Source organism: Adiantum capillus-veneris, chromosome 8 (genome assembly GCF_014529385.1).
Source record: "Adiantum capillus-veneris isolate H3 chromosome 8, ASM1452938v2, whole genome shotgun sequence".
Lineage (NCBI taxonomy): Eukaryota > Viridiplantae > Streptophyta > Polypodiopsida > Polypodiales > Pteridaceae > Adiantum > Adiantum capillus-veneris.
Window position 1 is genome coordinate 112699669 of NC_140938.1, and position 288358 is coordinate 112988026.

General features: G+C 44.3%; 1 protein-coding gene across 2 annotated transcripts; it reads right to left on the reverse strand.

The window, feature by feature from the left end:
* Positions 1 to 2082: 2082 nt before the first annotated feature.
* Positions 2083 to 168733, reverse strand: LOC147452786 (organic solute transporter ostalpha protein (DUF300)). Of its 2 annotated transcripts, none has more exons than XM_086518369.1 (9): positions 168579 to 168733; positions 168197 to 168500; positions 167284 to 167340; positions 149970 to 150078; positions 115197 to 115372; positions 59129 to 59217; positions 58654 to 58912; positions 58285 to 58536; positions 2083 to 2931 (listed from the first exon to the last, which is right to left on the reverse strand). In XM_086518369.1, exons 2-9 carry the CDS (start codon positions 168350 to 168352, stop codon positions 2716 to 2718), a joined length of 1314 nt encoding a protein of 437 aa, XP_086374495.1. In that variant the 5' UTR covers positions 168353 to 168500; positions 168579 to 168733; the 3' UTR covers positions 2083 to 2715. The 2 variants fall into 2 exon arrangements, with proteins under 2 accessions (XP_086374495.1, XP_086374496.1); XM_086518370.1 differs by lacking the exon at positions 2083 to 2931 and having other exon boundaries at positions 58249 to 58536; positions 168197 to 168381; positions 168453 to 168500; positions 168579 to 168618.
* Positions 168734 to 288358: the final 119625 nt, after the last annotated feature.

Below are 288358 nucleotides of genomic sequence, written 5' to 3' on the forward strand. Positions count from 1 at the left end.
ACGAGCATGTGTGTCTGTGTGTATGTGACTGTGTGATTATGGTGCGACGCCTACTCGGGCTGAGAAGAGAGAGAGAGAGCGCGCGAGGAGCGGAGAGGCGGACTACGGGTAAGTGCGCACAGCGCGAGTGAGAGAGGGTGGGTGAGGTGGTGAGGGGGGGATGGGAGGATAGGGTGTGTGTGTGGTGTTTCTTCAAGAGCGCCCGTATGGGCTGGGTCCGGGAGCGAGGACGTAGGTGGACGCAGGGGGGTTTGACAGAGGGCGCAAACGGGGGGGGGGGGAGGGGGGGGAGTTTAGTCAACGAGGAGGGGGGGGGAGTATGTTAGAGAGAGAGAGAGAGAGAGAGAGAGAGAGAGAGAGAGAGAGAGAGAATTGGTCCTAACGAGGGGTTCCCACCATGGGGGAAAAAGAGAGTGAGAGAGGATGTAAGGTTGTGAGGGAGGGTGAGAGGGGATAGATAGGGTGTGTGGTGGTGTGTGGGGAAGGGAATTTTGAGAGAGAGAGAGAGAGAGAGAGAGAGAGAGAGAGAGCTAGTGAGAGGTGAAGATAGGGGGGGGGGGGGGGTGAGGGGTTGGAATATAAAGCTGGTGGTCCGCCAAGGTTGGGAAAGAAAACAGGGCGGAGTATAAGGCCGAAGAGGGTGTGGACGAGAGGGGAAGATGGGTATAATATGGCGGCCCGCCGGGGCTGGGGTGTGGACGAGCAAAGAGAGAGAGAGAGAGAGAGAGAGAGAGAGAGAGAGAGAGAGAGAGAGAATATACAATATCTATGGCGGCCCGCTAGAGGGTGTGACAGAGGCATCTCATCTTTTGCGCTCACTGGGCCTGGTGATGCAGTGGCAGAGTAAGTGAGAGAGAGAATTGGCGAAGCCGAGCAATAGGAGAGAGTCCGTCTTTTGGCGATAATGGAGGAGTGTGGCCAATTTGGTGACGCCCTACTAGTGGTTAAGCTTAGAGGGGGTGGTGAATGGTAAAGAGCTTCCTTTTTTGTTTTTGTTTTCTCTTCTTTGATAATATGCCTTCCCTTCTTGGGGTATGGTTCTCGTGGTCGCGGTTTCGAAAACCAAGCGTCAATGACAAAAATAAAAATAAAAATCACTACATCACATTTAGTAGTGTAATGAAACTAAACGCCAAAGGAAAGCCAAGGCAAGAAAAGAAGTAAGAAATGGATAGTCGACCATGTCTTTTATAGGGAGACGAAAAGTCTTTCGGCTTTCCATTTCCAGTGGCTTTTCATTTCTTAAACTCATCCTTTACTTCCGCATTCGATATCTTTTGAAAAGATTTTGATTTTTCTAAGGAGTATCCCTAGACAAGAAGTTAAAGCTTAGATGGTTTGGAGTTGGCAAAGAAAGTGGGGATTGGAAACAGAAAGAAATGCTTTTATGCCAATGAGTGAGCATAAACAAAACCTCTTAAGATCTAAACAAAGAAGGAACCCACCTTGACGGACTAAAAAATGAATACCCTCAGGGGACCAGCAATAGTTTCCAATCAAATTTCCTCATCTTGGTCGCATGCAATCAATCTTAAGCTGCCCGTGTGAACATACAAAATTTACCCAAGTGGAATCACAATGAACCGAGTGCAAACATGTGGAATATGTGGTAGCTCCAAGCTCTTCTCAAGTTAGATAAAAAAACTCAAAGAAATTAGCTCATGTGGGTGCCAAAAGAGCAGTACTACACATCCTATGTGAGACAACATCGGCATTGCAACCTGTCCTAAATACATGTCACAATCTATAATTAATTAATGCTCTAAACTACGGTCCTCGATTGATGCAGGCTCACCAACCACTCTCTTTAACCAACCAGACACTAAAAACTTTCCTATCATTTGTCAAAATAAGAATCATTTGCCAATTTTTACAGTAAATTTTGTAAAAACCGGTTCTATTCAAGGCAAGCTCCAAATTAGCGATGGTTAGCCAGTTAAAATACACGGTAAACTTGGCAATCTTACCGATCCCAAAAATGGTCAAAATCGAATAGTGCTAGTCTAAACGCATGTATATTTCAACCATACAGCATCATCTGTCAAACAATTGAATAATGCTAGTCCAAAAGCTGAACAAACCTTTGGAAGAATTTATCGTAACATTTCTTGAATAAATGTGATGTATTAAAGTAAAAATTTCAAATTTTTCCCAAATTGGCGGTATATGAGCTATTTGTGAGTGACTTGCTGCAGCTAAGCCACCATCCTGGAAGTTTCTGTACAGTGTATGAATGCCCATACGGCATACGTTATGTACAATGACAGTAAGATACAACACATCATACAATATCAAATGGTTTTTAAGAGCTTTTTAAAACACACCATATGAATCTAAACCGTACTATATAGATTGTAATACATTGTATCTTCCTATACAAAACCATACCATACTTTACGATACGACTGTACAATGACAACTTTGGTCACAGTACCTATTGTTAGCATTTCAAATGTAAGATAAACCTCTGCATAAACCCAAAACCTCCTCTTCTGAATTTCCTTATTATTAGCAGCACATACTAAAACCATCGAAGCGTGTTCAGCTTTACTTCATCTTTTTCTCTTTTCTGTATAGACCTCAAGGGCTTCAATAATCAGCTTCTGATCATCTTCAACAGCCCAAAAAAGGAATCTATGTCTCAATTACAAGGGCGTAACAGCTATTAACTTTCACTCTTTGCTTGGCTTCTTCAAAGGCAAAAGAGCTCCCGTGTTATTGGTGTCTCAAATGATCCACATTAGTGTATGATGCCTGCACTTCAACATGATCTCCCTCCTTTTCTTCCTCAATTCCCATCTCTACATGCTTGTCATCTTTATCTTCCATGGCTTTCCAAGTCAGTTTTTGAAATTTCTCATTTAGAGCTGTAATTCCTCTCTCTACTGGTTCCACCGCTTGGGATACCGTCACTTTAACATCTTGTACGACCTGCCATAAAAAATCAAAAATCAGCACAAGCTTAACATTTAATTAAATTTCAATGAACAAACTTTTTTTTTTCTCTTAGAGAGTGAAAAGTGCCCAGACCATCGACAAAAAGAGACAACAGAAAGCCAGCAGTCCAACAACCAACAGAAACCCAAAAAGACCCACCCACAAAAGAAAAATTAGAAAACACATAAATAGCAATACAAAAAACACAACACAACACAAACACCAAGATGCAAGGAGGGAAGTTGTCGGTGAATCCCAACTTAAAAAGCCAGCAGTCCAACAACCAACAGAAACCCATAAATTAGCAAACACGTAAATAGCAATACAAAAAACACAACAAAACACAAACACCAAGACGCAAGGAGGAAAGTTGTTGGTGAATCCCAAAAACTTAAAAAAGCTAGCAGTCCAACAACCAACAGAAACCCATAAAGACCCACCCACAAAAGAAAAAATTAGAAAACACGTAAATAGCAACACAAACACCAAGATGCGAGGAGGGAAGTTTGGGGGGGCCAGTCACTTAAGCCCACAGAGAGAGAGAGAGAGAGAGAGAGAGAGAGAGAGAGAGAGAGAGAGAGAGAGAGAGAGAGAGAGAGAGAGAGAGAGAGAGAGAGAGAGAAAATGAAATGAAATGTTATATTAACGTCTTCAAAAGGCCAAAGTGACCTATGAGACCAGGAAGTTACAATGCGGTGTATCTGATATCAAGTCAGATTAACAAAATAAATTAAACTAGGGATAACAAGATATAAATACTGCGGAATCCTAAACTAAGCGGATAGGTGTGAAAGGCAAAAGCCGAAAGGCGTGAATCGTGTGAACTGAGCTATACAATGTGTAGACAATTTGGGAGGGAAGTAGAAATCTATCTGCATAGAGATCCATCTTCATCTGCACTCTAGACGACGAAAAAGTATGGCTCGAATCCTTTGCTGTAGCCTCCTTCGAAACTGTGTAGCTCCTCTTCTCCATTGGGGTTGTCTAGATCTCCCTAGCTCCAATGCACGGTCTATTAGAATGCCCGTAGTCCGGGTAGACCTCTCCACTGTTGGTTGCTCCTCTGTCTGTTCTTCTGGGTGTACAATATCTAGTGTAAAGAAATCTGTGATCTATCTCTGGGGTTGTCTCTCTTCAGCTCTCCTCAATAAAGTTTCTCTATGCCTGTGTAGCTCAAGTAGATATAGCCCAAGACATCTCTGATCCTCATAACTCATGACCCTAGATAGTGGCCCGAAACCTTCTCTAAATAGACAATGAAAACGGCCTCGTATCTCATAGTACACTGTGCAATGACATATGTAGTGTACCTCTGTCTCTGGCTCTAGATGGCATAAGCGGCATATCCTGCTATCTGCTGGTGTCCCTCTAAATCTGCCAATCTCAATCTTCAGCTGATGTGAGGACGTGCGTATCTGGCCAATGGCACATCGGATACCATGAGAAAGATGCTTATCCATATAGCTAGGTCGAATCACAAACCCATCCTCCGTGAGGTGGAGAAAATGCTCTCTATAGAAAGCCGTCTTTGTGCCCAACTCCTGTATCGGATCTATCCATGTCCTCCTAGTGTCCAGCTGAATCAGATCCTGACGAATGAGTCTATTAATCTCTACCCGCGTCAAAGACCTCAAGGGTGCCTGTAGAGAGTATTAAAAAGGAGGCAACTTGTCCATGGTGAAACCATGTCTCTGAAACCATGATGCCATCTGTGCATACCAGCATGATGTATCCCCATTAAGAGCTAATTGCCTGGAGGACTCTAGAGCCACCCTGGCATATCTGTCTCCGGTAGTATCCCACAGACTGTAAACAAAGGAGACTGATCTAGTCAGTGCCTCAATCACCATAGGGGGAGCAGCTAATTCCGCTCGAATGATATCATGCGGTACGGAAGCCTTGGCTCTGATCAGCCGAGAGATCATAGATACCAGGGGCTTCTCCATACCCCTCCAACCCTCCTGGCCTACAGAAGGTCCCCAAACCTGCACCCCATATAACATAGTAGAGGCAACCAGAGTATCAAAGAGCCATAACTTTGTCCTGGGTTCCTGGAACTGAACTTGCGAACACATCCTCTCCATTCCTCCCACAGCTGCACCAGCTCTGGTTAGTCTAGTCTCTGCCGCTCTTTTCAAGGAAAATCTCGGCCCAGTAAAGACTACCCCCAGGTAAGTGTATGCATCTGTATATTCCACAGTCTCTTGACCATACTTGAAAGTAGGTATTGATCTCCTGACCCATTGCGGTGTGGTGTTAAACACCATAACCTTGGTTTTACCTAGGTTTACACACAATCCACTATCCTATGCAAAACTGCGTAGTGCATCCAATTGTCGTTGCATACCTTCTGGTGAATCAGATATCAACACAATATCATCAGCATAAAGCAACAATGGGATCCACGTCCCTGCCAGCTGTGCACCTTTGTCACCCTCTCTGTCGATGTAATCAGACACCTCATCAACATACATACCAAATAGCGTAGGAGACAATGGGCAGCCCTGTTTCACTCCAATAGTAGAGTGAATTAAATCAGATACCCCTTCCGGAGTGCGTACATGCCCCATCACTGATCTGTACAAAGCCATAATCCCCCAAATCACCTCTATGGGTACCCCCATCTCCTGTAATTTGCGCATCAATCGAGCTCTTGGTACCAGGTCAAATGCTTTACGAAAATCCACAAAGCTACAATAGATCCATCTCCCATGTGCTCTGCCCTCCTCAATGATGGCCCTGAGTGTCAGAATATGATCAAGAGTGGAGAAACCCCTCCTGAAGCCAGCTTGACCCTTCGCTCGTACACCCTCGCCCTCTGCCCAATTACTCAAGTGTTGCTCCAGGATAGATGCATACAACAGTGCCAATGTGTGTCCAACCATAATAGTGCGGTAGTTCCCAGGCTCTGTAGGGTCACCAGCCTTGAAGATAGGCACAATATTAGACAGCCTCCAAGTCTCAGGTAATCCCTCACACATGGCACGATTGAACAACACTGCGAGAACCTCCATCAGCATATCCCTGGCATGTATAAAGTGCTCCGCTACTAGACCGTCATGATCATATGCCTTCCCGGTCTTCATCCTGTCGATGGCCCTTTGTACCATCTCAGGTGTAAAGAAAGTGCTTGTAGCTGGGCAAGGCTTGGTAGGGTCTCGAAGGGGTTCCTGTCCAGGAACTGTATATAATGATGTCGCATATTGGCCCCACACCTCAGGTGAAGTAATCACTGGGGGAGGGGAGTGTTCATGGAAGAGTCGCCATGCCTCTCCTGAGTCCCTACTCAAGAACATCTGATACAAGTCTCGCTCCATCTGAGCTAGGTAAGCTCGCTTCTTCCGTCGCATAAGGCGCCGGAAAGCAATCCAGGACTGTCTGTAAGTGATGAATCCTAAAAGAAGATCGTTCTGAAGCTAGGCTCTCATCTCTCTGCACTCCTTATCATACCAACTATTCTAGGGCATGCTCCCAGAATGTCGTCTCTTGCCCGGGTGAGTGTGTGGGTACGCCACTGATGCAGCCCCATGCACTGTCTCAGTCAATAGAGTGGTGCACTGCTCCACTGAGAGGCATGTACCATTTGTGCCAGCTGGGCCTTTCAATAGACGGTCCCAGATCTCCTCTGAATAAACAAAATCAGTCTCTGGTGTGAATGTATAGCTGGTGTGTGACTTGCCTCCTGATGTCTGGGTTGTACTAAACTGAAATTTAATGGATAGTGTCAAGAGAGCATGATCTACTGCTATGCCCATTGGCTTGGCTCACACTGTGAAATCCTGGATGCAGGGGACAAAGCTCGGTTGTGTCATAACATAATCCAATGTACTGGCCCCATGTCCATGTGGAAAGCATGTGAAACCAGCTGCTCTAGGAAATCGCTGTAAGCCATTAAGTATGGCTAATCCATGTGTAGTCGTCATTTCCATGAGGTATCTCCCATACTCCGTTTGCTCGCTGTCATCTGAGCATCTGTCAAGTCCCAACTCACCCACATCCAGCTCTCTAAGCATCTCATTTGAAGTGTCGTAGAAGACTGTCTGCGAGTTGCCCGTTCGGGCATTGAAGTCCCCTAGGAGAATGATATCACCCTCCCTAGAGAACTCCCAAATGTCATCATCTAGGATAGAGAAAGGCGACTGCCCTCTGGATGCGGCATACATTGATGTACTGGGAGGAAAGTAACATATGGCAATATATAGGAACTGGCCTGCGTCAGCTCTCAATCTCACCCACATATATCTAGCATGATCATCTCTTCGTACAATATGCAGTAATGGTTGTAGTTCCTCTCTAAATAGCACTGCTACTCCTCTTGAGCCTCTACTCCCATGCTCAGATCTCGCATTTGTCCTGTGAGCTGTTTCCCATCTGTATCCCACCACATGTGGCATTACCTGTCCAGGGGCCGGATGAGTCTCTGAGAAGAACACAATATCCTTGTCTTTGAAACTCTCCTCAAATGCACCCACGTCCAATCTCATAGACCCGTTACAATTCCAGGTAGCCATCTTCAGTGTGGTCCCATATGTCTCACACTTTGTATCAGACCAAAAAGTTATAATGTGATGGATCTGATACAAAGTCAGAGTAACAAGATGACAAAAATGAAATGACAGACTGACAAAATAGAATACTAAGGAATCCTAAACTGCTAGGTGTGAACTAAGCAGCTAACTGGGATATCTGGATGACAAGAGATCCAGCATCGATCGCTGGCGGATCTCATCAATCTCCCCCCATGGTCAGTAGTCTGACCGAGTGTCGTGCATGTCGGGCAAAGTGATCGAATCCTCTGATGCAACCTCCGTCGATGCTGTGTAGTCCTCCGCAATCGTGGGCGTCTAGATCTCCCCAGCTCAGTCACTCGGTCGATCAGTGTGCCTCTAGTGTGAGGCAACGATCTCTACTGTGGTAGTAACTCCTCCGGGTGTCCAGTGGCAGCTCTAAAGAAGTCTGTAATCTGTCTCTAAGACTGGCTAGCTTCTCCTCTCATCAAGCTCTCTCTGTGTCTGCGCAGCTCGAGAAAAAATAAACCCAAGCATCTCTGATCCTCGTACCGCATGACTCTGGAGAATGGTCCAAAGCCCTCTCTGAACAAGCAATGGAAGCGGCATCGTATCTCGTAGTAGACGGGGCAGTGGCATTGTAGTGCAACTCTGTCTCAGGTTCGATGTCACACAGGAGGCATGTCCTGGCCTCTGCTGATACTCCGCTGTATCTCCCAGTCTCAATCCGCAGTTGGTGTGAAGATGTGTGTATCTGGCCAATAGCACATCGTATCCCATGAGACAAGTGGGTGTCCATGTATTTGGGCCTCATCACAAAACCATATACCGTAAGTTGGAGGAGATGCTCTCTGTAGAAAGCCATCTTCGTGCCCAGCTCATGTGCTGGCTGTATCCATGTCATGATTGTGCGGTGATCTTGTTTGTGAGTGTGGTGTGATGTTCTAGCACTTTGGCAAGATAGATGCCTAGTGCTACTGGAGAGGGATGTGTTCTTGAGAGAAGCTCCTAAAATGTAGTACATCCTTGAATAAGTTGAGGAAAGTCGACCCGAATGTGCGCATATGCTAGACATTCAAGGGTTACATGTGCCTCATTTTCCAATGAATTCAAGTTGCATTGAGTGCATCTCCTCATGTTTGCATCAATATTCAGCCATCCTCCGGTTTCACTTTTGAGCATATGTGATCTTGTCCTCATCAAGGTGATGGCCCGTCTCGCACGGTAGGACATGGGTGTCCTGATATGTATTTGGGTTTCCCCGGTTTTGTATTCTTCCCAGTATCGTGTGTTTATGTGCTTGCAATAGTATTCAAACTTGGACCTGTGCATTGCATTCTTTCATTTGCTATGAAGGGCCTCAAGTAATTGTAGTTCAAAATTCAGCTTGTGCTCATGCTCGGTACCTTCCTCTACATGCATGTCCACATTCCAGTTAGAGAACCATTTCCTAATGTCCTCAACAAGGCTAGAGGTGAGAAACTTGCTTTTGTGGTTCTTTTGCGGCTTAGATCCTACCTCCCATGCTATGTGAGGCAAACGGTTATTAGGCATCAACTTCACCTTCAAGAGATATCTATGCATTCTTTGCAAAGCAAGCATTTCCAATGCTCTTTGTCTAGTCTCCAATAGCATCACTGAGTATGTTGTTGTGGGTTTTATCCCCATATGTCTACATAAGAACTTTTTTGAATTTTCTCAATGTCATTCCATGTGCTGGCCGGAATACTTGGTCCCCATACCTCTACCCCATACAATAGCGTTTGGACCACACACGCATTGAAAGCCATGGACTTTATTTCCCACCTAGTGACGCTTTGTTTGCACATGTTTTCAAACTCGTAATACCTTGCTTGTCCTACCTCAATTCTTGTTTTTACACATTGCCCCCATCTATGATTCGAAGGTATAATGATGCCCAGGTATTTAAAGTTGTCAACTGCTTGAATCTCTTGCCCATCATACATAAGGGCGGGCTGATCCTTTGATTTGTGTGTACAAGTCGCCATACATTTTGTTTTTGTGACAATCACTGGGAGTCCTGTAGCTTCGTAGAAAGCATGTACCGCATCCAAAAGTTTTTGCAAAAGACATATGCCATGCGCTAAAAGAACCACATCATCTACATAAATGAGGAGTAGCAAAGTAATGAGGCCTATGTTTGGTGCATCTTCATTATCTTGCGTCGTTTGGCATATAAAGTCCTCAAGCTCATCTATGCATAGCCCAAATAATGTTGGAGACAAAGGACACCCTTGTTTGACACCTATTGTGCTAAAAAACTCTTTGGAGAAGCTTGTTTGCGTTTTCACTTTACATCGAACCGCATGGTATAGGCGTGTCACCGCAACCCTCAAATGCATGGGAACCCCAATGGTCTCCATGCGGGACCATAACCCATGACGAGATACCGTATCAAACGCTTTCTTAAAGTCCACAAAACAGCAATATATAGTTTCCCCTTTGAGTCGCGCCTCTTCCATCATAATCCGGATTGTAATCAAGTGGTCTATGGTACTATGTTTTGCTCTAAAACGTGCTTGACCGATAACCCTCTTTCCACTGTTTTCAGCCCATGTGCTATTATCTTTTTCTATCAGTCTCCCAAAAAGTTTTTCCATGCAAGAACCCACCATGATGGTGCGGTAGTTCGTGAGTAGGTTACGGTCTCCTCCTTTAAACAAAGCTTTGACACAATTCTCTTGCCAATCTTCAAGCATACCTTGGTGAATAGCTTGATTCATCATGCAGTGTATCCATTTCTTAGCTTCATTACCCGACCATTTCATCATTTCGGAGTTGAAGTGCAAAATGTCAGAGGCTTTCCCAGTGGCTAGTTTTTTCAAACCTCTCATAGCCGCTGCAAAAGTTATAGGTTCCTTAGCGTCAACCTAAATTTCAGCATTCATCATTATTTGAGCATCGGTGGGAGCATAGAGTGTTTGTGCATATACATACATTTCGTCCATGCTGAAATTTTCCAGCATATCCTCCTTATTACCTTTCATGTTGCGCCATGCTTTCTTGGGTTCTTTCTTAAATCGAATCACCTCTTGCTCCTCATTCAAAAGTTCATGCATCCTTCTCTTTTTCCTTTTCAACATTCTGTATTCCTTGGCTGCATTTTCCCACTCCTTCGTGGACTTATTGAAGCACTTTAGCTTGCGTTTGGTTGCTTTACACTCTTCATCAAACCAGGGTTAGACCCTTCACTTGTTGTTGGTCTCTTTTAGATCACCCCATAGTGACCTTTGCTGCTTCTTCTATTGCTTGACGAAAGGTAGCCCAATTTTCTGAAATGTTCTGAGACACGCATTGTCTACTCAATAGGCTGTCCAAAAAAGTGGCATAATCAAATTTCTTTGTAACCTGCATTCGATATGCCCAACTTGTCGCCTTTTGGAGGCGTTGTGTAGGCATGTGTGGGAGGTCTAGACGTACATGAATTGGAGTATGGTCCGAGTTCGGTGACCGAGCGCCAATTTTAAAGTGTCCAATTAAATCCAATGCATTGTGGCTAACTAACGCATAATCATTAGTGCTTCTTCCATGGTTTGATGTATAGAATGTGTATGCTCCGAAGCTTGCAAATTTCTTGGTGCCATTCATGACTACAAGTTGCATAGAATTCATCATAGATATGAGGTGATCGCATGAGCATCTATCCCACATTGCATCTAATACAAGATCGCCATCTTTGTCTGCGGGATGGATTGAGTAGTCAACCAATTGAGCCTGTATGTTGGCTATGCGAGCATTAAGATCCCCGAGTATCATCACTGCCCCCCTTTGGTGTGTAGTTTGCAATATCTGCATATAAGTCAGCAAACGGGTCATTCTTGGAGAGATTATGCAAATCATAGAACACGGATTCCCGATGTGGGATATAACATCCCGTAATGAACATCGACCTCCCTAATGTACATATCTCAGCCTATATGTATCGTTTGTGTTCATCTATCTTGCATATCTTAACCTGATTTTGCATTTCCTCCTTGTACATTATAGCAACACCCCCTTGCCCGCGCATCTTGGTGCCAGGCCACCAAACCGAGTGTGTAATATATCCTTGAATACTTGGCAGTCTACATTTGTCCTGTTCCCACGTTTCAAGTAGAAAAAGTATGTCTTGCTTGTGGTAGAACCTCTGTCAATCCTTCCCCTTTGTGCCAAGGGAAACCTCGGCAATTCCACTTGTAACGTGTATGTTCGTGGTCCCATGGGTTTCCCCCTGTCATGCTTCTCGTGATGTTGCCCTTGTGGGGGTGTTCTTTTTCATTCGTTCTTCATATGCCTATCTTCTTTCTTTTTGTTTCGCGGGTGTCCTTGTCTTCACTGATGTAAATTGGGTTGTCCCTTAGGTAAATGCGAGCATTTTCGAGTATGATGGCTCTTTTACGTGCATCCAACATTGTGCATACAATTGCACGATTGATCTCAGACCTCTGCTTACCCACACGGTATGCCCCATACACCACTACATCATGCATGCCAGATTTGTTTGTAAGGAGGTCTATGACCTCCGTATTCAACATGAGTACTTTCTCATTATCAAGATTCGGGTATGCCTCGAATCACAATATTCATACTGCGTTTCTCTCGCTCATTATACTCTGTGTCATCTACATTTGCATACTCTCATGTGTCTACGGCATAGCATTTGGAGTACTTCTTACTACATGTGCCCAGGAGGTCATATTTCCTGTTGCATTATCACTCATGTGTGCAAGCTTCTCATCGTGTGTAGCTAGAGTGTCTTGCACATTGGAGACCTGTTTGCTTAATGCATCTTGCAGTGCCTGAATTTTCTCATCTTGAAATGTTGTATTAAACGTCTTCAAAAGACCAAAATGACCTATGGGACCAAACTGATACAATCCTTGTGGATCTAATCCAATGTGTAGGTACAAAAATAAAATGAAGTAAAGTAAAAGAATAAAACTAAAAGGTTAAAACCGTTAGACTGAAAATCATCATCATCATCATCGAGTCCGAGGATGCCCGGCATCGGGCGTTGTTCGAGAAAGTATCGCATCGATCGCTGAAGGGCTTCGTCAATGTCCACCTCTGTAAATAGTCGTACTGGAAGTCTCTCATGTCGTGCTAGAATAGTCCTCATTCTCTGGTGGAGCCTCCGTCGATGTGGTGGTTGCCCCACAGACGTGGGCATCCAGCTCTCTGGAGCTCAATGGCTCTGAAGTCTGCTGTGAAGCATGCTCATCCAGCTACTGAGTCCCTATCAAGGTAGTTAGGTACGTAGTGTTCGGTACAAATTCGGTTCGTAAGGTATGTAGTACACAATAGATTGAGCTTTTACGTACGTAAAAATCCGTACTGTTTTTCACAAAGCCTAAAACTAAGAGTACTTCATCCATTTTTTTTTCCCCCGAGAAAAAGATCCTTCTATTAGTTAATGAAAGCTACCCGTAGGGCTACAACCACCTCTGCAAGAGAGGGCTACAACAAACATGATGGGGAGACTCTCCCAATGACAGAACAAAATATGTACAATGAGGCTACATCAAGGGATGCGAGGAGGGAAGAGCCACACAGGTGGTCGGTAGTGCCATATGAGCACACCCTGGACAATGGTATAGAAAGGCCCAGGGCACCAGAGTCGAAGGAAAGCCTCGCGGCGCTCTCGATTGCGGTCGGAGCTGCCCTGAAGTCCCTAGCCAAAAGTCACGAACAGTCTCTGCTGGCGGCACAGAGCGGGCCTCAAAAATGCGAAAACAACGGGCCCGCCAGATGAACCACAGTGTCAGCCCACTGATGAGCTCCCAACACTCCTCTCTCTCACTGCACCACTCCTGTGGAGTAAACTCTGTAGCAGGCTGGAGTGTAGGACGCCCCCCCTGTAACACTATCATCCTGCTGGTAGAAGATAGCTCAAACTGAAGTGCCGGGCCCGTGAGAGTGGACCAAGCCGCTGCCCCCCAAGTGTACTGTCTAGCCATGGAGAGAGTAGGCATCAGCTGAAGAACTCGTAGCCACACCTGCTGAGCCGAGGGACAATCCCAAAGACAATGACGCTAACTCTCCACAAACTGGTCACAGGCTGCACATGCGGCTAAGAGACCACTATGCACAAACCAGCTCCCTACTGCTGTAGCTCTGTGTGCAACCAACCACTGGAACAAAGTGACGCGAGTCGGCTGTCTGGAGTCCCACAGCCTCTACCAAAAGGCTGCCAAGAACTCGACTGTGAGGCCCTCCTCCTGCCAATGACGTGTTGCAGCGGGGCGGGCCTCTCTCTGTCCTGCAAGTATATAACGTCCAAGCCGAACAGTGTACTGAAAGAAGGGGACTCTTGGGTGGTCTGCAGAAGAGAAGGGGTCCCTCCATAGCCACTCACCAGGATCCCACTGTACTCATGCCAGTGGACAGCACTCCCAAGCCCATAGCCTCCAGTGTCCAGTCTCAAGAGTTGCTGGGTCAAGGTCTATGACGCAAGTCCTCCCACAGATGCCCACAACTCCGATCCTCTGAAAACAACACTCTACTACCTGCGGGGCCTCTACTGCAACTCGCTGTAATCATCCCCCACCCTGAAGCTCGAAGAACAGGGCTGGGACAGTCTCTGAGCAGGCCCTGACTGAAATGAGAACCTCCAGTCGCATGAAGGCTCCCATCCACCGAGGTGCTACTGGCTCGAGAGGCGTGAGCCACTCAGCTGGAACTGAATTTGAGATGTCCTGACACATGCTTTGCACCCCTCTCATGCCATGTAGCTGGAAACCCTGCACCTCCTCTGGCAAGCCTGAATACACTAACCAGTCACCTAAAGAGCGCACACGACCCGCTGCCATGGGACCCCAGGAAACATCAGGCCGACTACCAACCAAGTGGCCTCTCTGAGTGCTAACCATGGGGTTCCAGACGAGGGGCTGTCGTAGGCGGTCCTCCGTGCAAGTAGGTTGTCGCTGCTCCAAGCCTCGCCGCAAGTGCTCCAAAGATCGAAGCAAACTCACAGCGAAGCGGTCCTCCAGTCTCCTACTCAAACCAACTCGGCACATCTTGGTAAAGATCCATCTGGTCGAAGGTTGCCAAGGGCCTCCTGACTGAGGCACCCTGGCAGAAAGCCTCTGCAACAAGAACTCCTTCTAGGGCTCCTCACCTGGAAGAAGTCCTCTGACTATGAACTTTCCTAGAAGGGCTTTGCTCTGTTGTGCTGGATCAATGATCCCAAGCCCTCCCTGAGAACAAGGAAGCGTGATCACCGACCAAGCCACCTTGGCTCGGGCCATCTGAGTGTCACGTCCTGACCAGAGGAAATTCCTGATCAGCCTCTCTACCTGGCTCATACAAGAACTCGAGAAGATCCAACAGGAAGTGATGTACCACATAGTCACCAACAGCACCTGGTTGGCAACTACTACTCTACCAGCCAGCGACGACAGACGTGCTGAGCTCCAATGTAACAGCTTTCTCGTGATGGACAGGAGAAGAGGAGCAATCTGCTGCTCGAGAGACAAGTCCAAAACAACCTGACAACCCAAGTATCGAACTGCAGTCCCTGGGGGAATCCACCTGAAACCCTCTCCTGGCATCCAATCTAGCACAGGAGCACTACCAACCGAGAAAGCCACTGTCCTTCTCCAGTTGATCAGTGCGCCCAATGCACAATAGAAGGTCTCCAGAGCCTGCTCACATCTGTGAAGATTGGCCTCCTGGCCATCTAAGTACAAGGCTGAGTCATCGGCAAACTCAGCATCCAGTAGCTCCTCTCCCCAAATAGGGAGTGCTAAGCCCCGAGGACCAACCTGCTGTGACACCAAAAATCTGCTCATCGCCTCCGCATAGAACAGAAAGAGAAAGAGGGCAAGAGGACAACCCTGTCTGACCGAGCGTGTGAGCATGGAGCGCTCACCTCTCCCCCCTACCAAAAGCACCTGACTGTGAGCCTGCCTGTACAAAGCTGACACCCCTCTGATCCAAGCATCTGAGAAGCCCATCCTGCGGAGAGTGCCCTCTAGAAAGTCCCAGTAAACTCGGTCGTAGGCCTTCTCAAAATCGAGAAGAAGAATCACAAGGTCCTCACCACAGAGCCGTGCCAAGGCAGAAGCCTCCCAAAAAGTAAAGATGTTGTCAAGGATACTGCGTTCCTTGACAAAACCTGTCTGAGTCCCATGTATAAGGCTCTCTAAAAGTGGCTGAATCCTCAAACTCAGAGCCTTGGCAAGAATTTTGTAGGCTGAGTTGAGGATGGTGATGGGGCGCCACTGTCGAATCTCATCCAAGGAGCCACCCTCCTTGGGAATGAGGTAGATCAGGCCCTCACTCATGCTGTCAAGCATCACTCCTGTGTGCAAAATGTACTGAAAAGCACTACAAAGATCTGGGCCAAGCAGGTCCCACTACTCCAAGAAAAAGCTGGGAGTCGGCCCATCCTCACCTGGACAGCTACCACGAGGGAGGGCCCTCAGAGCTGTGTGCAGCTCCTCAAGCTGAAGTGGCATCTCTAGCCTCTGACGCATCTCCTCTGTCACAAGACATCGCATCTGTGCCCAAACCTGCTCCCAGCATGCATCCTGCCGCTCTGACTGAGGCTCAGCCGACAGTAACTCACGGTAAAAGTCAGTAGCAACTGCACGCATATCCTCGGGCTCACAAGCAACTGACCCATCGTGCCTCCTCAACTGACTGACCTTGGCATGCGAGTGCCGAGGTCCCACTGTCTCAAAAAAAGCGCCAGTCACTCTGTCACCCACCTGAGTCCACTGAGATGCCTGTCGGTGGAAGGCAAACTCATCACGCCTCTCCTTTGTGCTAGCAAGCTCCTGTCGAGCCTGTTGTAACTGCTCGTCCAACCATGGACTGTCTGGATGCTGCTCCTGCATCCTCTGTAGTGAAGCAATGCCCCATCTGAGACGTTGCTCCGCCTCTCGCTGTAGCCCGGCAAGCCAAAGACTCCTGAAGAAAAAAGTGGCTAAGTTGAGCTAGGCCTGAGGCCACTCTGTCTGCAGGTGAATCCTGTCTATCCATGCCCTCTGTCCAGAGAGCCTCTACCCTCTCTCTGAGTGCTGAGTCCAACAAGACCCTGTCTGGGATGCGGAGCATCGTGCTCCCACTCCTCTGCCTGTCTACCACTGTGAGGATCACTGGTGCATGGTCCGAGAAGGAAGTCCCTGCCAGGATGCCCACTGAACCCCCCAAGTCACTGAAGTGGTCACTAGTGTAGAAGCGATCTATTCGCGATAGATTCACTCCTCCCACTCTGCGGTCCGATCTAGAGAAGGCAAGATTGTCTGGGGGCCTCACAAAACTAGAGTGCTGCCATGTATCCGAGACCCTCAAAGTCATACAAAACCTCTCCCAAGCTGCCAACTCGACTCCATGCACAATAGCATGGCTGCCACCAATCCTTTCAGAAGGGTCCTCCAACATGTTGAAGTCCCCTCCTATACACCAATGATCGGCCTGCGGCAAAGACTCAACAATCTGTGACCAAAACTCTGCACGAGCACTCGCCACATTGGGCGCATAGATGTTCAGGAAGTCCACAAGGCCACCCTGAACCTGCATAGTAATCCATTGAGCCGTGCCTGGCACAATAATCCCTCTGCCCACAATGGCCTGCTGCAGTGAGTCCGCAATAGTCATACATACCCCTCCCTGGATGCCTCCAGGTCCAAAAGCAGCCGACCAAAAGGTATCATAACGTCCAGGCAAAATCTGACCACAACGCCGAATGCGGCTCTCACACAGATGGTGCTCCTGAAGCATAAGGAGATCAATCTCTCCTCCCATGAGGCAACGCTGAGCTCCTGACGCAATCGGCCCCGCTGTCGCTGAAACTGAGGCCCACCTAGTCCCTGCACATTCCATGAGACGATCCTCATGGGGAGCGAGAGAGAACAGATGTTGCCGCAGCAGCAAGACGGGCTATCTTCGAGGCAGGCTTGGATGGGGAGTAATCCGCATCCGAGCGTCCTCTAGATAGGCGTGACTGCAGTGAGTGCCTAGCCCAAGCCCAAGCAGAGCGAGCCGTGCGTAACGCAACCCCCTCTGTCCAGGAGTCCTCATGAATGTATACATAGCAAGACAAACACTACGTATCAGCAAAGAAGTACACCACAATGTGCCTACATCCTGCTGAGTCTGGGGGTGTCACCGCAAACTTGGCCAATAGCCACAAAGTCTGCAGCATATCTGTAACTCCAAGTTCTCCCATGTGCTGAGAGAACTCTAAGACCTGTGTATGCAACCATCCCACCACTGAGTCAAGGGACCACTCTGTCTCGGCCCTAACACAGAGAGGGAAGGAGAAACCAACTGCCGAGTCCAGGGCCTCTGTCCCCCTAGCGGCGAGGAACAAAACATGGACCCTGAAACAGGCTGCCTCATGGTCTGCTGCAGAATCGCCGAGAAAACGAGTGAACCCGTAGTCGAAGAAGTCCCAGCGGCGTCGGATGTCAATGCTCGTCAGCCCACGAGGGATGGCTACAAGGGAGGATGTCTGAATCTGCAGAGGGGGCCGCAAGAAGGGCTGACCCTCTCTCGCTAGGCGACTCGCGGCAAAGGCGCTGCCAAGAGATCTCCTAGCCGTCGGAGAGGGACCAGTCTCCTGAGCCGACTGAGGAACTGGAGCAGGGGGGGGGGGGGGGGGAGCCGGAGCTAGGGGAGAGTGGAGGAGAAGAGGGGCGGGATGGGCCGACAGAGATAGAGGAGCGAGGTGGAGAGACGACGGGAGCAGAAGGCGGAGAGGATGAGGCAAAGGGGGGGAACTCTAAGGGGGGGGGGGGGGGGCTGTCGAGGGAGAAGCGGAGGTAGGGGCTGGCGCAGGGATCTCCTCCTGCTCAAGAGGACCAAAACGGTTCCCCGTGGGAACCCACTACTGCTGAGTAGGCACCTGAGGGCCACTCTGAGTGTCAGGCTGATGCTGTGGCCCCTGGCGTCGGTGGCCACGGGCCTGCTGCCACCCCTCCTCCACTGGAGCCCCAGGCTCGGAGGGTGGCTCTGCATCTGTACGCTGTGCCGCTGGCTGTGGCTACGGGCCAGCCCTGGTAGGCTGGGGCTGGGGCGGGGGCTGTGGTGCAGGTCGCGGCCTCCTCCGTGGACAGGCCTTCGCTAGATGGCCCATCTGTCGGCAAATGAAGCACTGGTTCAGGAGGCCCTGCAAGAGAGGAGCACACACTGCCCTGTACTTGTATCTCTACTGAAACCAATCACACTCAACCGCAACAAGGCGTTTTCCGAAAAGAGGCCTAATCGGCTGAAATCAAGCAGCCCCACCCCCCCCCCCCCCCCCCCCCCCCCCCCCCCCTCCCCAAAAGAAAAGAAAAAAACAAAGAGTACGGAATCTATCCGTACGTACGGACCCCGTACTGCACGGCCATACTGTACGGACAGAATCTATACGTGCGTACACATGCAACCTTGGTCCCTGTTCTAAAGAAGTAAGTGATCTCCCTTTGTGAATGTCTCTGACTACCTGGTCTCCTGAAGAGACTCTCCCTGTGTCTACGCAACTCTAACAAAAACAACCTGAGGCATCTCTGATCCTGATATCTCATGACTCTAGCCAACAGTCCAAAGCCCTCTCTGAATAAACACAAAGCGGCCTCGTATGTCATAGTATACCGGACAATGACAAATGGTAACTCTATCTCTGGCTCTAAATGACACAACTAGCATATCCTGGCTTTGCTAGTACCCTCCTTAATCTGCCAGTCTCAATCTGTAGGTGATGGGATAATGTGCGCCTCTGACCAATAGCACATCGTATCCCAGAGGATAAATGAGTGTCCATATAGGCCGGTCTGATCACATATCCATCCTCTATTAGTTGGTAGAGATGCTATAGAAAGCCATCTTCGTGTCCAACTCTTGTACCGGCTGTATCCATGTGCTTTTGGTATCTAGTTGAATCAAAGTATGACGTATAAGTCTAGTGGTCCCTATCCGTGTGAGAGAAAGGGAGGGTGCGTCCAAGGAGTACTAAATGGAGGCAATCTATCCATGCCGAAGCCATGTGATTGAAACCATGATGTCATCTGCCCATACCAACATGTTGTATGCCTTGTAGTGCTAGCTGTCGGGATGACTCAAGGGCTAGTCGAGCATCTCTCTCTCTGGGAAGGTCCCATAAATTATGCATGAAGGAAACTCATCTAATAGGGACCTCAACTAGTCCAGCTCGAATAATCTCATGTGGCACCGAGGCCTTAGCCCCAATCATCCGAGAGATCATAAAGACTACAGGCCTCTCCATACATCTCCATCCATCAGTGCTACCAGATCTGCCCTGATGGTCCACTGAGGGCCCCCAAATTTGAACCCCATAGAGCATAGCTGAATCCACTAGAGTGTCAAAAAGCCACAGCTTTGTTCGAGGTCCCTGACACTAGACCTGCAAACACATCTTCTCCAAACCTCCCAAGGCTGCATAAGCTCTCGTCAATCTAGTCTTTGCTGCTCTCCTCAATGAAAACGCCGGTCCACTGAAGACTACCCCAAGATAGGTGTATGCATCTGCATACTCCAACGTCTTCTGGCCATACGTAAAAGTAGGTGTTGACCTCCTGACCCACTGTGGTGTGGTGTTAAACACCATAACCTTGGTTTTCCCCTGGTTAACAAACAATCCACTATCGTGGGCAAATGTATACAAAGCATCTAAATAATGTTGCATCCCCTCCGGGAAGTCGGAGATCAACACAATATCATCAGCATATAACAATAGTGGGGTCCATATCCCTGCAAACTGTGCTCCTCTATCACAATCCCTCTCAATGTAGTCAGCAGCCTCATCCACATACATGCCAAATAGTGTAGGAGATAGAGGGAAACCTTGTTTAACCCCAATAGTAGAGTGAACCAAATCAGAAATCCCATGTTGAGTGCATACATGCCCCACTATTGACTTGTATAGAGCCATGATCCCCCAAATCAACTCTTTGGGTACCCCCATCTCTTGCAGTCTGCACATCAATCTAGCTCTAGGCATTGTATCGAAGGCTTTGCGGAAGTCCACAAAGCAACAATGAGCCGTCTCCCACATGATCTCCCCTCCTAAATAATAACTCTGGGTGTCAGAATATGATCAAGAGTAGAGAAACCTCTCTTGAAACCCGCTTGTCCTGCTGCCTGTACACCCTCTCTCTCTGCCCATCTACTCAACTGCTGCTCAAGGATGGATGCGTACAATCGTGCCAATGTGTGTCCAATCATGATATTGCGGTAGTTCCCAAGCTCCATAAGGTCTCTTGACTTGAAGATAGGTACGATCGTGGACAGACTCCAAGTATCACGTAGGCCCTCGCACATGGCACGATTGAACATCACTGCTAGAAGCTTTCCAAGCAAATCTCTGGCATGTATAAAATGCTCTGCTACCAGGCCATCGTGATCATATGCTCTCCTAGTCTTCATCCTGTAAATGGATATCTTTACCATCTAACTCGGCGGAAGAAAGCACATGTGTAGGCATGGCTCTGGCGGATCTGGAAGAGGTGGTTGCCTCGAGACTCTCTAGAGAGATGATGCATGCTGACCCCATACCTCCGTTGAAGTGATGACCGGTGGTGGTGAGTACTCACGGAAGAGTCGCCATGCCTCGGCTAAATCTTGGCTCAAAAACAACTGATATAAATCCTACTCTAGCCGTGCTAGAAACGCCCTCTTCTTCCGTCGTACCAAATGTCGAGAAGCAATCCGTGACTACCTGTGAGTAGTGAACCCCAAATGTACCTCCCTCTGAAGTCGGGCTCTGGTCTCTCTGCATCCTCATCATACCAACTATTTTGGGGTGTGCTCCCAGAACGTCATCACTGCCTAGGCTCAATGTGTGGGTAAGCCTCTACTGTTGCATCTTGTAGTGTCTCTGTCAATTTATAAGTGAGCTTTCCCAAAGGTCTCCCCAGATCCTCTGTGCATAAGCGTTTGTAGATACCATCTATGTAAACAGAATCAGTCTCTGAAGTAAAAGTGTGTCGGTTGTGCGTAGGTGTCTGTGCCAGTCGAGCTGTGTTGAATTGGAATGAGACAGTAAACGTGAGGAGAGCATGATCTACTGCTACCCCAATAGGCCTTGGCCCGATTGTAAAGTCCTAAATAGAGGGTATGAAATTGGGCTAAGCCAAAACATAATCCACTGTGCTGGCCCTATGTCTATGAGGAAAACAAGTGAACCCACCCGACGATGGAAATCTCTAGAGGCCATTCAAGATGGCCAATCCATGTGCAATCCCCAAATCTGTCAGATATCCCCCATATCCAGTGTGCTCTTCACCTTGCGAACACCTGGCCAATCCCATATCACTGACATCCAATTCTCTCAACATTTCCTCTGAGGTATCGTAGAAAGCTATATGAGGTTGGCCCATCCTGGCATTAAAGTCTCCCAAAATAATGACATCTCCATCCCTAGAGAACTCCCATATGTCCTCATCCAATATCATGTAGGGTGACTCCCCATTGGGCGATGCATAATGAGATGTGCTGGGGGAAAAATAGCATAGTGCAATGTAGAGTGGCCTCCCTGTCTCTGCTCTCACTCTGACCCACATAAATCTGGCATGCTCATCCCTCCGAACAATACGAATGAGGGGTCGCAGATCCTCCTTGAATAGGACTGCCACATCTCCTAACCCCCGTCCTATATGCATTGATCTCACTTCTTGCCTACTCGTAGTCTCCCAATGGTATCCCGTCACTCCATGTAATGTGCCGCCACGAGTCTGATGCATTTCCGGGTAAAAAATAATGTCTCTTCCCTTGAAGCTATCCTCAGATGCGCCTACATCTAGCTTCATTGATCCGTTACAATTCCATGCTGCCATTTTAAGGTTGGTCCCATAGGTCTCCACCGTCATATGGTGCATTTTTCCAGCACCACTACTCTCCATCCCCTATAGAAAGCAATTTTCCCTTTCTCCCTCGCCGCCTTGATCTCTGGCATCAGCTCTTGCATGTGTGTTACCTGTGTTAGAGTGAGGTCATCACCCAAAAATATCCCAGTTTGCTTGAGTGTTGGTCTCTTCTTCAGGAATTCCTTCCTAGCTTCTAGTGTAGGGAAACATATAATGAGTGCTCTTTCCTTGGGCTTTCCTTTCTCGTCACTTCCCTTCTTGCCAACTCTCCAAGCACCTATATGTGGGTTCATAAATATTCATGCGCTTCAAGAGCTCTTGCACTTTTGAGAGAGAGAAATGAAATGAAATGAAATGTTATATTAACGTCTTCAAAAGGCCAAAGTGACCTATGATACCAGAAAGTTACAATGTGGTGGATCTGATACAAAGTCAGAGTAACAAGATGACAAAATGACAGAATGACAAAATAAAATACTATGGAATCCTAAACTGCTAGGTGTGAACTAAGCAGCTAAACAGCTAGCTGGGATAGCTAGATCACAAGAGATCCAGCATTGGTCGCTGGCGGATCCTATCAATCTCCTCCATGGTAAGTAGTCTGACCGAGCGTCATGCACGTCGAGCCAAAGTGATCCGAATCCTCTGATGCAGCCTCCGTCAATGTTGTGTAGTCCTCCACAGTTGTGGGCGTCTTGATCTCCCCAGCTCAGTCGCTCGGTCGATCAGTGTGCCTCTGGTGTGAGGCGACGCACTCTATTGTGGTAGTAACTTGAAACAAACGAGGAGAGTGGATCTCCCGGCTACACGGACCGCCTACAGACACACGGCGGACAAACCACCCGGCCTCACCTCCTCGAGGTGACCTCGCACACTCCTAGCCTCGCGGGCTAACCACTGGCACTCTGCCAATGTGCGGGTCGATAACTGCAAATGAGGCCTTGGCCTCCCTTTTATAATAATGGCCGGCCACACTGGCCATGTTCACACTACGTCCGCCCGGACACTTGACGCCCATCCCGACGGCATTTGGGCTAGATCCCCTCTCCTGTGAGCGGGACATAACATACTTCCCCCCTTAAGAACCATTGATGTCCTCATCAATGAAGTGGGGATATTGAGCCTTCAAAGCTCGAACGGGTTCCCAAGTAGCGAACCTTTCAGATTGACCCTTCCATTTAATTAAGTACTCGTCATAAGCCTTTTCACGTGAATGACGGGTACGATGATCTAAAACTGCTTCTGGTTCTCGAGGAATATACTCAGTTTACATATCTTGCCATACATTTTCCTCGATAGGCACAACAACGTCGGCTTCGCCCAATGGATGTACACTAACATCCGATTGACGAGCTAGTTGTAGGCAACTTGGCCAATTTTCTTTGTGATCAAGAATGGACCACAATATCTAGCTGAAAGCTTATAATGCTTCCCTGTTCGCATAGTCTTGGAATCATTGGGTATCTTCAAATAGACCCATTGTCCCACATCTAGAGTCCTTGGAGATCCCTTTTGATTAGCATAAGTGGTGACTTGGTCACGAGCCGTTCTTATACTATCCTTAGCCAATTCAAGCATTTCTTCCATGTCATACAGGAAATCACGAGCTTGGCGTTCCTTGACTTTCTCTAAGCCAATAGCAATTGGGGATTTAGGCTCAAATCCATACATCAGCATGAATGGGCTAAATCCAGTAGCAGAATGCTTGCTACTATTATAGGCAAACTCTAACAGTGGAAGATACCTTTCCCAATCAGACTGCCTGTGAGGGACATACACTCTCAACATGTCCTCTAGCGTCTGATTCATCCTCTCAGTTTGTCCCTCGGACTCAAGATGGTCAGAGGACGACATACTCAACTTAGTCTGAAGATGAGCAACCACATCTCGCCAAAATCGGCCAGTGAACTTAGTATCTCGATCACTGACGATATTCTCTGGCAGACCATATAGCTTATAAAGCTGATCGACAAATAAAAGTGCCAACTCCTGGATTTTACTGTCGACTTCGTTGGTATAAACTTTGTCATTTTTGTGAGTCTATCGACCACACCCCAAATAGCGTCATTGCCCCGACTAGTATTTGGCAAACCAACGATAAAGTCCATGGAAATACTCTGCTACTTGGCATCTAGGATTTCCAATGGATGTAGCAGGCCAGCTTTCCTAAGGCGCTCTACCTTATTGACCTGACACTGAGCGCATCTCTTCACATAGCTCTCTATGTAAGAGCGCATTCTTCGCCAATAGAAATATTGCTTGACCAAAGCATGAGTTTTCTGGATGCCTGGGTGCCCAACGCTACGAACATCGTGGCATTCGGACAAAATCCTTTGTTGAATCTCATCGATTTCCAGCACGCAGACTCTACCATTTCTGAACAATAGTCCACCTCTAATGGAATATTGTGGATGTCTCGTCTCTCCAGCACAACTCACTTGGGTCTCTGGACCACCCAAGCCTGTATGCGAGTCATGCCCCGCTTCGACCTCGTTACATATCTTGCCAAAATGGCCATCTGAACGACATAGCCCTCGGAGAGAGAGATACAAATCCGTCGAGATTTCAGCCATAGACAAGACATTGACCTCAGGAATCGTGTTGAGCGCATCGGCAACTCGATTGTTGCTGGATCCTTTTGTATAACGGATCTCAAAGTCAAACTCTTGCATAAGCTCAACCCATCTAGCCTTCCGGCTTCTGAGGTCACCATGATCACAGATATAGCGCAAGGAGTGATGATCTGTCCATGCAACAAACGTAGAGCCATACAAATAGTTCCGCCATTTCCTCAAGGCGTGGACTACGGCGTAAAGCTCCTTTTCATACGTTGGATAACGCATCCCAGCGTCAGAAAGCTTCTTACTTTCAAACACAACAGGACGTCCACCATGGTATAATGCTGCACCAATGGCATAATCATTAGCATCCGTCTCAACCACAAATGGCTTGCTAGGATCCACAATCTGCAATGTTGGCTGTCACCAGCATGTGACTACTATCTATCATTTTTGTTGATTTCTTTCTTATTATTTATTTATTTTCACTTTTTGGAAACACCCCTCGGAAAATCTAACTGCCCTGCATTGCATAGCTAGTGTGGAACTGTCCAGAGGGAGTCCAAGCCTGAGGGCAACAGAGCACTAAAGTTGGACAAGGACTATGGTTAGCCAAAGTAGGGTCATTGACTAGCCAAAGTGGAATCCTTTGCTACATAGGCTACATTTCAGTTTTGATGTGGCTGCCCTGTACAAAGAGGGTCGGATGGCCTAGAAAGATACAATGGCAGCATCTCCTAAAATTTAGGGAACTGCTATTTTGGGACCTGAAAATGTATTCGCGTCATTACCTCCGGAATGACAAGGGGAACATTTTATTACTCTGCCACGAAGTCAACTATGCAACCGGTCAGGATATTTTTAAGCGGCGAACCCAAAATGCTTGTAAATGCGCCAAGTGGCACATTTCTGTGCACTTGCCTCCTCAAGGAAGAAGTCGCGCTGAATTTGAAGGGAGGAGGGCTCATTTGCAGCTTCTGTCTCACAGGTTAAGAGCTATGGAGTGCTTCCTTTCCCTCTTATGTACAGTGCGGTGCCATGAGTGATGCCCTGCACGCTACGCACTGCCCTCTCTCTCCCCTATGGCAGTATGTTATGCCCCTCTAGTGGGCTTTTCAATTGACCAATGTACAGTTGTGTGGGTTCATGCACGATTATCGAGGCAAGAGCCTCTTGCACAGGTACTGGAGTCGCTAGCGGCTAATCCCGCAGGTACAGGTAATTTTGGAGAGGTTTCACGTGCGAAATCTCGTCCGATTCAAAGGGCAAGTAGCCCTACAAGTGCGGGAGCTCGAGGACCTGCTACGGATGCGACTGGCACGCGAAACGGAGCCCGAAACAGTAAATTACAGCCTGCTGTGTATTTTTGCAGGTTTAGGGTTTTGGCCCTAAACGGACCCTAATACCCCCAGGAGGTTCGGGGACGCGAGGGGGCCGCTGTATAGGTGATCTGGCGCATTTTCGGGGCTGAAAACAGAGAATTCAGCGTGCTGCAAATTCTCGCCAGGTTTTGCAAAGTGCCCGTATGCGTCGAGAGAGTCGGTCAATGCGTGGAAATATTGACTGTGAAGGGTCCTAGTACAGTTATGCTGCAGAAATCGGACCGGAACAGTTGAAATTCAGCCAAGCTTGTGCAAGGCAGCTTGTAGGGAACCACAGCGTTTATTCCCTCTTTTAAACAATAAAGAAATACCGAAAGGGGCGCCTAAGTTAGCGGCCAATCTGGTGTCGGTCTTCTCATACAGGTGCAATCTAGCAGCCTGTATCCCTTTCCTCTTTGTTGTGTCTTGAAAGTACAGGTAAAGTGGGCGACAAATTAAATGGGTGAAAGCAAATAAGGTTTAAGTCTAAAGTCTACCGCCCTTTTTGGATTGAACAGGCTGGTTTCATGGTTCCATCGCCGGGATTAAATCACTTTTTTCCGTAGAAGTGAGCCTTGGTCAGGTTAGGCTTGAAGACACAGGGGATCATAGACCAGACACAAGGAATTGCAATTATGGCTGACAGACCGGATGATGTGACTGAAGAGGTTTCCTCTTCACAGGGTCAACAAACACATGAAGTGGGTGAGTCTTCACGACCACCACAGACGGATGATGATATATTCAGGACCGAGTTGGCTACTGTTGTGGCTATGTTCACACAAGTAATGCAGAACCCGAGGTTTTTAGCCTTTCTACAACCTTCTCTTCCGTCTCAGCAAGTTGGGTCACTGGATCGTATTCAAAAGCCTGTTAAGGCTCGAGCACAGGTGATTCATATTGCACAGTCAATGGAAACACCTGTACACTTGACGGAGAACATACAGTCTCCACAACTTGTGCCTAAGGTGCAAGAACAGGTGGCTGAGATGCCAGTCTTTCAAACTGTACCAGTTCAGCGAGCCACTTTTCAGCAACCTATAGCTGGTTCTAATGGGCAGGGAAGCAACCCACAAGCTATGCAATAGGTCTTCCCACCACCTTCAGTACATCCTGGCTATTTTGGAGGTGGATCGGTATTCCAGAGCATGGCTGCTCATGCACCTGGAAATCAGTTTTACACGCCACGAACAGTATTCGGGGGTGCTCAAACGATGATGCCTAACCCCATGTATGGTGTCACGGGCATGCTACCAAGGTTTCAAAGCACTCGGGGCCAATTTGGGATGCCACAGGCAAATTTTGGTATGGCTGGAATTACAAATCAACATCCAAATATGGCATTTCCATGTCAACTTAATTGCGGTCAGGGAACACAGATGAACCCTAAAAGTGTTCCCATGTTTCAGTCACTTCCATATGACAACTTAACGCCGTTGGAGAAGCCAACTCCGTACAAAGAAGCTGGCAAAGGTGTGACATTCACGACCTTTACAGGGTTTGATGACAGGAAGAAGGCTCTCTCATTCCTCTAGCAGTTTGACAAGGCCTATGTGGGGGGAAACTTTACAGAGGCTTCAAAGGTCCGCAAGGTGGCCACTTTCTTGACAAGGAATGCGGGACAATGGTGGACAACTTTAAGGGCAAGCTCCGTCCACATGGATTTTCTTCAAACAGATTTTTGCAGCAACATGGTTATCTGATGACTTTGAAGCAGATGTCATGACAGAATGGCACCAACTTAATGCTGCCACTTGCAAGAATCTGGATGACTACAATCGGAAGTTTTGGAAAGATCTACTTCCAGTAACTTCCTATAGGTTTGTGTCATTGACAGAACAGATTGAAAAATACTGTTGTGGCCTACCCAAAGGATTGAGAAAGTACTGCACGAAGACCAAAGTTACTACTTTGATGCAGCTCATCCAGGTAGCAAACATTGGCATAGGTTTGCTCAAGGGAGACGATTGTGAATTCAATATTGGTGTCAAGGAAGGATCAGCCAAGAAAAATTCAGCGAAGAAGCACGTTCCCAATGACGTTCCTATAGGGACTGAGGAGCCAGCCAACGCAGGGAAAGGCAAAGCTACTGCTGAATCAGAAAAGGGACTAGCAAAGAAATGGAAAAGATGTTTTCCTCGCAAGTCGGAAGAGCAAAAGAAGGTCCTGAGGTCAGACAACAAATGTTTTATCTGTGAGCAGCCTGGCCACATTGCTTACAATTGTCCTACAAAGAAAAGGCCAGCTGATTCTGAAGACAAGGAGGACAGGAAAGGAAAGAAGCCCATGGCTTGTCTAATGCTAGATATGGTGGGCGACAAGCCAAATTCAGATGCAAGTGAGCTTTGCAGAGCATGGGGGAAGGTCAGGGATCAAACAGTGCTTATCTTCTTTGATCTAGGTGCCAAAGCCAACTTCATTTCCCCAGAATTGGCTTCAAAGTTGGGAATCAGACCTGAAGAGATGGGGTATACAGCAGAGGCAGGTTTGGCATGTCCTGGCCATACAGAGGCTGTGACACCCATCATCGGAAAGTTACGCCTACATATCCAGTCCTATGTAGATGCTAAAGAATTTTACATCATGCCACTGGACAGATGTGATGTGTTGTTGAGTATTCCTTGGTTATTTCGTGTACAGGGAATCATGGATGCCTACAACAAAAAGATCATTGTACAGAGCAGGGGAAAGACTCACATTCTCGATGTAAAGCTTAAAGGAGAGTCTATTCCCACTGTATCAGCTTCTGCTATTACTTCTGTAATGAAAAAGCATCTTTCTGCGTAATTGATTTTTGCACGTGAAGTGTCAGATTGTGATGAATCAGAATTATCTGTGCTAGATAAAGAAAAGTCAATGTTTTTACAACAGTATAGTGACTACTTTTCCGATTCATTACCGTCTCAATTACCGCCAGAGAGACCGGAGGACCATGTGATAGATTTGGTGCCAGGCACTAGCCCACCAAATAAGCCTCCGTACAGGGTTAGTGCGGCTCAGCAAAAAGAGATAATGAACCAAGTATAGGAGCTGTTAGAAAAGAGGTTGATTCAGCCGAGTTCATCTCCATTCTGTTCTCCAGTGTTGTTGGTGCAGAAAAAGGATGGCTCATGGCGTATGTGCATCGACTACCGTGTACTGAACAAGAATACCATCAATAATAGGCTCCCTATACCTAGAATTGATGATATTCTTGACAAATTAGAAGGAGCAGCTATGTTTAGCAAGATAGATCTAAAGAGTGGGTACCATCAGATCCGCATTATATCAGAGGATGTGCACAAGACTGCTTTTAGAACGACGTTTGGCCTTTACGAATTTTTAGTGATGCCCTTTGGTCTCACAAATGCTCCTGGTACGTTCAATAGGATGATGGACAGAATTTTCCGTCCACACCAGCAGTTTGTTGGTACATTCTTTGATGACATGATAGTCTACTCAAAGAATGAAGAGGAGCATAGGCATCACTTGGCCATTGTGTTCAAAGAGCTACGCAGTCATAGGTTGCTCATCAATGCAAAGAAAAGTGAATTTTTTCTGGAAGAGATACACTTTCTGAGACACATTACAGAATGGATTCTGCAAAAGTTGAAGCGATCAAGTCATGGCCAGATTTGAAGACGGTGCACGATGTCCGAAGTTTCTTGGGACTATGCTCCTATTACAGAAGGTTTATCCGAAATTTCGTTGAGATTCCTTCACCTTTACATGCTCTTCAAAAGAAGGCAGTCACCTTTAGATGGACACAAAGAGATTTCAGCTTTTAATCTCTTAAAAGAAAAGATGACTTCAGATCCAATCATTGTGTTGCCAGATCTTAGGAAGTCATTTGTGCTCCAGTGCGACGCCTGCGGTAGTAGCATTGGTGCAGTACTAATGCAAGATGGCAGGGTAGTAGCCTATGAGAGTAGAATCTTGCAAGGGCCAGAAAAGACTATGCAAGTCTATGAAAAAGAACTGCATGCCGTGATTCATGCACTCTTAAGTTGGAAACACTACCTGCTAGGTGCAAACTTTGTTGTCCAAACGGACCATCAGACCTTGCGATATTTCTTGACACAGGCAAAGTTATATGAGAAGCATATGCGATGGGCAAATATCTTGTCCATGTTCCACTTTTAGATTGTGCATGTGGAAGGCAAGAAGAACGTTGTGGCTGATGCCTTGTCAAGGAAGCCACAAATTTCAGCTGTGTCAATTCCTTATCATCATGAACTTGATGATATGAGGGAACAGTATGCAAATGATGAAGATTTTGCAAGGGTCTTCGAGCAGCTAATGGATGGACAACGTCATGAACACTATCTTCTCAAAGATGGGTTCATGATGATGCATGGCCGATTGTGTGTCACAAAGCCATTGCGACGCAAAGTTATGAAAGAGAGTCATGTCCCACCGTATGCAGGGCATCGTGGTATCGATGCTACAGTTAAAGCGGTTGAGACATTCTTCTACTGGCCTACATTGAGAAGAGATGTGGATGCCTTTGTGCGAGAATGCCTAATTTGCCAGAAGGTCAAGTTGACAGGCAAAAAGCACCAGGGTTATTGCAACCACTACCTATTCCAGATAAACCATGGGAAAGTATTGTTATGGATTTTATCTTTGATCTTCCGAGAACGCAGACAGGAAACGATGATATTTGGACCATCATTTGCAGATTCAACAAGCAGGCTCATTTTATTCCTGTCAAGAAGAAGATAAAGCCAAATCAGATGGCACGCTTGTTTATGAGCAATATTTTCAAGTATCATGGCATGCCACAGTCGATTGTTAGCGCCCGTGATCCATGCATGACAAGTTTGTTCTGGAGAGGCTTTTTTGAGAATATGGGCACAACGCTCAAATTCTCTTCGTCATTTCATCCTCAAACAGATGGGCAGTCAGAAGAGGCAAATTCTACTGTCCTAGATCTGCTAAAGTGCTATGTGTCAGAGCATAAAGAAAAGTGGGAGCAGTATTTGCCATTGGTGGAGTATACATATAATAATACAATGCATTCATCAACTGGCAAGGCACCTTTTAAGATAGTTGAAGGTGGCAAGAAAGTTCCTCCCATACTGCATACAAAGGACAAGATATTTGAAGCAGATAAGTATGTTCAGGACATGGATGAAATGTACAAGAAGCTCAAAGTGGCCTTGGAAAAGACTCAAGCAAAGCAAAAGAAAGCACTTGATCGTCACCGTCGTGAAGTGGTATTTTCACTTGGTGATTGGGTGCCTCTACGCTTTGAAAAGGCAAGGTTAAAGAAGATGAAGGGCAAGCAAAGACTGTTTCCAAAGCTCAACATGCGTTACTATGGGCCTTTTCAAGTATGCGACATAATCAATGATGTTGCATATAGGCTGAAATTGCCTGAGAGTTGGAAGATTTCACAATGCGTTTCATGTGAGTCTTCTCAGACCCTATGTGGGTGATGTGCCAGACGATATGCCAACTGAAGATCAGCCGGAAGTTGAGGAACTTGACGAGATCTTGGTCCCGGAACAGATTTTGGCACATAAGGAAAGAAAAGTGAAAGGCAAGGTTGCTAGGCGTTACTTGGTAAAGTTCAGAAACTATCCACCAATGGATGCTAAGTGGATGGAAGAAGGTGAACTTGCAAAGCCACCAACTGTGTTATCACTTTACCTTGAAGCCTTCGATTTACAACCTACCTTGACCCCTTGAGTTTCAAAGCTACATGGATTGTCAGTGTGACAATGGCTTCTGAAACAAATGATGTACATGGTATTTAAAGTGAGCTCAAATCAAGTACATGTTACATGAATGTTAGAGCTGTACACATTGTCAGTTTGGCAATTGCTCTTATGGAATGTCCAAAAGTTTGGTTAGTGCTATAGAAGTGAGTATTTCTTGTCAGTTTGTCAAGGATACAGTAATTGCCTCTATTAAAGGGTACATGTGTAATTGCATTCTTAAACTGTCGGTTTGGGTATGCTCGAAAGTGTTACTAGATCCAACGTGTACTAAAAGACAGTGGCAAAATGTGAAGCTACCATTTTGTCATTGGAAAGTTAATGACTCAAAGCAATGGCACAGTGCGAAGCTACCATTATGTCATTGGGACAAGGTTCACACGTAGGCAATACATGTGTCGACGAGGTGTTTGAATACACCAGGGTTGACAATGAGCATGTATGTGTCGTCCATATGTCCACAGGCGTTGAATACATCAGTGTTGACTGTGAGCATGTACGACATAGATGCAAACGAGGACGTTTGAGATTTCAAGAGGGAAGTATGTCACCAGCGTGTGACTACTATCTATCCTTTTTGTTGATTTCTTTCTTATTATTTATTTACTTTCACTTTTTGAAAACACCCCTCGAGAAATCTAACTGCCCTGCATTGCATAGCTAGTGTGGAACTGTCCAGAGGGAGTCCAAGCCTGAGGGCAAGAGAGCATTGAGGTTGGACAAAGTCTATGGTTAGCCAAAGTGGGGTCATCGACTATTCAAAGTGGAATCCTTTGCTACATAGGCTACATTTCAGTTTTGATGTGGCTGCAGTGTACAAAGAGAGTCGGATGACCTAGAAAGATACAATGGCAGCATCTCCTAAAATTTAGGGAACTACTATTTTGGGACCTGAAAATGTATTCGCGTCATTACCTCCAGAATAACAAGGGGAACATTTTATTACTCTGCCGCGAAGTCAACTGGGCAACCGGTCAGGATATTTTTAAGCAGCGAACCCAAAACGGGAAAATGCTTGTAAATGTGCCAAGTGGCACATTTCTGTGCACTAGCCTCCTCAAGGAAGAAGTGGCGCTGAATTTGAAGGGAGGAGGACTCATTTGCAGCTTCTGTCACAAGTTAAGAGCTATGGAGTGCTTCCTTTCCCTCTTATGTACAGTGCGGTGCCATGAGTGATGCCCTGCACGCTACGCACTGCCCTCTCTCTCCCCTATGGCAGTATGTTATGCCCCTCTAGTGGGCTTTTCAATTGACCAATGTACAGTTGTGTGGGTTCATGCACGATTATCGAGGCAAGAGCCTCTTGCACAGGTACTGGAGTCGCTAGCGGCTAATCCCGCAGGTACAGGTAATTTTGGAGAGGTTTCACGTGCGAAATCTCGTCCGATTCAAAGGGCAAGTAGCCCTACAGGTGCGGGAGCTCGAGGACCTGCTACGGATGCGACTGGCACACGAAACGGAGCCCGAAACAGTAAATTACAGCCTGTTGTGTATTTTTGCAGGTTTAGGATTTTGGCCCTAAACGGACCCTAATAGCCCCAGGAGGTTCGAGGACGCGAGGGGACGACTGTACAGGTGATCTGGCGCATTTTCGGGACTGAGAACCAAGAATTCAGCGTGCTGCAAATTCTCGCCAGGTTTTGCAAAGTGCCCGTATGCGTCGGGAGAGTCAATGAATGTGTGGGAATACTGACTGTGAAGGGTCCTAGTACAGTTATGCTGCCGAAATCGGGCCGGAACAGTTGAAATTCAGCCAAGCTTGTGCAGGGCAGCTTGTAGGGAACCACAGCGTTTATTCCCTCTTTTAAACAATAAAGAAATACCGAAAGGGGCGCCTAAGTTTGGGGCCAATCTGGTGTCGGTCTTCTCATACAGGTGCAATCTAGAAGCCTGTATCCCTTTCCCCTTTGTTGTGTCTTGAAAGTACAGGTAAAGTGGGAGACAAATTAAATGGGTGAAAGCAAATAAGGTTTAAGTCTAAAGTCTACCGCCCTTTTTGGATTGAACAGGCCGGTTTCATTGGCACACTAGTCACCAAGTGCTTTAGTGTCCTAAAGCTCTCGTCGAGACGCTCATTCCAAACAACAGGGGGATTACCTTTACAATGAGGACCCGAAGTCTTCGACCCTTTTTTCCTCCTTTTAAAAGTTGCATAAGCGGAGCAACAACTTTATAGTAATCCTCGATAAACTTGCGAAAGAATCCAGTAAGCCTAGAAAGGTCTTTACTTGGCGCACATTCTTCAGAATGGGCCAATTTCGCACTTTATCCAACTTTTCAGGGTCAACGCGAATACCGTCACGAGTAATGATGTGACCCAAGTACAGAAGCTCTTTCCTAAAGAATTCGCACTATGAAGCTTGGCATAAAGCTTTCTCAGTACTTCGAGAACAGTGCGTATATGCGCTAGGTGCTCAGACAAACTTCGACTGTAGATCAAGATATCATCAAGAAATACAACAACGAAGTTGCCTAAAAATGGTCTCAGTAGATCATTCATCATCTGCTGAAACGTAGCTGGAGCATTGGTCAAACCCAAAGGCAAGACCAAGAACTCATAGTGACAGTAACGCGTATGGAAACCTATCTTAGGAATATCTTCCAGTTTGATCTGTATCTGATGATAGCCTGATCGCAAGTCTATCTTCGTAAAATACAGTGCTCCATGGAGCCGATCTATCAGATCGTCCATACGTGGGAGCGGATACTTCTTCTTAAAAGTGAGTTTATTCAACCCTTTGTAATCCACGCAAAAGCGGATAGTGTTATCCTTCTTTCGAGAAAGTAACACTGGCGCTCCCCATGGGGACTTACTTGGCCGAACAAAACCCCTGTCAAGATAATCTTTCAGTTGTCGCTGAATCTCGTCCTCCTCGGTTTTACTAAACCAATAGGGTTGCTTTGAGAAGGGCTGACTACCAGCCACTAACTCAATGCCATGATCTACTCCTCTCGAAGGCGGCAAGCCGGCAGGTAGATCATCAAAAAAAACATCCTTGAAATCAGTCATGATTTCTCGGATAAGGTTTGATTCATCGGAATCCCCAAGTTCAATAAAAGAACACGAAACATCTTTACGAAATTCAGTGACAGAAGTACCAAGCAGATGGTACACATTGATAAAAGTCAACATCAGAAGACTTTATTTCTTTATACATTTCCAAAGCAGTAAGAACTGGTATTGCAAAACCATTATTTACAGACTTCTGATTACAAAGCAGCACAGATACATGAGGCATGTCTTACTTCCATTATCAGGGAGTACGGTCACGTCGTGACCATTGATCTTCCCGGGGAAACGGAGAAGATCGTGCTTATCAAACACTTTGGTGTTAAAAGTACGGTTAGTGCATGAACTGTGCAGAGTTACCTGAGATCTCGTGAATTTGAACTGAAGAACGACCTTGCAGTTTCTGTGTCTTCTTCTTCTTGGGGCAATCCTTGATTTGTGACCCGTCTGGCCACATCCGAAGCAAGCCCCCTTCTTTACTGCATCAACAACTTAAGCATGTTTGGCTTTCTTCTTCTCCTAAGAAGATCTCGGCGGTGATTTGGACTTATGCTGAAATCGGGGTCGCTTCCTCGAAGCACCCTCATCGGATTGATGGTCTGCAGTTCTTTTCTTCTCATAGTTTGCTCCATTTATCAAATGGAACGTCCTGGCATTTGCCACTGCATCCTCGACATGAGTCGGGGCTTTGTCCTTGATTAAGGCCCAACGGTAATCCTCATGTAATCCCAACAGGTACATCTGCACCGCGTGCGTAGAATCCACCTTGCAGAAGGTGACCGCCTCTTTGAAAGCTATCGTATACTTATCAAAAGACAAAGTTTTCATCGAAAGACTCTGCAGTTTGGCATAAGCTTTCAAAGGGTCCATTTTAGCGAAATCCCTCTTGAATTTCACACAAAAATCAACCCACATTGTAGGCTTCTCTGTCATGTCGTGCCACGAAGTAAGCGCCTTACTGCGCTAATAAAGAGGAATCGTCTAAATACTCCGTTCATCATGCTCCCCATGAAGATCAACATACGTGGTCCACTGATGCAACCAGTATTTACGGCCAGTTCCCTACACTCCTCTTCCACTGAGAAATTTATAGTTTGTAGGGAATCGTGGAAGTCGGACCACCCTGTGAATGCCCAAGAGCAGCAATCTGCATCCGCAATTGCTGAAGATGGGTTTTGCCGTCGAAAATACGCACAGTCGTCGACTGAGCCGTATTTTCTAAAGCAGTAAGCCGAGAACTAAGCCCTTGCACGACCTCTTTCAGAGAGGCCAAGCGAAGGTTCGTCTAAACGTTCGCATTTTCCACAGCCGTAACGCGCTGGTCGAAACTCTGGAAAGTACTTGTAATCAATGTGTACAGAGCATGCGTGAATGAAATTTGAACATTACCTGGTGCGTCGTCGCGCTGCACATCCGAGATGGAGGAATCCATGGCAAAGTGCGTGAAAAACTGGAAATTTCACTCGAAACTGGGCCTTTTCTGCACTTTGTGGTCGCGAAAAGTTGAACTTCGAGGAGCTCTTCGCGTTGCCAACCGAAGCCGAGCAGGTGACGGCGGGAGCGCGGGAGCACGAGCAGGTGTGAGAGAGCAGACTTGAGAGAGGAGCAGGAGAGCTAAAATGAAGTTCTCTGTAAGTTTCTGCAAGTCTCTGTAAGTGAGTTTTAATAAATGACGGGTTTCAGACCATACTTTAAAAAACTCAAAATGTCCTGGCCATTTAAAGTAAAAGGGTCACTTGACTTAAATAAACCAAGTTTAAGTGATATCGTTAAAAAAAATACTCCAGCGCAGAACTTTTAAAAAAAGTCGTTCGTTGCTCTGCCGTACAGATGCCGCGTGGAGTCAAGGAGAGAGCGCACGCGCATGAGTTTGGAGAGCTTGTGCTCGCATGTGCTAAACACACGATGGGCTGCCAGTTGAGCACCACGCTGGACAATAAAACAACGCATGCTGAAAGCCAACGCTAGAAGCCTGTCTCTCATCTATTGTGTCCTGCAGATGAACACAGAGAGAGAGAAAGAGACCTCTCTCTCTCTCTCTCTCTCTCTCTCTCTCTCTCTCTCTCTCTCTCTCTCTCTCTCTCTCTCTCTCTCTCTGTACAATAGAGAAAAGAGGAGCACACAGAAGGATTAGAGAAAGATTAGAACTTTTATGTGCTGAATTTAGTCTAAAGTCAACAAATAAATAAATAAACCACTGATTTTCATTGAAAATCAGCAAAAGCAATAAAAGTCAACCAATTTTTAACTTTCACCTGCCAATTTGCTGATATTCATCAAAAATCAGCAACTGAACATTATTTGTTTACCTGCATACCCGCTCATGAGGAGAAAAGTAATTAATTAAACAACCGTTTCATCAATAATTGAATGAAAACAATGATTATCCGACTGTAACCGGCCCGTAGGTGTGCACACAGTCCCTCCTGCATCCAAGCCGGCTCTGATACCATGAAACGAACGAGGAGAGTGGATCTCCTGGCTACACGGACCGCCTACAAACACGCGTCGGACAAACCACCCAGCCTCACCTCCCCAAGGTGACCTCACGCACTCCTAGCCTCGCGGGCTAACCACCACTGGCACTCTGCCAGTGGGGGTCGATAACTGCAAATGAGGCCTTGGCCTCATTTGGCCGGCCACACTGGCCGTGTTCACACTACGTCCGCCCGGACACTAGACCCCCATCCCGACGGCATCAAGACTAGATCCCCTCTTCTGTGAGCGGGACATAACACAACTCCTCCGGGGTCCAAAGGCAGCTCTAAAGAAGCCTGTAATCTGTCTATGAGACTGGCTAGCCTCTCCTCTCATCAGGCTCTCTCTGTGTCTGCGCAGCTCGAGAAAAAACAAACCCAGGCATCTCTAATCCTCGTACCGCATGACTCTAGAGAATGGTCCAAAGCCCTCTCTGAACAAGCAATGGAAGCGGCCTCGTATCTCGTAGTAGACGGGGCAGTGGCATGTGTAGGTAGAGAGAGAGAGAGAGAGAGAGAGAGAGAGAGAGAGAGAGAGAGAGAGGGATGAAATGAAATGAAATGTTTTTTTTTTCCGAGAAAAAGATCCTTCTATTAGTTAACGAAACTGCCATAGGGCTACAACCTCCTCTACAAGAGAGGACTACAACAATCATGATGGGGAGACTCTCCCAATGAGAAACCAACATATGTACAATGAGGCTAGATCAGGGGATGGGAGGATGGGAGGAGGGAAGAGCCACACAAGTGGACGGTAGTGCCATCAGAGCACACCCTAGATCATGGTGAAGAATGGCCCAGGACGCCAAAGTCGAAGGAAAGCCTCTCTGCGCTCCCCCATGCGGTTAGAACTGCCCTAAGAGTCTCTCAAACTGTCCTCTGAGAGTATGAACCAGCTCAAGCCAAAGATCCCCAACAGTCTCTGCTGGTTGTACAAGGCGAGCCTCGAAGATGCAGAAGCAACGGGCCCGCCAAATAAACCAGTGTGTCAGGCCACTGATAAGCTCCCAACGCACCTCTCTCTCACTGCACCACTCCTGTGGAGTAAGCTCTGTGGCAGGCTAGAGTGTAGGTCGCCCCCCCTGCATCACTATCATCCTGTTGGTGGATGATAGCTCAAACTGAAGTGCCGGGCCCGTGAGAGTGGACCAAGCAGCTGCCCCCCAAGTTTACTGCCGAGCCGTGGAAAGAGCGGGCATCAGCCAAAGAACACGAGTCCGCACCTGCTGTGGCAAGGGACAATCCCAAAGACAGTGACGCTGACTCTCCACAAGATGGTCACAAGCTGTAATGCGGACAAGAGGCCACTATGCACCAGCCAACTCCCAACTGCTGTCGCTCTGTGTGCGACTAGCCACTGAAACAAAGTGACTCGCCTCGGCAGTCTGAAGTCCCACAACCTCTCCCAAATAGCTGCCAAGAACTCAACTGTGAGACCCTCCTCTTGCCAATGAGGTGTTGCAACAGGGCGAGCCTCTCTCTGTGCTGCCAGTATGTGACGTCCTAGTCGAACAGTGTACTAAAAGAAAGGGACACCTGGGTGGTCTGCAAAAGAGAAGGCGTCCCTCCAAAGCCACTCTCCACGATCCCACTATACTCGTGCCAGTGGACAACACTCCCAAGCCCACAATCTCCAGTGTCCAGTCGCAAGAGCAGCTGGCTCAGGATCGATGACACAAGTCCTCCCACGGATGCCCACCACTCGGATCCTCTGAAAATAGCACTCTGCCACCTACGGGGCCTCTACTCCAACTCGCTGTAAGCGTCCCTCACCCTGTAGCTCGAAAAACCAGGAGGGAATTGTCTCTGAGCAAGCCCGAACAGAGATGAGAACCTCCAATCGCGTGAAGGCTCCCATCCATCTGGGCGCTGCTGACTCGAGAGGTGTGAGGCACTCAACTGGTACTGCCTCTGAGATGTCCTGGCACATGCTCTACTCCCCTCTCATGCCCTGTAGCTGAAAGCCCTGTAGCTCCTCTGACAAGCCTAAATACTGTAACCAGTCACCTAAAGAGCGTGCTGGACACGCTGCCATGGAACCCCAGGAAACATGAGGCCGAATACCAACCAAGTGACCTCTCTGAGTGCTAGCCATGGGGTTCCAAGCAAGGGGCTATCGCAGGCGCTCCTCCATGCAAGTAGGCTGACGCTGCTCCAGGCCTCGCCGCAAGTGCTCCCAAGATTGTAGCAACCCCATAGCGAAGCGATCCTCCAGCCTCCAGCTCAAACCAACTCTACGTATCTCTGTGAACATCCATCTGGTCGAAGGTTGCCACGAGCCTCCTGCCTGACGCACCCTAGCACGAAGCCGCTGTAACATGTCAAGGACGGCTCTGCTCTGCTATGCTGGGTCTATAATCCGAAGCCCTCCCTAGGAACAAGGAAGAATGATGACTTGCCAAGCCACTTTGGCTGGGGCTGTCAGAGTGTCTCGCCCTGACCAAAGGAAATTCATGATCAGCCGCTCTACCTGGCTGATACAAGAACTCGAGAAGATCCAGCAAGAAGTGATGTACCACATAGTAGCCAACAACACGTAGTTGGCCACTACAACTCTACCAGCCAAAGAAAGTCGTGCGGAGCTCCAATGTAACAACTTCCTCCTGATAGACAGGAGGGGAGCAATCTGCTGCTCGGAAGACAAGTCCAAACCAACCTAACAACCCAAGTACCGAACTGCAGTCCCTGGGGGAATCCACCTGAAACCCTCGGCTGGCATCCAGTCAGGCACAAGAGCACTACCAACCGAGAAAGCCACTGTCTTTCTCGAGTTGATCAGTGCGCCAGATGCACAACAGAAGGTCTCAAGAGCCTGCTCACACCTGTGAAGGTTCGCCACCTGGCCATCCAAGTACAAAGCTGAGTCATCAGCAAACTCAACGTCCAGTAGCTCATCTCCCCGAATAGGGAGTACTAAGCCCCGTAAACCAACCTGCTGCGACACCAAAAACCTGCTCATCGCCTCAGCATAGAACAAAAAGAGGAAGAGGGCAAGAGGGCAGCCCTATCTAACCGAACGTGCGAGCATGAAACGATCACCTCTACCTCCTGACACAAAGTACCTGACTGTGTGCCCGTCTGTACAAAGCTGACACCCCTCTGATCCAAGCATCTGAGAAGCCCATCCTGCGTAGAGTGCCCTCTAGAAAGTCCCAGTCAACTCTGTCGTAGGCCTTCTCAAAATCAAGAAGAAGAATCACTAGATCCTCACCATGGAGCCTCGCAAGGGCAGAAGCCTCCCAAAAAGTAAAGATGTTGTCAAGGATACTGCGCTCCTTGACAAAACCTATCTGAGTCCCATGTATAAGGCTCTCTAGAAGTGGATGGATCCTCAAACTCAAAGCCTTGGCAAGAATTTTGTAGGTTGATTTGAGGATGGTGATAGGACGCCACTGTCGAATCTCATCCAAGGAGCCACCCTCCTTGAGAATGAGGTAGATCAAACCCTCACTCATGCTATCAGGCATCTCTCCTACGTGCAAGATGTACTGAAAAGCACTACAGAGATCTGGGCCAAGCAAGTTCTACTACTCCAAGAAAAAACTGGGAGTCAAGCCATCCTCACCTGGACAGCTACCTCGGGGAAGTGCACTAAGAGCCATGTGCAACTCCTCAAGCTGAAGTGGCAGCTCAAGCCTCTGACGCATCTCCTCAGTCACAAGGCAAGGCATCTGTGCCCACACCTGCTCCCTGCATGCATCCTGGTGCTGTGATTGAGGGTCTGCAGACAGTAACTCACGGTAAAAGTCAATAGCAACTGCACCAAGGTGGAAAGGTACGTAGTGTACGGTACGTAATCAGTACGTAAGGTACGTACTTCTGTACGGATCGGCCTTTAAGGTACGGGACCAATACGTAACATTTGTAACAACAAAAAGAATAGTGACTTTAGCCTTTTTCAGTCTATACATACGAAGAACTACATAGAGTCTAGACATAGATACTACTTCAAACATCCATTAGATACTGCTTCAATCTGGTTCCTAAAAACAATCTCAACGGTTGTGTAACGCACAACAACGTTTTCTTCATCAAGTAGCCATCCCGAATGGAATATCCCGCTACTACCTCTCCATTCCGTATTCGATTGAATACGTCTAAAATCTAGATACTAATGGCAAGATGTCCCTAAAAAAATTTATTAAAAAAAAAAAAAAAAACGTACACTACCTATCCGTACGTACGGAACCGTACCGTACGGCTGCACCATACTGTACGCATGTCCTCTGGCTCTGAAGCAACTGACCCATCGGGCCTCCTCAACTGACTGACCTTGGCATGCGTATGTCGAGGTCCCACTGCCTCAAAGAAAGCACCAATCACTCTATCACCCACATGTGTCCACTGAGATACATGTCGATGAAAAGCAAACTCATCGCGTCGCTCCTCTGTGCTAACAAGCTCCAGGCGAGCCTGCTGTAGCCGCTCCTCCAACCAACGACTGTCTGGATGCTGCTCCTGCATCCTGTGCAAGGGAGCAACGCACCGTCTGAGACGATGCTGCTCCTCTCTCGGTGCAGCCAGGCGAGCCAAAGACTCATGGAGAAAGAAACGACTAATCTGAGCTAGTCCTGAGGCCACTCTGTCAGCAGGAGAATCCTGCATGTCCAAGCTCTCTGTCCAAAGAGCCTCTACTCGCTCCCCCAGTGCAGAGTCCAACAAGACCCTCTCAAGGATGCGAAGCATCGTGCTCCCCCTCCTCTGTCTGTCTGCCACTGTGAGGATCACTGCTGCATGGTCCGAGAAGGAAGTCCCTACCAAAATGCCAACTGTCCCACCCAAGTCACTGAAATGGTCACTAGTGTAGAAGCGATCTATCCGCGATAGATTCACTCCTCCCACTCTACAGTCCAAACGAGAGAAGGCCAAGCTGTTGGGGGACTCACAAAACTAGAGTGCTACCACACATCCGAGACCCTGAGAGTCATACAAAACCTCTCCCAAGCTACCAGCTCAACTCCATGCACAGTAGCATGGCTCCCACCAATCCTGTCAGAAGGGTCCTCCAACATGTTGAAGTCACCCCCTATGCACCAATGTTCTGCCTGCGGCAGAGACTCAACAATCTGTGACCAAAACTCTGCTCGTGCACTCGCCACATTGGGTGCATATATGTTTAGGAAGCCCACAAGGCAACCCTGAACCTGCATAGTGATCCACTGAGCCCTACCTGGCACAATAATCCCTCTACCCACAATGGCCTGCTGCAAAGAATCCGCAATAGTCATACATACCCCACCCTGGATGCCTCCAGGTCCAAAAGCAGCTGACCAAGAGGTATCGTATCGTCCTCGCAAGAGCTAACCACAACGTCTCATGCAGCTCTCACACAGATGATGCTCCTGTAGCATAAGGAGATCAATGTCTCCTCCCACAAGGCAGCGTTGAAGCTCCTGACGCAGTCGGACCCGCTGACGCTGAAACTGGGGTCCACCAAGTCCCTGCACGTTCCATGAGACGATCCTCATGGGGAGCGAGAGAGAACAGATGCTGCCACAGCAACTAAACGTGTTATCTTCGAGGCTGGCTTGGATGGAGAGTAATCCACATCCGAGCGTCCTCTAGATAGGCGTGATTGCAACGAGTGCCTGGCCCAAGCCCAAGTAGAGCGAGCTGTACGTAAAGCAACCTCCTCTGTCCAGATAACCTCATGAATGTGTACATAGCATGGCAAGCACTGCATATCAGCAAAGAAATGAACCACAATGTGTCTACATCGTGTTGTATTTGGAGGGGTCACCGCAAACTTGGCCAATGCGGTCTCCCATGTGGTGAGAGAACTCTAGGACCTATGTATGCAACCACTCCAACACTGAGTCGAGAGTCCACTCAGTCTGGTCCCTGCCGCAAAGGGGAAAAGAGAAGCCAACCGCCAAGTCGAAGGCCTCTATCCCCCTAGCTGCAAGGAACAGAAAATGAACCCTGAAGCAGATTGCCTCATGGTCTACTGAGGGGTCGCCGAGAAAACGTGTAAAGGCGTAGTCAAAGAAGTCCCATCAGCCGAATGTCGAAGCTCGTCAGACCACGAAGAACTGTTGCAAAGGAAGACGTCTGTACTTGTAGAGAGGGTCGCAAGAAAGGCTCTCCCTCTCTCGCCAAGCGACTCGTGGCAAAGGCACTGCCAAGAGATCTCCTAGCAGCCGGAGATGGCCCTGCCCTCTCGGTCGACTGTGGAACAAGAGCGGGAGGGGGGGTGTAGGAGCAAGGGGAAGAGGGGGAGAAGAGGAGCGGCAGAGGTAGAGGGGCGAGGGGAAGAGGCGACGGGAGCAAGAGGCGGGGGGGGGGGATTGTGAGGAGGAGGGGAACTCTGGGGAAGGAGGGGCTGTCGAGGGTGAACCTGAGGTGGGGACTGGAGCAGGGACCTCCTCCTGCTCAACAGGAGCGAAACGGTTTCCCGTGGGAACCCACTGCTGCTGGGCAGGCGCCTGAGGACCACTCTGAGTGCCAGGCTGTTGCTGTGGCCCCTGCCATCTCGACCACGAACCTACTGCCATCCCTCCTCCACTTGAGCCCCAGGCTCGGAGGGTGGCTCTGCATGAGTGCTCTGTGTCTCTGTCTGTGGCTGCTAGCCAGCCCTTGCAGGCTGGGGCTGAGTCTGTGGTGTAGGTCGAGGCCTCCTCCGTGGACAAGCCTTCGCAAGATGGCCCGTCTGTCGATAAATGAAGCACTGGTTCGGGCGGGGGCTGAGGACAAGGGCAGCGCAATGGGCAGCCGGGGTTGAGGGCGGGCGCAAGAGGGGAGCAGGCGACCGAGGGGGGGGGGGGGGGGGGGGGGGGGGGGGGGGGGGGGGGGGGTAGCGCTAGGGGAGTGCAGTTGCGAGGGGGGGAGCGGTAGCAGCAACGAGCGGTGACATTCCTTTTTTACATTCCATTTAGGCAAAAAGATGAAAAAAAAAAAACAATTACTCAATGAAATGAAATGTTATATTAAACGTCTTCAAAAGGCCAAAATGACCTATGAGACCAAATTGATACAATCTTGGTGGATCTAACACAATGTCTAGGCACAAAATAAAAATGAAGTAAAGTGAAAAACTAAAATCATCATCATCATCAATGCCCGAGGATGCCTAGCATGGGGCATTGTCCGAGAAACTACTGCAATAGTCTCGCTGAAGCATCGTCTGTGTCCGCCGTTGTAAATAGTCGTACTGCACATCTCCCATGTCGTGCTAGAATGTCTTGATCCTCTGATGGAGTCCCTTGACAACGACAAATGTGATGTAACTCTCTCTCTCTGGCTCTATATGACAACTGGAAATCCTGGCCTCTGCTGGTATTCTCCTAAATCTAGCAGTCTCTCTCTAACTGATGCGATGATGCGCACATCTGACCAATAGCACATCGTATCCCATGGGATAAATGAGTGTTCATATAGTATGATCACATATCCATCCTTTGTTAGTTGGATAAGATGCTCTCTATAGAAAGCCATCTTCGTGCCCACAACTCCTGTGCCGGCTGTATCCATGTGCTCCTCGTATCTAGCTGAATCGGATCTTGACGTATGAGTCTAGTGATCTCTGTATGTGTGAGAGGTAGGGAGGGTACATCAAAGGAGTACTGTAACGGAGGCAATCTATCCATGCTGAAACCATGAGAATGAAACCATGATGTCATCTGCCCATACAAGCATGTTGTCTCCCTTTGTAGCGCTAGTTGTCGAGATGACTCGGGCTAGCTAAGCATACCTGTCTCTGGGGAGGTCCCATAAACTATGCATGAAGGATATTGATCTAGTAAGTACCTTGACCAAGAGAGGGGGGCAGCTAGTTCGGCTCGAATAATCTCATGTGATACTGAGGCATTAGCCCGAATCATCCGACAGATCATAGAGACTAAAGGTCTCTCCATACATCTCCATCCATTAGTGCTACCAGATCTACCGTGGTGGTCCACTAAGGGTCCCCAAATTTGAACTCCATAAAGCATAGCTAAAGCCACTACAGTGTCAAAAAGCCACAACTTTGTTCAAGGTTCCTAAAACTAAACCAGTCAGCACCCACATTTACATATGGCCAGGAGACGATGGAGTATACAAATGCATACACCTATCTTGGGGTAGTCTTCAGTGGACCGGTGTTTTCATTGAGTAGAGCAGCAAAGACTAGAGTGACGAGAGCTTATGTAGCCTTGGGAGGATTTGAGAGGATGCGTTCGCAACTGTGGTGTGGTGTTAAACACCATAACCTTGGTTTTCCCCAGGTTAACAGACAATCCACTATCATGAGCAAATGTGTACAAAGCATCTAAGTGACGTTGCATCCCCTCCAGGGTGGTCTCGTACGGCCACGTACATTTTGTCCACATACGAAGACGTACGGTACTCATCGAACTAGAAAATTTTATGTCGTACGACATGGTTACGTACGTTCAAAACTAAAAACATGAAATTCTTAACCCTAGATTTTAGACTTGGGACAATTAGACAATTGATTATCACATTGGACAAGAAGGCAACTTGCGAGTGCCAAGTGCCGACACTCAAGAGTTGCGAATCAAGACAATGAGACACAATGGGCAATGAGACAATCAAGCAATGAGAGAGAGGGAGAGGGAGAGGGAGAGAGAGGAGTCTAATGGAATCCAAAGCAATGTGTGTGGCGTGTGTGTGTGTGTGTGTGTGTGTGAGAGAGAGAGAGAGAGAGAGAGAGAGAGAGAGAGAGAGAGAGAGAAATGAAATGAAATGAAATGTTATATTAACGTCTTCAAAAGGCCAAAATGACCTATGAGACCAATCAGTTACAAAATAGTGAATCTAATACCATGTCTGGGTACAAAAGAACTAGAAAAGAACTAGAAGTGGAACAAAATACTACTACTACTACTACAATCTAAAACTACGTGGGTGTAGCAGCTGATACAATAGGTACCCGGTAAACTGGATGTAACAGTGTGTGAAACAAAGATGGAAGAAATGGTGAGGATCCATCCTCATCTGCACTCTGGATGTCGAGAGAGTATGGCTCGAATCTTCTGTTGTAGTCTCCGTCGATGCTGTGTAGCTCCTCTCCTCAGTCGCGGTCGTCTGTATCTCTGTAGCTCCAATGCTCGGTCGATGAGAGTGCCAGTAGTGGTCGAATGAGTGTGGGACGAGCTCTGCAATGGTGGCTGCTCCTCTGGCTGTCCCATATCTAGTGAAAAGAAATCTGTAATGTGTCTCTGGGACTGCCTCTCTCTAGCTCTCCCCAGTAAAGTGTCTCTATACCTGTGTAACTCAAGTAGATATAGTCCAAGACATCTCTGATCCTCATAACTCATGACCCTAGATAGAGGACCAAAACCCTCTCTGAATAAGCAGTGGAAACGCCCCCGTATCTCATAGAACACTGTGCAATGACATATGTAGTGCAACTCTGTCTCTGGCTCTCTCTGGCATAATCGGCATATCCTGCTGTCTGCTGGTATCCCTCTGAATCTACCAGTCTCAATCTCGAGCTGATGTGAGGATGTGCGTATCTGACCAATGGCACAACGCAAACCATGAGACATATGTGTGTCCATGTAGCTGGGTCGAATCACAAACCCATCTCCTGTGAGGTGGAGAAGATGCTCTCTATAGAAAGCCATCTTCGTGCTCAACTCCTGAGGCGGCTCTATCCATGTCCTCCTGGTGTCGAGCTGGATCAGGTCCTGACGAATGAGTCTAGTGATCTCCACCCGTGTAAGAGACAGCGAGGGTGCCTGAAGAGAATACTGGAAAGGGGGCAACCTGTCCATGGTGAAGCCATGCGTTTGAAACCATGAAGTCATCTGTGCATACCAGCATGAAGTGTCCCCCTGTAGAGCTAACTGTCTGGAAGACTCAAGGGCCAGTCTAGCATATCTGTCTCTAGTAGTATCCCATAGGCTTTGCACAAAGGACACTGATCTGGTAAGCGCCTCAATCTCCATGGGGGGGGCAGCTAGCTCTGCTCGAATGATCGCGTGAGGTACGGAGGCCTTGGCTCTAATCAATCGGGAGATCATAGATACCAAGGGCCTCTCCATACGTCTCCAACCATCCTGGCCTACAGAAGGTCCCCATACCTGTACCCCATACATCATAGCTGAGGCTACTAAAGTATCAAAGAGCCATAACTTTGTCCGAGGTTCCTGGAACTGAACCTGCGAACACATCCTCTCCAAGTCTCCCAAGGCCGCATAAGCTCTGGTCAGTCTAGTCTCTGCTGCTCTCCCCAAAGAAAACCTCGGCCCAATGAAGACTATCCCAAGGTAAGTGTATGCATCTGTATACTCCACAATCTCTTGACCATACGTGAAGGTCGGTGCCGATCTCCTGATCCACTGCGGTGTGGTGTTAAACACCATGACCTTGGTTTTACCAAGGTTTACAGACAATCCACTATCCTCTGCAAAACTGTGTAATGCATCCAACTGTCGCTGCATACCCTCTGGTGAGTCAGAGATCAAGACAATATCATCAGCATATAACAACAATGGAATCCACGTCCCTGCCAGCTGGGCACCTCTATCACCCTCTCTGTCAATGTAATCAGACACCTCATCAACATACATACCAAATAGAGTAGGAGACAATGGGCAACCCTGTTTCACCCCGATAGTGGAGTGAACTAAGTCAGATATCCCCTCTGGGGTGCGTACATGTCCCATCACTGATCTGTATAAAGCCATAATCCCCCAAATCAACACTGTGGGCACCCCCATCTCCTGTAGTCTGCGCATCAGTCGAGCTCTCGGTACCATGTCAAATGCTTTGCGGAAATCCACAAAGCTACAATAAATCCGTCTCCCATGTGACCTGCCCTCCTCAATGATAGCTCTGAGTGTCAGAATATGGTCAAGAGTGGAGAAACCCCTCCTGAAACCTGCCTGTCCCTTTGCCCGTACACCCTCACCCTCTGCCCAGTTACTCAACTGCTGCTCAATAATGGATGCATACAATCGTGCCAGTGTGTGTCCAACCATAATAGTGCGGTAATTTCCAGGCTCTGTAGGATCACCTGCCTTGAATATAGGCACAATAGTAGACAACCTCCAAGTCTCAGGTAATCCCTCACACATGGCACGATTGAACAACACTGCAAGAACCTCCATCAGCATATCCCTAGCATGTATAAAGTGCTCCGCTACTAGACCGTCATGATCGTAAGCCCTCCTGGTCCTCATCCTGTCAATGGCTCTCTTTACCATCTCAGTGGTAAAGAAGGTGCTCGTAGGTGGACATGGCTCTGTAGGAGAGAGAGAGAGAGAGAGAGAGAGAGAGAGAGAGAGAGAGAGAGGCATGTGGGAGGTGGGGGGGGGGGGGGGGGGGGGGGGACCCTAGGCTAGGTGGGAGGGATTTTATGCCAAAAGGTAACCCAAAAACCTCCCAAAAAAAAGCGCAGTCAATGGACTAAAAAACCGGTCAAACGTACTAAAAAACCAAGGGACGCAACGGACGCCTTGACCGGACGGGACGCCACCATACGCCTCGTTCCATCCAACGGACGAGAACAACCCTGATCCCCTCCACGGAGTCAGAAATCACCACAACATCATCAGCATATAAGAATAGTAGGCTCCATGTCCTTGCCAACTGTGCTCCTCTATTGCCATCCCTCTCAATGTAGTCAGAAACGTTATCCACATACCAAATAGTGTAGGAGATAGCAGGCAGCCCTATTTCACCTCGATAGTGGAGTGAACCAAATCAGAAATCCCCTGTGGAGTGCATACATGCCCCACTACTGACCTGTATACAACCATGATCCCCCAAATCAACTCTATGGATACCCCCATCTTCTGCAGTCTGCGCATCAATCTAGCTATGGACACTATATCGAAGGCTTTGCAGAAATCCACAAAGCAACAATAGAGCCGTCTCCCATGTAATCTCCCCTCCTCAATAATGGCTTTGAGTGTCAGAATATGATCAAGAGTAGAGAAACCTCTCTTGAAACCCGCATGTCATGTTGACCGTACACCCTCTCTCTCTCTCTGCCCGCTACTCAAGGATGGTTGTGTACAACCGTGCCAATGTGTGTCCAATCATGATAGTCCGTAATTCCGAAGCCCCATAGGGTCCCCTGACTGGAATATAGGTACGATAGTAGACAAACTCCAAGTATCAGGTAGGCCCTCGCACATGGCATGGTTGAACATCAATGCTAGAGGCTCTGCAAGCAGATCTCTCGCATGTATGAAATACTTTGCTACTAGGCCATCGTGATCATATGCTCTCCTGGTCCTCATCCTGTCAATAGCCTTCTTTACCATCTCGGCGGTAAAGAAAGCACGTGTGGGCATGGCTCTGGCGGGTCCGGCAAAGGTGGCTGCCCCGAGACTATGTAGAGAGATGATGCATACTGACCTCATACCTCCGTAGAAGTGATGATTGGTGAAGGAGAATGCCCATGGAAGAGTTGCCGTGCCTCCTGCATCCTGGCTCAAAAACAGCCGGTCTAAATCCTGCTCTAATTGAGCTAAAAACGCTCTCTTCTTCCGCACCAAAGGCCGAGAAGCAATCCATGACTGCCTGTGAGTGATGACTCCTAGAAGTACCTCCCTCTAAAGTCGAGCTCTCGTCTCCCTGCACCCTCAGAGAGAGAGAGAGAGAGAGAGAGAGAGAGAGAGAGAAATGAAATGAAATGAAATGAAATGTTATATTAACGTCTTCAAAAGGCCAAAGTGATCTATGAGACCAAAAAGTTACAATGTGGTGGATCTGATACGAAGTCAGAGTAACAAAATGACAAAACAAATATACTATACTATGGAATCCTGGACTGCTAGGTGTGAATGAGGCAAAGCAGCTAGTTGGGGTAGCTAAATCACAAGAGATCTAGCATCGGTCGCTGGTGGATGTCATCAATCTCCTCCATGGTCAGTAGTCTGATCGGGCATCGTGCATGTCGGGCCAAAGTGATCCGAATCCTCTGATGCAGCCTCCGTCGGTGCTGTGTAGTCCTCCGCAGTCGTGGGCGTCTGGATCTCCCCAGCTCGGTCACCCGGTCGATCAGTGTGCCTCTGGTGTGAGGCGACGAGCTCTGCTGTGGTAGTGGCTCCTCCGGGTGTCCAGTGTCTGCTCTAAAGAAGTCTGTGATGTGTCTTTGAGACTGGCTAGCGAGAGAGAATGAAATGATATATTAACATCTTCAAAATGCCAAAATGACTTATGAGACCGATCCGTTACAAACTGGTGAATCTGATACTATGTCTGGGAGAGGGAGGACCACGTCAACACATATCGTGCACATACGCACACACACGGTCAAAGGCATCGATGACATGTAAAGTAAAGCAGTAAGGCTAAATCTGCGTACAACCTTCTGTTACACTCATCCAGCTTGTTCCAGCACAAAGCTCTCATCCCTTTTTTTGGTAGCTCTGTGGAGCATAATAAGCATAGATAGAGCCTCTCTTAATTTGATATCATAAACCTTTTCTTGTTCTCATCCAACTTGCTCGAGCACCAACCAATCTTTGACACTCTGTGGAGAGCAAGAAGCACAAAACAAAGCATCTCTTCAAGGGAGATTTAGAAGCTGATAATTCATTAAATTTGGTACATTAGATACTGCAAGAGCAGTCTAAAAGTACAACAGAATATGTGCCACCTGATGTCAGCGAGTTGGTCTTACCTTCCGGGCGATATAAGCATAGCACCTCTCATCAGCATGTCCTAGATGATAATTGGGGAGACACCATTAACACTTACCAATGGGAGTGGGACCACCTTTCATCCCTTTTATCAAGGGCAGGGGGCCTTGTCGTGATCAATCATGGACTAATATAGGGCACGCTAGCATAAATATACTACTCCACAGTGATTGAAGGAGACAGTCGTCCAAGGTGGGAATACACTCCTCCATGGCGATTGTCATAACATCTCTCTAGCACCACCCTAAAATATGCTTGGAATATTTTAGCACTTTTGGTATTTTTAGAGCAAGATCTATCATCTTTTGAAAAGAATTTAGAAAATTAGTGAGCTGAATTAAATGGTTTGGTTATAGTCAGACATACACAGAAGAGAGACTCTAGGTTGCTCGCTGCTGCTGCCCCCCCCCCTCCCCCTTTCGCCATCGCTGCCTTCCCCACTACCCGTACGCTGCACCCTCGCCCTCTCCTCCTCGCGCAGCCCACCCTGCCCACCTCCAGCGCGCTCAGCCTCGCCAGCTCCCGCTCTCGCTACCCAGCCCGCAACTGCCCACGCCGCTGCCCCCCTCACGCTGCCCCTGCCTCCGCCCTCTTCCCTGCCCAGCTGCCCGCTGTCCATCCCCGCCAGTCGCCGTCCCCCGCCTGCACCTGCACTTTGCCTTTAGCCCTCTTCCTCTCCCTTCTTGCTTGACATGCTTCGCCAGCACCATCGACGGGCTCGGTCCAGCAGGAGTCTTCCCTTTGCCGACGCTCCTTCGCTTCTTCTCCACAGCAGCTGACACAAATGGAGGCTCATGCTCCACCGCAGAGGGACTCCAATGAAGCCCCCTCGTCCGACCCCGCTGAGCCCACCGTTCGACTTGCTCTCTCACTGACAAAGCAAGCGAGCTAGCCGCAGAAGTAGAACGCCTACAGGTGACTTCCGTCATCTGCAAGATTCTCGGCACCAGACCTAGCAGAAGAGAGCTGCGTGATCTTCTCCAAGCCCGCCTTCTCGCAAAGGTGGGCAAAATCTTGGACGTTCAGTTCCTCGGACGAGGCTACTATTAGATCGAGTTTGAAACCTCCGAAATGGCATCCAAGGTCATATCCATGAGTCCCTTGACCATTCGAGCAGTTCGAGCCCACTTTCGCCAGTGGAGACACGGTTTTGACCCAGCTTCAGATGTTCTAGTAGAGGAGGCAGACCTGCCCATCTCCGTCTGCTTTCCTGGTTTGAGGTGGGAGTACCTACCACTTTTGTCCAGGATAGGCTCAACGATTGGGACTGTCTTGGAGACACCTCGCACGACAGCCTCAGTAGCTGCCAAGGCGGCCGACATTTCCTTGGTACACGTTTTGGTTAGGGACACCCACACTATCCCGAAGGTCATCTCACTTCGTCGGGTGGGTGGGGGTTGGTTCCGACAAAGCGTGGAGTATTCAGGCCTCCTAAATCAATGTTTCACTTGTCGACAGATGGGCCATCTCGCGAAGGCTTGCCCATGGAGTATTCAGGCCTCCCGAATCAGTGTTTCATTTGTCGACAAATGGGCCATCTCGCAAAGGCCTGTCCACGGAGGAGACCCCGACCTGCACCACTGGCCCAGCCCCGGTCCTCAAAGGCTGGTCAACAGTAGTAGGCAGAGCCACAGAGTACACAGGCAGAGCCACCCTCCGAGCCTGGGGCTCAAGCAGAGGAGGGATGGCAACAGGTTCGTGGTCGACGTCAACAGGGGTCACCGCGCCAGCCTGACACTCAGAGTGGTCCTCAGGCTCCTAGAGTGGTCCTCAGGCTCCTACTCAGCAGCAGTGGGTTTCCACGGGGAACTGATTTGACCCTCTTTAGCAGGAAGAGGTCCCTGCTTCAACCTCCACCGCACCCTCACCCTCGACAGCCCCCCCCCCTCTTCCACCCGAGTTTCCCCCTGCTTCCGCTCCCATCCCTTCCCCTTCTCCCTCGGCCCCCCCACCTCGCCCTCCTTCCTCTGTTGATCCCCCTCGCGCACCCTCCCCCCCTTCCCCCCCTGCTCCCCCACCTCCTCCCGCTCCAGTCCCGCAGTCGTGCCAGGGGACAGTGCCTTCTTCAGCTGCTAGGAGATCTCTTGGCAACGCCTTTTCCACGAGTAGTTTGGAGAGAGAGGGACAGCCTTTCTTGCGACCTCCTCTTCAGGTGCAGAGGTCTCTTTTTGAAGCAGTTCCTCGTGGTCTGACGAGTTTCGACATTCCTCGTCGTTGGGATTTCTTTGTTTACGGCTTTACACGGTTTCTTGGCGACCCCTCACCAGACCTTGAGGCAGCCTGTTTCAGAGTTCATGTATTGTTCCTTGCAGCTAGGGGGATAGAGACGTTGGACTCAACGATAGGCTTCTCTTTTCCCCTCTGCAACAGGGACCAGGTTGAGTGGACTATAGACTCAGTGTTAAGAGTGACTGCAGACACAGGCCCTAGGGTTTTCTCATCACATGGGAGACCTAGGAGTTACAAACATGCTTCAAACTCTTTGGCCATTGGCCAAGTTTGTTGTGACACCTCCAGATGCAGCATGATGTAGACACATTGTGGTTCATTTTTTTGCTGACACGCAGAGCCCGCCATGCTATGTACACATACATGAGGACTCCTGGACAAAGGAGGTTGCTTTACGCACGGCTCGGTCTACTTGGGCTTGGGTTAGACACTCTTTGCACTCACGCCTATCTCGAGGACGCTCCGATGCGGATTACTCCCCATCCAAGCTTGCCTCGAAGATAGCACGGTTAGCTGCTGCGGCAGCATCAGTTCTCTCTCGCTCCCCATGAGGATCGTCTCATGGAATGTACAGGGACTAGGTGGGCCTCAATTTCAGCGTCAGAGGGGCCGACTGCATCAGGAGCTTCAGCGATGCCTCGTGGGAGGAGAGATTGACCTTCTTATGTTACCTGTGCGAGAGCCGGATCAGACGTTGTGGTCAGCTTTTGCGTGGATGGTATGAGACTTTTTGGTCAGCTGCATTTCGACCTAGAGGCATCTAGGGCGGGGTATGTATGACTATTGCGGATTCTTTGCAGCAGGCCATTGTGGGCAGAGGGATTATTGTGTCAAGCAAGGCTCAATGGATCACTATGCAAGTTCAGGGTTGTCTCGTGGGCTTCCTGAACATCTACGCGTCCAATGTAGCAAGTACGAGCAGAGTTTTGGTCACAGATTGTTGAGTCTCTGCCACAGGTAGAGCAATGGTGCATAGGGGGTGATTTCAACATGTTGGAGGAACCCTCTGCAGGATTGGTGGTAGCCATACTACTGTGCATAGAGTTGAGCTGGCAGCTTGGAAGAGGTTTTGTATGACTCTATGGGTTACAGATGCGTGGCAACATTCCGGTTTTGTGAGGCCCCCAGACAGCCTGGCCTTCTCTCGCTCGGACCACAGAGTGGGAGGCGTGAATCTATCTCGGATAGATCGCTTCTACACTAGTGACCACTTTTGTGACTTGGGCGGGACAGTTGGCATTCTAGCAAGGACTTCCTTTTCGGACCATGCTCCAGTGATCCTTACAGTGACTGATAGACAACAGGGGGAGCACGATGCTCCGCATCCCAGAGAGGGTCTTGCTGGACTCAGCACTTAGAGAGAGAGTGGAGGCTCTTTGGACAGAGAGCTTAGACATGCAGGACTCTGCTGCTGATAGAGTGGCCTCAGGACTTGCTCAGCTTAGTCGACTCTTTCTCCAGGAGTCTTCGGCTCGCCTAGCTGTAGCAAGAGAGCAAGAGCAGCATCTCCGACGAGGCGTTGCTTCCTTGCAGAGGATGCAAGAGCAACATCCAAACAGTCCTTGGTTAGAGGAGCAGTTACAGGAAGCTCGGCAGGAGCTCGTCAGCACAGAGGAGAGGCGCCTTGAGTTTGCCTTTCATCGACAGGCATCTCAGTGAACCCAGGTGGATGACAGAGTGACAGGCGCTTTCTTTGAGGCAGTGGGACCTCAGCATTCGCATGCCGAGGTCAGTCAGTTGAGAAGGCCCGACGGGTCAGTTGCTTTAGAGCCAGAGGGCATGCGTGCGGTTGCCACTGATTTCTATTGAGATCTACTGTCTGCAGAGCCTCACTCAGAGCGTCAGGATGCATGCAAAGAGCAGGTGTGGACACAGATGCCTTGTCTTGTGACTGAGGAGATGCGCCAGAGGCTTGAGCTGCCCCTTCAATTAGAGGAGCTACACACGGCTCTTAGCGCACTCCCCCGCGATAGTTGTCCAGGTGAGGATGGCTTGACTCCCAGTTTTTTCTTAGGAGTATTGGGACTTGCTTGGCTCAGATCTCTGTAGTGCTTTCCAGTACATCCTCCACACAGGACAGATGCCTAACAGCATGAGTGAGGGCCTGATCTATCTCATTCCCAAGGAGGGTGGCTCCTTAAATGAGATTCGACAATGGCGGCCCATCACCATCCTCAACTCAGCCTACAAAATTCTAGCCAAGGCTCTAAGTTTGAGGATTCAGCCACTTCTAGAGAGCATTATACATGGGACTCAGACAGCTTTTGTCAAGGAGCGTAGTATCCTTGACAACATCTTTACTTTTTGAGAGGCTTCTGCCCTAGCGCGGCTCTGTGGTTGAGAAGGCCTACGACAGAGTTAACTAGGACTTTTTAGAGGGCACTCTACGCAAGATTGGCTTCTCAGATACTTGGATAAGAGGGGTGTCAGCTTTGTACAGACGGGCACACAGTCAGGTACTTTTGTCAGGAGGTAGAGGTGATCGTTTCATGCTCACCCGTTCGGTCAGACAGGGCTGCCCTCTTGCCCCCTTCCTCTTTCTGTTCTATGCTGAGACGATGAGCAGGTTTTTGGTTTCACAACAGGTTGGTTTACATGGCTTAGCACTTCCTATCCGGGAAGATGAGCTACTGGACGCTGAGTTTACAGACGACTCAGCCTTGTACTTGGATGGCCAGGAGGCCAACCTTCAAAGCTCTTGAGACTTTCTGTTGTGCATCTGGTGCATTGATCAACTGGAGAAAGACAATGGCTTTCTCGGTTGGTAGTGCTCCTATGCCCGATTGGATGCCAGGTGAGGGTTTCGAGTGGATTCCCCCAGGGACTGCAGTTCGGTACTTGGGTTGTCAGGTTGGTTTGGACTGTCTCCCGAGCAACAGATTGCTCCCCTCCTCCTGTCTATCAGGAGGTACATTGGAGCTCCGCACGACTTTCTCTGGCACGCCGAGTTGTAGTGGCCAACCAGGTGTTGTTGGCTACTATGTGGTACATCACTTCTTGTTGGATCTTCTCGAGTTCTTGTATCAGCCAGGTAGAGGGGCTGATCAGGAACTTCCTTTGGTCAGGGCGTGACACTCAGATAGCCCGGGCCAAAGTGGCATGGCAGGTCATCACTCTTCATTGTTCTCAAGGAGGGCTAGGGATCATAGACCCAGCACAACAGAGCAGAGCCCTTCTTGGGAAGTTCATTATCAGAGGACTTCTTCCAGGTGAGGAGCCCTCGAAGGAGTTCTTTGCTTCAGCGGCTTAGTGCTAGGATGCCTCAGGCTGGAGGCCCCTGGCGACCCTCGACTAGATGGATTTTCACAGAGATGCGCAGAGTTGGCTTGAGCAGGAGACAAGAGGATCGCTTCGTTGTGAGTTTGCTCCGATCTTGGGAGCAACAGCGGCGCGGCCTGGAGCAGCGTCAACCTATTTACGCGGAGAAGCGCCTGAGACAGCCCCTTGTTTGGAACCCCATGGTTAGCACTCAGAGAGGCCACTTGGTTGGTAGTCATCCTCATGCTTCCTGGGGTCCCATGGCAGAGGGTCCAGCACGCTCTCTAGGTGATTGGTTACAGTTTACATGCTTGTCAGAGGAGCTTCAGAGCTTTCAGCTATACAGGCCATGAGAGGGGTGCAGAACATGTGTCAGGACATCTCAGAGGTAGTACCAGCTAAGTGGCTCACACCTCTCGAGTCAATAGCACCCAGATAGATGGGAGCCTTCACGCGATTGGAGGTTCTTATCTCAGTTCGGGCTTGCTTAGAGACTATACCCTCCCTGTTTTTCGAGCTACAGGGTGAGGGACGGTTACACCGAGTTGTAGTAGAGGCCTCGCAGGTGGCAGAGTGCTGTTTTCAGAGGATCCGAGTGGTGGGCATCTTTGGGAGGACTTGTGTCATGGATCCCGACCCAGCAGCTCGAGTCTGGCCACTAGAGACGCTGTCCATTGGCACGAGTACAGTGGGATCCTGGAGATTGGCTTTGGATGGACTCTTTCTCCTCTGCAGACCACCCAGGTGTCCCTTTCTTTCAGTACACTATTCGGCTAGGACGTCACATACTGGCAGCACAGAGAGAGGCTCGTCTTGTTGCAGCACCTCATTGGCAAGAGGAGGGTCTCACAGTTGAGTTCTTGGCAGCTTTTGGGAGAGGTTGTGGGACTCCAGACAGCCGAGACGAGTCATTTTGTTCCATAGCATACAGAGCTACAGCAGTTGGGAGCTGGCTTGTACATAGTGGTCTCTCGGCCGCATGTGCATCTTGTGACCATCTTGTGGAGAGTCACCGTCACTGTCTTTGGGACTGTCCTTTGGCACAGCAGGTGTGGCTTCATGTTCTTCGGCTCATGCCAGCTCTTTCCACAGCTCAGCAGTACACTTGGGGGGCAGCTACTTGGTCCACTCTCACAAGCCCGGCACTACACTTTCAGCTATCTTCCACCAACAAGATGATAGTGATTCAAGGGGGTCAACCTACACTCCAGCCTACCACAGAGCTTACTCCACATGAGTGGTGCAATGAGAGAGGAGTGCTGGGAGCTCATTAGTGGCCTGACACTGGTTCAAACTTCATCTAGCGGGCCCACTCCTTCTGCATCTTCGAGGCTCGCCTTGTACCACCAGCAAAGACTGTTCGCAATGGCTAGAACTGGTCCATACTCTCAGAGGACACCTAGAGAGACTCTAGGGCAGCTCCGACTGCATGTGGGAGCGCAGAGAGGCTTTCCTTTGACTCTAGCATCCTGGGCCTTTCTTCACCATGGTCCAGGGTGTACTCAGGTGGCATTACCGTCCACCTGTGTGGCTTTTCCCTCCTATTTCTTGATTTAGCCTCATTGTACATATGCTGTTTTTTCATTGGGAGAGTCTCCCCATCATGATTGTTGTAGCCCTCTCTTGTAGAGGTGGTTGTAGCCCCATGGGCAATTTCATTAACTAATAGAAGGATCTTTTTCTCGGAAAAAAAAAAAAAATTAATGGTTTGTCATGTTGAACACACTTATCTCCAAATACACTACTTTAAATCAAAGAGAGCACTACAGCTCTGCTCGAAGAACTAGATTAGAGAAAAAAATAAGATGCTCAATTTAAAACAGCACTTACAGTCTCTCCCCCTCCAAGCACAACATCTTGAACACTTTCTGTCAAACTGGTACCAGACACATTGACATCAGCATTAATTAACCTTCGGTAAGAGCCCCCATCATACTCCTCTACTTTGTTGACTTTCAACAAGGGCTCTCTAGAAGGCACATGAGAGTTAACAGAATACTCAAAATTCTTCGGCTGGTTAAAGGATGCTTGATATGGAGTCACTGGGAACACAAATGTATGTGCTACTGCTGCAACTGCCATCTGCAAAATGCAACCTCCTTACAAAAGCGACCAAAAGACCTCTGCTACATGCTTCCAAGAAATCTTGGGACTATTCAAAGAGACTCAAGAACACCGTTGAGAATCAGAAATAGTTACCTCTATGCAAATAATGAAATCTTGTAAGCTTGATTGAAATTTGGATGTCCCCAGTGAACCTGGAATGACGTTGAAGGCACACAGTAAAGCAATAATAACTCCCTGCCACCAAGTGGCAAAGACGATAGCTTTGAAACATAAGAACTTAGCCAGAGGTTTGATGGGTTTAAGCTCCTCATATGTGGTGTTATAAAACTGCACCAAACAATAAAGGGCCCACATCTGACTGAAGTTCATTGCTATAGTTATATACGGGTACCTGTAAGCTTGAAAAGGTCAGATAAATGATTTTCACATCTGAAACAGCCAGATCTAGACTATGCTTCTCATTTAGTACACTGTCTTTTAATGTTGTAAAGCGGAAAACAGCAAGGGGTCATTTTACTATGACTATTTCATGGATACGAGGTAGAATTTATAATCAAGAACGTCTGATTTGAATGCTTGAACCTCTGAAAAAATTAGAAGACCGTACCCATAGTTCCAATTAAACTCTCCATCTCCATAAACACCACAGAGTTCCAAGATTAATGACAAAAGAGCACATAATGTCTTCATAATCATCTGTAAAGAAACCATGGGAAAAATTATCATTCTAGTCCATGATACTATTGGTATCAGAGCGCACTGGACTGCAAGTAATGTCTCAATGACAAAAGTAACTCTAAAGATAATTCAGGAACACAAACTGCTTGATAAAAGTTAACTTTAACGACAATCCTTATTCGCTAAAGTGACCCTCCATAGTAATGAAGTAGTGCCAGCTCTTTTTGAGGAACCTCCAGTGTTCTCTTTCTCCTATTTTTTAAGGGGAGAGATTATCTTATATTAATTTAACATCTTGAGAGCACATACCCCAAGATAAAACATAGAAGATGACGAGTAGATAAAACTATATACATCCACCTGAAAACAAGACTACTACTTGGTTTTCAGCCTCTCAGATCCTCCTAACATACACAATGTGATCAGATACAAAAGGCGGGAAGTTCTCCTCACAGTACATACTGTGTCATTAGCACAGCAAGAAAAATCCCATCTTTGTTAGAGCTATTTAAGGGGGTAGTACACGAGGTGTGCCATCAGACCCTGTGGCAGATAGGGGAGGTACTGCTGCTGAAGAAGAGGGGTTTGTGACCTCTACACTTGGTGCTGCCTCAGGTGGCTCACTAGGCTCAGTTATTACTGCAGAAACATTGGAAGACGGTGTATCCTCAGGCAAAGATTGAGTAGAGACTCCATAACAAGGCATAGACTTGGTGGCTTCCAATCACTCCAACAGGTCCTCTTCTAACCCATCAGGTGGAGTAGGCTACTCCAATTCAAGGTTGGACTCCATTGACAATGAACTATGTTGCACCACTAGATCGATGCCTCCTCCAAGTCAAATCGGTTTCATTGGGGAGCCAAGAGTATGTATCCACATTGCGTCATTTCCCCAATCATGCAATTCTTTAGTGTGTCGCAGCCATGGTCTACCAATAAGCAAAGGAGATCCTCCCTCAACCTGGGGAAGACGAATAACAACAAAATCCAAGCTAAAGAAGTCTTGTACCAGCAGAGGCACCTTGTCCAGTATTCCCAATGGGTAGACTGTCTGGTCGACCAACGTAACTGTGAAGGGTGCTAGCAGGTCGTGTAGGTTGCAGACCCAAAGCCCACATAGTGAACTCAACAAGCATCAGGTTGATGCCAAATCCACCATCCACTATCACTCCTGAGAATTGCCGCCCCAAGATGGACACGGTGAGACACGGGCTTCTATAATCAGTGAGGGGAGCAGCAGGATAATACCATATAGGACTCTGATGGTTGCACTGGGAGGTGCCCGCCGACTAAATAACTGCAAGGGTGTCACTTCAAAAACTCGCATCTAGCCGTAGCATGTCATAAAGCGACACTTGTTGGACGGTGTTCTTCAAGATAGTCTTCATTGTAAGCTTTCCTTTTTCCACTAGTGGTTTCTTTGGTACCTTGATCTGTTGTAGGTCGGCTATTGCCTCCAAGAAGGATTCATCAATATGGAGAGTAGAGATGAGGATCCTCAAATTGTCAACTCACCTCGATCCAGGTCGCTCGCTACTGCTGCATCATCCCCTCGCCATCGCCAGCCCCCAACCCCCCCTCGCCCGCCGCCTGTCGGTGCGCTGCCCTTGCTGCGCACTGCTCCACCCCCAGCCCGAGTTGCTCCTGCTGCGCGCTCCTCCTCACACCCTCTACCCTATCCGCCCCGTCCCCCCCTGCATTGCCACAAGCCTGTTTACCCCTGCTGCGCGCAGCCCTGCCCGCCTTATCCGCTGCTGACCCGTTGCCTTTTCTAGCCCCCCCCCCCCCCCCCCCCCCCCCCCCCCCCTCCCCAAACCCCCGCTCTCTTCGCTCTCCGCCTCTTTCCCGAAGGTTCCCTGCAACTGGCTCTGGAAGTGCTGTTTTTTGGACAGGAGTGCTCGGCGCGTTTTGTTACAAAGTAATTCCTCCTTCTGCTTCTCCAACACAGCAGTAGACACAGATGGAGGCTCCAGCTCAGCCACAGAGGGACTCGTCCGAAGCCCCCTCGCCCGACCCTGCTAAGCCCACCATTTGACTTGCTCTTTCACCAACAGAGCAAGCAAGCCCAGCCACAGAGGTAGAGCGCTTGCAGGCGACTTCTGTCATCTACACGATTCTCGACACCCGACCCAGTAGAGGAGAGCTGCGTGACCTTCTCCAAACCCGCCTTCTCGCAGAGGTGGGCAAGATCTTGGACGTACAGATACTCGGACGAGGTTACTATCAGATCGAGTTTGAGACCTCCGAGATGGAGTCCAAGGTCATCGCCATGAGTCCATTGACCATCCGAGCAGCTCGAGCCCACTTTCGACAGTGGAGACATGGTTTTGACCCTGCTTCGGATGTTCTGGTAGAGGAGGCAGACATCCCAATCTCCGTCTGCTTTCCAGGTTTGCGGAGGGACTACTTACCACTTTTGTCCAGGATAGGCTCAGCCATTGGAACTGTCCTTGCGACATCTCGCACGACAGCCTCAGTAGCTGCCAAGGCAGCTGGCATTCCCTCAGTTCGCGTTCTACTTAGGGACACTCTCAGGGACGTGGCAGCTGTTAAGTATGTCACGAGGACGTGGCAACTGCTAACTTTAGTTGTTGGTTTCTTTCCAATGGGTTTTGTTTTATTTTTGAGACCCTCTTCTTGAAGTAGCAAACGGTCGGACATTGTATGGCCAATGTGAACGGTAGTTTCACCCGCAGATGGATAGTGGTTGGCATTGGAATTCGTATGGTAAGAGCATGTCTAGGCTCAGAGCAAGATCATATAGGTCCCCCCGTCGCACTTAGCAAGTTGGTGGATACTAGGAAGTGAACTCAATAAAGGCCTAAAGTCAAGGTGGGATCACCAACAGAAAGTATCCGACAGTTGGGCCACATTGTACTTTTGGATGCGGTCCCAATGAGGATAAATGATCAGATGACCAGTGGGAGCCCAACGGAAGCATCTCCTAAAATTTAGGGAACTGCTATTTTGGGCCGTGAAATGTGTTCGCGTCATTACCTCCGGTATGACTAGGGGAACATTTTACAACTCTGCCGCGAAGTCAACTGGGCGACCAGTCGGGAGATTTTTAGGCAGCGAACCCGAAACGAGAAAATGCTTGTAAAATGCGCCAAGTGGCAAAAATTCATGAACTTGCCTCTTCCAGAAAAATGGACGATGAATTTTTAAGCTGGGATGAGCCTCATTTGCTGTCTGCCATAGGTTAAGAGCTATGGAGTGCTTCCTTTCCCCCTTATGTACAGTGCGATGCCAAGAGTGATGCCCTGCACGCTACGTACTGCTCTCTCTCCCCCCTACGAGCAGTATGTTATGCCCCACTAGTGGGCTTTTCTTTTGACCAATGTACAGTTATATGGGTTCATGCGCGATTGCCCAGGCAAGAGCCTTTTGCACAGGTATTGGATTAGCTAGCAGCTAATCCCCCGCAAGTACAGGTGAAGTCGGAGAGGTTTCACGTCAGAAATCTCGTCCGATTCAAAGGGCAAGTAGCCCTACAGGTGCGGGAGCTCGAGGTCTCGCTACAGATGCGACCGGCACGCCAAACGGAGCCCAAAACAGGGAATTACAGCCTGCTGTGTATTTTTGCAGGTTTAGGGTTTTGGCCCTAAACGGACCCTAATAACCCCAGGAGGTTCGGGGACGCGAAGGGACCGCTGTACGGGTGAACTGGCGCATTTTCGGGGCAGAAAACAGAGAATTCAGCATGCTGCAGATTCTCGCCAGGTTTTGCAAAGTGTCCGTAGCGTCGGGAAAGTCACCTATTGCGTGGGGATACTAACCGTGAAGCGTCCTAGTACAATTATGCTGCCGAAATCGGGCCAGAACAGGTGTTCCTTAGCCTAGATTGTGCGGGGCAGCTTGTAGGAGATCACACGTTTTATTCCCACTGTTAAAGAATAAAGAAATATCGAAAGGGGCGCCAATTTTGGGGCCTACAGGTTGTCGACGTCTGCTCGGAGCATTCTAGCTTCCAACCCCCAACCCAGCTTCACCCTCGACAGCCCCTCCCTCCCCACAGTTCCCCCCTCCTCATCATCCTCCCCCTCGCCTCCTGCTCCCACCGCCTCTTCCCCACGCCCCTCTACCTCTGCCGCTCCCCCCTGCCCCTCTTCTCCACCTCTTCCCCCTGCTCCTACTCCCCCCCCCCTCCCACTCCAGTTTCAGAGTCGACCCAAGGGGCAAGGCCATCTCCAGCTGCTAGGAGATCTCTTGACAGCGCCATTGCCACGAGTCGCTTGGCAAGAGAGGGACAACCTTTCTTGCGACCCCCTCTACAGGTACAGACGTCTCCCCTTGCAGCTATCCCTCGTGGTCTGACGAGCATCGACATCCGCCGTCAATGGGACTTCTTCGAGTATGACTTTACTCGTTTTCTCGGCGATCCCTCAGCAGACCATGAGGCAGCCTGCTTCAGGGTCCATGTTCTGTTCCTTCCAGCTAGGGGGACAGAGCCCTTGGACTCAACGGTTGGCTTCTTCTTTCCCCTTTGCCGCATGGACCAAACTGAGTGGACTCTCAACTCAGTGTTGGGATGGTTGCACACACAGGTCCTAGTGTTCTCTCACCACATGGGAGAACTAGGAGTTACAGACATGCTTCAGACCTTGTGGCCATTGGCCAAGTTTGCGGTGACACCTCCAAATACAGCAAGATGTAGACACATTGTGGTTTACTTCTCTGTCAATACACAATGCTTGTCATACTATGTACACATTCATGAGGACTCCTGGACAGATGAGGTTGCTTTACGTACGGCTCGCTCAGCTTGGGCTTGGGCCAGGCACTCGTTGCAGTCACGCCTATCTAGAGGACGCTCGGATGCGGATTACTCCCCATCCAAGCCAGCCTCGAAGATAGCCCGTTTAGCTGCTGCGGCAACATTTGCTCTCTCTCGCTCCCCATGAGGATCGTCTCATGGAATGTGCAGCGACTTGGTGGACCCCAGTTTCAACGTCAATGGGGCCGACTGCGTCAGGAGCGCTTCAGTGCTGCCTTGTGGAAGGAGAGATTGATCTCCTTATGCTTCAGGAGCACCATCTGTGTGAGAGCCGCATTAGACGTTGTGCTCAGCTGCTTTTGGACCTGGAGGTATCCAGGGTGGGGTATGTATAACTATTACGGACTCTCTGCAGCAAGCCATTGTGGGCAGAGGGATTATTGTGCCAGGCACGGCTCAATGGATTACTATCCAGGTTCAGGGTTGCCTTGTGGGCTTCCTCAACATCTATGCGCCCAATGTGGCGAGTGCTCGAGCAGAGTTTTGGTCACAGATAGTTGAGTCTCTGCCGCAGGCAGAATGCTGGTGCATAGGGGGGGACTTCAACATGTTGGAGGACCCTTCTAACAAGATTGGTGGCAGACATGCTACTGTGCATGGAGTTCAGCTGGCAGCTTGGGAAAGGTTTTGTATGACTCTGAGGGTCTCGGATGTTTGGCATCACTCTAGTTTTGTAAGGCCCCCAAACAGCCTGCCTTCTCTTGTTTGGACCGCAGAGTGGGAGGAGTGAATCTATCGCGGATAGATCGCTTCTACACTAGTGACCATTTCAGTGACTTGGGAGGGACAATTGGCACTCTGGCAGGGACTTCCTTCTCGGACCATGCACCAGTGATCCTCACAATGCAGACAGGCAGAGGAGAGGGAGCACGATGCTTCGCATCCAAGAGAGGGTCTTGTTGGACTCTGCACTCAGAGAGCGAGTAGAGCCTCTCTGGACAGAGTGCTTGGACGGGCAGGATTCTCCTGCTCACAGAGTGGCCTCAAGACCAGCTCAGATTAGTCGTTTCTTTCTCCAGGAGTCTTTGGCTCGCCGGGCTGCAACGAGAGAGGAGGAGCAGCGTCTCAGAAGAGGCATTGCTTCCTTGCAGAGAATGCAGGAGCAGCATCTAGACAGTCCTTGGTTAGAGGAGCAGCTACAACAGGCTCGCTTGGAGCTTGTTAGCACAAAGGAGCGGCGGCATGAGTTTGCTTTCCATCGACAGGCATCTCAGTGGATACAGGTGGGCGAGAGAGTGACTGGTGCTTTCTTCGAGGCAGTGGGACCTCGGCATTCGCATGCCAAGGTCAGTCAGTTAAGGAGACCCGATGGGTCAGTTGCTTCTGAGCCCGAGGATATGCGTGCAGTTGCTACTGACTTTCACCGTGAGTTACTGTCCGTAGAGCCTCAGTCAGAGCGTCAGGAAAAATGCAGGGAGCAGGTGTGGGCACAGATGTCTTGCCTTGTAACTGAGAAGATGCGTCAGAGGTTTGAGTTGCCACTTCAGCTTGAGGAGCTGCACACAGCTCTTAGCGCCCACCCTCGTGGTAGCTGTCCAGGTGAGGATGGATTGACTCCTATTTTTTTCTTGGAGTACTGGGACTTACTTGGCCCAGATCTCTGTAGTGCTTTTCAGTACATTTTGCACACAAGAGTGATGCGTGACAGCATGAGTGAGGGCCTGATCTACCTCATTCCCAAGGAGGGTCGCTCCTTGGATGAGATTCGACAGTGGCGCCCCATAACCATCCTCAACTCAACCTACAAAATTCTTGCCAAGGCTCTGAGTTTGAGGATCCTTCCACTTCTAGAGAGCCTTATACATGGGACTCAGACAGGTTTTGTCAACGAACGCAGTATCCTTGACAACATCTTTACTTTTTGGGAGGCTTCTGTCCTTGCGCGGTTCCGTGGTGGACCTGGTGATTCTTCTTCTCGATTTTGAGAAGACATTTGACAAAGTTGACTGGGACTTTCTAGAGGGCACTCTACACAAGATGGGCTTCTCAAATGCTTGGATCAAAGGGATGTCAGCTTTGTACAGACAGGCTCACAGTCAGGTACTTTTGGCAGGAGGTAGAGGTGATCGCTTCATGCTCACACGTTCGGTCTGACAGGGCTGTCCTCTTGCCCCCTTTCTCTTTCTGTTCTATGCGGAGGCGATGAGCAGATTTTTGGTGTCGCAGCAGGTTGGTCTACGGGGCTTAGCACTCCCTATTCAGAGAGATGAGCTACTGGACGCTGAGTTTGCCGACCACTCAGCTTTGTACTTGGATGGCCAGGAGGCCAACCTTCACAGGTGTGAGCAAGCTCTAGAGACCTTCTGTTGTGCATCTGGCGCATTGATCAACTGGAGAAAGACAATGGCTTTCTCGGTTGGCAATGCTCCTGTACCCGATTGGATGCCAAGAGAGGGTTTTAGGTGGATTCCCCCAGGGACTGCACTTCGGTACTTGGGCTGTCAGGTTGGTTTTGTCTTCCGAGCAGCAGATTGCTCCCCTCCTCCTGTATATCAGGAGGAAGTTGTTACATTGAAACTCAGCACGACTTTCTTTGGCTGGCAGAGTAGTAGTGGCCAACCAAGTGTTGTTGGCGACTATGCAGTACATCACTTCTTGTTGGATCTTCTCGAGTTCTTGTATCAGCCAAGTAGAGAGGCTGATCAGGAACTTCCTTTGGTCAAGACGTGACACTCGGATAGCCCGAGCCAAAGTGGCTTGGCAGGTCATCACTCTTCCTTGTTCACAAGGAGGGCTTGGGATTATTGACCCAGCGCAGCAAAGCAGAGCCCTTCTTGGGAAGTTCATAGTTAGAGGACTTCTTCCAGGTGAGGAGCCGTGGAAGGAGTTCTTCCTACAGCGGCTTCGTGCTAGGGTGCCTCAGGCTGGAGGCCCCTGGCGACCTTTGACCAGATGGATCTTCATAGAGATGCGCAGAGTTGGTTTGAGTAGGAGACTGGAGGACCGCTTCGCTATGAGTTTGCTTCGATCTTGGGAGCACTTGCGGCAAGGCCTGGAGCAGCGACAGCCTACTTGCACGGAGGAGCGCCTACGACGGCCCCTTGTTTGGAACACCATGGTTAGCACTCAGAGAGGCCATTTGGTTGGTAGTCGGCCTCATGTTTCTTGGGGTCCCATGGCAGCGGGTCCTGCGCGCTCTTTAGGTGACTGGTTAGTGTATTCAGGCTTGCCAAAGGAGGTGCAAGGTTTCCAGCTACATGGCATGAGAGGGGTGCAGAGCATGTGCCAGGACATCTCAGAGATTGTTCCAACTGAGTGGCTCACACCTCTCGAGCCAGTAGCACCCAAGTGGATGGGAGCCTTCACACGACTGGAGGTTCTCATCTCAGTCCGGGCCTGCTCAAAGATTGTTCCATCCCTTTTCTTCGAGCTACAGGGTGAGGGACGCTTACACCGAGTTGCAGTAGAGCCCCCCAAGTGGCAGAGAGCTGTTTTCAGAGGATTCGAGTGGTGCGCATCTGAGGGAGGACTTGTGTCATCGATCCTGACCCAACAGCTCTTGAGACTCGACACTCGAGGCTGTGAGCTTGGGAGTGCTGTCTACTGGCACGAGTACAGTGGGATCCTGGTGAGTGGCTTTGGAGGGACCCTTTCTCTTTTACAGACCACCCAGGTGTCCCGTTCTTTGAGTACACGGTTAGACTCGGACGTCACATACTAGCAGCACAGAGAGAGCCCCGCCCCGCTGCCTGCAGCACCTCATTGGCACGAGGAGGATCTCACAACTGAGTTCTTGGCAGCCTTCTAGGAGAGGTTGTGGGACTCCAGACATTCAAGGCGAGTCACCTTGTTTCAGTGGCTGGTCGTACACAGAGTTACGGGTACTCACGTTTGAAACACGGAACGGGGATTCGGAATGGGAACTTGGAATAGGAATGGGGAACGGAGACCTGAAAACGGCCATTCCCTGTTACTATGGGTTGTAGCCCTATGAGCAGTTTCATTAACTAATAGAAGGATCTTTTTCTCGGGGGGGAAAAAAAAAAAAGAGATGAGGATCCTTGCTTGGCACTAGGGTATGGCTTGTTGACAGCTCGAAGCGGGGTAATCATTGGTGGAATCATGGGTGGAAGAGTGGAATTGGGTGGAAGGCTAAGACCCAAGGATACCCTTTGGGACCGAGTGAGGACACTAGTGGGCTTCTCTACCTGTCTAAACTTGTCATTAGGGACCACCACATGAATAGAAGGTGACGGTTGAGGGATGGCGCTAACTGCTATCAAATTGATTTTGGGAAAGGTGAATTTAGGTTGGCTCAAAGACATAGATGAGCATTGTTTTGGACAGCCCTTACTATAGTGATTTTGAGCCTCAGGGCAATGTTGGCAAGGACACCCTTCTCGCAGAGGACATTTTCTTTGATGATGACCATATTCCCCGCATCTGTAGCAGAAAATGGGCCGATTGGATGGGCAAGTCAGAGGACGAGACGGTCTCTGCTCTTGCTACATGGAGGTGGAGGCTGAAGTGCAGAAGCTCTGAGGAGCGGAGGGAGCATTAGCATGATAAAAACTTTGAGATGGGAAGTGCTCGGCATACCTTGCATGGGGGGTGCGTGGCATGTAGTTTTGATAGCCATAGCGGGAAACCATGTTGGATGCAAGTGCTAACTCCTGTTCAAGAGCAAGACCGAGACTTTGCTATGTTTTCCGCGATCCCTTTAGGTAGTAGCAATCCTTGTCCTCATGTCCAGACTTTTCGCAGAAGTGGCAATAAGCCCGAAGGGGGCATTTCATGTGGAGGGTGGCCTAGTGAGCGGCATGAGCTACACCAGACAACAACCTTAGACTCCTACTTAATCCTGAGCTCTGCTAACTTCCCCTCTCGAAGAGAGAAGGATCTCTCCTCTTGAATTCATTGTAACTTTATTGCTTCTAGTTCCTTGCGTAAAGAAGTCAAGGGGTCAAACGGACTTTTCAAGAGTATAGATGTGAGGTTAGTCATTGAATAGCTTTCTTGGTCCTATCCTAGTAGCAGCGACAAATGCCTCTAGAGTGGATTCAGGTTGCGGCCTCTCTCGAAGTTTTTGCTGCGAAGTCTTGGGAAGAGCCTTCTCTACCCACTTCTTGATCATAAATTGGTCTGGTTGCTGGGGACGCTTGGCGACTAGAGACTTTGTTCTGCTCATGAGCTTTGCAAAAGCCTCATTTGGTTGGAGCATCAGGTTTGCCAACTCATCCAGAACTTTCTCTTGGAAGTCACCTGGTCTAAAAGCTTCACAAAACTGTTGTCCAAGTAGTGAAGTGGTTCGCAGTAAACTGACTGTACTATTTATCGACTAAGTCGTCCAAGGTTGACGAGACGAGCACAAGGTAGGCATCTTCTCTATTCAAACCACGACCCCCATAGAGAGAGACAAATCTCCTAGCATGGTTGTATGCATCCTTTGTGGAGCGTCCTTTGAAAGTTGGAAACTTTATATTCACCTTAGCGAGACGCTGGTCAGCTCCTCCATTGATGCCTACTCGGGAGCATGTTGCTCAAGAGTGGGTGAAGATTGTATTGGGGAATGTGGCCTAGGAGGTGAATAACTAACTGAGAGAGTGAAGGTTGATGTGTGGGAGGGTAGGGGTACTGAGGCTGGTGGACTTCTACTTGGCACGATAGGTTGACGCTTTCTGTGGTAGTTCTTCAAAGGGCTCAATAGTGGGCTTTGTCTCTCTTTAGACTTCCTTGTATGTGTCATGCAGTAGCAACAACCCACCCAAACACTGGGCGCCAAGATCCTCGAACTTGCAGGATACCACTAAACTATACTCGATTAGACCAAGTTAGACTTGCCTAGACCACTCCTGCTCATAGTTACCGGGGAACCGCTCCTATAAGGCCTGGAACGCCGGAACGGCATTCCGGCAAGCTTCAGATGCAAGGAACGTCCCGAAACGACTGGGCCTAGCAGGCAGACAATCACCAAAACGGCGGGTCGGGAACGGACCGGAACGGCCGGGCAACGGACAACGGAAAGTCCAACGACCATAAACGGGCAGATTCTGGGTGTCTTTTTTTCGGCAGCCCTTATAAATTGCCCCCTCTCACCCCTTTCATTCACAAGTGCAACAACCTCTCTCTCTCTCTCTCTCTCTCTCTCTCTCTCTCTTGCTATCAAGCTCTCTCTCCCTTACTCTCAAGCTCTACCCTCAAGCTCTCAAGCTCTCAAGCTCTCTCCCTTGGGCTTTCCCTCAAGGCTTCAAGCTCTCTCTCCCTTGGTCTCGACTCTCAAGAAGTGAAGCCTCCCTCTCAAGCTCTCACAGACTCACGGGGTCGAGCCTCTCTCTCAATTTTCAAACCCTCAAGGATCAAGCTCTCTCTTTCTTGGATAATCCAATTATCCATGGCCTCTTCTTCTCGTACAACCCCCTCCGTTCATGCGGGCAACACCCAAAAGGCAAAGGAATGGTCGTGGTGGGACAAAGTGACCTCGAACGGCATCTTGTCGGCGGCCGGAGGTTCTCGTGCATGGGCATGCAAGCTATGCTCTTACACGGGGAAAAGGGGGCATGACAAAGTGAGGGCACACTTTCTTCGAGTGTCGGGACATGAGGTGAGATTTTGCACCAACGTAACCATCATGAAGAGGGAGCATGAGGAAAAGGATCGGCAATTCAACCATAAAGCCAAGCCCGCACGCAAAGGTATCGACCAAAATGCCATCATTTTTCCTTCTTCTTCTCTACTTGGTGCCGGTGGCGATGGACCTTCATCAGGTCCGATACGTCGCCAAAGGACCCTTGCCACCTCTTGGGACCCAAAGAAGAAAGAAGAGGTGGATGCCGCCGTGGCCCAATTCTTCTATCACGACCATATTCCAATAGTCGCAACAAGGTATGCTTTATGAATCTTCTCTCTCATTTCTTCCGTCATCATCGTTTCCATCACTATGATTTCTAAATTTTAAACTATGAATAATCAATTACCATACTAACCTCTTCTATGTGTGATTGAAATAGGTTGGAGTATTGAAAAGTTATGGTGCAACGGATAGGAGAGTACGACATCCGCTATGTGCCGCCATCTTCACAGGCTCTCCGAAGCACTTTGCTCGATCGAGAGAAGGGGATCGTGGAGCAAGCAACACTCAATATTCAATGGCTTTGGGCAAAACATGGCATTTCCCTCATTGCCGACGGATAGAGCGATACAAGGAAGAGATCTATCTATGGCCTCGTCGCATACTGGAGAGGAGAGATGTACTTTGTGCACTCTCATGATGCCACCGAGAGTGGCAAATCCGCCGGTGTCCTAACTGCACAGTGAAAAGTAGCCATAGAAACGATCGGTGAGCAACACGTGGTGGCCTTTGTCACAGATGGAGAGGCATCAAACAAAGCAGCAACTATTGTAGAGGGCCACTATCTGTATGTAACAGTGTGATTTTGCATGTCACACTACTTGAACAACCTTCTAAAAGACATCGGCAAGCTAGAATAGATCGCTCTAGTCATTGCTAAAGCAGTGAAGATTGTTACTTTCATCAACAATCACAACTTGGTTTGGAGCGAGTACCTTAAGAGGTCGGGCGGCAAAGTGATTCTAAAGTATTCAAACACCCGCTTCGCATTCAACTTTCTTCTTGTGCGCAAGTTGTCTCAATGTCAAAATGCAATTTGACAAGTCTTCATCATTGATGAGTTCACCACCTCCCCCTATGCAAAGACAGTTGTAGGGATTTTGTGCAAGGAGAAGGCAAAGGATCTTGAGTTCTGGAAGGAGCTCAAGAGTATAGACGCACAAGTAAAACCGATGGTTCATTTGCTTCGAGTTCTGGATGGCATGAACCCTTGCATTGGCAAGGTTTATGAGGCGATGGACCGCATGATCGCACAGCTTGCACAACTTGAGCCAAAAGTAGAGCGATATGAGGAGATCCATGCGCTTTGCAACTCGAGGTAGAATTCATATGCCTCTCCTTTACAAGGGGCAACGTACATGGTGGATCCAGAGTTCCAAGGTGCAGGGCAAGAGACAGATAGAGAAGTCATGAACCAATTTACAGAGATCTTAAACAAGATGGTTCTAAACAGAGATGGGCGACGCATTGTCAGAGATCAGTTGAGACAGTACAGAGAGATGTGGGGATCATTTGGCAGTTCAGATGCTCAGATTAATCGCAGGAAGATAGGTTCAGTGCTATGGTGGGAGGACTATGGCTATGATGGCCTTGAGCTTCAGAGATTGGCGATCCATATTCTCAGCCAATCAGTTAGTATCTCATGCTTGGAGCAATTGTGGCTTACCTTTAACCACATTGCTTCCAAGAAGAGGAATCGGCTTAGAGTGGAGAAGGCAAATGATCTTGTCTTTGTCAGCGCAAATTTGAAAATGCTTTGCAAGAGTGCAGGTAAATACATATCCCTTTACACGGTGGGAGATGGAGCAAGAGGCTCCTCAAGTAGGTGGAGATACAAAAGCACCGACACCAAGCACTTCATCCATGGCTGAGGTCGAGTTGTGCGTAGAGCTCGATGATGAGGAATTGGAGGATGTGCATGACGTACAGCCGGCTACTACGAATAGAGAGGCTTCTCAGGCTAGTGGCTCTTGAGTCTTCAGTCTTGAGACTCGAGAGTTGCGACTTAAGGACTTCCATTATCCTTACCTTTTTGTATTGCTGCTTGCCCTCTTTGTAGCATCTTTATGGTATTTTGTCACCTTTGGTCTTTTGGTATTGTGGTTTGGCCCCCTTGTAGTCTCACTATGGTATAGGTCACCTTTGGTTTTTTTGTAGCGCCTTGGAGGGCCTTGTTAGCCAAAATTAAGCAAAAAAAGTATATTTTGCTCAATGTTATGGCTCAACTGCCAAAGTTTCAAGTCTTATCTCTGACTTCTACTCTTGCAATTATTTGAGAGCTCTAATATGTAATTGCATGTGTTATTGTGTATGGGCATTGTGTCTGTTGTGTATGTACCATTACCGTGGCGCTGCACATCCCAATCAAGTCATAATAAGGTTGAATGGTCTTCAAATCGTGGCTTTTGTGGGTATTAGAGTCAAAGGACTCTAGTACTACTTGTATTCAAACACATAACGCTAAAAATTGCATTATTTGGGTGTTTTTTCAGCCTCCCGTTCTGTACCGTTCCCGTTCCAGGCCCATTCCGCAGGAAGGCCCATCGCCGTTCCCGTTGTGCGTCCCAAGCAACTATGCTCCTGCTAGATAGGGGAGACTCAGAGACTACACCAACTAAACCAAGTTGGATGAGGCAAAGATAGACTAGACTAAGCTGGACTAGAGCGAAGCTGAAATAGACCAAGTTGGACGACACAAAACAGACTAGACTAGGCGAGGAGTTGAGCCAGCTAGCTCCTCCACCTGTAGCGCTCAATGGAGTGGACAGAAACTTCAGTTGAGGTCCCACCGGACGTACACACCACTTCACCAAATGATTCTTCAAAACCACAATTTCGAAGTGTGTACACACCACAAAACAAGAGACACAAACAACTTTAGCATCGCTAACAAGATTGGCCAAGGAGGTTATGGCTCTGTCTATTATGGGCAAACTACATGGGCAGGTAGGTAAGTTTGTTCGAATTCAGTAACTTGGGAATCCTTGTTTAGAGTTGTTTCTATATTGTGCAGCTAATCTTTGGTTTCCTTTGTACATAAATTAACAATCAAGATGATGAACATGCAGGCAACTAAAGAGTTTCTGGCTGAGCTGAAGGTGTTGACACACTGTAGAAGCCACAACTGAAACCTGCATAGTGTGATCCGAAACACCAGAGCATACCCCAGAACAAGTAGCGGGAGTATCCGAGGGACGCCGTACGGAATGTTTCACCCGAAGCTGCTGGCTTTCAGATACTCGTAGCGACGTTAGAGATTCTATTGTGTCCTTCACCACTCGAGCCCTCTTCTTCTTCTTCTTCTTCTCAAGTAAACTTGATGTATGGGCAATAGATTTTCCTTTTGCTCTGGAGTGCGTACTCTGCATCTCGGCATCCAGATTCACACGGCTTACATGTATGTTAATAACCCAAGCCAACATAAGAGCTCGAAAGCACTGAAAGCTACAGTGTACCGACTACACCTGTGCTCAAAACCTCTTTGCCCGAGACTATAAAGATGTGTAAAGAATCTAATGGAAACCACATGGAATAGTGTGGATGAGACAATAGAGATCGTCGCAGTGAGAGAACAGTGTAGGTACATCGCATCTTTCCTTACTTTGGCATCTCTGAGCAGGACATGACCAATGCGTGTAGCTGAGTGTGTGACCACGTACCTTACGGAAAAGCTTGAGAACTTCATGGACCATATCCACAGGGACATTATCCGGTAGATTTGCATCTGTCAACGCTGTAAGACCTAGCGTGTGCAGTTGATCTCTGGATAGAACTTCTCCAAGTGATGGATGAGGCGGCTGCATGTAAAAATTCAGAGTGAATTTGGCGTGACTTTTTGATGTCTCAGGCCTACTGATCTGATGGCTGAGCCAACGTTGGATCAATCCGTACGTGCTGATCCGTATTGTACAGCACGTCCGTACTGATCCGTAATGTACACAGACAGATTGCACTGTACGGTCTTTTTTTTTTCGGGTGGTGCGGCCTCATGGGAACGACCACTTGGGTTTACTTCAAGCAAATGTTTGCATCTGCTTGGCTATCAAATGAATTTGAAGCCGATGTCCTGACAGATTGGCACAAGCTTACAGCAGCTTCGTGCAAGAGCTTGCAGGAGTACAATAGGAGGTTTTGTAAAGCATTACTCTCAGTGACCTCCTACAGATTTGTGCCGTTGATAGAGCAGATAGAGAAGTATTGTTGTGGGCTGCCTAAAGGGCTTCGTGATTACTGTACAAAGAACAGAGTGGCTACCCTTACTCAGCTTATGGAAGTTGCGAACACTGGTCTTGCCCTGTTGAAAGGAGAGGACAGTGGATTTCCGAGCAGTGATAAAGGAGGGTAGCAAAAGAAAAATTCAGCGAAGAAGCCCTTTGTGAAAACGGCTCCTGATGCGTCACAGGGGTCAGAACAGGCCACCAAAGACAAGGATTCAGCTGGGACTTCTGGAGCGCAAGCAAAGAAACAAAAAAGAAAGCCTTTTGTGCGCAAGTCGCTCGAGGAAAAGAAGGTCCTAATGGCTGAGAACAAATGCTTTATATGCGAGCAGCCTGGTCATATTTCTATCAATTGTCCACAAAGGAAAAGGCCAGCTGACTCAGAGGATAAAGAAGACCAGAAAGGCAAGAAGCCAAAACTCACGGCAAGTTTAGTGCCAGACATGGTGGGTGACAGGCCCAGCACAGATGCCAGGGGGTTATGCAGGGCATGGGGTAAAGTTAGGGATCAGACGGCACTCATCTTCTTTGATCCAGGTGCCAAAGCCAACTTTATCTCACCAGAGTTAGCTATGAAGCTTGGCATCAGAGCTGAAGAGATGGGGTACACAACAGAGGCAAGGTTGGCATGTCCTAGCCACTCAGAGTGTGTTACTCCCATCATTGGAAAACTGCGTCTGTATATTCAGTCGTATGTGGACACTGAAGAGTTTTACATCATGCCCCTGGAAGGTTGTGACGCCTTGTTGGGGATCCCGTGGATGTTCCGAGTGCATGGAGTCTTGGATGCCTACAACAAAAAGATCACTGTACAGCATAGGGGCAAAACTCACATCTTGGATGTAAAGCTTAAAGGAGAGTCAGTCCCTACTGTATCTGCTTCTGCTATCACTTCTGTAATAAAGAATCATCTTTCTGTGTACTTGATTTTTGCACGTGATGTCTCAGATAGTGATCAGTCAAATTTATCTGTGTTAGATAAAGAAAGGTGAGCATTTTTGCAAAAGTTTAGTGACTGTTTTTCTGATTCATTACCGTCGCAATTGCCGCCAGAGAGACCTAAGGACCATCGGATAGATTTGGTGCCAGGGTGTAACCCACCAAATAGACCTCCCTACAGGGTTAGTGCGGCGCAGCAGAAAGAGATTATGGGCCAGGTTGAGGAGTTATTAGAGAAGGGGTTGATTCAGCCTAGTTCTTCACCCTTTTGCTCCCCAGCGCTCCTAGTGCAGAAGAAGGATGGCTCATGGCGCATGTTTATTGATTACCGTGCGTTGAATAAGATACCATCAAGAATAGGTTCCCTATTCCTCACATTGATGATATTCTCGACCGCTTAGAGGGTGCTGCAATTTTCAGCACCCTCTAAGAGTGAGTACCATCAGATTCGTATAAGCCCAGAGGATGTGCACAAGACTGCGTTTAGAACGACATTTGGTCTTTATGAGTTTCTAGTGATGCCGTTTGGGCTAACAAATGCTCCTGCCACGTTCAACAGAATGATGGACCGGATTTTCCGCTCGCATCAACAGTTTGTTGGAACATTCTTCGATGACATGATTGTGTATTCGAACAATGAAGAGGAGCATAGGCGTCGCTTGACCATTGTGTTCGAAGAGCTGCGCAATCACAGGTTACTTGTCAATCCTAAGAAAAGTGAATTCTTCCTTGAAGAGATCCACTTTCTGGGCCACATAGTCTCAAAGGATGGTGTTAGAATGGATCCCGCAAAGGTTGAAGCTATCAAGACATGGCCAGACTTGAAGACTGTGCACGATGTCAGGAGCTTCTTGGGATTGTGTTCCTACTATAGAAGGTTTATCAGAAATTTTGCAAAGATAGCATCGCCTCTTCACGCATTGCAAAAGAAAGAGGTCACTTTCAGATGGACCCAAAAAGAGATTTCAGCTTTTAGTCTCTTAAAGGAAAAGTTGACTTCAGATCCAGTTATTGTTTTGCCAGACCTCAGGAAGTCATTTGTGGTCCAGTGTGACGCGTGTGGCAGTAGCATCGGAGCAGTGCTAATGCAAGATGGACGGGTAGTAGCCTATGAAAGCCGAATTTTGCAAGGGCGAGAGAGGACTATGCAAGTCTATGAGAAAGAGCTCTTGGCCGTGATTCATGCGCTTTCTAGCTGGAAGCACTACCTCTTAGGTGCTGATTTTGTTGTCCAAACAGATCATCAGACCTTGCGATACTTCTTGACACAGTCAAAGTTATCCGAAAAGCATATGCGATGGGCAAACATTCTTTCCATGTTCCACTTCCAGATTATGCATGTGGAAGGCAAGAAGAATGTTGTGGCTGATGCGTTATCAAGAAAGCCACAAATTTCAGCTGTGTCAATTCCTTATCATCATGAGTTAGATGACATGAAGGAACAGTATACTGCTGATGAAGATTTTGCAAGGATCTTTGAACAGTTACAAGAGGGGCAACATCACGAGCACTACCTCCTCAGAGATGGTTTTATGATGATGCATGGCAGACTTTGTGTCACTAGACCACTGCGACATAAGGTCATGGAAGAGAGTCATGTCCCACCGTATGCAGGGCATCGTGGCATTGATGCAAAAGTTAAAGCGGTAGAGACATTCTTCTATTGGCCTACCTTGAGGAGAGATGTGGATGCCTTTGTGCGAGCATGCATAGTTTGCCAAAAAGTCAAGTTTGACAGGCAAAAGGCACCAAGGTTGTTACAACCATTGCCGATTCCGGATAAGCCATGGGAAAGCATTGCTATGGACTTTATCTTTGATCTTCCAAGAACACCAACAGGGAATGATGGTATATGGACCATTATCTGCAGGTTCAGCAAGCAGGCCCATTTTATCCCTGTCAGGAAGAAGATAAAATCTGATCAGATGGCACGCTTGTTCATGTACAATGTGTTTAAGTACCATGGTATGCCACAATCGATTATCAGTGATCGTGATCCTCGCATGACCAGTTTGTTCTGGAGAGGATTGTTTGAGAACATGGGTACTACGCTCAAGTTCTCGTCTTCGTTTCATCCACAAACTGATGGACAGTCAGAAGAGGCTAATTCTACTGTCTTAGATCTGCTGAAATGCTATGTCTCAGATAATAAGGGCAAGTGGGAACAGTATTTGCCTATGCTTGAGTATGCGTACAATAATACGGTGCATTCCTCTACTGGCAAAGCACCTTTTGAGATTGTTGAAGGCGGCAAAAAGGTTCCTCCCATTTTGCATACAAACGACAAGATCTTTGAGACAGATCGATATGTTGAGAACATGGATGAGATGTCTAAGAAGATTAAAGTTGCCTTGGAGAAGACTCTGGCAAAACAGAAAAAGGCTGTTGATCGTCACCGTCGTGAATTGTTACTATCACCTGGTGATTGGGTTCTCTTAAGGTTCGAAAAGGCAAGGTTAAAGAAGATGAAGGGCAAGGAACGACTGTTTCCTAAGCTCAGCATGCGTTACTATGGGCCTTTTCAAGTGCTTGACAAGATCAACGATATGGCTTACAGGCTGAAACTGCCTGATGCGTGGAAGATTCATAATGCGTTTCACGTGAGTCTTCTAAGACCCTTTGTGGGTGATGTGCCAGAAGATATGCCAGTTGAGGATCAGCCAGAAGTTGAGGAACTTGATGAGATCCTTGTACCTGAGCAAGTTTTGGCACATAAGGACAGAAAAGTTAAAGGACAAGTTGCAAGACGTTATTTGGTGAAGTTCAAGAACTATCCACCTATGGATGCAAAGTGGATGGAAGAGCATGAACTGTCAGAGTCACCAAATGTATTGCAGCTTTACCTTGAAGCCTTTGAGTTACAGCCTACTTATGCCCCAACCCAACGTGTGCAAAGGAGGGGTAATGATAGAGCTAGTACATCAAATGTACATATGAGTTCAGTGCCATAGATGGAAATGGCAAAAGTATGAAGGCCTCACTAAGTCATTTGTATCTATGTATGTTACGACCTTTCTTGCGGATACATGCGATGATAAAAGAGTGTTAATAGCACAAGATCATCAATGGCGTGTATTTATGGTATGCAATCGAGGACGTTTGCGATTTCAAGAGGGGGGTATGTCACGAGGACGTGGGAGTTATTAACCATGTCACAGAGATGTGGCAACTGCTAACCTTGGTTGTTGGTTTCTTTCCAATGGGGTTTATTTTATTTGTTTAAGACCCTCTTTTTGAAGTAGCAAACAGTCGGACATTGTATGGCCAATGTGAACGGTAGATTCACCCGCAGACGGGAAGTGGTCGGCACTGGAATTCGTATGGTAAGAGGATGTCTAGGCTCAGAGCAAGATCATACAGGTCCCCCCGTCGCACTTAGCAAGTTGGTGGATACTAGGAAGTGAACTCAATTAAGGCGTAAAGTCAAGGTGGAACTACCAACAAAAAGTATCCGACAGTTGGGCCACATTGCACTTTTGGGTGCGGCTCCAATGAGGATAGATGGTCAGAAGACCAATGGGAGCCCAACGGAAGCATCTCCTAAAATTTAGGGAACTGCTATTTTGGGCCGTGAAATGTGTTCGCGTCATTACCTCCGGTATGACTAGGGGAACACTTTATAACTCTGCCGCGAAGTCAACTGACGCGTCGGTTGGGATATTTTTAAGCGGCGAACCCGAAACGGGAAAATGCTTGAAAATGCGCCAAGTGTCACATTTTGGTGAACTTTCCTCTTGCAGAAAAATGGGCGCTGATTTTTATGCTGGGAGAGGCCTCATTTCAACTTTTGTCACAGGTTAAGAGCTATGGAGTGCTTCCTTTCCCTCTCATGTACAGTGTGGTGCTAGGAGTGATGCCCTGCACACTACACACTGCTCTCTCTCTCCTTTACGTGCAGTTATGTGATGCCCCACAAGAGGGCTACTCATTTGACTGATGTACAGTTGTGTGGGTTCATGCTTTTGTGCTGAGGCAAGAGCCTCCTTGAGCAGGAACAGGGGTAGCTAACTGCTGCTTCAAAGCAGGCACTGGTGAGGGTCATAACCTCACCGTACAGGTGCAAAATCAACGTTGTGTATGCGCTGTAAATTCACTGTTTTTCAGCCATACGGACGCCAGGATCATTGGGAATCGTGCCCCACTGGCAAAGGACAGTTAGGGGACTGTTTGGGGCTGAAAACAGGGCAAAAACCAGTAAATACAGCGTGCTGAATTTACTGTTTTTGGACAGGAATCAGAGGGTATACGACAGTGCAAGCGAGTTCCAGCAGGAGAATTGGTTTCGCGCAAGTTTTGGGACTGTTATGCTGCCGAAATTTGGCCAAATCAAATGGTATCTAGGTGGATACACGTGAAGGATTCCCAGGACCTTACCTTGTAATTTACCCTCCTAAAGAATAAAGAAATACCGAAAGGGGCGCCAATTTTGGGGCCTACAGGTTGTCGGTGTTTCCTCGGAGCATTCTAGCTTCGGAGCCGTGTGTGTATTCAAGTGTTAACTCCCGTCGCAGGTTCTCTTTGCAAAGTGCTCTGTGTGTGTGTATAAAGTAAAGAATTTCGGGTGAAAACCAACGCCTACCGCCCTACGGGCCGGTTTCAGTCTAGGGGTGGTGAAGGGCGATGGATGGGTGGTGAGGGGCGAGGGTAGGTAGGTCGAGGGGGCTAGGGGCGAGGGCTAAGGGTAGGGGAGAGGGATGAGGGTAGGGGCGAGAGGTGAGGTTAGGGGCGAGCGATTAGGAAAGGGGCGAGTGAGGGTTAGGAAGGTGTGAGGGGACGAGGGTTGTGAGGTTAGGGGCAAGAGAGTGTAGGGTAGGGGCGAGGGGATGAGGAGAGAGGGTTAGGGAGGGGCGAGAATTGTGAGGTTAAGGGCGAGAGAGTGTAGGGTAGGGGCGAGGGGGGTGGTGAGTGGTGAGGGGATGAGGGTAGGGGCGAGAGAGGGTTAGTGAGGGGCGAGAGGTGCAGGGTAGGGCGAGAGAGGGTTAGGGAGGGGCGAGGGGGCGAGGGTTGTGAGGTTAGGACGAGTGTAGGGTACCGGTGAGGGAGGGTACCAGCGAGGGAGGTTCTGGGAACTAGCACGTGGAGAGGAAAAGCATTGTCTGAAACATACAGTAGAAGGAGATTCGGTTCCAGCGTCAAAAAAATTTTGCATCTCATAGATGTGAATCACACACAAGTTCTGCAAACTGTAGAAGAACCCGGCTATTTCTAGCTGAAGTGCTTGTTGAAAAAGCATCCACAAAAGGAAATATTGCAGTGCCTTTACGTATGCAACCAATTATTATATTCCACTGAATGCAATTGGCAGAAAGCTGTGCTGCTTGAATGCAGGTAGCAGCGGGGACGGTAGAACTTACTAGGGGTAGTTGCGGGGAGGGTAGAACTTACTAGGGGAAGAGATGGCCATGAATATCTCAATCCGGAAAAGAAGAGTAATACAGCAACTGGACAAACTCTGAAAACAAAAAAGGGACATCAAGAGGGAAAGTGGACAATGTAGTCAAGATGAGAAAGCTTCATGAGAGGGTCCATGAAAAGAGATTTTTTCAATTGAACAGGTCTAGACCTCCTTGTACTCAATAAAGCAATGTAATCAATAAAGGGACTGATGCCATTAACCGAAAATGAATCATTTAATAAGAGACACACTTCTTTCATTCCACAGAGAAAGATTTCAGTGAAAACTTGGGGAACAGAAAACAGATATAGATAGAAGAACAATGCTTAAGGTAGGAGCAAGATGAAGGTGAGGAAAGATGCGAAAGAGAATTCACACTCATGGCCTGCAAGTTAAGATACTAGGTGGAGAGACCACAACCTCTGGCTTATGGTGAAGGATAGTAGTATTTAATCCTGGAGCCATTTATCAATGGCAAAGGAACACCTTCTAGAGTCACTAATTGTATTGCTCCCTGTGGTAGAATCTCCTGTACTATGAATGGTCCTTGCCAAGTTGGGACCAACTTCTTTGCTTTTTTCTGATATCGAGCCTGATACAGTAGTACCAGTGAGCCTTGCATAATTTTTGGCTTTCAGAGATGGCGATCGTGCCAAGCCTTGCGACGAAGCTTCTCTACTTCAAGAGCTCGAGAAGCCAAACGACGGCTTTCTTCCAATAGGGTGAGACGAGAGACAGAGGCAGACCCCACACCCCCATTGGCACGCAAATTACCTACTCGTGGAGATCCTGAGTTGAATTCGAAGGGTGCTATTGCTTCCAAACCGAAGGCTAACTGAATTGGGGTGTGATTGATGGTGGCTTTGAAAGAAGTGCGGTAAGCCGAAAGGGTGCCGTGAATAGCCCAAGACGCCGGATGTAGATGACATGCTTTCCGCAGAAAGGCTATCAGGACCTTGTTGGTGCTCTCGGCCTGCCCATTTGCTCTAGGGTAATATGAACAAGACTTACGATGCAAAATCTTGTAGTTGGCTAGCAAGGTGGAAATCATATCATTAACAAAGTAACTGCCCCTATCACTGGTGATCTCCATGGGACATCCAAACCTGCAAAAACTTGGCTACACTATTGCCAGTGCAATCAATTGTCTCCAATACTTCTGCCCACCTAGTTGCATAATCTGTAGCCACCAGCAGATACTTCCGGTTACCTAGTTGGGTCGGAGGAGCAAATGGACCCACAAAATCCATGCCCCATCGCTCAAAGGGCAGCCATGCCAAAGAGACCTGCAGAGGACGGTTGGACTGCTTGCTTGGTTTAGCTCCACAGCGCTGACACACATCACATACTTTCACATAGGCAATTGCATCCCGAAAAACATAGGGCCACCATAGACCACTCTGTAGAATCTTCTTTGGGCGGTGATGTGACTAGGGTAATGGCCACCAGTGGGACCACTGTGGGCATCTTCCAGAATATTCTCAACCTCATGAGGGGAGACACATCGTCTCAGAACACCATCTACTCCTGACTTGTAAAGCTGGCCTCCAATCAGAGTGAATGGCCTAGACTTTAAAAGCAATCTTCTCTTCTGTAGTGGAGACGCATTCTCAAGGTACAGACCTTTAGATAGCAAATGCAAGACATCGTCGTACCATTCCGGAGTGGTATCCACCTTAAAGAGATTGCTATCTGGAAAGTCATTTGCAACCCCTTGTTGCTTCTTCACCTGTGTGAATAAGAGAGAGGTGGTCAGCAAGAACATGATTTTTGTTGGGTCTGAGTACCACTTCGAAATCAAACTCTTGAAACAAGAGTAGCCATCGCCATACTCGACCTACAACTTGCGGCTTATTAAGCAGATAGCGCAGGGCATGGTGATCAGTAATAATTGTGAAGTGGACCCCTAATAAATAATGGTGAAATTTTTGTAAAGCATATATAATAGCCAAACCTTTCCTTTCTATGGTGCTATAGTTGCGCTCTGCTTTGGTGAGCAGGCGACTTGCAAAGTGAACAGGGCAATCCAAGTTGCACTCCTTACTAGGCTGAGTCAGCACAATACCCACAGCCAGTTGATTGGAATCAATATGCGCATGAAAAGGAAGAGACCAATCGAGAGCCACTAGAATAGGTACTTCAGTGAGGCGTTTTTTGAGACATGCAAATGCTTCAACTTCAAGTTTGAACCATTGGAAGGGTACAGTAGCACTGGTGAGTCGGGTCAGTGGTTGAGCCACCTGTGCATACATGCGTATAAACCTGCAATGATAGCCTATATGGCCTACAAATCTCTGAACATCATTAGGATTGATTAGAGGCGGTAACTTCAAGATTGTTACTATTTTCTCTAGGTCGGGCGCTAAACCTTTAGCAGACACTACATGGCTTAGGAGTGTACCTTCAGTGACCAAAAAATGACGTTTGTTCGGATTGAGCTTCAGGCGTGCCTCTCTACAAACCTGAGAAAGACAGCAGAGAGCTGAGCGAGGTGCTCCTCTAGATTCTCCACTGGGGTTGAACACTGAGCACCCGAGAAGGTTGAAAAATCGTCCATGAAGATGCGAAGATGATCCGTAAGCAAGGGACAAAATATGAGATATATTGTGTGATTGAAGAAAGGTGGAGCATTTTTCAACCCAAACGACATTCTAGTGTAGATAAAAATACCCCAGGGAGTCACGAAAGCCGTTTAAATCTGATCACCTGGATGGATGCCCAACTAATTGTATCCACAGAACCCATCCATGAAACTGTACGATACATGCCCTGCTACATCTTCTAGCACACGCTCAGTGAAAGGTGTGGGAAAACCATAGTTACCAGGGAACGCGTTCCCTAGGCCATGGAACGCCGGTCCCCCCCCCCCGCAACGTCTTGTCGTTCCGGGTGCCACCTTTTCGAAATGATGAGCATGAGAGAGGCGAAGAAGAATTTTTCCCACCTTTTCCGACCCTCTCCCTTCCCCATCTACGCAAAGGATTGCACTAACTCCTATGAAGCCTTTCGACATGATGATGGACAGGAAGTTAGAACGCGAAGAAGAAGAGCAGAAAAAATGGCAGAATTTGATCGTGAATGCGCCAAAAGAAAAGCAGAAATGGATCGAGAGAACAAAGAAAGAAAAGCCATGAACGACCGACACATGAAAGAGATGTTGCGACTCTTTTCTCAAGTGCAGGCACAGATGCAAGAGATTCGGGAAAAGGAGACCCTCTCAGTCTCTTCTTCTCCAAAGCATGACACACAGGATTTGCATAATGATAACCATGATGAATTGCCTGATAATGATAAGCATGATGATTTGAATGACAATGACAAGCATGATGATTTGCATGATGATCAAGATGTGATTTCTCACACGCAAGATGATTTGCATGAAGATGATATGATTGTTCACAAGGATGATGTGTTAGTTGATACTTTTCTAGTGAAGCTAACCTCATTGCAGATTCGATCAATCACAAAGAACCGATCTTTGCTTTTGAGTCGAGGTCCACAGAACCCCCACAGGAAGATTCGATCAAACACGAAGAACCGATCTTAGCTCTCGAGCCTAGGTCCAAAGAACCCTCACAGGAAGTACTATGTGTTCGAATGATTAGTCAGCACGCATTGTTCGAGTGTTTCATTCGTGATCGTTTCCTGTATTTTAGTCAATGTCTCTATGTGATCCCTTTTCCTTGGCATGACATATTGTACGTTGAGCACGTTTCACTCATGAATGAGCACGGATGTATGCAGATTACTCATGAAAAGCTGAAAAGTAGGCATTCAAGGGAGTTACATTCCATGTCTCTTCCTTGGCACGACACAGTTGTAGAAAGAGCACATGAATGTATGAGCACCAAGCATGGGCATTTCCGTTGTGAATTGCCACAGTTGATTGATTTAGATCAGCAAGACAAGATCCGATCTCATTGTTTGCATGTGTGTGGTGAACGGTTTGGCACTCCGTCTATTTGTTCATCTCCATTGCATGCTCAGTCTTTTCAGAAGACAAGATTTTTTCCAATCACTTCACCCGGAATAGATATGTTCATGTTTTTGTGTTGGAAGTAGTTTCAGGAATTTTCAGCCTTGGAGATTCTTGAAGAAGGTAGCCTTACGTCCATGGACAAAGTGGAAGCATTCAAGCAGTCTCCGATGACTTTGTGTCGCTTTCGAGGCGGCTTTCGAGGCGGCCCAAAGAAGAAGGCATTGCACACCTTTATGAAGTTCAAGTATCGCACGACCCACACCTCAGAGTGGGCCGGCGAAGAGTCCTTTTGAGGATTCCGGATGTTGTTGGCGATCTCCCTCGACGCCATACAGTTCGGTACCAGTACCTCACTTTGAAAAGGAGGGGATGTGACGTGACACATCCAACCCTTTGTGTCCGTGGACAAGCTACAGCATGACCAAGGTTCAGTTCACTCAAGTCAGTCTAGAACAGGAAGTGATCTGGCACTTTTGTGATACCGTTCGCAGATTGTGCATGTCCAGGCACTTAGATTAGATGCATATCCTCTGGTTGCACACAATATGATCATCAGATTACAATCAGAACCCATCAGTAGCATTTTTACAGTGCATAGACCTATCTTCCCTATTTTTGACCTTTTTCACTTATTTATTAAGTGACTTTTGTTGGGAACTAGGGGCAATTTTGCTAAGATAACATATAAGCAAAACAAAGCTAGCACTATCTGGGAGGAGGAGGAGGAGAGCACCAAGCACTCAAGTGCAACAGGCCCTCTAGAGACCCTTCTCAGCAAGACGACCCTCACCATAGCCTGACGTTTTCAGCCCTAACAAGCTAGCGTTTTTGGATCCTTGAACCAGCACTTCAGCCCCAGCACCGTGGCGATTTCAGCACCAACATACTAGCGTTTTTCAGCCAACCATAACCAGCATTTTTATGCATGCTGTCTAGCGTTTTCAGGCCACACAAAAAAGTGTTTTTGCACAGCCCAGATCAGCATTTTTGGTAGCAACAAGCAGCCAGCTACTTCAACGTTTTGTATTGTCAAATCAGCGTTTCCAACAAGGAAAATTCAGCAGACGAAAGAGCAGTAGATTCAGCAAGTCCCAAGCACGATAGACAGCATTGTTGCACATCAAGTCACAATAGCAGATAGCCTCATCCTCGTCGTCCACACCGTCAACATCGTCACCGACATAGAGTCAGAATTCAACAGATACAAGATTTGCAGATTTCAGCCATAGGCGTTTTCAGATTTCAGCCCGTCTCGTCGTCGTCAACATTGTCGGCAAGTCCAAGCATTGTAGAGATTTGTGCAATCAATAATAGACCACTCTCGCCATCGAGAGTGGGGCCTTCAAAGGAGGGTTTGACAACATTCTGGTGTCGTATTCTCTTCTCTCTATCTCTCAGTCTCATGCACCTTCATTCACAGTGTTCACCACTTTGTTTGTGTCCATTGCACTCTCTCACTAAAGGAACGGAAGGCTCTCCCTTCTGTAAGCAAAAGGAACCTTGAGCACAATTCGGAGCACTCATCTTGAGCAAAGTTCGACATTCATTCCACTGCACCTTACAAGAAGTCAAAGGGTCAGAAGGACTCTCCAAGAGTACAAAGGCAGTCTCTACTTGAGAGGAGTCAATAAACAGCTTCCTTGCCCCCTCTATCCTAGTAGCAGCCGCAACAAACTCCTCCAAGGTGGCATCAGGTCGAAGATTCTCTCTCAGTTCTTGCTGAGAAGTCTTTGGAAGAGCCTTCTCTACCCATTTCTTGACCATGAACTCACCTGGTGGCTGAGGAAGCTTGGCGACCAGAGACTTTGTTCGGGTCATGAGTTCTGCAAAAGTCTCTTTGAGCTGAAGCAGCAAGTTGGCCAACTCATCCAGAACCTTTTCTTGGAAATCGCCTGGTCTGAAAGCTTCACAAAATTGTTGTCTTAATGTAGCCCAAGTAGTAAAGTGGTTCTCTGCAAACTGACTGTACGACTCGTCTGCTAATCCATCCAAGGTAGATGGGAAGAGTACTAAGTAGGCATCTTCTCGGTTGAGGCCACAACCTTTGCAGAGAGAAACAAACCTCCTCAACATCCTCTGTGGAGAGACCTTTGAAAGTAGGAAACTTAATATTCACCTTAGCGAGGACACTTGTGAGCTCTTCCATGGTTGTCTATGCAGGAGCTTGTTGCACCGAACCTTGCTGTAACACAGTGGGTGTCACAAAGTGATGACGTGGCTGCCAAAGAAAACCCTAATTTCTGCCAAAACCCTAACCTCCAAAAACCCTAATTCTAGAAACCCTAACTGGTGAAACCCTAATTTTGCCAGAAACCCAAACCCTGGCATGACACGTGGCAATAGTACGGACGGCCAAAAATTGCGCCGAATTTTGTGGCAGCTTTTGCGCTAGACTTACGGCAGCTTTTTGGTTGGCTTTTATCTACGCAAATTGGAGAGTGAGAAAGAGCTCTCTTGCTTTATTTTTAAAAGCATAAAGAGAGAGAGAGAGAGAGAGAGAGAGAGAGAGAGAGAGAGAGAGAGAGAGAAAGAGAGAGAGAACCTGTTGGCTTTATTTTTCAAAGCTTTTAAAGTTCCAGCTTTTGGGTCTCTGCTTTTGGCATCCCTTGTAACTCTTTATAAGTGAAGTTGGTCTCTCACTTCTCAGAGCATCTGGACGTAGAGTCTGAGAGTGAGACCTAACCAATCTTGTACTTTGAGCTCAGATTAATTCAAAAAGAAATACCGAAAGGGGCGCCAATCTTTGGGGCCAATATCTCTAGGCACGAAACTCCGCCGGGCCAATGTAAACCAATTGTGAACTATGAACTCTTTTAAAGTGGTTATTTGGTGCTGTCGAGGTAGATTCTTGACTTGGAGTGTCCAAGTCTGTTATAGTGGTATCAGAGCACGGCCGATTTCTCTTCTACGGAAAATCCGCTCCCAAAATTTTTTTCCGCAGCACCTATGGCTTCACGCAACGATCAGTCGACTCCCTCTGCATCCGGAGATGCGGCAAGGGATCACAACGAAGATTCCGACAGAGAATATGGCCCGCCTCGGCCTACTCAAGCGGAGCGACGAGAGATGGAGCGTCGTCAATTGATCGGCGATGCAACAAAGATGATGCTCAATTTTGCGAAGGACCCAAAATTTGCAAAATATACGAGCGAGACTTCTTTTCAGGAAGTGCACGAGCAGTGGTGGCACAAAACCACATCACCACCCCCGAAACCCGCTCTCAAGAAACCTTCTGCTCACAAGAAATATTCAGAGTATGAATTAGAAGAGGTGGTTGATGCACGGATTGCTCAGCTTTTTGACGCGCAAAACAAAGCTAAAAAGCACGGCAAAGAGCAAAAGAAAGGCATTGACTTCCCAAGTTATTTGGGTCGTCAGTCGAGATTTGATAAGGCAAAGAAACAGAAGAAGCGTGTTCGATTTGAAGAAGTACCCAATTCTTCTTCTTCTTCTTCTTCTTACAGTTCTTCTAGCTCATTTGACTCGAGCGAAGAAGACCGCAAAGGCAAAAAGCGAAGCAGGAAGCATCGCTTCGGAAAGGGCAAGAAAAAGGCAAAGAAGTCTAAATCTCGCCCAGTGACTGACAGTTCTACAGAGGACTCGTCTACAGACACTTTAGACTCTGACGACAACAACTTTTATGCAAAGGAGAAGAAATTTTATAAAGCCAACCAATATGACTTTCTGGGAGATAAAAGCAAGAAAGTCAGAGAGTTTAAGGAAGGTGGACAATCAATTAAATTTGACACGTTTTCAAGATATAGAGATGCTTCGAACAGTGTAACAGGGAACGGGGGAAACACAGCCCAAACGTTCCGAAACAACGTTCCGGACGAGTCCCGTTCCTGAAACGGAGATGGGAACGGAACACTGTTCCGAAACGGGGTGTAACCAGAACGGTGTTCCGGGATGGGGGGAACGAGGCGGAACATGAGGCGGAACAACGAAACGCAGGGCGGAACGGGAAAAAGTAGAGATTTGGGGAAAAAAAATTGGGCTTTTGGGGGCGAATTTGGGGCTGTTCGGGGAACATATTTGGTGCAGTTAAAGGGCAGGTTAGGGGGCAGATTTGGGAGCAGTTTTGGGGTTCTTTAGGAGTTTATTTAGGACTAAGCTGAATGGACGTAATTCAAGCCTTACTTTAGGTGGACCGTTCGAGCCCCGTTCCCGTTCCCGTTCCCCCCCCCCCCCCCCTCCTCCTCCCCGTTCCCGTTCCCGTCCCCGTCCCGTTCCGGACCCTCCCATTCCCGTTCCTCGTTCCCGTTCCGGGTAACTATGGCTTCGAAGGCTTTGTCTCTTCTACAGCAGTTTGACATCGCTTTCCCGGGAGGACGCTACTCAGAGCACGCTAAGATTCGGAGAGTTGCCTCTTACTTTAAGGGGAATGCTCGAACTTGGTGGTCCACGCTTCTTTTAAACAAGACTGCGCCAGTTAAATGGCTGAAATTTAAGAAGCTTTTTATTCTTCTTGGCTGACTCAAGAGTATGAACGCGAAATATGAGCTACTTGGAACCATCTTCGGATGACCAAGAAAGATACAGTGGAGGCTTATTGCGAGAGATTCTGGAGCTCTTTTCTACACGCCTCTTCATTCAAGAAGATCTCGTTCAGAGAACAAATTGAGCGGTTTACCTTGGGTCTACCTACAGAGATCCGAGATCACTGCTTGGAACAGAAGTCGGCTTTTCTATTCAGGAGTTGATGAGTCATGAGAAACGAGGTTTTGCCATTCACTCTGGCAATCTGACCTACCCCACCGATAAGGTCATGACACAACGAGCCGAACAGACTTCAGCGAATGAAAGTAGAAAGAGAAAGAGCAACCCAGAAAAGAAGGATGCACAACCCAAGCTTACTCCTCAGGAGAGAGCTCGCTTCATCAGGGAGGGGAAGTGCTTTGGATGCAGGGAACATGGACATATCTCCGCGAAGTGCCCTAAAAAGGCACAGAAAGGACAGAATGACAAGGACGACGAAAGGCCTGAGAGTTCGAGAGCAACTGAGGAACGTGGAAGAAAAGGCAAGATGAAAACAAGACCGGTTCCAGATTGTGTGGGTACCAGTCCCGACACAATGGACGAGACTACAGAACTTTGTCGAGCTTGGGGCAAAGTGAAAGACCAAGAGGCCCTGATCTTCTTTGATGGAGGAACCAAGGCCAACTTCATTTCACCGGAATCGGCGGCGCCGCTCAAGATCACTCCCGATCGGATGGGACCACTTGCGGAGGCAGTTCTAGCGGCACCCGACAAGGACGTAGCCATTACACCTGTCATTGGCAAACTTCGGTTGCATTGTCAGGGGTATTTGGGGCATGAGGACTTTTACATAATGCCTTTGGAAGGTTGTGATGTTCTCTTGGGAATTCCCTGGTACTATCGAGCGAGAAAAGCGACATTGACTACAGAGAAGGGCAAAACCATTGTACTTTGACATTAAACTGAAGGGCGAGTCTGTCCCTATTGTATCGGCTTCAGCCATTTCTAAATTAATGAAACCTAGTTTGTTTGTTTACTCGATCTTATGAAAGAATTGAGTGATGAGGATAGGACAAATATGTCTAAACTTGATAAAGAACGACAAGATTTTCTCCACTCTCACGCCGATTGCTTCTCAGAGGGCCTACCAGGCGAGTTACCACTTACTCGTCCTGAAGATCATACCATTGATCTGATACCTAGAATCACACCACTGAACCGGCCACCTTACCGTGTGAGCCGAGCACAGAATGAAGAGATTATGAACCAAGTGAAAGACCTCTTGGAAAAGGGTCTTGTCCAACCTAGTACTTCACCGTATTGCTGTTCAGTGTTGTTGGTTTTGAAGAAAAACGGATCTTGGAGAATGTGCATTGATTATAGAGCTCTCAACAAAATCACTATCAAGAACAGATTTCCGATTCCTAGGATCGATGATATACTCGACAGATTTTACAGGGATCCTTGTGCTCTAGCAAGATTGATTTGAAGAGTGGATATCATCAGATCAGAATCGCGCCGAGGGACGTCTACAAGACAACTTTCCGAACGACTTTTGGGTTATTTGAGTTTTTGGTGATGCCTTTCGGCTTAACCAATGCTCCTGCGACATTTAACCGGAGGATGGACAGGATTTTTCGAGATACAAGCTATTTGTTGGCACTTTCTTTGACGATATCATTGTTTTCTCCAAGAATGAGGCAAAACATAGACATCATCTGCTTCAGGTCTTTCAGGCATTACGAGATCACAAGTTAGTGATTGATGCAAATAAACGTGAATTTTTCCTACCAGAGATACACTTTTTGGGACACATTGTTTCAACAGCAAGAGTGCAAATGGATCCAGCCAAGATAGAGACTATCCGTGATTGACCCCATTTGAAGAATGTCCATGAAGTTAGAAGCTTCTTGGACTGTGTTCGTACTACACGCGGTTCATTCGAAACTTTGCAGAGGTTGCTTCCCCTTTGCATATATTGGCACAGAAAGGAGTCCCTTTCTCGTGGGGACCCACAGAGGTGACTACCTTTTACACTTTGAAAGAGAAATTGAATACGGGACCAGTTTTGACTCTGCCGGACTTGTAGAAGCCTTTTGAAGTATATTGTGATGCTTGTGGTCGTGGTCTAGGTGCGGTCTTAATGCAAGAAGGCCATGTCACTGCTTACGAGAGCCGATTGTTCTCAAGGCCGGAAATGACAGCACAGATTTATGAGAAAGAACTTTCGGCGGTTATCCATGCTCTTACTCAGTGGCGGCACTACCTACTCGGAGCGGATTTTATTGTCTTTACAGACGCGGATTTTACTGTCTTTATAGACCATCAGAGTTTGCGCTACTTCTTGTCACAGAAGCAGCTATCAGAAAAGCAGATGCGATGGGTGAACATCTTGTCACAGTTTCACTTCCAGATTGTCCATGTTAAGGGACAGAAGAATGTGGTGGCAAATGCTTTGTCTCGGAAGGCGTTGGTTTTGGCTATTTCCTCGATACATCATAGGAGCTTCGAGGATATGGTCGACCAGTATACCACAGATACAGATTTTGCAGACGTTTTCACACGGATACGGGATGGGGAGACAATAGCAGGATATTCCATTCGGGATGGCTACTTGATGAGAAAAACCATGTTGTGCGTTACACAACCGTTGAGGGAAAAGGTTATGACTGAATGCCACTGTCCACCTTTTACGGGTCACCGTGGCATCTCTACCACCATGAAAGGGGTAGAGAGATACTTCTTTTGGTCGAGACTCAAGAAGGATGTTGAAGAGTTTGTGCGCAGTTGTGTGGTATGCCAGAAGGTCAAGTTTGACAGGCATAAAGCACAGGGATTGTTGCCGCCTTTGCCCATACCCACCCACCCCTGGGAAAGTATTGCAATGGATTTCATTTTTGATCTCCCGAGAACACAGAGTGGTCACGATGGTATTTGGATTGTTATTGATAGATTTTACAAGCAGGCTCATTTCATTACAATAAAGAAAACAATCAAGCCGGATCACTTAGCGAGACTGTTTGTGGCCCAGATCTTCAGATTACATAGCATGCCTAAGACAATTGTCTCCAACAGGGACCCCAGATTTACGAGTTTGTTTTGGAAGGCAATTGCAGAGAACATTGGCACGCGGTTGCAGTTCTCATCATCGTTCCACACGCAGACTGACGGGCAATCTGAGATTGTCAATTCAGTGGTTTTAGATTTATTGAAGTCTTATATCTCGGATCAGAAGACTCAATGGGAAAAGTATCTACCTTTGATGGAATTTGCCTACAATAACACGATACACTCTTCGACGGGGAAGGCGCCATTTGAGATTGTTGAAGGTGCTGCGAAGGTTCCACCCTTCCTAAGCACAAAAGATAACATTTTTGAAGCGGATGAGTATACGTGCGACTTAGACACGGCTTTTGCCAAGGTCCGCGAGTCTTTGCAAAAATCTCAAGAATGACAAAAAAAGGCAGCGGATCTCCATCGTCGCGATTTGAAATTGAAGGAGGATGATTGGGTGCTCTTATGTTTTGAGAAGGCACGCCTGAGAAAGAAGAAGGGAAAGGAGAGGCTTTTTCCAAAGCTTAGTATGCTATACTACGGACCTTTCCAGATCTCTGAAAAGATCAATGATGTCTCCTTCCGACTGAAACTGCCTGACACTTAGAGGATTCACAATGCATTCCATGTGAGTCTCTTGAAACCTTTTAAAGGTGATGTGCTTGACGATGGGGCGCCTGATGCGCAACCCAAAGTGGAAGAAAACGAGGAGATCCTTGTTCCTGAAGAGATTTTGGCACATAAGGACACGAAGAATAAAGGTAAAGTCCGAAGGCGGTTCTTGGTTAAGTTCAAGAACTATCCTACATTGGATGCGAACTGGATGGAGGAGGAGGACCTAGTAGATACTCCTCAAATTGTGAAACTTTACCTCGAAGCTTTTGGTTTAGCATAGTCTACTCCAAATGGAACCCAAAATTCAGCTTGGCCAGAGATCTGGTGCAGTGGGATGCACAAGAGGGGAGTTACTCCGCTCCTTTGTCAACAGATGCCTCAATTTTGATACTAGAGTCACTGATGTCTCTTTGAGCTTCAGAGATACGGAGAACTGACAGTATTCTGTTGTATGACTTTATGAAATGGAATTCCTGAATATGAAATTGATTTGTTCTTCACTTGTTTTTAAGTGCAGGAACTGATAGACGAAATGACTGCAGCATTTTGGTCTCATTGATCTCGAATAGACACGGTTGCAATAGGGGTTAGTCAATCGGACATCGATCACGTCCCGACTGGATCTAGATGCGATTGCTAGCTACATTGCCGATATATCATGGTCTAAGATCCGAATGAATGTTGAATTTCATGTGATGTCCTGTGATGTCTAGTGATGTTCTGTGATGTCGTGTGATGTGGTTGTCAATTGGTATATGTGCTAGATGTGTGTTCCTAGTACATAGGTGCTAACAGTCAGTGTCTGCTAACACGGTTTATGGCCTCTGTCTATGTTGCAGGCGTAATCGAGGGCGATTACAATGCTTTCAAGAGGGGGGTATGTCACAAAGTGATGACGTGGCTGCCAGAGAAAACCCTAATTTCTGCCAAAAACCTTAATCTGCAAAAACCCTAATTTTGGAAACCCAAACTTCTGAAACCCTAATTTTGCCAAAAACCCTAACCCTAGCATGACACGTGGCAGCAGTACAGACGGCCAGAAATTGCGTCGGATTTTGCGACGGAGTTGTGTTGGATTTACGGCAACATTTTGGCTGCTTTTATCTACGCAAATTGGAGAGTGAGAAAGAGCTCTCTTGCTTTATTTTTAAAAGCATAAAAAGAGAGAGAGAGAGAGAGAGAGAGAGAGAGAGAGAGAGAGAGAGAGAGAGAGAGAGAGAGAGAGAAAGAGAGAGAGAACCTGTTGGCTTTATTTTTCAAAGCTTTTAAATTTCCAGGTTTTGGGGCTCTGCTTTTGGCATCCCTTGTAACTCTTTATAAGTGAAGTTGGTCTCTCACTTCTCATAGCATCTGGACGCAGAGTCTGAGAGTGAGACCCAACCATTCTTGTACTTTGCACTCAAATTAATTCAAAAAGAAATACCGAAAGGGGCACCAATCTTTGCGGCCAATATCTCTAGGCACGGAACTCCGCCGGGCCAATGTAAATCAATTGTGAACTGTGAACTGTTTTGAAGTGGTTATTTGGTGTTGTCGAGGTAGATTCTTGACTTGGAGTGTCCAAGTTTGTTACGATGGGTGAGAAGTTTATTGATGGGGGTGATTGGGGAGGGGTAGAACTAGTTGAGGGAGAAGGTAGGGGTAATGGGGCTGGTCGACTTCTGCTTGGCACGAAGGGTTGACGCTTCCTGTGGTAGTACTTCAAGGGACTTAGTAGTGGGCTTTGTCACTCTTTTGACTGCCTTGTATGTGTCGTGCAGTAACCACAAGCCCACCCAAGCCTTGAGCACGACGACCTTCACTTACTTCACAGACTCCACTAGATCAAGGCCAGTGACTAGACCCCTGGTTAGACCTAGACGAGAGAGGACTAGACCGAGCCTACTCTGGCTAGACCTGGGCGAGAGAGGACTAGACCCAGCCTACTTTGGCTAGACCTGGACGAGAGAGGACTAGACCAGACCCAGCCTACTCTGGCTAGACCTGGACGAGGGGACTAGGACAAGACGAGTGACTAGACTGGCTGGTCTAGTATTGAGCTAGACAAACCAAGCTGCACTAAGCTGGTCCAGACCAACACAAGCGAGAGCTTAAACGAGCTAGCTCCTCGACTTGTAGGCACAATGGAGTGAAACTTCAGTTGAGGTCCCACCGGGCGGGCCAAAAAATGAGCACCTGTAGATAATGTGTCGTGCCCTCTGTAGTGGGAGCTCCTCAGTGCAATGTGCGTGATATCTCACTCCACAAAATGGTATGACTCAGCAGCACATCAAGAACAACACGCACATCGATAAACTCAAAGAAACCGATACAAACTTTGGCATGGCAGCACACTCAGCTCCAGCCCAGATCTCATTGGTATAGTGGGGGTGTCGAGGCTCAATTGTGCAAGGATGGTGCAGACGTGTTGTGTACAACTCTGATGAGAGACTCTAGATGACTAACCACACGAAAATCGATGCTACATAAAACCCAACAGCTACGGATATATACAACCATAAAGAGCCACCAATCGCTCACCAATATCTAATCCAGCTAAGCATATCTATGAACTGTGGTGGTGGTGCGCTAGCCACGGTGTCGACTAGACCACCACTCGTGTCCCTGCCGCGTGTCACTGATCCGGCAAGAGAGTCCGTCTAGTGGCCTAGTGGCCAACTGTGACTAACTGTCTGTCCGTGCCAGTGACATTGTAGCCCTCCTACACTCCTTAACCACAAGTTCAAAAGGGATGCTTTCGAGCCCCAAATATTCTCTGTATTTTCTGCAACAAAAGTTCTTAAGACCACAAATTTCAAATCTATGCACCTCTATGTGAAAAATTGACACGAATAGCAAGCTGCAATGGCGCAACTACACGTAGGAAAGGCTAGTCGAGGGCAAAAAGATGCATCAAAAAGCATGGAGGAGACACAACGACCCAAGACCTGCAAACTTGCAAATTTCTGATATTTTTTTGAACTTTCTTATGTTTGTACATGATTTTTAGTTATATGTAAGTGACACTTCAAAAAACTCACTAGCGAACACTTACAGTAGTCCGCCAACAATCGTTGGTGCTACATTAGCGACTTGCACTGAATGTACATATGCTTGCTAAAGCAAGCTAAAACTCCCACAAAGAGAAATCCCGCACACTCTTTTGACATAACGCATCATTGTCTATATGTACAAATTTAGAGAAAACAAGGTGTCTAAAATGTGCGCAATAGCGTCCTAGCCACCTGTTCATGGACAAAAAAGGTCTGCCTTGGAGCCTCTTGTGACTCCACAACATGAGAATGCTCTCTCTCCTGCTCCGACACATTTGGGACATACCCATGAGCCTCAACAGGCTCTACTGGATGAGAATGTTTCCTTGCCTACAGTGACAGAGTCGAACTTCCAGAAACTCCATAAACTTGGGATTCTGCATCACTTGGGTAAACACCTTCAGAGCAGCTGTCAACTGTGTCTTGAAAATATTCTGATCTAGTTGCCTACTCATTATCCCTTGAACTTGTGGCGCATTCACATCAATAAAGGTACAGACAAGGTGGCCGTGAACTTTCACCAACCTCATACGTTGCAGGAATAGCTGGTCTGTCCTATGACGAGGAACCCTCTTCTCTGGTGTCATCCATCCTATCAGCCATAGTGGAATTTCAAGTACCTATATTCGCCCAACACAGACCAAGGCTCACTTCTTGAGGAAAAGGTGATGTTGTCCCGCCAACGAATCCATCAAAACAAATTGTAGCCTTACTAAAGGGCGATAAACTTTATCTTTCACCCGTAAATAAGCCGTCTAACTTTCTCTATACTATATGACACGAAGTAACTTCACAAATGAACCTATAATTGCAATTCACCACTTCACAAATTGGTAGCTAGAGTACTCCCAAGTAGACAAAGACACCGTGCTGGCCCCAAAGATTGGCGCCCCTTTTGGTATTCTTTATTCTTATTGACTTGAGAGTACTTGTAAACTTCTACAAGCTTTTCCACTATTATTGGACTGAAATTTCTCTACTCTAGTCCAATTTCCGCAACATAACGGCAGTAGAAGTCGTCAGGGTGAAGAACCCAAGCAAATGGTGATTTCCCGCGTACTTTAGAGCACTTTTATAAACCTAGTGACAAATTACAGCATGCTGATTTCTTTGTTTTTGGCCTCTAAAATGCACCAAAACACATGTTTGATAGTTCCCTAGCTTCCCCAAAGCTCCTCAAACATTCAAGCATCAAAATTGCCCAAAACCCTAAACCTACAAAAAATTACAGCAAGCTGTAATTCTTTGTTTTGCGTGCCGGTCACTCATGTGGATAACTCTCGAGCTCCCGCAACTATAGGGTTACTTTCCCTTTGATTTAAGCGAGATTTCTCACGAGAAATATTGCTAAATCTTTATGTTAGCGCGTGTACCTGCTTTGAATCTATGAATAGCTGATTCGGTACATGTGCAAGAGGTTGTTGCCTTGGCAATCGAGCATAGAATCCCCATACTATACATAACAGATGAATAGCCCTTGCGCTGGGCATCACGAATATGTATTCAAAAAGAGAGGGAGATGCAAGAGAGCAGAATCATTGCTACATAAGACAGAGGAGAAGGCAAGCTTTCCATTAAAGTTGTGATCACTTGCACCCACTACTCACACACACTTTTTTTTGTAAATCTGCTTTGATTAATTTACAAGTCGGAAACCTCAAAGCGAGGAAAACCCACGAAAAGAAAGGGATACAAAAAGCAGAGCACTATGAGGCTCCGAAGGCTAGAAACAGTCGAAGTAAATCCTGTAGGTATCAAGAGTGATGTCTCCAGCTTCATAGGCAAAATGCAACGCTTGACCAAGAGATAATTTGAAATAGGAAAAGGGACCAACAAAAGTGCCTTGGAACATTAAGGAGTTCCTATGGTGACCCAACTGAAGAACATCGCAAACTGAGATTGCGGTGACCGAAGCACCCCAAAAATCCAAAAGCGTCTATGACAAGAGCGAAGAAAAACGCAGCTGAAGATAAGTCGATACTTGCCAAATGAAGGCTCTGGAGTGACGACAACGCCATAGTAAGTGTGGCACGGTCTCCTCAGCTTCAAGCCATCTGGGGCAATGGGAATGCGCAATATGCCGAGCATGTAACACACTGCCAACAGGTAGAGCTACCACCAAGCAACGCCACAAGAAAACACGTTCCTTCAAAGGGAGATGACTCTGCCAAATGCGAGACAATGTGTGTTGCCACCACAAGGATGACTCGGAAAGTGACCACAGCTGGTTACCCTGATGCACAATCCATACATCAGACACACTGTACTCATAATGACCCAAATCAGCCTTCTCTCTTTCTCATATCGATTTTGGGCGTCTTTGTTGATGTGTCCTTCTGAAGGCTCTCTTGGACACATGTCCACTTTGTGTATTCTGGTTTAATTCCCTAGTACCCACCAACTTATAAAGTCTCGCTGAGGGGCCTAAACGACTTTAACTGAGCCTAGTCACTCCTTTACTGGTCAAATTTCAGCGCCGATCGGTCCAACCATCTCATGGCTGCCTGGCCTTGACTCCTCCGGGGGAAACTCTCGGCCAACGGCCGTTTCACAATGGCCATGCAATATCAAGGCATTTGTGATTTGAAAAAGAGGGTCTCAAAAATTAAATAAAAATCAAGGGAAGGAAACCAACAAATAAGGTTAGTATTTGTCACAGTCTCGTAACACTTTTTTTGTACCCAAACATGGTTTCAGATTAACCAGTTTGTAACGGATTGGTCTCATGGGTCATTTTGGCCTTTTGAAGATGTTTACATATCATTTCATTCCACTCTCTCTCTCTCTCTCTCTCTCTCTCTCTCTCTCTCTCTCTCTCTCTCTCTCGTGCAGCCGTTTTTTACCTAGTAGGCAATAGTTCACTCTTTTGGTCATGATTTCTTCATCCAAACTCCAATTCTGGTGATATATAGCCTCAATTGAAGAGCATGACGTACGCATTGATGTAAAAACAAAAAATAATCAGAGTTATAATAGGCTTTTTTGCAGCAGCATTTATGAAGTGAATACATTCGGGAAAGTTGACTCTCATCTCTTATTTTACATACAATGTCTTCTGGCACTCGCAAGGGTTCTTCTTCAACAAGGTCCACAACCATTGTGAAAAATGATCCAAAATCCCCTAAATGTGGAGATAGCAACACAACCACTCAACCAACCAACATCAAAAACCATGATCATGGCATACTTGGTACAGTTGCAAGAGACCATAAACAACCAAGGACTTACGGGCTTGCAATGGAGAATGGCACGCTAAGGGTCCTTGTGGTTGAAAATGAGAATCTCAAGAGGACATTTAAGATGCAAACAACACGTTTGTGCAACTTAGAAGAGGAAGTCAAGGAATATAAACACTCTCTTGTGAACTTGAATGCTTTGAAGGAGAGCATGAGCAAAGTAGAGCATGACCATGTATTGGAAGAAAAGAAATTTGACACTATGAACCGGGATGTATGCACATGAAAAATGTATGCACAAGCAAGTCTTGGGCTGATATATGTGGTAGCAATGTGGTTCCCAATTCCTCCCTCATGCAAGCTATGGCTCAAACAAAGAATGTTGAGAATGTGGATGTAGAGCAGTTGAAGGAACGGGAGCGGCGTTCCAAAGATATTGTTATTCGTGGAATTAGTGAAAATTCCTTCTCGTCATTGTTATCAAAGATTTTTTCAAAACCGACTTTGACATGTCATGAGTTATGGTTTACAGAGCACATCGAGTGGGTAAGCAAGGAGCTCCTCGCTCAGGAGAACGGCCAATTGTATACACCATGCCGGATGAGACATCCTTGATAATTGAACAGACCATCCTTGATGAGGAGCAAGCGGGTTGAGAGGTTTGTAGCAAGGCTACAGTGTCACGTGCATTGGACAGGCAGTTAGTTGTAGTTGGGCTAGGGTTCATATTGGACGGACTTTCGCCTAGGCAGTAACACGTGGCAAGCATACGGGTGGTGGTCTAGCCGACGCGGGGCCATACCATAGTTAGAGATAGACTTAGCTGAATTGGATATTTGTGAGCCGTTGGTGGCTATTTATGGTTGTATATATCCATAGCTGTTGGGCGTTATTAGTATTATCATCTACTATGTGTGGTCATTCGTCTTGAGCCTAGCATCTTGAGTTCATGCACAACACGTCTGCACTATCCCTGCACAGTTGAGCCTCGACACCCCTAGTGTACCCGTAGTTATGTGCTAGAGCTAAGTGTGCTGCCATGCCAGAGTCTGTATTGGTTTCCTTGAGTTAGTCGATGTTCATGCTGTTCAAGTTCCACTGCTGAGTCTTGGTGTTGTTGTTTTATTATTCATTGTCTTCCGTGTTTTCATTCTATGGAGTGAGATCTCACGCACATTGCATTGAGGAGCACCCACTGTAGAGATCACGACACATTATCTCCGCTATAGATGCTCTCATTTTTGGCACACCCGGTGGAACCTCAACTAAAGTCTCACTCCGTCGAAAGTCGATGGAGGAGCTACTTGGTTAAAGCTCTCTGTATTGGTCGGTTGGTTTCAATTGGGTTGGGCCTGCTTCAGCTTGGTCCAGTCTAGTTTCACCTCAACCTACTTAGCTCTAGACCTGCTTGTCTAGTCTCTTGTCCTGGTCTAGTAGTCTCTCGGTATGGTCTAGTCCTCTCTCGTCCAGGTCTAGACAAGTAGTCTAGTCACTTGCCCTGGTCTAGTGGAGTCTGGACCACTGTTCAGTAAGTTAAAGGTCTTCGTGTCCAAAGCTTGGGGTGGCTTTTGGTTACCGCATGACACAAGGCAGTCAAAAGAGCGACACAACCCACTACTAAGTCCTTTGAAGTACTACCACAGAAAGCGTCAACCCTTCGTGCCAGGTAGAAGTCCACCAACCCCATTACCCCTACCTTCCCCCGCAGCTACCTCCATTCACTCAACCAGTTCCACACTTCCCCAGTTACCCCCCTCAGTAAAGTTCTCACCCACTGTGTTACAGCAAGCTCTTGAGAAACAGGCTCCTGCACAGACAGCCATAGAGGAGCTCACAAGCGTTCTGGCTAAGGTGAATATCAAGTTTCCGACTTACAAGGGTCTCTCCAACGAGGATGCCAACGACCATGCCCGGAGATTTGTTTCCCTCTGTAGGGGTCGTGGTCCAAACCGAGAAGACGCCTACTTATTACTCTTCCCATCCACCTTGGATGGCTTAGCAGACAAATGGTATACTCAGTTTGCAGAAAACCACTTTACTACTTGGGCCACATTAAGACAACAATTCTATGAAGCTTTCAAACGAGGGGACTTCCAAGAGAAGGTTTTGGATGAGTTGGCCAACCTAATGCTCCAGCCCAAAGAGATTTTTTACAGAGCTCATGACCAGCACAAAGTCTCTGGTCGCCAAGCTTCCTCAGCAACCAGGTGAATTCATGGTTAAAACATGGGTGGAGTAAGATCTTTCCAAAACGTCTCAGCAAAAACTCCGAGAGTCTCCGACTTGACGCGACTCTGGAGGAGTTTGTCGCAACTGCTACTCGGATAGGAGCTAGGAAGCTGTTCACTGACTCTCCTCAGGTAGAGACCACCTCAGTATTTTTAGAAAGTCTCTCTGATCCTTTAACCTCTTTACGCAGAGAACTAGAAGCCCTGAAGTTACAACGAGCTCTTCAAGAGGAGAGATCGTTCTCTCTTTGGCAGGAGAAGCTTCCACATCAAGAAGCTTTGGACAATATCAAGCGCGAGCTGGAGGAGCACAAAGCTTACCAGGAGACTAAAGCTATGGTTTGGTGTACCTTGTGAAGTTCTCCCGAGCATCCTCCGCAGGAATGCCCGCTCCGAACTTATTGTCACTTCTATGAGAAGTCCGGCCATGATGACAAGGAGTGCTACTATCTGAAGGGACTACGACAATTACAACAGAGCTTCAACAAGGCATGGCTCCTGCATCCCATATGGTTTCTCCTTATGGTCAACCAAACCAAATGCCACCCTTTGCTGAACCCCCCTCCTATGCCAGTTATGCAAGGTATGCAAAGCACCTTCCCGTCTCAAAGTTTTTATCATGCTAGTGTCCCCTCAAAGGTCCTCAGAGCTTTTACACCTCAGCTGCAAACCCTATGCAACAAGAGCAAAGACCACCTCTTCCCCCACCTCGCTCGTCCAATCGCCCCTTTATGCTATAAGTTTGGGGAGTATGGACATTACCAAAGTAAGTGTCCCCTACCTGAAGAATCTCCGCCTTGCCGCCATTGCCGCGAGGCCAAAGATCATTACAATGAAGATTGCCAAAGCAACGGGCATCCACGTCTTCGAACCCGAGTCTAAACCAACAAGTGTTCACATTTCCAAAGATCAACGTGATTGTGGTAAGCACCATTCCTCAACCATCACCTGCTATACATGTGGTTATCCCTAAGGATAAGGCACAACAAGTGGAGGAGCCCACTGGTGTGCTCACTAAGGCACAACAAGCAGCCCTAGGCCTTAGTCTTCCTGAAGGTCCAACTCTTCCAGTTCCTCATCGACAACGTTGTCCATCTGCAACATCTGACTAGCCATCCCTTGGTGCCACCTGACTGACCTCTACGCTATCTGAGATTGATGGGGCGTTCTTGGAAGCAATCGCTCACTTGCAGCAGCTCAAAGTCCCAGAGCAAGTCTTGCCCAAAAGTGAGAAGCATACAACAGAGACTATATTGAAGAACACCTTTCAAAAAGTCTCCCTTTACGACATGCTCAAGCTGGATACAAATCTTCGAAGTGACACTCTCACAGTCATTCAATCTCTGTACCCCTGTGGAGGGTCTTGTGGCGGGCACCTACCAGCGCAACCCTCTGAGTCTTATATGATTTCATATCCCTCTGCCCCTCACTGATTACAAGAGTCTCTGTCTAACTATGTCTATTCGGGGACAAAAAATTTCATGTGTTATAGTTGATGGGGGATCTGGCATCAATCTTATGCCTGAATTCACTATGATGGCTTTAGGCCTGCAACCAACCCGCCCAGCTCCCTTCACATTTACATTGGCCGACTAGAGGACAGTCTACCCAATGGGCATAGTGGACAAGGTGCCTCTGAAGGTACAAGACTTCACCTTTAGCTTGGACTTTATTGTGGTTCGTCTTTCCCAAGTTGATGGCGGATTTCCTTTGCTCATTGGTAGACCATGGTTGCGCCACACTAAAGCACTTCATGACTGGGGAAATGATGCTATGTGGATAAATACTCCAAGTGCCCCAATGAAACCCATTCACCTTGAAGGTGTGGTATGGATCCAGTAGCTCATCATAGTTCTTTGTCAGTGGAGTCAAACCCCGAGTTGGAGCAGCCTACCTCACCCGACGGGTTGGACGACAACCTATTGCAATGGTTGGAGGCTGCCATGTCTATGCCATGCTATGCAGTCTGTATCCAACCCTTGCCTGAGGATCCACAGGTGCAAGGAGGCACATTTGAAGCTCAATCGGAACAAATGTCATTTTTTGGTCACTGAAGGTACACTGTTAGGCCATGTGGTGTCTACTGAAGGGTTAGCGCCTGACCCAGAGAAGATAGTCACCATCTTGAAGTTGTCTCCTCCCATCAATCCAAAAGGTGTTTAGAGCTTTGTAGGCTACACAGGCTATCATCACAGGTTCATCCGCATGTATGCACAAGTAGCCTAACCGTTGACCCGGCTCACCAATGCTACTGTACCCTTTCAATGGTCAATGCATACCTTAAAAAAGGCCTAACTGAAGCACCTATTCTAGTTGCCCCCGATTGGTCTCTTCCATTTCATGTGCATACAGATGCCAGTCAATTAGCTGTGGGTACTCAATTAGCTATGGGTACTGTGCTGACTCAACCTAGCAAGGAGTTCAACCTGGATAGGCTTGTGCACTATGCAAGTCGACTGCTCACTAGAGCAGAGCGCAACTACAGCACGACAGAAAGGGAAGGTTTGGCTATTGTTTATGCTTCACAAAAAATTCGTCACTATTTCCTAGGGGTCCACTTCACAATTATTACTGATCACCATGCCCTGCGCTATCTGCTTAATATGCCACAAGTTGCAGGTCGAGTATGGTGGTGGCTACTCTTATCTAAAGAGTTTGATTTCTAAGTGGTTCTTCGTCTCGACAAGCATCATGTCATTGCTAACCACCTCTCTCGCATTCCAACAGGTGAAGAAGCCACAGGGATTGCGGATGACTTTCTAGATAGCAATCTCTTTAAAGTGGATCAACTCCGAAATGGTACAGCGATGTCTTGCATTTACTATCCACTGGCCTGTACCTAGAGAATGCATCTCCACTACAAAAGAGAAGATTGTTGTTGAAGTCTAAGCCATTCACTCTGATTGGAGGCCAACTCTACAAGTTGGGACCAGATGGTGTTCTAAGGTGGTGTGTCTCCCCTCATGAAGTTGAGCATATTCTGGAGGATGCCCACAATGGTCCCAGTGGTGGCCATTATCCTGGTCACATCACCGCCCAGAAAATTTTACAGAGTGGTCTATGGTGGCCTTATGTTTTTCGGGATGCAATAGTACATGCCAAAATTTGTGATGTTTGTCAGTGCTGTGGTCCGAAGCCAAGTAAACAATCCAACCGTCCTCTTCAGGTCTCCATCGCATGGTTAACATTTGAGAGATGGGGCTTGGACTTTGTGGATCCAATTTCTTCTCCGGCTCAACCACGTAATCGGAAGTATCTGCTAGTGGCTACAGACTATGCAACCAAGTGGGCAGAGGTATTAACAACAATTGAGTTTTTGTATGAAAATATATTATACAGGTTTGGATGTCCCTTAGAGATCACCAGTGACTGGGGAAATCACTTTGTCAACGAGATGATTTCAACTTTGCTGGCCAACTACAAAAATTTTCATCGCAAATCTTGTGCTTATTACACTAGAGCCAATGGGCAAGCCGAGAGCACAAACAAGGTTTTGATCGCGCTTCTGCGGAAAGCATGCCATCTCCGTCCGACGTCTTCGGCTCAAGCTATCCACGACACCCTCTGGGCATACCGCACTTCCTTCAAGGCCACAATGAATCACACGCCATTTCAACTCGCCTTCGGCTTGGAAGCCATAGCTCCATTGAGTTCAACTCAAGATCCCCTCGAGTAGGCAGTCTGCGTGCCACTTGGGGTATAGAACCTGCCTCTGTCTCTCGTCTCTCCCTATTGGAAGAAAGCCGCAGATTGGCTTCTCATGCTCTGCAGGCAAAGCAGCTTCGTCGCGAGGCATGGCATGATCGCCATCTCCGAAAGCCAAAAATAATGCAAGGATCACTAGTGCTCCTTTATCAAGCTCGATATCAGAAAAAGCCAAGAAGTTGGTCCCAACCTGGCAGGGGCCATAGGAGATTTTGCCATAGGGGACAGTTACAGTTATTGTCTCTGGAAGGTGTTCCCTTGCCGCTGGTAAATGGCTCTAGGATCAAATGCTACTACCCTTCGCCATAAGTCGCTATTCTCTCCCCACTTGTACTCCAACTTGCAATGTGTCTTCTCCCTCACTCAGTCTGACGTTAGCCAACACCTTGTGCTCCCTACCACCCTGCCACCTATTCAGCTCACTTCTCTCATTTGTCTTCATCATAGTCCTTGCCTCACCTTCATCTTTGACCCACTGTTAGACAATGTTCTTCCTAATGACTATGTTTATCTTCTGTCCCAAAAGTTCTTCAATTGATTCCCATTTGTATACCGGTGTTCTTTCATTAAACAATCTCCTTCCATGGAACTTTCTCATGCAACCTTCTCATTATCAATTGGATTGTCCATTTCCCTTCTTGGTGTCCCTTTCTTTTCAAAAGATAGCTAGCCACAATTTTACTCTTAATGAAGGTCTTCATTTTGCATGTGGCATGTGGCATTAAGTTATGTTTGTAAGCCTTTGGGAACATAATTGTGTATGTTTAATTGCAAAAGACTTACAAAACCATCTATCTTCCTAGTCTAGACTCTATCCTCCCCAAAAGTCTGAGAGAACTTCCTCATCAGGCCTTGAAATCATTAAAAAAAACAAGAAACAAAACGCCATCTCCCTGCTTAATTCCATTGACCTCTCGCCCCTACCTAACCCCCTCTCACCCCTCTCTAGTCTCTCGTCCATATCTAGTCCCTCGCCCCTACCCAACCCTCTCTCACCCCTACCTAGCCTCTCTACCCTACCCAACCCCCTTTCGCCCCTCTCTAGTCTCTCGCCCCTACCTAGCCTCTCGACCCTACCCAACACCCTCTCGTCCCTACCTAGTCTATCACCCTATCCAACCCCCTCTCGCCCCTCTCTACCTTCTCGCCCCTACCTAGTCTATCGCCCTTACCCCAACCTGTGCGACCCTCTCTACCTTCTCGCCCCTACCTACCCTCTCTCGACCATACCCAAGCCCTCGCCCCTATCTCCCTACCACTCGGTTCTTGGGCACCCCTAGTACTCTCAATGTCCCTCACCTTTCTCTATTGAACCGCTATCAACCAAGTCCCCCTCCCATATCTCGTTTCCACCACGCCCCTCGTCGCACTCCCCTCTCCCTCTCAGAACGCACCAGCAACCATATTCTAAATGATGCTCATCAAGATCTGTAAAAAAAATATGTATGTTGCAAAGAGCGCAATTGCGGATAGAGACGCTACTATTTTTGCTTTGCGACACGCATTGCAAAAAAGTCTCAAATCATTGATGACCTTCGAGCTCAGATGCAGGACTTCGAGAGATGCTACTCCACGGTGATATCGGATTTCAGGCTCCATTGAGTAGGGGATATGGCTGGAGAGGGCAGGGGATACAGGTACAGACTCTTGTTGGGTATGCACAACCAGGTACTTCTATACATTTCATGGGACCCTCTACACAGACTCTTGCTCAACATTTTACCTACTATCCTCAAGGGTTTCAATAGTCGGCTTCCTTACCACATATGCAATCGACATAGAGCATTCCTTGTGACGGCCTTATTGGTGCACACCGTCATGGCTGTGTTAGTAGACGGCCTCAGTACACTTCACGCCAGGTGCTTCGATCTATTGCGCAACAGGGGGCTACTCCAATCACAGGGAGCCAGTTTGTCCAGAGCAGCAGAGTTCAACAGTAGCAACCTCCCACCATCGATTTGATAGCTCCTCCTCTAGAGGTGGATACTTCTGGTGCAACACTGGCGATGACTCTTTCTCTTGGGTGACAAGACCGCACTGCTCTGCTCAGCTTTCTTTTGTACATATAGTAACTTCTTGGTTCTCTTTGCAATATATTGTTCCTCTCACCGAGCAATGAGTGGTTTTGTGGCAGGCAACCTGTAGCAAGGCTACAGTGTCACAGGCAGTGGACAGGCAGTTAGTTGCAGTTAGGCTACAGTTAGTTACAGTTAGGCTACAGTTCATACTGGACAGACTTTCGCTTTGGCAGTGACACGGGTAGGCATACGGATGGTGATCTAGCCGACGCGGGGCCAGACCATCACGACCACAGTTAGGAGATAGACTTAGTTGGATTGGATATTTGTGAGCCGTTGGTGGCTCTTTATGGTTGTATATATCCGTAGCTATTTGGAGTGATTAGTACTATCATCTACTATGTGTGGTCATTCGTTTTGAGCTTAGCATCTTGAGTTCATGCACAGCACGTGTGCACCATCCCTGCACAGTTAAGCCTCAACACCCCCATTGTACCAGTAAGTTCTGGATTGGAGCTGAGTGTACAGCCATACCAGAGTCTGTACTAGTTTCTTTGAGTTAGTCAATGTTCATGTTGTTCAGGTTCCACTGCTGAGTCTTGGTGTTGTCGTTCTGTTATTCATTGTCTTCTGTGTTTTCATTCTGTGGAGTGAGATCTCACGCACATTGCACTGAGAAGCACCCACTGTAGAGAGCACGACACATTATCTCCGCTATAAGTTTTGGTAACTTGAGTCTTGTGGATATATACACACATTATAGGCAACTACATGAGCAACCAAATGTTGTAAAAATGTCTTTTTATGATTCACTCTCACGTATGCCCTCTTTTTTTAACTATTGAGGATGTATGCAGTGGGTTCAAAAAGTTGGCTACTCGCAAAGCAGAGATCTTCAAGGTATCAAGCCGAAAATGATTAAATAGACGAGAAATTTTACACATGATTCGCTGTGTGATATGTTCAACCTTGAACTTCAACACAGTATCCCTTATGATTAGAGTACTAATTGGGTCAAGCCTTTGCATAAAGGAGGAAATGTATAGAAGGTAAATAACTACCGGACTATAATGATTGGGTCTCTTATAGCAAAGTTGTTTGGGTGGGTGCATAATGGAGATAAAATTGAGTGATTGGGCTGAAGAGAATGGCAAGTGTGCAAAAGAACAAGCGGGTTTTCATCGACGCCATAGCACCATTGATCATCTTGTCACTCTTCGAGTTCTCATGGAGAAAAGTCGGTTGATAGGTAAACGATTGTATTGTTGCTTTGTGGACTTCAAGAAAGCCTTTGTTATGATTCCACGTTACAATTTGTGGAGAAGGATGGAAGAACTCCAAGTGCCAAGTGAGTTTATGGTTGCGGTTTTTCGAATCTACGAGAAGGTGGTATGTCAATTGTGCATGGGAAGAGAAATTTCAGAAATTTGTGCAAGCACTATTGCCAATTGGGGTTAAACAAGGATGTCCGTTGTCGCCAACTCTCTTTGGTCTATGCATTGATCAATTGGAACAAATGGTACTTGACTTTATGCAAAAAGAAGACATCGAAGAGGTCACTATTTGCAATGCGGTGTGAGCGGGATGAAAACACACACAGCGCCTCTATAACGACCCGACACACACTCTTGGAATGATACACACACACACTATGGGGCACCACTCGGCTTACACAACACACCTGGCCGAGACAGGGAGCACACCTCTGGAGTGAGAGGAGAGAGACTATCCAGTTGCCCACTCCACACAGACACACACGCACACACACACCCACCCAAAAAACTCAGCTCAAAAGAGGAGAATTTCTGATGTTTAGATACAATTGAGCTTGGGCCAACACCAATGGGGCAAATAGCTTACACAATATTGAAGAAATACACCAGATACAACCACAAAGTTAAGCAGAGGCTTCACTCACCGGAGAAGATTACACAAAAAAACAGCAGGAAAAGAGTGAGGAATTTGGCAAAATGGACAGCGCCATCGCGTCCGGAACGGCCCAAAACCCCAGTCTACAATGTCAAAGTGCTCAAATCCGACCTCGGATGAGCAGTTTATGGCCAAAACAGGCTCCAAAAACCCCAAAAACACACCTGCGGCTGTTCCTCCTCTCTTCTCCACGTTTTTTCTGGTCTTCTCTCTGTTTTTTCAGTTCCCGCACTTAGCTTTATTAGTTGGGCACCCTTGGCCTTTTAGTTGACCTCAAACGGACCCCGAACAGGCCAAAAACTGACCTCGCAGTGCATAGTTGTCACCTTTTTGCATTATCCGCACACCTGGCACTCAACTTTTCTCAATAATGCATCCCGCCACCACGTGAAGTGGCCCCAAAAATTGGTCCTCATGATGACCTTTCTGCATAAGTATCACAAGAAAACACCCACGTTGTGTCCGTACTTCTCCACGTGCAAGTATTGACCCCGTTCGACCTCCTGACGCCACTAGATGCCATCTGACGCACCTGCTTACCTCATGTCGTCGGCCCGCGGATAGCTTCCTCGAGAAGTTTTACGCGCTACCAACTCCTCATTATTGTAGAAAAAACACACTGGTACTGGTAATAGTGAAAATCGATGCACTATGTACATGTTGTCCTACCTGCACACATGTGGGCCCCACGTAACCACCTGGCTCTGAAAAATTGGCAATTCTTTATTTGATGCACCATGCATGGATATGTACATATGCACAATCTCTTACTCCAAAAAACTCCTGACATAATTTGCCCACCCCCTAGCCTGCTAGAGCATTCATGCTCAGCAGCAGCACTAGTAGATGCTCATTCCACCTAGATCAAAAGACCAAAGGCATATTGCCTGATTCACAAGAAGCATCATAATACCACACCTACATTTGTCAACAATCAACCAAAATGAACCATAGGCATATCCAACTAACACATCCGCCTTGTCTGGAGTTCCAAAAGCATAAATATTGCATGCCACATTCAACCCGACCAATAGAGACAACTCAAGTGACTCATCACCTGGCATCTTGGCTTCACCAGCCATAGCAACAACCTGCAAATTATGCACGCAAGTAGCTAAAAGCATTGTGTGAAGGTAAAGTTGTTGATATCCAAAGCACAAAAGTATCCCCGCAGCACACATATCCCTAGCATAGGCATCCACATAGCTGAGATTGGACTCACATATGCCAAACCCCTTCTCATCATCATAAGCATACTCATCATCACACATAACTTTATCCACATCATAATCATGGCTAGCACCACTATCCATAGCTTCTAGCATGGGTTCATCAATCTCCAAGAATACAGATCCCTGCTCTAAACCACAATCATGCTCACAAATCGGTTCAATCACTGCGCATACATCAAAATATGGCTTCAAAACAGGCTCCACATCCAACAAATCCACAAAATGGCTCTCAACCTTGCCCTCTTCCCTAATTTCCAAGGAACTAGTATCCAAAGATACGTGCTCATCATCAATAACCTCGACCTCACACTCACACCCAGAATCACAAGGTACACAAGTAGCCAATGCATCCTCTTCAAGACTTTTCAATCCTGTATCCAAAGCATTACTCACCTCTTTAGGCTCTTCCATAAACCTATCAACCTGCAAGACCTCTTTACGCTTCACAATAGACCTTGGGAAGAAACGAGAAACATCATAGGATAGGCTACTTTTCACTTGCTTAGGCTTAACTTCATCTTCCATGCCAAATCCATTTTGCACATGCATACCTGTACTGATACCATGTTCCTCAAGACGCTTAAACTTCCATTCCTTGTGCTTTGCAATGCATACCGCATCTTCAAAAGACTCGGGCCTCTTCAACTCAACCTCGAACCGCAACCAAGGTGACAAACCATCAACAAAAAAAAAATTCTTCAATGAACAAGGGGGGGTCTCATCCTTAAGAGCAACACACCAACGAGTCCATAAATCTGTAAAATCTTGTACATAGGCATCAACACCTTGACAAGAACCTTGCTTAAGAGCATTGAGCTCATTCCATACTGCATTTGCATCTTCAAAAACCTGGAAACGCTCTAAAAAAGCTTCTATAAACTTGTCAAGACTCAAACCATAAGAAGAAGCCACTGCTTCTTTAGCTTCCAAATCCATGAACCAAACACGGGCCTCATCTTTCAAAAGCAATCCAAATAGCCTCAAAATCTTGTCCTCATTACACATATTGTTGCTTATGCATGCCACCTCGACTTGCTCCAGAAAGTCTTCCGCATCTTCACCACTTCTTCCATGAAATTCCGGATAAGAGAAAGCCATGGCTACCCAAGTTTCAATGCTTTGAGAACCCCTTTGAAGACACGTACAAGAACCCAAGACTGTTAACTGACTCAATTCCCAGAAACTTCAATGAAGCTCAACTTCAGATAAGGACAAACACATGCACATCAAATGAGTTTTCATAGTTGATCATCGGAATTACAACAGGCAAAGGACATTCCAAGATCTCTCGTAATCTTCTTGGCCCGAACATAAAGACTATGCGTTGCTGGAAAAAAAATCTTCTTGGACACATGAACATTTATCTGGATTCTTTGAGTTAAATGAAAAGGAGTGAACTGAGGTCCATTTTGATCATCCATTAAAGCCAACTATGCAGCTCCCAAGAAGGCACACCTGTCTTATCCTCTGATTTTGCCAAAATTTCAGCAGCATCACAACATAAATGACTCAAAAGACCAAAAAAACCAGCCATCACAACTCGGAAAAATTTTGGCAGAGTTTCCCCAGAAGTAGAGCAATAGGAACCCAAAATATAGATTGTATATGTATGCATAAACTATCAACCATAGAACCCGAGCATCAAATAGGACTCACTAGTACATAGCCTATGGCGAGGTCACGAAACGGGTGCTCCAACTACCTGTATCACCGAAAGGATCTCCACATTTGAGAATCCCCCGGCTCAACAAAAACCTCACGCCATCGACCCTCACACAAAGGCTAATGCAAATCACGTATAGTCAAGTCTCAGAAATGACTATCTTCCAGACCAAGTCTCAGAAATGGCTGGGACTGCCAAATAAAACCATATATGGCTCCACAAAGGCGTACCATGGCAGTTTCCACAAGTAACGTACAATCCAACAGAAAATGCGCTCAAACAGGCGCCAGGTGATGCATACCCACAACAACTGCAAGTGACACCAATGCTAGTATATCACTGTACTCCAGCTACCTGTACCTGTCTGAATCACCTGTACCTATACTTGTCCCTGTAACCTGTAATTTGCAACCTGCAACCTGTAATCCCGAATCTCGAGACTTGAAGCTCGAAGCAAAAGGTGCTCGAAGAAGATCCCCTGTGGAGGCACCAAAAGAATGTGAGCGGGATGAAAACACACACAGCGCCTCTATAACGATCCGACACACTCTTGGAATGATACACACACACACTATGGGGCACCACTCGGCTTACACAACACACCTGGCCGAGACAGGGAGCACACCTCTGGAGTGAGAGGAGAGAGACTATCCAGTTGCCCACTCCACACAGACACACACGCACACACACACCCAAAAAACTCAGCTCAAAAGAGGAGAATTTCTGATGTTTAGATACAATTGAGCTTGGGCCAACACCAATGGGGCAAATAGCTCACACAATATTGAAGAAATACACCAGATACAACCACAAAGTTAAGCAGAGGCTTCACTCACCGGAGAAGATTACACAAAAAAACAGCAGGAAAAGAGTGAGGAATTTGGCAAAATGGACAGCGCCATCGCGTCCGGAACGGCCCAAAACCCCAGTCTACAATGTCAAAGTGCTCAAATCCGACCTCGGATGAGCAGTTTATGGCCAAAACAGGCTCCAAAAACCCCAAAAACACACCTGCGGCTGTTCCTCCTCTCTTCTCCACGTTTTTTCTGGTCTTCTCTCTGTTTTTTCAGTTCCCGCACTTAGCTTTATTAGTTGGGCACCCTTGGCCTTTTAGTTGACCTCAAACGGACCCCGAACAAGCCAAAAACTGACCTCGCAGTGCATAGTTGTCACCTTTTTGCATTATCCGCACACCTGGCACTCAACTTTTCTCAATAATGCATCCCGCCACCACGTGAAGTGGCCCCAAAAATTGGTCCTCATGATGACCTTTCTGCATAAGTATCACAAGAAAACACCCACGTTGTGTCCGTACTTCTCCACGTGCAAGTATTGACCCCGTTCGACCTCCTGACGCCACTAGATGCCATCTGACGCACCTGCTTACCTCATGTCGTCGGCCCGCGGATAGCTTCCTCGAGAAGTTTTACGCGCTACCAACTCCTCATTATTGTAGAAAAAACACACTGGTACTGGTAATAGTGAAAATCGATGCACTATGTACATGTTGTCCTACCTGCACACATGTGGGCCCCACGTAACCACCTGGCTCTGAAAAATTGGCAATTCTTTATTTGATGCACCATGCATGGATATGTACATATGCACAATCTCTTACTCCAAAAAACTCCTGACAGCGGTAATCATGTTTTTCTTGTATGCGGATGATGTAGTGCTTCTAGCACACACTTTAGAGGATGCACAAAAGTTTATGGTCGTCCTCGAGAACTTTTGCTTGCATAGTGGGCTGATTGTGAATGAATCCAAAACAAAGGTTATGCTTGTGAAAACCAACCATAAGGAGAAGCCATTACTGTGTATAACAATGAGATACTTGAAGTTGTTGAGAGCTTTAAGTACCTTGACCTTGAGGTTCCGGCCAATCACAAGTGGCATGAATGTGCTATGGGTCGTTTGGAAGTGGGAAAGGAGCGTACTATGCATTTGAGAACATGTGCAATGCGGGAAACATTAAGGGTTGGGTTCTCAAGAAGTACCTTTTTGACACATTGGTGACACCAGTTCTTGTTGAAGTGTGGGACACATTGGTGACACCGCTTCTTGTTGAAGTGTAGGGCGAGAGCATCTCAAAGTCTAGTGAGAATTTCCAAAAGCGTTTTCTTACAAACTTTCTCCAAGTTAAGACACAAACACGATATATGCTCCTACTTCTTGAGTCGGGATCTCTTCCAATTGAGGTTACGGACATGGAAAGGGTTGTGGAGTACATGATAAAGATGCGTCAAAACCCCACATCGACTTCCTACAATTGCATGGGAAGCAAGCAAAAAAGTTCAAAAGACGCATAAAAGCAAGATCTTAAGCACAGGATGGATGCAAGACATAAAGAAGTGGTTTGGGAGATGGGATGCATTACACCCTCAATTGACTCCCACGTGAATGAAGCTTTTCTACAACGCCAATGTATTATGGCTTGGGAGGAATCCGTTGAGTCACACTTCATACATTACACCACTCATATTGCCCTCAACTACAAAACCAGTTCCTTACTGAAAGAGGAAACCGTACTCACACTTACATGCTTGAGCATATCCCCTTGTCAACAATACGCACTATTGCAGCTATTCAGCTTAGCTCTCACTCCCTTCGGCACGCGACTGGAGGTTGGGGCAATGGAGAAGAGTCAAATCAATTGTGCACATTATGCTCACTAAAAATTCGACAGTCTGAGTAACCACACTACTAGAGTACTCAGCTTTTGGTCACATCCAAACTTGCTTCCCTCACATTTGTAGCCATTATAACTTAGACCTACGCACTTTCCTCTCCCAACCATAGTGTGGGCTCTCCATTATTGCGACTCTCATCGCCACAATTTTGGAGCATCAAGAATCACTCATGAGCCACACACATACTACATGTAACTTTGGGTAATAAAATCAATCTCTCTCTCTCTCTCTCTCTCTCTCTCTCTCTCTCTCTCTCTCTCTCTCTCTCTCTCTCTCTCTCTCTCTCAATCAAGATTCTTACATATTGAACAATACCAAACTTGATTCTTTTGAAGCAGTTGTGTCCGTACATCCATGGTGCCAAGAGAAACTTTAGAGGAAAAGGGTGATGCATGGCTGCTTTAGTTACATCACGACCACATGTTGAGGCAACTTCAAATTTCTTTTCAAAAAACTCCAAAATTTCCTCCTCTCCTCCTACATTCACAAAAAAACAATAAAGTTAATCATATCACACAATGAGGTTGCTATAGATAAAAATCTAACAAACATCAATCTTCTCTCTCTCTCTCTCTCTCTCTCTCTCTCTCTCTCTCTCTCTCTCTCTCTCTCTCTCTCTCTCTCTCTCTCTCTCTCTCTCTCTCTCTCTCTCTCTCTCTCTCTCTCTCTCTCTCTCTCTCTCTCTGTGTGTGTGTGTGTGTGTGCGCGCTCATTTTTTACCTAGTAGACAACAATCAAATATTTCGACCATAACTTTCTCATACAACTCCAAATTGGGCAAATTCAAGCTTCAATCGAAGAGGAAAAACCTTCTACTCGTTGAAGTAAAATCTTCTAACCATAAAAGGAGCTTCTATAACAGCACTTTACATTGATAAATTTCCCATAATTTAAATCTTTCTTGTTTTATATAAGCAATGGCTACAGCAAACTATAGGGATTTTTTTCAACAAAGTTCACAGTCGTGGAAAATGATGCTACTCATGTATATCATCAATAGAAGCAATAACGAAAGCACCCCAAACATTTTGGAAAATATCTTCTATGTATGTATAATAGGTATCGGCATGCCTATTGGAAATGGTGTATCGCCATGGAAAGACACTAATAGATCTACATTTAGAAAGCACAATGATAATAATGTGAATAACTACATGCAAACATTGCGCATAGCATTCAAAATTTTACATTGGATAATAGAGCCCACAGGATCCAACCATTATATGTTATGTACTCATTTTAAACAAGCAGGTGTGTGCTTCTATGAAGCATACCTTCACCATGATGCATCCTTAGACGTATCACGGCAAGCTTTCAAGAGTGGCATTTAATGTTATGCAAAACAATCCTTTATACACATGCCGTAGCAAGGTTTGTCAGCAAACATTGCCCTAGTAACAAATGGTTTGATAATGAATATCAAGATGCTTGAAAGTTGGAAATAGGCTTGGGCACAAACAATGACAAAGAGGCTTATCAAAAGCATGTAAATGCATACGATGGGCTTCTCGAAACAAAGTGAAGAAGATGGAAAGTAAATCCATAAGTTTCACTAGCTTATAGAACTTGCATCTGGAGTATTTTGAAAAAAAATAAAAATAAAAAATCGTAATTTGACACTCGTAGACATGTATATGCATTGTAACATACTATATGCATATCCAAACGTAAGCGTGATGCCGCAATACAATTCTATTTCATGTGCATCTTCTCTCTTTACCATTAAGGATATATGTGGGGCAATCAAAAACTTGACCAGTTGCAAGGATTTACAAGGTAATCAGGTCAGATTCCAAAAATGTTTAAATGAACCGGAAAGAAAACATATGGTTGGATTTATGATATGTCTAACCTTGCACTTCACCATGGCACGGTCATGATTGGACCACTAATTGGATCAAGCATCTACATAAAGAAGGAGATGTAAACAAAGTAAACTATCAGACTATAATTTGGATCTCTTATGGCAAAGCTATTTGGAACTACACTGCAACAAAAATTTAGTGCATGGCTGAAGAAAATGGAAAACGTGCTCATGGCAAGCAGAGGTTCGGTCAAAGTTGAAACAAACTTGGACACTCCAAGTCGAAAAATCTATCACAACACACGTGAGAAAACCGAAAGAACTGAACAAACTGAGAGAGACAACACGGCACAGCGTAGTTCCGCGCCCAAAGAGACTCGCCCCAAAGATTGGCGCCCCTTTCGGTTTTTCTTTATTTATTAATGCTTCATAAAGTACAATGTCCAAGGGTCCTCTTATTAGCGGTGCTCCCAAGCTCATCTGCCGGAGAGAGGCCCTAGCAACTCTTATAAAGGCCATAAAAAACTGAGATATGAACAATGAAGACAAAATCAAGATATGGGAGGGGGGAACAACCACACAGGTGGCCGATAGTGCCATCTAGGATCCCCATGGACCATGGTGTAGAAAGGCCTTGGACACCAAAATCGTAGAAATGGCTCGCGACGCTCCTGCATGCGGTCAAAGATGCCCTGTAGCCTCTTGAACTGACCTCGAAGTGTGTGGATCAGCTCCAGCCAATATATCTCGTACAATCTCCACCGGGGGAATGGGGCAAGCCTCGAAGATGCGGAAGCAACGAGCTCTCCATATGAACCAGAGAGTCAAGCTGCAGATAAGTGTTGGTGTCAAGGCCTCTGTGCCTTGCCCGGCCGCCCACGCTATGGGCGCCCACCCACTGACCATCACCTTATTCTTGTACATACACCAAGAATAAGGAGCTCCTCACTTTGAGGTTGACTCTACTCACACACCTTGCACTCCTTCTTCTTCCCCTTCCCGCATGCATCGCACCACACGCATTCCGCACTGCACGGCACTCTTCAATTGGTATCAAAGCTACGACGGCAATCAGCGCGCGTGCGACAGCTTCCACGACGAGACGCGGAAGCGACGGAGGGCTTGGCAGCAATAGATCCGGACAGGCGTAGGTGGAACCACACGCACCGCACTACACGACACTCTTCAATAAGCTCCAAGAAGATATATCTGACCTTGAAGTGTATGCATCATCTCCAACTATATATCTCATACAATCTCCATGGGGGAGATGAGGCAGGCCTCAAAGATGTGGAAGCAACAGGCTCTCCATATGAACCAGAGAGTCACGCTGCAAATAAGCTCCTAGCAAAGCTCTCTATCACTGCTCCACTCTTGGGGTATAAGCTCTATAACAAGCTGAAGTGCGGGCCAGCCCTCCTGTATCACAATCATCCTACTAGCTAAGGACAGATCAAAACGAAGTGCTACGCCCATGAGGGTGGACCAAGCGGCAGCCCCCCAATGTACTGACTTGCTGACGACAGGGCTAGCCTATGTGACTCAAGTGCGTGGTCACACGCGGCACAGTCCGCTGGATGGTCACACGCAGCAAAGCCCACCGGATGGCCACAATAGACCAACCAACTCCCCACTACGGTAGCTCAATGAGTGACAAGCCACTGAAACATGGTGACTCTCCTCGATTGTTTGCTGTCCAAAAAGCGCTCCCAAAAGTATGTTAGGAACTCAGCTATGAGACCCTCCTACCAATGACCTGCTAGCAAGGCGGGCCTCTCTCCGAGCAGTAAAAATGTGGCGCACAAGTCGTGCTGTATACGAGAAAAAAGGAGTCCCTGAGTGATCTACTTAAGCAAAAGGGTCCCGCCAAAACCACTCCCTAGGGTCCCACTACACTCGTGAGAGGGCAACTTTCCCAAGCCCAAAGCCTCCAATGTCAAGTCTCAACTTCTGTCGAGACAGGATCAAGCACATATATCCTCCCTCTGATCGCCAAGACTCCAATCTGCTAAAAGTAGCACTCTACTATCTCAGGTGCCTCAAAAGAACCTCTGTGGAGGCGACCCTCTCGTTGAACCTCAAAGAACATGCAAGGGCATGAGTCGGAGTAGGCGCGAACGGTGACGAGGACCTCAAGGCGAGTAAAGGCCCCCATCCAGCTGGGAGCCGCTGGCTCGAGAGGCGTGTGCCACTTAGTTGAAATAGCCTCGACGATGTTCTGACACACTCTATACACCCCCTCATGCTGTGTAGCTGGATGCTCTACCTCTCCTCACAAAGAGTTGTAAACTGCAACCAATCTCCCAGGGTGCAGGCACGACTCTCTACCATGGGACCCCATGTCTCCATCTATTGCCAACCAGGCGACCAAAGGATTCCATGTAAGAGGCTGTCTCAAGCGCTCTTATGCATGTGAGTTGGTGTTGCTCAAGTACCCCCCCCCCCCCCCCCCCCCCCCCCAAAAAAAGCTACTCCTACGACAGAAGTAAGATCTACGCGAAATGGTCCTCCCATCTCCTTCTCACGCCCACTTTACGCATCTCTATGAAAATCCAACGAGTGGAGGGGCTCCAAGGGCCACCTATCTGTGGAACTCTACCTCTGATTCTATGTAACAAGAGCTCTTTCCAAGGCTCCTCCCCTCGACGAACGACCCTTGACAATGAGCTTCCCAAGTAGGACTCTACTCTGCAGTGTAGGATCGATGATACCCAACCTCCCCTAAAAGCAAGGTACGGCAATGACTTGTCAAGAGACTTTGGCCCGTGTTGCTAAATTGGCTTTATCTTACAGAAAAATAATTCTAAATGAATTATTGGATTTATAAGTGAGAGGGTTTTCTCGCTTGGAACACCAAGGAAAAATAATTCCAAATGAATAATTGGAATTTTAAGAGAGAGGGTTTCTCTCACTGGAGACATCCGAGTACAGAGTATTCCTAGTGCATCATTCAAAGTAATGACGGGAGCACTGAGAAGGAATATCTGTAAGGCCACCAGGAACGGGTACTTCTGATGCGTCACATTGGATGGGTGACAGGGAGCATCGAGAAGAAGTATCCGACCATCCGGGAACAGACATCTCTAATGCGTCATAGGATGGGTGACATAGAGCATCGCGAAGGAGATTGTACCGTAAGTTCAGTAGGAAGTGACTAGGTGATGGGTATTTCTGATGCGTCACAAGGTGGGTGACGGGTGCATCAGAAAAGGGGATATCCATAGTCAATAGAAAATTCCGAACTGTGTTAGAATTGTGCACAAGGAAAAGCAAGCACTTGAATGAAGATGGGTTCAGAGGAAACTTTGAGGAAAAACAGATGCTTTCTGAGAAAGCGGGATTGCTTTTCGGGAAAGCAAATGCTTTCCCGCAAGGAAGTCTATGTCTGCATTGCAATTGCGCATGTGATTGCATCCAGAGACGCCTAGGAAGTGCTGTGAAAGCATTGTTTTTCACTTATAAGGTTTTATTGAGTTTTTGGGCAGGTTCAGATTATTTTTAAAATATGCCGGCCGCCCACTTAATAAGTGGGCAGCCATCTGATAAATAAGGCAACAAATCAGCCAGTGTTTTCTCTCTCTCTTTTTCTAGCGGAACAGCGCCAAAAAAAAAAAAAAAAACACACACACACACACACGGAAAAAACGGTCGTGATCTCTACGCGAGCAGCTATTCGTGCCCATGGCCGGGAGCTATAAAAGCATCTCATGCCCTCACTCAAGGGGGAGGATCAGTTTTTGCAAGAAGAAGATGCTGCTACAGAGTTCACCCGCAAAGAGGACGTTTGCCAGTGATGCCCATGGCTGTCCCAAGTATACCAGATGTCGCCAAGACCCAGTGCGCGAGTTCCCTCGCGAAGAAGTGCCTACGGAGCGTGTTTCCATCGAGACAAGCTGCTGTTTTTCTCTGTTTTCAGCCCATAAATGTCGTAGACGGGCTGATTTACGAGAAGGAACCCGAGAACACACCTCTTTTGTGTGTAGGATTGGAAGAGAGGATTTTCTATGCAGAGATCTCTTTAGGGGAATTGCTTTTTCGAGAACCGAGTTGCGTTACGAGCGTCGCGACTTTGAAGGTACGATTTTTATGTTATGATCTCTAAGTATTTGATTGCATGTGTACTTCCTCTTCGTGAGGGAGTAGGAGCAAAGGAAGGCATGAGCCTCTGCAGGATAAAAGCGCTCTGAGGAACTAGAGCTAGATCAGCCCAAGGGTTTCGTACCCAAGTTAACCCTAACGGTAATTAACCTAATCCTTCTTAATTAGCAAGGTTAGATTAAGATAAATTGTTAATAAATCAAAGATTAGACTTATGCATGCTCCTTAAACCTCTTTAAATTAATTAATCTCTGTTGATTATTGTAATTAAGCTTAGTAATATTAAGCTAATTAATTATCCTATCATATTATGGCTGAAATTAGCCAAATTAACCATGAATTAATGATAAATATATTAATTAAGCTTAGATTAAGATGAGGTAATTATCAAAGTTGCATTAGACAGTCATTAAGCTAGAAAAATTATCCTATAATTTTCTGAGTAATTTTCGTAATTAATTAGGCAGAATTACTCTGTTTTTTGAGCTATTTAAATAGGGGAAATTAGTAAATTAATTTCAATTGCTATAATATATTTATCAGTGGTTAATTGGGTGTTAAGGAACCCTTGATAATTAGGAAAAGCTCAGATAATGAATCTAGCTAATTAATTAGGTAGAATTACTCTGTTTTTTGACCAATTTAAATAGAGGAAATTAGTAAATTGATTTCAATTGTTGTGATATATTTATCAGTGGTTAATTAGGTGTTAAAAACCTGTGATAATTAGGAAAATTTCAGATAATTAAGGGATCGAAGAGAGGTAGACTCTCGAGATGTGATCCGGAAGTTTAAATTCCCAAGGGAAGGACTTCGTGTCCAAGAAAGCGGAGTTATTCTGCAGGAACATGACTCTGGAAACAAAGTCGGAAAAGAGTTGCAGGGATGCCATGCCCTGAGTCTAGAAGGTGTGATCCAGAGGCGAGAACCTTGGTTCTCAAGGATTTGGAATAAGGAACGGAAGTTCCTTGGAATAGGGTTTTGCCCTAGGAATCGGAAGCCGAGGCTTTCGGGAACCATCAAGTCTTATTCTACAACGAACGTGGTAATACGTTCGGTTCAAGTGCTTGTATAGACTTCTCCTCAGTAATAAAGATACTATTACGGGAGGGGACCAGCCCATCTTCTGGTCCCCAGTACTATGTCGATCTTCTCACTCTTATCTCTCTCTCTCTCTCTCTCTCTCTCTCTCTCTCTCTCTCTCTCTCTCTCTCTCTCTCTCTCTCTATATATATATATGCTCTGGCTTCCATATTAAGTGATAAATTTTATTTATCCGAGTATATTTTATATTGCTATGCGCTCCCGTTTGTGACAGCCCGAGCCAATTGTGTCTCTCTCCTTGTGCACAAAAAGTTCCTGATCAGCCTCTCTAGCTGGCTGATACAAGAACTCGAGAAGATCCAGCAAGATGTGATGTACCACATGGTGGCCAAAAGAACCTAGTTGCCTACAACAGCCCTGCCAACAAGAGAGAGCCTCGTCGAGCTCCAATGTAACAGCTTCCTCTTGATGGCTAGGAGGGGGGCAGTTTGCTGCTTTGGTGACAAGTCCAAGCCAGCCTGGCAACCCAAGTAGCGAACAATATTAAGAGAAGATCTCTAACACACAACCCAAAAAGCAATTGTCTCAATGCTCCCGACGCACAACAAAACACCTCCAGAGCCTGCTCACACCTATGCAAATTGGCCTCACCGCCCTCCAAAAACATGTCCGAGTCATCAGCAAACTCAGCGTCCAAAAGCTCCTCTCCCCGAATGGGTAATTGTAGGCCACGCAAACCAACCTCCTGTGAGGCCAAAAATCTGCTCATTGTCTCTACGTAAAAAAGAACAAGAAGGGGCAAGAAGGCAGCCCTGCCGTACTGAGCGTGTAAGCATGAAGCATTCCCCTCGACCTCTTGCTAGCAACACCTGACTATGAGCACACTTGTAGAGAGCAGACACCCCTCTGATCCATGCATCTGGGAAACCCATCCAACGCAAAGTGCCCTCCAAGAAGTCTCAGTCAAGTCTGTCGTAGGCCTTCTCAAAGTCGAGAAGGAACACCACAAGATCCTCTCCTCCTAGGCAAGTGAGGGCAATCGCCTCCCAAAAGATGAAGATATTGTCAAGGATACTACGTTTGACAAAGTCCGTCTGAGTCTCATGTATGATGCTCTCAAGTAGTGGTTGAATTCTCAAACTCAAAGCCTTTGCAAGAATTTTGTAGGCTGAGTTGAGACTGGTGATAGGTCGTCACCACTGTCGAATCTCATAAGGAGATCCCCCCTCCTTGGGGATGAGGTAGACCAAACCCTCGCTCATGCTATGAGGCATCTCCCCAGTGTGCAAAATGTGCTGGTATGCTCTACATAGGTCTTGTCCAAGCACCTCCCAGTACTCCGAGCAAAAGCTGGGAGTCAAACCGTCCTCTCCTAGGCAACTACCCCGAGGGAGTGCTCTGAGAGCCTCCTGAAGCTCCTGCCTCTCAAGTATCTGCCGCATCTCCTGAGTGACGAGGCAAGGCATCTGTGCCCACACCTTCTCTCTACATGCATCCTATGCTCTGACTGGGGCTCAGCTTAGAACAGCTCTTAGTAGAAGTCAGTAGCTACTACCCGTATGTCCTCGGGCTCTATGGAAACCGTCCCATCCCGTCTCCTCAATGAGCGAACACTGGTCTGTGCATGACGAGGACCCACTTTCTTAAAAAAACTCTCTTGTAACTATGCCGCCTGCTTGGGTCCACTGAGATGCCTGTCGGTGGTAGGCAAACTCATGGCGCCACTCCTCAATGGTGATCAACTCCTGTCGAGCCTACTACATCTGGTCCTCCATCCAAGAACTACCTGGGTGCCACTCATGCATCCTCTATAAGGAGGCAACGCCCGACGTAGTCGCTTCTCCTCATCTTGGGCCGCACTCAGCCATGCTACTGACTCTTGGGAAAGAAACGACTAATCTCCCTGAGGCCATTGGCCATTCTAACAGCAACCTCCCCCTGTGTATCCAGACTCTCGATCCACAGCGTAACCAACTACTCTCTGAGCTCTGTATCCAGCAAAATCCTCTCAGAGTTGCGTAGCATAACACTGTCACTCCTCTGTCTGTCGGCTAGAGTAAGGATCATTGGCGAGTGATGAGAGAAAGTAGTCCCTGCAGAAATGCAAACTCAACCACCCAAGTCACAAAAGTGCTCACTATCATACGATCTATCTTGGATAGATTCACTCCGCCTACTCTACAGCTGGACCTGGAAAAATAGAGGTTGTCTGAGGGTCATGCAAAGCCAGCATGCTGCCAAATATCCGAAATCCGCAAGGTCATATTTAGCCGTTCCCAAGCAGCTAACTCATCCCCATGTAAAGTAGCATGATTGTTTCCGATCCTGTCTGAGGGGTCCTCAACCATGTTGAAATCCCTCCCAATGCACCACTGCTCTACATGAGGTAGGAACTCCACCAAATGTGACCAAAACTCAGCCAGGGCATTCGCATGGTTGGACGCATAAATGTTCAGAAAACCCGCAAGGCAACCATGTACCTCCATAGTGACCCACTAGGCCCTACCTGGCATATTGATGCCTCTGTCCACAATGGCCTACTGGCATGAGTACACAATAGTCATACATACACCTCCCTAAATGCCACCAGGCCCAATAGCAGCTGACCAAAAGGTCTCATAGCGACCACACACAAATCTATCCACAACGCCTTAAATGGCTCTCAAACAAGTGATGCTCCTGGAGCATAAGCATATCAATCGCTCCACCCACGAGGCATCTCTGGAGCTCCTGTTTGAGTCGACCTCTCTGGCGTAAAAAAAGGTCCACCTAACCTCTGCACATTCCATGAGACTATATATGAGTAAATATGGGTGTAGTTGTCACCAAGTGGTGATATTCTTGCAGTTGCTTTCTTTATTTTATATATATTATTATTATTTCTTTTCTTTTGCTGTTGTTGCTTTCCCCCAATTTTCTTGGACCATTGCAAAGCCAGAGAAGACAGCCATTGGGACATTGAACTAATGGTTAGCCTTAGAACTAGCATTGAAGAATAGAATGGGCAATAGATCAAGACCGTGTGCTTGGCCACTGGGAAAGGTGCAAGACAAAGTGCCTGGCCGGAAATAAATGTGCGCTCCTGTGAGTGAACACTAATTGAAAGTCACTATATGTGAGCCAGATTGCATTTTTAGACGTGGTCACAGTGTTGAAAGATGGTCAGAAGACCCGAAGGAATGCAATGGAAGTGATCCCTAAAATTTAAAGAGTTACTATTTTTGGGCCTTGAAATGTGTTCACGTCATTAGCTTCAGAATGACAAGAGAAACATTTTATTACTCTACCGCTAAGTCAACTGAAGAACCAGTTGAGATATGTTTAGCCTAGAAGGTCAAATGCGGGAATTTTTGTGCAATTACCAAAAGGGGATAGTTACCAGCGTTGAAATCTAGATGAGGGCTGCTTTTTCAACCGCATGGTGGATTGTTGCAGGTACCAAAGCTACTGCTTGCTGCCCCCTCCTTGTCTCTCATGCACAGGTGGTTGAGCTTACTCCCTCCTGCCTCTCTCTTACTCTTATCGACAGTGGTAATGCGCCACTAGAGGGCTAATCTTATGACATGATGTACAGCAGTGTGGGTTTTATGCTTTTATGCCGAGGCAAGTGCCTCCTTGACCAGGACCAGGAGTAGCTAACTGCTACTCCAAAGCAGGAACGCGAGAGGGTAGTAACCTCTCGATTAGACACCAAAATCAGCACTAAATCAGTGCTGTTTTTGGACTGTTTTGGGACTATTTTGTGCCTTGATTATCACCAAAATCAAGGGGCACGAGGCCCAAGACACAGGGGACAACACAGGTACTGCATAGAGCAGAAAACAGGTCGGAAAACAAGCCTGAACCAGTAATTACAGTGGGCTGGAATTGACTGTTTAGGGCTCTTGAGAGAGGGTTTAGATCAGTGGAAGTGTTTCCCTACCTGTGGACTTGTTCTAAGTAAGCTATAGTACCGTTATGCTGCTGAAATCTTCCCAAAACAGGAGAAATTCAGCAATGTACAGGTCAAGTGTTCTGTAGCACTTTATCTTTGTATTTCCCCTCTTTATAATAATAAAGAAATACCGCAAGGTCGCCGGACTTCGAGACCAATCTGGTGTTGAGTGAGGAAGCGAGATTGAAGTTAGTGTGTGTGTAGTTAAGTCCAAGTATTTTAATTGAAAAAACCACCGCTTTATGTGAACATAGACCTATTTTAGTAGCCATGCAAACACTGATGATAGGTATGCAAAATACAAAAAATTGCAACTTCTCATGAGGTCAGTGAGAGAAGGTCGATACTGCCATAGCAACCAATCTCGCAATCTTCAAGGCAGGCTTGGATGGGGAGTAAACTGCATCCAAGCGACCTTTAGAAAGTCGTGTCTGAACTATATGTCATGGACCCATTCCCAAGCTAGGCGGGCAATCCATAGAGATACATCCTTTGTCTGGGAGTCCTCATGAACATATACATAGCAAGGTGCACTCTGCATGTCTACAAAAAAGTGTGCCACAATGTGTCTAAATCCTGTTGTGTTTGGTGGTGTCATAGAGAACTTGGTCAACGGCCATAGAGTCTATATCAAATTTGTTACTCCCATGTCTCCCGTGTGGTGAGAAAACTGCAGAGCCTCAACCTGAAGCCAGTCCAACATTGTATCCATAGTCCACTCAGTCTGATCCCTGCCACACAGTGGGAAGGAGAAACCAACAGCTATGTCCAGGGCCGCTGCCCCTCTAGCTACTCGAAACAGTATATGGACTTTGAAGCAAGCCTGTCACGTGACACATCCAACCCTATGTGTCCGTGGACAAGCTACAGCATGATCAGGGTTCAATCAATCCAGTCAGTCTAGATTTAGCAGTGATCTGGCACTTTTGTGAGTCTATTCGTAGACCGTGCATGCCCAGTCACTTAGAGTAGATGCATATCCTCTGGTTGCACACAGCATGATCGTCAATATTCCCTTCAGAATCCATCAGATTCAGTCAGGGGAATTTTCCAGTTCATTTAGCCTATTTTCTCTATTTTTGACATTTTTCACTTATTATTTTTAAGTGACTTCCCAACAATAGTAGGTAGGGCAATTTTGCTATGTTAATATATAAGCAAACCCAAGTTAGCACTTTCTAGCAAAAGAGGCAGCAGGAGCTTCCCGCTCAACAAGCACCTTCTCAACAAGAACCCCTCAGCACCCCTAGCGTTTTTGGTCTTCATCATCGTCCACATCAACCTAGTGTTTTTCATCTCCATCAGCACCTCCCTCAGGCTTGGGCGTTTTCAGCTTTGCAGATCGCCCTCAGCAGTACCAGATCCCCTAGCGTTTTCCATCGCTGCCATCGCCGGAAGTTCTCAGACACCCTAGCGTTTTTGCTAGCGATAGCAAATCTGCCAGCGTTTTTGTTTTCAGCCCTTTCCGCAGCAGACGAACAGCGTTTTCAGCCTTCTTGGACAGTAGCGATTCAGCCCTAGTTGGATGCAAAAGAACCCCATTTTCAACCTCGAAAAACACAGACAAAACAGCCCAAAGATTAGCAAAAATTCAGCAGATAGAAGACCACAGATTTCAACCCTAAAGTCGTTGTCGTCGTCACCGTCGTCGTCACCGGCATAGTCCCAGATTGCATCAGTCCATTGCATCGGCATTGTACCACTTTGTGCAATCAATAAGTAGACCACTCTCGCCGATGAGAGTGGGGCCTTCGGAGGACGGTTTTACGTCTCTAGTGTCGTATCTCTCTTCTCTCTCTATCTCTCAGTCTCATACACTTGCACGCACAGTGTCCATTCACTTTGTTTGTGATCATAGCACTTTCCATTAAGAACGGAAGGCTCTCCCTTCCATAAGAACTAAAAGGAACCTTGAGCACAATTCGGAGCACTCATCTTGAGCAAAGCGCAAACAATCATTCCGCTGCACCTAACAAAGCCGCCTCAAGGTCGAGAGAAGTCACTGAGGAATCATGTTAAGTCATAGTCGAAGAAGTCCCAACGACGAGGGATGTCAAAATTGGTCGTCCCACGGGGTACTACCACAAAAGGAGACTTTCATCTTCGACAACTCGGAGGTCTCTTGGCAGTGCATTTGCCACGAGCCGCTTGGCGTAAGAGGAGCAGCCTTACCTGCGGATGCTCTTGTTGGTACAAACGTCGCAGACGAACCTATCCGTTGGGGCGGCACCAAGGTATGGGAAGGAACACACAACGGAGCCGCGGAGGGGGGGGGGGGGGGGAGGGGGAGGGAAGAAGGGGCTGTTGGTGGCGAAGCTAAGGTGGAAGGGGTATCCACCAGCTCATCTTGGTATAGAGGGTCGAAACGGTTCCTTGTGGGAACCTGCTGTTGTGGCCTAGTGCAAGCCGACTACCACGGACACTAAACTGGCTTGGTGGTCCTTGGCGACGTTGACCACAAACCTGTTGCCAACCTCCTCTAATTGGGCACCTGTTTCGGAGGAGGTACTCCTTTGTGCTCCATGCAGAGGCCTGCTAACTTTGGCCAACCTTAGTAGGCTCGGTCTCTGTCATCGCAGGTCGGGGCATGCTCCGTGGACAGGCCTTCACAAGATAGTCCATCTGTCTATTCGTGATGGAGCCAACCACCACTCACACAAGGTAGTAAAACGACCTGCAAGAGGGTCTAGGTGTCACAAACCAGAACACACGTACCAAAGGTATGTGAAACCGGCCAGTAGCCTCACAAGAGAGCGGAAAAACTTTGGCTTTCACCCGATCTTTACATTGATTAACTTTACCTGTACTTAACAACACAAAGCAACTGCATGAATAAACCTGTGAGCGGAATTCAACACTTCACAACTTGGCAGCTAGAGCGCTCCCAAGGAGAAAACGACACCTTGTAGGCCCCAAAGACTGGCAACCCTTTCAGTATTTCTTCATTCTTATTGCAAGTAAACAACCTGAACACTTTCACCTAACTCTCACCAAGCTGTTCAAACCTATCAAGGGCTATAATTGCAGGCTTTTGACCCAATTTCGGCAACATAACGGCACCAAAACCCCTATAGGTCAAAAGTAAACAGAAGCTTTCTGGTGAGCTGCAAGTCAATTTCAGCATGCTCTAATTCCAGGTTTTGGTCATTGTCAGGTGCCTAACGCCCTCTATAAGCATCCCGAGGCTCCTCTGGCAATATCTTGCAGTTTAGGTGTGAAACCCTAAACCTGCAGAAAAACACAGCAAGCTGTAATTTTCTGTTTTGGATCGTTTTGAGCGGAGCAAACACGTCTACGCGTGTCTCAAGAGCTCCTGCACGCTATGGAACAATTCCCCTATAGATTGGATGAGTTTTCACGCGAGCAATCCTTTGCGATGGAATTGTGCATACTTGTGGGGGATTAGCAATTAGCTGTTCTGGTTCTTGTGCAAAGGCTCTTGCCTTGGCAAACACGCATAAAACCCCCAGAACTGTACATGGTCATCTAAGAATCCCAACTAGTGGGACATTACCATATGTGCAAAGGATAGAGAGAGATGCGCGATAGCAATCATTGCACTACATGAGACAAGGGAGAAGGCAAGCTTTCCATTAAAGTTGTGATCACCTGCACCCACTACTCACACACATACACACACTATAGTTCACTTATGATGAAAAATCAGCCCCTCTTTAATTTAGGCACCCCCTCTTGGGATGAGCTTCTAGAGTGTGTTGGCCTGTGGCTTGCAAGAGTTGGGGCATACGAGGGTTATAAACCAAAGGCTTCAAGGTAAAGTTGCACTAACATTTGGTGACACTAACATTTCACTCTCTTTCATCCACTTTGCATCGATAAGTGGACAGTTTTTAAACTTCACCAAATAACGTCTTGCAACTTTCCGCTTAACTTCTATCTCTTTATGTGCCAAAATCTACTCAGGTACCAAGATCTCATCAAGGTCCTCAACTTCTCGTTGATCTTCATCTCGCATATCTTCCTGCACATCACCCACAAAAGGTCGTAGAAGCCTCGCGTGAAACGCATTATGAATCTTCCAAGTGTCGAGCAATTTCAACCTATAAGCAACATAGTTGATCTTGTCAAGTACTTGAAAAGGCCCATAGTAATGCATGTTGAGCTTGGGAAACAACCTTTCCTTGCCCTTCATCTTCTTTAATCTTGCATTTTCAAACCGCAAAAGAACCCAATCACCAAGTGAAATAAACAGTTCACGTCGGTGACGATCAGCAGCTCTTTCTTGCTTTGCTTGAGTCTTCTCCAAAGCAAGCTTAATTTTCGTATACATTTCATCCATGTTCTCTACATATCGATCTGCTTCAAAAATCTTATCCTTTATGTGCAAAATGGGAGCAACCTTTTTGTCATCTTCAACAATTTCAAAGGGTGCCTTACCTGTTGACGAATGCACCGTATTGTTGTATGAATACTCAAGCCAATTGCCCTTATTGTCTGACATATAGCATTTAAGCAGATTTAAGACAATAGAATTAGCCTCTTCTGATGGTCCATTAGTTTGTGGATGAAATGAGGATGAAAATGTGAGCGTAGTGCCCATGTTTTCAAATAAGCCTCTCCAAAACAGGCTCGTCATACGAGGATCACGATCACTAACAATAGATTGTGGCATACCATGGTACTTAAAACACATTATACATAAACAACCGTGCCATCTGATCAGATTTTATCTTTTTCTTGCAAGAATAACATGGGCCTATTGCTGAGCTTGCAAATAATGGTCTATATACCATCATTGCATGTCAGTTTCTTGGAAGATCAAAGATAAAATCCATAGCAATACTTTCTTATGGCTTATATGGAATAGGCAATGGTTGTAACAACCCTAGTGCCTTTTGCCTGTCAAACTTGACGTTTTGGCAAATTACGCATGCTTGCACAAAGGCATCCACATCTCTCCTCAAAGTAGGCCAATTAAAAAATGTATCGACCACTTTCACTGTCACATCTATACTACGATATCCTGCATACAATGGAACATGGATTTCTACCATAGCTTTATGTCGCAGTGGCCTAGTGACACATAGTTTGCAATGCATCATCATAAAACCATCCTTGAGGAGGTAGTGCTTATGGCTTTGCCCATCTTGCAAAACTGTTCAAAGATCCTTGAAAAATCTTCATCAGTAGCATATTGTTTCTTCATGTCATCACGCTCATGATGATAAGAAATTGACACTATTGTAATTTGTGGCTTTCTTGATAACAAATCAGCCACAACATTCTTCTTGCCTTCCACATGCACAATCTGTAAGTGGAACATAGAGAGAATGTTTGTCCATCGCATATGCTTTTTGGATAACTTTGATTATGTCAAGAAGTATCGCAAGGTCTGATGGTCTGTTTGGACACCCAAATCCACACCAAACAGGTAATGTTTCTAACTTGAAAGCGTATGAATCACAACCAGTAGTTCTTTCTCATAGATTTGCATAGTCTTTTTTGGCTCTTGCAAGATTCTGCTTTCATAGGCTACTACCCGACCATCTTGCATTAACACTGCCCCAATGCTATTGCCACACGCATCACACTGGACACAAATGACTTTCTGAGATCCGGTAAAACAACTATTGGATCCGAAGTCAATTTTTTCCTTCAGGAAAGTAAAAGCTGAAATCTCCTTTTGTGTCCATTTGAAAGTTCTCTTTCTTTTGCAAAGCATATAGGGGTGAAGCAATCTCAGCAAAGTTCCGGATGAACGTTCCCTAGTAAGAACATAATTCCAAGAAGTTTGTGACATAATGCACAATCTTCAAATTTGGCCATGTCTTGATTGCTTCTACCTTGGTAGAATCCATTCGAACACCATCCTTCGACACACTGTGGCCTAGAAAAGTGGATCTCTTCCAAGAAGACTTCAGTTTTCTTGTCGTTGATGAGCAACTTGTTACTGCGTGACTCTTCAAATACAATGGTCAAGTGACGCCTATGCTCTTCTTCATTCTTCGAATACACAATCATGTCATCAAAGAATGTGCCAACAAACTTTTGATGTGGGCAGAAAATCCGATCCATCACCCTATTGAACATAGCAAGAGCATTTGTAAGACGAAATGGCATCACTAGAAACTCATATAGAACAAATGTCATCCAAACGGAGTCTTGTGCACATCTGTTGGCTTGATACGAGTCTGATGGTACCCACTTTTAAGATCTATCCTGCTGAAAATTACCACACGCTTTAAACGGTCAAGAAGATCATCAATCCTTGGAATAGGAAACTTGTTCTTGATGGTATTCTTATTTAACACACCGTAATTAATACATGTGCGCCAAGAGCCATCCTTCTTCTGCACTAGAAGGCAGCAAAAGGTTGAGGGTGAAGAACTAGGTTGAATCAGCCCTTTTTCTAATAGCTTCTCTACTAGGCTCATAAACTCATTCTGATGGGCCGCACTAACCTTGTAGGGAGGTCTATTTGGTGGGCTACAACCTTGCACTAGATCTATCGAATGATCCTCAAGCCTCTTCGGCAACAACTGAGACGGTAATGATCAGAAAAACATTCACTAAACTCTCGTAAAAATGCTGACTTTTCTTTATCCAACACAAATAAATTTGACTAACAATTATCTAAAAAATCACCTGCAAAAATCAAGTACACAAAAAGATAATTTTTAATTACAGAAGTGATAGCCGAAGCATTTACGATAGGGGCAGACTCTCCTTTAAGCATTACATCCTGGATGTGAGTTTTACCCCTATGCTACAAGGTGACCTTTTTGTTGAAGGCATCCAATACTCCATGTACATGGAACACCCATGGGATTCACAACAACGCATCGCACCCTTCCAGTGGCATGATATAAAGTTCCTCTGTGTCCACATACGACTCGATATGTAAATGCAGCTTTCCAATGATGGGAGTAACAGACTCGCAGCGCCTACGACATGCCAACGTTGCCTCTGCCGTGTACCCCAACTCTTTAGCATTGATGCCCAGTTTGATAGCCAACTCTTATGAGATAAAGTTTTCCTTAACACCTAGATCAAAGAAAATAAGTGTTGTCTGATCCCTAACATTACCCCATGCTTTGCATAACTCACTGGCATCCGAGTTTGGTCTATGACCACCACATTTGGCACTAATCCTGCTGTGGGTTTGGGCTTCTTCCCTTTCTTGTCCTCTGAGTTAGCTGGCCTCTTCCTCTTTGGACAATCCGCAAGAAAATGACCAAGCTACTCACAAATAATAGATGCAAACCTCTGTTTGAAGTAGACCCATGTGGAGATGGCATGTCCTTGCATCAACAGAGTCGTCCATCATGAACGCGCATTTCTTTCAAAAAAGTGGCAACTTTACGGACCTTCGAAGCCTCAGTAAAATTCCCCCTTGCATAGGCAATATCAAACTGTTGAAGAAAAGGTGAGAGCCTTCATCTTGTCCTCAAATCTGCTGAAAGTATCAAACTTCACAACCTTCTTTGTATGGTTTCGGCTTCTCAAGCACTGTCAAATTGTCATAGGGAAGTGTCTGCAACATGATTATAGTGCTTGGGATCATCTATGCCCCTTGGAGGTTAACATTTTGGTTCCTTGGTGCCATATTTGCCTGCTAGTCAAAAAAACCAGCCATACCAAAAGCAGCTTGTGGCACACCAAACTGGCCCTAATTACATTGAAACCCTAGCTATAAGTCGATATTACCATACATGGGGTTTGGCATCATGCCTTGCATACCCCCAACGACTATTCCTGGCATATACTGTTGATTTCCATGCGCATAAATAGCCAAGCTTTGAAAGAGACATCCACCCCCGAAAAACCAAGGATGTACCATGGGTGGTGGAAATACCTGGTGCATAGCCTGAAAGGTAGTTCCCTGTCCATTTAACCCAGCATTTGGACTCTATAAGGTGGCTGGCTGAACTGGTATAGCCTATGGAATTGGTGTTCTAGCCACCTTTTCATGGACAAAAATTTTTTGTCTAGGAGCCCCAAGTGACTCCGCAACGTACAAGTGCTTCCTCCTTGCTAGGACACATAAGGGACCTATGCTTGAGCCTTGACGAGCTCTACTGCATGAGAAAGTTTCCTTGTCTGTTGTGACACTATTGGAGCTTGCAAAAATTCCATTAAACTAGGATTCTGCAACAACCGAGTAAATACATTCACAACAGCAACCAACTATGTCCTGAACACATCCTCGTCTAGATGCCCAATCATAAACCCTTGAGCTTGTGACGCATTCACATCAACAAAAGGTACAGACAGAGGTGATCATGAACTCTCGTCAATCTCGAACACTGGAGGAACAACATGTCTTTCCTGTGAAGAGGAACCCTCCTCCCTGTCAGCCATAGCGTAATTCCAAGTTCATGTGCTTTGTGTCTTTGTTGAAAACCGACCAAGGCTCACTTCTTCAGGAAAAAGTGATTCTGTCTGGACGACGGAACCATGAAACCGGCCAATAGCCTCACTAGAGGACGGTAAACTTTGGCTTTCACCCGATCTTTACATTGATTAACTTTACCTGTACTTTATGACACAAAGCAATTACACGAATAAACATGTGACTACAATTCAACACTTCAAGACACTTCACAACTTGGTAGCTAGAGCGCTTCCAAGTAGACAACGACACCCTGAAGGCCCCAAAGATTGGCACCCCTTCCAATATTTCTTTATTCTTATTGCAAGTAAACAACCCAAACACTTTCACCCAACTCTCAGCAAGCTGTGGGAACCTGTCAAGGGCAGTAATTGAAGGTTTTTGACCCAATTTCAGCAACATAACGGCTTCAAAACCCCTGCAGGTCAAAAGCACACGTCTAGGAAACTTTCCCTTGCATTTTGAAAGCTTTCTGGTGAGCTGCAGGTCAATTTCATCATGTTGTAATTCCCTGTTTTGTTCATTGTCAGGTGCACAAAGCCCTGTATAAGCATCCCAAGGCTTTCCCGAGGCTCCCCGTGCAATATCTTCAGTTTAGGTGCCTCAAGAGCTCCCCCACACAATGGGATAGTTCCCTTACAAATTGGACGAGTTTTCACGAGAGAAAACTCTCCATTTTCACAATCCTTCGCAATGGAACTGTGTACCTGTGGGGGATTAGCTATTAGCTAATCCAATTCCTGTGCAAAAGACTCTTGCCTTGGCAAACGTGCATATAACCCCCAGAATTGTATATGGTCAACTAAGAAGCCCAACTAGTGGGACATTTCCATATGTGCAAAGGGGAGAGAAAGAGAGATGCGCGAAAGCAAATCATCGCACCACATGAGACAAGGGAGAAGGCAAGCTCTCCATTAAAGCTGTGATGACCTGCACCCGCTACTCACACACATTGTGGTTCGGTTATGATGAAAAATCAGCCCCTCTTCATTTTGGGCATCCCCTCTTGGGATGAGCTTCTAGAGTGTGTGTGTGTGTGTGTGTTGGCCCGGCCTGCATGTTGCTCTCCTATTGCCACGTGTCCACTTTACTCCTTTTGGTTTAATTTCCTAGTACCGACCAACTTATAAATTGTCGCGTGGGGCCTAAATGACTTTGAGCTGAGCCTAGCCACCCTTTTACTACTCGGATTCTAGTGCCGATCGGCCCAACCTGAAGAGTATAAACACAAGCTCACACTCACTCTTACCTAAACCATGCGGGAACAATCTCTATCCCTAGAACATTCTAGGCCTTCCATCATAAGCCTATATAAGAGAAGGCTCTCAAGCATGTAACTCAATCTCTCATTTGCATAATAGAAGGTTGCATTCTCTTTCTCTATTGTGTACATTCTCATTTACACTCACACACACTCACTATGAATGCTTCACATGAGCATCCACCCTAGCCGAGGCCCAACAACTGGTATCAGAGCTTTGAATGATCCTTGGCCTACTCATGTGAACTTCCCTTCTCTCTAGGAGTCTCTCTCTCTAAGCCCACGATTTTTTCAGCTCTCCCTTTCCTTTAGGAAAAGTTGGGCAATAGCCCACATGCCCACTTGCCACCTCTTCTACCTACTTTTGACTTTTTGCCACTTTCTCTCTCTTCTCTCTCCTCAAGGGTGCCCAAATCTAGGCGTGGGATTTTGGGGCTGATTCTTCTTCTTCCTCAGCTCCTCAAGCTTTAATGGAAAGCTTTCTCAACTTCATACTCAGCCCATAGCTCATATCCACCCTTTCCTACATCATTTCAATGCATCTCCTACCTCACTAGCTCTCATTTTCTCTCTCTAAGCTCTTTCTCATAACCAAAGTTTGAGATTTGCTGCTGTAATTTGAGCATTCTCAGCCTCATAATATCACTAAAATCTCATCATTAATCCATCATTAGTCTACCATAAGTTCTCTACACATTGCGGGCAATGCGGTGAAGACTAGTACCACAAAACTAGTCAAGAAGTACATGTTTTAATTTTCTGTTTCATAACAGAAAATTTCCAGCCCACATTAGCTCAAAAAATTGGTGGTTTACGGCCTCGAGAACCTTTATCAAAGATCGGGCAACCTCGGTGCTTCATTTGGTGTCATTCTACATCAATTTTGCGGTCATTTTAGCTCATTTTGGAGGCATTTTGAAGGCACTTTTGGCTACAACTATTGGTGGAGTTCAAAACAGCAAATAGAATTTCAGATTTGACTCCAAATTCAACATCAAATCTCAAGGCAAAGCTGAGTTATATCATCCCCATCTACTCCGGCACATTTGGAGTATATTTGGTAATCATAATTGTCATTTTTGTGCTTATTCATAATCCCTTTTTTTTCATTACCGCATCTCCCATTTCTCACATGCTTTTGTAAAAGGGTAGACACCATTTCAAGAGTCTTGAAATAGGACCCCCTTGCTTGCAATTTCACATATCACTAAGCATTATGGGTAACAAGGAGATAGCTATGTTCAATGGCATCGGATTTCACACATGGCAAGTGAAACTCAAGGGTCATCTAATGAGAAAAGGGCTATGGAGTATCATAACCACTGATGCACAAAACCTCACGGCACAACAAATCCGAGAGCGTCAAGCCAAGGATGAGAAAGCCCTAGGCATTCTCATCACTAGTGTGGCGGATGATATCATTCACCACTTAGATGAAGCCACATCGGCCAAGCAAGCATGGGAGACTTTAGAACGCACATTTGGGGCAAAATCTAAGCACTCTAAAATATCTCTCAAGATGCAATTATATGGTCTAGCAATGTATGAAAATGAAACACTATCTAGTCTTGTTAATAGGCTAAAAAGCTTATGCACTCAACTTTCATACATTGAGTGTCATATAGATGATGATGATAAAGTTGCGGTTCTTCTAAAAGCACTTCCTTCTACATATGACAATATTGTAACCGTACTTAAGGAAAAAGAGCCTATCCCTACACTAGAAAGTGTAATCAACTCTCTCCAAGAGGACCATAACAACAAGCACCCACACAATGAAACTAATGCATCAAAAGCACTCTATGTTTCAAGTTCAAAGCACACCAAGGCTTGCAAGCATTGCGGGAAGTACAACCACTTATCTTCCGAATGCTACAAAATCAAAAAATGTGTGAAGTGCGGGAAATTGGGGCATCCACCTCAATTTTGTACCAAAGGCAATGGCGGCAATGGCGACAACGGCGGCAAGAAGGTTACCTTCAAAGGCAAACGTGTCAACTATGTGCAAAGTGAAAGTGATGATAGTGATGATGAAGATCAAAGAGCTCACTCCGACAATGATGAAGTGAATATGGTAACTTCCGCTTTCTCTTCACCCTCTACTTCTATTTCTTCTTCAAATAAACATGCTAAGGGCCAACTCAAATATAGCTACAGTGAAGGAAATGATATTTATTAGAAAGAAGGATGCTACCCTAAACACACTATGTTGAATCTCAATTGTGAAGTTGCATTTCTCATGTGAGAACCTCTTATGTTGTATCTTTGTAGACATGAGTGATGAATCCAATTGAGAACCACTCATGATCACATTAGAACCTTAAGTGTTGAATCCATCTCTCTATGTTGTAAAGAGCATGAATGATGAATCCAATTGAGAACCATCATGACTCTTACCTTCTTCCTGTTGAGAACCTTAGCTTGTATGTAAGCATGTGTTTAAGGGGGAGATTGAAGAGTATAAACACAAGCTCACACTCACTCTTACCTAAACCATGCGGGAACAATCTCTATCCCTAGAACATTCTAGGCCTTCCATCATAAGCCTATATAAGAGAAGGCTCTCAAGCATGTAACTCAATCTCTCATTTGCATAATAGAAGGTTGCATTCTCTTTCTCTATTGTGTACATTCTCATTTACACTCACACACACTCACTATGAATGCTTCACATGAGCATCCACCCTAGCCGAGGCCCAACACAACCATCTCGTGGCGACTTAGCCTTCATTGTTGCGGGTGAAACTCTCGGCCACCGTCCGTTTCTAACTGGAAATACAATGTCCAACCATTTGTGACTTCAACAAGAGGGTCCCAAAAATTAAAGAAAAATCAAGGGAAGGAAACCCAACAAATAAAGTTTGTGGTTTTCATTGCCTCATGATAGTATGCCTACTGCCTTGGCAGCAACGGAAGCAATAGTGCGCAGTACGGTCCCAATCTCGAAACCTATCCTAGAAACTAACGAGAGGTACTCTCTCCTCAAGCCAAGGAAATATACCAAGGTGGGCATGTCTCCCTCCTTGACAAGAGCATCGGTAGCCGGATCGAAGTGGCGCCTCTGTAAAGAATGAGCTTTGACTCCTCAAATGGCCAGCGGGCTCATCGCAATGACCTTGGACACCATCTCGAAGGTCTCAAACTCTGCAAAAAGGCAAGCCTAGAAGAGTTCACGCACCTCTGCTCTCCCAGGTCGATGCCTCTAAGATCGCTTGCTCAGTCGATGAAAGAGCAAGTCAGATGGTTGGTTCTGCGGAGTCGGACAAGGGGCCTTAATCAAGTCCTTTTGTGGAGGAGCAAAATCCTTCATATATGTCTATCATTGTGACGACGAACGAGGACGAGAAGAAAGCGAAGGATGAGGATCGGAAGGCGGATGAGGGTCCACCAGCCCCTCCAATGGAGAAGAATGGAGAGCAGAACGCCCCGGCGGGGGGGGGCCTATACGGGAAGAGAGAGTTCAGCAATGGCAAGGGGGGTGCAAGCAACAACAGCAAGCGTTGTTCCCGGGATATACCAGAGGAGTTGATTCTTTTAGATTTTTTCTTGATTAGGCATACTTCTATTCCTAACTAGGAAAGTATGAATGGCCAATGACATGCTTATCCTCGTACCTTATTGGAAGAAAGATATAAATGGATACAAGTGTGTGTAAAACAGATGGAATCTACCTTAAGCACACACAGTAAGAAAGCATTCAATGCTTGTTTGAAAGTGCTTGAGCATTAGATATTCATATATAAAGGTTGTTTGTTGATCAAGTGATTTTTTTTTTTGCAAAACGATAAGTAATTGTTACATTAATATACTATTTTGAGCACTAACTTGTCATTTTTCAAGACTTTCAAAGTGCGGCTTATTTTCTAGAATTTGCAAACACCAACGCTAATTTTGGAATCAGAACCGTCGAAGACCCCCAAGGTCACCCAAAAAAAAACAATCAAGTTGATTGATAACGCGGCGGCGGGTTCGCTGGCCTTGAACAGCTAAAGAAGTTTTGAACAGCTCAATAAGTTTTACTAAATGTAAAACTTCAAATTCTTAATAAAACTCAAGTTACAACCCTTTTTACTATTTCTAGAGAGGAAAGATGCATGGGGCCATCTTTCCCTTCTTAGACTGGGACACAATACACCCTTCCATTTTTAGCCATGGAGAGCTTACCTCTATACAAAGAAGCTCTCCCCTCTCATTCTAGTCTCTCTGGCGATGAGAGAGAGTGCTCCCGTGAAGGATTGATGGTGTGGAACACACACACAATAGCCAAGTGATGTTGAATTGATCGCGAGAAGCAAGTGTTTAAAGACTAATTGCTGAGCATCGAAGAACTCCACTCCCGCATTTGCAAAGCACCAAAGAAGAGAATCAGTTGTGCACCCATTGGAAGGGCCTTTGGGATAGCACACATACGGATGAGTTTCTCCAAAACTTGTAAATGTGTGTGGATGGGGCCACACATGCAAGCGAGGAGATACCAAATAAAAAATTTTGCTCTTCTTTGTTGGTGATTTCATCATGTTCAGCCTATACAATTGTAATTCTAGAGGAATAACTTCTTCCTATGAAGAGGCCCGACCGTTCTAGGTCAACCCTATGTCATTCTCAATCTTCTCTCCCTATCCCTCCCTAATGTGTCATCCTCTTGGTCTCGATTTATCCATCTCTCTACCCCTTTATTATGCTCTCTCTCTCTCTCTCTCTCTCTCTCTCTCTCTCTCTCTCTCTCTCTCTCTCTCTCTCTATATATATATATATATATATATATATATATATATATATATATATATATATACACACACACATATTGGTATTTATCTTTTGTGCAAGGTGTTAATTTGGCAATGATAAGCCCATGGTGTATCAAAGGCGAGTTTCAACTTGGGTGGACATTCGACTAATAGACCAGAGCCATCAGTGGTCTAGTGGAGCAGAGGCGCTTGGTGGGGCATCGAGGAGCCCAGTGAACACCGTGGCCAACCTACCACTACCGCCACAATCCAAGTATGCGCAATTGTCTTTAAAAGATATTTTTTTAATTTTAGCCTTTATGGATGTTGTGCAGCTACTGTGTATATATGGTCAGTCTGATATGAATCAAATAGGAGTCTTTGGTCTAGCGTTTTGAGCAGGTCTTAGTTGGTCGCGCATGTCTAGCATGTCGAGTTGGTCTAGCAGGTCTAGCAAGTTGAGCAGATCTAGCAAGTCGATTGTCTAGCTAGCCAAAGGGCTAATAGTACTCCGTGGTTCTCTTTCCTCTAAGCCCGTTGACTCTTAGGCTACTCATGCATGACATATACAAGGCAATCTAAAGACCGTCCTAGCCCTTAAAAGAACTCTTTGCAATGCTATTGCAAAATGCATCAATCCTTCCTACCTAGTAGAAGTCCTCCACCCCCACTCCCACTACCTCCTCAAGGATCGAGCTCAACCACCTCTCGCCACTTTTATCACCTGCTATTGCAAAATGCATCAATCCTTCCTACCTAGTAGAAGTCCTCCACCCCCACTCCCACTACCTCCTCAAGGATCGAGCTCAACCACCTCTCGCCACTTTTATCACCTCCTCAGCCACACTTTCTAAAGCCTCCTTTATCCTCCCTAGAACCAGCTCCAAAGAAGTAACAATGGAAGAACTGACAAGCATTCTAGCCAAAGTCAATATAAAGTTTCCTACCTCCAAGGCTCTCTCTACAAAGGGTTTAGGCGACCCCAGGAGAAGGTTTGTGTCAATGTGTCGGGGTCGTGGTCTCAACCGTGAAGATGCTTACCTGGTGCTCTCTTTCAAGCTTAGATAGCTTAGCAAACAAATAGTTTTTTGAGAATCACTTTGCGGATTGGGCGATATTAAGGAGAAGTTTTTGTGTGAAGCCTTCCGACCTGGTGACTTCCAAGAGAAGGTTTTGGACAAATTCAGAAACCTAGTGAAGATCTCATGACTAGAACAAAGGCCTCCCAACAGAAGCTATGGAAGTCTCTCAAACCTGATGCTACACTGGATGGATTTGTTGCTGCAGCCACTAGGATTCGAGGAGCAATGTTGATGGTGCTTTCTTGGAAGTAGTACCACATCTACAACACCTCGAGGCACCAATAACCAAGCTTCCTGCGGAAAATATTCTCACGAAGCTGTTTCAACAAGTTTCCCTCTATGACAGGCATCGCTTAGACTCTACATTCGGGAGTGACACTGTTGTTCTTATTTAGTCAATGTACCCAAGAGCAAGTCCACCTAGGAGCATCTCCCTGTGCATCCATCAAAGTCTTTTATGATCTCTTACCAAGCTGCTTCCCTCACCAATTACAGAAGCAACAATTGAATATGGGGAGCACTGCGTACTGCACAAGAAAAAACACTCCACTCCTTCACAGTTTGCTTAAAGCGAGTAGTCTCAACCAGTTTCTCTCTGAGATTTTTGATAGACTGCTAGTACTTTGCTAAGTGACTGTATAATATGTAATAAAAGTTGACCATAAATTTTGGGGGTTGTGGTTAGGAATTCCTTAGTACCAAAAAGATTGATGCACTCTTACAATTGTTGTTTTCTCAAAGTATGTGTGAAAGATAAAATGTTTACAACATTTTGTCTTCTTGATGTGAATCTAGAGTGACGAGATTAAGTGCATCAAGACATCCATGAGAGATGTGCTTATGATTGTGCTTATGATTGTTCAATGACTTCTATCTTTGTGCCAATCATAGTTACCTAGAACGGGAACGGGGTACGGGAATAGGAGGGTCCGGAACAGGATGGGAACGGGGAGGAGGAGGGAAGGCCGGAACGGGAACAAGAACGGGAATGGGACAGTCGACTAAAGTAAGGTTTGAAATACCTCCATTCAGCTTACTCCTAAATCAACTCCTAAACAGCCCCAAAACTGTCCTCAAACTGGCCCAAATATGTCCCCCAAACAACCCCAAATGCCTACTTTTTCCCGTTCTGCCCGGCGTTCCACTGTTCCGCCTCATTTCGGAACACCGTTCCGGTTACACCCCGCTCTGGAATGGCTCCGTTCCCGACTCCATTTCGGGAACGGGAATCATCCGGAACGCCGTTTCGAAACGTTTGGGATGTGTTCCGCCCATTCCCTATTACACTGGTGCCAATGCATGGTTTGATTCGTCAAATGCATGTAAGCATTGAGTCAATGTCTATTAAGCTATCTACAATCTGTTTTGCAGGTGTAATCAAGGGCGATTACACTTGCAAAAGGGGAGTATGTAACAAGCTTGGACACCCAAGCGAAAAAATCAACAACAAAACACGAACAAAAACTACAATTAAACTTGAAGAGAGAGAGAGAGAGAGAGAGAGAGAGAAGAGGAGAGGAGAGGAGAGTCGACACGAAGCGACGGAATTCCATTCCTGGCCCCAAATTCTCGTGCCCCTTTCGGTCATAGTTATAGATGACGGAGGGGACGGAGCCTAGGGACGGGAGACGCCCGATTCTGGGACCGGGACGGGTGGGGACAGGGACGGCAAATGGCTTGCCAAGTGGGAACGCAAGCAAAACATCCCGGGGACAACAGGGGACGGCAGGGAATGGCAGGGGACGACAAGGGACGGGAGGGGACTGTTTTTAAAATTTGAAAAACTCATCATCTCTAGTGGCTAGTTCCTCTCCAATAGCCATATGTTTGAACTTTGAAGCACCCCAAAGGACCCAATGGCTATATAAAAGCCACCCTTTGGGTCCTCATTTCTCGATGTTCAATTAGCACATTTGCGTCTATATGACTCATGTTCTTTGGTCTATTTATAGTGTAAATTTGTGTTCAAAATGATGCTCTATGTGTGTGGCATGTGTGTAGGTCAAAAAATGCCAAAAAAACTCTGCTTTTTTTTTTTGCCGTTCCGACCTCCGTCCCCGTTTCCTGACTTTTGCAGTCCCATCCCCGTCCCCGTCCCCGTCCCCGTCCCCGTTCCCGACCCGCCATCCCATGTAACTATGCTTTCTGTGATTCTTTCTTTATTGCCACAGTACAATTCCCAAGGATTGTCCTCCGCACGAGTCGGCCGTACAAAAACCGCCACATTCACATGAGGTGAACGCAAAACACGAAATTATGCCACATCAGCAAGGTTAGGGTGAATCACGGGATGTCTGTAGTAATATGCCACGTCAACAAATACGCAATTTGGCCTAGTTGGGTAATCCAAAATTGTTGACGATACATGGCCAAGGTATTGTCTTTCATCATCCTCAAATGGTTCTGACATCCCGTTCTTACTCCTCGGCCAAACATGCCAAAGTGAACAATTTCTTGAACTTTACCCACATTGTTGTTGTTCAGAATCAGAGACGACCATCGTGTCTGAGCATTGCCCTTCAGAAAAGATGCCGCCTTTCGAACCTTGGAGGCTTTTGCCCCCAAGGAAATGGCTTCTGTCACAAATTGATGACGTGGCAGTGCCCGGACACACACAATACGAACGTGACGATGTGGCTGACAGTACGAACGCCCGCAATTCACGCTGACGTGACAGCTGTACGGAATCTCGTAATTCACGCTGATCGTACGGACTACCGAAAAAAGCGTTGACTTGCTGACGTGGCATTGTACGGATTCTCCGCGTTTTACGTTGACTGTACGGAATTTTGCAATTTCCGCTGGCTGCTTTTGGCAATGCTAGTTTTTGGCAAAAGCTGCTTTTGAAGTTTAATGCTTTTGGGGCTCTCCTTTTAGCATCCCTTGTAACCTTTAAAATGAACCCAAGGGGGCTCACTCTGCAAAGCATCTGGACACAAAGTCTGAGAGTGAGCACCCGTGGACGGTTGTACTTTGCTCAAAGATCAATATAAAAGAAATACCGAAAGGGACGCCAGTCTATGGGGCCTATCTCTCTTGGCACGGAACTACGCCGGGCCGTGTCGACTCTCTCTTAAATTTGAAGTGTTTTGAAGTGAATCTTTGTTGTGTCGCGACAGAATCTTGACTTGGGGTGTCCAAGTTTGTTACAATGGTATCAGAGCACGGCCGATTTCTCTTCTACCGGGAAATCCGATCCCTTTTCTCGCGACACTTAAGGATTCCGAAAAGAATCAATCGACCTCTTCTGCAACCGATGAGGTGGGAGGGGGCAACGCAGAAGATTCAAACGACTTAACAAAAGATGAGTACGGGCCACCTCGGCCTACACAGTATGAACTTTTGGAGATGCAACGACGACAACAGATTGACGAGTGCACAAGTGACAAAGCAGATGCTTCAGTTTGCTAAAGATCCCCAGTTTGCAAAATTTTTGACTCAGCAGTCCACGGCTGAAGTGCATACTTAGTGGCAGAAAGCCACCGAGCCACCAATCAAACCAGCAATCAAGAAATCTCCTACTCCGAGGATATTTACAAAAAAAAGAACTTTAAGAGATGGTTCAGACCTTGATCAATCACCTTTGGACACAAAGAATCAATTGGAAAAGCAATTGAAGAAGCGCAAGAAGATGACTGACTACCTTGGTTACTTGGACTGTCAATCTTCTTTTGCATCTACAAGAAAGCAGAAGAAGCGTGTGCGTTTTGAAGGACTAACCAATTCTTCTTTCTCTCCTTCTGACAGTTCTTCTTGCTCTGCCGACTCGAGTGAGGAGGACAGAAAGGGTAAGAAGCGAAGCAAAAAGCAAAGCTTCGAAAAGAGCAAGAAAAAGGCAAAGAAACTTCCGATCGGTTTTTGATAGCTCTACGAAGAAGTCATCCTCTGACAGTTCGGACTCCGACGACCACATGTTTTATGCGAAGAAGAAGCATTTCTACAGAGCAAACCAATACGACTTCCTCGAAGATAAGAACAAGAAGGCTAAGGAATTCAAAGAGGGTGGACAATCAATTAAATTTGAATCCTTTTCTAGATTCCAAGATGCTTCGAGGGCTTTGGCCTTCATCCAGCAGTTTGACATAGCCTTCTCTGGAGGACATTACTCAGAGTACTCCAAGATCAGGAGGGCTGCATCTTTTATAAAAGGAAATGCTCGAACATGGTGGTCCACTCTTCTTCTAAGGAAAGAAGCTCCAGTCAAATGGTTGAAATTCCAACGGCTCTTTATTTCTTCTTGGCTAACCTGGGAGTACAAACGGATGTAAGAACCGCTTGGAACCATCTTCAAATAACCAAGGGACATTCTTTGGATGCATGTTGCGAGAGGTTTTGGGACTCTTTTCTACCGACCTCTTCGTTTAAGGTGGTCACTTCTAAGGAATAGATTGAGTGGTTTTGTTGCGGACTCCCTACAGAGATCCGAGACTACTACCTTGAACAAAGTTTGGACTCTATTAAAGAATTAATGGGTCATGTGAAATGGGGTTCTCGATACATTCGGGAAATTTGACTTACCCACTGATGAAATCGTGACTCAAAGGACCAGACAGACTTCGAAGAATGAAAGTAGAAAGAAAAAGAGTCCCCAGGAAAAGAAAGATACACGACCTCGATTGACTCTTAAAGAAAGGGCTAACTATCCCAAACACGGTAAGTGTTATGGTTGCGGGGAGGAAGGGCACATCTCCGCAAAGTACCCCAAAAAGGCACAACAAGGACAAACTGAAGACGGGCCAGAGAGTTCTAGAGCAGCAGAGGAACGTGGCAGAAAAGGCAAGATGAAAGCAAGACTGGTACCGGATTGCATGGGAGCCGACCCAAGCCAGATAGATGAAAGTACAAAACTTTGTCAAGCTTGGGGCAAAGTGAAAGATCAGGGAGCTCTTTATCTTTTTTGATTGGAGGAGCCAAGGCCAACTTCATTTTTTAACAGGATGTCTACTAACACAGTTTATGGCCTCTGTCAGTTTTGCAAGCGTAATCGAGGGCGATTACAATTCTTTCAAGAGGAGGGTATGTCACAAATTGATGACGTGGCAGTGCCGGAGACACACAGTAAGGACGTGATGATGTGGCTGACAGTACAGATGCCTGCAATTCACGCTCACATGGCAACTGTACGGAATCCCGTAATTCACGATGGCTGTACGGACTGCCGAAAAAAGCGTTGACTAGCAGACGTGGCACTTGTACGGACTCTCCGCATTTTACGCTAGCTATACGAAATTCCGCAATTCTCGTTGGCTGCTTATGGCAATGCTAGTTTTTGGGAGAAGTTGCTTTTGAAGTTTAATGCTTTTGTGGCTCTGCATTTAGCATCCCTTGTAACCTTTATAATGAACCCAAGGGGGGCTCACTCTGCACAGCATCTGGTCGCAGAGTCTGAGAGCGAGCACCCGCAAGCGGTTCTGTTTAGCTCAAAGATTAATATAATGTAGCGGAGATAATGTGTCGTGCCCTCTGTAGTGGGTGCTCTTCAGTGCAATGTGCGTGATATCTCACTCCACAGAATGAAAACACAGAAGACAAAGAACAACAGAGCAACAACAGTATGACTCAGCAACAGATCATGAACACCACGAACATCGACAAACTCAAAGAAACCGATACAGACTCTGGCATGGCAGCACACTCAGCTCCGGCCCAGATCTCATAGGTATAGTGGGGGTGTCAAGGCTCAACTGTGCAGGGATGGTGCAGACGTGTTGTGTACAACTCTGATGCGAGACTCTAGATGACTGACCACACAAAAGTCGATGCTACATAAAACCCAACAGCTACAGATATATACAACCATAAAGAGCCACCAACGGCTCACGAATATCTAATCCAGCTAAGCATATCTTTGAACTGTGGTGGTGGTACACTGGCCACGGTGTCGACTGGACCACCACCCGTAGCCCTTACACGTGTCACTGATCCGGCAAGAGAGTCCGTCTAGTGGCCAATTATAACTAATTGTCTGTCCGTGCCAGTGACATTTTAGCCCTGCTACATATAAAAGAAATACCGACAGGGGCGCCAGTCTTTGGGGCCTATCTCTCTTGGCAAGGAACTACGCCGGGCCGTGTCGACTCTCTTAATTGTGTGAAGTGTTTTGAAGTGAATCTCTGTTGTGTCGCAACAAAATCTTGACTTGGGGTGTCCAAGTTTGTTACAGCTTCAATCTAGCCCGGTTTTGAGCATGTGAGAATGATCTCTTGTTTTCTAAGTGGATTAGGTGGCCTAAGGTATGTGAGATGTTGCCAAAAAGTAGCCTAGGTTATACGATGGTACCCATGGGGACTCTTTCTAAACATAGTAGGTTCAATTTGAAGTGGTTGGAGTCACCCAAAGCAGTTACATGGAAAGGAAAGAGTTCTAAAAGCATCTGATCCCAAAAGGAAGCGTCCATACGGCTCATCCATATGCTACTCCCACGTGGATCAGTGTCACAAAACCGGGGTTGTCCGTACAGCTTCCTCGTCATCATCTCTTTTACACAATTTTGAAGAGGTGTGAGGTTCTGCATTATTTTAGGGTTTTAGGCCCCTCGGCCGGTTCCTGTAAGTTATTGGGGTTAGTCCTAAACCACTAATAATTTGGACCACTTGACGGGGATCTGTAAGTTGGTGAACCTTCTATGCTTGTCCTTATTCTGCTAGGGTTTAGGCCCCTCGGCCAAAATCGGCAAGTTGTAGGCTTAGCGAGTCGTAACCCTCTGGGTCTTCAATGGCTTAACACATTTGGAGTTTGTGACAAGTGTCCAAACCAGAAGGATAGACACGCTTGCGTGAAGCCCATGTGTTACGTCCGCAGACATCAGAATTGGTGCCTGAGCCATGTCCAGCCAAGTGTGAACATGGCCATCTTTTAAGCGAGTCCTATAAATAGGACTGATGTCTCATTAGTGAGACATCTTGTGTTAGTGAGACATCTTGTGTGATCACCACACTTGGGAATCTTGGCCCTTGGAAGCTCTACCCGCACACCCATACTGGTGTGGGTTCGGTGGTATGCGACACCGGCCTTGTGGCAGAGACTAGCCCACTTGGCTCCACGCTTGATGAGCCCGTATTGGCTCTCTGGCTGGGAGGTGAGCCTAATGTCCGCTCACTACATGTGTCTAGGTGTGAGTTTGGCTTGTGTCATGTCATGTGTGCAAGATGGATCCACGGCGAGGGACTAACATTGGTATCAGAGCCCCTTCTTGCTCGTATGCACGACATGGCAACGTGCACAAAACCACTAGAGCTCATGGGGCCGTGATGGCCCGGCCTGACAAGTTCTCCCATCTCTCATATAGGGTGGTATGGGATGCTACTAGCAAGAGAGGAGAACAAGGGGGGCACATGCTAGTGGGAATTTTGCGAGTTCTCTTTTCGTCTCTCATGGATTCTTGCGTGTGGAACATTGATTGCTCGAGGCAGTCACATGGATGCTTGGCGTGTCTTGGGTTTCTCCGTAAGTTGAGTGTGCTTGAGGATGTCCTCGAGAGCTGCCACTCTTAAGGACTTGGCAGCACCCTCCGTAGACACACTTTGATGAGAGCCCTTGTTTTAGGAGTACGTTTTAATAGTATTGTTTTGACGAGAAAGAAAGAAAGATAGGCTTTATCCTTCACACTCTTTTGCACAAATAACCGGCTGTGAGGCAATGCCTCACATGTGTAGAGGTTGGTCGGCCGGAGGGCTCTTACGCACGTGCACCCGCGTGCCATCGCTGGTATACTCCATTGGGTGCTTGCGTGCGCTTGCGCGTGGTCTGGTGGGTGGCTACTTGCGCACTCGCATGGCAGCTACGCACGGGCGGTGCTTGGGCATTAAGGCGGTAAACCTCTGAGCGGTGCGGTGCTTACGCACCCGCATACACATGCAATTCAGGCGAGTATAACATAAGGCGGCAACCTTTTTCTCTATACAACCATTGCCCCTTGAAATAGAATAGCATTCAATGTTACCAACATCGTCCTTACAAATTTGGTAGTATTTAGATAACTTTTTGGTGCTATACAAGTTCACTACCATGTAATGGAGTAGTCCTCCACTTATTGGTCCGATAAAAGTGGCTTTTGGTATTGTCAACTATCATTGTTATAGGACAAGAGAGCCAAATCTGCTAGTGTCTTCAGGAATTTGTTGCTTTATAGAACTATTGCAATGCAACAGAATACCAAATTGGGTACTTCACAGAGGTTTGCCAAGATTTGGTACGGTTAAGGACCATTGCCATATATCAAAAAGTTGGGCTTCTGTTGCGCATCATTTCGGTGCCTTACCGTGCTCGCTACCCCTTTTCATTTTTCATGTTTGTTACTTTCTATCTCTCAAAATGTTTCAATTGCACAACATATTGCAATGTCTATAGCTGACACAGGTGTACACATCTAGCAGGAAAAAATAAGTGGCAGAGGTGCATGCTCTCTGAAAGCCCGAATGGGAGGCGCAAGCCTGAAGGGATAGATGCATGGTCCACCAATTGGGTAAGAAATTGTATGATTGAAACATACCGCAATCTTGCAGATGCAAGCAAATGAACGAGTGTTTTATTTACATTTATTTTTTATAGAAGCTGCTTAGAAATTCACTGTATGTGTTTTGAATATAATGATAATACCTAATCTCTATTACTGACAAAAAGGAAAGCAAACTAATGCCAAGAAAGAATATGCATGATTAAGCACAGACATCAAGCTGACTGTAAATTCAAATTTAAAACACTCCATGTAACAAACAACAAGCTGTTTTGTTAAATTTTCTGGTAGATCTCAATAGAAAGTAAAAACTTACCCATACAAGCTATGAGGTAATTGCCAAATGAATAGAGCGCAAATGCTTCATAACAATTGCGCAAAATGTCACACTCGATGGAGATATTAGGATTCCACAAAGATGCAAACTGAAAGCACAAACCACGAACATAAATGATAAATTTTCTTCCAAATCATTTTGTTGCTCCAATGAATTACTTCCAACAAGCTTCATTTTGGAAATGTTAAGCAACTTAATAATTGTACGTGAAATAAAATGCCAGTCCCCCATTAAAGTCCACTAATCACTATTGCTCCTAGTTATCTTTCTTATTAACATGATTAGAAATAAATCAGAAGGATTAACTGCAACAATTCCAAACCACATCAATAATGGTGAAGGGGGCCTTTAAGAGCGTTAATTGGGACTCCCAACGGTGCCTCTCTCTCTCTCTCTCTATGAAGGAAAATGAAAAAGCTTGGAGGGATATGTCAAAATTGGTGGTTTACCAGATGATTGGTAGGTGGGCACTTTACCAGATGAACATTTAGAAGGCTACATCCTAGATGTAGACATACTTAAGGAAAGATTAAGTAAAGTGGTGCCCTTCGTGGATCTTGGTGACCCAACTCACATTGAAGTTAAAGGGAAGCAAGCAAAGGTTTGCTACTACAACCTACATGAGAAGATCAAGGTAATGAAGCAGACTAAATCATTGCAAGGTACATCGGTATGGATCTCATATGAATTGACACCCCTTCAACTCAAAAATAGAGCCAAAGAGTTGGCTAAAGTCAGAGAAGCAAGGAAGCAAGGAAAATGGGCAGTGTATAGAGGAGGTTATCCGAGACTTCAAGAATCCATCCATTCCCACAAAGACATGGACTTAGGTCTTCCATAGATGTAGACACAGTATGCACACGGTGATTTCTTACCATTGTAAACCTAGCTCTCATGAGTCATGAGGGCAATGAGGTTATGTTTTGCACATGCACTCATTTTCCTTTTATGATACCCGAAGTGGAATGTAACCAAAGATGTATCGGTTTTGTCCTATAAGTCAGCTTTGGCCTCCACAGGACGTTAATAGATTCTCTCTCTCTCTCTCTCTCTCTCTCTCTCTCTCTCTCTCTCTCTCTCTCTCTCTCTCTCTCTCGCAGCCGGTTTCACATGCTTTCCACATAGACATGGGGCCAGTACAGTGGATTATGTTATGACACAACCGATCTTTGTCCCCTGCATTCAGGATTTCACAGTGGGAGCCAGGCCAATGGACATAGTAGTAGATCATGCTCTCTTGACACTATCCATTAAATTTCAGTATAGTACAACCCAGACATCAGGAGGCAGGTCACACACCCGCTATACATTCACACCAGAGACTGATTTCGTTTATTCAGAGGAGATCTGGGACCGTCTATTGGAAGGCACAGCTGGCACAAATGGTACATGCCTCTCAGTGGAGGAGTGCACCACTCTATTGACTGAGACACTGCATGGGGCTGCATCAGTGGCGTACCCACACACTCAGCCGGGCAAGAGACGACATTCTGGGAGCATGCCCCAGAATAGTTAGTATGATGAGGAGTGCAGAGAGATGAGAGCCCAGCTTCAGAAGGATCTTCTTTTAGGATTCATCACTTACAGACAGTCTCGGATTGCTTTCCGACGCCTTATGCGACGGAAGAAGCGAGCTTACATAGCTCAGATGGAGCGAGACTTGTATCAGATGTTCTTGAGTAGGGACTCAGGAGAGGCATGGCGACTCTTCCATGAACACTCCCCTCCCCCAGTGATTACTTCACCTGAGGTGTGGGGCCAATATGCGACATCATTATATACGGTTCCTGGACAGGAACCCCTTCCAGACCCTACCAAGCCTTGCCCAGCTACAAGCACTTTCTTTACACCTGAGATGGTACAAAGGGCCATCGACAGGATGAAGACCGGGAAGGCATATGATCATGACGGTCTAGTAGCGGAGCACTTTATACATGCCAGGGATATGCTGATGGAGGTTCTCGCAGTGTTGTTCAATCGTGCCATGTGTGAGGGATTACCTGAGACTTGGAGGCTGTCTAATATTGTGCCTATCTTCAAGGCTGGTGACCCTACAGAGCCTGGGAACTACCGCACTATTATGGTTGGACACACATTGGCACGGTTGTATGCATCTATCCTGGAGCAACACTTGAGTAATTGGGCAGAGGGCGAGGGTGTACGAGCGAAGGGTCAAGCTGGCTTCAGGAGGGGTTTCTCCACTCTTGATCATATTCTGACACTCAGGGCCATCATTGAGGAGGGCAGAGCACATGGGAGACGGATCTATTGTAGCTTTGTGGATTTTCGTAAAGCATTTGACATGGTACCAAGAGCTCGATTGATGCGCAAATTACAAGAGATGGGGGTGCCCATAGAGGTGATTTGGGGGATTATGGCTTTGTACAGATCAGTGATGGGACATGTACGCACTCCGGAAGGGGTATCTGATTTAATTCACTCTACTATTGGAGTGAAACAGGGCTGCCCATTGTCTCCTACGCTATTTGGTATGTATGTTGATGAGGTGTCTGATTACATCGACAGAGAGGGAGACAAAGGTGCACAGCTGGCAGGGACGTGGATCCCATTGTTGCTTTATGCTGATGATATTGTGTTGATATCTGATTCACCAAAAGGTATGCAACGACAGTTGGATGCACTACGCAGTTTTGCACAGGATAGTGGATTGTGTGTAAACCTAGGTAAAACCAAGGTTATGGTGTTTAACACCACACCACAATGGGTCAGGAGATCAGTGCCTACTTTCAAGTATGGTCAAGAGACTGTGGAGTATACAGATGCATACACTTACCTGGGGGTAGTCTTTACTGGGCCGAGATTTTCCTTGAAAAGAGCGGCAGAGACTAGACTAACCAGAGCTGGTGCAGCTCTGGGAGGAATGGAGAGGATGTGTTCGCAAGTTCAGTTCCACGAACCCAGTACAAAGTTATGGCTCTTTGATACTCTGGTTGCCTCTACTATGTTATATGGGGTGCAGGTTTGGGGACCTTCTGTAGGCAAGGAGGGTTGGAGGCGTATGGAGAAGCCCCTGGTATCTATGATCTCTCGACTGATTAGAGCCAAGGCTTCCGTACCGCATGATATCATTTGAGCGGAATTAGCTACTCCCCCTATGGTGATTGAGGCACTTACTAGATCAATCTCCTTTGTTCACAGTCTGTGGGATACTACCAGAGACAGATATGCCAGGGTGGCTCTAGAGTCCTCCAGACAATTAGCTCTTAATGGGGATACATCATGCTGGTATGCACAGATGGCATCATGGTTTCAGACACATGGTTTCACCATGGCCAAGTTGCCTCCTTTTCAATACTCTCTACAAGCACCCTTGAGGTCTTTGACGCGGGTAGAGATTAATAGACTCATTCGTCAGGATCTGATTCAGCTGGACACGAGGAGGACATGGATAGAGCCGATACAGGAGTTGGGCACAAAGACGGCTTTCTATAGAGAGCATTTTCTCCACCTCACGGAGGATGGGTTTGTGATTCGACCTAGCTATATGGATAGGCATCTTTCTCATGGTGTCCGATGTGCCATTGGCCAGATACACACGTCCTCACATCAGCTCGAGATTGAGACTAGCAGATTCAGAGGGACACCAGCAGATAGCAGGGTATGCCGCTTATGCCATCTAGAGCCAGAGACAGAGGTACACTACATATGTCATTGCACAGTGTACTATGAGATACGAGGTCGTTTTCATTGTCTATTCAGAGAAGGTTTCGGGCCACTATCTAGGGTCATGAGTTATGAGGATCAGAGATGTCTTGGGCTATATCTACTTGAGCTACACAAGCATAGAGAAACTTTATTGAGGAGAGATGAAGAGAGACAACCCCAGAGACAGATCACAGATTTCTTTACACTAGATACTGTACACCCAGAAGAACAAACAGAGGAGCAACCAACAGTAGAGAGGTCTACCCGCACTACTGGCATTCTAATAGACCGTGCATTGGAGCTAGGGAGATCTAGACGACCCAGATGGAGAAGAGGAGCTACACAGTTTCGAAGGAGGCTACAGCAAAGGATTCGAGCCATACTTTTTCGTCGTCCAGAGTGCAGATGAAGATGGATCTCTATGCAGATAGATTTCTACTTCCCTCCCAAATTGTCTACACATTGTATAGCTCAGTTCACACGATTCACGCCCTTCGCCTTTCACACCTATCCGCTTAGTTTAGGATTCCGCAGTATTTATATCTTGTTATCCCTAGTTTAATTTATTTTGTTAATCTGACTTGATATCAGATACACCGCATTGTAACTTCCTGGTCTCATAGGTCACTTTGGCCTTTTGAAGACGTTAATATAACATTTCATTTCATTTCATTTCTCTCTCTCTCTCTCTCTCTCTCTCTCTCTCTCTCTCTCTCTCTCTCTCTCTCTCTCTCTTCTTCTCGGGAAGTCTACTTGGAAAGAGTTTGAGAATGTCCAAAAACGTTTTCTCACCAACTTTCTCCAAGTCAAGACACAAACACCCTACATGCTCGCTCTTCTTGAGTCCGGATCGCTTCCCATTGAGGTCTTGGGCATGGAAAGGGTTGTGGAGTACATGCGTAAGACACAATGTAGCCCTTTGCATCGACTTCCTAGAATCGCATATGAAGCAAGTCAAAAGGTTCAAAAGACATGCAAGAGCAAAATACTAAGTTCGGGGTGGATGCTTGATATCAAGAAATGGTTTGGAAGATGGGATGCATGTCACTTGGTCAAGGATGCGTCGATCGACTCCCAAGTTAATGAGGCCTTCTTACAACGCCAATGTATCATGGCTTGGGAGAAATCCGGAGGTTCTCGCTTCAGCCATTACACCACACACGTTGCCCCAAACTACAAATCTCTCTTCTTCTCGGAACGAGGTAACCGAACCCATTCCTACATCCTTGAGCCCATCCCGTTGAGTGCGATCCGCACCATTGCCTCCATTCGTCTTAGCTCCCATTCTCTACGCTGCGAGACAGGACGTTGGGGCACTGGCGAGGAGTGTCATCGACTTTGCACCTTATGCCCTCGTCAAGTGCGAGAGAGTGAGTACCACACACTACTTGAGTGCTCAGCTTTTGACCACATTAGGTCCTCTTTTCCCCATATATTCAACCATGAGCTCTCCCTACATACCTTCCTCTCCCAACCACGATGTGGACTCTCTATTGCGACGCTCATTTCAGCCATTTTTGAGCATCGAGAGTCACTTATGAACTCCACTCACACCACGTGACATGTTCATTTGGTCCCATAGGTCATATTTGACCTCCCAGGACGATAATAGAACTATCTCTCTCTCTCTCTCTCTCTCTCTCTCTCTCTCTCTCTCTCTCTCTCTCTCTCTCTCTCTCTCTCTAGATATCCTCATTTATTTTTATCTTTATGTTCCCCTAACACTGTACTAGAGTCACACATGGATGTAACCTTTGGTCTCATAGGTCCTTTTGGCCTTTTGAAGACATTAATATAGCATTTCATTTCATTTCTCACATTCATCTAACTCTCATCTCCCCTACGTTGTTCAACATGTTTACTCTGTTACCCCTCCCACCTACCCATCAATGTATGACAGACCTAGATTTTAGATTTTCTATTCATTTTCTATTTTCATAGCTTTCTAGGCAGAGTATCAAATTCTATTGGGATGTAACTTTTAGTCTCAGAGGTCATTTTGGCCTTTTGGTTCAATGTAACATTTCATTTCATTCATATACATCTCTACCTCATCTTTCTCTCTCTCAAAAATAACTAAAAGGAGCCATCAATAATGGAAGGAAAGGACACAAGATTAGAAAGTGTAATTGCCCAATGCTACCTATTCTCTTAGTTCCGTTGCATCTAACATTGAGATTGTTTTCGCATTAATCCTTTAATTCCCCTAGAATGTTCTCTCTCTCTTTTGTGTTTTGAAGTTGTGTTTTGCAATGTTTCGGGACACTTCTCTCACTCTTGGAAGTACAAGCCTACCATTGCGCATGGGACCGTGTTACTTGAGCATCCGAAAAAGAGAACAATTTAGAAGGGAAGGAATTCTTGCATGGTCAAGACTCGTAGCCGTATGGAATACTCCAAACATCACGAAGGCGAGCACCCTCCTCCAATGGATACATCAATGAGTCCTCCAACTTCCCCACCAAGTTCTTCAGTCACACCCCCAATGGCATCACCTAGTCCTATGGATTCCATGAAGTAGATGATGATGGACATGATGATACAACAAGAGAAGGCTCGATGACAAGACCGTGTGGATGTGGCAAGTGAGTGTGAGAAACGGCGATTGACAACCAAAGCCGAGGCTTGTAGATGGGAGACCGAGGCACATGCCGAGGCTACACATATCATCAACAAACCAATTCCCGAGAAGATCCAATGTTTATTACGTCTTATGGTAAAATGGATGTCATCAAATTTAATTTTGATGTATTTTGGGCGTTATCATGGCCCCCCTTTCTCTAAAAAATATATATAGTAGAGAGAGCACACAAGAAAGCACATGTCGAAGGACAATGAGACAATCAAAAAAGTGTACTCATGGCTAAGTATCGGAAGATGAATGCCACTCTAACGGGATGGGCACCACGTGCCAATGGAAAAGAACAGACTGAGCAACTTTTAGTACTTCAAATAACAACTGAACTGAAAGAGAGAGTGTATCACGCACGAGACGAGGAGTGGCAGAGTTCCATCCCAAGAGAGCACTTGCCCCAAACCCTTGCACCCCTTTCAAATATTTCTTTATATTGCTTGAACTCTGTACAACACCAGTACTCCATCCTCAGCACCTCCACGCGAGAGCCTACCCAAGAATGAGCCCATGGCACATATTTAAAGGCCCTTGGCCCACTATAAGCAATTTACATGAAAAGCATTCAAACTCAATAACTTTTGGTTCAGAAGCTTGCATTGAAAAGCTGCCATCACAAATTACGGAAGTCCGTACACCTACCACGTCAGCATGCTTCAACACGAACTATGGAAGTCCGTACAGTCTGCCACGTCATCAATCGGTGTGAAATTCGGGCGTACGTACAGCTGCTACGTCATCAATTATTTACGCAGGGTCTATTGTGAGTGTCCAGCTTTATTTTAATGCCTTGTGTCCCTTGGGACCATCGTCTAGTTGGTAGAACTCTCTTCAATAATTTGCCCCCACTCGACGAGGATGAGTAAATTGGTGAGAACTCCTGCTTCTTCTATTGCTACTGTGATTTAGGCCCCTTGGCCGGGATCTGCAAGTTGGCTTTGTTCTTCAATGGCTTGACAAGTCAGCAGTTTGTGACAGCCCCCCTTCTTGGAAAAAGAGTAGTCCACGATTACAGTATATCTGCAAAAAACAACTCAAATTAGCTCAAAAATTTCCGAGGGACAATCATTTTTCTCATTTAGGATCAGAGATCTTAATATCCTGGGTCGTTGGCTTCCCAGAGAAATCTCAATAAGGAGTATATTTTTCATGAGCACTCGATATTTTGGCGTAGCAAAATTAGCCATCACATCCAGACTGTGTTGATCTTGAACAAGTGTCTCAATGCACTAAAATTGCATACCCGGGCAATGTCAACCAATTAGAAATATTTTCAGTGGTTGGCACATCACAATACAACACAAATGCTCACATATCATGTTACAAGACACAACCAACAACGCCGCTAAGCACTCCCCCGCGACAGACGGTCTACAGTATGAAGCTACTCAAAGACTACCTCATCACTCCCCCCTCAAATAACCTTAAAAGATCCAAGCCATAAGCTCTGAGAACTAATACAACCAAAAGCTCCCCACATCGCAGCCTGCATCGCTTGGAGGTTTCAAGCATACAACCAAATGCTCCCCAGACACCCAGTCTACATCGTTCGGAGGTTTTCCAATGTACAACGAAACACTCCCCAGACATCCCATCTGCTTCGATTCGAGGTTTTCAAGCATGCAATGAAACATTCCCCAGACATCCCGTCTACATCGTTCCGAGGTTCGGATAATACCAAGACTGTAGTTCTCACAACTCCACACGAGAGTAAATCACCAATTATTGAAACCAATAATAAAACCGGAGTCAAACAATTTTCCTAAGCTCTCATAAAAAAAATCAACCAGCTTCTTTGTAGTCCACCAACAACTCAAGAAAATCAACCCAAACTGCCTCGTGGGTTCCTTGATCTTTGAACTTCAAAAGGTATTGTAGTGCTTGCTTCTTGGATCTATGGCGAAACCGATGCAGAAAAATCTGCTCCAATTCCATGACTTCTGCTTCATCAATGATCTCCGGTTTGTCTACTTCAAAAATGTCCTTTGGTGGGTCTCCCTGAAACAACTTCAGCCAAGAAACACGAAAAACATTGTGCATTGACCATGAGTTAATCAACTGCAATTCCATAGAAATCTTGTTAATCTTTTTAAGGACCGGAAAAGGACCATACATACAAAAAGACAACATTGGACGCTTCTTTCCTACTTGCTTGAGACGTTGCTTCATGATCTTAAGATAGACCCAATCCCCTTCCTTGATAGTAACATCTTGACGATGCTTGTTAACCTAACGAGAATAAGACTCTTGAGCCTTGCTTAGCCGAAGCTTCACACTCTCATTAATCTCATCCAAAGACTGGCTCTCAACATTGGCATCAGGCAACTGACTGACCGATTGGGTCAACAAAGACTGAAACAGACGACCAAATGCTGCCTCATACAGAGTTCTACCAATGGCACTGGAATATGAGTCATCCAAAATTGCTTGCGCTAAAGGGAGATACTACTCCCAATGGGACTGCTGATCATGCACATGAGACTTCAAAACATCGAACGCCAATTGATTGTAGATCTCAATTTGACCATCGGATTGTGGGTGAAATGCGATTGAGAAATTCAACTTAGTGCCAAAAATAATTAAACGTGCTTTTCAAAAATTAGACGTGAACTTGACATCTCTATCTAGCACAATCGACTTTGGCAAACCACAAAGGGGATACCAATGCTTAATAACAGACGTGCTACATCTTGTGCCGTCATTGTGGCCTTACAAGGAATCAACATGCAAAACTTGCTAAAACGATCATCGATGGTTAGACACTACGTGTTCCTTGAATGCAAACTAGGTGGAAGATTAGTCACAAAATCGATGGAAATGGCCCTTCGGGAATAGGCAACGGTAGCAAGAGACCTTACTGCTTACCCCAAGGAGCTTTTACTTTTTGACAAATGGAACACTGTGTGACATATTTGAAACATCTTTCCGCATTTTAGGCCAAAAAAAGAATCTCTCTCCTTTTTCTAAAGTGGTATTCATGTCTCTGTGCCCACCTGTGAATACCATGTGCATCGTGCAATATGGCTTGCCTAAGAGGAGACAACACAGACAAACAGTGGTAAAAATACAAGAGACCCTCACGAATGAGATAGTTGCTACGCCCTTGGGAAGCAAGAGCCTGCAACCATTGTTTACCAAACTCAGAATCTGCATACTTGTTCTTCATGCTGTCATAAGAGACACCTCGAATAGAGACGGCTGAACTTGTCTCTGGAGACAAAACCTGTCCTTTGCAACTTAACACATCTGCAACAGGGTTAGTTTTACCTGGAGCATACTCAATCAAACCTTCAAATTGCTCGCCCAATAAACTCTCTACCCTACAAACAATGCTTTGAATGCTTGAGAGAATGAATGACACAAAGAAGTTCCTTATCATACACAAAATAATTCTTTTCAACACTGTTCAACTTCCTACAGAGAAATGCAACTAGACGGCCATGTTGTTGTAGCACAGCTCCTATGGCGATGTTGCTCGCATCCGTCCATACCTCAAAGGGGTCATCCCAAGAGGCAAGGATGAAACACGGAACCTCAGTTACCGCAACCTTGTCACGTAACACATCCAACCCTATGTGTCCGTGGACAAGATACAGCATGGTCACGGTTCAACCAGTCCAATCAGTCTAGATTAGAAGTGATCTGGCACTTTTGTGAGTCTATTCGTAGACCGTGCATGCCCAATCGCTTGGTATAGATGCATATCCTCTGGTTGCACACACCATGATCATCAAAATTCCCATCAGAATTCATTAGAATCAGTTAAGGGATTTTTACAGTGCATTTAGTCTATTTTCCCTATTTTTGACATTTTTCACTTATTATTTTTAAGTGACTTTCCAACAAAAGTAGGTAGGGCAATTTTGCTAAGTTAATATATAAGCAACCCTAGACTAGCACTCTTGGGCAGATGAGCAAGGAGCACAACAAGCCCTCAGGCGTTTTCAGTTGCAGTGTTGGTTGCACACCACCATGAGCATCAAAATTCCCATCAGAATTCATTAGAATCAGTTAAGGGATTTTTAACAGTGCATTTAGTCTATTTTCCCTATTTTTGACATTTTTCACTTATTATTTTTAAGTGACTTTCCAACAAAAGTAGGTAGGGCAATTTTGCTAAGTTAATATATAAGCAACCCTAGACTAGCACTCTTGGGCAGATGAGCAAGGAGCACAACAAGCCCTCAGGCGTTTTCAGTTGCAGTGTCGCCGCAGTACCAGATCAGCCAGCGTTTTCACTGATGCTTCCCAATCAACCCAGCGTTTTGTTAGCGTTTCCAGATCTGCCAGCGTTTTTGGTTTTCAACCCATTCCGCAGCAAATGGTCAGCGTTTTCAGCCTTCTTGGACAGCAGCAGATTCAGCCCTAGATGCATGCAGAAGACCCCCATTTTCAGCCCTCGAAAACGCAACCAAAACAGTCATTTTCAGCCACCGAAATAGCCCCGAAATTCAGCAGTTAGAAGACCACAGATTTCAGCCCTAAAGTCGTCGCCGTCGTCCCCGTCGTCGTCATCGACATAGTCCCAAGTTGCATCAGTCCATTGCATCGTCATTGTACCACTTTGTGCAATCATAAGTAGACCACTCTCGCCGACGATAGTGGGGCCTTCGAAAGAGGGTTTTATGTCTCTGGTGTCGTATCTCTTCTCTCTCTATCTCTCAGTCTCATACACTTGCACGCACAGTGTCCATTCACTTTGTTTGTGATCATAGCACTTTCCATTAAGAACGGAAGGCTCTCCCTTCCATAAGAACTAAAAGGAACCTTGAGCACAGCTCGGAGCACTCATCTTGAGCAAAGCGCAAACAATCATTCCGTTGCACCTAACAAACCTTGAGAGCTTCAAAAGCATCAATGACCATGTCACGTTGATTGGCTTGCCGCAATGTGCAAGGTCCGCTCTCAATGAGTGGAAAAGAAAAAAGAGTGAGGCTGGGCAAGCCCTTCTTTTTTGGGATACCTGTCACTCTTCAAAAACACAGATTACAGACATCGACAAGTCCAAGTGGTCTTGGATTACATGCAATCTCAAACAAAAAAAAAAAAAAAGGATCTTTCTGGCTTAATTGCCCTTAAGACAGAGAGATGAAGATAGGGAACACTGCCAAAAAGCTCTAATACCAATGTAATGTGCAATGGAAGTGATTGATGGTGAATGCTCAAGATGAGTGCTCAATGCGTAGTCAAGCTTCCTCTTACTTCATGAGAGAGTTCCTTTTACTTCATGAGAGATGTGCATGGACTAAAGAGAGAAGATAGAATGATACTGTGAGTGAAGGATCTGTGTGAGAGAGAGAGAGAGAGAACTAACACCATATGGGGTCCCAAACTCCCTCCAAGGGCCCCCTCTCTATCGCTAGAGAGGTATTTGCATTATATTGCATAAATGTTGATACAATGGTCCTGATAGGAACTTGCTACTAACGCTTAGATCTGAGAGGCTAAGGGCCGGAAATGCAATCTAGGGATTTTGACTACGATCTGCAATCTCAACTAGGTTATGGGTTGTTTGCTATGGCCGACATCAACGATGGGCTGAAAACTGAAAAATGATGACTGATCTGAGAACTGAATCTGAAAACGGTGGCTGATCTGTTGTCTTGGGCTAAAAACTGAAAACGTTGGTACCAATGGCTAAATCTGCAACCGGGCGAGGTTATGACTAACAACTGAAAAACGCTAGTGTTGATGGGGTGTTGTCAAATGATCTAGTGCAAAAACGACAGAGGTGCTGAGATACTGCGGGTACTTGGTGCTCGTACCAAGGGCACTGACTTATGCTTGAGAAGTGACCCCTAGGGGCAATTATATATGGGATTGAAACTGGGTCAGACAATGCTAGTTAAAATCCCACGATTCCTAAAAATGTCACTTATTAATGAGTTAATAAACTCACTTATAAGAGGTGCTTCACATGCAGATAAATACCTAGGCTGGGTACTAATGCAACTGTATGGGAACACTCCCAATGCCTACGTGTAGCAGACTAGCTATGCTCATGTGCAATCAGAGGATATGCAACTAATCTAAAAGTGCCTAGACATGCAATCCAAGTCCTGCATACAAGCTCGCAAGGGTGCCAAAATGCTTCCTAGTTGTTCTAAACCCTAGAAATAGGAGTTAGCTTGTCCACATGCACATAAGGTAAGATGTGCACATGACAATCGTCATGGGCATGATTTGCTTGAAATGTGAAAGAAAGAATATGAATATGATAGTAACACAATTTAGTAGATCAATGCATCCGTGAAAAGATCAGAGTGGTCAGAATGTGATTGCTAAATAGGATACAATGATTATGATTTGCATCTAAGACCCTCGACAGAAATGTACTTGATCAGTGACTCGTGCCTTTGTAGAATTGTTGGATTTGTGGAAGTCTAGTGCATGGGTACATAGAGTCATTGTTTACTGAAGAAAGTTTGTCCTTTGGCTGTTTTGCAGGTGTAATCGAGGGCGTTTACAATTCTTTCAAGAGGGGGAAATGTCACAAAGTGATGACGTGGCATGCCCAACTAGAAAGAACTCGCCAAGAGGACAAGAGGAACTGAACCCAGAAGATGGGCAAAGGGGCCTATCCTAACCCCTACCAACTTATGGAGCACGGCCCGAGGGGCCTAAAACCTAAAACTCAAAAGCGAGACAACTAGGGCTGATTTCCGTACATAGGTTGACATGCGGACGTGTCAAGCTATACAGATTCCCGAGTTTTGCGCTGGCTATTTTGGGCAACTTTTGGGTGCAAAATCTGCAGATGATTTTGGATTCGTCTGCTTTTAGAACTGAAGCGTTTGGGTCTCTCCTTTTGGGCATCCCTTGTAAGATTATAAGTCCAAAGGGCCACTTCTCAAAGAGTATCTCGACGTAGAGTCTCGGAGAGAGTTGGAGCCTCGAGAGTTATACCCTTTGCGGAACAATAATAAAGGGCGTCAGTCTTTGGAGCAAGTGCATCTTGGCTCGGAACTCTGTTGTGCCGTGTTCACTCTCGTACTCTCTTTCTATTCAAGTTCAATTCAATTAAACTGCAGTTTCTATTCGTGTGTTGCTATTGATCTCTCGCTTGAAGTGTCCAAGCCTGTAACACTATGGGCTGATCTATTATTCCCAATGTCGAGAGTGCTGATGATGACAATGGAAATGGGCTGAAATCTGAAAACGCTAGGCTGATCTACTCTCTGATGGACTGATTTGGAACTACAGGGCTGATTCGTGTTGTAGGCTGATGCTGCGCAAAAACGCCATGGTTTTGGGGATGTTGATGGATTGGCTGCCCATAGGATGCTGCTGGTATTGTGTTCTCATAATTTAAGGTGACCACAAGGATCTCCTAGATAGAGATTTGTCTATATAGGGATTTATTGTTGAGTCGAGCAATCTCCAAAAAAGCCCCACAACTTGCAATAAAAAGGCTAATATGTCACTTATTAATAAATTTAAAAACCCTTAATAAGAGGTGCTTCGTATGTGCTAAACTGCCTAGGCTGGGTACTAAATGATCTGTATGGGAACACTCCCCAATGCCTACACCTAGCAGACACTATAACCAACCAGTACACAATAGAGGGCAGTACTAACTCAATTGATGGATTGGCTGCCCATAGGATGCTGCTGGTATTGTGTTCTCATGATTTAAGGTGACCACAAGGATCTCCTAGATAGAGATTTGTCTATATAGGGATTTATTGTTGAGTCGAGCAATCTCCAAAAAAGCCCCACAACTTGCAGTAAAAAGGCTAATATGTCACTTATTATTAAATTTCAAAACATAGAGCCCTGAAAAGAAAAAAGAACACACATGCGTCCAACGACTAGAATGTCACTGCGCACACAAAGACCGACACCCTATAGGCACCCTTTTCGGTATTTCTTTATTCAATTGCAAACAAACGACCCAAACACTTACACCAAGCTGTTCAAACCTGTCAAGGGCTGAAATTGCAGGTTTTCAACCCAACTCGGCAACATAGCAGCGCCAAAACCTTTGTAGATCAAAAGTACACGTCTAGTACAGATTCCCTTGCATTTTAGAAGCTTTCCCGTGAGCTGTATGTCAATTCCAGCATGCTGTAATTTCCTATTTTGGTCACTATCACATGCCCAAACCCCTATATAACCACCCCAAGGGTTTTTTGGTGTTATCATGCAGTTTAGGTGTGAAACCCTAAACCTGCAAATAAACACGGCAGGCTCTAATTTTGGATCATTTTAAGCGGAGCAAACACATATAGGCATGTCTCAAGAGCTCCCGCACACAATGGGGCACTTCAACTGTGCGTCCTTGTGGGAAATTAGCAATTCGCTAATCCAATTCCTATTTAGAAGGTTGTTGGCTTAACAAACGTGCATAAAACCCACAAAACTGTCCATGGTCATCTGAGAAGCCCAACTAGTGGGGCATTGGATGCACGAGAGCAAATCATCGCGCTACATGAAACAAGGGAAGAAGGCAAGCTTTCCATTAAAGCTTCAAACCTGTAAATCCACTCACAGGGCTTAAAAACGCAACTTCCACTCTCATATTGGGCGCCCCAAGCAGGAGAGGTTTCCTGGAGTGTGTGTTGGCATACAAATTGCCCTCCTACTGACATGTGTCTAGTTTGCCCTTTATTGTCCAGTTTCCTAACCCCTTCCAACTTATAAAGTTGTCAATGACTTGCCGACTGGCCCAGATTCCATTTTGGTGCACACAGGTTTCCATACTCATCAAAATTTAGTGCTTACTGGCATGACCAGTCCCTAACTGACTGACCTAGATTCTCGAAGTGAGAAACCCGTTTTGCTACAACCGTTTTTACACTGGCCATTCAAAGTCCACTTGCACCTTTTCAAGGGTTCCGAGCAAAACAAGCAAAAATAAAATAAATAAAAATATGTAGTACATACCTACAGAAGGCAACAAGAAAAATAAACCTCTTGCTGATACACTGGCTATACTCACAGGCAATCGTACAAGCTCACAAGGGTGCTAGAACACTTCCTTGACTGTCGTAAACCCTAGAAGTAGGAGTAGCTTGTCCACAAAACCCTTGTCCACATGCACATAGGGTCAGATGTACACGTGATAGACTTGGGAAGATCAAAGATGAAATCTATAGGTATACTCTCCCATGGTTAGTCTAAAATGGATAAAGATTATATGAAACCTATCACCTTAGGGACCCAAGAAGTTCCACTCCCAAATGCATTGGCTCCTAAGTCAGACACCTTTTTAAATTGATAAAAAGTCAGAGAGTAAAACTAAAAGGCACATGGCCCTTGAGCAAAAGCTATGAAAAAACGGCACTCATCTACTAGAGAGGTCCCTCGAGAAGGGCAAGGCCAGCTAGGAGCCACATGTACAATATGCATGGCAAGGGGTCCCCGTGGTTGAGCCAAGGAGCTCTACTCAATGGAGTTGAATGGAAGGAGATCAGCATTGCCAGTACCCATGATCTTACAATGGCTTCTTCCTCCTCTATTAATCATTTGACATACAATCAACGAGACTTGGACCACAAGAGTAGATTAGGAGACAATCTGCTGGTGTGGAACCAAAGCATAGAAATATTGAGAAATAGGTTCGTTGTCCAAAGAACTCAAATGCTCGCATCATTTTTGATGCTATGCAAGAGGGAAAGGTTTGATAAGGCACCTCCGGAGCATGTGGTGTCTTTGGCTATGCCAAAGACTGTGTCTCCATTGGCCTTTTTAAGTTCATATCGTTTTCAGTTTCTGCCCATGTGGCCAATTGTATATGGTTTTCCAAATGTTGCCTTTGGGCCTGCTTTGTATTTTAAATATTTACTTGTCCTCAAAACGGCATCATTTGGGCATTCTGAGGTATTCTAGATAACAAAATCAGCCTCTTTACGTTTCCCCCCCCCCCCCCCCCCCCCCCCCCCCCCCCCCCCCCCCCCCCCCCCCCCAAAAAAAACAAAAAAATGACCAACCAACCAACCAATCAAAAAAAAAGCTCAATGTTCAGATTGGAACTCAATTTTCAGACCAATCAAAGTCACGCTTGTGAATCTAAGCAAGAGGTGGCCCGAAGCAGGAGACAAGTCCTCCCTGAAAGCTTTAAATAGAGGGCCGCACAGCCTACAACTTAGCAGAATGCTTGACAAAGTCCAGCCCGGCATACCAATGAAACTGTATAAAACAGTTTTTCCTTGTCTGAAAGGGTAACTCTAGCTAATACTCAATCTCTGAGGTGTGGTTGAGGAAATGAGCACCTACTTTCTCTAAACAAGGTGAAAGTTCATTGTGGCCTACATAAAGCTATTGAGAGGGCTTTAATATTTATAACAGAGTTCTTTGTGAGAGAGAAAATGAGAAAGTGACACTAGCGCTTTAAAACATTTGTTGTCAAACTAAACTACTATTATATTATGCAACAATAAACAATTTAGATTACAATATAATCCAAAAGATTAAAAATTGATGGATAAAAAAACACTTTGAAGCATCGAGTGAGAAATTAAGAAAAAACAAATTGAAATTAGATGGGAAAGATTGTGCATGGCCCAATGCCCAATCCCCCTTTTTGAAGAGGGAGGTAAACAAATGTCAACACCCACTTACAAGGAACTACAAAAAATACTTTTTTATCATTAGCTTGCCATGTGGCAGTAATCCGCAAGCTTTAATCAATAATCTGGATTTGCACCCAAAATCCAACCCTTTACTACGGACTACTTATGTAGTCCAAAAAAGTCAGACTTACGAAGGAAGGCTAAAAGGTAGTCATCAAGTTACAATCATAGAATATAAGTATGATTCACAAATGTGCATGAGATCCTTTGTCTTGGAACTTCTACTACTAGTGATTGGGGGTAGCTTTACATTTGCTTTCTTCTCCTTAAGAGACTGAGAACCCTTAACCATTACCTTTAAGGGGCAAGACTTCTTTAACCGAAACCCATAAAAGAAAATGTCCTCTTAAAGCAAAGCCATGACAAAGATAACCAAAGCCACTTTTCAACACCAGAGCGACTGCAAGGTATAACTTCTTACCGATTCTACACTGTAAACAGGAACCATAAAAACCACTCCAATCAGCCATTTCTGCTCCTGTTGGAATCAGCACAGAATCAGCTCAAAAAATACACTCATTGCCATTTCTACCAGATCAAAAACTGGTTAATGTATGTATGTACACAACACAAACGGTTCATGTATACTCACACATGCTCCTATATACTGCATAATTAATCACATAAGCACCTATGGTGGATAATAGCACACTTATAGTAATGTTGTACATGAAATCACTAAAATGTAATTGACATCTTGCATTTCGCTCGAAAATGAGCATATAAAGAGGACCAGAAAAGAACAAAAAGAAATCATTGATATTGTCATATGCTGTGGTTGAGGCCTATATACCAAAATAGCAGTTGCAAGCAATAGGTTAGCATAAATAAAACAAAAAAGCATGTGCAAATACCTGCACAGAAACAAACCCTCTTGCACATCTTTTCGTAACATATGCAGTTGATGCATAGATTAAAGGTATAGACCAGATAAGAAAGGCCATCTAACGGGAATTCTGATTATTTCAAAATCCCTCTTCCTCAAGGAAACAGCATGTGAAGGGCTCTATAAAATGGAGCAAACGCTATTTGCACATCGTTTGCACAAATTATTACGCAGAATGTGTTTGTGGGCACTCAAAGAGAGTGGTCTCATGATCTTGTTTACGCACCCTCGTGACCACAAACAAGCACCATAAGATCCACTATCATCCCTTTGAAGCATAAATGTGAGAATATGGCCATATAGACACAGAGAACTTAGGCTACATGGAGTGTCTTAGCTTGAAGGGACAGAATGCTCATGACTAAACCGTGGAATGCAAAACCTAAACCGACAGAAAATATTCAATTTAAAACAAATGGCAAAGCAAGGAAAGAGAGAGGAGCCATACCTGAGGCTTGGTGTAGTGAGTGAGATGGGCGAAGATGAGGACGAAGGAAAGTGAGAGTGCCACCAATACAAAGAACGAAGCAATCAAGACTGCCCATGTGTGTAAAGAGGGCGACTGTCTCAAATTCTCTTGCAACACCAAGATGAAGGGTAGCATCTCCAGCTCACAAGGCCATAGCCTATTTTCTGATCATAAATTTCAGGTGAGTGAAATAAGTCCATACCCAAATGAGACTAGATTGTTTCTTCGTCGGCACGGCCATAGGTGCGTTGATGCAACGAGTTCCTTCCCACGCCTGCCTGTGCTGTTTGTGCAAAGCTTTAACCGCAGTTAGGAAGCCTCATATAATTTGGGGAAATAGGTGAGAGTGCAGAATTCTTACCAGGACCAACTTCTCTTCTTCTCATGCAGAGTAAGACGTACGCTCGGTGGCTTCTAGATTGAAGCCTTGGCGGCAAGGCCTAATTTTTGAAGCATTTATCTAAAATTGATTTGAATTGAGCTTGCTCTAAGACGTCCACGTGTCGCAAAGAACTTCTCCACTTTCGTGTTCCAATGTCCCAGGACCCACGCTATTGCCCAATGCCAACCTCGTGATTAATTGGCACCCCCTCTGTTAGGTGGAATCTACGGTTGCTATTGATTCGGGGCGGCGAGATCGGTTTTGCACCATTCGATGGCGGATTAATCCCTAGATCACTATGTGATCACAATAAAAGTCAGCTCCACGTAAACTTGATGTGAACATCCAAGTGAACCCCGTGTGAATCCCAATCTAGATGTGATCACCTTGTGAACCCACTTATTTCAAAGTGATCATGGTGGGACCTCGAGCATCCCAAAGTGATCTTCGAGTGAACACCATGTGATCCTCACCCCGTCATTTTTTTTATATGACCGAACGTTCTCACCTCCATTTCAAGTAGCGCGTGATAGCTTAATGGAAGAACTCTTAATAGCTTAGCATAGCTTAGTAATTAGTATGGTAGAGGAGATGAGCATGCATTGGAGCTTGGCGCTTGGTTGGATTTGCATCACAAAGCCAAGAGTTGTTGGTGTAGGCCTTCCTTCTCTTAAGCTTGGAGTAGATGATGAACTTTCCATTAAAGCTTGATAAGGAGATAGTCTTCTTTACTTCACACATGAGTTTGTGTGAGTGTGTGTGCCATAATGCCTTGCAAAATCAGTCTTCTCTCTCTTCTTGGGCGACCCCTATTGCTTTTTACTCAAGCTGGCTTCCTATTGGCCCTTAAAAAGCTTAGCCAATAGCATTTGAGAAAGCTTTTTACTCATGCTGGCGCCCTATTGGCCCTTGAAAAGCTTAGCCAATAGCATTTGAGATGCCAAGTCAAGATCCTTGTGACAAATGTCCACCCTTTTTCCCTTTTGTAAAAGCTTAGATAATTAATTTAATTATCTAAATTCTTATTGGACCTTTTAGTCTTCTGGCCAATAGGAATTAAGCAAATTTGCCGGTTGCTTATTTCTCATTGGACCTTTTGACTGTCCAATATTCTTTTAGAGTGTTTAATTTTCATTGGTTCTTTTATCAAGCATCTCTAAAATAAGAAATTTAATTTACACTAGCTTTATCCTCATTGGTCTAGCTCTTTGTCCATGCAATAGGATTCATGCAAAATTGGGGTTTTTTTTGCATGCCTAACATGTGTCCTATTTGCTTTTAGGTGTAAAGGTAAGCTTGTGTGTGTGTGTGTGTGTGTGTGTGTGTGTGTGTGTGTGTGTGTGTGTGTGTGTGTGTGTGTGTGTGAGTGCTCTGTCTCATCCCAGCTCGCCTCTCTCTTGTCTTCTTGCTGGAGTACTTTGTTGACTTTACAAGTTAGCACTTTAGTCACTAGGAATGGTTCCCATGGCCTAGGACCTGTAGACTAATAAGTTGGAATTTTACCCTATGGAAGTCTTAATGGAGTTGAACCCAAAGGTCTTTTTAAACTCCATTGATGCACTTTGCCCTTTAGCAAACCATCCCCATATGGATCCCTATTTTCCCTCCATTGGATCCCTTGTTAAGACCGGTCTGGCAACCTTTCCAATATCTAGCCTTTGCTCCCCCTAGTATCTCCCCATATTAAATGATCAATTTAACATGAGAAAATCATTTAGGAGAATTAGATATTAGTTATTATGACATTACCTCATGTAGAGATGATAAATCCTAGTCATTAGTCCGTTTGTTAGGGGGTAGAGGACCCCTATTTTACCCTACGTCATCGTCCTAGAATGGATGACTAGTCCATTTGGTGCTTGAGAGCGTTAGCTGCCACAAGCATGTCTGCACATTAGTCCGTATCAATCTTTTATAGTAGAGTGACAAGCTCTACTTGGTGCTCGGGAGACGTCGTCTCCGCAAACATGATCCTAAGCATGCATATTCATTAACATGTGCGCACTATAAAGAAAAATAGAGTCTTATAAGACAAAAACTTTGTTCATTTTAACATTTTTAGATTTGCTTACTCTAGGGAATCATTGTAAACATTGACAAGGTTTAGGTTATCCTTTAATTGTATGGCTTGCATCCATATAGCATCTTCGAAAGGATAGTTCTTAAACTTAATAAGATACCGTCGGATAATCTTACCGCCTCTCAATACCTTGTCTTCATGTCAAAGAATGGACTTGGGTTGCAACACCTCTTCTTGGTCCTCGATCTCCAGTGGGTCTTCAATAGTTGGTTCTCGAGGTGGCTCTCCTTTGTAAGGCTTTAATAGGCTCACATGGAAAGCATTATGTATGAGCCAATGACTGGGCAACTTGAGTTGATAGGCCATCTTATTGATGGTATAAGAATCTAGAAGGGACCGTAGTACCTTTACTTAGCATAGTACTTTTGGTGTCCCGTAGGATTCTTGCCTGTTGTGTGCGTTAATCGAGCCTTGGGAAATTTAAGCAAGACCCAATCATTTTGTTTAAAGGCTTGAGCTCTTCTGTGCTTATTAGCAGTAGCCTTTTGCCTTTGCTGTGAGATATAGATATCAACTTAATCTTTTGGAAAGATTTTTGCAGGTCTCGGCTATACTCATCTGTAGTGAAAATCTTCCCGTGTACCTTAAGTAGCAAGGGACTTTTTGATCTTCCCTTTATCACCTCAAAAGGTGCTTTTCCCGTAGAAGTATGTACAGTGTTATTATAAGCATACTCCACTAAGGGTAAGTACTTCTCCCATTGGGACCTTTGATCCTCTTCGGTTACATAGGCTTTTAGTAGATCAAGAATTGTTAGGTTAGCTATTTCACTTTGGCCATCCATTTGCGCGTGATAGGCCGAAGAGAAGTTTAGCCTTGTCCCTAAATTCTCAAAGAGACCCTTCCAAAAATTAATGGTCATTCTTGTTGGAATTAGGGTTGCAGAGAAACACACACAGCTTGGAGAAGACGAAGGAAGCTCAAGGCACACAATAGAGAGTGTTTCACTTAGTGTGCAATGGAAAAGATAGATAGCCCTAGAGTGATGGGCGTATATACAATGCACGGGGGAAAAAACCTCCTAAAGAGGGAAAAAATGCCCCGGCAGTCCTAGTGTGTTCACACACATCACTACCACATGTATATGGTAACAAATCCCCCCTGGAGTGATGCGGTGAACGAGAGCTGGCACATGAGTAAAGGGAAGTGCCATGCCCTGAGGACAGGATCAGTCCACAAAGGGGAGTAAGCCCAAAGCTTTGCGGAAAGCTTCAAGCTTCTCACGAGACAATGCCTTTGTGAAAAGATCTGCAAGGTTGTCCTGTGTTGGCACATAAGCCAAGCTGATCTCTCCTGCTGAGAGCCTCTCCCTGACATAGTGGTAATGCACCTCAATGTGCTTTGTGCGAGCATGAAAAACTGGGTTCCTCGCAACTGCCAATGCGCCCTGACTGTCAGTGTAGATAGTGTTGGCAGTGTCCTATCCAACACCCAAGTCGGCCATAAGGCGTCTGAGCCATACACACTCAACCGTAGCTGTGAAGACTGCCCTGTACTCAGCCTCACAACTCGAAGTGGCCACAGTAGGTTGCTTCTTGCTCAACCATGATATACATGAACTGCCAAGCATGAAACAAAAACCACTTGTGGACACTCGCGTGTCAAAACAACCAGCCCAATCTGAGTCCGAAAAAGCATGTAAGTCTGGCGGCAATGATCCCCCCTTGGGATAAAACAAGCCAAGATGTAAAGTGCCACTAAGGTAGCGGAAAATCCTCTTGACATCCTGCCAATGCTTAGACCCTGGGCTATGCATAAATCTGCTGACCTGCGAGACTGCAAACTGAATATCTGGCCTCGTGTTGCATACATAAATGAGGCAGCCAACAGCAGTTTGGTAAAGAGTGACATCAGCAGGATCGCCAGCATCATGTAGACTCAACTTCAAACCTGTTTCCATGGGAGTGGCAATAGGTTTGCAATCCTCAAGTCCAAACTTACATAGCAATGTCTCTATGTAACTTTTCTGACACAAGGCAATACCACCATCACACTGCTTAAACTGTATACCCAAGTAATGATGCAACAGCCCCAAATCTTTCATCTTGAAAGTGGCATTCAAATCAGCCTTAAATTCAGCAATATGTCTCTCATTTGGTCCAGTGATCAGCAAATCATCAACATAAAGAACCACAATGAGAAATACATCATCCTCACGCTTTACATACAATGTGCTTTCTGTTGGACTGTTACGAAAGCCTCGTTTAACCAAATGAGTGTCAGCTTTCTCATACCAAGCACGAGGAGATTGCTTCAACCCATACAAAGCCTTCTTACATTTGCACACTTTGTCCTCTTGTCCTTTTATGACAAAACCGTGAGGCTGCGTTACATAAACTTCCTCAAATATGTCACCATTCAAGAAAGCAGTAACAATGTCTGATTGATGTACATCCCAACCAAAATGAGCTGCCAATGCACATAGAAAACGTACAGTAGTCATACGACAAGTGGGAGCAAAAGTCTCTTCATAATCTATGCCTTTTTGTTGTGCATAACCCTTTGCAACAAGTCGAGCCTTATGGCGATCGATCTCACCATCCGGCTTGCGTTTCAACTTGTAAACCCACTTCGTACCAATGGCCTTTTTGCCAGGAGGCAAATCACATAAAGTCCATGTGTCATTCTCTATAAGTGCATCATATTCTGATTTCATGGCAGCAATCCAATTTTCTGAATTCTGTGCTTCATCAAAAGATAGAGGCTCCTCAACATCATGTAAGCTAGACACAGCCAAAGCATAACAATCTGATGCATAAGATGCATGGCAAGAGCCTGAACGAGTACGACTAGATAAAGGTGCATCCAATTTACTGTCACGCAAAGTGTGCACCAGCCATTTTGGCATACCTCTAGCCTGCTCATTTTCAGCCCTTTCCTCATCAAGTACATCATGTACATCTGCATCAGTAATAGACTGATCTATAACATTTTCAGAAACCCCCATAGGCTGTACATTTGCCTCATTGGAACTTACATTCGTATTTCCACCACTGAAAAGAGGCAACAAAGTGTCATAAATGTCCTGTGAGCTTACATTACTGTCTCTAGTACATGACAGCAAGGGCTGAACAGAATCTTCCACAAACACTACATCCCGAGAAACCAGAATACGTTTTGTTTGCGGATGATACAACCTGTAACCTTTGCTTTCAGCACTATAACCAACAAAAATACATTTGACAACCTTATCATCCAATTTTCTGCGCTGCACTTGTGGCACCAAAGCATATGCCAAATAGCCAAAAACACGCATGTGCTCAATAGAAGGCTTTCTATCATGCCATGCTTCATATGGAGTAATAGACTGCAAAGCTTTCGTAGGACACCTATTAAGTACATAAGTGGCACACATGATGGCCTCAAGCCAAAAAGAATGCGGCAAAGCTTGACTTTTGACCATACATAGTGCCATTTCCGTTAGTGACCTTTTTTTCCTCTCAGCAACACCATTTTGCTGAGGTGTATAAGGCACTGTACATTGGTGTTTTATCCCACGACTAGCCAGAAATGCATTAAATTCATGAGACATATACTCCCCCCCTCGATCGGAACGGAGGGTGCCCATAGTACATTTTGAGACATTTTCAGCCATAGCCAAAAATTGTTTGAAGCACATAAAAACTTCGGACTTCGCTTTAAGCGGAAATACCCATGCATGCCTGGAGTAATCATCAATAAAAGTCACGAAGTACAGGTAATTGCCCAAGGACGGAGTTTGCATGGGCCCACAAACATCACTATGCACAAGCTGCAACCTGCATGTGGCCCTAACTGAACCATCCTTTGGAAACTTAGAACGTTGCATTTTACCCAGAATACAGCCTTCACAAACATGTTTGACAGGTGCTTCAAGAGGCGGCAAAGAAGCAACCATATCAGATTTCTGCAAACGCAGCAAACTGGCAAAATTCAGATGACCAAAATGTGCATGCCAAAGTTTTGCATCTGAAATAGCCCTTGAATCTGCAACAGCATTTGCAAAATTTTGTCCACACTTGTCATACAAAGTGAGCTTATACAGCCCACGGCACAAAAGCCCAGATGCAACAATTTCATCACCAAAAGTGAGATCATGAACTGTACATCTGTCATCCACAAATTTGACTACAAGTCCAAGTCTAGCAAGTGCGGATACAGACAAGAGATTCTTCTTGATCCCAGGTACATAAAGTGCATCAACAAGTGTGAAGGAACTGCCATTAGCAGCAGTGAGCACAATCTTTCCAACTCCCTGAACTGGATAAGAGGCGTTGTTGGCACAAGTGACTGAATTCCCATGAGGGACAGACTCGAGAGAGGTAAACAATTCACGATGTGAGGTAATGTGCTTTGTAGCACCACTGTCGAAATACCACACATGTGAATCTGCAGCAACTGACAAGCATGCATCATGGACAACAGGATTGTAAGTGCACTCTGCGCTAAAAGCCCATTCTGCATCAACATCAGCATCACAATCTCCTTTCACAGAAGACTCAACAATGGCTGCATTTTGTAGTGGATCCAGCATTTGCTGTGGAACCACCCTCTTTCTTCTTAGCCTCTTTGGCTTTCAACTTAGGACACGACTTGATCAAGTGATCATTGGCTTTACAATAATGGCAACGCATCTTCTTTTTTCCCTTATCACCAGAATTGCTAGACGAAGTGCTGCCAGCAGAAGCATTAGGAACAGAATTTTTGCCACTCGCAGCAGAACCATAAGAATTGGCTGCATTACTATTACCACCCTTTCTTTGAGAAGCAATAAAAGCCTGTTCAACTGCACGCTGCCTAGTCCTGTTTTTTCTAGAAAGTGACTCTTGCAACAGCAATGTGCATAATGCATCAAACTTGACAACTTCAGGATTTCCTTGGGTCATGAGTCTCCAAGTACTAGCAAAAGTCTGGTAGGAATCTGGTAAGGCATCAAGAACAATCTGCACAAGGGAACTGTCCGAAATGACTTCACCTGCAGAAATGAGTTGCTCATTGATATCCTTGACACTAGCAAGGAAAGTGTCCATATCATCTTCCTCATGCATAATCTTCGACTCTAGCTCTTTACGCAGCAAAGCAATTTTAGCCTCATTGCGGCTTGCATAAAGACCTGCTAGAATATCCCAAGCCTGTTTTGCAGATTTTGCTGAACGGATGTGAGGAATAATGGTGCACTTCACAGACAACGCAATCAATGCATGAGCTTGCGCATCCTTAACATCCCAACGAGCTTGTTCTGTCGTAGGCAAAACAACTCTAACAGCTGCAATCCTTGCAGCAAGACCTGCAACATCCTCAATATCGCCTACATCTTCAGAACCAGGACGTACATCAATGCCCTGCACAATGTTCCAGACACCTTTTGACACAAGAACATGTTGCATCATATAAGCCCACATAGGGTAGTTGTCCCCATCCAACCTGTCCTCAGCAGCAAACATCTTGAACACATCTATGTTGTTGTTGTCAGCCATGGTAAATGCTGCACCTGATGTGAAAACTGCCCGAAAATAGGAGAAATGGAGCGGGAACAACTTGTGCTATATAGCACAAACCGTAGAAGACTATAAGGCACCTGTTATGCAGAAAACGGCATTGACAGAAAATCTGCACAAAATGACAAAATAGCCTGTGCAGTACTGCCCGTAGTGGAAACGGAGGCCGAAATGAGCCCAAATAAAAATTCTGAGCAGACCAAGCTCTTCGAGCTTGCCCAAAATATTTGTCGACCTGCGAACGCTCGCCAAAGCTCACTGAATTCGGAGAAAGTGAGCAGGCGTGTGCTGGAGCAGCTGGCGACTAAGCCCGGGAGGACGTGACCTGCTCTGATACCAATTGTTGGAATTAGGGTTGCAGAGAAACACACACAGCTTGGAGACGAAGGAAGCTCAAGGCACACAATAGAGAGTGTTTCACTTAGTGTGCAATGGAAAAGATAGATAGCCCTAGAGTGATGGGCGTATATACAATGCACGGGGGAAAAAACCTCCTAAAGAGGGAAAAAATGCCCCGGCGGTCCTAGTGTGTTCACACACATCACTACCACATGTATATGGTAACAATTCTAGGATCTCTATCCGACATTATGGACATTGGCAAGCCGTGGTACTTGAATATTTGTGATATAAAGAGGGTTGTCATTTGATGGGCTTTGATAGTCTTTTTGACAGGTATAAAATGTGTTGTTTGCTAAATCTGTCTACTATCGTCCATATTCCTGTATTCCCATGGATAGGCAATCCAATGATAAAATTCATGGATACGCTCTCCCATGGTGAATTAGGAATTGGCAAAGGTTGAAGCAATCCAGGTTGCCTCCCTCTATCAAACCTTGTCTTTTGGCATACCACACATTTTGAAACATACTCTTGTACGTTCGCTTTCATGGTAGGCCAATAGAAATATGTTTCTATTCCTTTTAGGGTAGACTGAATTCCCCTATGCCCTGCATACGGAGGAGCATGAGATTCATACATTACTTACTCTTGTATGTCCACTTTCATGGTAGGCCAATAAAAGTATGTCTCTACTCCTCAAAGAGTAGGTTGAATGTCTCTATGCCCCGCATAGGGAGGAGCATGGGATTCATACATGACTCTCTCACGAAGGGAGTGAGTGACACATAGCCTATTGCCATGGAGAAGATAAGCATCCTGCAAGGTGAATGGTTACTCTTTCTTCCCCAAAGCAAGGGCTGACATTATGTCTTTAAAGTCTGGGTCAGTAGCATACTCATCTATCATAGAAGATAGATCATTGTGAGTTGCTATTGACATAGCATTAACTTTTGGTCGTCGTGAAAGTGCATCAGCCACTTGATTGTGTTTACCAGCAATGTGAGCAATGTGGAAATTAAATTGTGAAAGAAAATTTACCCACCTCATTTGTTTGTCGGAAAGCTTTGTTTGCGTCATGAAGTACTTGAGACTTTGATGATCTGTTCGTAAGATGAATGGAGTCCCCAATAGATAGTGCTTCCATGTTTCTAGTGCATGTAGAACATGTAACATTTAATGGCCTGAAAACTTGTGTGTAGCGGAAATTAGCATGAACATAGTGGGCATTTTCTCATTAGAATAGATTCCTAATGAGAATTACAAGAGTGCTTGGGTGGAGAGAGCAACAAAAAGCATAACACCTAGTTCGATAGAATCAACAATACTTTCAAAAGAGAGAGAAATTAAGCTATTGACAACAGTTGAGGACCGGATTTGCATGGAGCCGGTCCCCCCTCCAAAAGGCTTTGTATTATAGTTTCTCCCATCAAGAGAGACATTGTGCAATACAATTCTTTGTGTTCCTTCGAGACTAGCTAGTGCAATGAAGATGAAAGCTTCATGCACTAAGCAAAACACTTAGTAAACACAACTTTAATTATCCCCGTTCTCAGACCCAAGACCTCACACACCTTCGAAGATGGTAAGAACTAGCAGGGTATGAGAGTAGATTGAGAGGAAGAAGGAGTATCTTACGAGAAAGATGTACATCTCCTCACATAATCACTCATATTAGCATAGCTTTAGCTTAGTAATTAGCTTGGTAGAGGAGATGAGCATGCATTGAAGCTTGGCTCTTGGTTGGAAGCCAAGAGTGTGTCGATGTAGGCTTCTATCTCACAAGCTTGGAGTAGGTGATGAGCTCTCCATTAAAGCTTGGGAAGAGATAGTCTTCTCTTTCTTCACACATGAGATTGTGTGAGTGTGTGTGTGTTAATGCCTTGCAAAAATCAGCCCCCCCTCTCTCTCTCTCTTGGGCGAGCCCTCTTGCTATTTGCTCTTGCAGGCTCCCCATTGGACCTCCCCAAGTCAAGCCAATGGCTATTAAGCAGCATAAGCGATAGCCTTCTGACATGTGTCCCCCTTTCCCCTTTTGTGAGAGCTTTAGGTAATTTAATAATTAAACTAAACTCTCATTGGACCCCTTTGCCTCCTGGCCAATAGGAATCAGGCAAGCCATTGGGCTCCTGAATGGTCATTGGACCCCTTGGGAGATTGTCCAATAGTCTTCTAGGAGACTTAATTCTCATTGGTTCTTTTATTAAGTGTTTTTAAATTGATTAAACTAGATTTACTCTAGCCTAATTCTCATTGGTCCACCTCCAAGGCCATCTAATAGGAATTGGGCACACCTTGTGGGCATCTGGGCTAGGGAGCTGACATGTGTCCCTAATTCCCTTTCTGTAAAGGGAGCCTGTGTGTGTGTGTGTGTGTGTGTGTGACTTTCTCTCTCATCCCCGAGAAGAAGGGCTCGCCCCCTCCCATGTAGGGATATGCAAAGACTTTTTAGTTACACACACAAAGCATCCAATTTCCCCTAGGGTTGACCTTTGGACACAACCTTTGAATTTTGGAACCTTAGCATTTTGGAAGTCTTAATGGGCTGAACCTTAGGGTCTTTTTAGCCCATTGTTGCACATGGCTCTTTTGCAGATGCGCCCCCCTTTGGATCCCTATTTTCCCTCCTTTGGATCCCTACTGTGGCCGGTCTGCTAGCTTAACCAATATTCTAGCTTTTTCTCCCCTGGGGGCTTATTATTTCTTTTAGCCCCCGTTTGGAAATTTATTCGTGAGGCCACCATAGTATGGTGTATTACCGCCGATATGGTACGTGGCCTTTGGGAGTTGACATACTCCGCCATTTCTTCGGTTAAGCCCGCACAAAATTGTTGCTTTTGCTCTCCAAAATCCAACTTTTTAAAGACAGTGGCTTTGAGTTGTAGGTCCCAAAACTTGTCTACATATTTGTGGATGGATTCATTGGGAGAGAGCTTTAAGTTTCACCATTCGGTGAGTACTTTGTCTTTGGCATTGGTGTCCAAAAACTGCTTCATAATGGAAGCTCTTAAAGCTTTCCATGTTCGTGGAGCTTCACCGTTGGCTCGTAGTCTAGACCGCCATTGCCTGGCGGACTTTTGAAAGTGCATAGGTACATGGCGTAGCTTAGAGGACTCCGTGAAGCCCTCAACTCCAAACGCCGCATCAAATTGGTGGATAAAGGCCAAGACTTTGTCCGTAGCACCAAAGGTACCATCATAGGTAAGGAAAGAGATGCTCTTCCCTCCCTCTTTGAGCTTCTTCAGCTTGGATGACCTCTTCCATGCGGCATAGGATTTCCTATGGCCTCTTCTTTTTTATGGTTCAAAGGTTGCACCATCACTTTCTTCAGAAGGTGAAGAATTTGAAGAAGGTCGAGAAGAGGGTGACCTCTTTCTTGCCTTTTTCTTGTCTTGATCTTCACCATCACTTTCATAAGAGGAAGAGGATGAAGAAGATGGAGAAGAGGGTGTCCTCTTTCTCGCCTTTTTCTTCTCTTGCTTTTTATCATCCCTCTTTGAATTATGGCGTGGAGAAGAGTGTGATGGTCTTCTCCGCTTTGGTGGTGATGGAGAGCGTTTAGCCCGCCGTCTTCGTGGAGCCATCTCCTCCGAGGTGGCGGGAGACTCACTTCTTTCTCGTTCCTTCGGTGGAGGCTCTTGAGTTATCCTTCGGGAAGGAGATGCATCATCAAGAAGTAAATTCTTGAGCCCTTCGTACGGATTCTCCCCTTCGTACGAATTCTCTTCTTCTTCCCGAATCGGAGAGAGACCTCTTTTGGGAGTCTCACAAGGAGGCTTCCTAGGTGTTATCTCGTCATGGTGATGAGCTTGGAGAATCCCATGAGCACGGAGCTGCCGTTGCACTTCACTTTGGAGAGATGGATTGCCCATGGCTTGTTGAAGCCTAGAAACAAGATAGTTAACAAGCATTGAAGCATCATTAGTAGCTTGCTCATGAGCAAAATCAAAGTTATCAACATTAATTTCACTCTCTTTACTATTGTCAGCCATTCTAACAACTTTTAGGTGTACTTTGGCACTTCAAGCCCTATTTGCTACTCCTCTTTACCCCTTTAGAAAAAGCACTCAAGCTACTGTACCCGCGGCTCGAATACCATTAATTGCAAGGAATAGAAGAGAGGGTCTTTCGACACCAAAACAGCACCGGCTCCTGTCAAGCTTCTAATAGCTCAATAGTGGTTAAGCCATAGGCAAGCCCCATAGGACTCCACTATTAAAACCATAGCTCTCGACGGTGATGCCCCGTTAATTGCACAAAGGGAGGCGCACTACAAGGCTGAAAAATCCCTATTCTACTTACTCACAGGCAATTAATAATACCAACCATTTATAGCTGGCTTGAGGACCACCCTTCTTGAGCAAGAAAAGATAAACCTTGTGCTCTGATACCAATGTAACATTTAATGGCCTAAAAACTTGTGTGTAGCGGAAATTAGCATGAACATAGTGGGCATTTCATTAGAATAGATTCCTAATGAGAATTACAAGAGTGCTTGGGTGGAGAGAGCAACAAAAAGCATAACACCTAGTTAGATAGAATCAAAAATACTTTCAAAAGAGAGAGAAATTAAGCTTTTGACAACAGTTGAGGACCGGATTTGCATGGAGCCGGTCCCCCCTCCAAAAGGCTTTGTATTATAGTTTCTCCCATCAAGAGAGACATTGTACAATACAATTCTTTGTGTTCCTTCAAGACTAGCTAGTGCAATGAAGATGAAATCTTCATGCACTAAGCAAAACACTTAGTAAACACAACTTTAATTATCCCCGTTCTCAGACCCAAGACCTCACACACCTTCGAAGATGGTAAGAGCTACCAGGGTATGAGAGTAGATTGAGAGGAAGAAGGAGTATCTTACGAGAAAGATGTACATCTCCTCACATAATTACTCATATTAGCATAGCTTTAGCTTAGTAATTAGCTTGGTAGAGGAGATGAGCATGCATTGAAGCTTGGCTCTTGGTTGGAAGCCAAGAGTGTGTCGATGTAGGCTTCTATCTCACAAGCTTGGAGTAGGTGATGAGCTCTCCATTAAAGCTTGGGAAGAGATAGTCTTCTCTTTCTTCACACATGAGATTGTGTGAGTGTGTGTGTGTTAATGCCTTGCAAAAATCAGCCCCCCCTCTCTCTCTCTTGGGCGAGCCCTCTTGCTATTTGCTCTTGCAGGCTCCCCATTGGACCTCCCCAAGTCAAGCCAATGGCTATTAAGCAGCATAAGCGATAGCCTTCTGACATGTGTCCCCCTTTCCCCTTTTGTGAGAGCTTTAGGTAATTTAATAATTAAACTAAACTCTCATTGGACCCCTTTGCCTCCTGGCCAATAGGAATCAGGCAAGCCATTGGGCTCCTGAATGGTCATTGGACCCCTTGGGAGACTGTCCAATAGTCTTCTAGGAGACTTAATTCTCATTGGTTCTTTTATTAAGTGTTTTTAAATTAATTAAACTAGATTTACTCTAGCCTAATTCTCATTGGTCCACCTCCAAGGCCATCTAATAGGAATTGGGCACACCTTGTGGGCATCTGGGCTAGGGAGCTGACATGTGTCCCTAATTCCCTTTCTGTAAAGGGAGCCTGTGTGTGTGTGTGTGTGTGTGTGTGTGACTTTCTCTCTCATCCCCTAGAAGAAGGGCTCGCCCCCTCCCATGTAGGGATATGCAAAGACTTTTTAGTTACACACACAAAGCATCCAATTTCCCCTAGGGTTGACCTTTGGACACAACCTTTGAATTTTGGAACCTTAGCATTTTGGAAGTCTTAATGGGCTGAACCTTAGGGTCTTTTTAGCCCATTGTTGCACATGGCTCTTTTGCAGATGCGCCCCCCTTTGGATCCCTATTTTCCCTCCTTTGGATCCCTACTGTGGCCGGTCTGCTAGCTTAACCAATATTCTAGCTTAACCAACAAAACAGCTAACATCTCTTTCTCATAAATGCCTAAGACCCGTTCATCCATGTTGAGCCTTTGGCTTCCATATGCTATGGCATGCCCTTCTTGAAGCAAGATTGCTCCACGGCAATAACCACAAGCATCACATTGGACCTCAAATGGCTTTGAGAGATCCGGAAGCATAAGGACTAGTTGGGAGATAAGCTTCTCTTTGAGCTTGTCAAAAGCACTTTGCTCCTTAGCAGTCCATGAATACTTAACATTTTTCTTTGTTAAGTCATGTAATGGTCCTGCTATTTGAGAGAATTTTTCTATGAAGCGTCTATAGTATGCACACATATCAATAAAGCTTCTTAGCTCATGTAGATTCCTTGGATTATGCCATGCTTTTATTACCTCCAACTTTGATGGATCCATACGGATACCATCTCGAGAAATAATATGACCTAAGTATTGAATTTCTTGAAGGAAAAATTTGCTTTTCTTTTGATTGACAAAAATGTTATTCTCCCTTAAATCACTTGGAGATGTTGCTTGTGTTCCTCCAAGGAATTGGAGTAGATGATGATATCATTAAAGAACACTCCAGTGAATTTGCAGTAGGGTCTAAAAATTTTCTCCATTAATCGATTGAATGTAGTTGGTACATTAGTCAAGCCAAGAGGCATGACTATATATTCATAAAGGCCAAACGTTGTGGGAAATGCGGTCTTTAGGATATCTTCATTCACTATCCTTATTTGATGGTAGCCACTTTTAAGGTCAATCCTACTGAAGTAGGTAGAGCCTTGTAGCTTATCAAACAGATCTTCTACCCGAGGCACGGGAAATCTGTTTTTGATAGTGATATGGTTTAGTGCGCGACAGTCCACACACATGCGGTATATACCATCTTTCTTTTGCACTAAAAGGACTGGAGAGCAAAAGGGAGAGGAGCTAGGCCTCACCATTCCTCTGTGTATCAATTCTTGTACTTGCCTCATGATCTCCTCTTGTTGAGCTTGTGAAACTTGATAGGGAGGTTTGTTAGGCAGTTAGCTTCTTGATAGAAGCTCAATTCGATGGTCATCATCCCCTCGTTTTGGAGGTAAGTCCATAGGGATATCATCCATGAACACATCTTGGAATCCTTTTAGAAAGTTAGACAAGTCTAACTCTTGTTGATTTCTACCATTCACCTTTGATGAAACATTAGGACCTTTTAGGGATTCTTTGACAAAAATCATGTACGCAAAAATTGAGCTTTTCATTGAGACTAGACTCATTAGCATCTATATACATATTCTTTCCCCTGTAGGTGAAGTAGATTCTCCTTTCAGGGAACTTCATGCTGGCAGCCATGCGGCTGAACCATGGTATCCCTAGGATAGCATCCTCATGTTGGAGAAGAGAGATAAAGAAGTCTTCTTTGTTGACATAGCTTTGGACATGAAGCCTCAACTTCCCAATCAAGGGAGTAACGGAGGCTTGCTGTCCCTTGAAAGCGGCATCGGCAGTTACAGCATCTCCCATCTCAAAGCTTGAATGCCCAACTTGGTGGCCAACTCCATTGATATGAAGTTGAGAGTGGAACCAAGGTCAAACAAGATGAAGGCATCATGCTCCCTTACTTTTCCCCAAGCATAGGAGAGAGGTGATCCTTTGCAATGAGTATCCTCTTTTGGAGCTTCGATAGTGGAAGCTCTAGGAGTCTCATTACGAGCATTTCTTTTGGGGCAAGAAGGATAGCCATGTCCTTGCTCCCCACACTTAAAACATTTGTGATCCTTGCGAAAAGTTTCAAGCTCTTCAGGAGAGAGTTTATGTTTACCTTTGTAAACTCATTTCTCCTTGGACCGATTGTTGTTGTTGTTATTGGAATGGCCGTTGGAAAATTTTTGGGCATTAATTTTTCCCTTTGCATCACTTTTGTCTTTATTTTCCATGGGTTTGACATTCCGTCTAACCCCTTGTTGGAAATTGATGCATGAAGCAACCATGGTATGGTGGATTACTTCGCTGATAGAGTCAAGCCATTGAGAGTTGACATACTCGGCCATATCGTCAGGAAATCCCACACAAAATTGTTGTTTTTGCTCAACAAAGTCTATTTTTTGAAAGACGCCACATATTTGTGGATAGACTCATGAGAGAGAAGCCTTAAACTCCGCCATTCGGTGAGCACTTTGTCCTTTGCATTGCTTGCAAGGAATTGCTTCATGATGGAAACTCGTAGAGTTTTCCATGTCTTTGGGGCTTCGCCATTGCCACGAAGGCTAGCCCACCATTGACAAGCCAATTTTTGGAAGTGCATAACTACATGGCGTAGCTTGGAGGACTCCGTGAAGCCCTCGTCTCCAAAGGCCGCATCAAATTGTTGGATGAAGGCCAATACTTTTTCGGTAGCACCAAAGGTGCCATCATAGGTGAGAAAAGAGATACTCTTTCCTCCTTCTTTGAACTTCTTGAGCTTTTGTGACCTTCACCATGCAGGGTAAGATTTGCGATGTCCTCCCCTCTTATATTCTCTAGGAGAATAGCCATAGCTTTCATCGATAGAGGAGGAAGGTGAAGAAGAAGGAGAAGAGGGTGACCTCTTTCTTGCCCATTTTTTCCTTGGTTTCCTCTCTTCCCTTTTGGATTGACGAGGAGAAGGACTATGGGTTAACCGTTTCCTCTTGGGAGGAGTTGGAGATCTTTTAGTCCACCTTCTTCGTGGAGCCACATCTTCGGAGGAATTTAGGGATTCATTGCTCTCTTGATCTTTGGATTCTTCCTCTCGTATGGGAGAGAGTCTTTTTTTGGGGGTCTCTTCAAGAGGCCTTGTAAGCTCTCTCTCCTCTTGGAGAGGAAAGGAAATCCCATAAGCACGAAGTTATTGAGTAACTTCGGCTTGCAAAGTGGGGTTGCTCATAGCTTGTTGCAACCTAGTGACAAGATAATTAACAAACATGGGGGCATCATCATTGTCACCTTCATGTGCAAAATCAAAGTTATCAATGTTCATTCTACTCTCTTGGTTATGGTCAGCCATGTTAATTAAACTTATATGTTTACTTAGTGTATGCTTTGGCAATTCAAAACCTTAGTTGCTACTCCTCTTAGCCTTTGAAAATAGGCACTTAAGTATCTACACCCATGGCTCAAATTGGTTAATTATAGAGAGTAGTGGAGTGAGTCTAACATAGCGAAGTTGACGAGGGATAGCTCCTTTTGGACTTCTTATGGATCAATAATGGTAAAGCCATAGGCAAGTCTAAAAAGACTCCATTATTAAGACCAAAGCTCTCGAGGTGTGCACCATATCCCACATAGTGGGCTCAACAAAATCGATAATAGATCCCAAAACCACTTACCCTAATATAATTAACAAAAACAACCATTAATAGGCTACGTAAGTACCTCTCTTCTTAAGCAAGAAAAGAGAAACCAAATGCTCTGATACTTGGTTTCTCTCTCTCTCTCTCTCTCTCTCTCTCTCTCTCTCTCTCTCTCTCTCTCAAAATATATGAGGAAACCAAAGGCCTATGAATTTTGAGAGTAGCGGAATTAGGAAATTAGGTGAAACATTTTTGAGAGATTACTTTGTGAGCATAGCGGGTGAGCTTAATTGATGGTAGCAACATATACATGGTACTTAGTTAACTTGGCATGAACAATAATTTTGCAAGAGAGAGAGAGTTTAGAGAACATGACAATAGTTGAGGACCAGATTCATATGGAGCCAGTCCCCCCTCCAATAGGCATTTGTATTATGATTTCTCCCATCAAGAGAGATGTGGTACAATACAATCTTTCTGTTCCTTGTGACATATGTGATGCAATGAAGATGGAAAGCTTCATGCATCACAAGCATAACATAAACTTGTAGAAATCATTAACTATCCCAAGCCTCAGTCCCACGGCCTCAAACACCTTCGAGGTGGAGATAACTAGCGGGGAATGAGGGTAGGGAAAAGGAAGAAGAAACATTCCATAGGAGAAAGAAATAGTTCCTCACTTATCATTACTCTTATTGCTAGCATACATAATAGCATAGTAATGGAGATGGAGAAGATGACAAGCTTAAGAATTGAATCATGGCTCTTGGTTGGATTTGCATTCCATAGCCAAGAGTGTTGATGTAGGCTCTCACTTCTCACAAGCTTGGAGAAGGAGGTGGTGTTCCTCAACTTTCACCAAGTGAGAATGCCCCTCCAAATGAGTGTGTGTGTGGAGTATATCCCCCTAGCACCCCCCCTCCTTGCTTTGGGTGAGTGGTAGCTTTTCCACATGCTTCAATCTCATTGGACCCCTCTCCCCCTAGCCAATCACATTCAGCATGCAGTCAAGTACATGGGTAGTCTTTTGACAAGTGTCCTCCTTACCCCTTAGAGAGAGAGAGAGAGAGCTTGAAAATATCTAGATATTGTTGGATAGAAGTAGAAGCTCATTGGACCCCTCTTTAGCCCAACCAATAGCATTCAAGCACCCCATGTGGTTAAGCTTAGTGAGAGTCTGACATGTGACCCATGTGCCCTTTTAGAAAAGGGGTGCCCCTTGGGTGAGTGGATGGTTAGGTCAAAGCTTCCCTTAACTTTGAGACTTTGCTTCTCAAGCAACTTCCTCATTAAGTGTGTAGGCTCTCTTTTTGACTCAAGCATCTTACCCCCCATGCATAGGAAGCTTCTCAAGCAACTTCCTCATTAAGATGACAAGTACCTCAAGTACCTTAGTCATCAAGCATGACAAGCACCTTAGGTGGAGTTCCCACCTCAAGCTCAGCCCTAGCTTGTTTGCCTAAGGTCAAAGGAAAGTTTAGGTCGGGTTCCACCTCATGCACAACCCTAGCTTGCTTAAGGTCAGAGACAAGTTTAAGTCGGGTTCCCGCCTCAAGCTGAGCCCTAGCTTGCTTAAGGTCTAAGGGATTTTAACACTAACCATTGGAGGTCTTTAATGAATCTAACCCTAAGGTCTATTAAGCTCCATTAGTTAGCCTTTCTCTTTGACAGACCATCTCTCATTTGGGCCCCTTTACCATTGGCCCCATGTTGGAATAGAACCGTAAGCACATGTCTATATTCTAACCCTTGTTCCCGTTTATTATCCCATATTAAATGATGAGTTTCATATGAGAAAATCATTTGGGTTGGTTAGATATTAGATATTTAATGACACCAAAGGTGCCACCATAGGTAAGGAAAGAGATGTTCTTTCCTCCCTCTTTGAACTTTTTGAGCTTGGACGAGCTCTTCCACGCGGCATAGGATTTCCTATGGACTCTTCTTTTTGGTGGTTCAAGAGAAAATCATTTGGGTTGGTTAGATATTAGATATTTAATGACACCAAAGGTGCCACCATAGGTAAGGAAAGAGATGTTCTTTCCTCCCTCTTTGAACTTTTTGAGCTTGGATGACCTCTTCCACACGGCATAGGATTTCCTATGCACTGTTCTTTTTGGTGGTTCAAGAGTTGCACCATAACTTTCTTCATAAGAGGAAGAGTACGAGGAGGATGGAGAAGAGGGTGACCTCTTTCTTGCCTTTTTCTTCCCTTGTTCCTCCTTGTCTGCACCATCACTTTCTTCAGAAGAGGAAGAGGATGAAGAAGATGGAGAAGAGGGTGACCTATTTATCGCCTTTTTCTTTTTTTGTTTTCTCTCATCCCTCTTTGAATTATGGTGTGGAGAAGTATGCGATGGTCTTCTCCATTTTGGGGGTGATGGAGAGCGTTTTTCCCGCCGTCTTCGTGGAGTCATCTTCGTCGAGGTGACAAGAGACTCACTTCTTTCTCGTTCTTTCGATGGGGGCTCTAGCATTGAAACTTAAGTTCTCCTTTGGGAAGGAGATGCGTCGTCAAGTAGTAGATTTTTGAGCCTTTCGTACGGATCCTCTTCTTCTTCCCTTATCGGAGAGAGACCTCTTTTGGAAGTCTCACAAGGAGGATTCCTAGGTACTCTCTCTTCTTGGTGGGGAGTCTAAAGAATCCCATGAGTACGTAGCTGCCATTGCACTTCACCTTGGAGGGATGGATTGCCCATGGCTTGTTGAACCCTAGTAACAATCTAATTAACAAGCATAGGGGCATCATTAGTAGCTTGTTCATTAGCAAACTCAAAGATATCAACATTAATTTCACTCTCTTTATTATTGTCCACTATTCTAACAAATTTTAGGTGTACTTTGGCACTTCAAGCCTTAGTTGCTACTCCTCTTAACCCTTTAGAAAAGCACTCAAGCTACTGTACCCGTGGCTCAAATATCATTAATTGAAAGGAATAGAAGAGAGGGTCTTTCACCACCAAAACAACACCGGCTCCTGTCAAGCTTAATACCTCAATAGTGGTCAATAAGTTGTAGGCCAGCCCCGTAGGACTCCACTATTAAGACCATAGCTTTCGATGGCGTGCCCCATTATCTGTACGAAGCAGGTGCATTACAAGGATGAAAAATCCCTATTCTACTTAGTCAATTGCAATTAATAATACCAACCATTTATAGTTAGCTTGAGAACTTCTCTTCTTGAGCACAAAAAGAGAAACCAATAGTTCTGATACCAATGTAACATTTAATGGGGTAGTAACTTATGTGTAGCGGAAATTAACATAGACATAGTGAGCATTTCATTAAGAATAGATTCCTAATGAGCATAGCAAGAGTCCTTGGTTGGAGAGAGAGAGAGAGAGCAACAAAAACATAACACCTCGTTAGAATTAGGCATGAACAATACTTCAAAAAGAGAGAGAAATTAAGCTATTGACAACCGTTGAGGACTGGATGTACATGGAGCCGGTCCCTCCTCCATAAGGCTTTGTATTATAGGTTTCTCCCATCAAGGGACACATTTTACAATACAATACTTTTGTGTTCCTTCAATAACTTCCTGGTGCAATGAAGATGGAAGCTTCAAGCACCAAGCTTACACTTGAAAACACAACATCAATTCCCTCACGGTCTCAGACCCAAGACCTCACACACCCCTGAAGATGGTGAGAGCTAGCGGGGTATGAGAGTAGATCTAGAGGAAGAAGGAGTCTCTCTCTCTCTCTCTCTCTCTCTCTCTCTCTCTCTCTCTCTTTTTCTCTCTCTGTGACAGATTGGTCTCATAGGTCATGTTGGCATTTTTAAGAGGTTAGTAGAGCATCTCCTCTTATTTGAGTGCCTACCCCCCTCTCTACCCATTTTGTGCTCTACGGCTCGCGAACGACAATCGACGGACCAACAACCCCTGTCCACGCGCCATAAGACAAGTAAAAGTATTCTCTCTCTCTCTCTCTCTCTAAATTTACATTAAACTACGTGTACCAAAAATAAACAACAGTAGGTGTTACCTTTTCATGGGCTTGGCATGGCAACCTTTCAGAGGTGAAAACCTCACCGGGACCTTGGGCACACTTCAAGCCTTCACTCTCTACTCTCTATTTTTGCGTACCTCTTGTTAGGAAATAGGATGTAGCTAAGTAGATAATTGAGTAGATTACTTAATGGAGAGAGATATTATTCACACACGAGAGATTATAGAGTAGAGAGAGAGAGAGATCACACATGCTATACGTGGTTCACTCAATGTGGGCTATGTCCACGGGAAAGAAACCACTCAATGGCTTTAGTACTTCAAACAAGAAGTAAGTTACAAAGGGACTATACCCTTTTGGAGCTCCAGCCTTGCTTCACTCTCACCACCTCACATCAACTTCACAATGCACCACAATGCTTCACAATCCATTTTTGTGTGTAGAAGAGTCCTCCTTTTATAGGCCAAAAGGGTTGCCCTCTCTCATGAGAGGTAGCCGTGTGTATCCATCCTTGTGTTGACAAGTCCAAATTGGGCCCTCCAATCCGCCCATGTGTGGCTGCCGTTGAGAATACAAGTTCACCTTTGAAATCGGCCACTGACCACCGCCCATTGACTTTTGACCACCGACCAATCGGCCAACCGATTTGGCCGTTTTTTGACCACTTTTCGACCGTCATCCTACCATAATATTCCGGCAAAAACGAATATTCCGATCGTGAAAATTTTGGTGAGCGATTTTTTTTCACGCACGATGGCTTCTGCTAATAACGAGGGCCTTACAAATGTGCATTTTTAATACAACAAATTACAAGGGGTAAATTAGGCTCCATACTTAACAATTTCCCACTTGTAGATTGATCTCCAAACCAAACCTGTGACTGCTTTCCATCTGGCTTCTTATCCTTGAATACCGATTGAAGATGAGCAGAAGCTCAACTTCTCCTTGTTGACCACCTTTGTAAACATGTCTGCAGGATATTCACTTGTATGCACCTTTCCTAGCTTTAGCTGTTCCTCTTCCAAAAGAGTGCATATGAAGTGATATCTCACCTCAATGTGCTTTGTCTTTGAATGAAAGGCTGAGTTCTTTGCAAGATGGATAGCACTTTGGCTATTACTGTACAAGACACAATTTCTTGTTTGAATCCAAGCTCTTCTAAAAATCTATGAAAAGCCACATAATTTCTTTGCGTGCCTTTGTCATTGCTACATACTGTGCTTCCGTGGTAGAAAGTGAGACCACTTTCTGCAGCTTTGAAGCCCAACTTACTATTGTGCCTCCAACTGTGAAGACATAGCCAGTAGTGCTCCTTCAAGTATCTTTGTCACCTGCCATATCTGCATCAGTATACCCTTGAAGAAAATATATGTTCCCCAAAATACAAAGCATTTGTTGTTGTCCCTTTCAGATACCTAAGTATCTACTTCACAACTTGCCAGTGCTCTTTACCTGGGTTGTCCATGAACCTACTTATAACTCCCACTGCATGTGCAATGTTTGGCCTTGTCCAGACCATAACATACATAAGAGAACCTACCGTTGCAGCATATGGAACTTTAGACATATAGGCTATCTCCTCTTGTGTCTTTGGACACATATCCTTGGCTAGTTTAAAGTGACCAGCCAAAGGTGTAGAAACCATTTTTGCATTTTGTATTGCAAACCTTTCTAGTACCTTTTTGATGTAATCCTCTTGAGATAGCTTTATTGTCTTCTTCGTCCTGTCCCTTGATATCTTCATACCAAGTATCCTCTTTGCAGAACCTAAATCTTTCATTGAAAAAGATTTAGACAGCTCCTCTTTTAAGTCTTTGATGTCCTGCATGATAGCACTTGCAATGAGCATGTCATCAACATACAACATTAGGATGATGAACTTCCCATCTCCCAAATTCTTTGTGTAGACACAATGATCTGAGTTGCATCTTCTGAATCCATGATCAAACATCCATCGATGAAACTTCAAGTACCATTGTCTTGATGCTTGCTTTAAACCATAGAAGCTCTTCTTTAATCTACAAACCATTTTCTCCTTACCTTTTACTTCATACCCCTTTGGTTGAAGCATGTAAATTTCCTCCTCTAAGTCGCTGTGAGGTAATGGCCTATTTACATCCATTTGCTTGAGATTTAAATCATGAGCAGCCACAAGGCTTAAGACAAGCGTAATTGAGTTCATTTTTACAACATGAGAAAATATTTCATTGAAGTCAATACCTTTCTTTTGAAAAAACCCTTTTACCACAAGCCTAAACTTGTATCTTTTCTTCTCACCTTCTTTTTCCTTCAGCTTGTACACCCATTTGTTCTGAAGTGACCGCTTACCTTTAGGCAACTCAACCAACTCCCATGTTTAGTTGCAATGTAATGAGTCCATCTCCACTTTCATGCTCTTTATCCATTCTTCTTTGGATTCGTGTTGCATAGCTTCCTCGTATGATTCCGGCTCTCCGGAATCTGAGATCAAGAGATGGTTGAAGGAAGGAATAAACCTTTATGGAGGTCTACTTTATCTTGTAAAATTCATGCCATGCATCCTTACTCCATCATACTCCCTTGTATATAATCCAATGCCATAAATAAAATTTCTCCACGTGAGAAATATTCACATTTTACTATTTCATAAAACTGACTAATATTCCCGCCGTCACTTATAATCACTCAAATCTCTTCACATTTCACCTCCCCCCCCCCCCTCTCTCTCTCTCTCTCGTTTTCCTAAGTAGACACTCTCTGGGTGATTGTTTTTCATATACGAGTGTATGTATGGATTTGCCAAGTACGTATGAAGTTTCCCCATGATTATTTTATCATGTTTAACACACTGATTTATGCACACGATGTGTTTATGATCAGGTGCGTGCATAAAAAAAGTCCTTTTCGTTTCACGTCATAGAAGCAGCAGGACATCATGTGCATAAATTAGTGTGTTAACCGAGCCATTAACCAAGCCGTTTATGTATGATTTATGGTTTATTTTGGTGAGTTGATTTCAAGTATTAGATGTCCATAAACTCATGTGAGGATATATGGTTAGTCAACCCGAACCGCATAGGCAGATATGAATAAAGTGGCTTTCTATCTGTGTTATTGTTTGTTGTGTGAGTGTCAAATGGGCAAAGTGATGCGATAGAGTGTTAGTCTATATCATGGATCTGAGCTTGATGCATTGGTTTGAGGTCAAACACATTTGTTTGCATGTTATGTATGCTCCCAAAAATGGCAAAAAGTTGTTTTATGCATAGGTGTGAAGTTATGGTCTATGGTCGACCTAAAGGTCGGAGCTGTTTTGCATCATGTTTATGGTGATGGAATGATATCATATGATGTATGGAACCTTATGGATAGATGTGGATGCCTCATGTGCATGGTTAAGATTTCTTTCCACCTTTCTAGGTCAAAACTAGCTCTATGTGCTAGAGAGGTGAAGTGCAGATATGATGCATCAACTTTGCATGATTAGATGTTGTCGATATTGGATTTTATATTATGTTTAGATTCTGGTTGGACTTATTTTATGCATGAAAAGCTCATGTCTTAAGAGCCATTTGTGTGGACTTTGATTTACTGAAGCCGATATGTCAAACTCCAAGTGTGGGAGTTGGTTAAATACAAATATGATTTGTGGTTAAGGGCTGAGATCCCTCATGGATTATGGTTGTGATTTTATAGTGAAAGCTGGTGTGGCCCTTGTTTTTTTTTGTGTGGATATGGTTATGTTTTCAAAATGCTACCAAAAGTTTTGCACAACAATGTTATGTTCTAAAGTGGTTATGCAGGATTGGTTGTGCCTCGTCTGAGTTGGCTAGAGTGCTCACCCGTGCGATGTGATTGGATTATAGTTTATGGTTTTGGTATTAGATCATGAAGTGATTTTGATGGTTTATGGTAGACGTGTAAGGGTAGAGACCTTGTACAACCTAACTGCTTGGAAAAGATTGTTTGTGCATACGGAAGGAGCTATTGTGATTGGACTCACGTGTTATGTTTCTCATGGCAGCGTCGCTACAAGACTAGGATCACCTACATCGCTTACCCTTAGATAAAAGGGTCGTTGACCTAGGTCTTTGTTGGATCGGGGATGTTGCGTAGGTCTTCTTCTTTTTGTTAGCCTCATCTACACGATTAATGCGTCGGGGGTTGAGCGACCTACACGGCTAATGTGTCGGGGATTTTGCCTTGGCTTTGCCTAAACACTCGATGCTAGGCATTGAAGAGGCATGGCACCTAAACTGGTATGGTTGGTTTTCATACCCTACCACCTACTGGTACTTGGGATCCTTTCAGAGCTCGGGTTCATGGAGCGAGACGAAGTGGCCTCAACTTTTGTCTGGCTCAGGTAGGTTGGAGGTTTTTTGGCTCGCTCCCGACGAAGTAAAATTCTCTATGTCTATAGTAGAGCGAAAGTGGATGGGTAGACCGATCGATCCCTACACAGGTTCCGGTGCTTTGCTCGTTATTTTGTCATATTCTTTTTGACGTTATGGTATACCCATATTTTGTCATTGCATTAATACATGGTTGCCTGTTTCATTTAGATGGGGCATTTAAAGATTCTTTGTTGTCATTATCCCCTATCTCTGTGCACTCTACTTCACCCTCCACTATATATTCTCTCTCTCTCTCTCTCTCTCTCTCTCTCTCTCTCTCTCTCTCTCTCTCTCTCTCTCTCAATGCGGTGTACACATATATTCACCCTTCACAATGTTATATTTTCCCTTGAGTATGTTTTCACTCATAACACCCATTCAGGGGTAGCACTAGTCGCTAGGTGCCTCTGGATGCAGTTCGGCTCATGGCCTAAACTCCATGCTTGGTCAAGCGCTGAGAACTCCCTCCCCTATGCAAACGCTTCCGCTACTTTGATGTATATTGAAATTTGTATAAAGGTGTAAATTGTATATTTTGTGGCCTGTGCAATCAGAGTGCCTCCTCTCCCACCATTAAGGTGTGTTCCTTCTCTTCTTGCATGTGTACCTGTTCCTCTAGTTGTTGTGGATATTCTGCACCTTCAGGAATTTCCATGGGTTCATTTTGTACGTTGATGCCTAGGGCACTAGGCCATGGCTTCGTCTCTTGTGACCTTGCTTCCTCTACTTCTTGCCGGAGCTTCAATAGCTGTTGCTGGGCTAGCTCATCTCTTCTCGTAGCCTCTTCTGCTTGATTGACCAGTAGCTCATACATTATCTCTAGTTGCTTTTTTTAGCTTGATATTCTCATTCTAGAGCTCTTGCTATTGTTTTCTTAATCTTTCTTATGATGCCAAAGAACCTTCTGGCCATGTGCACTCTTTGTCGCTGTTCTAACTTTAGTTCTTTTGGAGTGCTATGATTTTTTCTTTCAAGGCCTACACAGTCTGGTTATTAGTTGCAACACTTTCTCTTGCAGCCCTTGGGGTTGCTATGAGTCTCTGTATAGTCAAATCTTGGAGCTCTAATTTAGCTTTTAGCTCCACTAATTCATCTTTGTCCTCTTCCAACTCGTCTTCCATCTTGTATTTCTTGTTGTGCAAACTTTTTATCTCGCTTGAGACCTCTGCCATCTACAGTGTAAGGGTGTCTCTTTCACTTTCAACATCCCTTAGTATTTTAGTGAGAGCCTCAAGCTCTTGCTCCACCACCTCAGATCTTTGACTTATTCCTGGAGAGTTCTTGAGATGTGGTCATATTCTTCTTGCATATTCCCTTCCCTTGTTTGGAGCATAATGTTTTCCTCTGCTAGTGTGAGAAACCGTGATCTGATTTTTTCCAATACCTGATGAGCATCTCTCACATCTTCTTCATTATTAGCCATTATGTTTCTTGGCAATGGTCTGGGGAGTGGACTTGATAGTGGAGTCCGTTTAAATCTTTCCGTCTTTCACTTTACTTCCTTTTATTTTTGTACCCAGGTATTGGTTTACATCCTAAGGATTTGTTCTAATTGGTAATTTTGGACTTTTGACAACTATTAATATAACCTTTCATTTCCTTTCTATCTCTCTTCCCCCCCTCCCCCCTTTACCTTTTGGACCATGATTGATATCAATACTGAAACCACGTTGCGGACCCTACCTTTGTATTCAATTGTCGCCAACCTCGCACGTCGATGACCTCTTGCCATCCACACACACTCACTCGTCACTTCCAATGATTTATGCATACACACACACACACACACACACACACACACACACACACACACACACACACACACACACATATTGTGAGTGTTCTATATGGTCTTTCATAGCTTGGAGTTGATGTTTGAATCATTGTCAAAATCATGCAACAATACAACAAATTTTTGCTAAGGCTTCGGCGTTATTAGGTTCTATTAGTGGAGACTCATGGTTATTTTTTTCATGTTTAAATTTTTTGTAAAGCAATGGATATAGTGTTGATACTTAAAATTCTTTTATGGTTTTTGGTGTCAAGTGTGAGGTGCTCACGTATCATGACACTCAGATTTAGGCACATTTGGTGTCAAGTCTTCTCTCTTTTTCTCTCTCTCTCTCTCTCTCTCTAACTCTCTCTCTCCCTCCCTCACTCTATCGTTTCTTATGCAATCTATATCATTCATTTCATAGAGCTAGACTAACAAAATCTGCACCACTTTTGTGAGCTACATCACTCTTCACAATTTAGGGCTTACCGTGTCTAGTGAAAGAAGGACGCATTTTGGTTGACGATCGCAACTTCCCTCACAAACTGACAAGTCAAATGGTCAAGGAAACATGTATACGAGCCAAATTTTTCTTTAGTTATTCTTTGAAATATTACCCACACATTATCTACGGGCATATGTCACCTCTATCACCTCTATATAATGAGATATTTAAAAGTTTACATTATAACTTTAACTTCTGTGACATGCTAGGTACATGTCCTTGGGATGTACTTTCAATAACCTTACATATTTTGTGCATGGTCAAGGTGCATCATGCCTAAGTATTTTAACAAGGATGACCATATGAGAACTCTAACTAGATACACTTGGAAGTGACAGCTATCCAATTTACAAGAATGAAGATCCAACTATGTAAGAAACTATATACTGTAAATGAGAAAATTACTCTATCATCACTATTTGCATATTACGCCATTAATTATGTAATGTAAGATTGTACCCATTAGCAATGTAATGGAATTAGATTTTCAAATTGCTTGTTCTATTTTATCTTTAATGTTCCATCATAGGTATAATGGTAGTAAAATTTTTGTTACATATTACTTGATATAGTTTTCTTTATTTGCTTCTGTATGATATCCATGCTACTGTTTCTAATACTTCTTTGTAGAGTTGGAGCAAAAGCACCATGATTTGTTTTTTGTCTCGAACTATTATTTGGCCATTATACTGCTTTCACACAATAGTAATCTCTATTGGAGTACGCCCTTGCAAAAGAAATCTCATTCCAAACTTTTAAAATGTTAATGCATTTAGTGTGTGCTTCCATTAATTTTAGAATATATGATTAAAGAAGTCATTTTTACTGCTTTGTCTTTGAGAATTACTATTGCAGATCATGCTACGTGCAATGGTTTCACGTTAGAGAACCTCAAGGTATACATTTTTACACAAACCCTTAGTCACATTACCCAGCACAATGGTTGAGACATTGTACATTGTTATGGCAAGGATCTTATCGCAGTTAGACTGAGGGAATGGCAAAATTTCTACACATGTTAGAGCTCCTACGCTTGAAGAGGGAAGGACTCTCCGCTCCACAGTTATGGAAGCTTATGGTTATTGACACATGTCTTAGAGTGCCTACGCCTTGTGAGACAGGACTCTCTGCTTTGCAATACTGTTATGGAAAATTTATGGATGTCGATACATATGTACTAGAGTGTCTACGCCTGGTCAGGTAGGACTCTCCGTGCTTACATTATATGTGGAATTGGCCCACCACATTTGGTATGGATTGATATGAAAGGATATGATGGATTGGTCGCGCAAGGTGGAAGGGTGACACTTGGTGATCTGTTTGGGACAACATTTTTGACCAATGTTGCACTCCGCACCCATGCACATTTACTTCGTTTTATGTACTCCCATCACACCATACACATGTTACACATTTTTTCACTTTTACATTGCTTCCTACTAATCATTGCTACTCTTTTGGTTATTTTAGTTACTGTGTTATGCAGGCATGTCCCCACCATCTTGTACCTCGCACTTGACTCCACCACTTATGTACCTTGCAACTGAGGACAATTGCTTTTCCCCCGGAGTATGTTATAGGTAAGGGATATGTACATTTATTACTCAAGTGCTCATTAGGAGCTATGGTCATTTATGCCGGCCGGCCAATGTGTATTCATTTTGAGCATTGAAGAATCTATAAATAAAATACGTGCAAGAGGGAAATGCTCACTCTTGCACGGGGGGAGATTGCACCCAGTGCTTGCGTCTTCTTCTCTCCTCTTCTTTCTTCTCTCTGGCTGTGCCAGTGTGGCACTCCGCTCTAGGAGGCACATCTGCACATGCTCTCTTGCTCTATCTCGCTCTATGTCTCTCTCTGTTCGTGTATCACTTAATTATGTGCTTATGGGATTGCCAGGTATGTTGATTAGTATGTTGTATGGCTTGCAGTACATTATTGTTGGTATTTGTAGAGCCTTCCACGCTTTCGACTGTAGCACTAAAAGTGTTTTGTGGGCACAAGACATTGGTGTTGCAATTCTGACACGCTTACAACCCTAGCAATAGTTTTGACGGTGTTTGTGGGAAACATTTTGAGCAGCAAACATTCTAGCTTCTATAGAGCCCACTTTCACGGACGAGACCATGGCCACTAGTACCTCATCTCTAGAGGCAAGCTCACCTTTGCCAAGATTGTGGAAACATCCCCAAAAATCAACAACATCACCCGCCTTCAAAGTGAACTCGAGAGACTTAGCAAGGAGAACGATGAGTTGAAACAAAGACTTGCTACTATCGAGGCCCGTCTCACCATAGTGAAGAAATGCAAGAATGAAGAGATAGAATAGATGGAAGCCATGTTCACTAAAGCCAAGGTGGAGGTGGAGGTGGAGACCACCCTCACGAAGGAGGTCAAGCCTCAAGTGGAGGAAGTCATCTTCCACAAGGTTGAAGATTGTGTGGCATCCATGCTATGAAAACGACAATGACAAGAAGATATCACCCTCAATAATAACATTGGTGGGCCCCCAAGCGATTGGAAAGGGGAGGGTGATCTCAAATTCAATGAATCCTTTGCTCAAACTCAAATAACAATCCACATGGTACAATGGGATCAAGCAACAATCACCCCTCTTACCCACAAACATCACACCAACCATGTAATTCTTGCTTTCAAGACCAAGGCGGCAGACCCAATTAAACTCCTTGATCAATTGAGGCTTCTCAAAGACAATAAACTTTGGTTTGTAGAAGATCTTACACCTGTCCAACTCAAAATAGAAGAAGGTAGAACTCCAAAAGATACATAAAGCGTGTGCATCAAGAAAATGTGAAGTTTATCGAGGAGATAAAGCTATTATCCAAGAGTTTTGAACTCTCAAATCGCCTCCCCCTCACCTGTCTCTCCTTAGCTTTTGTTCGTCTTTTCACCCTTCGATGGATCCTCGTTCCTTAATTGAGATGTATCTAATAACTACTCCAACTAGAAGGACCCCTCTATAATGTTTTGTTTTTGGTCCCGTAGGTCATATATGACCTCCATGGACAATAATTCAATCTCAATCTCTCTCTCTCTCTCTCTCTCTCTCTCTCTCTCTCTCTCTCTCTCTCTGCACTTTAGCCTGTCTATCTCAAATTTTACGATTGGTGTCTAGCACCCTTCTTATTCAAAGATGACGATGCTCTATAAATTGTGTGTGTGTGTGTGTGTGTGTGTGTGTGCATTGAGACACAACGTACGAGTCTCATCAACTATGCAGTTTATGACCCCAAAAAATTCCCTAAGTATGAGTATCACACCCTACTTGACTGCTCAACTTTTGATCACATTAGAGAGCTTGTTTCTCCACATTTTCAACCATGAGCTCTCCTTACACATATCCTTTTACAACCATGATGTGGAATCTCAATCACAATGCTTATTTCCACAATTCTTGGGAATCAAGGCTCAATTATCAGCAGCATACATCCTTTCTTTCTCCTCCTCCATCTCTCTCTCTCTCTCTCTCTCTCTCTCTCTCTCTCTCTCTCTCTCTCTCTCTTTTTTCTGTGTAATGAAAGGCTTTGCTGTAACAGCATCTCAGAACTGAAAAAACTGTCAAAACTTTGCGTTTTTGTTGCCGACTTGAAGGCAATGTCAGACAAAACTCGCAAGGGTGGAAAAGCCACACTCGCCATGGAGAATGATGCAAAATCTCCAAGGAATTTGGATGCTAATCCAACCACATCGTCTACAACAACGGAAGCAATGATCATGGCTTACTTGATCTCGTTACAAGAAACCGTGAACAAGCAAGGTGAAGAGTTGCGCGCACTTGCAATGGAGAATGGTACTTTAAGAGTTCTCGTTGTGGAGAATGAGCACCTCAAGAAGGTTCTTGAAATGCAAACAACACGCTTGATGCATCTTGAGAATGAAGTTCAAGAATGTAAACGCTCTCTTGTGGACATGAATGTAGTGAAAGAGCGCTTGAGCAAAGTTGAGAGTGATCATGTATTGAAAGAGGAAACGATAGATACAATACGACATGATGTATGTGAGATGAGAAATGCATCCAAATCATGGGCTGATATATGTAAGGATAATGTGGTTTCTACATCTCCTATCACGCAAGCCGTTGTCCAAGCAAAGAATGTAGAGAATGTGGACACTCAAGAATTGCAAGAACGACAAAAACGCTCAAAGAACATCGTCATTCGTGGAATCAAGGAGGAAAGCATGGAAACACCCCAATCTCTTGCGGTTGCTATTGAAGAGTTTTTTGCTACACACTTTGGCATGTCAGGAATCATGGCTTATGGTGCACATCGAGTTGGAAAACAAGGAGTCCCTCGCTCGGGAGAAAGACCTATTGTATGTACCATGGCTGATGAGGTAAAGAGAAAGATCATCCTTGACAATGGTTGGATCTACCTCAAAGGAACGGGTTGTAATGTATATGAGGATCGCACTCTTATGCAACAAAATGTACGTCGCAAAGCATACGAGGAAAGAAGCAAGAAGGTTAAGGTATCATCTCAAGAAGAAAAGTCACTTGAGGAGGATGCAAGTCCACCCAACAAATAGGGACACATGATCTATGAGACCAACTCACGCTTGCGAATAAGCTTTTGGAATTGTAACGGGTATCCATGGAATGCGGGAATTGGCATTGATGAGCTTACCAATGACTCCGATGTGATACTTCTTGTCGAAACATGGGAGCATGATGCGCAACGAATTCTTGGATTTGACAAATACGATGTACATTCTTTGATGTGGGCCAAAAATGCAAAGCAACGAAGAGGCCAAGGAGGCATAGCATGTATGACCAAAAAGGGTTTGAAAGATGTTTCCATTGTCAAAGAAGATAAGAATAAACGCTACTTATGGCTGAAAATCAGCCCACCAAATGGTCAAGTCATGTTTGTGGCCGGCTGCTACATTCCTCACTATGACTCCAACTTTTATGCTCGCTTGAATATGGATAGAGATCAGCCCTTTGTTGAACTAGAGGAAGACATTGCTCATTACAAGGATCAAGGTGAAGTCATTGTTTTTGGAGACATGAATGCTCGCACAAATATGTTACAACACGACACACAACAAGTCGACATGCCGCATGTATCAAGAAGAGTGGATGACTCATACATGTATAATCGAAGTTCTAATGATGCAAAAGAAGTGGATCACTATGGAAAGTCACTTCTACATATGTGCAATAGTACCGGAATGCTCATTGCAAATGGTGTATCTCTATGGCAAGGCACCAATGACTTTACATGTAGAAAGCACAATGGTGCTAGCGTGATTGACTATATGTTGTTCTCAGAAGCCACTCTAGAATGCATACAAAGCTTTACACTTGGTGAATGGAATCCGGAATCGGATCATAGGATGTTATGTATTGACCTCAAGTGTGGTAAACGGCCCGAGCATGTAGCCTCCAATCATGATGTGAATCATTTGTACCTACGTCTAGACTTCAAACGAGCACTTATATATGCTGATATGGTGGACCAAATGTTAAGCATGATAGAGCATCAAGGGAGCCCAACATTAGAATGCAAGTGAAAAGTTTTCAAAGAAGTAATTTTCTCTTGTGCGAAGGAATGCTTTTCGGTGAAACACATGTCTTGCAAAAGGTCTAAGAAGGGTAGCACCAAGAAGAAATGGTTTGACATGGAATGTAGTCAAGCCCGAAAACACTTGCTAAGATTGGATGCAATCAAAGACAAGGAAGTTTACTTGGAATGTTCACACACATACAAAGCACTTGTTCAAAAGAAGAGGAGAAGGTGGGAAGTCGAAAAACAACTTCTTTTAGCACAAGAGAAAGCACATGCATGTGGCAAGTTTTGGCAAAATCTAAAAGGCAAGCGCGTTGAGAGCTTTGGTGACTTGACTCTTGAGGATATGTATATGCATTGTAAGAACCTCTATGAGCAACCCAATGTTGATAAGATGGAGGGTTGTAGCTCCCTTCCATTTATGTCTCCCTTCTTTACCATTGAAGATGTATGCCGCGCGCTTGAGAAACTTGCTACTCGCAAGGCAGGTGACCTTCAAGGTGTCAAGGCTGAAATGATTAAATGGACAAGCAAGAAAACACGATATTGGATATGCGATATGTTTAACCTTGCACTTCAGTATGGCATGCCTCATGATTGGAGTGCAAATTGGATCAAACCTTTGCACAAAGGAGGAGATGTAAACAATGTGAACAACTATCGCACTATAATGGTTGGTTCTCTGATGGCAAAGTTATTTGGATGTATCATGGAGATGAAGATAAGTGAATGGGCTGAAAAGAATGGCAAACGTGCGCTTGGCCAAGCAGGTTTTCGAAAGCATCATAGCACTATTGATCACCTTGTCACTCTTCGAGTTCTTATGGAAGCGTCTCGATTGAAAGGAAAAAAGTTGTATTGTTGCTTTGTGGATTTCAAGAAAGCTTTTGACATGGTACCGCGAGGAAATCTTTGGAGACGTATGCAAAGCCTTCAAGTGCCGAGAGAATTTATGCATGCAGTCTTTCGCATCTACCAAAAAGTGATATGTCGATTACGTATGGGAGATGGAATTTCAGAATTTTTTGCAAGCACTATTGGTGTCAAACAAGGATGCCCACTTTCCCCAACCCTCTTTGGGCTACTCATTGATGAATTGGAATACATGGTTCTTGATTTTATGCAGCAAGAAGGCATAGAAGAGGTTAAGATTGGAAATGCGGTGATCATGCTTTTGCTTTATGCCGATGATGTAGTGCTCTTGGCACATACCTTAGAAGATGCACAAAAGCTTATGAGTGTCTTGGAACGCTTTTGCCTACATAGCGGGCTGATCGTGAATGGATCCAAAACCAAGGTTATGCTTGTAAAGACCCTCAATGACGAAAATCCATGCATTGTATACAACAATGAGAAAATTGAAGTGGTAGATCACTTCAAGTACCTTGGCCTTGAGGTTCCATCCAATCATAAATGGAAGGATTGTGCAATGCGTCGCTTGGAAGCCGGAAAGAGGGCTTATTATGCATTTGAGAACATGTGCAATGCAGGAGAGATCAAGTGTTGGGCTCTCAAAAAGTACCTCTTTGACACATTGGTGACACCGGTGCTTCTTTATGGAGTGGAGGTGTGGGGTGGAAGCATCGGGAAGTCTACTTGGAAAGAGTTTGAGAATGTCCAAAAACGTTTTCTCACCAACTTTCTCCAAGTCAAGACACAAACACCCTACATGCTCGCTCTTCTTGAGTCCGGATCGCTTCCCATTGAGGTCTTGGGCATGGAAAGGGTTGTGGAGTACATGCGTAAGACACAATGTAGCCCTTTGCATCGACTTCCTAGAATCGCATATGAAGCAAGTCAAAAGGTTCAAAAGACATGCAAGAGCAAAATACTAAGTTCGGGGTGGATGCTTGATATCAAGAAATGGTTTGGAAGATGGGATGCATGTCACTTGGTCAAGGATGCGTCGATCGACTCCCAAGTTAATGAGGCCTTCTTACAACGCCAATGTATCATGGCTTGGGAGAAATCCGGAGGTTCTCGCTTCAGCCATTACACCACACACGTTGCCCCAAACTACAAATCTCTCTTCTTCTCGGAACGAGGTAACCGAACCCATTCCTACATCCTTGAGCCCATCCCGTTGAGTGCGATCCGCACCATTGCCTCCATTCGTCTTAGCTCCCATTCTCTACGCTGCGAGACAGGACGTTGGGGCACTGGCGAGGAGTGTCATCGACTTTGCACCTTATGCCCTCGTCAAGTGCGAGAGAGTGAGTACCACACACTACTTGAGTGCTCAGCTTTTGACCACATTAGGTCCTCTTTTCCCCATATATTCAGCCATGAGCTCTCCCTACATACCTTCCTCTCCCAACCACGATGTGGACTCTCTATTGCGACGCTCATTTCAGCCATTTTTGAGCATCGAGAGTCACTTATGAACTCCACTCACACCACGTGACATGTTCATTTGGTCCCATAGGTCATATTTGACCTCCCAGGACGATAATAGAACTATCTATCTATCTCTCTCTCTCTCTCTCTCTCTCTCTCTCTCTCTCTCTCGCGTCGTTCAAGACTTGCCGCATAGATTTGTATTGTCCCTTTGGATTCTACCTACAATGTTAGAATCTCTATTCTTCTTCCTCTCGCTCTCTCTCTCTCTCTCTCTCTCTCTCTCTCTCTCTCACACACACACACACACACACACACATTCTTCTCCTAACCATGATGTGAACTCTCTATTGTGACACTCATTTCCACAATTCTTGAGCATTGAGTCAATTATCAGCTCCACACACCCCACATGATTGATATGTTTCTTTTAGTCTCATAGGTCATATTTAACCTTCTAGGACATCATGAAATGTGTGTGTGTGTGTGTGTGTGTGTGTGTGTGTGTGTGTGTGTGTGTGTGTGTGTTCTATTAAGTTAATACGGACGTTGAATATTGAAATCTGTGTGTGTGTGTGTTTTGGAAAGGCTTACCTTAGCTTAGCCTAGAACCGGTTGAACACCATGAGAAGGAGGAAGTCCTGCATCTTTCTCTTGTGAGGAGGGAATTATTGCATCACACATCATCACATAGTTTATAGCGGAAACCTCCATGGGGTAAGTTGGCATGGTGTGAAGAGATAAGGGACCTTAGGATCTTTGATGTCTCTTAGGACCGAGGTGGTATGCATCCTTCCTCTCTCTCTCTCTCTCTCTCTCTCTCTCTCTCTCTCTCTCTCTCTCTCTCTCTCTCTCTCTCTCTCTCTCTCTCTCTCTGGAATTGTGATCTCTTATCTACATTTTGTACAAGATATGAGGGCATGTCCTTAAGGCTTTGCTCTTGAATGGTCAAAAAATTCTAGTGCATCTTGTCTATCATGTGAGAAGGAATGGATCTAGACTCCACTGAGAATTTTTCATACATAGCAATATTCTTGGCATTCCAAAGAACCGAGGTAAGACATAAATGCATGGCGGGATCCAAAGATTTCAAGAATCCAAAAGTGACATTATATTTGGTACTTCTAATATCTCAATCTCGTTGTGCGTATGTGCTGAATTAGGTGTGGGATGCTCCTTCACTGTTGGCGTATTCCTAAAAAATTCTCATAAAATAATGTTTTGGCTCAGATTAGTTTTGTAGTTGGGAAGCCCTCTCTCTATCTATCCATCTAACCAACTATCTACCCTTTAGTCTGCCTATCTCAAATTTTGGGTTGATGTATGGTACCCTTCTTAATTGAGAAAGGTTATGCTTGGTAAATTCTAATTCTCTCTCTCTCTCTCTCTCTCTCTCTCTCTCACACACACACACACACACACACACACACACACACACACACACACACACACACACACACACACACACACCCCAAGTCTTGAGCTCAAGACTTCTTTTTCCTTCTCCTCCTCCTCCTTCTCCTCTCTCTCTCTCTCTCTCTCTCTCTCTCACACACACACACACACACACACACATAACAAATGTTCAATTCAAGACTCATGGGAAGGGTATCTTGGGATTGTTCGTATGATATTAACAACTTCTCTATTGATCTAGAGCTTGCTCACTCACAAGTGTACGGGAAAGTCTTTTTCCTTAAACGACTGGAATTTTTCCTTCTAATTATGAAATTGCTATGAATTATGAATTTTGCATGATTTTTGAAGTATTTTTTAATGTTCATTTTGCATTGGTTTGAAATTGCCTATTTCTAGGCTAAGCTGAGGCAAAACTTTCCCAAACATTCTCTATCTCTCTCTCAAGCTGAGTGAAAATGCCATCTTCACTTTTGACACTATTATTTGAGGTGGATTTGAGACATTCTCAAGTATAAATGACAATTTTCCAATCTCCAGAGAAGTCCTAAAGTTAGAAGGTTGAAACATTCTTTGACGGGGTTTTAGACCGGGTTCACATCGTGCAGCGGCAGAAAACTGCAGAGCACTTGCAGCCAATCCTTGCTTGCCAACTAGGAAAGCCTGTTCACATCAGGCCGAAGGAAGCAACGCACGGGACTGACAATGCATGGAAGAAAACCGTGATGTCCCCCCGCCCCCCCTCCCCTCCCAACCCCCTCCAAAAAAAAAAAAACACTTCCGCCCTCCACATGAGCATGAATTGCAAAAAAAGTTTATTTCATATCATTCAGATTATATAATGAATGTTCAACTCTTTCTCTATCTCTTCTGTCCCTCTTCTATGTTCACATTAGGCGACGTCAGACAATCACCATCCCCTCTTCCACCCTCTCCTGTGTGAACAATTAGGCAACGAAAGAGTGAAAAAACATCTCCTCCATCCGGAAGATTAGATTTCAGGGGGCATCTTCCGCCTCCCCATTATGAACCCAGCTTTAGCCTTCTAGAGAAGCGATAAGAAAATGCTAACTTCAAAAGAATTGCTCAAAATTTGAAAAAATAGTTGTATTGTGATGTACATGAGTGGAAGGCAAGATTGGATGGAACTGAGTCCGTCTCATGCAAGCACGAGCACCTCCTTATATTCAGAATACGAGGGAGTACAACTGACTACACATTACCTTGGCACATAGGACCTGAGTTCACACCAAGGCCATCCGGCCACACACCACACCTCTCCCCTTAAGAAGAACAAGGTGAAAGCTCACTTTGGCATTCTAAAAGAATAAAATGGAAGAAAAGTTAAGTCATTCAAGGCTGTGTAAAATGAAAAGACCCATTGACAAACCGATTTCAATTATTCACAATCTGCGAAATGAAAAGACCCATCAACAACTAAACAATAGAAGATTTCAATTATTCACATAAAAAGGTAGGTCCAATCAGTTCATGTTGAAACTAATATAAGATGAAAAAATTAAACAAGGCAAAGTCTTAAAAAGCCCAATAAGGCTATGAAATGAGAGGGACACATTTGACAAACTCCATCAACATTTAAGACGAGTCTCCATTGTTGGCACTGAAAACATTGGAAGGATGCCTAACTGGACCCAACACTAAGGCTTCTTTTAGAAAGCCAAAAAGATGGACATCTTTTTACGATTTGTGTGCACACCACAGTGTGACCTCCACTTATGTACAGACTCACTATAATGTTCCTCTAAGGCCTTCACAATGAAAAGTAAAGTTAGCTTTAAATTTGAGGGTTGATGCAAAGAAGTAGTCCTTCTGCTCTGCGAGCAGCAATAGCGAGCTCGAACTACCATCGCCTCTTCCCTCCCCCCCCCCCTCTCTCTCTCTCTCTCACACACACACACACACACACACACACACACACACACACACACACACACACACACACACACACACACACACACACACACACGTTTATGTCTAACACCTCTCTCTCTCTCTCTCTCTCCACATAAAGCTGATGCATTGTTTTCTCTCTTTTAAGGTCTCTTGGGATAGTTTCCTACGACGTGAAAATTCTCTTCTTCTTCTTCTACTTCTCCTGCAGCCACATCAAGGTGATGCATGGATGGAGCCGTAGAATGACAAAGAGGACAATTACTAAGGAAAAACAATGGGCATAATCCACCTTTTGAGCCATTATTTGCATCCCTTCCAAGCTCCCTTCACCCTGTTTTTTGATGCTCCCTTCATCAGCTTGAAAGGAACGCTTAATTAATCAGAAGAAGAGATAGATCAATTAGGTTTTATTCATGTCTTTTACAGCCATATGCCACTTACGGAGCATGCTTCTAATGAAGTCATGAAGCTTGCATTCAGATGAAAGAGCTAATGCTTGTGTCGGTATGTAAAGTAGCCTGTCTCTATGCAGTTGCTATTGCTATGGCTGCGGATGATGATGAATTTAGTGCAGATCAGTTGAGCGCAGATGAGCATGAAGATCCAGTGGATCATGATGGGAAAGCCGCCGATCACCGAGCTAGAGGAGATCGTGTACACAAGTTCAAAAATGCCAATTCCTCCAGACATAGAGAGTGAGGGCGAACATGACGGCGAAAATACTGATTTTATCAATTTTAAGGGGCAAATATGCACAATATCAATGATGGAAAACCATAAATTCATGCGTTCTGGTCATTTGCATCCATTAGCATCCCAATCTTTACAGGTTTCATTAGGACTAGTGTATGTGAATGTATAACTTTCAATGCCTACAATTCTTCACAGATACGACATCAATGCGCTCACCCCCTTTGATTTCTAGAAAGGAGGGGACGGATGGTAAGCACATCATGTTGCCTCCTATTTTCTCTTGTTTTGAGGTTCTTACTTTAGCATAAGGTCATTAAAGTCAGGTTTTCATGCTGGCTTTGCATGATAGCAGATGAGCTGAGGTATGCAAACCCTCTTCTCTGTTGTTACAAGTTGCCTGTGTTTCTTGTCATAATGTTCTCAATTATTTGAATAGCGTGGTGCAGGATAGCTGTTGGTACGAGGAATGGCGCAGGAAGAACACCTCCTTCACAACTTTATTTGAAAGACTGGCTAGAAATGAATGACCGTGCTGATGTTTATGTTTTAGGGCAGGTTAACAATCGCTCTCATCTTTCTCGCTAAATCATTCTACATAGATCATTGATGGTGCAAGACGGCTTTGCTATGCTTGTTTGGTCCTATGGTCGCATTAGCTCAACAAGGTCTGCTAAATCCTCGTTCCTTAACTAAGATGTATCTAACAGCCACTCCAGTTAGAAGGACCCCTCCATAATGTTTTGTTTTTGGGACCATAGGTTATATCTAACCTCCATGGACGATAATTCTCTCTCTCTCTCTCTCTCTGTCTCTCTCTCTCTCAGCATTGGGACACTAGGTAGGAGTTTCATCGACTATGTAGTTTATGACCCCAAAAAATCCCATGAGTTTAAGTATCGCACCCTACTTCAGTGCTCAACTTTTGATCACATTAGAGAGCTTGATTTCTCCACATTTTCAACCATGAGCTCTCCCTACACATATTCTTTTTACAACCATGATGTGGAACCTCAATCACAATGCTCATTTTGACAATTCTAGAATCAATTGTCAACACCATACGTCCTTTTTTTTCTCCTCCTCCTCCACCTCTCTCTCTCTCTCTCTCTCTCTCTCTCTCATTCAAGACTTGTCGTAGAGATTTCTATTGTCGGTTTGGATTCTCTCTCTCTCTCTCTCAATCAAGACTTGTCGTAGAGATTTCTTTTGTCCCTTTTGGATTCATTCTCTCTCTCTCTCTCTCTCTCTCTCTCTCTCTCTCTCTCTCTCTCTCTCTCTCTCTCTCTCTCTCTCTCTCTCTCCACACATAAAGTTGATGCATTGTTTTCTCTCCTTTAAGGTCTATTGGGATAGTTTCCTACGATGTGGAAATTCCTACGACGGATGGTAAGCACATCATGTTGGCTCCTATTTCTCCTGTTTTGAGGTTCTTACTTTGCATGGTAGCAGATGAAAATCTGAGGAGGAGAGTTGACACTTTGAGAAGGTGGCAGAGGAGATGAGGTATGCAAACCCTCTTGGTTGTTACAAGTTGCCTGTGTTTCTTGTCACAATGTTCTCAATTATTTGAATAGCGTGGTGCAGTAAGAACACCTCCTTCACAAATTTTTTGAGAGTGGCCTGAAATGAATGACCCTGCTGATGTTTATGTTTTAGGGTAGGTTAACAATCTCTCTCATCTTTCTCGCTAAATCATTCTACATAGGTCATTGATGGTGCAAGACGGCTTTGCTATGCTTGTTTGGTCCTATGGTCACATTAGCCCATTGGGGGCGAGCAGCACCACAAGAAGTTTTGGACAAATTCTCACAACAATTCCCACATCATGACTTATCTCAACATCATGAGCTTTGATGAGGGAGGCACGGCATACCTAGCTAGGTACGATTGCAGATTATAGTAGGCGCTGCCCATCGGCGCTTTTGTGTGTGTGTGTGTGTGTGTGTGTGTGTGAGAGAGAGAGAGAGAGAGAGAGAGAGAGAGAGAGAGAGAGAGAGAGAGAGAGAGAGAGAGAGAGAGAGAGAGAGAGAAATGGCTGACTTGATAAGAGAAAGGACAAGCAGACAACAGAGACTCAACCGACCAATCAAACGAACATATGGAGCACCAACCGAGGGGCCTAAAACCCTAAAAACCAGAAGCTTAAAGTCTCACATTGATTTTTGTGAAATGCATTGACATGCTAACATGGCAAGACGTTGTCGTGCTGCTTTGCGGGCACGGGTGAAAGATGCAAATCTGCATACAAATTCGAGGTTTTGACAAACTTACGTATAGTAATACCAGTCCTAGTACTGCCGATTCTAGAGTCTCGAGAGCCAGTACTGGCAGTTCCATTGTTCAACGTCAGAGAGTCTCGAGAGCCAGTGTCTAGTGCCAGTGCCAGAGTATCTCGAGCGTCAGAGTCTCGAGAGCCAGTACTGGCAGTTCCAGTGTTCAGCATAAGAGAGTCTGAAGAGCCAGTCTCGAGAAGCCAGTGTCTTCAGTTCCGGTGTCTCGGGAGCTTGTATCTCGGGAAGTCAGTGTCCAGTGTTAGTGTATCTCGAGAGTGAGTCTGGAGAGCCAGTGTCCCGTGCCAGAGTATCTCGAGTGTCAGAGTCTCGAGAGCAGAACTGACAGTTCTGGTGTTCAGTGTTAGAGAGTCTCGAGAGTCGGTCTCGAGAAGCCTGTGTCTTCAGTTTCGGTGTCTCGGGAGCCTGTATCTCGAGAAGCCAGTGTCTTCAGTTTTGGTGTCTTAAGAGCCTGTATCTCGAGCAGCAAGTGTCTTTAGTTTCGGTGTCTTAAGAGCTTGTATCTCGAGCAGCCAGTGTCTTTAGTTTCGGTGTCTCGGAAGCCTGTATCTCAAGAAGCCAATGTCCAGTGTCAATGTATCTTGAGAGTCAGTCTCGAGAGCCAATTTCCACTGCTAGTGCCAGAGTATCTTGAGCGTCAGAGTCTCGAGAGTCGGTACTGGCAGTTCCAGTGTTCAACGTTAGAGAGTCTCAAGAGGCATTCTCGAGAAGCCAATGTCTTCAGTTTTCGGTGTCTCGGGAGCCTGTAACTTGAGAAGCTAGTGTCTAGTGTTAATGTATCTCAAGAGTCAGTCTCGAGAGCCAGTGTCCAGTGCCAGTGCCAGAGTATCTCGAGCGTCAGAGTCTCGAGAGTCAGTACTGACAGTTCTAGAGTGTCTCGAGCATAAGTCTCAAGAGCGAGTGTATCTAGTTTCGGTGGCTCGGGAGCCTATATCTCGAGAAGCCAGTGTCCATTGTCAATGTATCTCAAGAGCCAGTGTCCAGTGCCACAGTATCTCGAGTGTCAGAGTCTCGATATCCAGTACTGGCAATTTCAGTGTTCAGTGTCAGAGTCTCGAGAGCCAATAATGGCAGTTCCAGTGTTCAACGTTAGAAAGTCTCGAGAGCCAATCTCGAGAGGCCAATGTCTTCAGTTCCGATGTCTTGGTAGCCTATATCTCGAGAAGCCAGTGCCCATTGTCAGTGTATCTCGAGAGTCAGTCTTGAGAGCCAGTGTGTCCAATGCCAGTGCCAAAGTATCTCCAGCGTCAGAGTCTCGAGAGCCAGTACTAACAGTTCCAGTATTCAGTGTTAGAGAGTCTCGAGAGTGTCCAATGCCAGTGCCACGGTGTCTCGAGAGCCTGTATCTCAAGAAGCCTATGTCCAGTGTTCGAGTATCTCAAGAGTCAGTCTCGAGAATCCAGTGTCCAGGGCCAGTGTCAGAGTATCTTGAGAGCTAGTCTCGAGAACCAGTATTGATAGTTCCGGTGTCCAGCGTCAAAGTCTCAAGAACCCAGTCTCGAGTTCGAGTAGTACTAGTACCAACAGATAAGTGTTGAGCCGTGGAGCTTAAGTAAAGCTAATAATAGCATCTAGGTTTTGAAAAATAGGGAAAAGCGAGAATTGCACACGCTATGAAAAAGCTAAATAAAGATGGGGGAGGCTAAAAATGAAGGGGGGGGGGGGACGTGTCTTAAAGAGTTTAAACGGTAGTGTGAGAAGTTTTTTTGGGCAGAGAGAGAAAACATGGAATTTTTTGTAGGAGACAGAGGGAGTCGAAGAAGAACAAGAAGGGTATGAGGAGGGATAAGCAAGGTGACATATTGCAAATTGTTTCCATCAGGGGTTTCGTTATCTGGATGAGGGATTTCAATTCGACATGCATACTAACGTTGGAGTATGCAATCGTTTTGTATCAAAGGTTCCAGATATTTGATTAATGGAAAAATCTTATGTTCGCTAGTCTCGATCAAGCGTTTATATCTATTCTAAGTTGGATTTAAGCCTTGAACTCTGTCCTGATCTATGATATTCTCTTACAAATATCTCTAAGCATCACTAAATTGTCTTATTTAATTTAAATCGGCCCAAACCGAACGTGTTTCCATCGTTCACATCTCGTTTGCTTCTCCGTCTAGCCAGAAGCCCTGCGCTTTCCCGGTCGACTCTGGAGAGACACGCATTCCGACAAATTTAGTGAACCTGACGTGAAATTTGACTGGGGTAGACGAAAGTAGTGATGTCAGCAGACCAAGATAATGGTATGCAACAGCTAATGCAACAATTTGATGTACTTATGCATCAGCAACACGTGCACCATCACTAGACGATCAATCAAAGCTCGGAAAGAGAAATGGAAGCTCGGATTCGTGAAGCTAGACAAGTAGTGAGACATATAAATTGGGGCGCTTTGAAGGTCGTGACATTTCTAAAGTTTGCAAAGTTAATAAGCAGGTTATGGAAGACAAGGGAGTAGAGGAGCACGCTGTAGTGGAGAATTTTGTACTTGTTGTTGTCGTGCTTGACTCACGTGCACAAATTGAGGAACTGAGGACTGCACATGGTGCTACGTGGGCGGAATTCAAACAAGCTCTCAAGGATTAATATTTTCTTGAGAATAAGGAGCACATTACAAAGAAGAGTTTTTTAAAGTGGGTGCAGCAACATAATAAGGGGCTATCTGCTCCTAAATTGTTAAGAGAATTTGAAAAAAGATTTTCCCAATGTCTGCAACTGAACGGGCTGCTCTTAATTTGGAGAGAGAAGAACTCTTTGTGCAGGCTGCAGATCCAAAATTGCAAAAAAGCTTAGTGGATCTCCGAGGGTCCAACAGGGGAGTTGGGGCTAAAATCGGATTGGAAAGAGGTGATTGAAGCAGTCAATGGTGGTGAAACGGAAAAAAAGATTGGATAAGTTGGTTGGGATGAATGCAGATGTGGGAGAAAAGGAAGAAGAGGTTCTTGTGCCGATAAAGGAGAGGATTCCGAAGCTAGAGGAGTCGTTCATGGATGAGCTTGTGAAGGGGATCCAAGAATTGAACATCAATTTGAAAGCTGTGAAGCTTGAAGAGAAAGGTTCGAACTCCCGGTCGAGACAAGGCGGACCACAGAAAGACAATGGGAGTCAATACTGTATATGTGGTGTGACAATCTTGACCATGTCAGGAATGAGTGCGAGGAGTTTGCTGAAGCCAAGCGTAAAGATGTGGCTTTTTGGAAAGATAGTATGATACACTTGCAAGAAATAGGGTTGCCTCTAAAGACCAAATATGGAAGAGGTATTATGAAGAAAAGCATGGAAGAGGTGTTGCAGGAACATCATGTGAGTGTAGTTGAAGCACTGACCTAGGGTGTGCAGATTGAGAGCAAAGGGCATGAAAAACCAGGTGAAGGTTCGAGCATGAATGTGGCCTTCTGGCCATATGCTATGACAATGGTAAAGAAAGGAAAGGTTGGGTATCAACATTTGTGTCAAGTGGAAAATTGTATTAGAAAAACTACTAGGTGGGAGGACCCTATAGATTCCCTCTCAGTATATGCATAAATAGCTAAATCTCAAAACAACGAGGCTTTTGTAGAAGAGAAGCGAAAGAGGAATGAGGATCTGGTTGGAACTTCAAAGAGAACGACGAGATCAGAGTTACCAAAGAGAAAGGAGTCTGGCTTGGGAGCACCTCCTACCCCGCCCGACATCTCAATGGATGAAGCCGAGAAGGAGAAAAAGGCGGGAAAAGCACGAGGCCCTTCATATAAGCTGAAATTTGATATTGAACAGGCTACTGATGTGAGAAAAGTACTTGAGGAACGCATTCTGAATAGTAGGGTGGAGTTTACCCTAGGTGAGATCCTAGGTATTGCAAAGCGTGAGTTTTATTACATTATTATTGATCTCATGAAGAGGAAGCATCGAATATTGTATGGGCTTGAAAATGACCCAACCAAGACACAGGGGGTGCAGAGCATTTATGAACAAAATGAAGCTATTATAGGTAGTGTTAATGAAGAAGAACTAGCTGAGGATGAATGGGGAAGCTTAGTGGACAACAATGAGCTTCCAACACGGGTAAAGCATGTCAAATCTCATGAGGATGAATATGGAGAAGATGTACCTCGTAGCCGTTTTACATGAAATCATTGGGCTAGAGCTACTACTGAAACTTTGGTAAAGGTAGGTGATTTAGAAGAGCCGGTTGTTTCATTGGTAGATCGTGGATTAGAAGTCAACCTTATGTCAAAGAGCTTGTTCTTGAAAGGAAAGTGGCTTGTTGATGTGGAGCATGGGTGGCATATCGGAGCTGCCGATGCACAATCAGGGGATTTGTATGGTGCATGCAATAATGTTAAAATAACCATAAGGGATGTAAGTGATGAACAAAAAATTTTCGCACAAGATTACTCTACATATCCAATCATCTTAGGGCAGCCTTACATTACGGTGGAGAGGATGGAAACCAAGGTTTTGGATGATAGATCCGCGTATACTAGAATCAGAAGTCATGATGATAAGAAAGAAGTTCAATTTCTAATTGTTTGTGTGGATCATACTAGGAACAGGGATACCTTAAGAGATCATCCATTACCAAAATTGACGAAAAGTTTAAAGAGAACAGGGGTTTTCAGGATTTTTTCTTGAAGCCATTTCACGTATTTTTGAAGAATACGCGTTTGTGGATACAATGGGAGAATTGGATATAGCCTGGCCATTCCGTTGCCAAAAGAGGGTGATATAGTTATGGAGAAAGCATCTCAGCAACCTATCCTCCGAGATCCAGGTAAAATTGGGCACTTATTTATTGAAGAAACTCTACAGGAGTTAAAGATTGGTGATGCAGATTTTTTGAATCGATAAGAGATAGAATGTTCTTGAGAAATGTTAAAGAAGCATGGGAAGGCTTTTTCTTTCCAACCAGGTGAGATTGGTTGTGTTGATCCTAGTGTTGTAGCTCCCATGGTGATATTTATTGTTTCGCACTTGCCTTAGAATTTACGCCTATTCCTGTTCCAAAGGCTCATCTTTCTAAGTTGGTTGATTTGTTGAATGAGAAGAGTAAGATGGGAATTTTGGAGCCCTCTTGTGGTCCTTAATCTAATAGGTGGTTTACGGTACCCAAGAAGAATGGTATATTGAGGTTTGTACAGGATATGCAGCCGATAAACAAGGTAACCATAAAAAGTGTGGGAACAGGTCCAATGGTTGATGATTTTGCAGAGGCTTTTGCAAGAAGAGCCATCTATTCCATGGGGGACTTGTATTTAGGCTATGATCAGTTTCAACTGGCTATGGAAAATAGGGATTTAACAACCATGCGTACTCCTTTGGGATTAGTAAGAATGTGTACCTTGCCACAGGGAGCAACTAATTTAGTTGCTCACATGATGAATGGGATGAATAAAGCGTTGTGGGATTTCATTCCTTAGGTTACCATGCTTTTCATTGATGATGTGCCGATAAATGGGTGTGAAGAGGGTGAAAAAGATGAAGCTAAAGATAAGAGGAGGTGGAGACAATTTGTGGCTAACCATATTGTTGATTGTGACAGGCTATTATTAAGGCTTAGAGAGGTCAACCTTACACTCTCAGGCCAAAAGTCAATGTTTGGGGTAAAATAAGTCTTGATTGTGGGGCACTTATGTGGACCATCTGGTAGAAGACCTAGCCCTGTCAAAGTGGATGCTATTCAAAGAATGAAAGAGACATGCAATTCAATTATAGAAGTGTGAAGATTTTTAGGTGCGTGTGCGTGTGTTTTTTACTTGATTTGGTTACCACATTTTTCACACGTTGCAGAGGTGTTATACCAATTGCTCAGAAAGGGATAATTTTTTTCTTTTTGGAAAGAAGAACACTTGAAGGCTATTCAAAATTTGAAGAGCATTTTACAAGAGGCTCCTACATTAAGGAAAGCAGAATACAAAAGTGGAAAGCCAATCATTGTGACGATTGACATGAGTCCCACATGTATTGGGTGGGCTATTGGGCAAGATGATGAGGAGGGAAAGAGGTATGCTATCAGATTTGGTGCAAAAGTATTAAGTGATTGGCAGAGAGCATATCCGCAAGTTAAAAAGGAACTTTGGGGTGTAGCAGCTGCCCTAAGGTGTGATAAGGAGTACTTTATTGGTGCTTCTGTAATAGTGGAGACAGATTGCTTGCCATTACTTGGGATGATCACAAGTTGTTCTACACCAGACATAGCCATGCTACGTTGGATTGCATATATTAAGTCAATAGATCTTGAGTTTCATCACATTGCAGGCAAGGTTAATCCGATAGCTGACATGTTGTCCAGCGCCAGATTTGAGGATGAGGAGACTATGATTTCAAAAAAGTGGGCTTGAGGTTTTTTACCTCTACACAAATGCATGGAGAATGTAAAAGTATGGTTTGTGCACTACAGTCCTTTGCAGAGGAAAATTATGATGGTGAATGGTTACTGATTGGAAAATAGTTGAGTACACTAAAAAAACAGGATGACTGGACCAATCAAGAGTTTAAACAAATCCGTAAGAAGGCTTATCGATATTTTTTACAGGATGGGCTTCTATGGAGACATCCAAAGAAGCGAAGAGGAGCCCCTCAACGAGTGGTTTGTGATAGGGTAACACCAGTCCATGTACTGAAAGAGTTCCTCAAGTCATTATGGACAGGTCACAGGCGAGTTTGGGCCACTTTTGCTAAAATCAAAGATCGATATTGGTGGAAGGGAATGTATAAAGATGTGGTACACTGTTGAAACTTGTAATGTGTGTCAAATATACTCAAAGATAAAGCACCAGGATGGGTTTACATCCAACATATCTGGTGTGTATGCATTTCAAATGGGTAGTCAATTTGATTACAATGCCTACAGGATTATGGAAAATGAGGTATATTGTGCTTGCCAGAGAAGATTTGACAAACCGGGTTCAAGGGGGGGCTTTGCGAACCAAAGCAACAAGTACGGTATGCAAGTTTTTACTTAAAGATGTAATATGCAGATATGGATGTGTTGGAAAAATTACCGTGGATAGAGGAGAACTTGATGCTGATGAGGCAAGAGAATTCTTTGCTTGTCTAGGTATTAAGTTATCTCTCACTACGGCCTATAACCCGGAAGGCAATGGTAAAAGTGAGAGGGGACATCCACCCATTATCAAGGCATTGGCTAAAGCATGCAAAGGAAATACTGGTGATTGGCCTCGGTTACTACCCTATGCTTTATGGGCTGACCGTACCACACACAACACTGTTACAGGGTTCATGCCATGAGAGTTGATGTATGGACAAAAACATGTTATGCCTCTTGAGGAGACAGTAGCTACATGGAGTATATTGCCATGGGATATGGAGATGAGCAGAGAAGGTATACTTGATTTGTGGATTTAGCTATTGGAAAGGAGCAATGAGGATGTGGAGACCGCAAGGGAAAAATGGAGAGATGCTTGTTTAAAGAACAAGGATGCTTTTGACAAACAGGACAGGCTGAGATCGAGAGCAATGCTACCTATAAATTATGTGAAATGGACGGTATAGAGTAAAAGGTTCCAATTGCAGGAAAACGTGTCAAAATATATAAGAAAAGGGATGCAAAACTTCAAATTGGAGATGAAAACTTCAATGTGTCTGAAGATAGAGATTTAAATGATGTATATGCGTCTTCTGATAATGAAGTCACCATGGCGACCTTCTAAAGATTCGCACATACCGGAGGATGTGCACGTTTAGAGCGGGTGGATGTCGTGCCGCTTTGCGGGCACGGGGTGGAAGATGCAAATCTGCATACAAATTCAAGGTTTTGACAAACTTATGCACAATAATATCAGTCCTAGTACTGCCAGTTCTAGAGTCTCAAGAGCCAGTACTAGTAGTTCTAGTGTTCACTTGAGAGATATCCCTCCTCGGGGGTTTATGCACAAAATATACAATTTACACTTTTATACAATCTTGAATATACATCAGAGTTGCAGAAGCAATTTCATAGGGGAGGAGTTCTCAGCGCCCGACCAAGCATGGAGTTTAGGCCATGAGCCGGACTGCATCCAGAGGTACCTAGCGACTAGTGCTACCTCTGAATGGGTGTTATGAATGAAAGCGTACTCAAGAAAAATATAACATTGTGGAGGGTGAATATATGTGTACACCGCGTTGCGGAAAGGGAGAGAGAGAATATAGTGGAGGGTGAAATAGAGTGCACAGAGACATGAGAAGATGACAACAGAGAATCTTTAATTGCCCATCTAAATGGAACAGGAAACCATGTATTAATGCAATGACAAAATTTGGGTGTACCATAACATTAGAAAAAAAAAGAGTCTATGACAAAATAACTAGCAGAGCACTGGACCCTGTGTAGGGATTGACCAGTCCATCCATCCACTTCCGCTCTACTATGGACAGAGAGAATTTCACTTTGCCAGGAGCGAGCCAGAACACCTCGAACCTATCTAAGCTAGACATAGGCTGAGGCCGCTTCGCCTCCCTCCATGAAGTCGAGATCTGAAAGGATCCCAAGTACCAGTAGGTGGTAGGGTATCAACACCAACCATACGAGTTTAGGCGCCACGCCTCTTTGATGCCAAGCACCGGGTGTTTAGGCAAAGTCAAGACAAAATTCCTGACGCGTTAGTCGTGTATGTCATTCAACCCTCGACGCACTAACCGTGTAGATGAGCCTAACAAAAAGAAGAAGACCTAGGCAACACTCCCGATCCAACAACAAAGCCCCACGTCAATGACCCTTTAGTCTAAGGCTAAGCGATGTAGGTGATCTTAGTCTTGTACGGACGCTGCCATGAGAAACATAACACATGAGTCTAATCACAAAAGTACTTCCCATATGCACAAATAATTTTTTCCAAGCAGTTAAACTGTACAGGGCCTCTACCCTTACACGTCTGCCATAAACCATTCAAATCACTTCATGATCTAATCCAAAAATCATAAACCATAATCCAATCACATCACAGGGGTGAGCACTCTACCCAACTTAAGGTGAGGCACGACCAATCCTGCATAATCACTTTAGAACATAACATGGCTGCAAAAATTTCGATAGCATTTCGACCGCATAACCAAATCCAGAAAAAAAACCATGAGCCAGACCGGCTTACACCATACAATATCACCATAATCCATAAAGGATCTCATCCCTTGACCATGAATCATAATCATACGGAACCAACTCCCACACTTGGAGTTTGACACATCCCCCCTGCAATCAATCGGAGTCTACACACATATGACCCTTAAGACATGATTCTTTCGTGCATAAAAAGAGTCTGACCAGCAACTAATCATGATATAGAAATCCAATTTTTCATCCAACCATGCAAAGTTGATGCATCACATCTGCACTTCACCTCCCTAGCACATAGAGCTAGTTTTGACCTAGGAAGGTGGAAAGCAATCACAACCATGCATATGAGGCATCCACATCAATCCATGAGTTCCTTACAGCATATAATAACATTCCATCACCATAAACATGATGCAAAACAGCTCGGACCTTTAGGTCAACCATAAACCATAACTCCACACATATGCAAAAAACAAATTTCTGGCATTTTCAAGAGCATGCAAAACATGCAAATTAAAAGTATTTGACCTCAAACCGATGCATCAAGCTCAGCTCCATAATATATACTATCACTCTATCACATCACTTCACCCATATGGTACTCACACAACAAACGGTAACCCCAAAAGAAAGCCACTTTAATCATATCTGATTATGCGGTTTGGGATGTTTAACCATTTACTCTCACATAAGTTTCTGGCCATCTAATAGTTGAAATCAACTCACCCAAACAAACCATAAAACATATAAAAATAGCTCGGTTAACTCATGACATCATATGGTACCCTCCCTTGGTAGCACCCCTACGTGTGTAGGTAAAACTCGTTATAGAGCGATTAAGCAAGCTATTTTTTGACCATATCTCTTAGATCGTGCGTGTTTTTCACATGACACCTAAGAGAGAAAATGTTCTAAGTGATCTTTTATATCTGTTTTTTTAAAGGGTTTGGACTGATTCATAACGGTTTGTGATTTATGACCAAAACAGTGCTCCTACCGCCTCTATAACGTGAAACGAAAGGTGCTTTTTATCCATGCACATGACTATAAATGCATCGTGTGCATAAATCAACGTGTTAAACATGATGAAATAATCATGGGGCAACTTACACGGCTAATCCATACATACACTCGTGTGCAAAAAACAATCACCGAAAGGGTGACTACTCAGGATAACAACGTAGAGAGAGAGAGAGATGATGGCTATGGAGTTTAGAGCTTCTCACCATGCTTTAGAACTGATTAGGGGATGTCAAAAGGCTTCTTGCTTTGTCGCAAGAGAGCGGGGATGAGAGCTACGTAGAGGTATTCGCCACGATAGCTTCCGGAGAGCGTGTACACCGTGAAACGAGAGAGAAGATAATAACCAAGTAGAGAGAGAGTGTCCTTCTTCTTCTTCTCCTCTCGAGACAGAATATCTTATGGAGATGGTGATGAAGAGCTTGTACCACTCCGTATAATAGATGCGTATTGCCTTGCGGTAGTAGACGCAACAGATGGCACTGAAAAGTGAGGCTTGCAGGTGATTTATAGGCTCTGCAGAGCTGGCTGGAGTGTGTCCCAAGCAGAAAACTAGCGCTAGTTTTTGAGCCAAGGGTTCTGCAAGATTTTGGTTCGGGACTTCGCTAAAAACATGCCTTTGCTGTTGGTGGTCAACTCTCCCACTTACCATTCAATTTTTACAGCAAATTTGGCCATCCGAGCAGTATCTGGCCAACTAATGGAAACCGTAGTTAGACTATGCCACACCGTAATATCCTGACATAATTATGACATTTCCGTACTGCCCTGGCCTATTTATGGTACTACTTTTTATAAAAATATTTCCTGAAAAAATATTGTCTGGTTCCTCCGGGTGATCATTTTTAAATCCGACGGGTGTCTGGTTCCTCCGGGTGATCATTTTTAAATCCGACGGAGAATAAAATTAATATTTTTATGTTTAGGTCATCACATAAAAAGCACATTGCTTTTCAAAAACGCCGAAAAGCACCAAAAGCTAAAAATAGCATAAAAAGGAAAAAATCTTAAATTAAACCACGGGTTCTCTTCGTCCATTGGAATAAGAAAGCGGACTCACTTTTCACTAAAAAGCGCTAAATTCAAGAAAAATAGAAAATAGAGTGAAAAGCACTCAAAAAGCAGATTTTTACAAAATTGAACCAGGGCTTCCCTGGAACACGTAGATTAAGGTTCCGACCTTGCTTTTTGCAAAAAAGCACCTAAAAGCATAAAAAGCATGAAAAAGCTAAAAATAACATATTTTTTTAAAACTAAACCAAACGTCCGTCGAACCTACTGGAACATGGAAACGACCTTGCTTTTTACGTTAGAACCTTCCAATACTGTCAATCAAGCATCTTAAGTCAAAATTTGGCAAAATAGATATTGAAAGCTATTTTTTTATTTTTAGAAGAGATCCAAAAATTGGGGATCTTACATCCTCCCACACTTGAAAAATTGGAGGTATCCTCACCTCGACATGAAATCTAGATAATTTAGTCTCATTATATCATCACGTTCCCAAGTGACCTCTTCTTGAGGATACGTTGACCATTTAACGAGGTGTTCAATAATGGTCCAACTACAGAGAGGCTCGGTTCTGCTCTGAAGTATTACTTTGGGGTATACTTCAAAAGTTCCGTCAGTAGATGTAGATAATAGAGAATCATCAAGAATATGTTGCGGATCAGGTACATACTTCTTCAGTAAGCTGACATGAAAAACATCGTGTACCTTTATGTGTGGTGGTAACAAGAGTCTGTAAGCTTGATTATTAATCCGCTCTGTGATTACAAAAGGTCCACAATATCTAGCACTTAGCTTCTTACACTTACCCATTGATAAAGAACTACGTTTGGGTTTTACTCTCAGAAATACCATATTGCCTTCTTCAAAAAGTCTGGCAGATTGTTTTGGATCAACATAACTCTTTAGTCTATCTTGAGGAGTCTTAATATCCTGCCGTATAAGATCGGTTTTTGTAGTTGCATTATCTCAATATTTCTTTGGATGCTTGAACTCGTATGGAAGGGTCTGTCCATTTGAGTGGAGTAAGACACTCTTGTCTGTACAATGCTTGAAAAGGAGACATTCCAATTGAGCGTTGGAATGATGAATTATACACAAATTCAACCAAATACAAATATCTAGTCCATTTACTCTTCTCATGCATAAAATAAGCTCTCAACATGTCTTCAATGATTTGATTTGTCCTTTCTGTCTTTCCATCATTTTGAGGAGGATAAGAAGTACTAAAGGCTAACTGGGTTCTTGTAGCTGAGAATAAGGCTTTCCAAAAATTTGAGGTGAACTTTGCATCACGATCAGAAATTATCCGTCGAGGTAAACATGATATATGAAAACACCTTTCATGAAGACCTGGAAATAAATGGATCATTTTTGTAAGCATATGAACAACCACAAAAATAGAGTCATATCCCAAAGATGTAGGAAGTCCTGTAATGAAATCCATGGATATGCATTCCCATTTCATTTGTGGAGCATCAATTGGTTGAAGCTTACCCGGGTATCGAATTCGTTCAGCATTAATACGTTGGCATGTTAAACATCTTGTAAGATAGTTCAACACATCGCGCTTTAGTCCTGGCCAAAAGAAACTCTTTCTTACAATAGAGTAAGTTTTAATGTATCCTTGATGTCCTGCTATAGGTATATCATGAGCTTCCTGTAATATCTAATGTTTGATTCCACCTTGATTTGGAATACAAAGACGATTATTACTGAAGTAAAGTTCATCACCTTCAACGTGAATGCCTTTGATTTTCCTTTCTTGCTTCTCTGTGCCATTATTTAAGTTCATCAAGTACTAGATTATCAAGTAATACGGGTCATTAGTCATACCTTCTCGAATAAGGTTAATTAAAGAAGTAGTAGAGGGTTGTGATAGCCGCTGCAGTACTCTTCCGGAAGGATCAGCCACAAGATTTACCTTCCCAAGTCTATATTCAATTCCAAAGTCAGGTTGGGTGTAGATCCACTTTAGGCTTTTATGGTCGGTATGTAGTTCAAATCTCTTTCCAAGAAGATAATGTCGCCATACTTTAAGAGCATGCACGATGGCCAATAATTCCAAGTCACGTGTAGTATAATATAACTCATGTATACGTAGCTTACGAGGTTCATAAGCTATTGGTTTTCCTTCTTGAGACAGAACGCCAGCAATTGCTTGTGCACTTGCATTAGTGAGTGTTGTGATCCCATCGTTGCAATAGCTTCAATGACCAACAAAATTATCAATCCGGAGGGATGAACTACCCGGCTAGGGCATGGAAACACTCACACGGTGAGCTAATCGTGGCAACACAAATGGTTAACTCTACGAGGTGAGCTTCTTGGCCTATGGAGGAGCTAAGCCGCAATGAAGGAAAATCTCCATATCCACTTCTCTTCACCTCTAATCAACCCAATCACACACACTACGATTGCAAGACGCACACAACACTAATCCTATCATGCAACACACTAATCGCAAGCACACACACATAGATCTATCGAGCACCACACTCCAATCAAACCTACATGCACACACAAGCAAAAGAGGGCAATCATACAAGATTAGAGAGAGATTAACCACTAATTAGTTAAGATCTAGTTAATCTAAGCATCATAGACAATCATAACAAGTAAGAGAGAGGCATAGTGAAAGAGAATGAATCATTGATTAGTGTTGATCAAGTCTCATGAGCAAGGAGAAGCTCAAGGACTCCATAGCCACACACCTCAAGATCTCTCACCAAAGAGTGCTCTCAACAAATGACTTGAGAACCCTAATTTCTTTTACACACTGCCTTATATACCTAGGGTAAAAAATATGCAATGTCTGGGCGCTCAAGGCCTTTAGGGCTCCACCACTTATTGTATCTGCAACCTACGCACAGTAACTGACATGTTCTTTAGAACTTGGAACTCCCATTGAGCCCGTAACACATTAGAAATATTACAATGGCTTGAAATAAATTGAGAATTTACAATATGTTACCATTTTGGGAAAACATAGAAAATGTGTAACTCCAATCTTTACTGCTTCTTCGTATTCATCCTCGATGTGCATCCGTACTTCTTCGGTCTTTAGTAGCTTCTGTTAACTGACGTTGACTCAGTTAACATTCCCCCCTTCCGATTTTAGTACCTGTGTTCGAGCGCTGTTGAAAAGTGTCCGTGGAGATTGTGGAAGGTTTTTGATTGGTTGTTGATGGCTGATTGTCTTCATTTGTCATTGAATTTGTTGATGAGGGTTAATTTGTTGTAGCATCTTCATTGGTCCGAATATGTTTGATGTGAGAGATGATGTTGCATTTGTCCGTTGTAATAGCATAATGATGAGGCTGATGTTTATTTATGAAAAGTATGCACAAGGAAAGTAGAATGATTGGGTTCTAAATTAGGGTCTAATACCTGGATGACCAAAGGGAAAAAACCAGTGAAAAAAAAGTGCCTTTGGTATACGCGCATTATTGGAGTACTTATTAGCATGGGAAAAATTAATAAAGTAGTGAAGGGATTATTTCTGATAGATATGGAAATAAAAAGGCAGCAAATATGAAAGGTAACATGATGGAATTTGGTTTGCCTATTGTAGTCCACTCAAGGTGCATAGGTGGAGGTGTCTAATTTAGATGTCCAATGATGGGACCTCCTATTTATGCATACACAAAAATTCATGGAAAACAATATGCTGTGCAAGAAATATTTTGAGGGGTAATTCAAAAAGATGCTGTAGCTACAAAAGCATATGACATGGCTTTGCAAGCTGGCACCCCTTTAAGAATGTTTTTCGTTGACGAGGATATGTGCTCTCATCTTACTGGGCACTGTGCGTGAGTGTTAGACTCTACGACACTCCACCAATTGTAAGTTAATAGACTTCGACTCTTATGCTCATGTCATCCAGCATGAGCAACATGACTTTAGATATGCTCAACTCTTCCAGCTTGAGCGTAAGCCTAATAACTACGACTCTTAGCACATAGTTTAATATGACTTGAAGCTTTGGGACTAATGCTTTTCTCCTTTATGGCTCAGCAGCCCCGACTCTGACTATGCCAGAGAGTGTTTTTTTTTGCACCCTGGCGAATTAAATTTTTACATTCTTGAGATTACTACAAACATTTCTTCAAGTAAAAGTAAGCTTGAATCCTCAAAAAGAGGATTAGTGAATGACCAAGTTGGCATCGAAGGTTTCTTTTGCCATACTTGTTTTATCTTCTTTGAATCTGCATTCACGTTGGCTAGGTGGTCCTTCTTTGATTGTGAAGACTCCATCATCTGTTTGATTCTCCAAGTAGGCTTGTTGATAGGTGTCTTTGATGTTTTTGTCGGCCTCTGTTGACTATTGGCATTTGGCTTTTGACTAGGAGCATTGGAAGATTTAGGAATCCAAATCTCTTGATGACCTTTGTATCTCCATTGTTGACTTTGTTGAGCTCTAGATCTTGCTGAGCTCTTGAGATCTTCATGCAGGTCTGGTGTAGTTGTAGTTGGCTTGCGATTGACTGGTAGCCAAATCTTTGTATATCCTTTGTAGAATCCTTGTCCAAGAGGATGATTATTTGAGATCCATCTTCTTTCTGTATCCTCTTGAGAGTTGTGGTTGACTTTAGCAGCTTCTGATGTTGTTCTGTTGTATACCTGCTTCTTAGGTATCCTAAGATATTGTCGAGGTTGATACCCAATGGGCCTTCTTTCTTGGAAAGATCTTGAAGTTACTTCATATGCCCTAACCTGCAGTTTTGGTACCCATATCTGTCTGTTACCTCTATAGTACTCCTGTTCCTTTAAGCTCCATTGTGATGCTATCCATCCCATGTGTTTGTCTTTTTGTGTTGAATTCTTATCTTGAATCAAGACTGGATCATTGACTTTGACTAAACTACTCGAAACAAACACTTGCTTGACTATCTTTTGCTTTCTTGAGTAATTTGGCTGAAATATCTTGCTTTTCTGGGTGTCTCCCTAGAGGTTTCGGTTGGGTCAGCAATTGCCTTGAAGTTTTAAAAGCCTGACTTGCTAGAAGTATCTGATCCATGAGGGTTCTTTGATGTAGAGGCATATGATATCACATCTTCTTTGCTAGTCTGTGGAAGGTCCACTTTGGCCTTACCTTTTTCTGCAAGATTTGTCTTCGATCCTTGTGACTTTTGCAACTTTGAATCCGGCATTTTTGGTTCTATTGAAGATCTTTGTCCAGCTTTTGCCATGGTCTCATCTAACTGTGTCTCGTTGGAGGGTAGCTTGAGACTATGATTTCCAATATGACTTTCATCAGCTGATTTAGCTGGCAATGAGTGATTGATCTTTGGACTTCCTATTTCTTCCTGAATGTTTCCAACCTCGTTCTTCTTAACTTCTGGCTTTGGTGGCATTCTCTGTTCAATAGCTTCCGTAGTTGCTCTTTGCTCTGTTTGATCTGCACTTGCTATTGCCTGATTTGCTTTACTCTCTTTTGAAGTTCTGTTTGATGGCGATGAATCATCTTCAATAAGATTTTCTTTGATATAAGTCTCCATTTGAATTGTGCTTGAGGACTTTGTGCTGTCGTCCGCGGGTGACCAATCTTGGTCTTCATTCTTTGTTGTCTGTGATGACTCCGTCATGTTGAATTCTGTATCTCTAGGACCTTTTGGGCCATTGGCATTCCCATTATGATGTCTTCTGGCATATCTTTTGCTGTGATCACATAGTATTGAGCTATGATGATCTGTGAACCTACTTCAATGGTGGTGGAGATGATTCCCCAACATTTTGCTCGTTTGTCTCCAGATATGCTCACAAATTCAGGAGCATCTTCCAGTTGTGGTTGGCCACATCTTTTCCAAGTGAGAAAAGACACGAGGTTCTTGTCTAACTGAAAATCTAGCTTTATTTCCCTTGACAGCTTTTCTTCGTTTCCACCAACAATATTGCACTTGATCTTCTTAGGATTTGTATCTGAATTGACTGCTTTTGCTATGGCAGTGTCCTTTGGTTGAACTTTATCTGCATTTTCTTTGCTTTGACCACTTGTTTCAATCAATGTTGACTCCATTGGCTGTGATACTGCACCTTTTGCCAATTCTTGAGCATTGTGCTCCTGCATTTGGGTAACTCTTGATCTTAGAAGATCCACTGTACTTTCTGGCAGAATCTGTCTCTTTGGAGGAGATTTTGGTGGTGACCTTTGTGTAGCTTTCTGAACTTTAGCTTTCATTGATTCTGACTTTTTTGTCACCTGTTCTGGCAGCTTGAGGCTCTGCATCATCTTCAGATAGTCTTTGACTTCAGCCGGCGGGCAATCCGTATGGGTTTGTACAAGGTTTTGATCTTGCTAATATTCATTACCATGTGCATCTTGATATGCATATGTGAGCTTGGTCACATGTAATTGTTTAAACACTATGGGCTTTGTTGGCTTTTGACTTTGATTTGTGATCAGCTGAAACTTCTGTCCTTGATTATCTTCATAGAGGCATTTGTCTGCAGATTCTGAGGGAATCTGGTTCAATTGGAAACTTCCAACAACCATATGATCTTTTGATGGTTTTTGCTTTGAAGAGGTCTGTTGGCTAGAAGCTCTAGGGCTTCTAACTGCTGTAGCATTTCCTGACACATAAGTTGAGCTTGATGGATTTGTAGCTCCCCCCTTCCTAGGGTGATCACTGTAATTTTCTTCATTGTATGAGTTCAAAATTGTTTGGCTCTGATTTAGTCTCACCTTTTGGGACTGTGAAGGCACACTTTGGGTAGCATTATTGGCATTTGGCATCTGTAAACCTTCTGCATAGTTTCCTATGTATCTCCTTGAAACATGACAAATTATTCCCCAAGTCAAGCTATAAATAGCATTATCTTTGCCCTGATATTGTCTATCCCATGGGTCTCCTATGATATGAGCTTCTGTGGTTTTAGGACCCAAGGTATCATAGATGCTAGACTCTCGTCTATATCTACGACTGTTTTGGTCAAAATATATGCTCGTTTGGTCACAACATCGAAGCTTGATTTCCGATGGAGGAGAGTTTAGCTCTGAACAGATTTCTAGATTCACTTGGTAATATCCTTCAGCTCTAAAGAGGATGGGCTATAATAGATTATTTCCTCTGAAATGAACCATCCTTTCTGATCTATCACTGGACACACTTCTATGAATTGGTATGTGGACCGTTCAAACATAGGTTGATCTTTTTTGTACAGTTTTCCTTTTTGGTCCACATAGTGTGCATATGAATTATGTGTACCATACAAAGCTAACATCATTATGTTGGATGTGTCCCTTAGACTTGTGAATGATTGCACACTTGTGTCAGTGGATGCAAAATCATTTGCAAATTTAACAGTCTTTTCAGCCTTTGGTGATATCTCGACACCTTTACTAAATTCATGCAAGAATTTGTTGTTCAAAGAATCAATTTTAAGCTTTTCAGGTGCCTGTGCATCTTGATGCTCATTTTGAACTTACAGTGCTTTTACTGGTGCTTCTAATGGTAATGCATAATCATCTGATTGCATTAAAAGTGACGAGTTAAATGCACTTACATCTAGATTCGCATTTCCAATTTGCTTTGTACCTTGCTTGGCAATTGATGTATCCCTGTTGTCTGGATTTCTTGGACAATCTTCAAAAAAATGTCCACCTTTTCGTCCACAATTTGAGCAATACGCCATGACTGGTGGTATTTCATTTGGTTCTGTCATGTCAAGCTCTACCTGAGGAGCTTCTGCTTCTATGCTTGTCAAGTTGTCGACATCTTCTTTTAAAACACTGAGCATCAAGCTGTAGATTGCTCCATCTTGACCTTTGTATCGTCTTTGACTCGGTTCTCCAATTAGAATTGCTTCTATTGGTTGATCTGTTGGATTTTCCATCTCTGGCTCTTGACTATAGATCTGACCACTGTAATCCATGTACAATGATCCTGATTGCATATGCACCAAATGGATGCTTTGCGGACTTGTGCATATTTCTAGATAAACATTTGGGTTGATTTTTTGAACTTCTATCTGCACTTCGCCTTTGAGTTTACAATACCTGGCTCCACTGAAGTCTGTGAACATCTAGGAGTTCTCTAAATCTTTGATCAATAAGATCTTGGCTTGTGTGTTGCTTTTATTGCTCATCAAGTATCTATGGCCTTCTGTATCTGTGTACAAAACCTTATCCCCAGTGTAGCCATATAGCTGCAAAATTTGCTCTGTTGCAGTTGTGCATGTGTTGCCATTGCTACTAGCCTGCTTGGTTGTACTTGAACTCTCGGCTTGATTTAAGTCTATGTTGGCTCAATCCACACAAACTGTCTCCTAGCAGATTTTGGTTTCGATGAGCAAAATTTCTACTGCTCGTACTAGACTAATCTGCATTCACCTGTGAGTTGTGCCCCTGTTCGTCCGATTAAAAGCTCGATTTTCAATGCAATTGCTTGTAGTAGCCAATTTATAGCATGCACGTTCAATTCTAGCTCCTTGATCGAATCGCGACAACTCTGTTAAAATTTAGCTAGAATAATAATATTCTTGGTCAAATTAATTCAATCCCAGTTCCCAAGGATTTCCCAAAATCTAGCTCAAATCTAAGCTTCGATGAGTTTTACAACTCTGTCTTGTCGATTTTCGGCTTGATTTTGACAAATTTAGAAATCTTGTATGCTGCTCACAGCTTTGAGTCAATCTTTCTGCTGCCTTTTTCCGGTGGTACTATTTCGCTTTGCGCGATGTAATTCTCGGCTTGCGATGTTTGCTCGGTGTGCGGTACTCTTTTCGGCTTTGCTTTTTGCTTTTCTAACGCTTTCTGGCTTGTTCTGGCTTTTTTGTCTTTTTCTGGCACTTTTTGGTACTTTCGACAACATTCTTTTTATTTTTTCTAATTATTTGTGAAATTTTGAATTTTCTAAAATTTTTAATCTTTTTATGATTTTTTACGATTTTATATAGAAAAGTTTTGATTTTTAGGAAATTTTTTGAGAATTAAAGAAAATTTTGGGGTTCTTTAAAGATTTTATGAAATTTTTGATTTATTTTGGCTAGTTTATGATTTTTTAATGATTTTTTTGAGTTTTTACAATTTTTTTTAATGTTTTAGGGATTTATCTGTGTCAGTTTTTGATTTTTTGTGATTTATTTGTGAATTTTTGGATTTTTCATGATTTATCTATGTGTTTTTTTTTTTTGGTGAATTTTTTCTATCTTTTCTATTTTATTGATTTTTTAATGAATTTATAAAGAGGTTTTTTTTCTATTTTAAAAAAAAAACTCTTTTTTAAAATTTTGTGAGTTTTTTATTCTTTTTCTTGTTTCCTTTTTGTTTTGTAAATTTTTATCCCTTTTATTGATTTTTTATGAGTTTATGTTTTTTATTTGATTTTTGATTTTTGTTTAAATTTTTATTTTATTTTAGATTTTTTATTCAATTTATGGTTTTTAAAGGTTTTTTGTGATTTTTTTAAAATTGGAAAAAGCCGCTTTTTATTTTTTAATTGGATTTTATGTGATTTTTGATTTTTGATTCTTTATTCCTCTTTTTTTTGTTTTTATTTAATAAAATAAAATAAATTAACGTAAACTACACTAACCTAAGGCTAACTAAACTAACTCACTGGTCGCTAACCTACTAACCTTGACTACCTACACGCGGACGTGACAGCCGACTGGCGGTTGACTTGCGTTGATGGTGTGACCTGTGCAGGTGCCGTTAACTGTGGAACTGACAGCAGCACAGGCGTGCAGTTGGAGGGTCTAGGGTGCGGAGCACGAGGTGGGCAGGGTGTGCAGAGGCAGCAGAGCGGGAGCGGGAGCGGGGGACCCGGGCAGTGGGAGACAGAGAGAGAGCGAGAGAGGGGCCAAGGGCGGCTTGGCACACTCTACGAGATAGATTGCGCACATGCCTAGCGCCGACCGTTCAACGACGCCTGTAATCTCCACCGGCCGTTGGGGCCTCTTTGCGAACATGCACCGTCGGCTACAGCCGTACCGGACACCACCTATCGTCAGGCATGCGCACATGTTGCACGTCCGGCCCAGAACCGGCGGAATGGTTACGTGCGTTGACTACGCAGCCACAAAGTCTTCAGGCGACCAAGCCAATTGCGAGCAGCTAATTGTTTGGCTTTTGTATACTGTCTTTGCTGGACTCCATAGGACACGACTGATGTTAAACAAGAAATGCTACATACAACAGTAGGCTGCTCAAGCAGTGCCATACCTCATTGTTAAACAATAATTGCTTCATACAATAGTAGCCTGCTCAAGCAGTGACATACCTCATTATTAAACAAGAAATGTTGCATACCTCATTGTAAGAAAAGAAATGCTGATAATACTTAAAAAGAACCAGAGGTAGGAAAACATAAATGTCCATTGTACTTGGAAAGGAAAGCCCGAGGGAACATGGGATCAATAGTAAATACAAACGAGATGATCATAATGTTTTAAAAAAAGCTTGATATAAAAACTACTAATTTTTCCTGCAATCTCCGGGGAAATACTGCATCCATCAAGCCTTGAGCAACCTGCAAAACTGTCGGGAGTCAACAAAATGAACTAACTAACAAGTATATCAAAAGAAAAAACTATTGAGACAAGAACCAAAATTTTGTCAGTAACCTTCATAATCTCATTGGAATCTCCCGTCATTTTGTAGCATGTTCGCTTGCCTTCGTATGCTTTGCAAGGCATGGTTTCTAAATAAAGCTGCTCTAACACGCAAAGCTCTCTCTCTTGATTCTGAGTTGTAATGCTCATCGCGCAGAGGCTCACCATCATTTGAATGGGGGTCAACCTGCTCATTTGGTTCGACCTCCCTGCGTAGCTGCACAAAGTTGTGCAAGAGGCAGCAAGCGCCTATCACTGTGGGTGCTATTGCCAGATCGACATTCAACTCGCGAAGTATGCGCCATCTATTCTTCAAGATACCAAACGCATTCTCCACTTTTACTCTGCCTTTTGAAAGATTCCTATTGAAGTGCTGCTTTTGAATTAAGTGTTGGCCACCTTTCGAACGAAAGGGCTTCACCAAAAAAGTTATGGATTTGTAAGCCGAGTCTGCAATCAAGTAGGGTCAGATGAATTCGCCTTGCAGTTGAATTGTGGGACTCGAGAGGGCTCGATCACTCTTCAACTGTTGGTAAAGACTACATTCTTTGAAGTGTGTTGAGTCGTGCGTGCTACCGAATTTTGATGGATTTTTGATTTGTTATTCAATTTATGGTTTTTAAAGGTTTTTTGTGATTTTTTTAAAATTAAAAAAAGCCCCTTTTTATTTTTTAATTGGATATTTTGTGATTTTTGATTTTTTACTCTTTATTCCTATTTTTTGGTTTTTATTTAATAAAATAAAATAAAAAAATTGTCCACCCGGCCCTTGGAAATAGTAAAAACGCTCAAAACTCGACCACAGAGGGCGCAAATGCGAACAAAATGATGCCGTAAATTCGCACACACAAAATAGCTCGTAAAAAGATCGCAAAATTAAAATTTATGGAATTATACAAAAATTAGCAAAAAATTGCCAAAAAATTATAAAAATTATCCAAAAAATACCCAAAACATTTATACAAATTCTCCACACGTTGGGGAATGGTGCAGCCAAATAAAATTGCCAAAATCACATCAATTCAATTGCCAACAATTTTATCAAAAAAATCAAGACTAGGCAATTAAACCAGCAAAATTACCGACAAAATTAGGTAAAAAATTGACGCAATTAGAGTGTGTAAATCCCTTTTTTGAGCACAAAAACGCACCTTTTAATAATTACACACATCATTTATGCAATCAAAACTCTGAATTAACCATGCAAATTAAACACTTTTTTAGAGACACACACACACACACACACACACACAAAAATTGGAAGTTTTTACCAATCTTTAGGTGGGTACACAAAAGGGTTTAATTTGTCGGAATTGCAATGTGACTTCGAAAATCAATAGTTAGGCATGAGTACAACACAAATCAGTCATCACAATTGAAAAATCATAACGCACACATTGATTTCTAGGTGCGCAAACATGGGCAAAATAGTGCACACACACCTAAAATTAGCATACACACACTCAATTAGAATGCACACACACTTGATTTTAGTGCACACACACTCGAAATTGGCCATCCAAGCATGCAATTAACTCAATTAGGCACCCAATTAGCAACCGACAATCATCAATTAGCAATTGAAACTTGTCAAATCATACGCCACCAATTCTTAAAAATTTCGGCATTACGATGGTGTGAAAACGAAAAATCGCAAAATTTTCAGTTCACATTGCATTACATTACATTGCATAGCATTACATTGCATCATCATGGTGGGATATCTACACAATTCTACACATCTCTAGAGTCTAGGGAGGTTGTGAATACCACCTTAATTACCTTTCCATTGAAGATCAATTGAATGGTTGAATGCTCCAATCCTTCATAGAAAATTAGTAAATTAGCAAAAATTAATGAAATTAGCAAGGGGTTAGTGAAAAATTAGAGAGTATAAACACACAATTGGCAAGATATGGTAACACATTAGGGAATTATGAACACAACACTTTATGTACACACATTAAAAACATAAACACACAAGTGAAATTAGTGAGGGAACGCATTCGTTTTTGCCACAATTACACTAGCGTAGGCCATCGTCCCTAGCAACGACGCCAAATGTTGGGGTCCCATTGTTGTAATAGCTCCAATGAACAACAAAATTATCAATCTGGAGGGATGAGCTACCTGGCTAGGGCATGGAAACACTCACACGGTTAGTGAACTAATCGTGGCAACACAAATGGTGAACTCTACGAGGTGAGCTTCTCGGCCTATGGAGGAGCTAAGCTGCAATGAAGGGAAATCTCCATATTCACTTCTCTTCACCTCTAATCACCCCAATCACACACACTACGATTGCAAGATGCACACAACACTAATCCTATCATGCTACACACTAATCGCAAACACACACACATAGATCTATCGAGCACCACACTCCAATAAAACCTACATGCACACACAAGCAAAAGAGGGCAATCATACAAGATTAGAGAGGAATTAATCACTAATTAATTAAGATCTAGTTAATTTAAGCATCATAGGCAATCATAAGAAGTAAGAGAGAGGCATAGTGAGAGAGAATGAATCATTGATTAGTGTTAATCAAGTCTCACGAGCAAGGAGAAGCTCAAGGACTCCATAGCCACACACCTCAAGAGCTCTCACCAAAGAGTGCTCTCAACAAATGACTTGAGGACCCTAATTTCTTTCACACAATGCTTTATATACCTAGGGTAAAAATATGCAATGTCTCGGCGCCCAAGGCCTTTAGGGCTCACCACTTACTGTATCTGCAACTTAGGCACAATAAATGACCTGTTCTTTACAACTTGGAACTTCCATTGAGCCCGTAACACATTAGAAATATTACAATGGCTTGAAATAAATCGGGAATTTACAATACCTGACCATTTTGGGAAAACATGGAAAATGTGTAACTCCAATCTTTACTGCTTCTTCATATTCATCCTCGATGTGCATCCGTACTTCTTCGGTCTTTAGCAGCTTCTGTTAACTGACGTTGACTCAGTTAACAGTGAATGTCTTTGAGAAGTGTGGAAGTTGTAGTATTGGAGTTTTCACCAAGGCTTCTTTGAGTTTCTCAAAACTAACTTGAGCACATTCATTCCAAGTAAACACTTTAGCCTTCTTAAGCGTATTAGTCAATGGAGATGCAATCTTAGCATACCTTCAATAAATGTATGATACCATCTTGTCAAACCAAGAAAGCCACGTACTTATCGTATTGATTTTGGTGTAGGCCAAGCTTTGACAACTTTGATCTTACTTGGATCAATCGAAACACCATCCTTGGATACAATAAATCCCAAATATTCCACCTTGTCAGTGAAGAAGGTGCATTTGCTATGTTTGGCATAGAGTCGATTTTGATGGAGAAGTTCAAGTACTCACCGCACATGTTGTTCATATTCTTCTCTATTTCTTGAGTAAACCAGGATATCATCAAAGACGACAAGAACAAAATCATCAAGATGCTCTCGAAAGACGTCGGTCATAAAACGGTTAAAAGTTGCAGGAGCATTAGTAAATCCAAAAGGCATAATTGTAAATTCATAATGTCCAAAACGATTATTAAATCCTATCTTTGGTATGTCCTTCTCCTTGATTTGGATTTGGTAATACCTTGACTTAAGATCAATCGACAGGATTTCAAGCAAGATTTCCCTCGTTTATCGACGCTCCTCCGCTTTTCTTCACAACAATAGACACAAATGGAGGCTCAAGCTCCGCCACAGAGGGACTCCTATAAAGCCCCCTCGTGCGACCCCGCTGAGCCCACCATTCGACTTGCTTTCTCACCAACAGAGCAAGCGAGCCTAGCCGCACAGGTGGACCACCTGCAAGCGACTTTCGTCACTTGCAAGATTCTCGACACCAGACCCAACAGAGGAGAGCTGCGTGATCTTCTCCAAGCCCGCTTCCTTGCAGAGGTGGGCAAGATCTTGAACGTTCATTTCCTCGGATGCGGCTATGATCAGATAGATTTTGAGACCTCGAGATGGCATGAAAGGTCATTGCGATGAGGGAATTGACTATCCGAGCAGTTCGAGCCCACTTTTGACAGTGGAGACATGGTTTTGACGTAGCTTCAGATGTTCTGGTAGAGGAGACAGGCCTTCCCATCTCCGTCTGTTTTCCTGGTTTGAGGAGGGAGTATCTACCACTTCTGTCCAAGATAGGCTAAGCCATTGGGAATATCCTGGAGACACCTTGCATGGCAACCTCAGTAGCTGCCAAGGCGGCCGGCATTCCCTCAGTTCGTGTTCTGGTTAGGGACACCCACACTCTCCTGAAGGTCATCCTTCTTCCTCGGGTGAGTGGGGGTTGGTTTAGACACAACGTGGAGTATTCTGGCCTCACGAATTAGTCTTATGAAGGCTTTTTCACGGAGGAGACCGCGACCTACACCACAAGCCCAGCCCCAGCTCTCAAAGGTTGGCCAGCAGGAGCAGACAGAGACACAGAGCACACATGCAAAGCCAGCCCCTGAGCTTGGGGCCCAAGCAGAGGAGGGATGGCATCAGGTTCATGGTTGACACCGATAGGGGCCACCGCAATAGCTTGGGACTCAGAGTGGTCCTCAGGCACTGGCCCAACAGTAGTGGGTTCCCACGGGGAATCGATTCGACCCTCTTTAGCAGGACGAGGTCCTTGCTCTAGCCTCCACCTCAGCCTCACCCTGGACAGCCCCCCTCCACCCGAGTTCCCCCCCTCTTCAGCCCCCTCCCTCCTCCTTCTCCCTCCGCCTCTCCACCTCGCCCTCCTACCTTTACCGATCCCCCCCCGCCCCCCCTCTCCCCCCCTCCTCCCCCTGCTCCCACACCCCCCCTCCCGCTCCAGTCCCGCAATCGACCAAGGGGGCAAGGCCATCCTCGACTGCTAGGGGATCTCTTGGCAGCGCCTTTGCCATGAGTCGCTTGGCAAGAGAGGGACATCCTTTCTTGTGACCCCCTCTTTTGGTGCAGACGTCTCTCTTTGCAGTATTTCCTCGTGGTCTGACAAGCTACGACATTCATCGTCGGTGGGATTTCTTTGCCTACGACTTTAAAGGGTTTCTGAACGACCCCTCACCAGACCTTGAGGAAGCCTGATTTAGAGTTCATATACTATTCCTTGCAGCTAGGGGGATAGAGGCCTTGGACTCAGCGGTGGCTTCTCTTTTCCACTTTGCGGCAGGGACCTGGCTAACTGGACTACAGACTCAGTGTTGGAGTGGTTGCAGACACAGGCCCTTGAGTTCTTTCATCACATGGGAGACCTAGGAGTTACAGACATACTTCAGACTCTTTGGCCATTGGCCAAGTTTGTTGTCACACCTCCAGACGTAGCATGATGTAGACACATTGTGGTTCACTTCTTTGCTGACACGCAGAGCTTGTCATGCTATGTACACATACATGAGGACTCCTGGACAAAGGATGTTGCTTTACGCATGGCTCAATCTACTTGGGCTTGGGCTAGACACTCCTTGCAATCACGCCTTTCTCGAGGATGCTCGGATGCGGATTACTTGGCATCCAAGCCAGCCTCGAAGATAGCACGGTTAGCTGCTACGACAACATCAGTTCTCTCTCGCTCCCCATGAGGATCGTCTCATGGAACGTACAAGGACTAGGTGGGCCCCAATTTCAGTGTCAGAGGGGCCGAGTGCATTAGGAGCTTTAGCGATGCCTCATGGGAGGAGAGATTGACCTACTTATGCTACAAGAGCATCATCTGTGTGAGAGCCGCATTAGACGTTGTGGTCAGCTTTTGCGTGGATGGTATGGGACTTTTTGGTCAGCTGCATTTGGACATGTAGGTATCCAGGGCGGGGTATGTATGACTATTGTGGATTCCTTGCAGCAGGCCATTGTGGGCAAAGGGATTATAGTGCCAGGCAGGGCTCAGTGGATCACTATACAGGTTCACGGTTGTCTCGTGGGCTTCCTAAACATCTATGCACCCAATGTGGTGAGTGGACGTGCAGAGTTCTGGTCTCAGATTGTTGAGTCTTTGCCACAGGTAGAGCAATGGTGCATAGGGGGTGACTTCAACATGTTGGAGGAACCCTCGAAAAGGATTGGTGGTAGCCATACTACTATGCATGGGATTGAGCTGGCATCTTGGGAGAGGTTTTGTATGACTCTATGGGTTCCAGATGTGTGGCAACACTCCAATTTTATGAGGCCTCTTGACAGCCTAGCCTTCTCTCGTTTAGACCACAGAGTGGGAGGCGTGAATCTATTTTGGATAGATCGCTTCTACACTAGTGACCACTTGTGTGACTTGGGTGGGACAATTGGCATTTTGGCAGGGACTTCGTTTTTGGATCATGCTCCAATGATCCTTACAGTGATTGATAGACAAAGGAGGGGGAGCATGATGCTTTGCATCCCAGAGAGGGTCTTGCTGGACTCAACGCTTAGAGAGCAAGTGGAGGCTCTTTGGACTGAGAGCTTAGACATACAGGATTCTCCTGCGGACAACGTGGCCTCAGGACTTGCTCAACTTAGGTGACTCTTTCTTCAGGAGTCTTCGACTCACCTGGCTGCAATGCGAGAGGACGAGCAGCATCTCTAACGGGGCGTTGCTTCCTTGCAGAGGATGTAGGAGCAGCATCCAGACAGTCCTTGGTTGGAGGAGCAGTTTTAGCAGGCTCGCCACAGGATCTTGTCAGCACAAAGGAGAGGCTCCATGAGTTTGCTTTCCATGGCCATGCATCTCAGTGGACCCAGGTGGGTGAAAAAGTGATAGGCACTTTCTTTGAGGTAGTGGGAGCTCGGCATACACATGCAAAGGTCAGTCAGTTAAGGAGGCCCAATGGGTCAGTTGCTTCATAGCCAGAGTCCATGCGTGCAGTTGCCACTAATTTCTATCGGGAGTTATTGTTTGGACAACCCCAGTCAGAGTGGCTGGATGCATGCAGAGAGCAGGTGTGGGCACATATGCATTGTCTTGTGAGACTGAGGGGACGCGTCAGAGACTTGAGCTGCCTCTTCAGCTAGAGAAGCTACACACGACTCTTAGCGCACTCCCCCGTACTCGAACTTTCTTGGTTCAGATCTCTGTAGTGCTTTTGAGTACATCCAGCACATAGGAGAGATGCCTGACAACATGAGTGAGGGCTTGATAATCAATACCTCATTCCCAAGGAGGGTGGCTCCTTGGATGAGATTCGACAGTGGCACCCTATCACCATCCTCAACTCAGCCTACAAAATTCTTGCCAAGGCTCTGAGTTTTAGGATTTAGCCACTTCTAGAGAGCATCATACATGGGACTCAGACAGGTTTTGTCAAGGAGCGTAGTATCCTTGACAACATCTTTACTTTTTGGGAGGCTTCTACCCTCACGCGGCTCTGTGGTGAGGATTTGGTGATTCTTCTTCTCAATTTTGAGAAGGCCTACGAGAGAGTTGACTGGGACTTTTTGGAGGGCACTCTACATAGGATGGGCTTTGTACAGACGGACACACAGTCAAGTGCGGTTGTTAGGAGGTAGAGGTGATCATTTCATGCTCACACGTGTGGTCAGACAGGGTTGTCCTCTTGCCCCCTTCCTCTTTCTGTTCTATGCTGAGGTGATGAGCAAGTTTTTGGTTTCACAACAGGTTGGTTTAGGTGGCTTAGCACTCCCTATTCAGGGAGATGAGCTACTAGACGCTGAGTTTGCAGACGACTCAACCTTGTACTTGGATGGCTAGGAGGCCAACCTACACAGGTGTGAGGAGGCTCTTGAGACTTTATGTTGTGCATCTGGCACACTGATAAACTGGAGAAAGGTAGTGGATTTCTTGGTTGGTAGTGCTCCTATGCCCGATTGGATGCCAGGTTAGGGTTTTTGGTGGATTCCCCTAGGGACTGCAGTTCGGTACTTGGGATGCCAGGTTGGTTTGGACTTGGCTCCCAAGCAGCAAATTGATCCTCTCCTCCTGTCTATCAGTAGAAAGTCGTTACATTGGAGTTCTGCACACCTTTCTTTGGTAGGTAGTGTTGTAGTGGCCAACCAGGTGTTGTTGGCTACTATGTGGTACATCACTTCTTCTTGGACCGTCTTAAGTTCTTGTATCAGCCAAGTAGAGAGGCTGATTAGGAACCTCCTTTGGTTAGGGCGTGACACTCAGATAGCTCGGGCCAAAGTGGCATGGCAGGCCATCACTCTTCCTTGCTCTCAGGGAGGGTTGGGGATTATAGACCCAGCACAGCAGAGGAGAGCCCTTCTTGGGAAGTTCATCATCAGAGGACTTCTTCTAGGTGAGGAGCCCTGGAAGGAGTTCTTGCTTCAACGGCTCAATGCTAGGGTGCCTCAGGCTAGAGGCCCTTGGAGACCCTCGACTAGATGGATCTTCACAGAGATGCGCAAAGTTGGCTTGAGCAGGAGACTGGAGGACCGCTTCACTGTGAGTCTACTCCGATCTTGGGAGCAACTGAGGCGAGGCCTGGAGCAGCATCAGCCTACTTGCACGGAGGAGTACTTGATATAGCCCCTTGTTTGGAACCCCATGGTTAGCACTCAGAGAGGCCACTTGGTTGTTAGTCGGCCTCATGTTTCCTGGGGTCCCATGGAAGAGGATCCAACACGCTCTCTAGGTGAGTGGTTATTGTTTTCAAGCTTGTCAAAGGAGCTCCAGGGAGTACAGCAGGGGTGCAGAGCATGTGTCAGGACATCTCAGACGTAGTATTAGCTAAGTGGCTCACACCTCTCGAGTCAGCAACGCCCAGATGGATGGGAGCCTTTACGCGGCTGAAAGTTCTCATCTCAGTTCGGGCTTGCTCAAAGACTATACCCTCCCCTTTTTTGAGCTTCAGGCTGAGGGACATTTACACACACTGGCAGTTGAGGCTCCATAGGTGTGAGAGTGCTGTTTTCAAAGGATCCGAGTCGTGGGCATATGTGGGAGGACTCGTGTCATAGATCCCAACACAACAGCTCTTGCAACTGGCCACTGGAGACTGTGGGTTTGGGAGAGCTGTCAACTAGCACGGGTAGAGTGGGATCCTAGAGAGTGGATTTGGAGGGACCCTTTCTCCTCAGCAGACCATCCAAATGTCCCTTTTGTTTCAGTACACCGTTCGACTGGGCCATCACATACTCACAACACAGAGAGAGGCTCGTCCTACTGCAGCACCTCATTGGCAGAAGGAGGGTCTCACAACAGAGTTCTTGGTAGCCTTTTGGGAGAGGTTGTGGGACTCCAGACAGTTGAGTCAAGTCACTTTGTTCCAGTGGCTGGTTGCACACCGATCTACAACAATTGGGAGTTGGCTTGTACATAGTGGTCTCTCGGCAGCATGTGAAGCTTGTGACCATCTTGTGGAGAGTCAGTGTCACTGTCTTTGGGACTGTCCTTTAGCACATAAGATGTGGCTTCGTGTTCTTCAACTGATGCTAACTCTTTCCATAGCTAGGCATTACACTTGGGGGGCAGCTGCTTTGTCTACTCTCACAGGCCTGGCACTTCAGTTTGAGCTATCCTCCACCAACAGGATGATAGTGATGCTGGGGTGGACCTACACTCCAACCTACTACAGAACTTACTCCACAAGAGTGGTGCAGTAAGAGAGAGGAGTGTTGGGAGCTCATTAGTGGCCTGACACTCTGGTTCATCTGGTCGGCACGTTGCTTCCACATCTTTGAGGCTCGCCTTGTACACCAGCAGAGACTGTTCGGGATCTTTGGCTAGAGCTGATCCATACTCTCAGAGGACAGTTCGAGAAACTGTAGGGCAACTCTGATCGCATGCGGGAGCGCTGAGAGGCTTTCCTTCGACCCTGGTGTCCTTGGCCTTTCTTCACCACGGTCTAGGGTGTGCTCAGATGGCACTACCATCCACCTGTGTGGATTTTCCCTCCTCCCATTTCTTGATTTAGCCTCATTGTACATATGCTGTTTCCCCCCCCCCCCCCCCCCCCCCCATTGGGAGAGTCTCCCCATCATAAGTGTTGTTGCTCTCTCTTGCAGAGATGGTTGTAGCCCTATGGACAGTTTCATTCTCAGAAATAAAAAAACTTATGAGGTTCATAAGCTACTGGTTTTCCTTCTTGAGACAGAACGCCACTAATTGCTTGTCCACTTGCATCAGTGAGCACAGTGAATGTCTTTGAGAAGTCTGGAAGCTGTAGTATTGGAGTTTTCACCAAGGCTTCTTTGAGTTTCTCAAAACTAGCTTGAGCACGTTCATTCCAAGTAAACACTTTAGCCTTCTTAAGCGTATTAGTCAATGGAGATGCAATCTTAGCATATCCTTCAATATTGATTTCGGTGTAGGCCAAGCTATGACAGCTTTGATCTTACTTGAATCAATCGAAACACCATCCTTGGATACAATAAATCCCAAATATTCCACCTTGTTAGTGAAGAAAGTGCATTTGCTACGTTTGGCAAGAAGTTGATTTTGATGGAGAAGTTCAAGTACTCAACGCACATGTTGTTCATGTTCTTCTCTGTTTCTTGAGTAAACCAGGATATCATCAAAGAAGACAAGAAAAAAATCATCAAGATGCTCTCGAAAGATGTCTGTCATAAGACGATTAAAAGTTGCAGGAGCATTAGTAAGTCCAAAAGGCATAATTGTAAATTCATAATGTCCAAAATGAGTATTAAATCCTGTCTTTGGTATGTCCTCCTCCTTGATTTGGATTTGGTAATGCCGTGACTTAAAATCAAACTTTGTGAAGATAGAATATCCATGTAATTGGTCAAGCAGTTCATTGATCCTTGGTATTGCATACTTATTCTTGAATGTTACCTGGTTCAATCCATGATAATCAATACAAAGACGTAGAATACCATCCTTATTTCAATTAAAGAGAACAGAGGTACTCCATGGAGAAACGCTTTGCCGGATAAAGCCTTGTTCAAGGAGTTGAGTTAATTGCTCCTTGAGTTCCACAGATTCAGGTACTAACATTTTGTAATGTCTACAAGCAATTGGTTGAGCTCCTGGAGTAAGCTCTATTGCATGATCAACATCATGCTTGGGTGGTAGCTGTGAAAGTTCTTCAAGAAATACATTATCAAATTTTGTTAGCCATCCGGGTTCAATTGAATCTATCTTCTTCTCCTTAAGGTTAAGCTTTACTGTGTAAATCCTCTCATTTTTCCTACGACTCTTCATAAGTTTGGTAAAGTTCACTAGTCTGAGCTTAGGCTTCCCCCGTTTCCCAGTAACTGTAACCCTAGAGTTTTGATCACTTTCAAAAGTCAATGAAGCACTTTACAATGTATGTGAGCATCATTGGCTTTAAGCCAATCCATTCCTAGAATTCTTTGTAATTCCTATGGATGAGACTCTCAATTTTGCAAAAGTATTATGACTATCCAAAACAAGTTATCCACCGAAGTAGAAGATCTAACTCTCCTACCTATAGCCAATTCTACTGTAAGGTCTGTATCAGGGTATTCATGCAAAATGAGGTTTCTGATGCACTTAGGAGATATGAAATAATGTGTACTCCCTGAATCAATCAATAAGGTAAAATGGTTACCTTGATTTTCCACTGGGGTTTGAATCACTGAAAATTGTTCATTCACTCCTTGATGTTCATTTGCAGCATGAACATGCGCGTTTGCCTGATTTTCTTCACCTCTAGCCCCTTGAGCCTGGGGACGAGGTTGACGATTAACATCCCCGTTGTTATTGTTGACATTCGCTCCATTTTGAATAAAAGGTGGATTGTCTGGCCTAAAATTCCCTTGGTTTTGAGGTTGTCTCTGGTTTTGGTTAAAGTTTTGCTGATTGAAGATCCTCTGAACTGTGGATGGTTTGAGTCTAAAGTTTTCAAAATTCCGGTTTGGATTGGTTTCTATGTTTATAATTTTCCACCAATCTTGTGAAGCTTGAATTGTTAAATGGACAATCCTTGGATTGATGACGAGGATCAAGACAAGTGTAGCACAAATGATCTTGTTTAGCTTTCATACGTAATAATTTCTGTCTTCTTTGTTGTGGATTCCCAGATCTTTGTTCCTCCTCGGGATGAGGTCGTTTGATTTCACAAACAGGGACAGGTTCTGGTCTCCTCTCTTTGACAGTAGATATTCTATTTCAATGGGTTTGCCTGCGTCAAGGACATCTGTAAAATTGGTAAGACAAAGACTCTGGAGTCTAGTCTTCATAGGATTATGTAACCCTTATACAAATTGAGCTACCTTGACCTCTTGAGTCATCCCCGCTGGAGCATACTTGACAAGGGTTAAAAAATGTTGATAGTATGATTCCAGATCTCTGGTTCCTTGAGTACAGTTGTAAGGTTTCCAGTTTCTGAAACCTTAAAGATTATATAAAGCTTAGTTCAATTGATATGATTATTGAAAAAGCAACGTAGAATCAGATTCCGATAAAATCTGGAAGAGTTACGAGCCCTGAAAGGTTACACTAGGAATTCTATTAGTTAAGTAAAATTGGATGGTTTCAGTAATTATTATTATCAAAGACTTTCTTATCCTAAGGTTCTAGAATTTAGTGATATTTCCAATTTTCATCATTAAAAGTTAGTGAAAATAGTCAAAATAAATTCTGGAAGCTGAGGGGGCAGTGTGGAGGTATGATGAACCTGCCAGGGACTCAAATAGTAGCAAGGGGCGCCATCTTCAGCCTGGGGACTGCTTGAGCTGCAAGCAAGTGCTTTTTCCAGCATGTGAAGAGCTTGTGAGTGCCAGAAAACTATAAATAGGACCCCTTCCTTCACAATTTGACAGACTCGGAGCCTTGACACACTCTCTCTCATCTAGAGAGAACGCTACTCAGAAATCACTAGAGATTAAGCTCTAGTTGATTAACATAAACGGTAATTAGCCTAATCCTTCTTAATTAGCAAGGCTAGATTAATCTATTTTGTTAATAAATTAAAGATTAGGCCTATATATACTCATAAATCCTCTCTTAATTAAATATTTTCTGTTGATTGTTGTAATTAAGCGTGGAAATATTAAGCTAATTAATTATCCTATCATATTAGGGCTGAAATTATCCAAATTAACCATAAATTAATGGGAAATATATTAATTAAGCTTCGATTAAGTTGAGGTAATTATCAGAGCTGTATTAGACAGTCATTAAGATAGAAAAATTATCTTATAATTTTTTGAGTAATTTTTATAATTAATTAGATAAAATTACACTGTTTTTTTGAGAAAATTAAAGGAAAAAATAATCAAATTGATTCAAAATCAAGGGGAAACCCGTGATAATTATGTCAAGCTCAGATGATTAATTTATCTAATTACTTTAGCAAAAATACTTTGTTTTTAGGACAAATTAAATAGGGGAAATTAACAAATAGCTTCAAAAGGATTTGAGTTATTTATCAGAGGTTAATTATATGTTGGGAAACCCATGATAATTAAGTCAAGCTCAGATATTTAATTTATTTAAGTACTTTAGCAGAAATACTCTGTTTTTAAGACAAATTAAATCGGGGAAATTAGTAAATTGATTCAAAATGATGTGAGTTATTTATCAGTGGTTATTTATATGTTAGCAAACCCGTGATTATTAGGTCAAGCTCAGATACTTAATTTATCTAATTACTTTAGCAGAAATACTCTATTTTTAGGACAAATTAAAAGGGAGAAATTAGCAAATAGATTCAAAATATTTTGAGTTATTTATCAGAAGTTAATTATATGTTAGAAAACCTGTAATAATTATGTCAAACTCAGATAATTAGTTTATCTAATTACTTTAGTAGAAATACTCTGTTTTTAGAACAAATTAAATAGGGGAAATTAGCAAATAGATTCAAAATGATTTGAGTTATTTATCAGAGGTTAATTATATGTTAAAAAAATGGCAATAATTATGTCAAGCTCAGATAGTTAATTTACCTAATTAATTTAGTAGAATTACTCTGTTTATAGGACAAATTAAAAGGGGAAAATTTGTAAATTGATTCAAATTGCTTTGAGTTGTTTATCAAAGGTTAATTATATGTTAGAAAACCCGTGATAATTATTTCAAGCTCAGATAATCAATCTACCTAATTACTTTAGTAGAATTACTCTGTTTTTAAGACAAATTAAAAGGGGGAAATTAGCAAATTGATTCAAAATGATTTATGTTATTTTTTAGAGGTTAATTACATATTATAAAACCCATCATAAGTATATCAAGCTCAGATAATTAATTTACCTAATAATTTTGGTAGAATTACTTTGTTTTTAGGACAAATTAAAAGGGAGAAAGTAGCAAATTGATTCAAAAAACTTTGAGTTATTTATCAAAGGTTAATTATATGTTAGGGAAACCATGATAATTATGTCAAGCTCAGATAATTAATTAAACTAATTACTTTAGCAGAATTACTCTGTTTTTAAGACAAATTAAAAGAGGGAAATTAGTAAATTGATTCAAAATGATTTGATTTATTTACCAGAGGTTAATTACATGTTAGAAAACCTTTGATAATTATGTAAAGATCAGATAATTTATTTACCTAATTACTTTAGCAGAATTACTCTGTTTTTAGAACAAATTAAAAGGGGAAAATTAGCAAATAGATTCAAAATGATTTGAGTTATTTATCAGAGGTTAATTATATGTTAGGAAAACCGTGATAAATACCCCAATCTCAGATAAATAGTTTAGGTATTTATCTTCAATAAAAGTAACCGATTTTGCGTATAAAATAGAGAAAGGAAAAGTAAATAAATTTATCTAATTACCAATAAATACCTGAGGTCCAAAATCACTATTGAAGGGTGGAAAAATTACTTCATCATAAATGGATGGTATAACAAATTACTATCAGTAAAATTTTGCCTAATTTAAACCATAAGTATAGGAGGGAAAGGTTATAAATCAAATTTATGAAAATTTCTAAAGATAGAACATATTCAATTACAATTTAGGGTGAGTAATCCATTAGCCAATAGAAATTTATAATTTACTAAGGCTAAAATGGAATATAGACTAAGGAGAAACCTAGTTAAAGGGCTTCCCAAATTAAATGGTAATTATGGGAAATTACTTATAGCATAAATAAGTCACATGAGGAATATCTCATCAAATTGACTATTAAAGATACCTACTTACTCCAAAAAATCCTTATTTTTGGGAGAAAAAAAGAAAAAGAAGATTATTCAATTAAACTTCTAATGGATTAAGTCTTTCTATAAGGCTGCAGACATGGCTCCAAAGAGAAACAGGGGAAATCCTCTTACTGAGGAAGAGGATGTTAGCAACAAGCGAAACAAAGCCACTTATGACCATGAGGCTGGGCCTAGCCATAGGCCAACAGAGGAAAGTCTACGGGCACCCGCTCCAGAGCACATGGACGAGCAGTCCCAGGTGGATTTCTATTTTGTTCATTTAAAATCTTTTAAAGTTCATTTTTAAGTTAGCATTGCATACGTAAGGTTATGAAGGATAAACTGGCTGAAAACGGAAGGTAACTTCCAGCGTGCATTTGTTTATAATGTAGGAAATAATTGTTTGGGTTAAAATTGGTTGAAATAGGAAAGATATGATTGATCATCCTTAAGACAGCTTGTCTCAAGACACCTCCGACTCCTTAGTATAAACTGATAATAATGATTGGCTTTCTAGCCACGGATAAGTCGGTTATCCCCATGAACGATGACTTTCTACTCCGTGTCATGTCTTGATGTTTCTACATAAGTTAGGATACCGTTTTTTATCATACGGGAGCCGCCCGGTTGTATGGGCAACTGGTTTGGTGTATGGGCACCTGGAACCTTGGGTGGGGGTTTATCCACTCCAGATTATGAATAAGGAATGGGTGCCGTTTTTTTTTCACCCTTAGGTGGTCTTGAAACAAGAAGAGTACTGGTCATGGTTATTATGGACAATGTTTTGATTGACAGTACCCTGTCTTAAGTTTAAAGATGTCTGTTTTCTAAAAGAATGCTTTCAATGCTGTCTTCAAGGAATTACTGTGATGGAACGTTAAAAGAAACCATTATTTTAAATGTTAAAACAATGTGATAATAATATAAATGAATCTTGTGTGAGTGCGGGGTGGTAAGTGGGGATTGACTAAGGTTGTCAATCATGGACGGGTGGACCTGATTAGTCAGGTAACTATCCATCCCTGCACACTAAAGCGTTTAGAAAACTTCTTCACTTGGAAGAGGAGTCCACCAGCGGTTGTGCCCTCACATTTGTTAGGGGGAAAAAAGCGTTGGTTGAAGATACCTCAGCCCAATTGTGGCAGTTATAGGGCCGAAATAGTTTTTTGGATTTTTAACACGTTGTCCTGTTTCCGCTGCGAGACAGGACTAGGTCTTCTTCTAAAGCTATAGACCCAAGCCATTGTCAATGGTAAAGGTCTATTCCTTGGATTTTTCTTGTTTAGAGACTCTGATCTTTATCAAACCTAGAGACCTGTCAAGGATCCCATCCCCATCTTGGTATTGGCGGGTTGGGGACCTCACAACAGTCAAGAAACTCATTCATACGGTCTGATGATAGACCTTGTTTTGATAGTTCTTCTTAAGCTGGGTCTTAAGATAATCCCAAGTTGCAGGATTAGGATCAACATTGTTTTTTATGCAACGGTCTCTCCATCAATGCTTGGCTGTTTTCTCTAGTTTGAACTTAGCGATGATAGTTTTGTTTAGTGCTGGTGAATGGGCTAAGTCAAAGTAGTCATCCATGTGCTCAATCCAATCTTCAAGAACTTCATCTACATCTTTGCCTTCCCCGATAAAATTTCCAGGTTGAGACTTGCAAAGCATAGCATCGATGTCTGTATTGATGATGGTGTGTTGAGGAACAATAGGCGCATTTGTAGTAGCAACAGCCGCATTTCCTCTAAGATGCATGGCAACTTACTGCACCATATCAACCAAGGTCACACTTAGTAATATACTCTATTCCGCTCAAAGTCCTAAAATCAAATAGAATAGACATTTAAAGATAAGATGATAAGAAAATAGGAGAAAGAATAATGAATAAATTAATCCAATTTCTATATCACAAAACTTTGGGTTTTCAAAAAGTTTACAAAGTGTCTTGAAAGTTTCGAATAAATCCTAATGGCTCTAGCATAATGCACTCTGTAATAACCATTGTGACATCCTTCCACCAATGGAGAATAGTTGTCCCATTCGTTGAGTATATCTGATGGTTGATTCCAATAATCCTTTGTGATCTTTGGCTCGAACGTTCCTTCATTAGCGTGTGAATCATACCATTCATGAGTAAGAGATTTGTTGTCTACAAGTATTTCCATTTCGGTATGGATAATCACCTTCCTGTACCCGACGTAGTCATTGAAGAAAGCAGATTCTTTTGGAAATACATCCAGTGTGTCCCATCCCACCGAGCTGTGTATATTTGCACAATTTGCAAGGCACTGAGGTCTGTTGAGGTATTGTATATAATTTTACATTGCAAGGATTGTATATCAGTGACTTTCCAAATAAGTCAAAGAATAATTTCTAAGGTACTGGGCTAAAGGAATGTCGATCATTGTTTTTGCATTGCCGTCCCCATACATTAAACATAACAATGTCAAAGCATCCCATATCCATTACTAAAGGAAGTATGTTTCTGGTCATCCACGTTTCCTTTGTTAGTCTTAGGGTAAGTTCATAAGCATTTATGTACAATATTTGATTATGACTACAATCTTCGTTCCCAACTTAGATTATATCCACTCGATACTCCCAACAGGCGAGGGTTTATGCTCAGGGGGTTTAAACTCGGGGTTCCCTACAACATAATGATACCAAGCTCGGAAGGTATTTGGTACAATGAAATCCGTAGACATCAACCTTTTCTTCTCTTCCCCGTTATGCGTGGTAGTGACAAGTCCTTGTATTTCAACTCAAGTTTGGAAATGCTTCTCCACCATAAGGCGAGAGAGTATATTTGCCCATATCCCTCAAGGTAAGATGTTAGTCATCTTCACACACACCCCATCACTCAAGTTACTTAGAATGATAAAGACAAGATTCAAACTCAACTATTATATCTTCAAAACAATACATGTTATATCAAAATCAAATTTTCATAATCACAGAAGACAAAAAAGATACATAGCGTTTCTAAGGAGATACATAAATACGAAAGGGTCCAATGAACCAATTTTTGGTTCCTACAACTGAGACTCTACCCTTATATTTGTTCACATCTCGGGTGTCAAAGTTTAGAAGTTCAACTTGTGCACTAAAAGTCACGTCTTTCTTTTCGTACCATTCTTACCCCCGTGATACATCCTTGGGTGACAATCCAGTAAAGCAGTTTACATGAGCATGTTGTTTGTTTACATCATTTCTGTAGAAGTATGTACTCAAGTTCATTGCCATTGGTTGTGCTTGGGCAAAGTCACTAATGCACCTTGGTTTCTCATAGTCATCAAAGGTAATGGTGACATTGTGAGGGTTTTATTTGAGGATAGGTCTATAGACTCTATTGAACAAATCTTGGGGTACATAATAGAATTGGTTGCTGCCATTTGACTCTTTTACACTCTGATTATGACCTTCTCACCAAATCCGTATCTTTGGCTTAAGATAAGGGCCTTCTTACTAAGTATGATTTCACGACTTGGTATGTCCAAAAGACAGCATAAGTTAAGGTAAAGAACATATCTTTGCACTTTAACATCGCCTTCTTGGATCCTTTCCTTCACCCAAAGCTATGGGTTGGTCATAAACCTATCACGTACTTTTGTCTGTGTTCAGGCTAAGCTTCAACATATAGTTCCCATGCTATGTAAGTGTTGGGTACAAGGTAATCTCTGGTCCCCTTTGAAACTGGAAGGACTTCAATTTCCCTATGAGACTGAATCCAATCGCATAATTGAAAAAGACTCTTTGTGCAAAGTCACCTGGGAGTTCATCTAGACAATTAACAAGATCCATCTAAAACAAGACAATATGAGAGAGAAAACTTAGTACACATAAGAACCAAAACTGAGTCAGCTACGCTTCTTTTATTCATCAAAAGTTGATTTTTATGACTTCATTATAATATTATGGGTGTCTTGGAGCTAGCTCTCTTAATATTATTTTAACTCTCATAACACGGTATTCTCTTAGACCTCCCACGCAACAACGTGGTCTGTAGTTATCTTCCAACTTTTCTTTCCCTATGATACCTGCAAGAGCTTTAAACTTCTTAGCAACTTTGGCAATTCTTAACATTTGAGAATGCATTGCCAAGTAGTAGAACATGTCTTCTAGGCCTAGCCATAATCTAAGTTGAAGTAGACTGAGGTTGGCAAATCAATCTCTTGGACTGTCGTCAATATAGATGAAGAATTGACTGAAGCGTTCCTGTTGACGGGTAAGGTAACTACGGTCAACGCTCTTCCAACAAGATGTGCTTCCTAGTATGCCTTTGGTAAGGATTTCTAAGTAAAAGTCTCGTTCATCCCTGGACAACTGTGTCGCCTTATTGTTGAACACTATGGCCAAAACCTGATTCCCTTGGCTAAAGCATTCATACGTCATTCTGGGAGCCATTTATTACTACAAAACAAACATCAAAGAAATTACAACGATGTTGTTTGAACACTCCAACCATAACTGAAACCAAACACTTACACTCAAGAAGACAATTCAAACTAGCAAATATACAATTTATGTAATGGAATTGGCTTATTAACTTGAGAGTAGCGAAAATTAATGAGAGTACTTTTGAGAAATCACTTTGTGAGCATAGTGGGTGAACATAATTGAAGATAACAACATAGACATAGCAATTAGTTAACTTGGCATGAGCAATATTTTTGCAAGAGAGAGAATCTAGAGAACATGACAACAGTTGAGGACCGGATTTATGTGGAGCCGGTCCCCCCTCCAATAGGCATTTGTATTATAATTTCTCCCATTAAGAGAGACTTGTTACAATACAATCTTTGTGTTACTTGTGACCTAGGTGATGCATTGAAGATGGAAAGCTTCATGCATCACAAGCATAACATAAACTTTGAAGAAAGATTTAATTATCCCAAGCCTCAGTCCCAAGAGCTCAAACACCTTCGAAGGTGGAGAGAGATAGCAGGGAATGAGAGTAGGGATGAGGAAGAAGAAACATTTCATAGAAGAAAGCTTTAATTATCCCAAGCCTCAATCCCAAGAGCTCAAACACCTTCGAAGGTGGAGAGAGATATCAGGGAAGAGGAAGAAGAAACATTTCATAGGAGAAAGAATTAGTTCCCCACTTATCATAACTCTTCTTGCTAGCATACATAATAGCATATTAATGAAGATGGAGAAGATGGAAAGCTTAAGCATTGAAGCATGGCTCTTTGTTGGATTTGCACTCCATAGCCAAGAGTGTTGGTGTAGGCTCTCAACCTCTATTTGCTTGTAGAAGGAGAGGGAGCTCTTGCACTTTGCACAATGCATAATGAGAGTGTGTGTGGGAGGCCTAAGAAACCCCCTAGCTTGCTTTGATCGACCCTTCCCTTGTAGCTCATGCTTGAAGCTCATTGGACCCCTCCATGCCTAGCCAATCAGAAGCAGGAGGCATTACAAGCAACAAGGGTAGCCTTGGGACAAGTGTCCCCCTTTCCCCTTTGAGAGAGAGGACTTCATAAATCCAAAGACAATTAATAAAATATCCTAAATTATCATTTGACCCCTTGGGTGGCCAACCAATAGGCTTTAGGCACACCATGAGGGCAACATGAGGAGGAACTTGACAAGTGTCCCTTATGATTTTGTTGTACCAGGTATGCCTTGTGTGAGTGTGTGGGTGTTCTCTCTCATCCCCCCCTCATGTAGGGCTTGCCCCCTCCTTGTAGGGATTGGATCTTTGAATTTTGACACCTCAAGCCCCTCAAGCTTAGGCCCGCCCAATTCCCACTACAAGCTTGGCCCTTAAGCACTTTAAGCTTGGGTTGGGTTCTCACCTCAAGTATATCCCTAGAATCTCAAGCATGTCAAGCACCTCAAGCATCTCAATCATCAAGCACCTCAGTCATCAAGCACCTCAAGCACCTTAATCTTGGGCCGCGTTTCCACCTCAAGCACCTCAAGCTTGGGCTGGGTTCCCACCTGAAGCTCATCAGCCCTAGCTTACCTAAGGTCAAAGGACTTTTACACTAACTATTGGAGGTATTCAATGTTGCTAACCCTAAGGTCTTATGCTCCATTGGTTAGCCTTGCTCTTTGATAGACCAGCTCTCATTTGGGCCTCTTTACCATTGTCCCTGTGTTGAGATAGATCTATAAGCACATGTCTATATCTTAACCCTTGTTTCCGTTTATTCTCCCACATTAAATGATCAGTTTAATATGAGAAAATCATTTGGGTTGGTTAGATATTAGATTTTATGACATTACATCTCTCTTGAAATCATAGTCGCCCTCGACTATGAGGTAGAAGAGATAAAGCCTTAGTCATTAGTCAATCTTACTTAGCGGGTAGAGGATCCCTTTTTACCCTACGACATCTATCTAAGATGGATGACTAATCCATTTGGTGCTTGGGAGACATAGGTGCTCCAAGCATGTCTGCTCTTTAGTCCATTTCATTCTCCTGAAGTAGAGTGACAAATTCTACTTGCTGTTTGAGAGACGTCGTCATCATAAACATGATTCTAAGCATGCATACTATTTACATTTGTGCACATTTAAAAAGAGAACTTGTCTTATAAGACAAAAACATGGGTCATTTAAAAGAAATTTGTACATTTGCTTACTCTAATGTAGCATTGTAAGAATTAACAAGGCTCATACTATCCTTAAGCTATATTCCTTGCATCCATCTAGCATCTTAATTTTTGAACTTAATAAGATACCATCGGATAATCTTACCATGTCGTAGTATCTTGTCTTCATGCCAAAGGATATCATCGGGCTGTAGCACCTCTTCTTGGTCTTCAACTTCGGGAGGGTCTTCAATAATTGGTTCACCTGGTGGATCTCCTTTGTAGGGTGAGCAATATGAAAATTAAATTGCGAAAGAAAATTTGCCCACCTCATTTGTTTGTCTGAAAGCTTGGTTTGCATCATGAAATAATTGAGACTTTGGTGGTCGGTTCATAGAATAAATGGAGTCCCCAATAGGTAGTGCTTCCATGTGTTTAGGGCATGTTTAATGCTAAAATATCTTTCTCATAAATTCCCAAGACTCGCTCATCCGTATTGAGCCTTCGGCTCTCATATGCTATGGCATGTCCTTCTTGAAGCAATACCGCTCCAAGGCAATCACCACAAGCATCACAATGGACCTCAAATGGCTTTGAGAGACCCGAAAGCATGAGGATTGGTTGGGAGGTAAGATTTTCCTTGATCTTTTCAAAAGAATTTTGATCCTTAACAGTCCATACATACTCAACGTTCTTCTTAGTCAAGTCATGTAGTGGTCTTGCTATTAAAGAGAATTTTTCTATGAAGCGTCTATAGTATGCGCACATACCAATAAAGCTTCCTAACTCACGTATATTCCTTGGATTAGGCCATGATTTTATTACCTCTAACTTTGATGGATCGATACAGATACCATGTTGAGAGATAATATGACCTAGGTATTGAATCTCTTGAAGGAAAAATTTGCTTTTCTTTTGGTTGAGAAAAAGCTTGTTCTCCTTCAATGCTTGAAAAATCACTTGGAGATGTTGCTTATGTTCCTCCAAAGACTTGGAGTAGATTATGATATCATCAAAGAACACTCCAATGAATTTGCAATAAGGTCTAAAAAATTTCTCCATTAGACGATTGAACGTAGTTGGTGCATTAGTCAAGCCAAAAGGCATGACTAGATAGTCATAAAGACCAAACGTTGTGCGAAACACGGTCTTTAGGATATCTTCATCCACTATCCTTATTTGATGATAGCCACTTTTAAGGTCAATCCTACTGAAGTAGGTAGAGCCTTATAGATTATCAAACAGATCTTCTACCCAAGGCACGGGAAATCTGTTTTTGATAGTGATATAGTTTAGTGCTCGATAGTCCACACACATACGGTATGTACCATCTTTCTTTTGCACTAAAAGGAGTGGGGAACAAAAGGGAGAAGAGGAACTAGGCCTCACCATCCCTTTGTGTACCAATTCCTGTACTTGCCTCACGATCTCCTCTTGTTGAGTTTGAGAGACTCGATAAGGAGGCTTGTTAGGCGGTGAGCTTCCTGGAAGGAGCTCAATGCGATGGTCATCATCGCCTCATTTTGGAGGTAAGTCCATAGGAATATCATCGATGAACATATCTTGGAATCCTTTTAGAAAATTAGACAAGTCTAACTCTTCTTGATTCCTACCATTTACATTTGATCAAACATTAGGATCTTTTAGAGACTCTTTGATAAAAACCATGTATGCAAAAATTGAGCTCTTCATTGACTTATGAAAAGCAAGAGGATTTATAAGTGGAATAGTGTGATTACACTCACTAGCATCTATATACATGTTCTTTCCCCTATAGATGAAGTAAATTCTCCTTTCAGGGAACTTCATATTGGCAGCCATGCGAGCAAACCATGGTGCCCCTAGGATAGCATCCTCATGTTGGAGAGGAGAGATGAAAAAGTCTTCTTTGTAGACATAGCTTTGGACATGAAGCCTCAACTTCCCAATCAAGGGAGTAACGGAGGCTTGCTATCCCTTGAAAGCTTGAATGCCCAACTTGGTGGCCAAATCCATTGATATGAAGTTGTGAGTAGAGCCAGGATCAAACAAGATGAAGGCATCAATCTCTCTTACCTTTCTCCAAGCATAGAAAAGTGATGATGCTTTGCAATGAGAATCCTCTTTTGGAGCTTTGATGGTGGAAGCACCATTGACAAGTTGATTTTTGGAAGTGCATACGTACATGGCGTAGCTTGGAGGACTCTAGGAAGCCCTCGTCTCCAAAGGCCGCATCAAATTGTTGGATGAAGACCAACACTTTGTCAGTAGCACCAAAGGTGCCATCATAGGTGAGAAAAGAGATACTCTTTCCTCCCTCCTTGAACTTCTTTAGCTTTTGGGACCTTCTCCATGCAGGGTATGATTTGTGATGTCCTCCCCTGCTGTATTCTCTAGGATAATAGCCATAGATTTCATTGAAAGAGGAGGAAGGTGAAGAAGAAGGAGAAGAGGGTGACCTCTTTCTAGCCCTTTTCTTACTTTTTTTCCTCTCTTCAGTTTCGGTACGATGAGGAGAAGGACTATGTGTTGATCTTTTCCTCTTGGGAGGAGTGAGCGATCATCTAGACTGGCTGTGGGGAACAACAATGCTTCCACCTCAAGGGAAACCTCTAGTACACCGGGCCTAGAAGGGTTATTTCTCAACAAAAATTGGGAATATGACCTACAAAATGAAACCTTGACTAACTTGTACACGGGTTACACATACCATATAGGTTGGTTAGAGGTTGTACAATCTACTTCTAGCACCACAAGTTTAGAGGAGCGGCAACAGATGCTCTGCAATGTCATCCATAGCATCATCTAATTGGAGAGGCAAAACCGAGGGATTAACATTACTTCAACGAGCCTTATGAGATTCTTGGATACGGGCAAGGCCAGACAACTGACACTATCACAGATGGAAACTCCTTCAGTGAGTCCAATGGACCCTTCATATATTGTCTCGCCTGGAGTTTCGGTAGAGTTTAGAAGGAGTAGTTTTACTTTTCCAAATCTAGCTCATCTGTCTCTTGGAGACACTACGGCTATGATACCTACTCCGGTGATGAGTACAAAAGTACACCTTGGACCTCATTTGTTAGCAAAGCCCCGCTACCTAGTAGCACAGTGCCCCCAACAATACCTACAGGTGTGCATCAAGCCTATGTACCTGTCACACCTCATGCCCACGTAGCTCCCACACCCCCAATTATGCCAAGGGCTCACACTCCACAATGGCATTATCCGAGCTCTTATTCAAGTGGGGTCATATCATTTAGCATAACATGTCGTATCCGGCACCGGCTATGCCTAGAGCGACACCTATGAACTTTGGACCACCACGTGGTACACCACCATACAAGGTATCGGACCCAAGGGCCGCACCTATGCCAAGGCCAAGGCCAACTCCCATCCCACATGTAGTTCCAGGAGCACCTGCACCTACGGCCACTATACCTGCTTATTTAGAAGATTTGGCAGCATTGGCTCAAACCATCGATCGATCTATTGCTTAGAATATGCGTAACACGCCTGATAGAGAGCCTAGAAGTAAGGCAATACAAATAGCCAAGCTCACATAAAAATTTAGTGGAGACGAGGATGTGAGAAAGCATATCGAAGTGTTTGAACAAATCTGCAATTCTCTAGGAGAGCACAATGACCTGCGTAAGAGTAATGCTTTAGGCCTAACCTTAAGTGGGAAGGCTGGGGATTGGTATAGAACCCTAAGGGTGGAAGAAAAAAAGATTTACCCGACTCTTAGGAGACTGTTCTTGAAAGAATACATACGAGAGGGAGTGCTTTGGGGTGTAGCCTCTCAGCTCTAGAAAGCCCAACCAGAGGAAAGAGAGTCGGTGAGAGATTTTATTAGTCGCTTGAAGCATTTGAACTCTCATTGTAATCCGAGTGAGTGATTCAATAATAATCAATTGCTTTGATAGATTCATTAGGGGATTAGGACATAACACCATTTTAGATGAAATGGGAAAATCCCACAACTTTGGGACTATTTCAACGCTTATGGATTCCTATTTCCCATTAAATTTGGAAAAACTTCATTTAATTTGGGAATGTGACAAAGAGATAGATTCTCAAGAAAATGGTGGTGTTGAGAAACACCTTTTAAATTTTTTATTTTTATGTGGGTGTTTCAAAACACTTCATAAAAGAGATAGATTCTCAAGAAAATGGTGGTGTTGAGAAATACCTTTTAAAATTTTTATTTTTATGTGGGTGTTTCAAAACACTTCATTAAAGAGATAGATTCTCAAGAAAATGGTGGTGTTGAGAAACACCTTTTAGAATTTTTATTTTTATGTGGGTGTTTAAAAATACTTCATAAAATCATACATAAGCTGGGGAAATAAAACAATGAGCAAGATATGAAATGCTATTCAATTTCTCCTATTAAGCTAGCCTGTGCCTTCTCCACGACATTTGATGGGATCTTGATTGTTTCCACAATTCTTCCACCCCTTGGAGTCCATGAAAATTGTATCAACACACTCCCAGCGCTTTGGGTCAGCAAGATTGCAGCACCAACTCTTTTTCCAAAAATCCTCATACTGTTCTTGGATTGTGGGATTTCTTTTTCGATGTTTTGGTGCCCAATACTGAATCAAAACTTTCTTATAGTTAGGAGATGATTTGTCTATATCAACGTTTGACTCTGCCACTCCTAACCATATCGGATATTCAGGATCTGCGGGTCTCACAAGAACAAGATCCCCTTTTCTTACATCAATTTGAGGCCTAAAGGCCTCTTGTGGCCTTGCAGTTTGAGGACCAACATAGTGATCATTCAATTCTTCATATCCTTGAAACTCATCTCTGTCTTCCTCTATCTCTTGCATTCGATGACTAACTATAGCCTTTGGCCAAAATGTTGTATATTTACCAATGTGTTTATTGGTTGGTTGTTCAAGCTCATTGATTATCTTTTGCCAATAAATGATAACTGGCTCCATGTATTTTGTGGAGTCATGGTTCTTTCCCTTTAATAGAGAACATCTTTTCCAAAACTCAAGATATGACTTAATCCCTTGAATAACAAGCGGACTATCTCTCACATAGTCTGCTATAGGTACCACATGTGGACAGCCTGTTGGTAATTTTGGTTTTCCATGGTCTCTTTTTTCCGCAACTCAATTCCCGACTCCTTTGGCATCCAATCGAGTGATTTGGGATGAATTTTGTACTACATTACTGGGACTTCACCTTGCATATAGAAACGAAATTGAAGTGGCTTAGAGTGTCCGACTAGAGCATCTTGTTCGTCACACATGTACCCTTGCACAAAGGATTTAAAGTCGGGAACTTGTGTCATAAAAAATGGTGTTGGAGCTGAGCTTTCACATTTGTAAAATGTTCCATCAGATGTGGAAAAGTGAATGTCATTCCTGTTCGCAATCTTTCTGAGAACCTACTAAACATTGCATCTATGTCCTCATGTGTATGACCCACCATTAAGAATCCCAAATGCACGGTTTTGAAAACTCCTTTTGCTACTAACAAGGATAAGTATGCAAATAAATATCGATTTTTATTCTCTCCTGCACAATTATCTAGCTGTAGCAAAAGATTCTCAAGCAATTTTTGAAATACAGGAGTGGATATGGTATCCACAACACATTGAGAGGAAGTTGATTGTATGTGTACAATCTCTTCATTACATCCTTGGATGGCCAACGGTGGTGTCATTGTTGATGCATTCCTCTCACGCTCTTGCTTCATTTTGTTTTGGAGGTTTAGAGCTCTCCTTGAGTTCAATGCATTGAATAACGTTACATTGATGCGTGGCATACCGTCATGGCATAAATCTCCTAGTCCATGGTTTTCTGTTCTTTCCAGATTCTGTAAGCATAATGCAAGGGAACCAATTGTAGCATTGGGATCTGAAGGCCATAGACCATTAAGTGAGAAGTGACCATACATTCCATGACCATGTCCATGTGTTATCATACCTGTTAATGATACTTGCAATTGATATGCATTCGCATAATCTTTTGAGTTCACACGCAAGCTAGGTATTGCTGTCTTTTTTTGATCCATTTTATCATGTATAATGCATAAATACTTATCCTTTTGCAACTGGGTGAATTCGACGTTCATCCTTCAAACGTGCAATCATCTCGTCATCCTTCAAACGTGCAATCATCTCGTCATCCTTCATAGGGTCCCAATATAGAGCATAGATTGGTTCTTACTAGCATAGAGAGACCAAATAGTGCTTTATACCTGGGGCCATAAGGTGTCAAAACAATGAGGGTTTTTTCGAAACAATGAGGGCACCTTGTGGCCTTGGGGCCATAGGATGTCAATATAGAGCATAGAGCATAGAGCATAGAGCATAGAGCATAGAGAGCTTCTTACTACCATAGAGGGAACCCTATGGCCTTCAAGCCACAAAGTGTCAATATAGAGAAAACAGAGGTTCTAGCATAGAGGGGACCCTATGGCCTTCAGATCACAAGGTCTCCTCAATATAGAGCAATAGTGTTTTTTACTGGCATAGAGAGCACCCTATGGCCCTGGGTCCATAGGTTTCCAAAAAACTCTCATGAATGGTTTCTTTAAAACATACAGGCACCTTGTGCCCTTAGGGTCATAAGATGTGTAGAGCATAGAGAGGTTCTTACTAGCATACAGGGAACCCTATGGCGTGAAGGCCATAGGGTCTCAATATAGAGCATAGATCGGTTCTTACTAGCATAGAGAGACCAAATAGTGCTTTATACCTGGGGCCATAATGTGCCAAAACAATGAGGGTTTTTACGAAACTATGAGGGCACCTTGTGGCCTTGGGACCATAGGATGTCAATATAGAGCATAGAGCATAGAGCAAAGAGAGCTTCTTACTATCATAGAGGGAACCCAATGGCCTTCAGGCCACAGGGTGTCAACGTAGAGAAAATAGAGGTTCTTACTAGCATAGAGGGGACCCTATGGCCTTCAGCCCACAAGGTCTCCTCAATGGCATAGAGAGAATCCTATGGCCCTGGGTCATTAGGTTGCCAAAAAACCCTCATGAAGGGTTTCTTCAAAACATAGAGGGAAACTTTTGGCCTTGGGGTCATAGGATGTGTAGAACATAGAGAGTTACTTACTAGCATAGGGGGGGCCCTATGGCCTTCAGGCCATAGGGTGCCAATATAGAGCATAGATTGGTTCTTACTAACATAGAGAGACCAAATAGTGATTTATACATGTGGCCATAGGGTGCCAAAACAATGAGGGTTTTTTCGAAACAATGAGGGCACCTTGTGGTCTTGGGGCCATAGGATGTCAATATAGAGCATAGAGCATAAAGAGATTCTTACTGGCATACAGGGAACCCTATGGCCTTCAAGCCACAGGGTGTCAACGTAGAGAAAACAGAGGTTCTCACTAGCATAGAGGGGAACCTATGGCCTTCAGCCCACAAAGTCTCCTCAATATAGAGCAAATAGTGTTTTTACTAGCATAGAGAGCACCCTATGGCCCTGGGTCCATAGGTTTCCAAAAAACCATCATGAAGGGTTTCTTCAAAACATAGAGGGCACCTTGTGCCCTTGGGGTCATAGTATGTGTAGAGCATAGAGAGGTTCTTACTAACATACAGGGGACCCTATGGCATGAATTAGGGTGCCAATATAGAGAATAGATTGGTTCTTACTAGCACAGAGCGGACCCTATGGCCTTCAGGCCAAAGGGTGCCAATATAGAACAAAGATCAGTTCTTACTAGCATAGAGAGACCAAATAGTGCTTTATACCTGGGGCCATAGGGTACTAAAACAATGAGGGTTTTTCAATGGCATAGAGAGAACCCTATGGCCCTAGGTCCATAGGTTGCCAAAAAAACCCTCCTGAAGGGTTTCTTCAAAACATAGAGGGAAACTTGTGGCCTTGGGGTCATTGGATGTGTAGAGCATAGAGAGGTTCTTACTAGCATACAGGGGACCCTATGGCCTGAAGGCCATAGGGTGCCAATATAGATCATAGATCGGTTCTTACTAGCAAAGATCGGACCCTATGGCCTTCAGGCCAAAGGGTGTCAATATAGAGCATGCAGAGGCTCTTACTAGAATATAGGGGACCATATGGCTTTCAAGTCACATGGTGCCAATATAGAGCAAATAGTGTTTTTACTAGCATATAGAACATCCTGACCTAGGGGGATTGGTTGTCAAAAATCCATCATAGAAGGGTTTCTATGGCCTTCAGCCCACAAGGTCTTCTCAATATAGAGCAAATAGTATTTTTCATTGGCATACAGAGCACCCTTGGGGCCCTTGAGGCCAACCCTATGGCCTTCAGGCCTTAGGGAGCTAATATAGAGCAAATGGTGCTTTATATCGGCATAGAGAGCTATGGCCCTGGGGCCATAGCAAAACAATGAGGGGTTTTTGGAAACAATGAGGGCACCTTGTGGTCTTGGGGCCATAGGAAGTCAATATAGATCATAGAGCATAGACGATAGAGCATAGAGCACAAAGAGATTCTTAGTAGCATAGAGGGAACCCTATGAACTTCAGGCCACATGGTGCCATTATAGAGTAAACAAAGGTTCTTACTAGCATAGAGGGGACCCTATGGACTTCATCACACAAAGTCTCCTCAATATAGAGCAAATAGTGGTTTTTACTTGCATGGAGAGCACCATATGGCCCTGGGGTCATAGGTTACCAGAAAACCCTCATGAAGAGTTTCTTTAAAACATTGAGGCCACCTTGTGGCCATGGGGCCATAGGATGCCAATGTAGAGCATAGAGAGGTTCTTACTAGCATGCAGGGGACCCTATGGCCTTCAGGCCACATGATGCCATATGGTGTTGGTGTAGAGGCTCTAAAGGGGTATTTAGGCCATTCAAGGGATACTTCTTTGAGGGTCCTCTAATGTCATAAGAGAACATGTGATCACAATACCATAGAGTGGCCTAGGTACACTTGTAGAACCATTTTGTTGGCACCCTTTGGACCTGGGGCCACATGGTTTAACATAGAGGGGACTCTATGGCCCTAGGTCTATATGGATGTAATAATATCCATCTTGTCTAAATATATGTGATTCTTTTTATAGAAAATTTCTCAGAAGAGAAAGTCAAAGTCAGTTGATGCAACATGCTCAACACCAAGTTCTTGGTATCTAGATTTTCACTTACCAAATGGTGGAAGTGATGAGAAAGTCCACTTGTTCTTTCAATATAAAGAGCAGTTGCCCTTCAAGGACTGTGGTATTGTCAAGGAGATAAAGAAAGATTGTTCAGATCTTGAAATGTCTCCATGCCTTGGAGTAAAACTACTCAATGGTGACTCCTACTTGTTGGAGCCTGTGGCCTTTGCTCAAAAATTGGTGAAGGTTGATTATGAAGGAGTGACAATGACAAAAGCAGGGTGGGTGGAGCTTCAAGACGACACTCCAAGTGAGAACTTTATAGACTTATATATTGAGGGCTTTAAGAAAGTCAATCAATATTTAGGTAAATTGAGCAGCACAACGAAGAATAAGAAGCAAAAGAATGAAGACACAAGTACAATAAATCAATCTAAGACGCTCAAGGAGAGTCAGACTCCCTCACTTGGAGAAAATAGTGGAAATGTGGCTGAAGAAAATCTTTCAGTTATACCCTTACAGACTCAAGAAGAAAGAGATTCTAGTGGACTTGCAACCCTAATAGTTGGAACCCCCTCAGTGGCAGTGGTTGTGGACTCAGCATCCTTAGCTGTATTGGACTCTATTATACAGCCCAAAGAAAAAGATCTTGATAAAGAAGTTGCCAAAACTTATAAGAGTAGGCTAGATGGATACCTCATAATTTCACACTATTTTAAATTTGGTGTACAATTTACCCAATTGATCCCAGTTGAGCAATGCAACCTTGCACCAGATGGCTATAAATGCAGACCATTGTCAGATGTGTATGTGAAATATCTCTTGAATCAATTTGCAGGGAACTCTAGGCCAGTCTCCAGTGCAACAGACTTGATGCCGTATAACCCAATTACAAAAATGCCTTTACAAACAATTGAAGTGCATGGAGACAAGCTATCAACATACCACTACTGGATTCTAGGTGGTCAGCATTCCATCATAACGGCTAGAGATTTTTTGCGTAACAACAACACTAAGTATGCTTTGAGAAAAGAGTTCTACAAGTTTAGAACTACAAGGATAGTGGTAGACGCTCCGAAAGAGGTTGCTGTTCGAATTTCCAAAATGGAGAACATGGAGAGAATAACAGCAATGAAACACCAGCCTTATGTGGAGGTCTTGAAGCATGGTTGTAGTCATTGGCTTGCATATTCTAAACCAACAAAACCCAAGGCGGGTGTTCCTGTCTGTCATCCGAGTCGAGCAGCTTAGGATGTAAGTTCCACTTCCCTATGCTTGTTTTTGTTACAAATATGTCTTGAAATAAAGTTAATTTTATTTTCTTTATTTTGAAGGCCTTTGTAAATGTGGCGAACATCGTGTTCAACCATAAATCATTTGCCAACAAAGAAGCACACATGGTCATGTACGATGATGAAATCTATGATCAGTGGATAAACATCTTGGAGAAGCATCAGACATCAACTGCTCGTGGGCGACAACAAAGCATAACAACCTTTAGATGCCTAAATGGTTTAGAAGATAATGATGTCAAGCTACTACAACAGGAGCTGACAGATGAGAAGATCTGCTTAGTGAAGCAACCACATCAAGCGGGCATGCTCGACCTCACTCTACATGCAACGGTCTTAAAGAAGACCAGGGTTTTTGAGCCTCAAATGTTGATGGCATTTAAAGAGATAGATCCATCAACAATAGCAGTTCCTTCATGGGATAAATGTAAGTCTCATTATAACATTACAGATGAGATTTACAAATCTCTCTTCACGAGTTGTAGGCAATGGCTAAATCTCCTACTACAAAAAGGAAAGGAGAAAGAGCCAATTCCTGAGATCACTAGGGGTATATGCAGTGGATCATTGCACAAAAGAATGGCACTTCTAGTTTGCAGTTCATTTTACCATGGACAATCAAGTGTGTTGGAAAGAATTTGGAAGGCATTCAGTTTCTTTGTAGTGAGAATAGCTCTAAAATTCGTGTTGGTGTTTGCATCATAGATACAACACACAAAAGTCTTACATCTAGTGGTTGGAGTGCTACCCAATTTGGTGAAGTAATTGATGGAGTATGTGGGGTAGCATATCAACCATCAGAGTTTTTAATTGCCGACTTAGTCGAGTATCAACATGCTGCTTCCCTAGAGAAGGCAATTTCTGAAAAAGCTAAATGGTATGAAATGCACGTTCTACCATTGAGCTCCTTAATGGGATCAGAGACCATCCAAACATGTGCTCTTCGCGAAGTAATTTTTGGGGTTAGGGCATTTTTCAATCAAGGACAGCAGTACACCAACTACTCTAGTGTTAAAGAGTCACTGTTGGAGCCAATGCATACTCTCTGCATCAATGATGAGACGAGTATGATGCTGTGACCACGGAGGCCAAATCCTTTTTGGTACGTCGTGCAATCAAATGCATCTGTCTCAAAGAAGATGATCAAGTAATAGACATCTTCTCATTAGGCTATGGGACTAAAGAGACACTACAACAACAGAGAAAGGTGATATCAGTTGCATGTAGTAGTGATCAAATGACGCAATTGGAATCTCTTTGCCATTCCATAGTGGAAGAAGACCTTGATCTTAGAAGGTGGGCAGGTGTGGATAACACAGAGAAAGTCAATGCCAAGGATTCAGAGGAAGAAGAAATTGAAGAACCATTGGATGCAAGTGCGGAGGCCATTCTAGGGCCTTATATCTTGTGTTTATATACATTAGGGACATATATTTCTTATCTTGTGATTAATATTCTATTGAGAATGAAATAAGCTAGAAAAAACTAAAAAGTATTTAGTCCTCAAAATTCCAAAATGAGAGTTTGAAAAATTGATGTATGATCATTTTTTGTTGGGTGTAAGTTCTTCTATTCTGAATTGATGGTGTAAGCCTTTGAAATAATTATCTTTGTATTGCAACTAACTAGATTAAACATATATTCAACATTTGTTGTAAATGCCAATGATTTGCTTAAATAGTAAACATCGAGTATAAATGGTTATTGAAGCATTTGTCCTTTGGATCATGTGAACATCTAGTTCTTTAATTGTAACAAGATTTTATTCAAAGATATAAAGTGCGAGTATTTTGTTCCAAACTATGATTTTGTTTCTCTTCTAGATGATGTAGAGAATTGGAATTTATATCTTGAATTTTTTTCAATAGAGGGAAGCTAGGACTAATAGAATTTTTTAGCTTGTCATGTAGCAATTGGAACATTGTATCAAGGTTTATTGCAAAGAAATGATTGTATAATGTATAACCATTGTTTAAGTTTGTAAATTGGAAGTAGAAGGCAATGCAAGTTCCAGAACATGTGCAATGCCATAAGGAGAATCCAACACAAATACTTTTGCCCCCCAGGATTTGAAATTATGAATTAAAGTACTTGCAAATTTGATTTAAATGTGTGAATGTTATGATGATATTTGAAGGCAAAGACCCCTTCAACTGTGTGGCAAAGCAACAAATGTATGATGTATGATAATGATTCAATTTTGTATATTGGATTGCATATTTATCGCAGTATTAACTTACACATTTAGCTAGCATAGAGGACACCCTATGGCCCTAGGACCATAGGATGCCATCATATCCTATGTACGATTTCTCTTTTATCATAGAGGACATCTTATGGATCTAGGGTCATAAGATGCCAACATAGTGCATAAATGGATTCTTATAAGTATACACGTAAACATAGTGCTTAGAGGGAATTTTACTAGCATAAAGAGCGCCCTATGGCCTTGGGGCCATAGGGAGCCAACATAGAGCATAGAGGGCTTTTTATTAGCACCTTGTTGCCCTTGGGACGCCATAGTGCCATAAAGTGGTTTTTGTATATATAGTAGAGAATTCTCACACACATGATACCTTGGTCACCATCTAGCCCTTGGACCATATGATAGTAGCATAGAGGACACCCTATAGCCCTAGGGTTTCCTTCTATCCCTAGGGCCATACACTGCCAACATATGGTATACATGGTTTCTTCATAGAGCAAACCTTTTAGCCCTACGCAATAGAGTGGAAACCTAGACCATATAATGTATCCTACTAGCATAGAAGGCACCCTATGACCCTAAGGCCAAAGAGTACCAATTTAGGGCATAAAGGGTCTCTTCCTAGGATGAAGTGCACCTTGTGGCCCTATGGAGCACCCTATGGCCCTGGGGCCATAGGGTGTCAACATAGTCAAATGGGGTGCAAACTTAGAGCATAGAGGGTTTCTTACTATCATGGAGGAAACCCTGTGTCCTTGGTGCCATAGGGTGCAAACATATAACATGGAGGGTTTCTTGCTAGCATAGAGAGCATCCTATGGCCTTGGGGCCATATGATTCCAACAAAGAGCATAAACGGTTTTTGATAGCATAGAGGATAGCTTATTTCCCTGGGGCTATATGATACAAAAATAAAAGAGTCTTAAGAAGGGCACCTAGGCCACTGAATCACCATGGGGCGATAAGGTGGTCTTTGTGGGGAATGCTCCTAAAGGGTTCCTTGGCCATCCTATGGCCTTTGGGCCATAGGTTACCAACATAGAGTTTAGATGGTTTCTTACTAACATAGAACTCACCTTGTGGCTTACGGTCTTTAGATGCTAATATAGAGTTTCAATGGTTTCATACTAGGTGTAAGGGGCACCCTATGGCCTTGGGGACATAGAGTGTCAATGTAGAGTGCAGAGGTTTCCTTTCTAGCATAGAGGGCACCCTGTGGCCTAGGAGCCATTTGATGCACCCTATGGCCCGAGGGCTGTAGGTTGCCAATGTAGAGCGTAGAGGTTTTCTTTCTAGCATAGAGGGAACCTTGTGGCCTAGGGGCTATTTGGTGCTCCCCTAGAGCATACAAGGTTTCTTAGTAGAATTATAAAGGTACCTTGTGGCCCTCAAGTCTCCATAGGGTGCCAACATAGAGCGTAGAGGGGTTTTCTTACTAGCATAGAGGACATCCTATGGCCTTGGGGCCATAGGTTTCAATATTGACCATAGAGGATTTCTTACTGGCATAGAGGGTACCTTGTGGCCCTAGGTCCATAGGGTGCAAACATAGAGAATAGAGGATTTCTTACTATCATAGAGGGTATCTTGTGGCCCTAGGTCCATAGGGTGCAAACATAGAGCATAGAGGATTTGTTACTAGCACAGAGGGCACCCTATGGCCCAAAGGCCATAGAGTGACAATATGTAGCATAAAGGGTTTCTTACTAGCATAAGAGGCAGACCTTGTGGCTCTCGGGCCATAGGGTGCCAACATAAAGCATATATGGTTTCTTACTAGTGCTCATAGAGGGCATCTTGTGGCCCTATGACAACCCATGGCCTTAGGGCCATAGGGTGACACATAAATAAAGTACCGTATGGCTTTGAAGCCATATATCTATTTATATGTTGAGACCTCCCAACAATCCTAACCCTATGGCCTTGAGGCCATAAAGAGACATATTTTGGATTATCTTAAAGTCATAGAGATATCTACAAAGAGAACCGTATGGCATGAAGGCCATAAGAAACTTAGTCAAGGAAATCATCCAATGCAAGAAGATCATGGCAATAGAAAATGAGACTTGTGCTCTAGAGCTTAAAGGCATAAATGTTTCTCCAGGTATACTTCTAGGTGCCACCATCATGGACAAAGAACTAATGTAGCTAGATAAAGATTAGGAATCTCTAGACAATAAGAAGCATAAAAATAAATTCATTGTAGATGTGTTGTCAGTTAGTAAATTTTCTATTTGCGATTAGTTTTCTCTAAGAGTGTGACAAAAAAGAGTTATCAAAATGTAGATACTTTGGAATCTAAAATTAGGTGTTCTTTAAACTTGCAGTCCTTCAAGAAGATATTGCGGCTGACAAAGTTTACTCGAGATTGTTGGTATAGAGGATGCTAATGCCATTGACCCTACTGAGAAAGATTCTATCAATCTCCATGTCAACCAAAGAGTTTCTGACGAAGATGACAAGAATCTACAAGTCTTTGAAGGTCAACTGCTACAACGACTGGAGATAAATTTAAAGAGTAATCCAATGGAAGAAGACAGTGAAAGTTCCGGAACATGTGCAAGGCAAGAAGAAGAATCCAATGAAAATATTCTAGTAGCCCAAGAGTTGAGAATTGGATTGCATGACACCACAATGGAAGTAGAAGGCAATGGAAGTTCCAGAACATGTGCAACGCCAGAAGGAGAATCCAACACAAATATTTTAGCACCCCAGGATTTGAAAATCGAAGTGCATGGTGAGTCAAACCTTTCATCCACCAACAAACCAATGCTGACTATAATAGTGAGCTTGTGTGGATTGTTCCTGAGGAGATGATGGCAAAAGTCCAAGAAAATGAAGAGCTTAAAGTTTGGACATGAGCATATTGTTCTTCGTCCAGGATGCATTGAGTTTTTAAAGGCTCTACTTAGCAATTTCAATGTAGAGATATGGTCAGTTGCTAATGACATGCATGTTGTGGACATCATCAAGATTTTAGAAAGGAAGCTAAAGAAAAATTTCCATTCTTTACGATCTAGGGGCAAAGCCAATGTCAACCATGCGTAGAATCAAGGATCACTCGCTTATATAATCCAGGAGTAGAAGCACTTTTCAAACCGTTGGCTATTGCATCATCAAAATTTGGGCTTGATGCAAGAAGATTTCTTCTTGTAGATGATGAACCATTAAAGGGATGTGTGAATCCTACATTTAATTGTATTTTTCCACCGTCATTTAATGTTGATGATGAGGAGGATAATATCCTCCTTGGGGAGATGCTACCATATATCAAAGCTCTCAATCATGTTAATGACATTCTCACAGTTACAGGGTCTCATTTATATGGACAAGCACCCATTGCTCAAGGTCATGAGCTTTATAACCATATACACAAGGTTGTTGCAGAGTGGGAGGAGAGAAATCTATTTTTTCTAGGAAAAACATACTCCACAGGAAGGCTCCCAGAAGTTTCTCGTCCTCTTCACGATGAGAAAGTTACAACATCTAGCACTAGTGGAATGTCCACTCCAAGTCAAGACAAGAAACTTTCAGCACGTGATCGAGAAAAAGTAAGGGTCTTAAAGAATATCAAATCATTATCAGCCTTGAAAGGTACAGAAGCAATCATGCTTGCCCAAAAATTGGGATACAAGGAGCCTGTGATCAAAGTACATGAAGCCAGGAATTATATAAAGAATCTAAAAATTCAGTATGATCTCAAATAGCTCTATATCAAGAAATGATGGAGCAATGTTTTGTAACATTTTTCATTTACAAAGATCTTTATGTACTTAGAGACTTTGTTAGAGTGCTTAGGGTTTCAAGATATATAAAGATGTAAATGATTAATAGTTTTTTAAATTGTCTTTCAATACTATAAGTAACTTTTGAGTTTCATGTGCCAAATGCTCTTTTAAAAAAAAGCTTTTATAGTTGTTTGCTTTGAAATTTGAGTTCACTATGCCATCAAGGACAATCTACATGCTCATAAGGTCAAATCTTGCTCTATAACCTTGGGGGCATTTCACTTTATGGTCTCAACACCCTATGACTCTAAGGCCATAGGGTCATAGTTTGGCATGTGTTCTTGCATAGGACTTACTAAGTGTAACCACAAATTACCACCCTATGTCCCTAAGGTCTTCAACACACTTAAGATCTTTATATTAACTTTTTTTAAAAAAAAATCATTTCAGGGCTTCTAAGAAAAAATGTTTTGCTATTAGATTATCACAAAATAGAGGATCTCCCTTTCATATTACATCAAATATCACATTGAAACCAAGAGCAATGGTTTCATTATCTACCAACATCTTTCAAACAGGACAAAAGAACGCTTATCTTGGATTTAGAGGGTGTGCTTCTTGCAACATTTGAGCTTCAATCAAGGCCAACCTTGACCAAGTACATGTGCATTGTAGAAGATAACAATGAGGTGTATGCGGTGCGTCCAGATGCAGCGTATTTCTTAAGATTTTGCTTTGAGTTCTTTGAGGTTTGGATTTGGAGCTGCCATCGTTTACAAAAAGCTCAACACATAATCAAGACCTGTTTTCCTACACAAAGTCACAAATTCAAGATGATTATGGATAACCGGTGCTTGCTAAATTCAAATTTCATGATCGGTTACAAAAGAGCCTATCACAAAAATCTTTCGACCATATGGAAGCTATTTGATTATTTAGATGGGGGCAACACTATAATATTTGATGATAGTCCATATCGAGTGATGTGGAATATGCAAGGAACTTATATGATTTTTCCAAAGTTTTGGAACCAACCTACTCAATTGCTTCAAAGTTTTTTAAAAGATGAAATTGTTCCATGGTTATGTGGATGGTTATATGCTAAAGACAAGAGAGACTATACCATAAGAAATTTTGTAATGTTCCATCCTAATCCTGAGACTCACTATGTAATGCAATGTTATATGTCTCAAAGGACTCAAAATCTCAAGAGAAGGAGGCCACCTTAAGTGTACTAGTTAAGTATTCTAAATAGCATCTACCAAGTATTTGGCATTGTGTACTTTTCAAAATTTAAACTTGATGGAATGTTGTGGGATATCTTGAAACATCTTTAAACTATTTTTTTAATGAAGTGCATCCTATTGTGAGGAGACTTCTCTCATTCAAGTTCTTTGGTTTCATTGTTTGATGCTTCTATGGTATTGTTACTTTTTCTTCTTATTAATTGTCTTTATTAAGTGATCCAAACAATCAGAACGTTCTTGACATTTGGTAGTGTTACAAAACGGTGTTTTTTGAACACCCTCAATCTTGGAGATATTATACTCTTTCTAGTTAGTACTTTATTGTACATGCGATGAAGACCATCATTTTAATGAAACTGTCAAGTTGGTGGTAATCTTTATGTCTATACTTTATACTATTTTGACATAATCAATGTATACAATTCGTATTATTCACATCAAATGGTGTTTTTAAACACCTCCTTTTTTTTAAACACCATCTCTAAAACCTTTGAGTGAAGTTTTAAATCATGTACTTGATGTAAAAAATCTTCATCTTAACATTGATTCTTTGGCACAAACTTATATTAGGAGTTTTTATATTGTAGTTTTATGTGAAGAAATAAATTCAAAGTTAGAATTATGACAGTTTATCTAAGTAAGTGCCTCATTTAAATTTGTATAGTTAAATAAAATACCAAATGGAATTATAGGTGCAATAGATGATATCTTATGGTTTTAGGGTCATATGATACTCTATATTATTGTTTAGATTTTTTAATTGTTTGTGAACATAGATCATAGAGGGTTTTTCTCACTACCATAGAGGATATCCTATGGCTTTGGGGCCACATGGTTTCAATATTGAGCATAGAGTATTTCTTACTAGCATAGAGGGTACCTTGTGGCCCAGGTCCATAGGGTGCAAACACAGAGTATAGAGGATTTCTTACTAGCACAGAGGGCACCCTATGGTCTAAGGCCATATGGTGACAACATATAGAATAAAGGGTTTCTAACTAGCATACGAGGCACACCTTGTGCGCCTGGGGACATAGAGTGCCAACATAGAGCATAGAAGACATAGACAACAACTTGTGGCCCTAAGACAACCTACAGCCTTAGCGACATAGGGTGGCACATAAATAAAGTCCCATATGGCTTTGAAGCATTAGATCTCTTTATACGTTGGGACCAGCTAACAATCCTAACCCTATGGCCTTGAGTTCATAAAGATACATATTTTGGATTATCTTAAAGTCATAGACATGTCTACAAAGAGCACCATATGGCCTTAAGGCCATAGGTGCAATAGATGGCATCTCATGGTCTTATAGCCATAGGATACTATATAGTATTGTTTTGACTTTTTAAGTGTGAAATATTAGTTTGAATGTTGTTTAAATTATCGTGTATTTAAAACTTGATAGCATGCTACAAAACCATGACCAAGTATTTTGTTATACATGGATTAAGGTCACTAAATTATGACAAGAGTGTTTAATAGTATTTGCCTTTACATATTATCTTTTTTAATTGCTGTAATCAATCTATATGCTGCTTTAAAATCATATCAATTGGTTTTTTTGACACCTCATTTTTTGAGAAGCTACTTCTAGAAGCAATTTGTTGAATTTTGAAAAGCACTGATGTCATACAAATCCTCTTTCCAAAAACTATATTGGAGGTTTATTCTTAAATTTTATAGTAGAGAAATTAAAATAGACTCATACAATCATGACAATTTATCTAAATTAAAGACAACTAGAGCTTAGAAATCATAAAATAACACAATCCTAGCATACACGTTTAAAATTTGGGAAACGGGATTTTCCCAAATGATCTAAAATGGTGTTACATGAGGATATCTACAATGGCCTAGTCATTAGAGGTATCAACACTTGGGAAGCAGTCACCACCAATGCAATCCAACTGGAGGATAATTTAATGATTCAAGGAGAAAGAGTGTCCGTTGAACCTAAATCTACTAGCTCACAAGCATCGGGGATGATCAGCCAATGACCCTAAAGCCTATTGCTAAGAAGCCAAAGATTTCTGAGATGACTTTAGCAGATCTCACCAAGGCCATTCAAGAGAGTCTTAGAGACAATCATACTGCACAAAACAATCATATGTATCCAAGAAGGGAGCAACAAAATTTTCTCAGTGGGCTATGGTCCGCATAGTACTAGTGAGTGCCCTACTTTTAGAGTAGAATTCAATGGGAACTGCAATGCGTGTGGGAGGTATGGTCATCAAGCTAAGGATTGAATAGTATTTAAGTGCGCGATGGCCAATAGACCAACCTTAGCATGGACAGACACACCTTGAGTGCCTTCATTGATGCCGGTCCCACCTCTTGAACAAACGTCACGACACATGCTCCCTAGGGCCCAAAATATTGTTCAAACAACACCCTTACCACCTCCAGTGCTAGGACCACAACCACCACATTCGAGAATCACTTTTGTGAACCAAGTGGGTTGTGAGTCATCTATTGCTTGTTTGGAAGGATGTGAGGAAGATATAGACCCTAATATTTCCTATGGGATTGATGCGCTTGAAGAAAGTCCACAATACTACATGGAGGACTATTGGGGACAAGTCAAACCTGTCTATCAAGTAGCTGCTCTTGCTGCAAGAGGCCAAAATATCAAATGCACTGCCAAGAGAGCACCTCTTCAATGCTATGAGTGTGGAGGTCCACATCGTGTGGCCGAGTGTCCTATTAGGCTACAAACGAACGCCACACTAATGCAAACCAATCAAGCGAGCACGTCTACAATGCCGATACTCATGTGAAATTGATGTGACATAGATAATTTGATTGCCCAATGTCCAAATAATCCAAATGCACCAAAGATCACACCATTAAACTTGATTGAGGTTACCGAGGAGCCATCACAAAGTACACCTGTGGTACCACTAAACGTACTCACACGATCAATGCTCCAAAAACATAACTATATTCTTGAAGAAAGAGACACGGCATCAATTGCCCAATCTCAGAAGAAGAAGAAAACATAAAGGAAGAGATCACAAAAAGCAGCGAAGTCAGACCCCAGTTCAAAGACCAACATAGGGGCTGGTGGAGACCTCGTATATATGAAGGACGCTGAAGAGAATTCTGATTCAAGTGAAACCATGGAGACCAAAACAACCACTAAACAAGAAACCAACAAGGAAGATTGTCATGAGCCACAATGGCCAGGATCCAAGAAGAAGATAGTAACTTATCCAACCCTACAAAGGACATCGAGCGAGTGAAGCAATTAAGGAGTTTGGTAGAAGATACCGAAAGGGATCTAGAACCAGCACCTATGCAGATCCATATTATAGACACATTGTTCCCTATGCAACAAAAACCTCACAAAGTCCATAGACCCCTAGCCATACCTAGTGTCATCCAAGAAGAAAGTGACTTAAAGTCATGGGAAAGTGGGCGGACTCACTTCTTGTTGGAAAGAATGTTTACAGAGGAACTACCTGATCTTATCAAAGAAATGGAGATCCCATCTTCCCTACGTCAAGGATTGAAGCCCAAAAGGTGCCAAATTGATGGATTTTATGGCTTCAGAAGCTAGAACCACCATCATGTCCAAACTATATGGAGACCCTAAGATATTCTTAGCTCTTAGAGCTTTCCTCAATGGAGAACTAAAGGTCAGGCTACCACAATTTACACAGATGGATGGAGCTAGGGAGATGCCAATAGAGGAGGAACACTTAGATCTACAACCCAACCTAGATGAGAACCTTGTTGTAGAAATACCTGTTAACAAGCTGGGACAATACTTTGAAAGCGATGGATCCAATGCAACCATATCAATCACTACCAAGGGATTAACTGTGAAGGGAATCCTTGATGGGGGCGCCGGGGTTAGCATTGTGACTAAAAATTTCTAGTAAACTATGGGAAGACCTCACCTTGGGACCACAACCATAGTAGTAAAGATGGACAATGGGTCTCAGTTGTTAAACCTATTGCGATGCTAGAAGATCTCAAGATCAAGGTCTTTGGACATAAAATAAGAAATACCTTCATTGTTATGGATGGCTCCAAGCACACTATGGCATATGAGATGATCTTATCTTAAGTGGGAAGAGAAATCTTAGCTTGATTTGGTACTTCACTCACATGTATCGCCTATGGTACTAGAGCCCTAGAGGTTCTCAGTGTGGGCGCTTTTCCTTGAAACGCAAAAAACCCAAGGCATACAAAATAGACACACACATCAAAATTGAATCAATGTGAAAAGACTTTGGGGGGTAAAAGAAAAGGAAATAAGTCAGGCGATGATTTCATGAGCAATTCTTTTTATCGTAGCGTAACTACAAGGTCTTCTAGGTATAGCCTCTAGTCAGCCCTCGGACATGAAATACTTGGCTCTCGCGATTAAACAACTTAATTAACCAGAGAAAATTGAGAAGCTTGTCCATGGTATTGATAGTTGATCTCTAGTACCTTTCAATTGTTAATTTAGCGACCGTAGAACTTGTTTAGTTTTTGACCTTTACAACTGTTTATGCATTTGATTATATTACAATTTAATGTTTATTAGTGACAAATTGTTTAATATTTTGTTACCAATCAATTTGTTTGCCTACACTTGCATATGATTTTTAATTGTATATAAGAAGGCAATTACTGTGCCATCTCAAATGCTCTTCCACCTCGATGAACAATGCTTCAACTCAATAGCAAGGATGGAATCTACATCAGGAAGGGGGGCATGTTAACCACCGGCATCCACTTCTAGTAGTCATGGGCCGGGTTTGTCGGTCCTGTAGGAAAAGGGTAAGAGTGATCGCCAGTGAGAGGCGCACTCTAACTGGAACATTCAAGGGTTAGTTGTGGCTAAGCATGGGCACCCAAGTGTGAATGGGCGAGCTCATATAAAAGTCACTTAAACCTAAAAATCACCCATTCTCCCATTTGTTCAATTGAAGAGTGCTCTTGCTCCATCTCCATCTTCTTCTTCATCTCCTTGTGTGTGTGTGTATGCGAGAGAGAGAGAGAGAGAGAGAGAGAGAGAGAGAGAGAGAGAGAGAGAGAGAGAGAGAGAGAGAGAGAGAGAGAGAGAGAGAGAGTGATTGAGCATTGTAATGACATGGCGGCAGCGAGGTGGTTGAGCGCAGCACGGTAGTAGCTCCCTCTTCTTTGCGGCAAGGAATCCTCCACGAAGGCAAGCGTAGGGCAGTGAGTGACACACCCTTGCTCACTTGGTTTTGTGCTTGCAGCCATTTGTGGCTCGCACATAGTGTACAGTGTTAGCGTGAAAACAAGAAGGAAAAGAAGAACCTCTATAGCCTTGCACACACCACACCGACGAAAGGAAACACCATAAACCTGCGGAAAACACCTATGTCGATCACCTGTAAAGTTGGGCGAGAAACAACCCTAACCCAAACTAGGATTAAAATTGCTGAAAACCAAGACCATAAAGATGAAGCACGTGTCATGTTGACCTCCGTAGAGTATCCATATGCTTGATTCTGACAACAGACGAGAGAGTTACAAGCTTTCGAAGTTGGGGTATCTCTCAAAAGCTCCAAAAAAGCTAGTCTCTGTAAGCCTAAAAGATGTGCAGGGAATTGTAGCTATTAAAAAGGGGATTTTTTTGGCTCTTATTCCAAAGAATTTTCTCTCTCCTCTTAGCCGACATGTTTCTCTCTTTGGGCACCTTTTAATTGGTCCATTTTGGCTTAATTTGGGTGGAAAATGGCATGTCGGCCACTTTTTGACCAAGGAAAGTGGAAAGGGAAGTGTCCAGAGGACCAAAAGCTTGGCCAGGTGCTTGACAGCATGTATGAACTGCGAATGGGTGCCCTCTCTCTCCCCCAACACCCACGAGCCCCCATTAACAGGGCAACAGAGCTCCATTTGCTCCTTTGATACAACCTTAGGGGATACCCACTCCCCCCCTTATACCCTCCAATTTCCACTTGCTCCCCCCCATCTGGGATTACTCCATTTCCACTTGGCACCATCCTCCCACCTCCCCACTTAAGCCTATGAATTTCCTGTTTTGCTCCCCGCACCAAGCAATTTTGGTGGAGGCGTGGTGGGTGACTTCGAGCACCGAATGCGACGTTGTAAAGCCCAGGTCGGAGCTTATCACTTCGGCTATTTTCAAAAATCCTCGACCATATCTTTTCTAATTGAAATTATCAAATCGGCCAACTTGCCTTTCCTAGCATGCATCCACACCCACTTTCTAAGTAAGGAACCGCCCATTTCAAATGCATGTAACTCATGATGTATGAGTTTGATTCACCGGCTATCAAGCATGACTAAAAATACTCATTGAAAACCACCTTTTAGAAGTTCGACCAACCCAAAACTCTAACAAATGACTAAACAGAACCAAGACTTTATACATAAATTTTACAAGAGCACTCTGAAAATTCAAAGCATTATGTACATCTATGTACTCTAGGCTAGTGAGCAATCTTTTTAGCATGGATTAGGGACTTTATCTTCATCCAAAAAATGCATGACATAGCTTGCCAACCCCCCCAGCCTGCTTGATTGTTCATGACAAGCAGAGGTGTCTAGGGTGAACAACTGCTGCATCTCATCCCTAGAAACCTCATCCACATTCTTAGATGTTTCCACATTGTCTCCCTCTATTGATAGCATTTCATCAGTCACAATGGTCAGCAAATGTGCCAGATACTTCTTCAATCTATAACCATTAACACGATATTTATGTTGTGCACCATTTAAGTCTACCAACTGATATGTGCCATTTCCAAATTTATTCACAACATTAAAAGGACCTTCCCATTTGATTTGAAACTTCTTCTGAATGGTATTTTCCAACTTACTATTGTATCATAACACCAAATCACCCTTTTCGTTTTTCTTATCCTCTATGCATTCATTGGCTTTTAGCTGAGCCTTTCTTGACACTTCCTTATAGTAATTCAAAGCTAAAATTCTATCCAATTGCAAGCATTGTAGATGCAATAACCTTTTCTGCCATGCATTTTTTTGCTCCTCATCTTCCAATGACAACAACTTGAGAGCAGGAATTTCCACTTCAATTGGCAATAAAGCTTCCTTGCCATAAACCAAGTTGTAAGGGGAAAATCCTGTGCTCGTCTTGATAGGAGTTCTGTAGGCCCACAACACACAAGGAAACTATGAATCCCAAGTTTTCCCAGTTGTTTGAGTCATCTTTGTCAAGATCCTTACCAACTCTCCATTGAACCTCTCATTGAGACCATTACATTGTGGATAATAGGGAAAACTGTATCTATGCTATATATTGAGCTTCTCGCATAAGAAATCAAACCGCTCTCCTCTAAATCCTGGTCCTCTATCGGAAAGTAGCTCTAGTGGCACACCAAATTTGCAACATATGTACTCATAAACAAATCTTCCCATCTCTTTACTGGTAATTTGTTTGACAGCCTTGGCTTCTGCCCATCATGACAAATGATCCATTGTTGTCAAAATGTAGACATTTCTTTTGCTAGTCATAGGTAAGGGTTCAATAGCATCAAGACCCCATTTTTCAAACACATCAAAAGCTAAAATTGTCTTCCACAATTCAGGCTTCAAAATTCTTTTTTCCATCCTCTGACAAGGCAAACACGACTTGCACCAATGATTAACGTCCCATTGAATACTTGGCCATATATAACCTTCTTGCAAGACCTTATGCAACATGATCTTCATAGCAAAATGGCCTCCACAAGATCCCTCATGAATTTCTTCTAGGATTTTATAAATTTTCTCTTTCCAAGGCACATGACGCAAAACCAAATCACCTCCTTTCATGTAAAGCACGTCATCAAGAATTTTGTATTTTCTGGCTTTCCTTATGAACGCATAATTTTCAGAAGACGACAAACCTTCAGGGAGAACACCTGTCAATAGAAAATCCACTTCCTTTGATAAGATTTCCCTCCCATGATATAAAGGGGCATCTGCCTTTACCACAAACACACAAGTGATCATCTCTTGAGCAACATCATGGGCTTCTTCATTTAAAGACCTCTCAATATGCTGCAAACTCCATGCTTCAAGCTTTTTGAGCATCACTTTCACTTTGAAGGATAAATTTTTGAGTTTAGGGTTCTCATTCTTCCATACTCCCAACACTTGCTTCACAACCAACAAAGCATCTCCTTTAATTTGCAAGCGTCTAATTCCCAATTGTAAGCAAATATGCAAACCACCTGCAAGAGCCATGTATTCTACTTCATTGTTACTTTTTGCGTCAAGTTTCAGTCCTTGCTTTCACATAAGCTTCCCTTTTGCATCATAAATGACAATGCCTCCTGAAGCAACATCATGACTTCTTTGATAAGAACCATCAAAGTATAACAGCGAAGCATTAGGGATGGCAAGAGTCCCAACTTACTTCTTTCGCACCACCTCTTCTTTAACCAAAACAGGAGTATCCTTACAAGTGAGAAGATCTGCTAGGGTAGCCCGAGTACTTTCCTCCTCCAAAAAGGTGAACTGGAACTCCTGAAGCTCAATAACCCATTTCATCACTATTTTTGATATATTTGAATTATTGAACAGTTGCGGAAGCAATGAATAACTATTGAGGAGTGAATGACTTTTGCAGCAAGTAGTGTCTGAATCGTCGGCAAGCATAAACCATACTGGTCATCACCAATTCAATCTCAAAAAAATCTCTCTCATGAGGAGTCTTCACTCTGCTAGCATAATGAATAGGCTTCATATACTGAGATTCCTTCCCCCTTTGTAATAACATAGCTTTGATAGCATCATCTCCCACTGATGGGTTGAAATAAAACTCTTTTTTCCAGTTAGGAGCTTGCATAATAGGTAACGTACTCAAAACTTCTTTAACTCTGTCAAAAACATCGTCACATTCATGAGTCCACTCCAAGGGATCATTCTTAACTGTTTGTTGCAATGGATATAATAGCTGCGATGCCAAGGGTAAGAAGTGAGACAGATACTTAACTTTCTGTATGAAAGTGGCTAATTGTTTGGTATCTTTTGGAGATGACAATAACAACAAAGCCTCCACTTTCTCTAGATCTGCTTCAATCCCATTTTCTGAAATTACATGCCCCAAAAGCTTCACCCATGGCTGTGCCAAATGACATTTTTTAGGATTGAGTTGACCCCCGCATTCATCATACGTTGCAAAAGTCATTGCAAGCTTTTGAACATGCTCTTTCCTTGAATTGTATACGCAGAAATCATCTATGAACCCTTTGATAAACTTTCCAAGGAACAGGGTAAGGACCAAATCCACTTTCCTTTCAAAAGCTCCAGACCCATTTGTCAACCCAAAAGGAAGGCATCAAGAACAAAAACAACCCCATGGCATGATAAAAGTAGTTTTTTTCCGATCTTCAGGAGCAAGGATAAGCTGAAAGTATCCTGAATACCCATCACAGACACTGTATCTTTCAAAACCAGCCATTGCATCTAACAATTGATCAATAAAAGGCAAAGGGTAAGGATCTTTCTTGGTCACCGCATTTAGTGGCTTGTAATCAACACAAACACTCCAACACCCATCTTTCTTCGGAGTGACCACTATAGGGCTCACCATTCAGCATTATCAACCGACATAATGAACCTTGCATCCAATAGCTTATCCACTTCTTCTTTTAAATCATTCATCTGTTCCTTACCCATCCTTCTTAATTTCTGCCGTACAGGCTTTGCCCCTTCAACTAGCTTGATGAAAGGACAGGGGAACTGAACATGCTCATCACCACCCAGCCATGCCCTATATAGGCCCTTGGCCTTCTAAATATAGAGACCCCCTTGACTGCATGTCCGTCCTGGCCCTTGGCCCGGACTGGTCCTACCCTTGTCCTGACATTACTCCCCCCTTGGAGAAGCGTTTTCGTCCGCGAAAACACAAGTGATGGTATCTTCATAAGAGAACTAATGTTTTCTACCGTAACATCCCACATGGATCCAACGGTTCATTTGAGCGGAACCCGGTTCAGTAGGAGGTTCAATGAAACCAAGAGTAACATCTTGATTTTCTACATTGTTGTCCATTTTGTAACCATCTGATGGTACCGGTTCCTATCCAGACATAGTGTGTAGACTCCATTTAAAATGCTCATGAGCATGGTGAACGAGTTTATCACAACACAGGTGTACCAAAAAGAGTACCTCTTGCCACTTTCCATGAAAGTTTATGAAAGTGACTTGCTGACATAACTCATCAGCCAATTTTAAGTCCTTGACTTGGTCCTAATTTGCATCATCAGTAAACCACCCTAACGAGTGTTCAAGGTTGAGAACCTGAGTTATACATGAAGAGACTACCTAGTCGCAACATGCGTAAACTCCAAAAAGAGCAATAAATGCTTATGAATTTGATTGCTTGGTGCTAATGTACGCACTTTGCATATCCTATAGCCCAAGATTACACTTTATAATCTGTCAGTCCCCTTGGATACTGACAGTACTGAGGTGTGTTTCTCCCACGGTTTACAAATAATCTTCCCAGACAACTGGTAAACGGGGAACCACAATAGCGTATAACATTGTTGAGGAATCAACAATGTTCGGAATAACCATCGTGGTTAACTTGAAAAAATCCACAAACACCCAAACCGAGCCATGACCTCTATTGGTGTTTAGTAGACTCAAAAGTAATCTCATAGAGATAGTGCACATAGAGTACAAATGCTTCATAAGCAACAACCTGAGGAATATGCATGCTATTCCAAATCAGCCTTTGCTAAACACTAGGGCCCATAACACCTAGTGTGCATGCATTTAGCAAAAAACATATCCGAACCTGCATTTCCATGGTGATCCTTGCCAATATTTATGGCAAATGTGATGCGCTTAGCATACATACATTAAAAAGGAATGTAAATAGTTTTGAAAAGAAACTAAATACTTTCAGTTTTTGCAATCTTTTGCAAGCCTTGCTGAAACGTCTGATCACAACAGAAGGTGAAACATTTATCACTTCTAGATACAGACAATGTAACTTTTTCATTAACAATTTATAGCCTTGCTATATGTATAAACAACCATCTGTAATGTTGTTTAGCAGTACTTGTACCTTAACAAGTCATTTTGAGTATCCGACAATTTCTGGCTACGAAATTGCTCCTGATACATCGTGTTAAAAATGGTCTAGAAAACAGATGTGACCAGCACCTAGGGACTTTGTCGTGACACATAATTGAAATAATGGCGCGAGTGTCAGTCCAGAGAGTCATATTCTGCTTATGTGGAATATGTCTCATGTAAGGATGTGTAAAAAAAGAACATCCTTCAAGTACAAGATGTACTTGTGTGTGGAGGTAACTCTAAACACTCTACGACAAGAGTGAGAGGGACCCTCATTCATTGCTCCACATTGGCTAAACCGAACTCCTTGAGTGCCTAGACCATGTTGTTCCCATGTGACAACATGTGCCAAATTGAACCCTACAAGTAGGTTCGTAACAGCATAAGGCAGAAAGATAGATTGGCCCACTTGGCCCAAAATACTTTGTGCCGACATGCCCTTGGCATGACTCTGTATCATTCAAGCGTACTTATACGTCTTGAAAAACCAAGCAAAACATACTAAAAATGGAATAGCACCAAATCAATAGATGCATACCTGGAGATTTGAACGTAATGTTCACTTACCCGTATTCAAATGGAGAGGAGCACGTCCCCTACCTGAGAAAACAAACAGCATTGAATTGGGAAGCCTGGGTGTTGCCTTTGCAATCCAAGCTCTTGGATTAGAATCTACGTAGTCAAACCCCTTAATAAGACTCTTTGTAGAAACTGCTCAACTAGCAGATAATGGTAACCAACATAGTTAACCGTGTACGGAATGCTTGGAATCCACGTGAAAAGTGTGTTCGTCCGCTGCCGCGTGGTAGATTGCGGAATTATTTCCTTGAAAGTATAACTGGGAGAGATCAATTGTGATTCTCAATGCAGATCGAACTGTGATCCTTAATGCCTATGGGGTCTTACCCCAAAACAGTATGTCCATAGGCACTACGTAGTGCTATAGAGAGAGATCAGGAGACCCACACAAGTGAACTGTCGAGCTCTTATGGACAGCCATGCTGTCGCAACTGATTTTTGCATCTATACTTTCTTGAAGAGAACAGTTGCTGTGAGTTGATGATTATAAAAAATGCAACTTGAGTGTCACACTGAAAACATGTAGTGCAAACATGACATCTTAAACATCCATAATGACAAGACTCTTGCTTGTCCATTAACGTTGATGTGTACTTCCTTGGGTAGATCTTGAAAACAATCCCCCAAAGAATGCCAATAGTTGGGTCTTACCCTTGGCCTGACAATGGCTCTTAGCCTGTTTGGATCATAGCCCTTAAGCAAAATAGGGTGCGATCGACAAACCGATGAAGACTAATTTGAGTAGCATCTTAGCCACGTACTAGCTGTGAGTTAGAGCACCTCGGCGCAAGCTGACTCACGAGCAAAACATGTATGAAAAGCTTCTTAGAAGATTTTCAGTTTGTCCTTAGAGAGAGAGATAGAGAACAAAAAGAAGAGCATGCTGGCTGAGGAACTTTCCTTAAGTTTTCAGAGTGGGTGCCCAAGCTATGTGTTCTTATGCATCTTATGGCTGACTTGTAGCTTATCGTATGAGCATTCCCCAGTTTTTTGGTATGACTGTCTCATTGAGAGAGGTAACAAAAAAACACAAAACGGAGTCCGATCCACCGGCCTTGCCAGGGTCGTGATTGTCCTTGACAGAGTTGCAAGTGTGATAGAGGAAGTGGAATGCATGAAGCGGTAGAATTGAATGCATCACCCTAGCATGCCTTGCATGCAGAATTGTAAGCCCTTGTGGAGAATGGTGGCCTCCAGTGTGAGAACCAAAACTATAAGTGCCTTGCACAATGTAGACTGGTAGGGATTCTTTAGTGCCTTGCACAGTTTTTAGATTGGTAGGGATGCAGTGAGCTGTGATTCCCTATTTGGCCAGTTTCCTAAATCCTTGTTTCATATAAAATTGCCAGAGCACTTTGCTGTGCAGAACGACAATAATTGCCAAGTAAAGTGTAAACAGGAAAAAACTTAAACTTGGCTAACCTGGTGGTTGCGGTAACCAGTTTTCATGAAATGTGGAAGGAAATGCTCATAGCGTAGAGATATGATTGCCAATTTATAGAGCGAAAAGAAGTCGACGTTGTTGAGCATTTACTGATAATTGACCTTGTTGAATTGGCCCCATGTACTGAAAAGCAGAAAAACTTACGAAATATGTACTATGTACCTGCTTGGCTTGATGATATTGTCTTTGGGATATACGTAAATATTGTCCTTGACGTATATGTAGATATGGAGCCCTCCTTCCGGAATCCTTGCTTATCCTTCAAGTCAGCGACCATGCCCGGTCTTGCCCTTACTCGCTAGGTAACTTTGCCTTGGTGGAGCCTTGTTCATTGTGAAAACATGATGGAAGTACCATCGTGCAGCTTATGATGGTGGTATATCGAAAGTAATTCCCACCACTCTGTGGCTTTGTCGAGCAAAATGACGTACCCAAGGCCTATAAATATTTACCTTAAGGGCATAAAGAAAACGTAAACTAAGAAAACAGAAATAAAAAGAATTAGTCGGCCATGCCAGCATCTGTACCATACCCATTGTAGGCATTGCATGTAATTTCTTGCATGCAATTGAATAACAGTACCAATTGGTAACAACCTACGGTGCATCATCATTCACGACGACCTTGATTGGACAAGAATAATTCTTGAAGCAAGAATTAACTTGTGCAAATATCTGGAATATCCCCTGCAATTGACATCATACATAAAACGAGAAAACCTTAAAAACATGAAACCTCATACCTGTGGATTAGTCTGAATCCTTGTGCTCTTGTTGAACCTTGGTCCAGTCAAACCATTAGCACATACCTTGGATCATCGTTGGAACATGCTATTGGGCAAGTATTTTCTGAAAAGTTGGCTAACACTTTGTGTTGCCCGTGCATGTAGTACTAGGCCAGTTACGGCTTTCAGTAACCACCCAAAACACCCTTTGATTTGCATTCCCTGCATGGCTCCGATTTTCCAATATCATTCTTGCACCTTGCATGCCCTGCCTGTCGCTAGGTAATTTCTGTTCTCTGTCGACAATCGTAGACTCAACAAGTGCTTTGGAGTTGCCGTTTACGACCGTCCTTTGCTGAGGTCGGCGGAATTTGGACAATACTATGCGTTGACAATCTTGTCAAAACATCGAAGAAGAGGATGGGGGAAGAGCACGGCCTATGGGCAGCCTCTCTTGAAGTCAAGCTGGGCGCCATGGCCGTGGGCTATGACCCTTAATTGGGTGTGGGTACCCCAAAATTAGGGTGCCCCAAAAACAAAAGGTCGAAATACCTTCTGCAGCCATGGCGGCCGACTGCGCAGGCGAACTCTTGATCATCTTCGCCTCTGTGGTTATCTCCCGACCGTGCAGCAAGAGTGAAAGTTGATTTGCAGGCCAGCGCGCATCCGTAGATGCGTTCCATGCCCTGTAAGATGCAGGTCGAAATTCGACCCCGCCTCCTGCTAAGCGGGCTTGCCCGCGGTGCGTATCGGCTTCCCCACCTCTCTCGGTTAGCCTCTAATCAAGGGTCGTGCCCGCCTTGTAGCAGGGTTTCCTCTACTCAAGGGGCCATGCCCACCTTCAACACGCCCTTCCACGGCCCTCCATTGAGGAAGAGAGAGAGAGAGAGAGAGAGAGAGAGAGAGAGAGAGAGAGAGAGAGAGAGAGAGAGAGAGAGAGAGAGAGAGAGAAAGAAAAAACCATGCCTTGAGAAGTCCATCTTCCCCGCCATGGCTCCACCCTCCTTCCTCCTCTCCACCGTGCTTTGATACCAGTGAAAGGACAAGGGAACTGAACATGCTCACCACCCTGCCATGCCCTATATAGGCCCTTGGCCTTCTAAATATAGGGACCCCCTTGACTGCATGTCCATCTTGGCCCTTGGCCCTGGCCCTTGGCCCTAGCCCTTGGCCCAGACTTGTCCTACCCTTGTCCTGACACTTGATCTTTACAGGATCCCCAACAAAACCCCTTATTCCTGATATGAGGTAATGAAAAGGTTTGGAAACCTGTCCAACATTGCTAAGTACTCCCTTGTTTCTCCTTGTATCAAATCAGTACTCAATATATTTTGAATCAACTATTTCTTCACTGGCAGTTCCTGTTTAGGTTGCATGAACTCTTCAAGTTGCTCTAAACGGCTTGAAGCATTTATATTCCCTGATATTTGCAACACTTCACTAATTTCTTTCTATTCCTCATCCAACAACAAGAATGACACTTCACCCTCATCACTGGAACTCGACGTCGTGCTACTTTTTGAGTCTTCAGAACTATCATCACTGGTAGTTTCAGACTCATCATTCTCACTCACATCTTCAAGTGCCATAGATTGTTTGGTAGTCATATCAAACACTCTCTTTTCACCCTTCTTACCATGCACACCAATTGTGCCCTTGCTCCAATCTTGCACGGAAGCAACAACACTCAACCAAGGTCGTTCCAGAATGAGAGGAAAGGCTCCCAGACTAGCTATCATAAGCCATAACCTTCATGTTAAAAACTTTGACTTCTAAATTCTTGATCATTCCCAAACATTTCACTTTGGCACGGTTTGCTAGTCGAATCTAAAACCCAGAGCTTCCACATGTAATGAGACCCAGTCTCTCGACACATGACTGTGTGATCACACAAACTTGAGCACCTCCATCAATGTAGGCTTCTCCCATGCCCACGCCTTTGTGCCAAGCGTTCACCACAGAACAGATGTCGGGTAACTCTCCCACAGACAGCACTCTGACTTGTCCATGCTTCGGATCTTTTTCTGGATTCACTAATGACTTCCACTGTCTTTTAAGTTTGGGCACCATATTCATCAACTTTCCAAAAGTACAATCCACTTTCCTCCCAATTAGGTCTTAAATTGTAAGTTGTTTGGCCTTCTCCCAAAGGTAAAGCTGCCACTTGAAATCATCTATGAGGCTTTCTCTTATCTTGGCTTTCGCATCTTCACCCTCTTTCTCCTTCCCTTTCTTTCTACTAGGCCCTGGTGCTACATAGCCTTCCCTCTCTCTTTTGCCTACTGGCAGCACATCTGCTTCTTTCTTTTCAACTCGCACAATGCCCACATCACCACCAGAGGTTGAGGCTTGATTTTCCTGTCCAATACTTTGATCTCCCCATATATCCAATGCATAATCATTAGCTCTGTTAGGAATCTGCTGAGGAAGTGGAAACATATCCCCTCCCATCCTTGTTGGCTTTGGACAATAAGTGCTGATGTGACCAAGCTCACCACAATTATAACAAGTAGGAATGAACCTCCTCTGTGGCTCAAAACCACCTTGTCCACGACCTGCATTAGCATTAGGACGAGCTTCACATGCCTGAGCCATCCCTCTACCAAGACGGTGACCACGACCACCTCCTCCAAGAACACTAAGTCACAATTCTTGCATCATGGTCATCATGTCTTGCATATTTTGTTGTAATTGTTCGGTAGTAGCAGCCCTTTGAACAGGTTGGCCTCCACCTTCTGCCTGATTGTCCTCCTTTTGGCCACCATTATTTTGTACAAGGACCGCTTTTTCATATTCATTAAGTCTTTGAGCCTTCCATTCCTTCTCTCTGGCAATAGCGACTGCCTCCTCGAAGGTGACGGGTCATTTTAGTTCGACTTTGAACTTCAGACTTTCTTTTAGGTTGGCCACAAAACGGTCCTTCTTCAACATGGATGGAGGGATTTCATTCCCCAAAGCCCAGGCCCATTTATCCCATGACAAAATCATCAACACTTTCATTAACCCTCTGAGTGTACCCCAGAATTTCATGCCAAACTTCATCAGGTACGTTGATGGATCGGTATTGTGCGAGGAAAGCTTGCTTTGCACGATTGTAGTCCAAAACCACCCCTGGATTTTGTGCTTGCATCAACTCCTCAAAATTTTGTAACCAAACTTTTGCCTCATCCTTTAAACTATATTGCAGCAGTTGCAACAATATAGCTTGGTCTAGTATATTTCGCAGTAAGAAATTGACTTTCAAATTTTCAATAAACTTCTGTGCATTTTGATTAGGCAATCCATGAAACTGTGGGAACTCGTTTGCCATGTTTGATTGCCAAAAAAACACTTACATGTGACCTCGAAAACTCAAGGGATGGCAATGGATCGCTCCAATACCTAATCCACCTCACACTGGGTAACCCGACCCAGTGCTTGGCTTCACAAAACCTCACGACCCT

Excerpts from the sequence above, each read along its gene's own strand:
- LOC147452786 (XM_086518369.1), bottom strand. The coding sequence starts at position 168,352 with ATGCTACCCTTCATCTTGGTGTTGCAAGAGAATTTGAGACAGTCGCCC. Across the intron at positions 115,373-149,969 it reads TTACCTCATAGCTTGTATGG|GAGGAGAGGAGGAAATTTTG; the intron begins GTAAGTTTTTAC and ends TTGTGAATGTAG. Across the intron at positions 58,913-59,128 it reads GAGTTTAATTGGAACTATGG|GTACCCGTATATAACTATAG; the intron begins GTACGGTCTTCT and ends TCAAGCTTACAG.